At 36.3% G+C, this 238,970-nt stretch overlaps 7 protein-coding genes across 10 annotated transcripts; 4 read left to right on the top strand and 3 right to left on the bottom strand.

Moving 5' to 3' along the window:
- Positions 1 to 20,475: 20,475 nt before the first annotated feature.
- LOC121422399 (scavenger receptor cysteine-rich domain superfamily protein-like) lies at positions 20,476 to 23,940 on the bottom strand. Its single transcript, XM_041617414.1, has 3 exons — positions 23,832 to 23,940; positions 23,014 to 23,127; positions 20,476 to 20,932 (listed from the first exon to the last, which is right to left on the bottom strand). Exons 1-3 carry the CDS (start codon positions 23,896 to 23,898, stop codon positions 20,631 to 20,633), a joined length of 483 nt encoding a protein of 160 aa, XP_041473348.1. The 5' UTR covers positions 23,899 to 23,940; the 3' UTR covers positions 20,476 to 20,630.
- A 4,428-nt stretch (positions 23,941 to 28,368) lies between these two features.
- LOC121406538 (fibropellin-1-like) lies at positions 28,369 to 42,629 on the bottom strand. Of its 2 annotated transcripts, XM_041597548.1 has the most exons (11): positions 42,149 to 42,629; positions 41,911 to 41,956; positions 36,470 to 36,655; positions 35,347 to 35,451; positions 33,850 to 33,963; positions 33,070 to 33,183; positions 32,048 to 32,158; positions 31,497 to 31,610; positions 30,039 to 30,152; positions 29,364 to 29,477; positions 28,369 to 28,552 (listed from the first exon to the last, which is right to left on the bottom strand). In XM_041597548.1, exons 1-11 carry the CDS (start codon positions 42,152 to 42,154, stop codon positions 28,398 to 28,400), a joined length of 1,179 nt encoding a protein of 392 aa, XP_041453482.1. In that variant the 5' UTR covers positions 42,155 to 42,629; the 3' UTR covers positions 28,369 to 28,397. The 2 variants fall into 2 exon arrangements, with proteins under 2 accessions (XP_041453482.1, XP_041453483.1); XM_041597549.1 differs by lacking the exon at positions 35,347 to 35,451.
- A 12,990-nt stretch (positions 42,630 to 55,619) lies between these two features.
- Positions 55,620 to 89,312, top strand: LOC121422391 (armadillo repeat-containing protein 8-like). The gene is made up of 20 exons (XM_041617402.1): positions 55,620 to 55,760; positions 62,484 to 62,557; positions 63,683 to 63,754; positions 71,816 to 71,958; positions 72,532 to 72,632; positions 73,680 to 73,772; positions 74,216 to 74,296; positions 75,001 to 75,076; positions 77,717 to 77,807; positions 78,484 to 78,544; positions 79,684 to 79,872; positions 80,361 to 80,453; positions 80,711 to 80,793; positions 81,440 to 81,521; positions 81,872 to 81,961; positions 82,460 to 82,702; positions 83,301 to 83,396; positions 84,202 to 84,297; positions 85,400 to 85,566; positions 86,260 to 89,312. Exons 1-20 carry the CDS (start codon positions 55,758 to 55,760, stop codon positions 86,291 to 86,293), a joined length of 1,968 nt encoding a protein of 655 aa, XP_041473336.1. The 5' UTR covers positions 55,620 to 55,757; the 3' UTR covers positions 86,294 to 89,312.
- A 2,960-nt stretch (positions 89,313 to 92,272) lies between these two features.
- LOC121422381 (ADAM 17-like protease) lies at positions 92,273 to 160,789 on the top strand. The gene is made up of 23 exons (XM_041617391.1): positions 92,273 to 92,379; positions 107,379 to 107,508; positions 111,368 to 111,501; positions 111,926 to 112,014; positions 112,587 to 112,666; positions 115,081 to 115,178; positions 115,686 to 115,825; positions 116,247 to 116,333; positions 117,379 to 117,471; positions 118,359 to 118,494; positions 120,179 to 120,289; positions 121,671 to 121,801; positions 122,427 to 122,496; positions 123,035 to 123,170; positions 125,562 to 125,732; positions 126,497 to 126,570; positions 127,461 to 127,591; positions 132,999 to 133,077; positions 134,277 to 134,365; positions 146,361 to 146,414; positions 149,015 to 149,058; positions 158,386 to 158,433; positions 158,874 to 160,789. The coding sequence occupies exons 1-23, from the start codon at positions 92,304 to 92,306 to the stop codon at positions 158,938 to 158,940; spliced, it is 2,268 nt and encodes a 755-aa protein (XP_041473325.1). The 5' UTR covers positions 92,273 to 92,303; the 3' UTR covers positions 158,941 to 160,789.
- Positions 160,790 to 165,807: 5,018 nt separating this feature from the next.
- LOC121422369 (serine/threonine-protein phosphatase 6 regulatory ankyrin repeat subunit B-like) lies at positions 165,808 to 184,314 on the top strand. Of its 2 annotated transcripts, none has more exons than XM_041617379.1 (9): positions 165,808 to 165,943; positions 176,113 to 176,270; positions 176,927 to 177,128; positions 177,658 to 177,822; positions 178,352 to 178,533; positions 179,423 to 179,495; positions 180,462 to 180,626; positions 182,164 to 182,311; positions 182,950 to 184,313. In XM_041617379.1, exons 2-9 carry the CDS (start codon positions 176,121 to 176,123, stop codon positions 183,062 to 183,064), a joined length of 1,200 nt encoding a protein of 399 aa, XP_041473313.1. In that variant the 5' UTR covers positions 165,808 to 165,943; positions 176,113 to 176,120; the 3' UTR covers positions 183,065 to 184,313. The 2 variants fall into 2 exon arrangements, with proteins under 2 accessions (XP_041473313.1, XP_041473304.1); XM_041617370.1 differs by lacking the exon at positions 165,808 to 165,943 and adding an exon at positions 172,758 to 174,800 and having other exon boundaries at positions 182,950 to 184,314.
- A 9,707-nt stretch (positions 184,315 to 194,021) lies between these two features.
- On the top strand, positions 194,022 to 216,009 carry LOC121422357 (MFS-type transporter SLC18B1-like). Of its 2 annotated transcripts, none has more exons than XM_041617348.1 (13): positions 194,022 to 194,523; positions 203,718 to 204,167; positions 205,155 to 205,250; positions 205,834 to 205,907; positions 206,398 to 206,545; positions 208,257 to 208,325; positions 209,755 to 209,848; positions 210,604 to 210,839; positions 211,187 to 211,278; positions 213,324 to 213,419; positions 213,738 to 213,812; positions 214,667 to 214,813; positions 215,594 to 216,009. In XM_041617348.1, the coding sequence occupies exons 2-13, from the start codon at positions 203,739 to 203,741 to the stop codon at positions 215,712 to 215,714; spliced, it is 1,677 nt and encodes a 558-aa protein (XP_041473282.1). In that variant the 5' UTR covers positions 194,022 to 194,523; positions 203,718 to 203,738; the 3' UTR covers positions 215,715 to 216,009. The 2 variants fall into 2 exon arrangements, with proteins under 2 accessions (XP_041473282.1, XP_041473292.1); XM_041617358.1 differs by having other exon boundaries at positions 194,022 to 194,527.
- Positions 216,010 to 219,341: 3,332 nt separating this feature from the next.
- LOC121422348 (short transient receptor potential channel 3-like) lies at positions 219,342 to 236,012 on the bottom strand. The gene is made up of 13 exons (XM_041617337.1): positions 235,616 to 236,012; positions 233,769 to 234,109; positions 232,369 to 232,546; positions 231,695 to 231,915; positions 229,583 to 229,822; positions 228,814 to 228,978; positions 226,019 to 226,277; positions 225,045 to 225,284; positions 224,332 to 224,587; positions 222,709 to 222,919; positions 221,904 to 222,101; positions 220,991 to 221,111; positions 219,342 to 220,352 (listed from the first exon to the last, which is right to left on the bottom strand). The coding sequence occupies exons 2-13, from the start codon at positions 234,093 to 234,095 to the stop codon at positions 220,027 to 220,029; spliced, it is 2,742 nt and encodes a 913-aa protein (XP_041473271.1). The 5' UTR covers positions 234,096 to 234,109; positions 235,616 to 236,012; the 3' UTR covers positions 219,342 to 220,026.
- Between the last annotated feature and the right edge of the window lie 2,958 nt (positions 236,013 to 238,970).

Raw genomic sequence — 238,970 nt, 5'->3', positions numbered from 1 at the left:
AGATAGCGGGTGGGGGGGATGGGGGGATGCATCCCCCCCCAGAATTTTAGGTGGGGGGATGGTGTGTACAATCATCCCCCCCAGGTTTCTGTGGGGGAAGAAGCAAAACTATACAGTCATAAAGCAATGAATGCTAGTTAAAATCAATCAATAATAATAGCAGTAATAATCATAACGTACAGCAATGACAAACATGATCAAAATTTGACTTTTATTCAGTCAATCATCTTATATGCATTTACAACTTGCAAGTTTTAAGTAATAACAACTGTCTTGCGTCGTCATATACATTTAAGGATCGTTACTCAGAGTTTCACCAAGTACATTTCCTTATAATAATTATGTATTTGCAAAGGAGATACTACCTATACACATACACTGACCCTTTTCCCTGCTGGCCATGTCCTCGACCCCTACTTTGCAAAGGAAAGGTGAAAATTTTCAGTCTCTAAGGAGCGAATTAGTAAATGAATGATTTTGGAATGAAAGTGCAAATTTTGGATGGCCTCAGTGATATCCGAGGTTTTTTTCACTCAATATTCACTCTTTCATATATTCACTCCTTAAAGAGTGAACTAATTTTTTTCAGAGTACTTTGCGCTTTTCAAAGAAGGTAGAATCATCCAATATATAGACATGCCTTAATTCACGAAGGCAGATTGAATCAATCCATGGATAAGATTAATTTATGGTCTAAGATCACAGAACAAGCCTAACTCGACCCTCAGCGTCTTCATTGTCAGACCTTTGACAAAAAACATAATCATCTCGCGCATTTACGCGATAAAAATTATCTATACAGTTTACTTCCGACAACCCGGTGAGGTTTATTTCATTGCCATAATTAATTCAATCAAGCCTTTGTAATCATGGTAATTTTAAACAGAGTGTGCTTATCATTTTAGTGTCCGCATATCTGCACGTGGAAAAGAAATATAATGTTGAGCTTTTTTATTTTACCCCTATTACTATAATTGTAATTGATATTTTTTTAGTTATTTGGCTGTTTATTTGTTTATTCCTTTAGTTGTTGATTCATTCGTTTGATCATTAACAATATCGCTACTTTTAAAAGAGTATACTACTATACTAGTAAAATAAGGAATACTAGTTATTCTAGATCATGTTTAGCAGGACTGTCATGACCAAGATGATAACTAGACATCCGACAAATGACATTTCTCTTATGATCATCTTTACTCATTGTCATTAATCAAACAAAAAATTACTGCCATGAAAAATGTGCAAGGAAGTTTGTTTATTACTGGATGCCCTATATATATATATATATATATATATATATATATAATATATATATATAGGGCATCCAGTAATAAACAAACTTCCTTGCACATTTTATATATATATATGTATATATAAATATATATATGTATATATAAATATTATATATATATATATATATATATATATATATATATATATAATATATATATATGACTTGCACATATATATATGACCCAGCTAGGGATCATCCCCCCCCCCCAGGTCTAAGGACCTGTCTACGCCACTGTTTCTCACTTTTCCTCGCCAATTTTATTTTTAAGTTGTCTGAGGTGTACAAGAATTAATATTTGATGATGTTGTGATGTCAATATACTTTCACTTTTACCATACGGGGGGCGGATTTTGCGAAAAATGCCCCAAAATTGTAAAATATCACCCCAAAAATATAATTTTCCCCCTTTTGGCATTGGAATTAGGACAAAAAGATTACAAAATAAAGTTTATATGTCTTGTTGTACAGTCCAATAACAGAGGAATACATCACATGTAATTTATATGATTATTCTTGGTAAATTAATGTAAAAGCCACCCCCATTTCAGGATTTTATGCAGTGAAAACCTAACTACAACACTAGAGGGCGCCATAACTTATCATGATGATATTAGTGTGGTACGGTATATCATGACACAGCTCCTGCAGGATTTTTGTGCCAAAATTGTTTTTTTTTTATTAGTCACTTGGGTCCAATCGATCAGGAAATGATAGGGTTCTAATTTTCCCCACCCTCACCCACTGCATGAGGGGGTCACCTCTATCAAGACCCACTAAAATCAAGATTATTAGTAATTTTGCGCCCGGTTAAAAAATGAATGGTATTTTATCATCCCTAGACAGTTAGAATGCCTATCTGAAGGTTTCAAGTTAGACGAGCATCCTACCAACCATATCCCCTACTCCCCCCCCCCCCTCCCCCACTGACTGTCATACAACTTTCACCATTCGGCCACTCGTTCTAGAGTACAATTTACGATTAAAGGACTTCAATTCGAATTGTCAATTATATACTTCTCGGCTAATTTCCAATTACTGATAGACAGAAAGAAACACATAAAATATATTTTTAGCCCCCCCACACACACACGCACACATGGCATGCAAATAATCATTATTGAAATAACATGTGGTGTTTAGAGAACTTCCGAACTTACATTGTTTTTCAACAGTTTTTAGTACTAATTGATCTGAGGAATAATGTACTAAAAATCTACCAAAATCTGCATCAGGGAAAGTGGTTATTTTCAAGATAGTATCCAAGATGGCCACCATTCACTTAAAATTAATGAATACGACTCACTCATTATCCACCCTAGAATCCTAATTAGTTTCAAACTCCATGGTCTAGGAGTTAAAATAATTTGTTGACACAGGATAGAGTGAATTATGACCCCAGGATACCTAGCTGGAAAATATAAGATGGCATCAAAAAAGGCTACCGTGTGCTAAAAATCCGCAATTTGGTTTTGATTCAATGATTTTAAGGGTGAAGTAGTAAAATTGGAAAAAGTTACAAGGACAGTGAGTGGTCTGGTGGGTCCAAAAATCCATGATGGCTTCAAAAAAATTATTCTGAAATGGCTGCTAAACTTAAAGCAGACATAGCTGATTTCATATCGTCCATGGAAATGTGATTTCGATGTTTAATTTTAAACCACTGGTTTGGGTCAAGTAATATATAAGGACAAGTTACAAGGACAGTCAGTGGTCTGGTATGTCCAAAAATCAAAGATGAATTCCAAAAAATGATCTTAAAATGGCTGCTGATACTTAAAGCGGACATAGTTCATTTCATATCGGCCTGGGAGATATCAGGTGGGTGTTTCATAAAGCTGTTCGTAAGATTACATGTAGAACGACTTTAAGAACGACTGGTGATCCTTTCTTTTGGTAAATGGTATACATCATAGGCGATGGTTTACCGCGTAAGAAAGGATAACCAGTCGTTCTTAAAGTCACTCTTAACTTACGAACAGCTTTATGAAACGGCCCCCAGTTTGGTGTCTAAACCAATGGTTTCAAGGGTCAAATAAGACATTTGGATAAGTATAAAAGGGCTGTCAGTGGTCTGGTATGTCAAGAAATGCGATATGGCCTCCAAAATGCAGGGTCTAAATTGACTGTGGTTCTTAAAAGTAGACATAGTTCATTAGAAATGCACATTTTGGATTTGATTTTGGTGTCTACACTAGAGTTTAAAGAATAAAGTATTGTTTCAAGTTGAAAGAACAGTCGGATGTCAAGTTTATCAAAAATCCAAGATTGCTTAAATGACTGCTATAACATGTACTTAAAAGTGGATATAGAACATTAAACATACACCTGGGGATATTATTTTGGTGTCTACACTAGTATTTCAAGAGTTGAAATTAAAAATATTTATTAAGGACTGGCTACAATGACTATGCAGTTATCAATTTTGCCTTAAAATCCAAGTTGGCTTTAAAAATGGGTTCCAAAATGACTATTGTTACTTAAAAGTGGAGAAATTATTCAAACAATACAAAACCTGTGAAAAAATATTAAATGTATACACTTAAATGTATTGGATAAGTTATCATATTGATTCATGAGTTTGTAATAGCACCCATTTTTAAGTAACATCATTCACTTTAGACTCAGATTTCTTCACGCCATCTTGGATTTAACGGCATATACCAATGAATGTCCTTGTTATGATAATATTAATAATATAGGTATATTTACCTAGGGAAGCCACTTCAGTACTAAAAACTGTTCTCCCAGCGGGCCTTGCCATTATTATTACCTCTGCCTTAGATGGGCTGCCTAGCGCTCTAGCATTCAAGGAATTTCTTCCCGCATTCAGGGAATTTCTTCCTACCGGGTACCTATTTACCTCACCTGGGTTGAGTGCAGCACAATGTTGATGAATTTCTTGCAGAATGAAACTATGCCATGGCTGGGATTCGAACCCATGACCCTTTCAAAGTCAAAAGACCAATCCACTAGGCCATAACACTCGAACGGTTGTAACTAATTTTCAGACATTAAAAATCATAGTTTAGACATCAAACCATATTCTTGATGGATATTACATGTCCACTTGTAAATAACAGTGGCTATTTTATATTCTATTGTTTAACATACTCGACCAACGACTCTCCCTGTAACTTATTCTAACATGTCTAATGTATTATTAGACTCACTTTTCCATGGTAGTCACACACATTCATATTCCCGGATATTGAACAAACTGTATTGGTTTTTCAAGCAGCAACAGCAATTTCAAACCCCATTTTTGGAAGCCATCTTGGATATTTTAACATACCGGACCACCGACTGTCCCGGTATGTTGAGTCCAAGATGGCCTCCAAAAGTTGAATAAATAAGAAAAGGAAACGGTATTCTTGTCCCAATTTTGATCGTTGAAACCATGGTGTAGACACCAATTCCATCTATCTCAGGTATATAAAATGTGCTATGTCCATTTAAAGTATCAACAGCCATTTTAAACTCCATTTTTGGAAGCCATCTTGGATTTCTGGGTCCTTGCAACTTTTCCCGATATACTTCTTCAGCCTTAAAAATCTTTGAATAGAAACCAAATAAAGGACATTTAACAAAAAAAAAGAATCCAGGATTTTTTTATTTTAGCCTAAGGCAGCTATTCCCCCCCCCCCCGGGGGGGGGGGGGGTAGAATCAAACAAATTAGATGCCCATACTATGAATCGGCATTGGAAATAATTGCTCTTGAAATGTGTCAGCTTTCAAATTTATTGATAAAATTACAGTGCCTAGAATTTGATTTTTTTAGGGAAGTGCTTATCATAAGTTATGGCGCCCTCTAGTGTTGTAGTAAGGTTTTCACTGCATAAAATCCTGAAATGGGGATGATTTTTACATCAATTGACCAAAAATAATGATATATATTACAGGTGATATATTCCTCTGTTTTTGGATTGTATAAAGAGACATATTCATTTCATTTTGTAATCCTTTTGTCCTAATTTTAGTGCCAAAAAGGGGAAAAATAGTATTTTGGGGGCAATATTTTACAATTTTGGGGCATTTTTCGTAAAGTCCGCCCCCATATGGTAAAATTTAAAAAACATTGACATCACAACATCATCAAATATTCATTCTCATACACCTCAGACAACTTAAAAATATAATTGGTGAAGAAAAGTGAGAAATAAGGTTGAAAACAATGGATTATCCTATTGGGCTTTGTACAGGCCAATATGGCGCCAAAAATGACCCCCCACAAAGGGAAGGAGGGGTCTGAAAATTTGAACCCCATCGTTTTTGGCCTAAGGGGACCCTATTGAAGCCAAAACAACCAAAAAATCAATTTTGGCACGCTAGTCCTACGGGAGCTGTATCAGTGACATACCGTACCACACTAATATTACAAACCATTAAGAAATAGTGAATAATTTGATTTTAGACATATTTATTATGTATGTGTAAAAATTTAAGAGAAAAGAATGTATATCAAATCATTGAGAACAAATTTAATTGATTTAGAATTCATTGATGACAGTTTTACTTCATTTTTGTTAAGAATTGTCAAATGTATGTGTTGATCACAATATACGTTCAAATCAAACTTGGTAATTATGGGTGATTTGATTTGATATCGCTTTTTAATTTATGCTCATGAATATTATATTGTACTATGTTCAATTTTGTTTTATGAGAGAAGAGAATAAAAGATTACAAAAGAAATAGGTCCATGGTTTCATCATCACAACGGGCGGGTGTCTTCCCAGTTCAAAGTTCGTCTTTATGCATGGAAATTTGTTTCGTGACAAACCCTGGGAACAAACCCCGGGAACAAACCGACCCCTTCGCCGCCCCGGCCCCCCTGGATTCGAATATGAAATCACATGATAAATTCCAAGTGAACATCTTTGACCAAATCCTGGCAGTCAAATGTATTGCTGTACACATGCCTGACCAAATTATTTCCAAACACCCCCCCTAAACGAGTTTTTCTCTGTGTGCAAAGTTTTTCGCTGGCTATATTCACATATTTTGGCCTAGAACAAGCTGTCGCCAGTATATGACCCCTCAAGTTTTGTCTCGGGCCTGAGACCCCGAGCACTTTTCAGAAACGAGGAGGGAAAAACCCCCAGGAAAAGGCTTTGGAAAAAAAACATACCTTAAATACGTTTGAACCCGCGATTGACCATTGACCAGTCTTTCAAAACCATTAAAAAAAAATCGGTGTCTTTTTATACCCTTAACGAGTGCGCGCGCGGCCCGCGTCCAAAACTAAAAAAAAAAACAACTTTAAACGGATGTGTTCAGCAATATATCTGACTGTCCCCCCCCCCCCCCCCCCCCCGTTCAGTAACGTTAGGGTTACTCCCACACGATCAGGCGCGCCGGAAGCACGTTTCCGTTTTACACCCTGGCGAAGGCATTTTCCGGAAAAGTAGCCAAAAAGCGACTAGTGAAGAGTCTACGTCTTCGTTTGTTTACATTATCAGCTGGGCGCGCGATCCAAAGTCTTCGAAGTTATCCGCAGAACATACCGTACTTGTAAATGCAACTGAGCTTATACTTTCCAGGTTCAATACGAATGTTGCCTTGATCATTTGCCTTGCCGATTTGCTGATGTCTGTCTTTCTCTCTATCTGTCTATATATCTATCTCTCAAATTCTATCTGTACCTATCTATGTAACTGCAGTATCTATCTATCTAATAATCTTCTCTGTCTCTCTCATTCTTTATCTAACATCTATCTATCTCAAATTCTATATCTCTCTCTATCTATCCATCCATCTGTCTGTCTTTCTCTATTTCTCTCTCTATGTAACTACAGTATCTATCTGTTAATTTGTCGCTCTTCTCTCTCATTCTTGATCTATCTGACATCTATCTATCTCTCAAATTCTCTATCTCTCTATCCATCTATCTACCCATCTGTCTGTCTTTCTCTATTTTAACTAGAGTATCTATCTATCTGTTAATTTGTTAATAATCTTCTCTGTCTCTCTCATTCTTTAATTATCTTTTTAATATCTCTCTCTCTCTCTCTATCTATCTATATATCCATCTGTCTGTCTTTCTCTTATTCTCTCTATCTATTTATCTATCTATTTTCTAACTTATCTATCAGTTAATTTGTTAATATTCTTTGTCTCTCCCTCTTTATCTATCTCTCATCTATCTCATCTCTATCTATCCATCTGTCTGTCTTTCTCTATTTCTCTCTATATATCTATCTATCTATGTATCTATCTGTTAATTTGTCTATCTTCTCTGTCTCTCTCATTCTTTATATTTCTATCTATCATCTATCTATCTATCTCTCAAATTCTCTATCTCTCTCCTTCTCTAGCATCTGTCTGTCTTTTTTCTCTCTTTCTCTTTGTCCGTCCATATTTCTATCTACAACATCTCTCTCTCTCTCTCTCTCTCTCTATCTATCTATCTATCTATCTATCCTTCTCTCCCCCTCTTTCTCTCTCTCCCCCTCTCCCTCTATATATCGACCTCTCTGTCTCTCCCCCTCTCTCTGTTTATCTATCTATAGTCCATCTCCCCCTCTTTCTCTCCCTTTCTATCTATCCACCTCTCTCTCTCTCCCTCTCTATTTATATCTATCTATCCATCGTCTGTCTATCTTGTCTCTATCTATTTATCAGTCTTATCTATCTTTCGGCAGCTATAAGTGTATCAATCCATCAAACTTCAATTTGTCTTTCCATTATAAGTATCTGTTTATTTTGATTTTGTCTGCCATTCTATTCATTTAGTTAATAATTTATTTTTAGAAAAAAAAAACTATCATAAACAACGCGACTGCAAAAGCATGTTCGGATTTCACTCCTGACTGCCGCTCTCTGAGGAACTCTGTGCTCTGATCAGTAACTGTGCAAATTGCATGTGGTGTGGTGGACTCGCCTGTGTCGCACGCTGCATGCAACCAGCGATGTGTGTAGACTCTTCACTAGTCGCTTCTTGGCTACTTTTCCGGAAAATGCCTTCGCCAGGGTGTAAAACGGAAACGCGCGCGCCGGAACACATTCTGTTTTAGGGGGGGGGGGGGCAAAATCCCGAGCACAATATTTTTGACAGCATGAGATACCGAAGCGATCAAGCGGGAGAGGGTGTGTGACCCCCGCCCCCCCCCCGCACACGGCCAAGGCCTTTGTGTAAAAATGGAGTATAAAAGTTGCGTTTCTAAGAGCTTTCAAAAATAATTTTTTTGAGAATTAAGAATTCACTACGAAAGACTATACTCATAATTTATGAGAACCTATGAAATCTACGCGCAAAGACGATCACTTCGGAATGTGGTTTTCATGTCGTATTACACTTATATTGATTCACAGTGGCGTAACTACGGGGGGAGGGCATGGGGGCACGTGCCCCCCCCCCCCATCGGCTGACCCAAAAAAAAAGAAAGGGAAAGAAAGAGGGAGAAAGGAAGAGAAACGAAATGGGAAAGAAGACATTATTGTTCATTATAATTTTGTATCATATCATAATCATATTATATTAAAATACATAAGAAACATTTTCTTTAATAACTTTATGAAACACAATTTGCTCAGGGCCTATGTCTTCATTGTTCCTGGTGCTCGCATTGTCTCTTTACCGAGAAATATAATCCTGTTATACTAAAACCTCCCGTTTTCAAGTCAACATACACCAAACTGCCAAATATATTTCCTCGCACTTATTATTGTTTTATGTACAATAGTATGATTCTTTTTCGTGACTACTTATAATAAAGTGATTGCCCCATTTTTGGGTCTTAATATAAAACATTTCCTGTATGGGTGAAATTTGTCTGCTCTCCATAAATTCCTAGAATCAGTCCTTAAAATGTCCCTTTTTCTAATCTGAATATCAAAAATTTTCAACACGCGCTCCGCGCTCGCATGCATCATTTGGTTATAAACTATGTATGGTCTTCGTGAATTCCTACAAACAAGCCTTAAAATGCCCCTCTTCAGGTCTGAATTTCCTAAATTTTAGCTCGCGCTTCGCGCTCGCAAGATTTGATGAGTAAGATGGTATGTTGATCATGATTACAAGTGCATTATGATCATGTATAAATGTAATTCTAACAAAATCAGCAAGCGCTTATTGGCACTCGCATTAGATGACTATGGTGAGATGTGTATACTCTTAATGGATTCCTAAAATCTACCTGTTTGGGGGTCAATATTTACAAAAATTTCAGCTCGCGCTTCGCGCTCGCATTATTTAGACAGGTACGTATCATGATTACAAAAGATTGATTATAATGTCCCTTTGTAGGTCTGAATATAAAAAAAATTAAGCTTCCGCTTCGCGCTCACATTATTTGACCAGTTAGAGACATATCCGTTCAATAGCGCTGTCTTAAAGATGTCTCTATTTGGTCAGTATACCTGGTAACTGAGCGAGCTTCGCGCATTCACTTAGTGACTCAAAAATTTTGCTGGTGCCCCCCCTCCCATGCCGTGACCCACGGTGCGACATTGTTGACTCAAATACCAGAAATTACATTTTTCATGCAATATCCTTTCAGAAACATTTATTTATGTACATTTACATACACGGACGACGTGAGAGAGCAAAATCATTATAAGTTTCAAGTAATTCCTGTCAGAGCAAGGAGTGTATTAAGCAAAAGAAGCGTAACAACAGAAACAAAAGAAATTCTAATTAATGTCTGTTCAAATTCAAAATGTCATACTGTTCTGACGTGGCAGACGTCGATAAGCACTTAAATCCCTACTCTACGCAAATCATTTCTGACATCAGCATTTGAGATAGTCCCTGATTATCCATGGATGGGCAATACGTTTTATATTTTGTAACTTGAAAAATAAATATGACAAGCTTAATTGTCTAACAATTTAAAACTTTTCTAAAAAATCATTAAGTTTAAAACATTACTCGATTTATATGTTTCATTTTGCATGTTTTGTATGACTGGTAAGCACTCTTGGATGACTCCTTCAAAATCTTCCATTTTCTTTACATATTTTCTTGGGGGAAATGTGACCAAAACTAGGAAATAATGAATATCAAATTGGGAACGAATTTTTTTCAGTGGGGGTGCTGAAATCTCTCCTCAAATGGGGGGATTACAATTATTATTGAGTTTTCCAGTGTTCTTTTATATATACACACAAAAAACACACGTGGGTCACGGCATTGGGGGGCACCATCAAAAATTTTGAGTGGCCTAGTATGCGCGCGAAGCGCGCTCAGTTGCCAGGTATACTGAACTAAAAGAGATATTTTAAGGACAGTGCCATTAAACGGATATGTATCTCACTCATCATGCCAGCGCGATGCGCGAGCTGAACATTTTTGACATTCAGACCTAGAAAGGGGCATTATAAGCACATTTTTGTTATCATGTTACATACCTGTCTCACTAAACAAACAATACGAGCGCGATCGAGCACAAGCTGAATTTTTTGTATATATTGACCCCAAACATGGACATTTTAATGACTTTAGTTCAGGAATCAATTAAGAGTATACATATCTCACCATCAGACCATATTCATCTAATGCGAGTGTCAAGCGCTTATTGATTTTGTTAGAATATATATCTAAACACAGGAAGCACTTGTATTCATTGTAATCATGATTAATATACACATTTCACAAATCAAATATTGCGAGCGCGAAGCGCGAGCTGAAATTTAGGAAATTCAGACCTGAAGAGGAGCATTCTAAGGCTTGTTTGTAGGAATTCACTAAGGCCATACGTATTTCACCAACCAAATGATGCGAGCGCGAAGCGCGAGCTGAAATTTTTGTTATATCCAGATCAGAAAAAGGGACATTTAAGTACCGATTTTAGGAATTCATGAAAGAGCAGACATATCTCACCAATTCTTTAATGCGAACGTAAACACGGACAGCAAATGTTTTATATTAAGACCTTCAAATGGGGCAATCACTTTAAGTAGTCATGAAAAAGAAGCATATGTCACTACATAAAACAATAATAGCTCAAAGTGCGAGGAAACCTATTTGGTGTATATTGACTTGATTTGACAAGGTCACGTCTCTCAAATATACTTGAAAACTATAGTATTCCTAAAAAAGTATTTGATCTATTATCGTTAAACAGACAATGCGAGCACCGTGACCAAGAACAATGAAGACATAGGCCCTGAGCAAATTATGTTTCATAAAGTTATTACAAAAAAGTTTATTTATGTAATATACATGTAGAGTAATATAACATTATTATAATATAATATGAAATGAATAATTTCTTCTTTCTTTTCCTTTCTCCCTCTTTTCTCCTTTTCCCCGTTTTTTGCCAGCCGATTAGGGGGGCACGTGCCCCCCATTCCCCCCGTAGTTACGCCACTGTCTGACAGACTACCTGCATTTCTTAGATACTACATTTACTTCCAAGAGTTTCTTTATTTTTGTTAATTTTGGCCATTTTGGCTGCAACCAAAAGGACAAAAATCTCAAAAATAAAGAAACTCTGAGAAATAAATTGTTTATTTGATAACATAATATTCCTGCAAAAGCATGCAAATCTCTTATTGTGTTTATTTCCAAGAATTGTTTAAATTCCGCGGAAACTTTGATTCTATTTCTGTGGTTGCTTTTATTTCTGTGGTTATCTTTATTTCTAAAGTTTTCTTATTTTTCAAAATTGTTTAATTTGCGAGATTATCTATTTCTGAACGATGACATGCATTTGTACAATATATTGCTATTTTCAATTACAATACTTTTTTTTTCTAAATGAGTCTTATATTTTAAAAAAGAATTGTATATGATTGACAAGATTTATTTCTGAGTTGTCTTATATTTCTCAATTACATCCATTTCTGGTTGAATACCTTTATTTCTGACTAATATTTGCTATTTTTCCGAAGTAATGTATTCCTTTCTGAATGTCATATTTCTGAGGAAGTTAATTTTATTTCTTAGAAATGGCATTTATTTCTGAGAGACTCTTCACTAGCGTACCTACGGGGGGGCAGAGGGGGCAGTCTGCCCCCCTGACGAATCACAACCCATACAAAAGACATATTCTTGCCCCCCTGACGAGCTTTAAGACCTTTTTTTTTTGCTTGTCAAATTTTTCTACCGGTTTTGCCCCCCCCCCGGTGGAAAATCCCAGGCACGCCACTGAGACTTTGCATTTATTTTTGAAAGACTACATGTATTTCTGATATACTACATTCATTTCTGAGAGTTTCTTTATTTCTGAGATAGTTAATTTTTATCCTTTTGGCTGCCCATATGATAATGCGAGCGTGAAGCGCGAGCAGGAAATTGTTGATATTCTGAACTAAAACTGGATAAATTAAGGCCGCTTTAAATAGAACAATTTTTTGTTGGGTGGCTTTGTCCTTTAAAGAGAAAAAACTCTTCCGCCGTTGTTCCCACCTACAGGCCTAACATTGATTTCTAAACTAAATAAGTTAGCCCTGGGTTCTCGTATATTAATAATATTCGAGTCCCTCTAATTATCATATCTGTAAATGTCATGCTTGTACCATCTTTTAATTTGTGGCAGATGTGTCTCGCGGTTCGGGTTTCGCCTTTTAGAGGTCAATTTGCAATACATTTTGTATGCGTTGTTACCGTGTTAGCTATGCTAACAAAACAAATCTTTCTGAACCCGAATCTGAAATTCTTGTCATAAAATGATATCAGGCATAGGCATTTGACATTATTATGCATATTCAATTTCTATATTATTTACTTATTTTATATTTTCTTCTTCGTAAGATTAAGAACAGGTTTTTTCTTCAAGTGAAGACGTCACATCTACTGATAAACTTGATACTTAAAGGACAAGTCCACCCCAACAAAAACTTGATTTGAATAAAAAGAGAAAAATTCAACAAGCATAACACTGAAAATTTCATCAAAATCGGATGTAAAATAAGAAAGTTATGGCATTTTAAAGTTTCGCTTATTTTCAACAAAATAGTTATATGAACGAGCCAGTTACATCCAAATGAGAGAGTTGATGACATCACTCACTCACTATTTCTTTTGTAATTTATTATATGAAATATGAAATATTTTCATTTTCTCGTCATTGTCATGTGGAATGAAGTTTCATTCCTCCCTGAACACATGAAATTCCATTATTTTAACATTTTGTGCTTCAGGCAAGGAGGTCCTAATCGTCAAATTCTTAAAATTGAAATATTGTATAATTCAAACAATAAAAAACAAAACAAATAGTGAGTGAGAGACATCATCGACTCTCTCATTTGGGTGTAACTGGCTCGTTCATATAACTATTTTGTTGAAAATAAGCGAAACTTTGAAATGTCATAACTTTCTTATTTTACATCCGATTTTGATGAAATTTTCAGCATTGTGCTTGTCTGATTTTTCTCTATTGATTCAAATCAACATTTTTCTGGGGTGGACTTGAACTTTAATGACGTAAGAAATGCCCCCTGCTCCCACCCATATTCTGAAACACTTAAATTGCAAGATGTGTAGCACCAACGCCCCCCCCCCAAAAAAAAATACATGAAAATGAAAGAGTTTTGTCAATCCGTACATTCGTAGCAGTATTCTGAAGGTTTGTTAATCAGATAAAGACCGATTACACCGGAGCCGTATAAGCTGCAAATCCATCCGAATACACGTATTCAGTACGTGGCTTCGGGAGTATTCAGTTCTCCCTCTGCGAATACGAAAAAATTCAGGAAGGATTTGGGAATATTCGAATCCACCGAAGCCATCCTTATTAGGCCGAATTCAGTTAGAATCGGAGAATTTGGTTTTGGGATAATCATGGCTTAAGAAAATATGGTCCATTTGCAGGGTTCCCACAGTCATAGGCGGCGGAAGCGGGGGGGACGGGGGGACGTGTCCCCCCTAAATTTTACTTGGGGGACGGTCCCCCCCCTAAATTTTGTTTTGATAACTTTTTTTTTTTTGCTTGTCAACTTTTTTCCTGCGTCCCCCCCCCCCTAAATTCACGTGGACCCCCCTGAAACGTGTGTTGTCCCCCCCCCCCCTAAAATTTAGGTTGATGACCTTTTTTTTTTCTTTTTTTTGCTTGTCAAAAATTTTTTGGTTAACAACTCATAAAATTTAGGTTCAAAACCTTTTTTGGGGGCGCTTGTCAAATTTTTTACCAATGTCCATCCCAAAATTTCAGGTCGATACCCCCTAAATTTTCTGGCTTCCGCCGCCAATGCCCACAGTAAGGGATAATCCTGGAAAAAAATTGTGGTTATGGAAAGTCAGGGAGTTGGGAAAGTTTGTGAAAAATGATGGAAAAGTCATGGAAATGCATTCACCTCTTGGTCATGGCAGCTTTCCAGTTTGTCGTGTCTCACAACCCTCATACTCTGTGATCATACTCTGCTATTGTAATTGGTGTTCATGATTTCCATTGTTCCCAGTTTTGTGACATCCCAAATTTTACATAACTCCCGGGACGTCACGGGACGTCCGGACGGGAAGTCGTAGAAAACAGCAATATAGTCATGGAATTCTGTTTTCAAATATATGTAGGAACCCTGATATGGACTCCATCTTGATTCCGAATGTTCGATAGTCCGAAAATCAGGAACTATCGTCGTGCCAGAAACCTTACTTCATTTTTGGACTATTGCACATTAGGAATAATGAACAGTATTTCGTTTCCAAATTTAACCAATCGTTGGAAAAAAAAATAACATAGTTCTTTATTGGGATTAACGAAACCTCCAAACGACTGAAACTCTTGAACTTTCGGTGTATTCGAACCGTGAACCGTCAAAGTATTGTAGACCCCGCATTGATATCAATGTTATTCAAATTGTATAAATGATAATGAACGTCAGATTGCCTTTAATACATTTCTTTTTCTAGAAATCAATTTTATAATGCGTGACCTATAGTATGCCATAAATATAAAAAAAAATAAAATGCGACTTCTGAATTGATTAAAGAAACAGAGAAATCTGTTTTACGCTGCCTTTATTCTCTCATTTATGCTGATGTATTGTTTATTGGGCTTGCTATAATTTGTAGAAAATAAATAGAATTACATTTTCATTTGTTTCGAAAAATAAGCGTATGCAAATTGTAGAGTGCTGAGATTGGGATACATGTTTATATTTTTTGTCTCTCTCTCTCGTACCAGCATTTTTATGATCATATTTTGCTAAAGCATGAATAACATCAAATGCAACATTAATGGCCAACGGTTTAGCCAAAATGAAAACAGGATTAGCTTATTCATGCATAGAATTTGAATACATTAGTAAACAGCTAATTTATGTATCAAAGTTGGATAGGTTGTTAAACGGGTTTATTTTACCAAACGGCCTGATGATTATGCACATATCTTGAAAAAGTTTTTAAACATGATATTTATCTATTAATGCATGAATTTGCATATATTAGTAAACAGGCAGATTATTTATGCATGAAATTTGAATATGTTATCAAACAGGCTTGTCTACCCACCCCCAATATATGAACATGGTAATCAATGGAAAATAATCATACAAAGAAAAAAAATTGAAGTAAGCATAATCCTTTCAATTTTTTTATTAAAATTTCTTAATATTATAACTAAAAGAGAAGATTTTGAGTTCAAGAGAAACAGATATTATGATATGAAACAATAGTAACCATCTCCGCCTGCATCACCTGGCATTATGTAAATAAAGCTTGAACGACTGTTGAACCTATGCTCTGCTTGGTGCGATTAGGGGAAGGGGGTGAGAAGGAAGAAAGGGTTTCATAATCCCATCCAATCTGGTCAGAAATATTGGATACAAATTGGTGTGAGAGAGCCATTCTTTATCGACGTCTCATACTAGTGTAGCGATTTTGTTTGATTTTCTCTCTTTCTCAATCTCGATATATCTTCCACTTGATCTTTCGTTCATCTACATCGATTTGTTTATCAACCTTTTCCCTTCATCCCTATCTTTACTTTTTTTTTCATTCTCCCCGACGTGCCATTTCCCTCTCCAGCTCTTCCCTTTCTACCACCCACACACACACACAATCCCTCTGTCACACACCCTCACTCCTACGCATTAGCACAAACCCTCTCTCTCTCTCTTGCTCGCACACACACACATACATACACCCACTCACACACACACACACCCTCTCACTCACCCATTTCCCTTTCTTCATCTCTCCCAAACGCACTCTCGCGCGTACACACACGTGCACTAGTAACATCACCGTCCCCTTGATGCAATGCAAACTATGGATGGTCTGGGTTTTTTCATGGCGTGAACAAAATTTTATTACGATTAATTCTTAAACAATATCTGAATCACACCCTAAAATTAATTATGTTAACAGTGCCGACATCTCAATTATTGAAATTTGATTTTTGTCTTTTCATGATAATATCCCTGTAGCACACTCTCTCTCTTTCTCTCTCTCACACTCAAACACCCTTACGACCCCCCCCCCCACACACACACACTATTGAAATTTGATTTTTGTCTTATCATGATAGTATGCCTGTAATAATTTCACAATTCCGCCTCTAACCAACAGGAAATGACCACACAGTTAGAATAACCTGATTTGGTGTACATGTCATAAATTCACTTTATTGAAAATATAATATTATTGCATAACATTTTGATATAATGGAGGTCTAAGAATTGTTCATATTTTGATAAATAATTTTCAAACCTCTTTAAACAAGTCAGTAACAAGATTACACATCCGCCAAATATATCTAAAAGTAATAAGCAGATAAGCCTCCATGATCTGTCTTCATTTTTTAATGCTAAAGCCCCCCTAAAAGAAATCCGCCAACATGCCCAAGGCGAGTCTAAACATCCTACCAATGTATAACCATTGCAGAAAAGTTTACTTTTATTATAAATATAAATTGAAGAATATCACAATCACTTTACAACAACAAAAATCACCAAATATTTACACTGCCTCGCATTTTTATCAAATAAGTGAAGTATGAAAAAGGAAAATACAAATAGCCTCTCACATTACAGGGTCATGTAAAGCTAAGATAAATAATCAGTCATAGTGAAAGTCGGTATATCAATAATCTGATTCACTCTTTTAAATTTTATTTATTTCTGCGACTTTTTCATGAAGAAATAAAAATATACAATCAACAGAGTAGGCCTGTGTCAAATATTTGATTCTATCAAGGAAATGGTTTTAAAATGGCGTCTCTAATTGCATAATTGCAAGGATGGCAATCAAAAAAAGTTATCGCGATTAAAAAAGGATGCATGGGTTCAGTGGCATACCTTAGATTTTTCAAGGGGGGGGGGGGGGGGCAAATTCGTCCACCAAAAAATTCGACAAGCAAAAAAAAAGGTCTTAACCCAGCATGTAAATTAGGACATTTCGCACCAGAAAAAAATTGACAAGGAAAAAAAGAGGTCTTCAAGTTTAAAGGAGGAGGCACTTGTGGCTCGTCAGGGATCACTTGTAACTCGTCGGGGAAGGGGGGGGGGGCAAGGATACGTTCCTTGCATGAATCATGACTCGTCAGGGGGCGCCAATCTGCCCCTCCCCCTTAGGTACGCTAGTGCATGAGTTGCCATTATAAGCAAAGCTTAACTGCGTGATGACCTAACATAAGAAATGATAAAACCTATTGTTGTCAATAACTGATGCAGAAAAAATAAGAAATTTTATTTTCAGCCAACATGGTGTGGGGTCTGAAAATAATATAGTCTATATGGGGGAAATAAATGTTAAACAGAAGATGGGAATGTCACAAGCCCAATCACACATTAAACAGAACAAACAGAGATGAAGAATTATAATTCAGGAATACAACTAAATGGAGTGATAGAACTGAACTCGATGAAGTTTGGTGGTGCACTGTTTTACTAGAGGCTGCTTTGACACATCAGAACCCAAATCATATCTACAATTATTTACTTACATAAATTATATTCAAATTAAGGAAAGTTTATACCAATTAAAAAATGGAGGGGCAAACTAAAAGTGTAGGAGTCAAATTCATAAAAATAACCAATGAGAGAGAGAGAGAGAGAGGATGAAGATGAATAAGATGCTGGGATGATTACATGATAGGAAAGTTGAACACGGGGAGCAGATGTGGGAATGTAATGAATGAACACATCTGAATTAGAAAAGAATGACAAGAGATGCAGGTTGAAAGTCGATTGGAAACGGATGACAACAGAAGCATCAAGAACGTAAACAAAGCTGAACAGTCCAACATAAACATCCTTCTTTCAAAGTATTGTCCTCAATATAAAAAAAAATTAAATTCAAGACAAATGAATTGGATTACCTGTGCTATACCATATTTTTAAGTTAGTGACATTATAATACATAACTATTTAAAAAGAAACAACTAAACTCATTTAGGTAATAAATCAAATCAGACATTTGTATCATTTTTATTGTTTGTGTGTAATTATTTTACAAGACAAAGTATAAAATTAATTTTATACTAAAGTTACTGAAAAATCAACAGAAAACGTCAGTTTTGGGGACAAATAAAAGGTTTTTTCTTCTTTATTTTTTGTGAGGTCTACCCCATAGGTTCTCGCCATACGGCTAGGGGCCTTTAAATAGGTTAGGGGAACGGTTTTGAAAATTGTGTGGGTGACTCCCATGCAATAAAAAGAATAGGTTGGTCACTTTTTTTTACTTATTTACATCATATTTTATCAAGAAAAGTAGGCCTCCGGCGATGAGAGGATCTTACAATACCAAGCAAAATGATTGTTCACGAAATTGAATTTCTCCTTATTAGGCAGACACAGGAACAAAAATCTCCCCTTTTGATGTTCACAGAGGAGGAATTTAAGTTCATGCTGTCAAAACTAAAGATTTTGCTTCATTTTATAGCAATATAAAGTGTGTCCCAGAAAAAAATAAAGCCGAGATTTGTCGACGATTAATCATAATTTCCTCACAAATAGGCATATTAACAATTTCCCTTTCATCTAGTATTTAAGAAACATCCTCATTCATGCATATAGTGGGTAAAAAATGAAACTATTTGAGGAAAGGATACCAACAAGTAACTTGTCGGAGGGCCGTGTTTAAATTTCAAAAAAAGAAATTTACCCGTATATCTAAATCACAGCAAATGGTTAGGGTATATTCTGTGAATTCAGTCTCTTTATTTATTATATTTTGTTAATTTCATTAAAAAATTAAGGAAAAGAGATTTTTAACAGATTCCGTACCATGCATCACCCGGTTAGCACAACTGTTTCTTAAGGCATTGCTGATCGTCAACAAATTTTCAAATCAGCCAAGTTCGACAGCTAGCCTGAAAAACGTCTTCATATCATAAAATCATTGAAATTCGAGCATTAATTTCAATTAACAGAACTTATTATTTCTTTACCATTTTCTATCATTGAAGTGTCAAATTATAGAGCACTTATTGAACTTATGATAATGAGCTAAAAACGATGCAAGAAATACGATTTCTTCACCCAATGTGCCATGAATCTATGAAATGTTAGGAAAAAATTGGGAATGTGATTCACAATAAACCTCTATCTTGAAACATGCACACATATTTCCCGCATGGAACCAGTATGTTAACCACGATCCTGTCTTACAAAGATTTGCGATTGATCTAATCAACCTCAACTATGGAAAGCCAGCAATGTCAACATCTAAAGTGCATGTTTGTTAATTTTTTTTTAGATATGATGAATATTAAAATTTAGCATTTTCTTAAAAATTCAGTGTGTTTCTCAAGCTTGCAAAGGATATCGTGTAAATTTCCTGTCAGAAAAAATAATGGCATTGATAGATGTACATGTAGTTCGATCAGTTTGATCAACGTAACTCTTTGTAAGACGGGGCCCTGAACTGCACATTGATGTCCCAATATAAGAGCTTCATATCTCCTCTACAAAATTATATTTTTTTGCAATATCAATGTCCCAAACTGCTCATTCTTTCGACCCAGGAGTAGGACCTGTCATACGATTAGACCGACCGAGATAAAGAGATCAGACAGGTCAGACATTGACAGTCACGTGTTTTAGTTCACTAGGTGGCCAACGAAGAGCAGATTTTAGCATCCACTTGGCAGGCACTTTCTACAACGTTGAGAATCTATTGAAAATGTCTATCATGGACAGCTACATTAAAAGTCGATCCACGTCGAGAGATGGTGGACAGGGAAATCACATCGTCTTAAGATTCGGACCGGACAAAAACATGTCGTTTGTCAAGAGTCCTGGACATCACTGCTGTTTAGAGTCACTGATTTTCGACAAAGTTTGTTTTGAAGGGCTTTTGACAGAAAATTTTCTGCGTTATAGAAAGCGTCTGCAAAGTGATTGCTTAAAATATGCCCTCTTGCTCTTGAAGGTCCATGTTAAGAGTTTGTATGGTTGGATCAAAGCTTTTATTATGCAAGAATGTGTGAAACATTCCAACACCTGAATCTAAACACATACTACGGATACATCCTCACCGTGGCCACAATTATGCGTGAGAGACTTTGGGCAATCAAAAATGTTGGTTTCGAATCCACCGCAAACCACGTCATCGAGGACGATGCTTCCAGTACCTTGGCCAAAGTAAGCACAGCAGAAAGCGCTACCACTATTGTATCCCAACATCCGGCATACTACGCCAGCACTGACATCTGCAAAGCCATCATCACATACCGTCCCCCAGCTTCCGGAGTATAATATTTCCACTCGTCCCTCGTTAGCACTGGAACTACCTGCGAGCCTCACGCCCACTGATTTAAGAGAGAGAGAGATCACACCTCGACAGATTATTATCATACACTGTTTATCTGAAAATTTATTTTTCTATTTCATGAAAATCAATACAGGCTTTACAGACATAAGCTACTGTTCAATTAAGTCAATTCAATACAATAACAATAGTCAGTTCTTATGAATAACGTCTCTATGCGCTTGCAAAGGACTTGGATATTATTACCCCGGCTGTAGCTCAAGCAGCTTTCCAGCGCTCGGCATTTTGTCAAGGAATAAATTCCTGCCAGGTACCCATTCACCTCACCTGGGTTGAGTGAAGCACAATGTGGATTAATTTCTTGCTGAAGTAAACTACTTCCTGGCTGGGATTTGAACCCATGACCCTATCTTTCAAAGTCCGGAGACTAATCCACACAACGCTCCACTTTGTTGACATTGTTTGAAATGTTCCTTTGTTAGATCAATAAATCCACAATTTCAGCTCAAGTTATTGTGATAAAGTTATACTGTTCATGAATTCAATGATGCTTGAGATGTCAATTTTTTCTGATGAGTAAAGATCACAAATTTTAAGCTCGCTCTTTGTGCTCGCATTATTGGTCCAGTAATACAGGCCACGTCCTACATGAATTCAGAACTTTTGCAGATCAGTGTATCGAAAAAAAAATCTTGTATTATTGGTTAAGTGGTATACGCCTCCATGTTCATGAACTGAAACTGTGCTTGAATTGTCACTATTTCAGATTAGTTGATCGTGATTCCCGGAGGGGGGGGGGGCATGCGCGACCCCAAATAACGAAAAAAGGATGTCTTTTTCAAGATAGGGCACGTTACGTATGTAACGCGATAAGGGTGTCAAAACACAAAAATAATGAAAAAGGGGTATCTACTTCGACGTGCTTAGGGTCAAGTTTGTGGGGATGATAAAACAAAATTCAAATCTATAAACTAAAGGATGTCCTTTTTGCCCCAACACTACGTGTTTAGAGGCCGATTTGCGCGAGGTGTGGAAGGTGGGGTCGTATCTATATGATATGTAAAGGTTAAACCCGACGACCGACGGACCCGTGACCAGGGCCCGTGACATAACAATAAAATATGGCTGTATTTGTTTAGGGGTTCATTTCAGAGAATACCTGCCAAGAGTATCGTTTTGCTTCCAATACTTGTTAAGGGTAGGGTTTTACTCGCCATTACTTGTTAAGGGGTGCATTTTCAGTATGTGGAAAATACGTGTTTAGGGTGGTGGTCGCGCATGGTATCCACTCGTAAATGGAAGTCCCCCCCCCCCCGTCATGATTATCACAGATACTTTTCAGTTACTTTCTTTGTTTTTATTACCTATTTTGCAAGTTTTTGTTCTGTTCTGCTTGTTTCAATGTACATAGGCCTGATGGAGGCCTCATGACTCACGGCCAATATATCTCGCCGAATAAATACAATCAGAAAGATACGTCTTACATCTATATGCCTTCATTATACGTACATATACAGAGCGTCCCACAAAAAAAAGGAAACCCGTTTTCAGAGATAGATTACACAATAGTATTACTAAAATGTTTTTACTATAAATTTGATACTCATGGCAAGAGTGGAATCTCATCTCTCATGAAACCAACAGCTTTGCAAATTGTTCACGCATGGCAGATAACAAACAATAAATATTTAGGCACATCAGAAACGGTTTGCGCAGAATCCGAATCCACTCTCATTTCAGGGTTCAGTGAGAGACTATAAAAGAAATGCTAATGAACCAAACGTCGAATATGCACGGTCGTCGTATCACGAACCAATCATGTCATTTTTTTCTGCGCCAACTATTTTTCGTCTTGCTAATAATGCGTGAAGTGTTTGTCTCATATTAGGTATCAAAATAAAGAGTAATACATTAGTTATATGATTATGTGAATGAAATATCACTATTCATTTGCCTTTAAATGATACAGACATGGGAATCTTGGTCAGTTTCTTTTTTGGGGGACGCACTGTATGTATAATACACCCCCCACACACACACATACATATATATATATATATATATATATATATATATATATATATATATATACAATCTGAAAGCTTATCGAAATTTACTTACCATCCTGACAGCTCGTTCCATAGTAAGGTAATGGGCATGCACATGAATACAAATTGACACCATCCGAACAGGTACCACCATGCTGACACGGGTTGCTGCTACATTCATTAATATCTGTCAGTAAAGATTCGGAAGATATCAAAATAATTTTCTTGAAATCTTAAAATCCATATTTTATTGTTCGAAATAGACACCAGAAATAAAATACTCCGAAAATTTGTTTTGCCCATTTGATCGTCGGCCCGGCAGCCGCTGTACCAGATCGACGAGGCTCTATCCCTTTAATTGTTTAACGCCAAACAGGGTAGCAGCAACTCCCATCTTTTAACGTCTTTTGGTCTGACGCGGCCTTGGTTTGAACCATCATGACCATCGACCTCCCGGATGTGAGACGGACGCTCTACCAACTGAGCCGACACACCGGTCTTATTAAAAATAACGTTATTTTTCACGTTATTGAGCGATATATGAGAAATCGCACCTTGTCTAAAAATCACGGTATAAAAGTTACTTATCAATATTATTCTTATATGGACGATATGCTTAATTGTAGAGATTCTTCTTATGCACGTTATATGGACTATATGCCTTACATCTATTAATCATTACATGAGTGTTTTATTATATCTTCTCGATTTTCCCTCGTTGATCACTAAACTTTTGTCGCATTCCCCATTCGTTCCATTGTCCTAAATGTGTGATTGCAGGAATGGTTGGGATAGTTACTAGGCTTATACATTAGCTGGTAGCTTTTGATATTTCCATGGTTATGAAGAATATTCTTTCATATATAGGTTAATAGATAAAGTTATTCTTACTAGTCTCACAGTGTATTCCCTCGAAGCCAGACGCGCAAGAACATGAGTAACTATTGACAGCATCCATACAGGCACCACCGTTTAGGCACGGTACACTGCTACACTCATCAGTATCTGAGTGTGAAAAGAGTTCAGTAATGTGTTAGCGCTTCTGCTAACCAAGAGTAAAATAAAAATATCGAGTAGCAATATCAGGGTTTTTCTACTTCACAAAAGAGTTGCCAAACAAGGTTAGGTAAATATTTTGTATTAATAATACTGTACAGTATCACAATACACGTATGAGTAGTTTATTTCATTTATGGAAAGTAGGAAAAACCTTTGTACAAAAAGCTATACGTTTTAATTTCCCGTTAATCTCGAACTCTGTACCTAATTTTTTTTTCGCTCATGCAAATCTCTCTTCCTCTTTAAAAGAAGATTAAAACAATACTTTACTTCAAAATATGTCGAATTTAGCAGCTTTGTTACAATTTTATATGGACATCTTTCACCCCTTACACAATGTATGTCACCTATGTTTTTTAATATGTATATATACATTTGTTTTTATTATAATATGCAAAGTAGGCTCCACATAAGCATTTGAAAGTTATAAAGAGGCTTTATCTCACAAGGCCATTACTGGCTTTATTTTAAGTCTTCCTATTTGATTTCTTCTATGAGTGACCATACAGGCCAAATAATATCATTGTATCTATCTTATGTTATTTTTATATGATTTATTCGCTTTATTATCAATCTGTATACTTGATGTGTATATTTGATGCAAATATGTACTTCCTGTTTTTAGAGATTAAATACATACGAACTGAACTTAACTGAATTGAACTGAAAGTTATAGGATAGGACGTGAACATATACATGATAAAATGTCCAAATAAAATGGAAAGAAATTCAGAAAGTCAAATTTATATTGGCAAGAGGAATAAAAAACTTTTGTACCAAAGCCTGACAAAAATTGTAAGGTAGAATATTTACTCAATTGTAAACATGAATGGCCCACGGAAAAAAAATCGCGATTCAAATTAGAAAAGTCAAAGTATCATTCGGTATGGTAAGGTTTCCGATTTTTGTTACACTTCAGGCAAGATCATTTGTTGTTTTGTTCAGTTCCAACTTTAATCAATGTGTTCGATACACACATACTACTGAAAGTAGACAGACTATCGGAAAAATTTGGGTGTCGTCTTTCTATGTCTCACAATCACGCACCCCCTATACACCCATGCACACACGTGCGCTACGCACGTACACACACCCACAAGCACAGCTATAAACATGATAAATGTATAAGTACATGAAATTGGATCTTTCTGAGTTTTTTCTTTTCTAAAAATAATCCTCACCAGTTTCACAATGTGATCCTCCATATCCGTTGACACATAAACAAGAATAGCCATTAACTTCATCATTGCAAGTCCCTCCGTTTAGACAAGGACCACTCAAACATTCATTGGTATCTGGAAATAAAAGTAGGGCATTATACTTTTCAGGTCCTTGCGCATTGTATTGGGAATTACGGACACAACTCCGAGCGAAGATGATGGAGGTAGTAGGATTCCTACATTATTTTGGGGCATTACCTTTTAAATTATTCAATTCCAAAAGAAACCACGTTTCTATACATGTGTTTCCTCTACGATTTAAGGAGTACTCCAGACTGATTATAGTATGATTTGAACAGATATAGAAAACCCAGACAAACAAAACACTAAAAATTTGATCGAAATCGGAAAGGAATAACAAAGTTATGGCATTTTAAAGATTTGCAATTTTCCGGTAAAACAGTTATATGCATGTGTTCATGAAAATTCATTGAGCGAACGGATAATGTCGTAACCCCTCTTTCTCTTTTGTATTTTAACATATGATTTTGTTTTCAAGGACCCCCCCAAATGAAATTGACAACTGATCTAGTGCAATGTATATTTATTGCTGCAACGTATTAGGGAGACATATCATTTATACGTGTATAAAAAAGTGAAACAATTATGATTTCATGTAAAAAAAGGGGGGATGTTGGGATGTAATATCATCATCATCAGCACCCCTTACATGCCTAATGAATATGCATGATGACGTGCATGCAACTGTTTTCACAATACATTGCTAAACTTTAAAATTCAAGAACAAAGTTCTTTGTTATTTGATTTTGATGAAATGTTCAGCAGTTTGCTTTGAGGATTTTACTCCACTTAATTAGATACATGCATAAATATTTTCAGCCCGGAGTACCCCTTTAAGGAATGTAATTCTTGCTTTACTCAAATGATAATCATGGCCAGTCGGTTACAAGGTTCCTTGCAAGTACTGCATCCCAAGGTCGTCCAAGGACTTTTCAAATGGATCACAGTAGGGTTGTAGAGACCTAAAAGTAAGCACGAACGGGTTTATTGCAGGTTTGGATACCACAAAATAAGTCGTAACAATCACAGAAATTTCAGTGCTCAGAGTCAATTCCAGATGTGATGATCGTGCGTGCAAGAACACGCACGATCATGCGCACGGTGTACGATTTGAGGAAGAGGGAAATGTTGGAATTTGACGACAGTACAGAAATAATGATGATGATGATGATGATAACAATAGTAATGGTTATTACAGTCATTATCATTATTTTTATCATTATTCTAATTATGATAGAAATAGCAATAATCATGATCATAATGTTATAAATTTATATGTATATATATATACAGTGCGTCCCAGAATAAACGAAACCGAGATTTAGCGATCATTTATCATAACTTAATCATAAATAGAATAGATAAATGACCTACCAATTTAAAGCTTAGAATCTCCTCTTTCATCTGATATTACTTAGCTTATTTCTTATTCACGCATGAGTGAGCAAAAACAATTTGAAGAAAGGATACCAAAATCTCATTTGGCTAGGGGTATCTGGGTTTCAAAAAGAAAACCACATTTCTGAAAAGTTCAATATCTGCTCTTTAATTTGGTACCTCAATTACAGAAAATGGTGAAGAAATAAAAAAGTTCTGGTCATTTGAAATAAGCCTTGTATTTCCATAATTTCATGAGATAAACGTGTTTTCACCGGTTTCCCACAGAAGCTTTCGCATGGTGAACAAAAGATTTAATGCATGGCTGATCGTCAACAAAACGGAGTGTTGAGTGAGTTTGAAAGCCAGCCTGGAGAACCTCTTCATTTTATGAAATTATTGAAATTCAAGCCTTATTTCAAATGACCAGAACTTTGTTATTTCTTAACCATTTTCTGTAATTTAGGTATCAAATTAAAGAGGAGATATTGAACTTTTCAAAAATGTGGTTTCCTTTTTGAAACCCAGATACCCCCTGCCAAATGAGTTTTTGATATCCTTTCTTCAAATTGTATTTGCTCACTCATGCGTGAATGAGAAATAATCTAAGTAATATCAGATGAAAGAGGAGATTCTAAGCTTTAAATTGGTAGGTCATTTGTCTATTTAATTTATGATTAAGTAATGATAAATGATCGCTAAATCTCGGTTTCGTTTTTTCTGGGACGCACTGTATATATACAAAATATATTTTTGAGGCGAAAAGAAAAAGCGAGAGATGGGGAGTACGTCATAGTGCCATGGACTAAAATGTTCGAAAAGAGAAGACTTTATGTCAGATATATTAATGGCAAAGTAAATTTATAAAAAGTGAAGGTGCTGCGGCTGAGAAAACCCGTTCACCATAGGCTACAAGTGTTTGGGGGTCTCTGTCTTAAATGGCATGTTCATCACAGGATCGAGCTGGTGTACAAGGCATAAGGATGTTTTATAAATATTTAATAATAATTATAATATGCAACATTTATATAGCGCTTAATACAAATGTTTCTAAGCGCTGCATTTTATTACCCCGGCTTTAGCACGGCTACCCTGATCGGGCGCATCGAGCACTCAAGGAATTTCTTCCTACCGGGTACCCATTTACTACACCTGGGTCGAGAGTGGCAAATGTAGATAAGCGCCTTGCCAAAGGACGCTAGTGCTGCGGTGGGATTTGAACCCGGACCTTGTGGTTCACAGTCCGGAGACTTATCCACTCAGCCACAACACCTCTCTCTAAATATTTGGCATATACACTTTCGGTTTTTTTTTAAATACCTTCGTTGAACATTCTTAAACCTTACTGGTCCAAGAATCACAGGTGAGGCATTCAGGGCTTTGCCCAAACTCTGCGGCTTACTTGGGACTTAGATTTAGCGAAGGTTTTGCGTGTTATGCCGAAACTTTTGCGCAATGTTTTCGAACATATTTCGGGAAACGATCTGGAATATCTTTTAAACACTGTAAACTTTGCGCCGACCAAAATCACAACTCTCGAATACGATTGTCGTCGTCGATGCTTGCACTTATACGCATCAAATGCAACTGTTTTATTTTGCCAGTTTTAGGACATTCCTTCCCAAGTTTCAGTCTGAAGAACAAACTCAAAGTGCGATTGATCTAAATTTGTGTCAATAATAAGTGACTTGAATTTTATAATGAATTTCAGAGCAATCAAAATTTGAGTTGGATATATCAATCCCACTATCTTTGTAATAGTGGGCCCATCAGCTAGCGATTAAAGGGGATATAGCATTATGGATAATGACTTGCACTTACTGGTCTCACAGTGCAATCCCTCGTATCCGGACGTACATGAACAAGTATAACTATCAATGCCATCCACACAGCCACCACCATTTTGACAAGGTGTACTAATGCACTCATCAGCATCTGATTGTGAGAAATTGTAAGAATGTGTATAATGTTACTATAGTGATCTTTCTGCGGCCATTAAGATTTGTTGCACACAAAAATACCATCAACATTTCTTCATCTCGTGCCATTAAACATGTTAAACGGAAAAATGATTGATGTAGAGTACTTTCATGGGAACATGGGGAAGAGGATGAGTATTCTCGAATACTGTTTACTTTAGACATGTTAGAAGCAAATTTATTACAAACAGTAGATAATCTTATTCATTGAATCCAAAATAATGAGGAAAGTAGGATGCCCTGTGGTGACGGAGGGAGTAAAATAATTTTTTTTGTTTTTTTTCAGCAACAGGACTTATGATCGAAGATAATAAAATGATTACAAAGAAATCATTTCCCTCAGACATATTATAAAATCACTGAAATTCAAATTCACAAAAATCCATAGGCTGATATAGGGAGGGGTGAAATTGTGAAAATCCCAATGCCGGAAATTTCTCAAAAATTAACCAATGCATGTTCTCCATATTCAAGAGCTTCAAAGGGAGTAATGAATGTAATTGACGTGGGTTAGTATGTTAACACACCCCCACTCCCCCCCCAAAAAAAAAAAGTGATGACAAAGTCATTAAAGTCTAACAAGCAAAATGTAATTGCTTGAAAAATTCTCAGTTGTCACTTGCGAAAGGAAGGTAAAAAAAAATTGGTGTATGCCCTTCTGTTCATTGGAGCCAGGGTACTAATTTGTACAACTTTGGGTTTGAAAAAATAATGAGATCATTAGTGCTGGGAATATGTATCTACAGAGGATTGATTTCAAGATTTACCTGTTTGGCACTGGTCTCCTCCGTATCCCGGTTGGCAGGTGCATGTAAAATGATTGATATTATCAGTACACGATCCTCCATTCTGACACGGATTGCTTGCGCATTCATTGAAATCTACATGTAGGAAAATGTATCGGATTTCATCATTGAAAATAAGATTGAATACTTAAAGAACAGCTCTTAAGGGCATATTCTATTTGTTTATAATTAAAACAATTCATTTTTTAATTAAGTAGGTTCAAGTTTGGAGGCCTACAGGGTAAAAAACCTCTGGGAAAGACGATTAAGTTATCCATTTGACTGAGTTGATTTTGGAAGAAAATTATGTTTACATTGGTGGATATGGTGTTCCCTTCGGATGTTTATTTGCGAAAATTGTGATTTGAAATAAACTCCATGTTCTGAAAAAAATTCAGAGGGATAATACCCCCCCCCCCTACTGAATGCTGCGACCATGAAGGATGGGGGTGAAATCAAGGAACTGTATCCCTTGAAACTCTCTGTGGGGTAAAATAGATCTAGCCATTCCAAGAACTTGAAAATATATGCTAATCAGGGGTTTTCAAGCAATTTATAAGGATGAAAAGGTATCAAAATTTCCTGATGAGGACACCCCCTGATCGACGTCCATGATTTCACCATAAAAAATCCCCTGCATACATTAAACAAACTTACCAGTCTCGCAGTGCAATCCCTCGTAGCCAGATGCACATGAACAAGAATAACTATTGGCAGCATCTACACATGCGCCACCGTTCTGACATTCCACGTTGATACAATCATCAATATCTAACAGGTCGAGAAAAAAATCGACGATATGATATGTTAAAATTGGGCATGAAGTGGTGAGGGGAAATTTGGATTAGGTGGGTAGCAGAATCGTTCAGGTGATAGGTGTCAATGAAATATCGACAGCAGTTCTATTTTCTATTCATGGTATTCTCAAGAGAGAAAGTAAAAGGAAAGCTAACAAAAATAAGAAACTGATTACCACCATGACCTGTGAGAGAATTATAAAAAAGTCGTGTGCCAGTACTTGGAAACCCCCTTAATTAGATTGATTAAAGCTACGCATGGCTCCAGTCTCTTATGCATCAAAAGGCACAACTTACTGTGGAGGCAGTGCGTCTGTCATCGATTCAAAATAATTTATGATTATCATTTTTTTATTATCAACTATTCCAGACAAACTACCTAGCCGGACTGGTTGTACCTTCTGAGCCTTCTCTTATTCCTCTTCATGCATGTCGGAGTAGACGACTAACCGTTCTAAAATTCCAACTTTATTAAGAGCCTTTTTCTTTTAAAGTTGAGGGGTTAAGGGGTGCTTTACAAAGACCAAAATGTGCATTAAATCTCACTCAGGCTAAATTGCTCTTAATTGCATTGTATTGATAATGATCTGACATTCACTAAAAGATCAGAAGACGCACACTGATAAATGTTCATTTGAGAAAGCGTGTGCTAATTGGCGGTAAAGCATATAACTTAAAGTCATACCTAAATGCTTGTGAAACAACCCCTATATTTGACATTACTATTGAAGTGAATGAAAAGTGTTGCGAAACTTTATGACAAGTATATTAGACAGTCTCTACATGCACATACTTTACATAAATCAAACACAGAAAAGGGAAGTGGAACTCTTTTTGTTTCATTCAAATTACATAATAGTGGACCAACTAAATTATGACTTCATCTTTTTTTCACCATTTCCATTACAAAAATTTGGTAGCACATAATGAAAAAAAAAATCCGCACTCCAACATTGACACGAATCGGTTTATGTTGATCCAAGATATGGCCAAAAAGCCTAATAAGCAACATTGGAAGAATTATAAACTGGGCAACTTCGTAAATTATTTGGACTAGTGCTATTGAATAAGGCTGTCGGACGGTCACATCCCAAACGACCGTGAAATATTTCCCCCACGAATTTGGTGGTCGATTATTTCATCATATTCCACCGAAACATACTATCCAAAATTAGCATCCTTAAAAGTATCCCGAAATGCAAAATAATACATCAATTAAGATATATACAAATATGTCATTGCTTCATTACTCCATTGATGTATGACGTAGTATACGTAGCAAGTCAGAGCACGGATCCATATTCAATCACAGACTTACCTGAGTCACAAGTTTCACCTGAGTAGCCATCTTCGCAATTACAGGAGAACTCATTTACCATATCAACACACGCTCCTCCATTAAGACAAGGTGAACTCGCGCATTCATTTACATCTAGAAAAAAAAAACACATGCGTGATAAATAATATTAAGTTACTATGTATTTGTTCGTAATTTCATGGTAGTAATATTTAGATACGCCAAAATGAAATATAATTTGTTTTGCGATTTCAGATATTGATTCTTCATCTTTGGGAAAAAAAACATGAACATTCTATTTAACGACATGCGTGAAATGTGTAAAATCAAGACCTTCCAAATAAGTTTGGTGTTCTTTGGTGGATTATAGCAACCCTTCATTAATAGTTTTCCCTGATTCCTATATTTCTTTTTTTATTCAAATGACGTGATGATAAAAATGTGATAATAGTGAAAACGATGACTGTGGATTTTGGCTTTAAAGTATGAATCGATTAAGAACCATATGTTATAGAACCATTTTAAGCAAGTACAAAGGGGAAGAAACATAAAAACTTTAACATAGAACTCACCTGTTTCACAGTTGTTTCCAATATAACCGGGAATACATGAACATGAGTATTGATTGACGTCATCATTACATGTGCCATGTTGGCAAGGCGAGCTACTACATTCATCAAAATCTAAATAAGTGATAATAAGAAGGCAATGACGGGGGTTAATTGGTTTACTTTAAAGGAATTACAAAACTCGATAGTTCATTATCAGTGTTAATATTGTTAGTAGTAGTAGTAGTAGTAATATTGTTGATGTTGTTATTCATGGCCGTATGCAGCGGGTGAGGGGGGGAGAGTTCCCCCTCCTCCCCCGAAATTTTAAACACTTTGAATTATTCACTAAAAATTTTCAAAAGAATCACCAAACGTGTATGCACGAAATTCTTAAATTTCCCTTCGCAAAATTGCAATCCAATGACAGGCTCGGTCACTTCGCTCCCTCACTTTTGATTTTTTTTTACAAGAGTTTACGCGTCCTGTCCCTGGCAAAATAAAAACACCTGCTTATGGTCAAGTTGTTAGTCTTGTTATTGATAATATTATTCATATTATCAATACCATTATTTATAACAATACTAATAGAAGTAGTAGAAATAGTAGATTCATCATCATAACTAATATCAGGATTATTATTGTATTGATTGTTGTACTTTTTGTTTTAGGTATCATTTATTTTATCATGAATACATGAACTGGCCAGGATGAAAACAAAATAAGAATAATTTCCCAGTAATTGAAGAGAAATAAGAATTTCGATAATTCGAAGTAGCCCCTTGTCCTTCTTAGTAGGTTCGTAGGACACCCCCCAGGATCAACTGTTGACAAAATAGAGATATCGGTAACAATGTCTGGAGAAACGAAGATTCATTAAACAAACATCTTTTGTGCAGAAAAAAAATACTGAATTGTGACACAATTTTTTTCCAAATCACAATATTTCTCCATCAGATGATAGTCCTTAAGGGACGATCTAGGACTATGGTTTCAAAGAGAAATATATAAGTTTACAGATTAGCCAATTCGACAGGATTCCTTACCGATCTCGCAATTGATCCCAGCATAACCACCGATGCACGAGCATGTATACTGATTTATTTCGTCATTACATGCTCCACCATTCATACACGGGGTACTTGCACATTCCAGTGTTTCTACAAATCAAATACCATAAATATATACATTAAACCAACTAATAGTTTACACAATACTCTTTTCTTTAAAAGCAAGGCTCCTGGAGTTACTTTAAAGGGCCCAAGTATCACCTATGTTATTTATGCTGCTATTTAGAATTGATGATTATGGTCCGAACATTTTTTTTAAAGTTTGATATATTGTTGGCAAACACTTCAGTCAATATTTCCTCAATCTCATAACTAATTATTGAGAAATGAGAATAGTTTTTTTTTTGCTTTATATAACTTTATTCTACAATAAAAATAAATAGGTTTTTTTTTCTTATTCCACTAAAATTACAATCATTGATCTAATTATTGATCAGCTTCATGTAAGCCTACACCACATTACTGTTTTTTGTGGGTTTGGGTGCAGTGTGTACATCGTTAAAAATAATGCAAAACAATAACAATAATATATTTGTCTTTTTTACATTTGATAACGAATTTTCGCCAAAAATGCTTATAAAAACAGTTCTATCTCTCTAAATAATCGGAAGAGGGGGTTGGCAGGGTAAGTAAGTAATTCAAGAAGTGAGGAGAAGAAAGTGTGGAATATTCTTTTTATGTTTGTTTAGGAAACAACAAAATACAAGCCGCAAATTGACAGCTGCTATAGACTCCAATTTATTTAGCAAAACATACCAGTTTCACAATGTGTCCCCTCATATCCTGGCACGCATTCGCACAGGTATGCATTTATTCCATCCAGACATTCCGCCCCGTTCTCACAGGGACTACTGGAACATTCTTCGATATCTGCAGTAAAAATATTCAGTGGAAAAAATGCAATTTTCTGAATATTTTGCACAAAATCTCAATAAATTCTTCTAAGAAGTCAGTAATTTTAACATATATTAAGATACACAGAAGGGTTGAGTAAAAATTACTGTATAGAATTATCATTTAACATGCATGAATTATACCTCAAAATCATGGTGATATGATAAATTTCACATACAAATTTTAATTTTCATCCGTAATTATGAGAAAAGATTCAAGATTTTCTGATTCAAGACTTTAATCTAATACCTATATCAGCGACGTAGGTAAAACAAAGTTAATCCAAATATGGATAAATGTATGGATGGATGGATGTGGTGATTTTTTACCTGATTGCTAAGAAAGCATGGATGCTTGTAAGCAAGCAACCAGAGGACCGACGGCTTAAAGTCCCCTCCGAAGGACCTGGTACTGAGGATTAATGCCTTACCAAAGGGCAATAGCGCACCGAGTGGGAATCGAACCCGGGTCACCAGAATACGAATCCCCCGCTCTACCGACTGAGCTATCGCCCCTCATTGTAGATTTGTTTAGTCATTTTGTTATCATTATCTAATGAATATCTAAATTAATAATTGAATCAACAGACAATATTGTGAGGGTAGGGTCCTGGGAGCTTTCATAAAAATACCATCTCATTCAGAAAATAATGGAGTGAATGTTACATATTTCATAACGATAGACATCTAATATTCTTTTGTTAATCCACTTTTGCTTGCCCTTCGCTCACCACTTAGCTAGATTGCGAGCAAAATATGAATCAATTTCAATTCTAGAGTGACAAATATTCGAAGCTTTCCTATGGATGGCTAAGCATATTACGTGTTAGCTTAGTATGTTCTGTAGGAGAAAATGTACTACATATTTCTTTTTCCTAGTTGAAATTACGCTATAATTCATCACAGGATTAATTTTTCTTCAATTTATTCTCAATTGTACAACTTCGATTTTTATGTTTCTAAAAAAATGCATGAACAGTTCTTAAATGCAACGCTGCAGATCAAGTAAGTTAAGCATATTACGTGCTAGCTTAGCATGTTCTGTAGGAGAAAAGTACTATATATTTCCTTTCCTAGTTGAAATTACGCTATAATTCTTCACAGGATAGATTTCTCTTCGATTTATTCTCAAGTGTACAACTTCGGGTTTTGTGTGTTCCTTAAAAAGCATGAACAGTTCTTAAATGCAACGCCCAAGATCAAGCAACCGGACTAGTCCAAACTGTTGATTGAGTTGTGCTTGAACTTCCTGAAGCAAAAGCTCGAAAACCGTTTTAAGGCATTTAGCGACAATCACTGCATCATTCAAATTAAAAAGCTATCCAGCCCGTAGAAACTTTCGTATGAATATTGGTATTACCTTCCTGGCAGAGTAGACCCTGAAATCCTTCAGGACAGGTGCATGTAAAGCCCTCCATTGTTTCCCTACAAGTCGCACCATTCCAACAGGGTCCTGCTAGACAGGCTGCATGTAAGATATCAAACGGCATTGGGTCTAACATTCTCTGATTATAGGGAAAATATCCCCTAAATGGTATTTTGAAATCTAAAAACGTTTGCTACCTACAAGTTTCTGTCACTGACAGTTATTTGATATAAATATATATATCTATATATTTAAGATTTGATAGAGGAAAACTTTGCCATACCAAAACGATTTACCCATTCTCTCGATTGACAAAAAGATTATATAATGTCATCTAAGCAATAATTAGATGAACCTATTAAACTTTATGATATTGTAAGAACCTAAGAAAAAGAAACTTACCCCAGGCATGAATTATAATAAATTAGATTGGTTTTTCACACTTCAGAGAAATTTCAAATAAAAAATGTTAAACTTGTCTCTGACTATCTACATAAACTGAATATTCGAGTCAACCCGAATTGCATCTTGATTTGAATAAACTCAAATATCTAACAAGCATAGTTAAGGTGAAAAATTCATCAATATCGGATTACATATCAAAGCTTTGCTTATTTTCCATAAAAAAAGTATTATGGACAACACAGATAACTTAGAAATAAGAGGATCAATAATACATCATGCAATCATTGTCCATGTGATTCATCGTTTGAAATGTACATATTTTCATTTTGCCCAGATTTTGCAATGAGAAAATGGCAATTCCACTATTTAGAAATATTTCATTTTCTAAGGTCTGTCATTACAAATGAAAGTCATCGGTTCCGTCAATTATGTTGTGCGTAATGTATGTATTATGCATATATAAATGTTTTGTGAAAATATGTATAAATCTGCACTACCATAATTAAATAAATTATTTTTATAACCGACTTTGTTGATTTTTACTTAAATGCGTGTTGACTCTTCATTATCTATTCAAAATAAATATTTGTTTGGGTGGACTTGGCCTTTAACTATTTACGAATCTAATTCAACGGGGCGGATTCTACGTAATCAATTTCTTTATCAATGATCCGCCAAATCAAGCATGTCAAGGGAATGTTATATTTCTAACCTGGTTTTGTGCAGTAGTACCTCTCCGCATTATCAGCAATATTACCATACAGACTTTCTATTTCATGGCCGACAGGAACATATTTTGGTTGCAGTTGAACGTGTTGTTTTGTTGATGGGTCGTATTGGTCTGGACACCAGATCTTGGAGACACCGGGACATGCGTCGTGAATCTGATAGCTGGAGGCTACAATTACAGGAATAGAAAAAAAAATACAACTTTCATCATAAAAATAAATTTGTGGTAAAATATTAAGAAATATTTCTTCTCGTTTTTCGTCTTTTTTGCATTAACTCTTGCTTGCTAAATATTTGATATTCATCTTTGCTCCTCTTGCTATGTGCATGCCCCGACCCCCACCCCCTCCACGCAATTAACGATTTGGTGCACATAATTTCGTGAACATTAAACAAAAATCGCAATACGAAAATATGATTTGGAATTATCGGGGGCTGGGATCTCCCGATGTGTACCGTCAATAGTGATAAAAAATCAAATTCATTCATCAGATTTAGCATATTCATCATTTCTTTAGAAAAAAAATAATTCAATTATGACAGCCCTCTTTTATGAATTTGAATACATGCATATGATCATTTTGATATTGATCACCAATTATGAATATGTTCAATTATTATAATAGCGTTCTTTATTTGAAATGATAATCACGACGTTTTTCTATAATGGTAGGCTATCTTGTGCAAAGGGGAACGTGCCCTGGAAGCAATGGGCACAAAGAGAGAAGGGAGTCGCAAAAATAGAAAAGGAAAAAATGAAAATGAAGAAAAAAGGTAAAGGCTTAGACATGTTAGACAAGAAATTCCACTGATTAATACCCCGTCCTATGCTATCACCATGGTAATCCAGTTTCCAACCCATTTAGAAAGTGAGGTATGAATATTCCTGCCAGGTTTTTATTAGTTATATACTTATTCTCTTCAAAAATTCCAACAAAAATTCTTTAAAATATTCTTTTTTCAAAATCTAGCTGTGGGTTTGCATTTTGATACATTACTCTTCTTCAGTTCTTACAAACAATTCTGAAATACATTTTTCTGGTTTAATTGTCAATGCTCTCATCAAGCGCTGATTTAATAAGGGAGATACAAATTCTTTTCATTACTGTTTACTAATAATCATTAACAATGTCCCTTTTCAGGTGAGGATATTTCTAAAAGTCAGCCCACGCCGATGAGTTACGTATCCCTATCATGAATTCCTTCAAATAGTTTAACTATAATCTCTATAACTTCCTAAGAAAGAGGATTTAAAATGTTCCTTTTCAGGTCGGAATATCAATAATTTTCAGCTCAGTTTTCGCGCTCGCATTGTTTTGCTAGATACGAATCGTGTTTATGACCCCCCCCCTTCCATCTTAACGTCTTGATATTGACAAATATTCGCAATTGCACTGATATTATGTTTCATTTTGACTGGTCGTGTGTATATACATAATTATGTACATATATATATATGCACAGTTAAGTTGTTCAAGTGAAATATACAAGATAATACAAGCACATCTTATATATTGAAAGAAAGTTTTACAAAATATGTGTATGTATATTTGTGTATGTGTAACCGATTCATAATCTTATTCCGGGCAGAAATTACTAATAGGTATGATACAGTTTATCAAAATTATAATCTTCACCCATGGCCCATTTACGTATGGGCTTCTTTCCAGTCCATATTCATATATTAGGATGCGGAAATAAATTACCACACTCGATCCATCATGTTTATATTATTAACATGTTTGCAATAGGCTCCCTCCTGAAATGGGAGCATACATTTTCTATGGTATTCCTCAATGATATCGTTGCAAATATTTTTAATGATAACAACATAATGTACTGGCTTTTTTTTATTCAAACCGAATTCTGTCGCCTAAAGTGGACATTGCTGGGTTGAAAACATATGACTATATATGCATCCAATATACATATATATTATATGTATATATATATAACATGCAACATGGTCTAAGTTCATTGACTTTAAATGACCTGAGTTTCAGTAATACTTGATGACCCTTATATGTCCGAGTTTTATGAACTAGGTCCATATACATTTTTTAAGTTATGATGACATTCAAAAACATCACCTTAATTAAGATTTAAATGTTGAAGACGCCACCGCCGTCGCAGCAGCCGTCGCCACTGCCGTAATAGCGGCGGCTGTATTCTCGCCCTGCTATGCAAGCGATACAAAAACATTTGCCTAAACGACCAAAACCTTTTCTTAGATATGATTAATTACACTAAAACACAATGCAACAGCATTGACATTACATCAATATATATTATGTACAGTCATTTCCTATTTCCAACCTGTCTCCATCAATGCACTTAAATTGATCAAAGCTATCAACCGATAAACGATCATAATTATATTACCATAATTACAGCGTTGGGGTATTAGAAAGGGGGATGGATCCCCCTTCAAAAATGTATGTTCAATAGTATGCATTTTTTTTTCTATGCACATATAATTCTATGTAATTATGTAATTATCTAATCATATATATATATGTATATATAAAAGATTAAAAAAGAATAAAAAAGAATAAAAAGAATAAAAAAGAATAAAAAGGAATTAAAAAAAAAAATAAAAAAAATAAAAAAGAATAAAAAAGAAAAAAAAAAGAATAAAAAAGAAAAAAAAAGAATAAAAAAGAATAAAAAAGAAGGTCCTGCGTCGGTTGTGGTAGTATAAAGCAAAATACAATGTGAATAAAAACAACCGTAGATAGAAAAGTTGATATACATCCAATACAACTACAGAAACGGATACTTTCTACACGTTTTCAATTTGCTAAAGTATTACCAAATAATCAAATTATATCATTTTTTACAGATTGACTGAAAGCCAATGAATATGCATAACATCTTGTCTTAAATAATTCATTCACCCACATCTATGAATCCACAGTCATGCATCCTTTTTATGCATGTAGGTATGGAAACTCAAGAGTGCCACCCAGATGCTCAGATAACCATCTTGTCATGTCTACATCTTGTGGGAGAGATGATCAGATGACAAGATCTCGGATCCAAGATCTTATCAAATCATCTCTTCTACAGGATGTAGACATGACGAGATCCAAGATCTTGTCATCGGATCATCTCTCCCACGAGATGACATGACGAGATCCGAGATCTTGTCATCTGATCATCTCTCCAAGAGAGTGTAGACAGGAAGAGAACCGAGATCTTGTCATCTGATCATCTTTCCCACAGGATGTAGACATGACGAGATGGTTATTTGAACATCTTGGTGGCACTTTTAAGCTTCCATAATGTAGGATCGCTGATTCGAATTTCCCTCATCTTACACTTTGGTGCGATTTTGTTTAACAGTGATGACAAAAACAGTCGAGCACGAGCAAGAGTACGTCTTTGTGGTGGCATCTTGTAGAAAATACAGAGCAGCAAACAATAATTTTATAAGCATTTACAAACATCTGTCATGGTATTTACTATAACTTAAATGTATTTTTTAATTGTGCACATATGTTTTTTTTTATTCATACAAAAAAGTTCGTAGATTTAGCATCTAATGAAGAAAGTAAAATATGCCCTACCAATGCCCTCGGGCTTAATTCTCTTCTTGAGATTTTTAAAACATAGTTTGTGCCCAGTGGCATACCGTGGGTCACGGCATTTGGGGAGCACCAGCAAAAATTTTGATTCACTTAGTGAGCGAGCGAAGCGCACTCAGTTGCTAGGTATACTGACCTAATAGAGACATTAAGTACAGTGCATTAAACGGACATGTGTTTCACTGATCAAATAATGCGAGCGCAAGCTGAAAATTTTTTTATATCCAGACCCAAAATGCAAAAAAAGCAAATAAAGAAAATTATAAGCAAATTTTTGTAATCATGATACGTACCTGTCTCACTAAACAAACAATGCGAGCGCGAAGCGCGGGCTGAATTTCTAGTATATTCTGACTCTATACAGGAATATTTTAAGGACTATTTTTTTACGGAATCCATTGAGAGTATACATATCCCACCATAGTCATCTAATGCGAGTGTCAAGCGCCTGTTGATTTTGTTAAAATTACATCTAAACACACGAAGCACTTTTTTGTAGTCGTAATCATGATTGTCATACGCATCTCACTAATCATATATTGCGAGCGCGAAGCGCGAGATGAATATATAGGAAATTCAGACCTGAAGAGGGGTATTATAAGGCTTGTTAGTAGGATTCACTAAGACCATACGTATTTCACTAACCAAATGATGCGAGCGCAAAGCGCGAGCTGAATTTTTTTTTATTCAGATTAAACTTAGAAAAGGGGACCTTTTATAAGACCTGATTTTAGAAATTCATGAAGAGCAGCTAGGCATATATTACCAATCCACTAATGCGAACGTAAACACGGAAGGAAATGTTTTATGTTAAGACCTTAAAATGGGGGAAATCACTTTAACTCATCATGAAAAAGAAGCATATGTCACTACATAAAACAATAATAACTCAAAGTGCGAGGATATTTGGTGTATATTGACTTGAAAACGGGAGGTTTTAGTACAGCAGAATATATATATCTCGTTAAACAGACAATGCGAGCACCAGGAACAATGAAAAAATAGGCCCTGAGCCAGTCATGTTTCATAAAGTTATGAAAAATGTTTTTATGCAATATAACATAATTATTATCATAATTATAATGAACAATAATTTCTTCTTTTCCGGACATTTGTCTTCCTTCCTCCCTCTTTTTTCTCATTTTCCCCGTTTTTTTAATCAGCCGATAAGGGGGGGGGGCACGTGTCCCCATGTCCTTCCCCTCCACCCCCGTAGTTACGACACTGTTTGTGCCAGTGGCGAAACGAGCCAATTTTGAGGGGTGTTGGCTAATTATGGAAAAAATTCTGTTGAAGTTGCTAGCGGAGCAAGCGATCGAAAATTATGGCCCTATTAAAAATCAATATCTTAGTTTGTGATATATTTCGACATAATATTCATTAAATCATTTCATCATGTTTCATTCCTTTTATCCCCCATCCTGCTTTTCTCTTCTTCTTTTTTTCTTGATCGTTGATACACTATACTTCAGTGTATGGTGCCATGGAAACCAACCAGTGAAAGGGTAATGACTTTTCCTGTCTCATTCTAACCTCTCTTCTCCCCCTTAGTTTAAGGGATGTAATTTTGTAAGAATTTACAAATGTCGGACAGTGGCTTAGCGGTAGAGCACTAGCCTCATTTACAGGAGATCGTGGGTTCAATCCACACACCGAGACATACCAAAGACCTTTTTAATGTGATTGCTACCTTCTTTTCTGGAATTCGATGCATTAGAATGGAGAAGGGTAATAAAGCAAATTTGACAGGGCCCTTTGGGAGAACAAGTCGAAATATCTGAAGTGACAACTCAAGGTAAATTATTATTATATGAGGAAAGTGATGTTTGACACTTACCTTTCATTGCATTCACAATACACATTAGTAGGAACCCAGTTTGAGCCTTTAAAGAAACGAACAAATATACAAAATTTATCAGAGGGATATATGAAATAATTATACACAATTTTCAGTGTTTATTGTGTATCCAAAATAATATTGTATAAAGGCCAAACTATATTGTACGAACAATTTAATCACCAAGTTCAGTTTATAATCTTATTCGTATGATACTACACTAAATATTTGTACTTACCAACATTTTGGCGATCACGGAGCAGATCTAGAGAATCGATATCCGTCACTCATACGAACTCATCATCGAATAACAAGCTTCTACCGTAACGCACTCATTATCATAATTATGAAGTCTTCAAGCGCATCGACCAAATACTACTAGCTGATAACAAACCGGGACAATAATTGCATAATTTACACCTCGTTTGATATTAGCCTACCATAATAATAAACTGGAACGTGCATTTCCCGGCTTGGTAAAACAAGAATTAATATTAAGACATTGATTTCAATGTTCTAAAATGAAACTTTTCCCAATATTTGGTTGAAAGTTTTGTGTGGAGGTGAGGTGGTGTAGAAGGTCAGTCACTTTACTCTTAAACCAAGGGTCGAGGATTCGAATCCCACCCGGCGCTAATGTCCTTTGGCAAGGCAAGTTTGCCACTCTAGCCGGTAGCATGTGGACGTCAATACGATTACATTAGCATGTGTGCACCGATAAATTAACGGTTGCCTGGCCAGGATACTCCCCAGGGAGTGGAGGTGGTTCGCTTTATTTGTGGAGCAGTGATGGATCCTGTGACAGGGATAATAACAACTAAAATGTAAAGCGCTTGGAAACACAACGCTATATAAATGTAACTTATTATTCATTATTATCGTTATTAAAGTAAACATACACAGTGGCAGCAGAATATTTCGCTAAGGTTAAAGGAGGGGCTAGACCAATTAAAGGTGGCGGGGTATTATAGAAGCAAGTGTCCCAAACATCTTATCCCATGCTCTTTTCAGTGTTTTCTCCTTTCTTCTTCCTTCTTTTTTCTCCTCTATTTTGTAACATATAACTACTTGAAAAATCATTGGGGACGGTGATTGCTCCCCCCATCCCTCCATTGTGTGCCGAATATTTAAAATATTGGTGAAGACTGACAGTCACTAAGTTAAGCATATCCTTAACAATGTTGTCATGTTGATCAGAGTATTCCCAGCAGGGACTACAGGGGTTGGGAGGTGGGGGAGACGGCCAACTATCGCTATTCAGGTAATGCCCCCCTCCTACACACACACACACACACACAAAAGAAAGAAGAGACAACGGACGAAAACAGCAGATGAGTATTAAAAAAATGGTCTGGAGTATTCCCCTATCACAATAAACATGTCACATCCAACTCGTCTTGACCCCCCCCCCATCAATAAATGCTCGCATCGCCTCTGCTTTCCACAGTCAAGAATCACCAGGTCACTGTTTCCTTTTCTCTCCGACGTACAGGTGCCAAGCCAATTTTAGCCATATCAATATTCTTTTTAAACCAAGAATTTAATATGATTTGAGAACAATAATTTCATGAATCATTCACAAAATAAATGGGTATACGCTGGCTAGATTAAGGGGACCATTTCTCATCTGACAGCGAATGTATGAATAGTTGAATATGTGAGATTCTTATCCATTAAATAATTTACATATTCTATAATAAAAGATGATTCCTTTTAGCAAAATTAGCTTGCAAAAAGAAAATTGTACGTTCGCGCGTGAGTATAAATTTACTGGTTGCTACGTGACCACCCAAACATGGTGATTGAAACTGAAGTGACATGAATAAAATGGAGTGATGGATACACTGTAAAAAAAAATAGTTGGAATTACTCAATAAAATTGTGGCAAAAAAATGCCTTAATTTTTTTCAAGTATTTATGAGTTTGGCAGTTTTAAGTAAAATTTACTTATTTTCTTTGCATCCATTTTACTCGCGAAATTAAGTTACGATGACTTAACTGAATTTAGTAAAACAATTACTAAAATATTTGAAAAAATCAAATGGGGGAGTGGACTTTCGTGATTCGAAAGTCCATTCCCCCATCGTCCCACTTCCAGTGGCATTATTGTCATCTTAAGACATCTTTTATCCAAATATTAGACTTTATACCTCGATGTTCGTTAATCTGAAAAGGAAAAAGGGCTCGTTAACCTGAATATTTGTGGCGTTTTTCCGAAAGTAGGGTTCGTTATTCCGAAGAATCGTTAATCCGAAAACGAAATACGGTTCGTTAATCCAAAAAATGAAATAATCTATGGAGATGCTGCAGGGGAAACCGAAAGGACAAGTGTGGTGGACATGGTGGAGGGAGTGGTTGTAGAACCACCGTTGCTGTTCAATTGCTACGAGGATGGGAAGGCTTGGGTGGCAGAACGTTTTTCCTTTGGGGGGCAAGGAAAAAAAAAATTATAAGTCAAAATGGGCATTTACATGTAAGTGATATTTTCACCATGAGATTATCATCTGCATGAAGTCTATGTGTGTTTTGAAGTAATTCAAATTTAGCAAAGCCTTTTAAAAGTGATTTCTGATTATTGCAAAATATATGGTAAGGGTTTTTTTACGCGGTTCGGAAAAATGTTCAATCCTAAAGTTCTAAAACTCGCTTTTGGTCAATAAGGGGGCTAATTAGGCCTTACTGTTAAAAGGGCATCCTCGCAAGATGTTGCGAGCTCTAATTGTAAGCTCAAACTTTTGGATAAAGGTTTTAATAATAAATGAAAATTAAACACTCCAAGCAGCTCTTGTAATCATAAAAAAGATGTGTATCTAACTAAAGAATTAACGCGAATTTTAATATATTGACCAGAAACGGAACCTGGTAAAGACATTTTGTGACTCATGAATATGATATTAACCAATCGAATAATGCACGAGGACGAGCTGAAAATTTATGATATTCCAACCTGAAAACTGGACAATCTAAGCATTTTATAACCGGAAGCAGGGTGATCATGATTACTTTACTACATAATAACTGAGGCGAGCGCGAAGCGCGAAAAAGTAATTTCCTAAGGTTGTACTTCAAAAAGGGTACTTAATTTCGGAAAAGGGCACACTTCATTTTGAAAAAAAGGTATTTACCATTTTGAAAAAGGGGCCTTTTTCCTACTGGTTTTCTTTTTTATCATAACCTGCAGAAGCTGGTGACACCTCTTTCCCTAAAAAATCTCATTATCTGGAGGTAATTCACATGTGACCAACACACAGTCCCCAACATTCTTAATCCATTTGCTCTGGCAGCAATTGCTCAGAAAAAATAAAAATAAAGATGCTTGATCTACGCGCCACATGCTTTGGCCACCATATACACATATATCATCCTTACAACACCGTCTTTGTTATTGAAATGAATTAATTTCATTTTCGGACTAACGAACCTCCGGAGTAAAGAACATTATTTCGTTTTCGGATGAACCAACCTTCGGAATTACGAAAATTCGGAATATTCGAAACTTCGGAATAAAGAACCTTCGGAATTACGAATGTAACCCGTTTTGATGAACAATAGACCAATGAGTATACCTAATACATTTGACACATGTTGATTAGGGTTTTTCACGGTCTCAAGAAATATTCATTCAATTTTATGACTGAAAAATATTTTGGCCCATTTTTTTCTCGGTAATGGTGCCAGGGGCGGCGAGCCAGGTAGGCCGGGGCACAGTGCTCCCACTTTTTGAAGCACTAAAAAGTATCTTTTTTGGGGCAAGAACGTGTTCTGTGCCCCTTTCACCTGAGGACCCGTTTTTTGTGTTTACCAAGTGCCATTTTCCGTATAAATGCCAACTTTTACCCCCAAAAAATTCCCCTCTCGATTGTGTTCTGTGCCCTCTCTCCTGAGAACGACTCGTTTTATGTGTGAGCAAGGCCCCCTTGCCTTCTTGTAAGCGCCCTTCTTCGTATAAGGGCCAATTTTTTACCAAATAATGCACCCTCTCGAACGTGTTCTGTGCCCCTTTCACCTGAGGAGGACCCATTTTATGTGTTAACGCGTGCCCCTTTGTCTCATAGGTGCCTTTTCTTCATATCAGATAACTTGCCCTTAAAAGTAAACCCACTCTATGAGTGCCCGATTGAGCGTTTTGCTTCTTTCTGCATGTACATCCTTAATTCAATTCTGTGTCGTACATGGAAGGGCGGGGGATCTCCCCCCCCCCCCTTCATTTTTTTACGACCAAGAAAAGGATAAGACAAAAGGAGCGAGACAACGGTGAAATATGATATTATTTTCTAAATATTAAGTCAAAATCTATCACAAAATTTGATTTTTGTGATAAAAATATATGGGTGGAATTGTATCAACACTATCAAAAGTATTGTTCGGTAATGGGATAATGAATATTTGCTTTATAAGCAGTGGCGTAATGAGCCCCCCAAATTGAGGGGGCTAGATATGGCGTATCGCGTAAAATTGATAAAACAATGCACGCGAGATAGGCAAAAAAGGTCGGCATTTTTTTTATTACAAAAATAAAATTTCGTAATAGACATGCTTTTCAGAAAATAATTATTATATTTCGCCCTTCTCTCTTTCTTTTTTTTTCTTGGTCGTGATTTTCTTCTCTTTTTTTTTTTTTGGGGGGGGGAGCCTCACCCCCATTTACGCCAGTGTTTATAAGCTAACGTTAAGCTGAACAATAGAATTGCCTTATCAGGTACGATAAATAAACTGGAATAGTGTCAGCTAGAAGTATTTGTTGTAACAATAAACCATCTAGCGTGATGAAATCACTCAACTGCTAAATTAAATTCAGTGGTGCATTCATATTCGCTATTCTATTGTCATGTTACAGGCTGTTATTATGGAGCATGACATGATTAATTTGCCGTTTCATCCTTGTATTGGCTAATATTACCTTAAGTAATAATACTCTCGTTTACTTCACCTCGGGATTGATACCTGTTACACCAGTCTCGAAAGTTTGACCAGGCAAATTTCTAATGAATAATTCAAGTCAGTAATTTATTTCTCATTGAACGATATAAGCATTGGATAGATAATCGACTTTTAGCTTAAAGGTTAGGACCACCACCACGCGAAGTTTGTGTTATTATCATTTTTGTTATTAGTATAGCCTCATTATCATTATTATAATCATCATCATTATTATTATTATTATTATTATTATTATCATTATTATAGTATTATTATTATTATTATTATTATTGTCATTGTCATCATCACCATCATTGTCATCATTATTATCATTACTATTATAATCATTATCATTTTTATTATCATTATCGTTATTTTCATTATTTCTTTCTCCTCCCCCCCCACCCTTTATCAAATCCAACCTGACGTTATGTTTGTTTTGGTGTTCGACACAGCCCTTCTTTTGTGTCCATCGAATGAAAGAGAAGACTTAAATTGACTACTGTATATCGTGAATACTTAATACCAGTGACTCAGGATGAATACCACTTGTGCTTGAAAACTGGGCTATACCTATTTATTTCAGTACAACATGTAAAATGTAACACGATAGTTCATCACACTTTACACTGGCGTAGCCATAATTTTCTAACAGGAGGGGGGGGGGGTGGGATCCGAGACAAGGAAGCGAATCAACCAATCGAGAGAAGGATGTATTAGTAGTGGCGTACTGATATTCGACGCCGAATTAAAGTTCGATAAAGGGGGCGCCTAGTCGATATTCGACGGGGGGGTGCGCCGATTGATGTTCTACCTAGGGTCGCCGAATTGATGTTCGACCTAGGGGCACCGAATCGATGTTCGACCTAGGGACGCCGAATTGAGGTTCTATATAGGAAGCGCAGAATTGATGTCCGACCTGGGGGCGCCGAATTGTGGTCCGACACAGGGGCGCCGAATTGATTTTCAACCGGGGGGGGGGCGCCGAATTGATGTTTTACCTAGGGGCGCCCAATACTTGATCTGATGTTCGAAATAGGGGGGGGGGGCGCTAAATTCATATTTGACCTTTGGAGCACCAATTCGATGTTTGTCCTGCGGCGCCAAATTCATGTTCAACCGAGGAAGGGGGCGCCATCTTCTTATTCGACCTTTGGGGCTCCAATTTGATGTTTGACGGGGGCGCCAAAGTCATGTTTCACATTGGGGGAGCGCCAAATTCATGTTTGCTCGCATCAAATGCTTACAGTTAGCATGGTTAGATGCACATCCTGTTCATGATTATCAAAAGTGCCTAGAAAGTCCAAATCCTAGGTCAGAGTATAAAAAAAATCGACTCGGTCTTCGCGCTCGCATCATTATTGTTTAGTAAGGTGACGATCCTGTTCAAGGTTAGATAAAGTGCTTAGATTCCAGCTTAGGTTAGAAAGAAAAAAGAATCAGCTCGCACTTTGGGCTCGCATTTAACAGTTAAATGTTTTGTTAGATACTCATCCTATTCATGATTACCAAAAATGCCTACTCGAAAATCTCCAAATTTTAAATCAGAATATATTTTTTAAAAATCAGATAGCGCTTTGCGCTAGCATCAATTGTTTAGATAGATACTCATCCTGTGTATGGTTACAACATGTGCTTAGAATGACAAGTTTTGGGTCGGAATATAAAAAAAAATCAAGTCGCGCTTTGTGCTTGCATCGATTGATTAGATGCCCGTCCTTTTCATGATTAAAGCAAATGCTTAGGATGTCAAAATTTTAAGGCAGAATCTCAAACATTTTCAGCTCGCGCTTCGCACTCGCATCAAGTGCTAAGTGAGAAGACCATCCTGTTTATATTTACCAAAAGTGCTTAGAATGTATACATTTTAGGTCACAATATCGTTTTTTCAGCTCGCCCTTCGCGCTCGCACAATTATTTAAATATACATGTGTACCCACCCTGTTAATGGTCACAAAAATGCTTAGAATGTCCAGGTTTGGGTCGGAAATTTAAAAAAAATGTCAGCTCGCGCATCGCGCTCGCATAAATTGAGATAGATAGGTGACGATCCTGTTCATGGTTAGATAAAGTGCTTAGAATGTCCAACTCTGGGTCGGAATATCACAAGTTTTAGGCTTACGCTTCGCGCTCGCATAAAACGGTTTGTTTATGCCCATCATGTTACTTAGAATGTCAAAATTTTAGGTAAGGATATAATGTTTTTCAGGTCGCGCTTCGCGCTCGCATCAATTATTTAGATAGATACTCATCCTGTTCATGGTTACAAGAAGTTCTTATAATGTCCAGTTGTGGATCGGAAATTCACAAATTGTCAGCTCGGATGTTTAGATGCATAAGATGACGATCCTGCTCATGTTTTGATAAAGTGCTTAGAATGTCCATCTTTGGGTTCGAAATATAAAAAATTATAAGCTCATGCTTCGTGCTTGCATAAAACCATTTGTTAGATACCCATCTTGTTTATGATTACCATTAGTGCTTAGAATGTCCAAATTTTAAGTCAGAATATAGATTTTCCAGCTCGTGTTTCGCGCATCAATATTGTTTAGATATATACGTACCAGGGGTGGATCCAGCCTTCTCCAAGGGGGGGGGGGCGGAATTCTTTTCAGCCACATTTTTCCTGATCGGCCACTCGAAGTTGATTTTTAATTGTTTCTTTGAAGGGGTAGTCCCAATAGTCACTTCTCAGTTTTATGTTTATAAATCAATATAAATATACAGTATATAAATATCATAAGCCTTATTCAAACAGTGCGAGCGCGAGCTTTTTTTTTCAAGTATTTTATCCTAAAATTTGAATATTCTGGGCAATGTTTGTGATCCTAAACCACATGTATCCAATTAAATAATGACTGCGAGCGCGAAGCGCGAGCAGAAATTTGTAATATACGTTTTGATCCGACCCCAAAAAGGATCTGTTAACCACTTTGCAGTTAGCAATGGAGACCTTACAATCTCCAACAATCAAACAATGCGAGCACAAAGCACGAGCTGAAAAGATTGACATTTTTACCTGAAGAATGGAAATCCTAAGCACTTTTTGTAATCGTGATAAGGATAGCTGTATAACAAACCAATTGATGCGAGCGCGAAGCGAGAGCGGAAAAATTCGTGATTTATACCTTAAAATGGGACACTGTTCATGCTTTGTAAATCATGAAAATGATGAGTTATTGGAAATCTTTCTACATTAATAATGCGCGCGCAAAGCGCGCGCAGAAATTTTTTGATATTCAAAAGTAAGTGGTGTTCACTCAATCGGAAATCTTTTTCGACAGTTATATCGTCATTAGCTTAAAATAATGGATCTGTAAAAAATGTGGAAAAATCTTCAGAATATTACAAATGTATGATACCCACTGTATAATGTACTTTAAACTCAGGGAGGGTTGGTGAGACTAGTTTTTGAGGTGGGGCTTATGATGTCATCCCACATAGATAGATGTCGGTTACACTCATGCATGAGAGCGTAAGAACCGAACAAGAACTATGCTACCTTTGACTGAAATTTGAATAATTCCAATAGTATGGTACAGTATAAATTAGCGTTGCGTGATGAAAGGGACTCTAACATTGCCCCCCCCCCCTCAAAAAAAAAAGAATCAGTTAAGTTCATGCAACTTAGCAAGAAAATTGACTAATTCGATTGTAAAAACTGGCATTTTGATACCATGAACATAAGATGTCCATGAAAATATATCATAAAGTACAATTTTAGGAGCGGAAGTCATTGGTATTTACCACTCTATAATTATATAAGAAAACTGAGAAAAGGCTTCTTCATTGTCTTTGGATGGATCTGCCTTTTTAATATTATCCACTAGCTTATAGTGCATTATTTTGAATGAAAAGACTACCAAACTTGGAGCTCAGAGCCTTCCGGCATTGCGACAATGATTGACCCCTCCCTCCATTATCTGATCAGAGAAAAAAAAGTCACTGCTCATTTATGCGATTTCCCAACAGTATACGTACAAGGTCTGGTGTTCATCCTTTATGGTAAAAAGCAAAGCAAAGTTAAAAATTATAACAAAAATCCACCAACCCTGTTGTAAAGTCAAACTTCGCCAGTGGCAGTAAGTTCCAGACGTTGTATATGTCATGAGGCATTCCTTGGTTTTACAACCGATTGTCTATAGCCCATGAAAAAAGATTTTCATCCACAATTAGCTTCATGTGATATTTATACGATAACATGCCTGTTTTGCAAAATATATATAAAGTTAGTGATCGTGTATACTTGCTGACATTTTACGAAAACCAAATTATAAAATAAATCACCAATTTTTAAATTGGGCGTGCAAAAATTCTTCATTATCATAATTATAGTCGACCTAAGTGGGAGACATAATTTCCGTTATCTCTCTCCAACGAATAATTATGCCCACCACACTCGCTTCCACGCAAGATGAAGATGAATTAAAATCATCAGATTAATGAAAGGGTATTATAATATATCTAGGTAGATCGCAAAGATTATTTGTCTATACAGCTGCTGAAAATTAGTTAATGAATCGATGCAGAGATAATATCCTCGAAAGTGAGGCCTTGCGAAGCGTCTGACCACGACCTCTGAACGAGGTGGCACAGTATTAATTTTCAATCATGAAATCGAAAAAATTGATGCACAATATGAGTAAAATTTAATAAATTTTCCTGAAAGGGAGTAAGCTTCCAAACGGCGTAGAAAGATGCGCATCTTGATCATGATTTGAAAAAATGCTCGGAATGTTCAATTTTCAGATCTGACTCTGAATACTTAAAATATCCCCCCCCCAAAAAAAAAGTCACGCACGCATTAATTATTTCTGTTTATGAGATACCTTATTTTGTTTGAAAGAATAAAATTTTGATGTGACTCAAAACCTCTCACCTTTTTTTATTAAAATGAAATAGATTTCGAAATGATATTTAGAAAACAATATATAATTTAACCCTCTTCCTTTTTTCTTTTTCGAGCTTTCGTGGGTCATTCTGTGGAAGCCTGTTGTTTAGTAACGCTACTGTCTATTTTTGTATGGTGACTTGCCAAATAAAATCAATCAATCACTCACTCAATCAATCAGTCAGTCAGTCAGTCAGTCAGTCAGTCAGTCAGTCAGTCAATCAATCAATCAATCTTCAATCAATCTGTTTTGTTTTCTTGGTCGTGATTTTGGGGGATCCATGTCCCCCCCCCCCTCTCCTCTGTACTCTCATGACCGACCACAATCACTATCAAATTCAAATTCAATTTTATTTCCAATAGAACATTAAGTATAATATAAATCATTTTCATATACTTTTAACAAACATTTAGAATCGCCTACTATCAACTTCCAAGAACGTGTAAATAGCACAATGATGCATATAGACTGCAAAAAAGATTCCAGAAAAGGAATGTTTTGAAGATTTTTTAAAAATTAGTATCAGAGATGATGCATTTCCAAGTTCTCAATAAAACATGCAAAGCTCATTCAAATTTGGAATAGCGCCTACTTTGTATTACTAGATTACTTTTATTTCAAGTCTCCTAAAATTGAGGGGAAAGTCGTTAAGATAAGGAGAATACTGCCGCCCTGAGTATTTTAATGGTATTGCTTTTATCAATGTCATCAGTAGCTAATTTGTACTTGAATTGTACTACAATTCACGCGGCTCAGTGGTAGAACGCCCGCGTTTATGAACGGGAGGTCGTGGGTTCAATTCCCGGCAGAATCATACCAAAAACTTAAAATGGGACTTTCTGCCTTCTTGCTAGGCGCTCAACATTTATATTGGAGAAGGGTAATAATTACATATTATGCTATACTTATCGGGCCCACTGGTAGAGCAGTTCCCAACTGAAGTGGCTACCCTGGTTGCTGAATAAAACGTATCATCATTGTCATTGTTATTATTATTATTATTTTCATCATCATCATCATCATCACTATTATCATTATCATTATAATTATTGGTATTTCACTTAAAACGTGTAGAAGGCTTATTATTTGTACTATCCCTAAATTTCCCCAAGGTGTGAGGATATGACACCCCCCCCCCCCCTCCATTCACGCCAGTGTATACCGGTAAATTGGTTAGTTTATGAATCCAACCACTGGCGGGTCCAGAGGGGGGCGCAACCAAGTAGAGAAGAGAATTAAGAGAAGAGTAGAGAAGAGAATAGAAGAGAAGAGAAGAGAAAGTATAGAGAAAAAGAAATGAAGAGTAGAGCAGAGTAGAGAAGAGAAGAGAAGATAAGAAAAGAGTAGAGTAGAGTTGCGTCAGAGTAGAGTAGAGAAAAGTAGAGTAGAGTAGAGTAGTGTAGAGTAGTAGAGTAGAGTAGAGTAGTAGAACAGAGTAGAGTAGTAGAGTAGAGATAAGAGTAGAGTAGAGTAGTGTAGTGTAGAGAAGAGTAGAGTAGAGTAGAGTAGGGAAGAGAAGAGTAGAGAGAAGAGAAGAGTAGAGTAGAGTAGAGTAGAGTAAAATTAGAGTAGGGAAGAGTAGAGTAGAGAAGAGTATAGAGTAGAGTAGAGTAGAGTAGAGTAGAGCAGATAAGAGAAGAGAAGAGTAGAGTAGAGAAGAGTAGAGTAGAGTAGTAGAGTAGAGAAGTAGAGTAGAGTATAGAGTAGAGTAGAGTAGTAGAGTAGAGAAGTAGAGTAGAGTATAGAGTAGAGTAGTAGAGTAGAGTAGAGTAGTAGAGTAGAGTAGAGATAAGAGTAGAGTAGAGATAAGAGTAGAGTAGAGTAGAGTATAGAGTAGAGTAGAGTATAGAGTAGAGTAGTAGAGTAGAGTAGAGTAGCAGAGTAGAGTAGAGTAGAGTAGAGTAGTAGAGTAGAGTAGTAGAGTAGAGTATAGAGTAGAGTAGTAGAGTAGAGTAGAGTAGAGTAGTAGAGTATAGAGTAGAGTAGTAGAGTAGAGTATAGAGTAGAGTAGAGTAGAGTAGAGTATAGAGTAGAGTAGAGTAGTAGTAGAGTAGAGTAGAGTAGAGTAGAGTAGAGTAGAGTAGTAGAGTAGAGTATAGAGTAGAGTAGTAGAGTAGAGTAGAGTAGTAGAGTAGAGTAGAGTAGAGATAAGAGTAGAGTAGAGTAGTAGAATAGAGTAGAGTAGTAGAGTAGAGTAGAGATAAGAGTAGAGTAGTAGAGTAGAGTAGAGAAGAGTAGAGTAGAGTAGTAGAGTAGAACAGTAGAGTAGAGTATAGAGTAGAGTAGAGTAGAGTAGAGTAGTAGAGTAGAGTAGAGATAAGAGTAGAGTAGAGTAGAGAGTAGAGTAGAGTAGAGTTAGTAGAGTAGAGTATAGAGTAGAGTAGTAGAGTAGAGTAGAGTAGTAGAGTAGAGTAGAGATAAGAGTAGAGTAGAGTAGAGTAGTAGAATAGAGTAGAGTAGTAGAATAGAGTAGAGATAAGAGTAGAGTAGAGTAGAGAGAAATTAGAGCAGGGAAGAGAAGAGTAGAGTAGAGTAGTAGAGTAGAGTAGTAGAGTAGAGTAGAGAAGAGTAGAGTAGAGTAGAGTAGTAGAGTAGAGTAGTAGAGTAGAGTATAGAGTAGAGTAGTAGAGTAGAGTAGAGTAGTAGAGTAGAGTAGAGATAAGAGTAGAGTAGAGTAGAGTAGAGTAGTAGAGTAGAGTATAGAGTAGAGTATAGAGTAGAGTAGTAGAGTAGTAGAGTAGAGTAGTAGAGTAGAGAAGAGTAGAGTAGAGTAGAGTATAGAGTAGAGTAGTAGAGTAGAGTAGAGTAGTAGAGTAGAGAAGAGATAAGAGTAGAGTAGAGTAGAGAGAAATTAGAGCAGGGAAGAGAAGAGTAGAGTAGAGTAGAGTAGAGTAGTAAAGTAGTAGAGTAGAGTAGAGTAGAGTAGCTAGAGTAGAGAAGAGAAGAGTAGAGCAGAGAAGAGTAGAGAAGAGAAGAGTAGAGAAGAGTAGAGTAGCAGTGACGTAGCTACGGGGGGCCTGGGGGCACGTCCCCCCCACAGGCGGCGGAAGCGGGGGGGGGGGGGACAGGTCCCCCCAAAAAAAATTTGAGGTGGGGGGACGTTCCCCCCCCCTAATTTTTTAGTTGATAACCTTTTTTTTTTTTTTTTTTTTTTGCTTGTCAGTTTTGTTTCCTGCGTCCCCCCTAAATTCTGGTGGACCCCCTTTAGGATGTGTTTGTCGCGCCCCCTCTAAAATTTAGGTTGATCACCTTTTTTTTTTCTTTGCTTGTCAATTTTTTTTTACATGTGTCCATCTTTGGAAGACCCCCTAATTTTTTTGGCTTCCGCCGCCAATGCCCCCCCCGAGATTTGGTGTGCCCCCCAGGTCCCCCCTTGAAAAAAATTGGCAAAGCAAAAAATAAAAGGGAGAGAAGAAAAGAAAAAGGAAAAGAAGAAGAAAGTCACTGAGAAGAAAAAAAAGAGGAAAATAAGAGGAGGAAGACGAGTGAATGAAATAATGTGAGTGAAAGACTTGAAAAAAAACCAAATCTTTCATAGAGTATAAAATTTTGGCTTGCGCTTCGCGCCAGAATTGCCTGTTCGATGAGATTCATATCTTGCTCAATAGGCTGATATGGAGCAAGTTTTTAAGTCAATATACAAAACACATTTTAGCTTGCATTGGACATCGAGCTTTTATTTTTTAATTTTCATTTACAAATTTAAGTGCTCTGTAAAATGTCCGTTTTATGGTCTACATACGTGGTCTGATTTGCCCAGATCATATAGTCTTCGTGTATTCCATAATGTTCCATTAAACAAATGTATTTAAAATGCCCAGATTCTTTTCTGATTTTTCTCTATTGAATCAAATCAACATTTTTCTGAGGTGACCTTCAAAACGGATACGGTATACCGCCGTAACATTATGTTTTCAGTCTGCTAGCTTCACGATCTTGCGGCAACCACATCAACTTTCCGACATTCTGAATTATCATTTATCTTTTATTTTACAGTTAAGCTGGGCTTTTGAATTAAAAACAAATATTACAGCTATGGTGAGTAAGATACCAATAAAAAATCATATGATTAAAGTGTAGGCCTAGGTAGATTGATGCGAATAAATATATAATGAATACTATTGGGGCCTGACTCTGCTCTGCCTCTGGCTCTGCCTGGTGCTGTCAGGCCCGAGAGCCGGCCGAGCGGCCCCGGTGGAGCTTGCTGTTGAACTCTGGCCAGGATTAAGAAAGGGGCGCTAATTCAGTTTCGCACCGGCCGACTTTGAGCTTTTTTCTTCCCCGGTAATGTTAATTATTAGCTTATGTCATAGCAAGACTCTTTATTTCCATCACCACTTTGGCAGAATATCAGTCAGTGTCACAAATTAAATAGACCCTAAACAGTAGAGGCGCTGGTCAGAAAATTGGGATCGTCTCAGTTTACAGGGACTGTCTCAGTTTATAAGGATTTCTTCACACAAGAAATCTAGGAAAGTTCATTCACCTGTCAAGTGTGCTAGTCAATGTAAACATATCACGTTTCATAACAAGATTATTGGAAGACGGTAAGTCATGAAAAATAGACGAAGGGGGGGGGGGAATTGAGGTCACTGAATCTATTTTTAGCACTCTCAATTTCCGTAATTGCTGTCTTTTTCCCCCGTAGGGGGAAGTGAAAAAAAAACGTCCCCATAAACAAGGACAGTCTCAATTTATCAAGACATGATTTGTCTTGGTTTATGAGGATATCCTTGTTTCCTGGGACAATCCCAATTTTTGGACCAGCGCCTCTACTGCTAGACAAATTTGCAATGAAATTTGAGTTGATTCTCAGACAGGACAGAACTGAACTGAAGCCAAACTAAGGTAGCTAGCGACCAAAATCATGTGAACAAATGGTATGGTGAGTTCCCCCATTTCTGCACTGTCTCCCAAATCTGCGCACCCTTAAATCAGCGCAATTCTAGTAAAAGAAGGTATGCAACGAGCACAACTTAAGTTTTTGCACATGCAAGCATAGATCTAGACAGGTATTAAAATTAAAAAAAATCTGACTCAAAATGGTGGAAAAATAAAGAATTCAGGGCATTTCATGTGACGGCCTCAAAATGCAGCATTTGTCATCAAAATCCCCGAATCGTGTGCAAAGTGAATGAGTGCGCAGACATGGGGTACCATTTTTTTTTTTCAATTTGAAAATGACTGCCCAAGGTTTTTTCAAGAAAATCTTATATTTTCTTTCATTGTTTAATGAGAAATTTGGTACACTTACTCTTAATAATATAAGGAACACTATTAGCCAAAAGATCTTGTGAAATAAGAAGAAATTCATGTTAAATCTTAAATCAAATTGTTAGGTGCGCAGACTTGGGGCCCACCATCATACATAATCATTGACTTCAGAAGAAATGTTCATTGTTACTGAACACATGTGCCACTTGAAATACATGGAAAGCCCATTGACCAGGTCGAGGAATACAAGTACCTTGGTACCACAATCACAAATACTCTTGACTGGACTGTAAACACAATCTCAATTCAAAAGAAGGCAAATCAAAGACTCTTTTTCACTCACCAACTCAAAAATTTCCATTTGGATAGGTCGATTTTGTCTAGTCTTGAGGACTCCGTGAGCATAATTTTTATGATTTTGATATTGTCATTTACTCACAGGGCATCCTATCTATCTGAGTGTAGAGAAGATGATAGATCCTAATCCAGAAGGGAATTCCCTTCATATTTAACATTGGAACTAGTGGTCCATATATAGACCAAAATTTTATTAAATTGCATACTGCTAATTCGTGTAAAGGTATCATAGTTCCCCCCCCAAAAAAAGAAGAAAAATCAGAGTTTTCTTACCAGACCTATGTCATGTATCCATATTGTAAACACTGCGATACAATAGCCTGACCCTTGAACCCGCTCGATGTGACGTATACGTACGTACCACTACGTAGCGGCATTAGGAAGTGCCGTTTTGAAGAAAAATTCATAGATGAAAAAAAATAATAATAAAATGTAAAAATTATTTACAATCAATTTTTACATTTTATTATTTGATAAAAAACATTTTTAATCTATGAATTTTTCTTCAAAACGGCACTTACGTCATATCGAAGCAGGTTCAAGGGTCAGGCTATTGTATCGCAGTGTTAACAATATGGATACATGACATTGGTCTGGTAAGAAAACTCTAATTTTTCTTATTTTTAGGGGAGAAACTATGATACCTTTACACGAATTAGGAGTATAAGGGTATGCAATTTAATAAAATCTTGGTCTATATATGGACCACTAGTTCTAATGTTAAATATAAAGGTAATTCCCTTCTGGACTTATTTTCTCTACACTAAGATAGGATGCCCTGTCAAGACTCTGTGAGTAAATGACAATATAAAATCATAAAAAATATGCTCACGGAGTCTTCAAGACTAGATATGGTCCATGTTTTACAAGTCTGTTATCCTGTCAGTTGTAATGTTTAATGTAATTTGCTTCTCAAGCAACTTTACTAAATCGAGCAAAGATACGCTTGAACGTCCACGGAAAATTGCCCAGAAAATGATTGGTCTTGAACTACCCCCAATCGAAGCTCTGTACGAGAGGTTACTGGCTAAAGTTCAGGCTACTCTAAAAGATCCATCTCATCCTCTACACTGCTATTACTATTATAACTTCAATAGGTCTGGTGTTCGCCTCTGTGTCTCCCGTACGAACAGAGTCCGTTTTAGGCAGTCATTTGTCCCCAATTCTCAACATGTGTTTAATAGTACAACTCAGATAGAATGGGGAATTGCACTCAGCTTACTATGAAAAGGTACTTAACCCCGCCCCCTTTTAATACTCCTTCACCTTTAATTTACCTTCCTCGCAATAATTGTTCCAGTTGAGTATACTAGTTGAGTTGAGTTTCAGGTCACATGACCAAGGTCAAAGGTCATTTAGGGTCAATGAACTCAGACCATGTTCTGGGACTCAATATCGAAATCTTAACCAAGGGTACGTTTTTGAAATGTCATAACCTACATGTAGAAAGTGTATGAACCTAGTTCATAAAACTTGTACATAAGGGTAATAGTATATCACTGAAGATTCTGCCTGAGTTTCAGGTCACATGATTAAGGTCACTTAGGGTCAATGAACTTTGGCCATGTTGGGGTTATTTGAGGAATTGTCATCATGAAATTTTATGGATCTACTTCATGAAACTTAGACATGCATACATCATGTATCCCTGAATATCATATGTGCGAGTTTCAGGTCACATGACCAAGGGTAAAGGTCATTTAGAGTTAACAAACTGGTAATGTCGGGGGTAATTTTGGAATTGTCATTATACATGTAACTTTAAAAGTTTATGAATCTAGTTCATGAAACTAGGACAAAAGAGAAGCAATGTACATGTATCCCTGAATGCCCTGTGCGTGTTTCAGGAACATGGCCAAGATCAAAGGTCATTTAATAAAATGTCAATGAACTCTGGCCATGTTGGGAGTATGTGTTGAATTGGCATAATAACTTAGAAAGTTAATGGATCTAGCTTATGAAACATCGATATAAGGGTAAGTATAAATAGGTCACATGATCATGGTCGAAGGTCATTTTGTGTCTATGGACATCATACTTTATTATCATATTCATTAGCTGTTTTCAAAGGCAGCACTGCTGCTTCATTGTATATTGTAATGCAGGCGAGACTGCCAGAGGTATTCAACTTGTTTATTTCTTTCTTTTTCTCAGTCTTCGGTCTTTATTTCTTTTATTCTTCATTTCTTTAGGAGGAACTCTCCCCTCCTGAAATTTACAGGGGTACGTGTATCCCCTCCCCCCCCCCCCTCCCTGCCGCCTTTGAAAACAATAATTCTAATGTTAAAAAAAGGAACAAGATAATGAGTGTCAGGTGAGAAAAAGACTACCGTCGCTGGATCATGTAGCTTCTTAATATATATTATGCTTCACCAGAAACAGGTAGAAGCTTATTTTATCCAGCTCTGTGGTCGCCACTGCTCAGTGGTAGTCGCGCTACCAGTAGCTTTCTTTTATTCAGCACAAGAGGGCATGTTGTGGTACCTACTTAGGAGACTAATCTCAGGTGGTGGAGACACTCACTTTCAATGTTTAGCCCCATACTTTCCCAGTCTAATTTACAAATTATTTCCTCCAGTGCAGTGTTGAACAGTTTGGGTGAAGTGGTATTGTTACTTTTGAACCATAGTAAAAGTGAGTTTTTAGTTTTTAGCTCAAAGTTTCAACTTTACTAATTCAACATTGATTCCATTTCTATCTCAGGCAATGACATAATTTTGCAATCTTCAATTTATTTTTTATTCTCACATTTCCATGTCCAACCAGATTACAAGCATTTGCAGATCAGTTCGTTATCAATTTCATATTATTGGCTTGATAAGAAAATATCTCACTTGTTCATCAAGAGAAACTGGTACATTCACTCATTTCATTTTCTTCTTTACAACTTACCAGATTCTCAACAGTTTGGGAAATTGCAGAGGTTGCAAAATGCAGCTGCGCATATTGCAATGGTATCTAGCAAGCGCAGCCACATCACCCCTATATTGAAAACTCTTCACTGGTTGCCCCTGAAGGAATGCATAGTCATTAAAATCCTTCTTTTGAGTTTTCATACAGTCAATGGTACTGTACTTCCTGCAGTTACAATAAGTCTTTGGTGCATAATTACCAACCCTCAAGAACCTTACGATCCTCAACATCTAATCTCTTACAAATGCCTGTTGCTAAGAAATCATGCGGGGAACAGGCCTTTGCTCATACAGGGCCTAACCTGTTGGATTCTCTTCCACAGATTTTGAATACCCAGACTTCAGTGACCACCTTCAAGGGCAACCTGAAAACATACCTGTTTAAGAGTACTTTTGATAGACATTGACTTATTGTTCAGACATTAAAAGCTTTTGTTGTTCTGCTATGAAGCGCCTTGAGCATCTAATCAAGATGAAAAATGTGCTTTACAAATCTCATGTATTATTTATTATGAACTATCCCATTTGTTTTGCAACATTATTTCAACTTCTATGATTGATTACCGGTACGTAAGATTATAATTTTCAAATTTCAAGGCACTTTTGAATGTCATAGTATACCCGTGATGCCACTACATCATAATGAAAGAGGTTATGACAGGCAGAGGTGTCGTAAATATTTAGTCAGGTTTGGCAGAAAGGGCTTCATGAACCAGGTAGCGGATGAGTAGCTTTACTATTTCCGATTTAGTCAAGAAGTTAGACTTATGATGGTGTTGAGAAAAAAGCCCCTGGGTGCTAATGCAGTTTAGCACTCACCTTCAATGTTTAGCCCCATACTTTCCCAGTCTAATTTACAAATTATTTCCTCCAGTGCAGTGTTGAACAGTTTGGGTGAAGTGGTATCGTTACTTTTGAACCATAGTAAAAGTGAGTTTTTAGTTTTTAGCTCAAAGTTTCAACTTTACGAATTCAACATTGATTCCATTTCTATCTCAGGCAATGACATAATTTTGCAATCTTCAATTTATTTTTTATTCTCACATTTCCATGTCCAAGTACTTTTGATAGACATTGACTTATTGTTCAGACATTAAAAGCTTTTGTTGTTCTGCTATGAAGCACCTTGAGCATCTAATCAAGATGAAAAGTGTGCTTTACAAATCTCATGTATTATTTATTATGAACTATCCCATTTGTTTTGCAACATTATTTCAACTTCTATGATTGATTACCGGTACGTAAGATTATAATTTTCAAATTTCAAGGCACTTTTGAATGTCATAGTATACCCGTGATGCCACTACTGCTTAATGCAGTATAGCACTGGCCGCTTATCAGCATACCTCACCACCAGTAATTGATCGCAAATGCAAGACCATCCAATTAATTTCAAGGTCATTACACCCACCGCTTTTCACGTTTTCTGAAAATGTAATTTCAATTTTCGAGAACAAAATATCAAATTTCAGGTTGAAATCATTACCTGCATGTTCTCGTTCAACACACAAAATCTGCCTTATATGCCATGAGCTGAAATTAATAAGCAAATTTCTCTCTCTTTTTAATGCATGGTAGCCGGGATGGGAGCTGGGAAAGTTTCCTTTCACTTTGGCTCATGCTCATTACAAGTAATGATTTTTTTTCTTTACTTGTTTTTTTTTGTGCCCCCTACCCTCGGGTAGGCAAAAAATCAGATGTATCATTGTTTTTAAACGTTGAATATTATGTTAATGTCATGAATTAAATTGAAAAAAATACAGTATACAGAAATTATTTACTTAATTTCAAATTCCAGAAGCTTGTTTTTTGCCAAATAAGTTGTGCGCCACGATCAATTTTCGGCAACTTAAATTGCATTATTGCTTTTGAGACAAAAATATTTTGGCATTTATAGTAGTTTGAAATTTTTACCAAAAAATGAACCACAGATGACTATTCAGCATTCAACAGATTTTTTTTTAAGTAATTGTGTTATTGGTTGATACTTCTCTATTCTGGAGCCCAGTCCCAGTGCTGACCTCATGTCCTGCTCATCCCAATGAAGAAATTCCATGGCTTTATTCATAGTTATAATAAACTTCTGAATGTCTTTTTCTTACAATGATTTATGACTCATCAGTACAAAAAAATATTTAATTGTAAATCAAATGATTTCAAAGAAATTGTGACAAAATTTTGCAAGCATTTCATATAAAAAAATGTTAATGAAATTTTAGATTTAATGAACTGGTCATTGAATGCATTTGTTATAAATATTCTCACAATTTTTTTTCAGGATCATGGATTCAGTCAGGTGTATGTGGACAATCTGATGGTCACAGATCAACAGCAGCTACTATCGAACCTAAAGTAAGTCTTTATGTTCCATTTCTTGCAGATTAGGAGCATCATTAGGGAGAGATGTTGTTTGATTTCAGTGTATGCTTAAAATTTCATTTTGATTTTCAAAAGAACTCTATTTGTATTGATTGATATTTGATATTACACTTTTAGAAATCCCTTTTCCTAAAAAAGAGTTAAAAGCATCTACAATCTCAAGGATCTTGTACCAGGTATATGAGCAATACTTGTCTCTGCTATGCTTTATTGTGAATCCCCCCCCTCCCACCTTTGGCATTTACATGTGTAATTGTTTAAAAGTGAAGGTTTAAGGTTCAGGGAAATGATTTTCTTACAATAACGTACCCAGGTTCCAATTGAACAAGAAAGGCCAACTGAAATTTGTCACATTTTTTAAATAAACAAAAGGGACAAAAAAGACAAAAGCCTGTATTCTGAACTCAGGTTTTAAATTAAACCCTGTTTTAAAGTTGTTGTCTAAGTACATGTATGGTAAGCCAATATAGGCACAAATCCTTTATTAACTATACACATCCAATTTATTAACTCATTTGACTCTGTAATTGTTCAGAATTGTCTGTGAATGATAGCTGAGGAATTTTTCTTCATTATGAAAGCAAAAGGAAACAAAATATTAAATATAAGAAATATACAATCTAAACAATATTTTGAATTTTTGGTTCCCCATAACATTAGCACAGAGTTAGACCATGGTCTAAGTTAAACCCAACTTCAGACTACAGGCCTTTGTCTATTCAATGTTAATACTGAAATTAATTTATTCAACTACTTATTTTTCTGGTTGCAAGCAATCCTTTACACCGTATGATTTGGACAGATGTTTAGGGTTCAGTTTTGCACCTTTATTCTACATGCATAATAGCGCAATGTGATATTTCCTGATCTGGGCTCAGTAAAACAAAGATTAGCGATCAATCGTTAAATGAACTGACAAATCAATATCAATGTTACACGCGCATTAGGTTTTAAAGTGCTGACCAGAGACCAATCAGTGCGGTCCTTTCGTATTTGCGATTTATCGCAAACCTTTGTGTTACGGAGCCCTGCTTTCTTTCATTTTAGCTTTTGATGGCATTTGCTAATGTTTCATTATTTCATCTGTTTCTTTTGCAGACTAATGAAGAATGTGATAATTGGAAGTAACAAACAAAAGACCAACTTGATGCTATGTGGCGCTGTTGACAGGTACGGTAGTATAATGGCAATCAGTTGTCCCAATTTATTAAAGTTGTCCAGTACCACTTTCATAGTGAAGGCGAAGTGGAGTTACTCCGGAGTAACTCCGGGTTTAGTTGATCCGCTTGTACTGCGGACCGACTTTAAACCCCCTTTCATATTGGCAAGCACCGCAGCGGTGTATCCGAAGTCGTTGCCATGGTTTCCAAGCGAGTTTGCGCCATACGTGTGGCAAGATCACAGCAATAAGCGCATACCGCATTTCCCGGTGCGGAGTAACTCCGTTTGTAACCCTCTTCTCGAAGTGGGTTGAGTACTCAGCTTTTAATCCGGATCGAACTAATCTCAGAATTTTCATACTGCCCTCCAAAGTGGAGTAACTCCTCCTGGACTCCGGACTAACTCCACTTCGGCTCTCACTATAAAAGGGGTACAGTTGAACCAGAATATGTTTGATTCCCAATGATGCAAAAGTGAATGGGAAAGGAGAATTAGATGAGGAACTGGGAGAAGGGGAAGGAGGAGGAGAAGAGGGAAGGGAAGAGGAAAAATATTGAGGAGCGGAAATTGCTTTGTGGGAGCTAAACTTTAAAAAAAAAGAGATAATTTAAAAATTCAGCTGTTCAACTTCAAACTTGACTCTGTTTTTTTTTCCTATATGGCAGGGCGCGACAAACCCGCTTGCCCGCTTGCCCGGGGCAAGTGAAAATGACGTGCGGGCAAGCACCTCTCAAAGTCAATTGCCCGATCGGGCAAGTGGTTGTTGTGTCTTTTTTTTTCTGTACCGTACCTCGTTTTTCCATAAATCATCAAAAATCCACACTCAAAATCATGAATAAGCCTTAATAGCTTAAAAAAAGCGAGTAGCGCAGTTTCAAATTCCGAAATTGCGTTATTTTTTCTGTACCACGTAAAAAACCAGGTATGAAAAAAATCAACGCAATGGCCGGGAAACAGTTGAATGTAGTATAGCGGTCCATTATGACTACCACCATGTGCAATTTCTAATGCACATTTTCCCCCTTCCGATATTAGTCTACAAATGTAGACCCACATCTGCTGTGTGTGTACCTCAGCTGATTCAACGAGTCTGCATAGCAGACTAGGTCTACTGAGGCTGCAGAAGTGGGTCTACAACTTCTTTGTGCCACATCCACGAAACGTGGATGTGAGGCGGAGCTTGCTGAAACCCTCCGTTGCCAGTAGATGCCATGATTGACAGCAGATTTGTGGAAGTAGGGGCAAGAGAGGGATTAGGATCCAGCTGCATTTATGACCATTTCTTATCTTGTGGAATGTATACACATAGGGCCATTCTCTTTCACATTCTGGGCTTGCTACATGTATATAGGTCCATGTCTATAGGCCTACATACATGGGTAGATAAATATGTGTTTATATACTTTGAAATATCAAGGAGTTAGAGGTGATATCTCCTTGGAAATATCTTCTATAACAGTCAATGCAGAGAGGAACGTGTATACAGAATATGAATATGTAGAAGATCACCCCCGTCATGTAATTGGGCCTAATAAGTAACATAAAAATAAACATTGCCCTTTCTTTCTTCTTTTTCGTTCTCCTTTTTGCCCTTTGATTCTTCTTGATTTTTTTCTTTTCCTCTTTCTTTATTCTCTTCTGTTTTCTTTCTTTTTTTTTCTCTTCTTCTTTTCCTGTGACCCCCTTTCTTTCTTTTTCTTTCTTTCTTTCATTCATTAATTCATTCATTCATTCACTCTTTCCTTCCTTTCTCTTTCCATTTTTTCTTTTTCTCTCTCTCTCTTTTACTCTTTCATTCTTTCCTTTCCTTCTTTCTTATGTTTATTTTTGTTTTTCTTTCACTTGCTCTCTCATTCTTCTTCCCTTCCTTAAATATCCTGTTTTTAAAATGATGTATCTTTATCATTTCTACATTATAGTGGAACCGATTGATTAACAACCGTTTTCTAAGATAAGAAACTATGTAAGCAATGACTTGTTCTCCTCTTAATTTCTTCCCCTTCCTTTCTTTCTTTCTTTCTTTCTTTCTTCTGTTTTCTTTTATTTCTTTCCCTGTCCCCTTGTCTTTTTCTCTTCTTTTCCTTATAAATTAAGTCTTGTTTGCCCTGCCATTAACATTTGGCTTCACATTTTCTTTATACATGTAATTCTATTCTTTCGACTTAAATGTTTTCTGTCTTCATTAAGCCTATTGTGAATGTGTTGATGTTCTGTTTTATGGCTAATATCAAATAAAGATAAATTGTATACATATTTCTTGAGATGAGATATAGACATCGCCATTGCACATGAAATACAGAGGCCGTGGAAGCAAGCTAGGGGGGGGGGGACCCAGATCCAAAGCCGTGTACATAATCGTAAAAATGACCATATATATGATTGTGATTTTTTTTCGTCATAAGCCCCACTTTGAAAACCATTCTACGGCCCCTGAAATATACACTGTTCATCACATCAGAATCATAGAAACTTGTCGATATTCTATTCTGAAAAAACAGACAATTTAGATATTTGGAATTCATAAAAGTGTTATTATCTTATTCCGTATCTAATATAAGAGCGTGAAACTTGTTGATATTGCGGCCTGAAAACTTGACATTTTAAAGCACATTGTATTATGAATAGAATGCACGGATAATATTTTTAACAATTCATGCAAACGCAAATCGCAAGCCGACTCTAAGTTTTTACATGTTTTATGAAATCCCATAAAAAGGGGATTTTAAGTAGTGTGTAATAGAATTAATATACAGGTATACTGGACCTACCAATCAAAAATGCTAGCGCAGAGCGCTAGCTCATATGCCTACTTTTTCACAATCAGACACCTCAGAAGGGATATTTTGAAACTTGAATGTAATACACAAAGACAATATGTACAGTACTTGACAAATTACATAATGCGAACGCACAGCGAAAGCTGAAAATGTTGATATTCACTCCATAAAACGGACATTTTACAAAGCACTTATGAAAAAAAATCATTTGTAAAACAAAATAATGAAAGCTCGATGTCCGAACTGAAATAAGATATGTATCTCATCGAACAGGCAATGTCAGCGCGAAGCGGGAGCGAAAATTTTACATAATTTTGTTATTTTCCCGGAGTTCCCCTGACCTTATCTTATTCTCTTGTCTTTCTTCTCTTTTTTTTTTCTTCTTCCTCTCTTCTCCCTTCTTTTTCTTTTTTATTTCCTTCTTTTAGTTCTGCCAATATAGGGGGGGGGGGGCGGACACTTCGGGCCCACCCTGGATCCGCCTATGAAATGATATAAATAGCATACACTACAGCCAATAAACTGGTAAGCACATATATGTAACAGACAACAAAGATCTGACCTTTCCACAATTCAAATCCAACAAATTAATATTTGGAAACAAAATAATTATCCTTCAAACCAATGGGGCACATACATGTAAGCAGTTTGCACTAGTAAATAAAGCATCAAGGCATATACATGTACCTCTCGGGCATAACTATATGCAACTTTCACATCTTTGGCATCGACATTGCATGTGTTGACAAAGCTAATTGTTTTCATATTCAGTTCATTCAGCATTGGCTGATTTAAATCACTATGATGATTATTATTTTCAAATCATTGATTTAAAGGTCATATCCACCCCAGAAAAAAAAGTTTAATTGAATAAAATAGAGAAAAATCAAACAAGAATAACGCTGGAAACTACATCAAAATTGGCTGTAAAATAGAATAGTAATATCATCTTAAAGTTTCACTTATTTTTCACAAACCGGTGGGTGTTAAGCTGTTCGTATATAAGAGCGACTTTAAGAATGATTGGTGATCCTTTTCTTGTGGTAAATTGTATATATATCGGCGATGATTTATCGCGTAAGAAAGGATCATTAGTCATTCTTAAAGGTCAAGTCCACCTCAGAAAAATGTTGATTTGAATCAATAGAGAAAAATCAGACATGCACAATGCTGAAGATTTCATCAAAATCGGATTTAAAAATAGAAAGTTATGACATTTCAAAGTTTCGCTTATTTTTAACAAAATAGTTATATGAACGAGCCAGTGTTACATCCAAATGAGAGAGTCGATGATGTCACTCACTCACTATTTCTTTTGTTTTTTATTGTTTGAATTATACAATATTTCAATTTTTACGAATTTGATGATTAGGACCTCCTTGCCTGAAGCACAAAATGTTAGAATAATGGAATTCCATGTGTTCAGGGAGGAATGAAACTTCATTTCACATGACAATAACTATTTTGTTAAAAATAAGCGAAACTTTGAAATGTCATAACCTTCTTATTTTACATTTGATTTTGATGACATTTTCAGCACTATATGCTAGTTTGATTTTTCAGTATTTATTCAGCATTTTCCCATTTTCCTGGGTGGTCTTGAACTTTAAGAAACTGTCCTTATGATATTAATAAGCAAGAACTCACAATATTTATGTATAAGTACAAGCAGAGGTTGCTACCCATGTAGTTTTCAGATCTTTTTTCAATACAGTAATCAAAGTTCATAACCATAATGCCCTTTCTTCCAATAAATTTCATTTATCAGGTCTAGTCACGAAGCTGGGTTATGTAGGTCCCAAACAATGGAATGAGATTCCCCAAATAATAACTAATTCACAATTTTTATCTCCCTTTAGAAAACAGTATACAAATTTTCTAGGAAATGATTATTAATTCTCACAGTTGATATCAATCATATACTTGTACTGTATAGACTACCCATGTAGTTTTCAGATCTTTTTTCAATACAGTAATCAAAGTTCATAACCATAATGCCCGTTCTTCCAATAAATTTCATTTATCAGGTCTAGTCACGAAGCTGGGTTATGTAGGTCCCAAACAATGGAATGAGGTTCCCCAAATAATAACTAATTCACAATTTTTATCTCCCTTTAGAAAACAGTATACAAATTTTCTAGGAAATGATTATTAATTCTCACAGTTGATATCAATGCATTCTTGTACTGTATAGACCCCTCAACTCCTGTTCTTTGTAATGTGTTGTTGTTTTTTTCTCCTTTTTCCTGCACTATAATGATATGAGATTTTGTTTTGTATTGATGTTGTGTTTTTACTATGATTTGGTTATCCAGCCTCACAGGTTTCTTAATATTACCTTCATGGGAAGCCACGCAATTTATTTTTTATTATATAATCGCATTATTTGATGTTTCCTTGTATTTTCATCCTATTTGTGAAATAAAGATTGAATTGAATGAGTTTGATATGATGAAAAGTGTTTGATAATACCATAATACCATAGAGCTATCCACTACCATGTACAGATCTACACAATAATAATATGAATGTATTGGTTTGGGCCATGGAGCCATACATGCAGCTGCTCAGTGGAATGTCATGTGAACACTGTCTGATGGCCTGAGCCAGGGTATTATATAATAACCCTGCTCATGGCTCTGTGGTTAAAGTAGGGGATTATCTATATTCCTCAGGGGTCCTAAAATTTGGTTGATAGACAGATGAAGTTATCCAATGAAAGCTCTCTGAAATTTTGGGTGGGTGGGACTTATTTTGACCGTGGGATTTCCAAAGAAGAAGCAGACTCTGAAATGGCTCGCCTCGCTCGCCCTTTCATGCTAGTTTGCTTCGCAAACCAGTAGCAGATCCCACCTCACGAGCCATTCAGAGTCTGCATAGCAGACTATTCCGATATCACAATTCTGTGATAAATAATTAGAATTACACAGGAAATAAATCACAGAGTCTAGTAACCTCGCATTGGTGAGTTGTCATGTCATTCGGCTTTGCTTTTCAAAACGGCCTATTAACATCCAAAATAACTTGCCGTATTTGTTAATTATCACTTAAAATTCATTTGTTTCCCTTTTTGAGGGGATGAGGTAAATATCAGACAATAAATCATCAAACAAAGCTCCATCTATTTTACAAGGCCGGCGGGAGGCTCACACACGTGCGCATACTAGCTAGCCAGTCTGAGCTCTGTCTCTCTGCCAGAGCTCTGGGGGACAATTCGCTCAGTAAAGGCCTCAATGATGGTGATTTTCTGTTTCAGACAGAGTTTACATTTCGGGTATATTATTCAAAACTTCCAATAAAGTTTGATGATTTCTTCATTGTCATGTATATTTAAGTTATTAATGAATACATTCTCACCAAATTTAGACTCGCCCATAGAGAAATGCAATTTTCGTAAACTAGAAGTCTGCGTTTTCAAAGATTTTCAGGAAAAGTTAGGGTATGTGGGCCTTTATTACATGGCCGAGTACAGGTTATTGTACTGGAATAGGCGAAGTAGAAATTAGATATTGAATTCATTTATATCAAAGTTCAACTCACAGTCACACCCACACAAACAGTGAAAAAAATTACTTAAAAATCATACAATATTAAACTATGTTACTAATAATTCATTAATAAGTGAACAGGTATTCCTCAAAATAGAAAAAAAAAGGAGCATGTGAAAACATGTAGATAAAATTATTGACCGAGTGGAACATCATAAAATGATGAAGAAAAGACTTGATGGTTTCCAACTAATTTTTTTTTTTTAATCAAGGAAATATGGAAAATAAATGACCATTTCATGGATTTAAAGATGCAAAATGTGAAATTTTAGCCACTCCACTTTTGATGATAAAATAATTTTTTCCGAGTCAATAAAGAGCTGAGCATTTTTCACTGGTTTTCTTTATAGTTTCCAACTACGGTATTAAAATGAAAGCAATTCTAAGGAAATATGTTACACAGGTAGGCATTTCATGGATTTAAAAATGCAAAACATGAAATTTTAGCAACTTTTGTTGAAGGGTTTTTTAAAACCTTAAATACCCATAAAATATCGATTTTTTTTCTCCAAAATAAACGTAAAGATTCGGGCCTACGTTGCTGAAAATATCCTTTTCAATGTGTGTTCTTTTATACTGGACATGATTCTCAATTGTTATTTTGTATACCTTAATAAAAATATGAGTAGTGCCATCATAATGAAAAAATTATTTAAAAATTGGGCAAGCAGTTTTTTCTATTGGGCGAGCAAATTTTTTCATCACTTGCCCAACAGGGCAAGTGACAAAAAAAATTTGTAGAGGCCTGTATATTTAGATTTGGCAGGTCCAACGTTGCAGAAGTAGTGAATACATGTACATGTGCATAGAGGATCAATGGTATCAAAATCTGGAAATGCTTTTTCCCTACATGATGACACAGTGACTGCAACACAATTAATGCTATTAGATTATATTTGGGGGGAAAATGCTTTGTATACTTTGCATTTCAGCTTTCTCATGATATTGAAATGCAAATTTTGACCTTTCACACTCTATGAATGAAATCAATCTATGGCAGTGGGGTTAACCATATATTTCTTAACTTGTGCACCTTCTTCAATGCCTCTTATGACTCCCACAAACATAAAGATTTTTAATTGTAAAAGAGCCTGTCTGAGAGTGATTGCATATTATCTATATGTTAGGAAAAGAATTTGAAACCTAAAACTTTTTTCAGCTTGCAAAACAGGATTTTCCTGTAGTGTAATCAATATATTTTTTTCCAAGTATGGTATCATGCCTTCTTTACCCATAGACAACTTGTACTAGATAAGCTATTCATTCATCTGTTTAAAACATGCGATAGTTTTACATGAATTACAGAGATTACATGCTTATCTGATTAAAGAACAAAATAATTATTCCAGCTTTTAAGTAGCAGAATGACTTTGTATGAATTTTCACTCCTTATTCACTTTTACCTCCTAGCAAATACCATTTTCTATCCAGGGTAATAGTCTATAAAGTTAAAGGTAACATTAGCCAGCACGGACTTGGCCTCGGCTGAATCTACATGTATAGGAGAGAAATTTGTAATAGTTTATTTATTTCCATTCAACAATAATAATAATAATGATAATAACTTGGTTACTCGTGTCACATTTTGATATAATGCCCCTATGCTCTTCCAAATGACTTGGAAATATTATTTTCTCCAGTGGCTTTGTGTTTTCTGGCTGCAATTCTATCCCTGCTCTTGTCTATAAAGCTACAAACACTTCATGAAAATTGCAATGTCTGTTTCTCCTTCTGTCTTTCTTCAGAATCCATTACATAATGACGAGTGAAGGTGTGTCCCCAGAGATCCTGGTAGAGAGTGCTGTATTACTGGGTAGCTTTGCTAAGGGAACAGTGGACAATAAGAGAGAGCTCATGGACAGGCGTATCCTAGCTGTCATGCTTCAAGGTGAAACACTTATCAAAATTTTATTTATTTTTGTTATTAATGTTGTCAGTATTATTATTATTATTACTAGCCGTAGTAGTAGTATTATCAAAAACATTGATTTCTTTATTTATTTCATTAGAAATCCTGAATATCTTTTTGGATGTTGTATCACAAAGCATAATTGAAAGATATTTGTTTATGCATTAAGGATGGTATACATGTATAATTGCTTTATAAAATCACACATACACTGTAGGACCATCGTATTCAGAACTGGCTCCTGTTCAGAGCTGACTATGCTTTAGTTGAGCTTGCTCTATTTGTATTTTTTAAACATTTTGTAATCCAGAAGGTCTTGATTTTATATTGATTGTATACAGTTCAGTGACAGATCTAGAAGGGTTAGATTCAATACCTTTTGCAGGTCATATAGTTTGTGCTCAATAATGAGCAGCCTCCTCAAAAGCTTTGTGCCCAATCCAGCTAGATCTGCCACTAATATGATGGCAGATCTTTGAGAAGAAAACATTTTTTTGTGTTACTACTGAATTTTTGCACACCTTTTTAATTTTATCGTATACATTTCCTTAGGTCTAGGTAGCGATAACATTGAGTTTGTGGAAGCTTGTTTACGGTTTCTTAGGACCATTCTGACCAGCTCGATAGCCCCAGTTGATGATCTAGTATTTGAGGTATGTTCAGCGCAATGGTTCTATGAATCTCATGTACAAACAAAATGTCAAAATCTGACTACTTATATACCAGAATTAAAAAAAAAAACTCTGTCAAGGAGAGTATTAGCAGAGGGCAGGGACACCAGGGAAGGGGGAGGTGGCAGGTTAGATGACTCCTTCTATATTTCAAGTGATCAAAAACATTCTAAAATTCAGAGAGAAAATAAAAATCAGAAGATAGAGGGAGAAAGAAGTGTGCATTCAATCTAAGCAGTCAATTGAGATTGTGATATCAATCTCATTTTTAAATGCAGGAGTTATGATATTAAACTGCTTGAACTCCTGTCAGAGGGAGAATTATGCTGACAGTAAAGTTATTCAACCTGTGCTGTGAAATGGAATTCAACCTTGGTCATGATATGTTGTGACAAGAGAAAAATAAGGAAAGCAGATCAGTGAAAGATTGAAAAAAATCAGACAAGCAATAAGAAAGTTATGGCTGTTTTACAATTGAGATCTCTAGGACTCAGATTGGCAACTGGATAAATGATTTCGATAAGTGGGAGAGACGTCTTTCCCATAGGCCATATACTTTATCAGGGATTTGCCATTTTCTCTCGATTTCCCCCAGGGGCAGTAATCGATGTATAGCCAAGTTCAAATTTTTTGTTTTTTTGTTCTCATGAAAGAAAAAATAATAATTTGATTTATGTTTTTTTTACATTTTATGTATTGGAGTAAATGCAAGATTAGTCTTTACCTTACACCGCTATGTCATTACCAATGTGGCCAATTTAAAATCTCAATGAATATCAATTTGTACAACTTTTGGAAATTCATAAATTTCTTATTATTTGTCTGATATTCAAACTTTCACCCCTACACTTGTCTGATTTTCTGTTTCCTGTGAAAAAAATTAGAACTTTTTATTTGATTTGGATTACCCTTTAATGCAGCATCTACATGTACAGTGTGAATCTCTTACATGATTGTCCTTTTTGACATATGATACGGCAATATTTTGTGTGATTTGAAATTAAATATACAATTTATTTTCTTTACTAGGATGCTTCAGTAATACCACGCCTGATACATCTCCTACCAAAGACATTATGTTCTCAGGAATGTGTGGCTCATATTCTATCACAATGCTGTAAGGTAAAGAGTTTTATGATCTCATACTTTTACCAGCATTTTTTTAGCTGATTGATAAGAAAATATTAATTGAACAAAGTATCATTGTAAAATGAATTGGGAAAGGTGAAATGGTTGAGACATTGAAAACATTTTGTCCATGAAGTATAATACAAATAACTGGAATATGGATGGTGACATGAAATTTTCAATTTTTTTCCAGATTTTTTAACAAGATATTACACATATTTCCAGAAATCTATATCCAATTTGGAAATTTTTATTCAACTTGAGTATAAATGTGATGAATATCGATTATTTGACCGATAACTCTTCCAATAATCACATTTCCTGAGTTGGGTTTTCGGCTCAATAAACTTTAAAAATGTAGAAGAAATTCAATAGATCACCTGAACACTTACATACATCATTGTTTCCTTTATGCCATTTTGATCCCCCCCATATAGACCACTAAACAGCAAGATACATTGTACCAGCAGGGAGCAGTTGATGCTCTTGCTCCCTTGCTTTGCTCAGAAATCAACAAGGTAATTTGAGACAGACCTTAATTTCACAATCATAGTTCATTATTTATTTATTCATTTATTCATTTATCCATCCACCCATCCATCATCCATCTATCCATCCATCCATTCACTCTCACTCACTCATCCCACACCATCCAGCCACCACCCTCCACCCACCCATCCACCCACCCATCCATCCATCCATCCACCCACATACCATTCCATCCATCCACCCACCCATCCATCCACCCACCCACCCACCCACTTACCCACCCACCCATCCACTCACCCACCCACCCACCCATCCATCCACCCCCCTATTCATCCATCCATCCACCCACCCACCTATCCATCCACACACCCACCCATCCACCCACCCATCCATTTATCTATCCACCAACCCACCCATCCATCCACCCACCCACTTACCCACCCATCCATTCATCCATCCACCCACCCATCCATCCACCCACCCACTCATCCACCCACCCATCCACCCACCCACCCACCCATCCATCCATTCATTCAGAATGCAAGAAATCCTTTGGAGGTTGAATTAGTTAATGATGATTGACCATAATTTTTTAGTATTGTTTGATATCGTTCATTTTTTCAGTACCGGTAACTTGGAGAGAATGTTCAAATAGTGTATTGTCTGTATCATATGCCTTTTTGTTTTTCAAGGAAAGAGATTCATCTGATATCTTGTGATTTTTGTTTTTTAGATTAGACTCCCTGCACTCCAGTGTCTAGCTGCTCTCAGCTATCAGAATCGGTTTGTCTCCTTTGAAATATCATCTGGCAAGTATACAGAAAACATTATCTTTCCTTAAGTGAACGACTAGCAGGTATTGCTGTTATATGTGTGAATGTATGCGAGTTAAAACAGAATATAAAAATATATTTCCTTATGTCAATTACTAAGATCTAGCAGAATGTTTAATCCATTCATGAAAGGAATGCCTAAATAATGTAATATATTGTTGGGGAGGTGCATTGATTGAAAGTGTGGATAAGTCTTCTTGGGTGGTATTGTTAGCACCTTTTTTTCATTAGCCCATCTGGCCTGAAAGGGAGATGAGCTTATGCTATGACATGTTGTATGTTGAGTAGAAGAAATAACCAGTTGTCTCACGATGTAGCAAACGTAGTAGGAAAGCGACGTTTCGTCTGCAAGCTGCTAGACTTCGTCAGGCAATGAGCAAAGACGCTGCTGCGCACGGGTTATATAGCGTCGGGAGCTATTGTCTGGCTCCACTCGGGCGTGAGCCGCGCTGTGATTGGCCGGAGCCGCTGGCCAATCAGGGTCCGCGCTGGTGCTTGGTGCCCGCTCGGGCGTGCACCGCGCGCTGTGATTGGCCGATGCAGCCGGCCAATCAGCGTCCGCGCTGGTGTCAGGCACCCGCTGGTGCGGGCGCCGCGCGCTGTGAACTGTGGATGCAGTATGCCGTCGGATGGTAGGTAACCATTCATCAGGGATCTCAATGCCGCTGTCCCTGTTGATATTGCTCGGATGCAAACGGATCTGGATCGCTTCTTAATGCGCCGCGTATACCAATGCTTATCATTAGCGATGCAGCTGACCTCATCCCAGTTAGGTAGATGATCGGAGTCCCAAGCATGTTCTGCAACAGCAGAGCTATCGGTGCGCCTAAGCCGAACATCACGGCGATGTTCCTTCATGCGTTCCCCCACAGGTCTACCAGTCTCACCGATGTAGACTTTGTCGCAGGTCGAGCAAGGGATCTTATAAACAACCCCATCGCGTCTGTCGGGGATCGGGCGGTCTTTCGGACGGACCAGCTGGCTGCGGATGCTATCGGACTTAAATATAACTCGGATGCCATGCCTCTCCAAGCGCCGGCGGAGAAGATGCGCGATACCATCAACAAACGGGATTACTAATTGCGCAAGCTGTTCGGACGGGGCGCTCTTCTTCTTAGCGACGCGGTTAACGAAAGAGCGCGGGTAACCGTTAGAAATAAGAGCCGAGGTGATGTGTTGCTTCTCTGTAGCTGTGCAATGGGGCTTAGTAACGATGCGTGAAGCTCTGTCGTAAAGACATTTCACTACCCCGCGCTTAACGGACTTCGGGTGATGCGAAGTCCGTTAAGCGCGGGGTAGTGAAATGTCTTTACGACAGAGCTTCACGCATCGTTACTAAGCCCCATTGCACAGCTACAGAGAAGCAACACATCACCTCGGCTCTTATTTCTAACGGTTACCCGCGCTCTTTCGTTAACCGCGTCGCTAAGAAGAAGAGCGCCCCGTCCGAACAGCTTGCGCAATTTAAATCCGCTATAGTAATCCCGTTTGTTGATGGTATCGCGCATCTTCTCCGCCGGCGCTTGGAGAGGCATGGCATCCGAGTTATATTTAAGTCCGATAGCATCCGCAGCCAGCTGGTCCGTCCGAAAGACCGCCCGATCCCCGACAGACGCGATGGGGTTGTTTATAAGATCCCTTGCTCGACCTGCGACAAAGTCTACATCGGTGAGACTGGTAGACCTGTGGGGGAACGCATGAAGGAACATCGCCGTGATGTTCGGCTTAGGCGCACCGATAGCTCTGCTGTTGCAGAACATGCTTGGGACTCCGATCATCTACCTAACTGGGATGAGGTCAGCTGCATCGCTAATGATAAGCATTGGTATACGCGGCGCATTAAGGAAGCGATCCAGATCCGTTTGCATCCGAGCAATATCAACAGGGACAGCGGCATTGAGATCCCTGATGAATGGTTACCTACCATCCGACGGCATACTGCATCCACAGTTCACAGCGCGCGGCGCCCGCACCAGCGGGTGCCTGACACCAGCGCGGACGCTGATTGGCCGGCTGCATCGGCCAATCACAGCGCGCGGTGCACGCCCGAGCGGGCACCAAGCACCAGCGCGGACCCTGATTGGCCAGCGGCTCCGGCCAATCACAGCGCGGCTCACGCCCGAGTGGAGCCAGACAATAGCTCCCGACGCTATATAACCCGTGCGCAGCAGCGTCTTTGCTCATTGCCTGACGAAGTCTAGCAGCTTGCAGACGAAACGTCGCTTTCCTACTACGTTTGCTACATCGTGAGACAACTGGTTATTTCTTCTACTCAATCCTTCACCACGATGAACCTCTTCCACATCATGTTGTATGTTGTTTGTTGACTGTTGTCCATCACTAGCCTGAACACATTAGCAGGTCCATCACCAGCCAGAACACATTAGCAGTTCACATCAGGTATTCCAAGCAGTGCACATTAAATGCATGATGCTCTTACCAAGCAACAACCAGTGCAATCAATCCTTGTCCCAAACAACAAGATCCAAGTGAATGGATGCTCATGGCCAGCCATCTTCAGTCTCTTGGCACACTAAAAAAAGACATACATATAGTCTGAAGACAGTATGAAAATGGTTGTTGAATGAATGATATCATGCTTTATTCTCTCTCCAGCCAAGTACAACAGAGAAGATATGTCAACATTACTGAGCCGACTTTTAGCCAGGGACCTTCCTGTCAATATACAGCTTACAGCAGCCAAATGGTAACAAAAAAATCTTTGTGTTAAATTACCCTAGTTGTCTTTAACACATAAAACAGACAATGCATCAGAATTCAGGAAGAATATAATTACATAAATTTCTTTAAAATACTCCTCTTTGATGGGGTTAATTAAATCTAAATCGGATACCTGTTAATGGTATCGTGCTATGTTTCTGCAAAGTGACAGTTGCATCTACATACATATGAAACCCATATTAATCATGAATAAACAGGTTTTTGGTATTATTTTTTCATTGTCTGTATGTTTTGTCCATGACTTCGAAGAAAAGGTTACATAAAATCTTGAACCCCATGATTAACAATGTGAAATTACATGAATGTCAGATGTTAAAACTAGTTTGAAAATGAAGATGTCCTCATCACTAACCAGATATCAGTCTTCTAAGATTTGATACACTGAAGGTTTCAGCCCCAAATATAAATAAAGAATGCCATCTGATTAGCAGAAATATATTTTACTCATTCTGACATACTCCAGGGTCACTGGATGCTATACTTAGTTTTGTAACAACAGCAAATGTTGAAAAGTGGTCAAATAAAGTAAGGTCTATATTGAGATTACCAATCGTGAGTGGATTTCTAAAATTCATTTTGAATGATTACTATTTATTTTTTTCATTTATTTTTTTCATGTTGCTCTTTTTCTCTTGGTGTAGTTTATGTTATTTATGTAGAGCTGGTGCAATAAGTTCAAGGTGCCCTCTAATTGTGCAAAGGGTAAGTAATTCTCATCATCACCTTCATTTTTCTCCCACCTCCTCTCTCTCTCTTCTTCTTTTGCCCCCCTTCCCCCTCCTTTGACTGGCCATTGATCTTACCATTGAATGTTGTCTTTCTAATCAACCTGGAATAGGTATAATATAATTTGTGTCTGTGTTCTGTTTACTAGCTCTTCATAAGAAATGAATGTATAAATACATTTAATCACAGCTTAACACTTGTGCACATCATTTGAAAGATGTAAGTGTATTGATATTTGGTCGTTAGAATCCATTGGATGGACAGCCCAACTGTAAGCTTCGAAATACCTTCATTATGTCCATTTTCATCAGTATGACTGCATGCAGCCACTGTGTTGTTTCATAAACTTGCCCCGTTGAAAAAATATTGAAGATCAAGCCAAAATGGGTATTACACTAGGGGTGCGTTTCCTAAAGATGTTCGTAAGTTAAGAGGGACTTATTAACGACTGGTTAACCCTTCTTACGCGCTAAATCATCGCCAGCGAACATTTTGGTATATGCCATTACCGCAAGAAAGCATCACCAGTCGTTCTTTAAGTTGCTCTTTAACTTACGAACAGCTTTATTAAACACCCACCGGATGAAATGTAGACCAACTTGGCTTTAGCCCATGTGGTATTAGACTCTCTGAAAAGTAGACCTGGGGGGTGTTTCACAAAGATTTAAGTATGACTTAGGTCGCACTTAAATGCCGACGCGTATCTGAAATGCAACGCGCAATCTTATTGATCAACACGCAGTAGTGCGCGTCCTATTTTCATGATCTGACCAATGCTGTCAAGCCTTTTATACCTTGCGCAACTAGGCACTTAAGTGCGACTCTAAGTCATACTTCAATCTTTGTGAAACACCCCCTGACTTCTTTTAAACCAAGAGAATATAAACTAACAAAGTGAGATTAGACAACATGGGGTGACACTTAATGGGTATTATACAAAGCAGGTTGTAGGTGACCGTTTAATATGGGCTGTCCTGTTTTATCAACATCCTTGTTTGGAAGCAAAACACAGATAAGACAATGAGTTATGAATCAAAAGGGATTGGACATGGTTGAATGAAACCAATTGGTTGATCATTTGGAATCTCCATTGTTTTTTGTTTTTTTCATCACAGGTTCTCCCTAGCCTTGCCAGAATGTGTAAGAAGGATAGATCAGTGGAGGAAAGAGTAGAGGCAGCAGAGACATTGGCCTTTCTTATTGAAGAAGATGTATCCCTACAGGTATCTGCTAGCATTACAGACCATCTCATCCCCACCATTGCTCTCTTTCTCAAGTATTCACCTAGCCACTCGTCAAACAAGGTATGTACTTGCTGATCATATCTCATTGCTAGAAATTACTCATAACTAAATTGAAAGGGAATTAATATAGTTACTTTATTGATTCATGGAAAAATAAATACATTTTTTAACATTATGTCTATTTTCCATTTCCAACATTTACAGTTTGTTTTGTACATTTTGATATACAGATATAAGTAATAAAAGATGTAGCGAATTTGTACTTGTAAAATGTAATCATATTAACATGAGTTGCATTTGCCTTGTTGAGAGATGCACAAGGGATTTTTTTACACTATTTCATTATGAGATAGTGCAGAAGGAAAGGGAGATTGTTTTTAAATGGTGTAATCATCTATGTGACACATAATCTGCATGAAAATTTTTGAAAGCGTAGTGTTGCTTGAGATTAGGAGGAGGGAAGAAAGCCCCTAGCATCAGGGTAGAGCCTGTCAGGAATAATGGTTACTCAAGTTGCTCTTTTTTTTGTAATCTGAATAACTGTGCAGGAACATGGTATTCACACTCAGGCTGAATTGAGGCAAGCCGCTTTCAAAGTATTTGCATCATTAGGGGCAAATGTAGAGGAGATCAGAAAAAAGGTGAGTATGATACTTTTACCAGTGTGTATGTTTGTGTATCAGGATTTAACGAAACAGTCTTTTATCGACACTGCGAAAATGATCTCCATGTGTCTGAAAATACATTTATGTAATGTACATGTTTATCCATGTCAATGAACAAATTATTTGAATGGATTGATGAATAGAAAAATAAGTAAGTGAATGGATGAATGAATGGTGGAAGAAATGAATGATCAGTTTGTCTAATTGTCTTTGAAAATATACCCTTTTTTCAGATCATTGAAACAGATAACTTAATGGATACCATGGAGAAGTCCATCGAAGAAGAAAATCTGAAGGTTCAGCTAGCTTCAGCAAGGTAATAAAATAATTTGTTTTGTGTAGTTTTGCCACAGTTTGATTAGTCAACATGTCCAGACCCTAATTGAAACTTATGGGTCAACATATGGGTCTGGATAAAAATCTGGCAAAAGCTATGAATTGCTAAGTCAATTCCTGGGTTGGAGAAGCTAGTATGATACCAAATCTTAATTCCTCTATTGAAGGCTGAAAATCCAGACCATTATAGTGAGTTTTGAAAATTGGTAATGCCTGACATCCTCATGGCTTACAAAATGTTTCAAACATTGCTATAATAAACTCTATGATTTAGTGATGATAATGATATCTATAAATTACACAGGTGCATGCCTGAACCCCACTCCAGTGGTGATAACTTAAAAAAAATGAGTGTCCCCCCTACTGGATGTTAACTCTGATCCTTGACTGAATAAACTAGGCATTTTGGTGCGCTCCCCTAATCCAAGCTACCTGGGGAGATTCAAATTAATGATGAGTTTTGAGGTTCGAGCTGTTATCTTGTCTTTCGGATGGTGACATTTAAGGTCTTTGCAGATGCCATTGTCAATAAACATGTCTGATTGATACGTGTCTTGATAATACACCAACCATATTTGCATACTGGTAATCTCATTAACTTTTTTTTCCTTTTCGTTATTTCCTAGATGTTTACACAGTCTCTCAAGATCTGTTCAGCAATTGAGAACAAGTTTCCAAGATCACATTGTATGGAAGCCCCTTGTTGATGTAAGTTTGAATGTTATTGTAAATGATTGATATCTAATGAGATGCACTGCTTGAAAAATCTCCTTTACCTCTGCATTGTGAAACTCACTTATTTGACTTACAGTTCTATCCTGTACAAGTAAAGCTGCAACCAAATAATCGAGTAAAGCTGCAACCAAATAATCAAGTAATGAGTGATAAATTGATTAAAAGATAAAAATCATTAAGTATCACAACTGTAACGTAATCCAAGAAAATGACCAGCAGATGTATACGTATGTGAAAATGATTATAACTACATTTTTATTGCTTTGTACTTTTCTCTGCTGTGTATCACTAACTCTAGTCTCTCTCCGTATTTTCTATTTCAGCTATTGCAACATGAGAGTGCCGATGAGCTGATGATTGTGGCATCTTCAACACTGTGTAATTTACTGCTGGAATTCTCACCCAGTAAAGATGTGAGTTAACTTTTTTTTGGGGGGGGGGGCATTTCCTAAAGATTTGATAACATGAAGAAAAAAAAGCAATTCGAGTTACCTGACTGAAATATGTTTGAAGAATTTGTGCAAGGGATGACATAATGCATTTCCCATATTCAGACTGATGTACATGTAGTGAATGTTTAATTAAATAAATAGTTATATTCACTGAAAAATTTGTTCTGAACCAATCAGATGAAAGGATTTCAGTAGCTTCTAACAGTTATCGGTGAAAATCACTATTCTCCCATGATGTAGCATATTCAGGTGAGATGATGCAACATGTTCTTCAGAGAAGATCTTCATTTCAATCACAATAATTGTCCCTATTCTTGTACATTTCCCCTCTGGCATATTGGTCTTTCTATACAATCCTTCAGTTGCATGTACATGACTCTTTATTGGTGTATTGTCAGCAACAGTAGAATTGCACCTATGCAAATGGTTATTATTTTGTTCATATTTATTTCATTCCAGAAAATTGTTCAAGCGGGTGCAATCGACATACTTTGTAAGCTGACGACCAACTCCAACGCCTCACTGCGTCTGAACGGTATCTGGGGCCTGATGAACATGGCATTCCAAGCAGACGAGAATATCAAGACTAATATCCTTGAAAAGATGGGTACCGACCAGCTCTTTCGATTGCTCATTGACACCAATGTTGACATCCTGATGAAGACCCTGGGTCTACTGAGAAACCTTTTGTCGACCAGACTTGTGAGTTTGTATGAAACATTTCTCAAAGGGTTTGTTTATACATATACATGGTATGACAAAACCTTGCAACATTTGCTTTTTATTTTTGTGCAAATCAGTGAATGTGAGAGACCCCCCACCACCCCCTCCCCCCAAAAAAAAAATCAAAGTAAAATGTTGTCTGACAGGAGGCATGTTTTTAAACCGTCTAATGTGAAATCTGTGGACCAATAAATTTGTTTGGGAGTTAATGGTTATATTATGTCATGTTAGCATATCTGCAGTTTTGGAGAAAAAGACCCCTCATATACTTGCAGGTTGTCACACCTTGTTTGAATGGTAGGAACTTTAATACAGGAACGTGTCATGTCAGAACTCCAGAGATGCCAGTCTTCAGGCTTTTGCCTGATTTCAGGCTCTGACAACTTATCGTTTCAGGCTTTTTCAGGATTTATGTTGTACAGTACATATGGGCTTTTAACATGTGCTATTATTCAAATTCTTATTCAATGGGTTTCAGATTTGATAATCCTTTCCTGCACACAATATGTGCACATTCTATACTCCTAGGGATATAATTGATATTGATTTTAACTTTCAACCCCTTTCTCTCTCTCAGCACATAGATAACATCATGTTGACCCACAGCTCACAGATCATGACAGCTGTTATCATGATCCTAGAAGGCAACCATCCACCCCAGGTCAAGGAACAGGTAGGTTCACATTCCCCTACATTCACACCATCCTCCCAGTGGAAATAGCTGTCATTCAAGATTGTCTGACCGACTGCTTACACTTGTATCCACCTGCCCCCCCCCCTCCAATGTAAGTGGAGACAAAAACGTTTTCATCATAGCGTGGTATTGTGACGAATGGCTGCTCAGAGAACAGTCTGAATCTATGCAAACAATCATTTTCATATGAAGGATGGCAGACATACTGTTTCTTTTATTAGGCTTTTCTTATTCAGACAGAATACTGTAGTGTCTATCCTTGGAACAAGTCAAAAGAATGCTGTACAAAAATTCCAAACAATACATTAATGTTAAAAATAAATTATGAAATGGAATAAAAGAGAAGTTTCATCATTCTCCCATTTACCATCTCCCATGCTTTGGTCCCGAAACGTAAGCTCTCAATCATTTTCAAAAGGAGCTAATTTAACAGAATTATGAATGCTTAAGTCCTTTCCATATTCATGCAAGTCATGAATGGCACATCCAATTACATCAACTGCATTCTATTACCGGTACTTGTAATTGCAAGCTTGACTCCCCTCTCATTCGATATTCTGCCCCCCTATCATCTTGACCATGGAAGGGGGGATGGGAATAAAGATGCACTGCTCATACTTAGAAAGTTATTTTTCGATTAATCTACTAAGTACTTTGCTTGAGATAACTTGAGTTAGGATCTGTAGAGAATATTTATAACATTCAAATCAACATGTTCAACAGGTTATTCCATTCCAAAAATATCTTCATTGCTATCATCATCTTATTTTCTTGTATTCTTTAGACATTGTGCATACTTGCAAACATAGCAGACGGGACTTCGGCAAAGGAAGTGATTATGTCGAATGAAGATATCCTCAAGAAACTTACTTGTTACATGGTGAGTAGGAGTATTATGTCTATAGAGGAATCGTATATTATTTTTATATCTCTTATTAGTGTTTTAACCTGTGAACTCCTCAATCCTTGAATTCCCATAGGCTTTGTACTGGGATCAGCTGCTTCCTGCTAGGCATTGTGAACAGAAAATGAATAACAATGATAAAAAATATAATTTTGATAACTCCTTTCAAAATATTGATAAAAATCGATTTTAGGTGGATTTTCACAACAGAGGATGAAGTCCATGAATGGGTGTGGGGAAAATTAGTTGAAAGTCATTTATATAACAAAAATTGAAATCCCATCTTGGGAGCATAGAGATAAACAGTTGTCACAGATAATATATACCCGTAAATATCATCATCATTTACATAAAAGATAGCTGAATAGATGACTGGGTAATTTCATGTAAATATAATGACCCAATTTTATATAAAACAGTCAAAATAATGCATTAAACTTGTAAATCTTGTTATTGTGTAATAGCACCCAGATGTTGGAAATATGCATTAATGATAATAATAGCCAATTTTTAAATAGCGCTTTTCCCAGAGTGGCCCAAAGCGCTTTACAGCATATTATTACTCCGGTCATTGGATTCATTTCAATCTCGACGAAAAGTGCTTAATTTCCACTCCCTGGGGAGCATTCCTTGCATTTCATCGCAGCCACATAATGGCACTGGCAAATTCAAACATACAATATCTTTCGCATCCTACGGGGTACCCATTTAGCACCAGGGTCGAGAGTGGCAAAGTGTGGATTAATGTTTTACCAAAGGACGCCAGACCAAGGTGGGATTCAAACACACGACCCTCTGTTTACAATGCGAGAGTCAGAACCACTACACCACGGCTCTTCCATGCATTTCATTCTTGTGTCTGTATATTCGAAACCTAAAAAAATAGTAAAGAGTAAGGAGATTGTCTATTCTTCAGAAAAATAGTAATAGAATTTGAGTAAAATATTAGCACAAACTACACAAATTTTACATTTAAAACCACACAAATTTTACATTTAAAACCTTGACCTATATTCCATGCAAGAATTAAAAACATCTGGCTTATATTAAGTGTTTGTGATCTGTGGTATGTATACAGAGACATGACAATGTGAGGCTTCAGATCGCATCAGTGTACTGTATCAACAATCTTGTGTGGAACCAAGAGGATGGAGCGACTGAGAGGCAATCTAAACTCAAGGAATATGGGATACAGAAACAGTTACAGTCCCTACTCAATGCCAGTGATACTGTCCTCTTTGACAAGTAAGTTGAACAGCGGATCTAAATTGGGGCATAGTCAAGTCGGAAATTTTCTCTGATTTCCATGGTGTTACTTATCAGCATTCAAATGGATGTCGGGAACTGAAAATATACTGTATATATTTTTTAAATTTCAATAAAAATCAAGGATTTTCAACAACTAAAATCTATATTGTAGATACTAACAAACATTGAATTCAGAATCAGTCAGTGGTGACATAAAACTAAGGAAATAGCATTATCATATCATATTTTCTTAATTTCTTGCCCAAATTAATTGACGTCTATGAATTGTCCCTAAATGGAGACGCAATATCATTTAGGTTCGCTACATAAAACTTACAATTTTTTATTAGTAAGCATCTGGTAGAGGGTATTATGTATGTATAGATTTGATTGTTGAAATAGGCAAGTCTTACATGACCTCCTCACTGTCTTTGAATTCTGACAGAGCCTTGTTTGACATTGACAAGGGTTTAGTTTTGATAGAAATACCACACATTTGAAAATAGCAAGGTTATGAGAATGTACATTCAAATGAGATGTAACTATTGGTAAGAGTTTTATTCTTAACATTGTTATGCTCTAGTCTCATGAATGGATGTCAACTCTCCATGCTTCAATGAGGATTGTAAAATATTGGCTGAACAATGATTGGACCCGTTTTCACAAAAAACACTTTCTTATCATTGACAGGGTCAAGATGGCATTGCAGCAGTTTTCATCATAATGGATTCCTGTGATTGGAAGGAGAATCTAACTTTTTCATGCGCCATTGGCTGAAAGGACTCATAACGGCAATGTGGCAATGATGATAGTAATCTTTTCTTGGATATTTGAAAAACACATTATCCACCAAAGACAATGTTCCAGATGCTTCAGTGTTACCCCAGCTTAGCTTGGCACTTGATATCAATGCTCACAGCATTCAAGAAATTGCTTCCCGATGGTGCCCATTCAGATCTGGATGGAGAGTCTAAAATGTTGATAAGCATCTTGCCAAAAGACACACTAAAAAGATCTTCTGTGGGCTTTGGACCTGGGACCTCATGGTTCACAGTGTGAGGAATTACCCCCAGATGGGGACTGTCTACAAAAGAGGAAAATTGCACCATGGGGTCCTCTCATAGACTACTGTGCTATATACTAGTCTTGATACATAGACCCTTTTGTAAAGTGCTTAGAAATATATATTGTGAAGTTTTGTCTGTATCATGCTGGACATTTGATATTTATCTTATAATGGGAGTTATGAAAAGCAATCTCCAATAAATTTTCTTCTAGCAGCATACAGCGGTATTAATGTTGTAAAGAGTAAAGTTCACAAAATGCCATCATTGGTTGGATATTCTATTAGGTGTATATTCTAAGACTACAAGTCATAATAAAGTGTCTCTTTCTGTGTAAGGAACTGTTGAGCAGTTCAGGACTGAAGCTGCTATTCAATATGAATATGGCATATTACCTCAAACATCTACATAGACGTATTAGTACAATGGCAAAATATTTATATGGTTTGTGAGGTATGACCTGCTAATGTTATTGCTTTCCACTGTACTACACTTGAACTTAGAAATCTTGTTTAGATGCAACCATTTCTTTCAAAGTAAGGCATTTTGTATATGAATATGTGCACTGCCACACATTGGCCTTATGAACTGATATCATAATAACATCCCAGATGAAGACTTGATGTGTGCTTGTTAATGTTACACAATCACTTTTCATATACATGGCACAACAGAACGTTCTGTAAAATGGATTTTGAATGGACTAAAAAAAAGTATTTGGACAATTTCTCCGTCTGTACTTCAAACCATGAACTGCTCAAGCTGTAATTATTTGAGAGCAGTAGAGCTTTTCATATCAACAGAGACAAAAGATATAGGGAAGTCACAGGTACATATTTATGGAATTGCCCATTTAAATGTGTAAAACACCTCTAAAATGCATTGAGTAAAATGTTTTTATTTGAGTAAGACTCTTCAGTTGTAAAGGGCTTGATATATATATTTTAATTGATCTTGATGTCAGGTAACTTCTGATTAAAACAAAATCTGTGATCGACTGAAAGGATTTTTAGAGAAACTGGTAATCAATAGTAAGTCATTGTCGCTTCCAAAGATTATTCATATGTCTAGTAATTGATTGATCCGTTTCTGACATGAGGAAGTATACATGTAGATTGTATATAGAATCTATTGATTAAGTATTTGCATTTAATTGCAATTGGTTTCCTTGAGCAACCAATTTGAAGTAATGAGGACTGAATTTGAGAAATATATGGATTCTGTGTGTACCAGTATTATTTATTTTTAATAAGACATTGCCTTTTCTAGAACTCTGCTTATAAGGAAATCTAATTTCTGCTTTAGATTATTGCTATACGTGACTGAATCGTACTGTGCCGCTGATCTGTATGGAAATAAATCTCTTTTCTATGTAATTATGTGAGTATGGAGATAAAGCTTGATATGTAATTAGCCGATATGAATGTGAATTTCTATCTAAAAACCTTTCGGTCAGTTATTCTGAGTTTTAAGATTTTTATGAGCTTTGTAAAAGCAAATACTCTACAAAGACTGCAAGCCCGCTGAAACTTGAGGTCATCCGGAAGTAAACATGGTCTCAACGAAACTCTTTGAACTTGTTTTGTGTTCTACAACTTGAAAGTTTTGAAGTACAGGTACAAGTATACATAAAAATAACTTAGATTGACTAAATGTTTATTTTTGAAGCGCAAATAACAGTTAGTTTTGCGAAGTTTTTTTTTCATGGTGATTGATTCTTGGTTTTGAGGTGGATTGCCACATATATGACACCATATATGTGTCACCTTAAGTTGTTCCTGTCCAACTGCACTCTTTAAAATTGAGGGCAAGTTCAACAGAAAAGTTTGAATTGTCAGAGCTTAACTGCATTCAAGTTAGAAGGTTTTGGACAAAGATTTTGCCCATAATATTATTTTAAAGACAAATTAATGTAGCAGCCATATTCACTGATATTATGAGAAAGTCTGAAAAACCAAGTTTAATTGTCACTTTCATCATGCCCGAGAATGAGATTTGGTGCAATGTCATAAAGTGGACTTTGTAAAATCATGAAATCTAAGCTGAAAACTGATCACTCTGAAGATCACCAAACAGAGATTAGCCCATATAAGACAGTTTATTACCGTTGCCTGGAAAAAAAAAACACTTGACATTTGGTCAGAATGCCATGCTCATTTTGCTAATTTCTCAGCAATTGCACAGTTTCTTGCTGAATCCTTTGATTTTTTTTATTTATACATACAGACAGTTGGGTGGTCATTTTAAAGGATTCTTTGAAAAATAACTTTGTCATTGTTACCACAACTGGTATTTGTCTTTTAAGAGAGTACGTCTGATTTACATGTATTCATACACAAATGCAACTCAATGATGGTTTTCATATAATGTGTATGGGCTAATGGGATTCCTCGATTTTTCCCTGTAAAAGATCAATGGAATTGTTTGATTAATGCTTATTAAATTCTCATCATTTTGTGATGGAAACCAATGTCCAAACATTTTAAGAACTCTTTGCCTGTTTAATATTGTTATTTCTGTGTGTATGCTGTAGATATATATTTTGTTGACATTTATGGAGAATTGAGATGCCGCCACCACCACTTAGAATCAAGACACTGTTATAGTCCCATACCAAATTTGAAGATGAGTGATATCTCTGATTTAAAGAAAATGAATGAGAAAAAAATAAACTTACAACACTGGCAAAAAAAAAAATCAGTTGCATTGTCCCCATCCCCTTCATCATCATCATAATTGTCATAATCATTATTCTCATTTTAAATTGTAATGAAAAATTATCACTTTTTGTATTGGAAAGTATGTTTATTTATTTATTTTTCTTCAAGCAAAAAAAAAAAATAGGTGAGAGTTTGAACAATGCCAGATTAAATTGACACTATGACACAAAACATTCATAAATACAGGGATTTTAATTTGGCCTCCGACAAAGGGCATGTCATTTTAATGACATTCCATTTGTCATTTCCCTTGAGGCTCCAAAAAGCAAAATCACCAAAATATTCAAAGTTGCTGCCCAAATGGGAAAGGGATTTGAGAGAAAAAAAACTCACGAAAATGGAGAGTTGTCTTTATTTTTATATCCTCCCCACTTCTCTCTAGAATCATGGACATTAGTAGGCCCATGACACATGTAGAATCTGCTCACCGGTTCGACCCAATAAAAAATGAAGTAAAAGCAAGCTAGCTTTACTCTGAAAATGTGGGTGTTTAGCAAAAAGTGTGACATGGTATTGCCAGGGGAGTGCAATAACGCATCGCCTTATTGGGTGAGATCATGCTTGCAGGGATACAGAACATTCTAATTCTGGATTAAGATGGAGGATAAACAGCATAAATGTACATTCTTGAATACGGTAGATCATTTTGAATACCATATATACCCTTATGCAATGTTGTGTGTCTGTAAAATCGATTTTGAATAGCCATTTGTAAAACTTATCAAGCAAATTAAGTCTCATCAATTTTTAGTACAAATGGTAGGCAATGGAGTACAGAAGCAGTGACTTCAGTTGCCATGGTGTCAAGGCTGCCTTAATCTAAACAAATGGACCTGCCGAATGAAAGCGTGTGTTTCATCTCATAGGAGAAAAATGGCTGCTATCAGAATTAGATCGCTTGCAACCTATTTTTCAGACGAGCCGGCTCCCATAGCATGTGTACTGACGATTGTCAGCTGCGACTCTGTTTAGACCCAGCCCGCCATGAAAAGTACAATTACTCTTTGGTATATCATAGAGAAGAAAATTGAAGAAGATTACAATTACAACTATTGAATTTGTGTAATCCAAAGATAAAAAAAGGCTTCATAATTTTAGAATGTCCGGACAACAAACACCCCACCTTACACCTAATTGGAACCTAACAAGTTAAACGTGAGTTTTAATTCACATCTGTTTGAGGAACACCCCTAGGTCCGATTTCTTGCACACATTCGATATATGTGTCATACAGTACCCGGCTATCATATAAATCAGCAAAAATATTCCACTCGTCAAATTGGCCATAGCCAGCTCGATCAGTCAGTCGTATACCGGTAGCGCGTTTCCGTTTTACACCCTGGCGAAGGCATTTTCCGGAAAAGTAGCCAAAAAGCGACTACTGAAGAGTCTACACACGTCGCTGGTTGCATGCAGCGTGCGACACAGGCGAGTCCACCACCGCATGCAATTTGCACAGTTACTGATCAGAGCACAGAGTTCCTCGGCACATCATGTACAGAGAGAGCGGCAGTCAGGAGTGAAATCCGAACATGCTTTTGCAGTCGCGTTGTTTATGATAGTTTTTTTTCTAAAAATAAATTATCAACTAAATGAATAGAATGACAGACAAAATCAAAATAAACAGATAGTTATAATGGAAAGACAAATTGAAGTTTGATGGATTGAAAAAAAAAAAAATAACCGTGTGTGTAAATATCTTGCGATAATCAAGTAAGAGCAAGTATGATGTTACGCATTAAAAGTAGAATCCATCTTTTTAATCGATTGATAATAATATCAATTTTGATGAAATGAAAAACATATTTTCTTCAGTTTTTCCTTTATAATGCAGTATTTGTATATTAAATGTCAAACTTTCAAAAAAAAAAAAAAAAAGTTTGATGGATTGATACACTTAGAAGCTGCCGAAAGATAGATATATAGAAGACTGATAAATAGATAGAGACAAGATAGACAGATAGATAGATAGAAATAGAGAGAGAGGTGGATAGATAGATAGAAAGAGAGAGAAAGAGGGAGAGATGGATGGATAGATAGATAAATAGAGAGAGGGGGAGAGACAGATCGAGAGGTCGATATATAGAGGGTGAGGGGGAGAGAGAGAAGGATAGATAGATAGATAGAGAGAGAGAGATGTTGTAGATAGAAATATGGACGGACAAAGAGAAAGAGAGAAAAAAGACAGACAGATGCCATAGAGAAGGAGAGAGATAGAGAATCTGAGAGACAGATAGATAGATGTTAGATAGATAGAAAGATAAAGAATGAGAGAGACAGAGAAGATTATTAACAAATTAACAAATAGATAGATACTCTAGTTAAAAAATAGATAAATAGATAGAGAGAAATAGAGACAGACAGATGGATAGATAGATGGATAGAGAGATAGATAGAGAATTTGAGAGATAGATAGATGTCAGATAGATCAAGAATGAGAGAGAAGAGCGATAAATTAACAGATAGATACTGTAGTTACATAGGTAGGTAGAGAGAGAGAAATAGAGAAAGACAGACAGATGGATGGATAGAGAGACACAGAGAATTTGAGATAGATAGATGTTAGATAAAGAATGAGAGAGACAGAGAAGATTATTAGAAAGATAGATACTGCAGTTACATAGATAGATAGAGATAGAATTTGAGAGATAGATATATAGACAGATAGAGAGAAAGACAGACATCAGCAAATCGGCAACTGAGGCAAATGATCACGGCAAACATTCGTATTGAACCTGGAAAGTATAAGCTCAGCTGCATCTGCGGATAACTTCGGTGCGGACATTGGATCGCGCGCCCAGCTGATAATGTAAACAAATGTAGACGTAGACTCTTCACTAGTCGCTTTTTGGCTACTTTTCCGGAAAATGCCTTCGCCAGGGTGTAAAACGGAAACGCGCATACCGGTACTGTCATTGTGCACTAGTTTCAGACAATTGCCGAGATCGAGATGGAGAAACCCTCGAAGAAGAACATGTTACTCCATCTATTTGTATTTTTATCTTCAATCACATTGCCTTGTTTTGGTAAGTGAAGTTTTGTGAGTGATGTTAAGGAATGAATGAATGATGCATATCTAAATTTGTGTACATTTGACCTCTAAGTTTGACGTTTGACGATTACAATGTAGCCTTGTTTTGAGAATAGTGTACACTGCTCGTAGAAATTCTACGAGCAGTGTACTAGAATATCGCCGGCGCAGCCCGGGCGTAACATGCTCACCCCGGCCCCACTGCCCTCGCTGGCAGTGACCTGAACTTAAAATCAATTCGCGCGTTACCAAAGTTTTCGCACGGTCGAATATCTAAGTCCCCGGTGACTCGGATCCACGGACAATTTTTCACAACGTAAAACATGTCCTACCTGTTTCTACCAACCTCCATCGTAGTTGTGTGTGACTTGTCTCTTTTCAGTCTCCACCAATGACCAAAGATTGTAGAGCGCCGCGTACGCTAGACCAAAAAAAGCTTCGGTCTCTGTTATGTTGGTTGTTCAGCTGAACTCCGTTGGCTTCACCAAATACAGAGACCGAAGTTCTAGCGCGATCTGTACAGGGACTCAATGGCCATATGTTTATGTACTTAAGATCGGACAAGACGGGGAAGTGAATTTGCGTGACAGCCGAGGTAAGTCACTGTTTTTGTTCCTTTTAACTTGATTTTTCTCCTTTTTTTGGCAATTAATGCCAAGAGGGAATATTAATTTGCATTTTGGTCACAATAATTGTCAATTTTTTCATTCATTAAAGACAAAAATTGAAGAGCCCCGACGGGGGGATTTTGCATTGCAAGTCCCCTAATGGTGCGTGCACGATAGCGAGCCGTCTGTGTAGGAGGAGAAATAAAAAAAAATGTTAAAAAACTCCTCGAAACAGACGGCTGCCAGCTGTCTACGCGTACGCGCGCTCTACATTCTACAATCTTTGTCTATCTTCACTTTATTGGCGTTATAAATCAGATCGAATTGCATCTATATACTTCTTTTCAATCTCTATTGCTTTAGTTAGTAAATTAGTACTTTTCGTCTAAATAAATCATGATTATATTCATCTTTTTATGTTTCCCACACTATGAAATTTGCTTTATTTCGTTTACATTTTTACTAAATAAATCGGCCCCAAGTATATCCCTCGAACAGTCTCAATTGCTTTATTTCGTAAATTCCTAATTTACTAAATAAATCAGGATTGAATCATCTTTTCAATCTCCATTGCTTTATTTCGTAAATTAGTACTTTTCATATACATAAATCAAGATTATATTCATCTTATGTTTCCCACACTATGAAATTTGCTTTATTTCGTTTACATTTTTACTAAATAAATCGGCCCCGAGTATATCCCTCGAACAGTCTCAATTGCTTTATTTTGTTGATTCCTAATTTACTAAATAAATCAGGATTGAATCATCTTTTCAATCTCCATTGCTTTATTTCGTAAATTAGTACTTTTCATATACATAATTCAAGATTATATTCATCTTATGTTTCCCACACTATGAAATTTGCTTTATTTCGTTTACATTTTTACTAAATAAATCGGCCCCGAGTATATCCCTCTTCTACAGACATTGCTTTAATTCGTTTATCCCTAATTTACTAAATAAATTGAAATGCATATCTCTCTCTTAACTGTCTCCATTGCTTTATTTCATAAGGTACGTAAAAAGAATGTCGGTCTATAATTACTCCTCGTGATTCAAGTCCCCCTTCATCCGAAATTAAACCACTGTGTCACTTGTTTCCTATTTTCGATGATGAATTATTAAGATCAATAGAATTGAATCAAAACAGTATATACTACTCCTCGTGATCCAAGTCCCCTCTTCTAAAAATACAAAACGGCAATTAACCCGTTGATATTCATATACCCCTCATTTCCCTCCTCTTCAAAACCACTCTGCCACTTTTAGACAGTTTCCTAGAGATGATTAATAAATATTTTCGATAATAAGAATCATTAAAATCAATGAAAATCACATTAAAGACACTAACTGTCTAAAGAATTGAATTAAAACAGTATATACTACTCCTCGTGATCCAAGTCCCCTCTCCTAAAAATACAAAACGGCAATTAACCCGTTGATATTCATCTACCCCTCATTTCCCTCCTCTTCAAAACCACTCTGCCACTTTTAGACAGTTTCCTAGAGATGATTAATAAATATTTTTGATAATATGAATCATTAAAATCAATGAAAAATCACATTAAAGACACTATTTAATTGTCTAAAGAACTTTGAATTAAAACAGTATATACTACTCCTCGTGATCCAAGTCCCCTCTCCTTAAAAATACAAAACGGCAATTAACCCGTTGATATTCATCTACCCCTCATTTCCCTCTTCAAAACCACTCTGCCACTTTTAGACAGTGTCCTAGAGATGATTAATAAATATTTTCGATAATAAGAATCATTAAAATCAATGAAAATCACATTAAAGACACTATCTAACTGTCTAAAGAATTGAATTAAAACAGTATATACTACTCCTCGTGATCCAAGTCCCCTCTCCTAAAAATACAAAACGGCAATTAACCCGTTGATATTCATCTACCCCTCATATCCCTCCTCTTCAAAACCACTCTGCCACTTTTAGACAGTTTCCTAGAGATGATTAATAAATATTTTCGATAATAAGAATCATTAAAATCAATGAAAATCACATTAAAGACACTATTTAACTGTCTAAAGACTTTGAATTAAAACAGTATATACTGCTCGTGATCCAAGTCCCCTCTCCTAAAAATACAAAACGGCAATTAACCCGTTGATATTCATCTACCCCTCATTTCCCTCTTCAAAACCACTCTGCCACTTTTAGACAGTTTCCTAGAGATGATTAATGAATATTTTTCGATAATAAGAATCATTAAAATCAATGAAAATCACATTAAAAACACTATTTAACTGTCTAAATACTCCTCGTGATCCAAGTCCCCTTCCCGTGTTAAGTTCGTCCAATTTCCCATAGGAGGGGACTTGGATAACGAGGAGTACTATTACTCGTGATCCAAGTCCCCTCTCCTAAAAATACAAAACGGCAATTAACCCGTTGATATTCATCTACCCCTCATTTCCCTCCTCTTCAAAACCACTCTGCCACTTTTAGACAGTTTAATAGACATGATTAATGAATACTGTATTTTCGATAATACGAATCATTAAAATCAATAAAAATCACATTAAAAACACTATTTAACTGTCTAAATACTCCTCGTGATCCGAGTCCCCTTCCCGTGTTGAGTTCGTCTAATTTGCCATAGGAGGGGACTTGGATAACGACTAATACTACTCCTTGTTATCCAAGTCCCCTCCTATGGGAGATTGGACGAACTTGACACGGGAAGGGGACTCGGATCACGAGGAGTATTTAGACAGTTAAATAGTGTTTTTAGTGTGATTAATTTTGTCTTATTGTTTTGATCATTGTTTCATCAACTAGGAAGAATATACCGCCACAGGAGAGAAAAGACTATTCTTGTCGTTTGAAAAAGTGTCCGAGTCGGTTGTTTTTGTGTCAATGGGAAAACGTGTGGTGGAAGGAAGTCCCTGCTCAGTGGGAAGCTTCGCACCGTTTCGCATCGCGAACAATGAATTTCTTTTGAAAATCTTCCAACCGTGGATTCTATTGAAAGATTGCTGATATTTGAGGTGTGTCTCAAGTTTGTCCCCAGTGACTTGGATGACGATAAGGCCGAATATCTCAATATCTAATTAATGTCTTGAAAAATTGATATCACCAGCTGAAAAGCGACCCCTAAATTACATGGTATCGGTACTGTAATTTTCTTGAAGCCAGTGAGTGACTGAGCTGAGCAAGGCCAAGGGCCAAGCCTAAGGCCAAGCCAGGTCTCAATTTGTGAGTATTGCCTATTGGCGACTGCAGAGGCGATGGTCGGACAGCGCTCTGCGGCAACTTTTCACCAAAATTGCAGCTCATTGTAGCAGATCAATGCGATGCGTAACAGAAAATATGTGAAGCCATAATTGGAGCGGATTTCTTTCTTCTTTTTTCTCGATTGAAGAAAATGCTATGCTTCGCCTTTGGAGCGGCTTTCTTTCTTCTGTTTCTCAATAAGACAAAATTGCTATGCCTTGGAACATAAATTTGAGTGTAAAAATGGGGGTCCCCTCTGTGGCACATACCCACTATGCATTATATACTTAGTGCCCCCCCCCCCTGCCCCGGGGCATATCTGCACATCTTCTTCTCACCCCAAATTTAACTTGTGGTTAAACATGAAGTAGGAATGAAGTTTTGTACTGTAAAATTTGAGTAGTTAGAGTAATATCGGACACTTAAGCATAATTGGACCAAACAAAAATGCAATCATTAAATCAAATTATATAAATTATGTTTATTTCTGTAGTACAAATGTCGAATATTAATGTCATAAAAAAATAGAATTAAGAAAATTATGGTAAACAGAAATTATTTACTTTATACTACCAGAAGTTTGGTTTTTTTGCTGAAAATCGGACACGGTTTCCAAATATCAGACGCATAGATTTCTGCGCAAATGCCAATTTGAATTATTGCTTTCAATAATTTTGATAAAGAAATCAGTAAAAAATAGTATTTTACTTTAAAAATGGACCTCTTTTTCTCCGAACGTCGGACGTCTTCACTCAGCTGAGCACGACTTCTTTCTGAGAACGAGCGTGCACTTCAACAGCACGCATTTCCAATTCAATCGGCTGATATGTCCCATGTTTGGGATAGTGCCATATTTGGAAGGGTGTCCTATTTCAGATCTCAGGAGGAGGCGAAATCTGCCCCCCTCCCCCGGCTGTTAGATCGGACCAAATAACCCAGCTCTTTAAGGTTAAGGCAGCCTTGATTAAAGGACAAGTCCATCCCAACAAAAAGTTGATTTGAATAAAAAGAGAAAAATCCATCAAGCATGTTCACTGAAAATTTCATCAAAATCAGATGTAGAATAATTTTACAAAACAGTTATCATCCTGGGGGCTGTTTCATAAAGCTGTTCATAAGTTAAGAGTGACTTAAAGAACGACTGGTGATCCTTTCTTATGCCTTAGTAAACCAGCGCCAATGAATATACATGTACCATTTAAACAAGAAACGATCACCAGTTGTTCTTAACTTACGAACAGCTTTTTTGGTCGGTATAGGGGCAGTGATTTTCCGTTTCAAAAAATGGCCTTTTCCGTTTCAGAAAATCTCAAATTCCGTTTCAGCATGTCAGAAAACGGAAATTCCGTTTCCCCATAGACTTTGTACACACGGAAAAGTGACAAAAAAAAAATTTCCGTTTACACATTGAATAGCAAAATCACAGCGCGTACACTCGCACTGGTCAAAATTTTTATCTGCTACTGTACCAACAACACAATAGAATCCGTTCTAATCGGATCTATGCAGGTGCATTTAATAATTTTTCAAACACATTTGGCATGTATACATCCTCACCTTTCACATTATTAGCATTATTTTACGGTGAAATTAAATTTCATCGATAATTTGGGGTTTTTTGGACATCGTTATCATCATTCAACGACTTTCGCCAATCCGCCATCTTGGATTTTAAGACCACGATATCGTGCTGTTACATCTTCAAACGTAGAGGGCAGCAACACATGACCGTGCAGTTGAGCGATATGTGTGCATGTGAAGCTCAACCCGGCCAGCCGGGTACGGGCGCGGGGTACTATCGAGTGTGCTGATGTCGAGAGCACTCACGATGTGTGAATTGTCATGATTGTAGTGAAGTGAGATCGTGTTTTCTTGGGTTTTGAGGCCATTTGTTGTTATTTTGGAGTAATTTCTGTTGCTATTCTGTGTATTTTGAGGGAAAATACGTTTTCCATGATTTTCCGTTGGAAATGCCACTTTCCGTTTCAAAAGGCCTTTTCCGTGAATTCCGTCCGTTTTCCGCGATCACGGAAAATCACTTTCCCTATCGGTATGCAAATTAGGAGACCGATGACGTCATCCACTCACCATTTCTTTTGTATCTTATATGAAATATCATAATTTTCTCCTCATTATAAAGTGAAACAATTAATTCCTTCATGGACATGTGGAATTATGGTTCACTCAAGTTGGTCCTTATTGTCAAATCTGTAAAAAGATGAAATATTGTATACCGTAAGTAACGGAATATAACCGCACCCCCAACTTTGGACACAAAAAAATCCTTCTCACATTTACATGCATATTTGAGGTACAAAGAAACAAAAACTAAGTGAAAGATTTCAAAGCATCCAAAGAGATTAACAGTATCACAACCTCACAATCACTTTCAGAAATTTGATGTCTTAGCATGAATTTTGGATACGGGATAACAGGAAGGTTCAAGAAACAAAGAAATTTACATTTTTCCAGTTGTTTTTTACGGCTTCGTGCTGTCTCTCTCGTGCGTGGTTTACATGGTATCTTATGAAAAGAAAACGGGAAAGAAAAAATAAGCTGGTGCGAAACTGGACTTTGGAGGGGAGGGGTTATAATGAATAGTGCCAGCTTAAGACGCACTATAACCACAGTACAACGCAAACTCGATCAGCTCACCCAACAGTCAACTCTCGCTCAGCGGACAAAATATTACCGAGTATGCTTGGCGTCTCTTTTAAATTAGCCAGGGAACTTCACTACTTTGAATCAAGAATAAAGTCAAAATTAGTGTCATGAAGGTGGGTGCGTTTGTTATGGACAATATTTAATTAAGAGCATAATAATCGCTTCCCATTAACCGCGGCTCATACCCCTCTAAACGACATTGCCTGGGCGGCTACGCTAAGACATTGTACATGTACGGGAGGGGTTACGGCGGGCTGGCTCAGACCCGTCACCGTGTATAAACCGCACCCCCGACTTTTGCTTCTATCCCGCTGAGAAAAAGGTGCGGTTAATACGCCGTTACTTGCGGTAATTCAACAAACAGTAGAAAACAAAAGAAATAGTGAGTGAGGGACAGCATCGACCGTCACATTTGCATGTCACTGAGTTGGGCATATCACTGTTGGGAAAAATTTATAAGCAAAACTTTAAAATGTCATTTTATAACTTTCTTATTTTGCATACGATTTTTATGAAATTTTCAGCGTTATGTTCGTTTGATTTTTCTCTAATAATTCAAAATTTCGAATCAACATTTTTCTGGGGTGGACTTGACCTTTTAAGATATCTATAGAACTCTTCTCATTCTTTCTTGTCTTGACTCACAGAAAAAAAATGAGACCTGGGGGGCGTTTCATGAAAGGACTTGTCGGACATTTTATCCGACAAGTACCAGTTTATCCGACAGTTACCATAGGAACAGTGCCTCTCAGCCAATCAGAATCATGGAAAGATGTCAGATCTGACAACTTGTCGGATGAAAATATTGATGAAACGCTCCCCAGGCGACATGCCAGTCAAGAATAGAAAGTTAAACAAGTTAGGATTTCAGAAATTGGAACACAATGGTGCCAGTCCCTCGCAATCGTCTGTGCACCATTCATTTTACACATGATTTAGATATTTTGATGAGAAAGGCTCAGGGTTGGCGCATTTTAAATGATGTGTTTTGAAACATGTTTTAAAGGGTGTTTCAAAACTTATCATGTGCCAGTTTCAGGTCATATGACCAAGTTCAAAGGTTGCTTAAGGTCAACGAACGGTTAACAAACTGGTTATATCAGGAATATTTGAGGAATTGTCATCATAACTTTAAAAGATTTTTGATCTTGGTTGGACTTGGACATAAGGGCAATCAAGTATCTTTGAACATCCTGTGCGATTTTCAGGTCACATGACCAAGATCAACTTTACAGTAGGTCATTTAGGGTTTACAATCACTGGTAATGTTGGAGGTATTTGTGGTATTGTCATCATAACTTTAAAAGTTTATGGATCTAGTTTATGATACTTGGACATTAGAGCAGGAATGTATCCCTGAATACCCTGTTCACATACAGGTATCATTTGATTTTTGATTTGATTTTATTGTTTACTTCTGCAATTACATCATTCGTATAGAATACATTTTCCATAACATAACAAACATAGTATATTGATAATTTTTTTGGCATGAATCATAACTAAATGTACTAAAATTATCATTACAAACAAAATTGATCTCATACCAAATTAGTTAACATTTACAATTTGCAGGAGAAGGATTGTCATCATAAGCAGATTGCTTGAAAAAATGACAACCCCAGGTTAAAACTCATTGATTAATATAATACATTAATACAGCAGAATCGATACACAGTACATTTTATGAAAAACAGCAGTAATCTAATTTGAGCATTGAAGATGGAGATGATAAGGATGAAGATGACAGTGAAATGGTGAAGATGAAGGTGATGGAGAGGATGATGATGGTGATGATGCTTTAATGACACAACGACACAGAAATTTTACTTCAAATATTCTGATATCAACATGGATTTAACGTTTGCTTTAAATGAGTAAAGGGACGTGGATCTTTTTATAGATTCTGGTAGAGAGTTCCACAAATCAGGACCATGGTGTCTTATGGATCTCTGCGCAATAAGCAATTTGGGGTTGATTAAATGGAAATTAGAAGAGTTCCGCGTAGGGTATGAATGGATAGATGTGTTCATAGTATAAAAATTGTGAAATGAAGGTGGGAGCATGTTATTTACGTACACTGTATTTGAACATAAGCAGTAAGCTTTGAAATGAATTTATGTCAAAAATAGTTAGAGTCTTTAGTTTATGGAATAATGGATTTGTGTGTGATAAATATTGCGAATTAGTACAAATTCGAATTGCTTTTTTCTGTAATATATATTGTATTAATTTTAGTTTTTGCACACGTTGCCCAAACTATATTGCAGTACGATATATACGGCAATATCAATGAATTGTAGAGTAAAACGAGTGTAGTATGAGGAATTATGTTTTTCATTTTGTAAAGTACACCTACGTTTCTGGAGATGTTAGTAGTTATACAACGTATATGTTCATTCCAATTTAAATTTTCATCTATTGTGACACCTAAAAACTTTGTTTCTTTTTTCCTTTTGAGTGGAATATTATCTATGCTTATGTCGTATGGAAACTCAGTAATATGTGAACTTGTATGCTTAAAATACATAAAGTTTGTTTTGTCTATATTAAGTGATAGCCTATTACATTTAAACCATAAAGATAGTTTAGGTAATTCACGATTAAATGTATCTACTAAAGTTTCTAAGCTAGTGTGTGAACAAAAAATGTTTGTGTCATCGGCAAATAATACAAATGATAATAAAGGCGTTACAGTAGTCAAATCATTAATATATATAAGGAAAAGTAGGGGGCCAAGGATCGATCCTTGTGGAACTCGGCATTTTATTGTCTGAAAATTAGAAGAAATATTATTGTGAGTGACATATTGTTTTCTATCAGTCAAATAACTCTCAAACCATGATAGTGTGATTCCCCGAATTCCATAATTTTCAAGTTTTTTAAGTAAAATCTGGTGGTCAAGAGTGTCGAATGCTTTGCTTAGGTCCATGAATACTCCTATTATGTGTTCTTTATTTGTCATTGCATTTGTAATTTTATCGTATATTTGTATTAAAGCCTGATCAGTTGAATGCCCTTTCCTGAATCCATATTGGTTTGAATTTAGAAACTGAAAAGTATCTAGGAACTTATAAAGTCTTTTGTAAATAATCTTCTCTAATATTTTGGATATGCTGGGGAGAATAGAAATAGGCCTATAATTTGTTATTTCATGTGGATTGTCTTTTTTAAAAACAGGATTTACCTTTGCAATTTTAAGGGGATCTGGACATTTACCGGTGCTGATCGACAGATTAAAAATATGACACAATGGAGTGACAATATAATGTATGATCTGCTTAAGGAGGAAAGTACTAATTCTATCATATCCCTTTGATTTGCTGGATTTGAGATTTTTTGTTATTTCAATTATTTCCTGAACATTTGTGGGGTTAAAGAATAGGGAAGAATTGATGGGTGTGGGAAGAAATTTTGCAAAACTTTGGTTTGGTCTGGCAAGGTTGTTTGCCAAAGAGGGTCCTATGTTAACGAAAAAGGAATTAAAGGTATCAGCTACATCATCTGAATTTATTGCAGCAGCATGAACTGTGAAATTGTCTTTAGGTAATACTTTGGGTTTCTTGCCAATCAAATCATTGATGATCTCCCATGTGGCTTTCATGTTTGATTTAACTTTGTTAAGTTTCTCGGAATAAAACAATTTGCGAGAAGCCCGAATTATATTGGTTAGTCTATTTCTATAAGTTTTATATTTATTTTTGTTTTGAATAGAAGGGTTCTTTAAAAATGTCTTGTATAGTTTATTTCTGGTATGTATGGATCGTAGAATAGCTTTAGTAATCCATGGCATTTTTGCTTTTCTTTTTTTGATAGGTGATAGAGGAAAATTTTTATCGTAATATTTCTGCAATTTTTGGTTAAAATTTGTGTAAGCAATATCTGAATTTGACTCATTAAATACATCTAACCATTCCTCAATCGCAAGATCACTTTTAAACGATTCAATATTTATTGGGGATTCTTTACTATACATTGTAGATTTAGGTGAATTTTCTTTTGAAATATCATTATCACATAATAAGAAAACCGGTAAATGATCAGCTATATCAGATATTATTAGTCCGCTGGAAGTATCTCTGTTTAGTATGTTTGAAAATATGTTGTCGATAAGTGTTGATGAATGGCTATCAATTCTGGTCGGTTGATCTATGTGGGGATAATAACCAAATGAATGCATAGTATGTAGGAATAAATCGTTGTCATTATTTTGGGATAACAGGTCAATGTTAAAATCACCCATTAGATATATTTGTTTATCTTCTTTTGTTATGGTATGAAGGCATATTTCAAGCTCTTCGCAAAATAAATTTGCATTGCCATGAGGGGGTCTGTAAACTAATCCAATAATTATATTTTTGCCTTTCGGCTTCATGATTTCTAAGAATAGAGTTTCACTTTGTTTTAATGATATTTCTTTTCTTATTTTAAACTGCAAATGTTCATTGATGTAAAATGCTACACCACCTCCTCTTTGATCTTCACGATCTCGCCTTATAAGATTATAGTTTTGCAAGTTGAATATGTTAGGTGAATTATTATGAAGCCATGTTTCCGTGACACCGATAATGGAGAATTTGAAATTATTTAGAGTAAAGAGTAATGATTCCAATGATTCAAAGTTTTTGTTCAAACTTCTGGCATTAACGTGAAGCAAACTGAATTTGTGTTGTGTGTCTCTAAATTTAGAAGTAAAATCTTCAGTTGAGTAATATTTATTACATGATGCATTGTTTGTTTTGAAAATAGAAAAAATGTCTATGTCATTACTCGTGAAGAAAAAACGATATTACCAAGATTTTAAGATCGAAGATATGATAACTGATTTGTATGTAAATTTTCTGTGCCGGAACAGTATGATGATGATGATGATGGTGGTGGTGATGATGATGATGATGATGATGATGGTGGTGGTGATGATGATGATGATGATGATGATGGTGGTGGTGGTAATGATGATGATGACAATGATAGCAAATCATACGGGAGGTCAATGAAGTCCTAACCTGCGAGCATCTGGCCACCTTAACGTTAACAGAAAGTAGAACCAGAATTGTTGTAATCACAAAAGTGAATAAAGAAATGAAACCTGTCTAAATAATTCTATAAAAATCTATCGATAAACCTTAGTCAAAGAACCAAACATAAATTAAAAAGAATAGTAAAAATCGGAATACATGCAGTGTAAAATTGCGGGTAACAGATCGATTAAATTCAGTACAGGTATTAAAGAGTATTTCTTGTTGGATTACAATTAACGAAATTAAGCAAACATGTGGTGCGAGGCAAGGCTAGTACAATGCCTTTGAGAAAAATGGATACAGAGACAGTTATATACTAAAGTGATTTAAAATAAATACCACTGAGCATGTACATGCAAGAATATTGACAGCAAAAAGTATTTAAAGGTTCTTTCGTATATTGAAAATAAATTAGACAAATTGTTTTTTTCCTACAACATACAATAATTAGCTATATACAGTACCTAACAAGTATAGCTACATAGATCATTCAACGATTACGTACACAAAAATATCATAATGAGTAAGGTCACTGACACTTTAACATTGATTTTTTTTTTTTTTTTCCTTAAATTTAGTATCCATTATTATAAACAAAGCAAAGTACATGTAACTACCTGTAATCGGTTGCACAAGTTCGACTGACTTTACCTGTGTTGTAATGTTAAATTTTGTTATGTATTAATTTAAAAGATTGCAATATCACAAAAGGCAAAAAATAAATCAGGCATCAAGCCGTCCAGAATGCAAAGAGTGTACATAATGGTGAACTTGGCAGCAATCGATTGCTGGAAATCAAATAGTAAGCCATTAATCATGAAAGTTATTTTCTCAAGAGTGAATTCCAGCAATCGATTGTAAGTATTTCTTCAGCCATTACATATTTTGAATCATTATGTACTTTAATGAATGAAAAAATGTTGTCCATTCAATACAAAATGGTTGAGAAATTCACCATAAGTCGAAACCCATACATGGCAACATTACAAAAATAACTTGGTACTTTTTTATCACTATATTGATGTAAATTTCGTTGGTAAATTTATAAGTGCTAGTAATCGATTGGAAGTATTAAACTTACTTCGGCAAACAGGAACATGGCCAAGATCAAAGCTCATAAAAGAACTCTAGCCGTGTTGGGGTACATGTACATGTATGTGTTGAATTGGCATCATAACTTACATGTACATGTAGAAAGTTTATGGATCTAGCTCATGAAACATCAATACATGTAAGGGTAATCAAGTATGAATGATTGTTTTGCACATGTAATAGGTCACATGATCATGGTCAAAGGTCATTTTGGGTTAATGGATGTGATATTTTATCATATTAGGTACGAGTACATGTAGTTGAGGACTCGAGATGGCACTATTGGTTCATATCTGCTTTGATGCATCAGAAAATAAATAATTTCAATAAATCTTTACAACATCCATCCAAAGGGAATGCATAGAAAGATGAGGAAAAGGGTCAAAAACACATTTTCAAAGCCTTTATTTGCATAAAACAACAAATTGTGCTGAAAATGAAACAATCTGTGATTTTTAATTTTCAACTTTTTCCACATACATGTACATGTACTAGTATAAAACACATGTTCGGTAATACAATTATGTACCATTTTCAAGTGATCATGCAAAGAAGGTGCGATCGGAAGCAGATATCATAAAAAAGAAAACTGATCTCAGCAAAATATTTATGTCTGTATATTTTGTAGGTATTTGTGTATTCTTGGTGGAAGTTTGACGAATTTTAAGAAAATATTGCATTTGATATGATTGAGTTTATGAAAAGTATTTGGTAATGCGATCCACTGACATAGACAATTTGGTATACCGGTACATGTAGATTTTATATCAGATGGAAAACCACACAGATACATGTATCATTTTGATCATTTTTGATATAAAATTGCAAAGTTTATTGTGTGAAAAAATATTTCATATCCTTCACTTCATACAAGTGTTTTCTAGCATACTGTACAAATTTATACAATGTAGTAATAAATTTAGAGTGACAGCCACATTTTTGGTGAATTCATCAATACTAGAGACAGGCTTTAATGAATTATAATGATCATTCATGCATGACTGATCACAATTTCCAATTCTAAAGGTAAAAAGACAACTTTTAGGCAATAGTTTTCTCTTTCATGATATACAGTATGCGATTTTTTGTAATAGATTTTATGAAAGCCAGGTCATGAGTTTTTACTTCCAGTATGTAATAGGTCATCAACTCATTGTGTTTTTAGTGAACAAATAATTTGTGTGTATACAGATAGTCCCAGAAATTAATTTGAAGTTTGATTTATTCCCTGTCTTTACTATTAGTTGTTGACCATACTGTACAACAATTTTGATCAATATTTATTTTCTTTAATTTGCATGTACATGTAGATTTACGATGTTTGTAGCAGATTTCATGAATACTAGTTAAGTATAGTATCACTAATCTTTTGGCGTGAGTCTTTGGTCACATGGTCAAGGTCAAAGGTCATTTATGGTGAATGAGTCTAGTATTCTATTTTCATATGAATGACCTTGTGAATTATTATTCATCTTATTTAGTTGTTTTCAAATGCTGCTATATTGAATCGCATAATGCAGGTGAGACTGCCAGAGATGTTCCACTAGTTTCTTCTTGTGATAACTACATGTAAAGAACTAATGCTAATGCATGCTTTTGTCCCGGTATGTAGTGCGTGACACTGGCACCAGTCCGACGGTCCCAGACCAGTAAAAATTGGGCCAGTTGTTAAATTTTCAGAAATAGCCAGATTTACTGGTCCGATATGACCAGTATACAAGTGATATTTTCTCGTCTTTTGTATTGTAAATTATGAAAATGGCTCTGGCATCTTTAACAATTGCTCTCCAAAATTGAGAAATGGCTCTCATGAATTACATGTACATGTATGTTGGGTGGGGGGGGGGCAATAAAACCAATTAAAGTCAGCAATATAAACTCAAGTCTCTATTTTTTTCTTTACTTTGAGGGAACAGTAAATTTTATGTTCAGACCAGTAAAAAATGAAAAATTGAACATCTACTAGTCCGACATGAGCAGGTTGGACCTGTAGAAAAAAAATGGTTAGTGTGGAGCCCTGCAGTACACCAAATTGATGCCTGTTATCATGTTTAAGTGTGCTGACCAAAATTCATGAGTCCACTGTTTTGAATGAATGTGTGCAATGTTCAAAACAATGGACTCATGAATGAAATAGCATACTTGACCATGGCAGCAGTCGTCAATTTGACGCACTGTGACAAAAGCGTTCATCAGCATTGGACATTTTTCTAATGTACGCACTCAAGTAAGTGTAATTTCCGATGGTTTAAAGAAATTTACCACCTATTTGTGAATTTGGACCAAAAGATTCAGTCTGAGGTCCAAATCAACACCTTGAGGTTGCTGATTTAATATTCTACAATTTTTTCCTCCTCCTTTATTAAACAGGAAGCTTACACCATGTGTTACACCACTATGAAGGAATTCACAGTTCCAGTGTTAGGCATCACTATGCAAAAAGGAGCACAGATGAGTTGGACATTGGAGTCAGGAGGATGTCATTACAAATGCTTGGCAGGTAATTCAAGGATCTTGCTGACTCATAATTAAAAAGTTTAGTAGGGTCATTCAGCAAAGAACAGAAAATTGTTGTGTTTAGATGTGCTTCAGCTCTGCAGAGCCTTTCACCAACATTTTCACCTGATAAATTGTCAGATTTGACCACTTTGATTTTGATGGCTGAGAAGCACTGTTACTACATGTATGCTACAGTAACTGTCTGATGAAACAGGAGTTGTCGGATAAAACGATCGACGAGTCCTTTTATGAAACATTCCCCTGGAGATGCAATGAAACCTAAATTCTATAAAGACCATTCCATGAATTGGAGTGAGTGTTTGGATGTTTGTGTGTGTGTGCAATAACAGATGTGTCATCTGTGACTATTATCGTCAGTGACCGATCTTAATTTGATAAAATGTTCATCTGCTCTCGAGATGGACATGTATCATAAAATCTTTGTCGTGAAACAATCAGCAGAGAAAGTGAAAGCTGTCTTTGAGAGATGAATCAAATTTCCCTTTTGACATTTGAGGAGTTTTCAAATTTCCAATTTAGGGAAAAAAAGAGTAATTGAAGTAAAAACAGAGCTCTATCCTGCCCTCGTGAAGTTCAATCTGGGACTGCAAGTCAAGACACAAGAATGTGTGAGATCAAAATAAATTAAACTTTACCCATATTATTCTAGAATGCACTTGTAGTGGCTGGTTTGTATGCATGCATACATTGATATTTTTTGTACAAAGCAAGCGGTAGTACATGTACATGTATATCAATTGTTGATCCGCAGCTCTGACTCATGCACTTCACTTCAGAGGCTGAAACTTGTCGTCGTCGCCCATAGCAAGATACATGTAGACTTGTATACAGTGTATGTAGTCTAGGTCTACAGGCTTGTTTCACTTGCCATTTGTATTATTTGACATGTGGACTGACGGAGGATGCAGATCTTGTACATACACGTGTTTAGTATGGATTGTTAAAGAAGTGAAATTAATTTTGGATCTAATACTTGTACATCAATTGGGAAAACAAGTTAGCTTGTTTTTGTTATGTCTGAGATGTTAGACTACTAGGCTAAGGGACGAGGAGACGGAAAATTGGCAAATTTAGGGGCATCCTGCTGGCTTAGTTCTATGATGTCTTTAGCCAATGGGCTGCTTGATAGTGAACTCTGGTTTTGTAATATCTCGAGAAAGATTCTTGATGAGGAAACAGTGTGCTGAAATAGATTGTTATGATGAGTTTATACATCAGTTTTGTACATGTACATGTTGTAGTAATATGAATTCAGTACTTGTAAATATAATTCATAGACCCTGGGGCAATAGTGGAATGCCAAAATTTATACATTTTATAGTTAATACATGACATGTACATGCAAAATTGAGCAGTGAGCATGCAGTGTAAATTTACCTAAAAACATAACATGATCTGATTTCATGACAAGTGATTTGTTTTGGGGGATTAGCTTCATGCTAGGTCATGTTACATATCAGACCGATAATATTTCATGGCTTTTGGATATTCAATATAAAAAGCTTAAATGTACATGCTGTACATGTTTCCATCTTTCACTCTGGATTTGTAATATGAACACGATACACATACTGGATCCTGAAAAAATCTACAATATTGCTGGATCTTCTCTTCATCATTTCGTTTTTATATAAAGCCCCAGTCACATATAGAGCCCGGACCACCCCGGACCATCCCGGATCTGATCCGGGGTGGTCCGGGGAGAGATCCGTGTTGGCGCCTTGGGCATCCTTGGAGGTCCGGGGTGGTCCGTGTTGGTCCTTGAACGTCCGGGAGGCCAACACGGCAGTTTTTGACTGTCAAAAACATCCGGCGTCATCCGTGGACTGCCGGGTTGGCAAAGCCATCCGGGATGGTCCGTGTAAGTCCGTGTGGCTGCCGTGTAGGTCCGTGTAGCTGCCGTGTAGGTCCGTGTACCTGCCGTGTAGGTCCGTGTGGCTGCCTGGAGTATCCTTGGCAGTCCGTGTTCTTTTTTCCCATCAAAATCATTACAATGCTATTTACTTTATGAACTTTTCAGTAGTTGTTAAATAGTTGACACAAACATGCTTAATTTATTTATGATTAAATGGATGATTAAATAATTCAGGATATTTTCTTACGCTTTGGAGATTGGCCCCAACCTAATATTTGTAAACTTAGTGCATGCATGAATAATTTCTTCTATTTTTTCTAATATTTACCCCAACTTTGTCTGTTATTATTATTTCACATTTCATTTTTTTTAATATGTTATATGTATAGGTTATGTACCTGTTACATCGAAATTGTACATTAAGTTTTATACTATTGCCCTTCATCGATAGTTATGTGTCAGGACCTGGGCCTATCTTAATTTTGATTATGTTTTCTATTGACTTTGTAAATTTCTTTCCTTTATTGTGATTTCAATAAAGTGATATCAAATAAAATATCAAATCAGTGGCTTACCTAGGATTTTCCACGGGGGGGGGGGGGGCAAAATCGTTCGCCAAAAAAATTGACAAGCCAAAAAAGAAAATAAAAAAAACGGTTTTCAATCACAAATAAAGGATTTCGTACCCGAAAAAAAATTGACAAGCAAAAAAAGTTTTCAATCACAAATATGGGTGGTGGCTCGTCAGGGGGGGGGGCAAACTGCCCCCTCCCTCTGCCCCCGTAGGTATGCTAGTGAATCGAATCGAAATTAAATTTGTCGTTCAAGATTTGAAGTACTTAACACTACTGTTAAAACCGTAAACTGTGTTGTATAAAAAACAGCGTTTTTACTGGTTAAGGAAGTTTTGAGTTTTGATAAAATGATGTTTTTTTTTTAAAAAACATCATAATATAATGTTGCGACAAGGATGACAAAAATGAATAAATAAATAAATATCAGCTCATTATTATGAGCAGATTTAATTTGCCGTGCTGGTCAATAAAGCTGCCGTGTTGATCCTTGAGCTGACGTGTTGGTCCGTGTAGCTGACGTGTTGATCCGTGTAGCTGACGTGTTGGTCCGTGTTGCTGACGTGTAGGTCCGTGTTGCTGACGTGTTGGTCCGTGTTGGTCCTTGTCGCTGACGTGTTGGTCCGTGTTGCTGACGTGTTGGTCCGTGTTGCTGACGTGTAGGTCTGTGTTGCTGACGTGTTGGTCCGTGTTGAGGACGTGCTCTGCCGGCATGGTCCGTGTGAAGCTGCCGTGTTGATGCCGTGTTTACAGTCATCCGGGGCAAAACTATCCCGGACCTCCCCGGATCATGCCGGCATTGCCGTGTTGATCCGTGAGGATCCGTGTTTATATGTGACTGGGGCTTTAGTTTATATTTTTTGTAACGTTTACACTATTTAGATCCTGATTCATGGCAAAAAATACCCCTCCCTGTATTTCATTTTACTATGTGCTTGTATTTTAAGCTTTTGATAATTGGGACACAATGTTTATATTTATTTTTTCATTTATTTACTTTTTATTTGTTTATTTTAATTTATTTTATTCATTTATTTATGTATTCATTCTTTCTTTCATTCTTTCATCTATTTATTTGAGATATTTATTTTTTTATACATTCATCCATTCATTCATTTATTTATGTATTCATCCATTCATTCATTCTTCCTTCCATTCATTCAGCCATTCATTCGTTCATTCATTCAAAATAGTTTAATATGATTTGATTTGATTTATTCATTAAACTTTGTGGGATTTTAAGGAATGTTATAAATCTTAGAATTAATAAGGTTTGCTCAAAACCTTTCCTTTATTTTTTTCCATTTCTATAATAAGTTCAATTGGTTGACATGTAATGCTAATTCTTTTATTATTGTTATTATTTAACTATTGATTGTACTTTTTATTGTATTTCTCACCCCAACAATCAGAGATTTCAACATGGAGCTGACCAAGCGACAGGGTCTTTTTACCTCTGACTTTTCAGTGTATGCAGTAGGGCAAGATGGTTTGGAGAGGCCTCATTCTCTAGATTTAGACTCATATTATATGGGTTATCTGGAAGGTGAAAATATTGTTTCTCAGTATTCAGCTTTGAAAAAAAAAAGAATTTCAAACTATTTTCTAGCAAATGACTTTTAGAATATATATGCACATATATTTATGGTTGTGTTCAAAAGAATTTAAATGGATATTTATACATTTTACTTTTCCAAATTGTGTATATTAGGAACTAGGAAGTGCAACTGTATGAGATATTTAGAGTTGCATTCCATAATGAATTTAGGATTGATTCCTAGTTCATTACTAATTCTTAATCTCCATGCTCTTCACATTTTTAAAACTTTTAGTTGTCCTCTGAATGTATTACTTAATATTATTTTTCAAACATATGTCTAAGATTTTGTTTCCTCTGTTAGTATGTCCAGAGTCTGCGAAATTATTCATGTAATTCTTGTCAATCATATAATTTGTTGTCTTTGTCATAGATGATCCTGATAGTGTGGTAAAAATGCACTTAGAAGGAGATGACATCACAGCTAGAATTTACACAAGAGAGGAGCAATATACAATTGAGGTAACGATGGATGGATGGATGGATAGATGGATGGATGGATGGATGGATGGACGGATGAGTGGATGGATAGATGGATAGGTGCAGTGGCGGACCGTGACCCCGAGGAGACAAAGCATGGGGGGGCACGGCATTGTTCACAAACAATGCATTCCCCCCCCCCCCCCTCCCAATGCTTTGTCTCCTCCGGGTCATGGTCAGCTACTGGATAGGTGGGTGGGTGGATGGGTTGGTAGATGGAACAAAGAAAGAGTAAAAAGGAGAAAGAAATATAGAAAGAAACAGAGAAGGAAGAAAGGGAGGGAGGGTGAGAGAGAAACAGATAAAGGAGGGATGGGAAGGCAAGGGATTGGCCAGAAACAAATGAATGAATAAATGTTTTAATGTGGAAAGAAATAAAGAGGAAAGTAAGGAGGAATGAAAGTGAGGGAGAAAATTAAGTAAATAAGAAGAAAGGAAAGAAAGAAAGATGAAGAGAGAGGGAAGGAAGAATGAAAGTACTTAAGGAAAGAAATACAGTAAGAAAAAAAGAAGAAAGCTCATACTTGATCTGCTTGTTTCTATCTCATTCACAGCCATCTTGGAGACACATAAAAGAACCACACAACTTCAGCATGATAGCATACCGCAGCTCAGATGTCAAGCAAAATACAACGTAAGTTGCTACTCCATCTTAATTCACAGGCCATTTTAGTTTAAAAGTGCGTGCGTATTCCTAACCACCCTCGGTAAATAATTGCCTCCTGAATTAACTTAAAAAAGGAATGGTGATATAAAGTATTTTCATATTCTCTTCAGTTTTTTTGTCTCACCTGCATAGCAGAGTGAGACTATAGTCGCCGCTTTTCCGACGGCGGCGTCAACATCAAATCTTAACCTCTAAGGTTAAGTTTTTGAAATGACATCATAACTTAGAAAGTATGTGGACCTAGTTCATAAAACTTGGCCATAAGGTTAATCAAGTATTACTTAACATCCTATTAGAGTTTCATGTGACATGACCAAGGTCAAAGGTCATTTAGGGTCAATGAACTTAGACCATGTTGGAGGAATCAACATCCAAATCTTAACCTGAGATTAAGTTTTTGAAATGTCATCATAACGTAGAAAATATATGGACCTAGTTCATGAAACTTGGACATAAGGTTAATCAAGTATCACTAAACATCCTGCATGAGTTTTATGTCACATGACCAAGGTCAAAGGTCATTTAGGGTCAATGAACTTTGGCCAAATTGGGGGTATCTGTTGAATTCCCATCATAACTTTGAAAGTTTATGGATCTGATTCATGAATCTTAGACATAATAGTAATCAAGCATCACTGAACATTTTGTGCAAGTTTCAAGTCTCATGATTATAAGGTCAAAGGTCATTTAGGGTCAATGAACTTTGGCCGAATGGGGGTATCTGTGAAATTACCATCATAACTTTGAATGTTTATGGATCTGATTCGTGAAACTTGGACATAAGAGTAATCAAGTATCACTGAACATCCTGTGCACATTTCAGGTCACATGACCAAGGTCAATGAACTTTGGCCGAATTGGGTGTATCTGTTGAATTACCATCATAACTTTGAAAGTTTATGGATCTGATTCATGAAACTTGGACATAAGAGTAATCAAGTATCACTGATCATCCTGTTCGAGTTTCAGGTCACATGATCAAGGTCAAAGGTCATGTAAGGTCAATGAACTTTGGCCATGTTGGGGTTTTTTGTTGAATAACCATCATATCTCTGTAAGTTTATTGGTCTAGTTCTAAAAATTGGACATAAGAGTAACCATGTATCACTGAACATCTTGTGCGAGTTAGAGTAGTTTTCAAAGTCAGCACTGCTGCTATATTGAACCGCGTGATGCAGGTGAGACGGCCAGAGGCATTCCACTTGTTTCCTATTTATACAGCAATGATTTATCTTGTCGTATACAGTGCATCCCAGAAAAAACAAAACCGAGATTTATCAATGATTTATCATAACTTAATCACAAATACAATAGACAAGTGACCTACCATTGTAAAGCTTATAATCTCCTCTTTCATCTGAAATTACTTAGTTTATTCCTCATTCTCGGATGAGTGAACAAAAACAATTTGAAAAGGGGATACCAAAAATTAAAAGTCACTTGGCGTGCTGTATCTGGGTTTCAAAAAGAAAACCACATTTTTAAAAAGTTAAATATCTGTTCTTCTTTAAGGCTTGAATTTAAATAATTTCATAAAATGAAGAGGTTTTACAGGCTAGCGTTCAGGCTCACTCAACACTCTGTTTTGTTGACGATCAACCATGCATGAATCCTTTTGTTTACCGTGTGATAGCTTCTGTGGGAAATCGGTGAAAACGTTTATTCAATTAAATTATGGAAATACAAGCATAGTTTCGAGGGAACAGAACTTTTTTATTTCGTGACCATTTTCTGTGATTAAGGTATCTAATAAAATAGCAGATATTTAACTTTTTAGGCATGTGATTTTCTTTTCGAAATTCAGATACCCCCCGCCAAATGAGTTTTTGGTATCCCCTTCTCAAATTGTTTTTGTTCACTCATGCGTGAATGAGGAATAATCTAAGTAATTTTAGATGAAAGAGGAGATTCAAAGCTTTAAAATGTTAGGTCACTTTTCTATGGTATTTGTGAAATAAGTTATGATCAATCGTCCATAAATCTCAGTTTCGTTTTTTGTGGGATGCATTGTATATGTATCTTGGGGGATGGAATCTATTGATACACTTATATTTTTTCTATTACTCACTAGATTTATCAAGCAATTTTTTTTGTCATCATCCCAAGCTGTTGATCTTGTAAAGTGTATAGGGTGACCATCCCATAAGATGTAATGATGTGTTAGCCTTTCATGTTTTTTTTTTTTTTTTTTTGGTGCTCTCCTAAACAAAGGGGTAAAATAAAGTATAAATGCACTCTGTGAAACAACATTACAAATTTGCCTTTTGTTTGTTGAGAATGAAGATGAAATCCATTCAAATTAACTTTCAATATTATCATTTTTGTTGTGTTTTCGATTCGGATTGTTCCAATAACATTTTTTTATCCCTTTCTCTCACCAGGTCTTCATTTTGTCCACATGGACATCACTTGCCAGAAGGCCTCAAGTACGAAAAGACCGAAGAACAGCTCAATGGACACAACTCAGCGCATAAATATAGTAAGGACCAAACTTAGACCAAACATAATTTAGTAGGAGTTCTGTAGATTTATCTATCATTTTGATTTTACTAGTATCGTGGAGGTGAGACAACTGTTTTTAACATTGGTTCTGTGATTTCTATCAGTATGTTGAGACTTCCTTTTTGAGAAGTTCTACAATCACAGTGTCTGTTCATTTGGTATAAAATTAGGTATGCACTATCCTCCAAAACATACAATTTATTTGGATAAAGATAACTTGCACTGTGCAAAAGATACAGTCTGCTGTATTTTCATGAAAATATGAAAGTTTTCTGTAAACCCTTCCTGTACATGTATAGCTTTGTTATTTTCCCCCAGATTTATCTCATTAAAGTGATCTATGTGATAGTTGTTTACTGAATTAGAATCTAAATCATGCAAGCAGTGTCTCTTGTCTTGTAATGCAAATTTACGTACACCCCGACCATCTCTTCTTACATGTAAGATATCCATCTTAATCTCTTTCTCAATTTTTTTTTGTCAGAGTCATCATCGTCGTCATCACACTCTCGTCAGAAGAGAGCGCCCCCTCGTTATCATGTCTGTCCATTGCTTCTGACGGCCGATTACAGATTCTATCAATCCATGGGACAGAGTAACATGCAAATATCAATGAATTACTTGGTGAGTGGATTTAATACTTATTAACCAAGGCAGAGACCAAGCCTGGTATGTTTGCAATTTGGGGTCAATGGAAAATGCATGTTAAAGCATTCAGTCTCCATCCAAAGTACCAAAGCAATTGTATATTCCTCTCAGTTTTGTGTTTTTCATTTCAAAGAAAATGAGAAGTTATTGTGTGAAAGCAAGCCTCAGTGTGATGACTGGGGTAATGTGATGATCAGAGCATACATTTTTGTGCACGGTAATGTCCTCTTGTGCAGCTGCATTTTAAATAGTCAACGTTCTGATACCAGTCTCCCAACCTGAATACAATGAATTCAGAATTTCTTGGTACATTATCTTCTTGTACCAAGAATTATTTACCAAATAAATGTATTCTATGAGATTGCATTATCTTTCCCTCCACTTCTCTGTGTAACAGGTAAGCCTTGTTGATAGAGTTGACGTCCTCTACAAGGCAACTGAATGGGAACCAGGGTATTCCGGCTTTCAGTTCCAAATAAAAAAGGTAAATGCACATTGGGTAAATATTTTTGTTATGAAATTATTGTATCGTCCTATTTAATTCACTTATCCTGTCATTATCTTGTCTTATCATGAGCATGATTGATTATAATTTAACAAGCTTTTTTTTAGACCAGTTTTTACCTCTCTTAATCTTAAAATATTTAGGCCCACTTCATAAAGAGATAAAAACTATTTTAATTCTACCATTATCGCAACTACCATGATTACAGGGCTCAGCAGCTTATCAAAATCAAGGCTTCTATGGAATATGAAACGGATACTAATGACAAATTTACAATAGTCTTTATGAAATACCCTTGGGTCGATAAATGGTGAAGCAATATAACTTTGAGGTTATTATTTGGTTATTTATTTTAGTAAAAGTATTAATGTGCCATCTCTTATTAATACACGGTAGATATAAATTCAGTCATTGTAGATGAACACATTTTTAAATTCACTTTATTCTTGTTTTGCCACCAAATTTGGATGGGATTTAGTTGTTTTTTATTTGTTTTGTTTTCAATATTTTAGTCTCTGTGACTGGGAATGTTCAGATTCAAATTTTGAAGATAATTTTTTTGCATGATTTCTATGGCTTATGATTTGAAATATATTAGTTTTAAAGCAAATTAGTGAGACAAATTATTTCCAAGTTGTTAGAGTATAAATTCCAGAAAAGTGACACGTTATAGCAGTTTGTACTATCAATTAACGGTGACCCTTAACCTCTTTCCGATTTTTACAAACTTGGTACCAAAAGATATGTGAGACTTAAAAGAAAAGACTTCCCTAATGGCATGTCATTAAGCAGGGGGTTGTATGGCAATGGCAAATTTCTTGCGGGAGGGGGGAATAGACCCATCCCCTAATAAGGGTTGATGGGTGATTTCAAGACATTTTTAGAAGGGATCATGGTAACATTATGTTGGGCTACACTTAAATAATCATACCCCATAATACATTCAATTCACCCCTTATGACCTCTATCTATATCTCTCCCTTTCCCTCCATCTCCCCTCATATTGTGCTTGACTTACATGAAGATTGTCATCCATCAACATCCTTCGCCGTCCTCGTCAGATAACTACAATGTTGAACGAGACGGCAAGCCATGGGGAGTACAGGAACTCTTGGAGGTGAGTTTGTGTCGATAATAACACTATCAATACATTTCCAACCCTCTCCCCATGTCATGGGTGGAAAGATTTATTTCCTTTTTGTCTAATGCCATTTCATCCAAGTGCCAACCACTATCCACATGGTCTAATTGCCAATTCATCCACTCACCATTTTGTCTAATAGCCATTTAGTCCATATACCGTTTGGTCTAATTGGACTAAGTGTTAATTGTGCAAAATGAAGGAAAATAAAATGGATATTTTAATAGACCAACTGGTTATGAGACGTAATGGTCGTAGACGAAATGGTGATTAGACAAAGTGATGATTGGACCAAGTGGTTTTGGGGCCAAATGGTTGTTAGACTAGTTGTTGATGGACGAAATGGCATTAGACTAAATGACAGTAGACCTTGTGGGGAGTGGATGAGTAATTTGGCAATTTACCGGTGGCAAATCCTGGACCGATAGTACATGTAAAGAGTGATGAGCATATTCCTGGGTGCTTTGGCATGTGCTTATAATTCAAGGTACGGGGGGGAGTTAAAAACTGATGCAGAGGTTCAAGATTTGAGCCCTGGTTACGTCTTTTAGATGGTGACATGACATGTCAGTCGCAGAAATAAGTAATCATATCTGATTGATAACACGTCTTTAAAATTCCAATACAGATATTATTAGGCTCAGAATGGCATCAAACCCGTACTCTTCTCCATTCACAATCCTTTGTGGTTATATGAAAAATTCACTTCGCAATGATACCATTGAACAATGATATGGTATTATAAGTCTCATAATTCATTGATGTAGGATCAAATAAAGAAAGAATTGTCTACTTGCATGCCTTGCTGTAGTCTGTTAGTGCTTGATGAATGGATTATATTAATTGAGATATCTCTCTTGCAGGTTTACAGTAAGGAAGATCACAGCGCCTTCTGCTTGGCTCATCTATTCACCTATCAAGATTTCTCCAACGGTGTGCTTGGTCTTGCCTACATAGGCACACCAAGAAGCAATGCTGTAGGTGGTATATGTACTTCAGGTGAGTTAGACTTGCCTTGATTGAGTGGATTCTAGCTGGAAAGGACTCGGCCTGAGTCATTTCATTTTATCAGAAAAACCGTAGTTAATTCCAGTTGAAATTGAGTACAATGAACTTTCGCTGTTGAGCATGCATCTCAAATAGATGAGGGTATGTGTTGATTTCCAATGTTAGACAAATTTCAATTCTCTTATGGTCACAGTGCAACACAGGCTTGAATAAGCCAGTTCGTAGTTCCACTCTGCCGCATGATCAGAAGATTCTGCACGTGGTCAGAGGAAGGTCATTGGTACTGAACTGACATGGTGGTTTAAAGTTTAATGAGATATGCACCAACTTTGAAGTCTTGATTATTCATATATTCTTTTGAATTGTGTTTTTCAATTCCACGAAAAACAACAATGCGTTTACGAACGACTGGTATTTCACAGTTTGCCAAGTACATGTACATTGTACAACATGCTATAATATGCATTCAAAATAGAATGCGACAGATACATGTACCTTCATAAAGTGTTCATTGGTGTGCTATTCTAGTCACCTGGTCTATTCAATTTCTTCATCCTGCTCTATGAAGCATGTTTACGTGATATCTTGCTTTGAAATCTGCCTATCATAATGAATAAATGAAAGGTCACTTACCAAATTACCAAGGCCACTTTTTCAGAGGGTATGTTTCTAATTACAGCACAATGGGGGGGGGGGGGGTGTGGAACAACCGCAGCAAATTTTTAGGACATCAATGTCAGTCAACAGGGTGTCCACAGCCATGTTATTTGTTTACTTTGGATTAGTTGAAGCCCCGGAAACAGCACTGCGACATACTTTTCATATACATGTAAAGTCTCTGCTTTTGAAAATGATAGAAATTTGTGAATAATGCCGAGATAATATAACCAAATCTCTGTCTTATTTGTTGTTTCATAAAAGTTAGATATTATGACAAAATTTCTTATGAATGAATAGGGTTGCAACACTTCATAACTTACATGTACCACGAGAACAAATTAAAGTTATAAGAAAGGATAATTGTGAGAGATGTAAAGAGGAAGTTATTAGAGGTGGGGTCCTGGGGTGGTATTCTGAAAGTTGTCTTAACTTTTCTTGAAACTTTTTTTGTAAGTCAGCAAGATAACAGCTCGCTATTCTCTTAAATTGTCTTCTCTCTGTAAGGACGTCCCCTATTAAATCTCTCTGACATGCCCAATATTTCATCATCGACCAATCATTAAGCTTGTTATATGCTTAGGTCAACCAATAGAAGCATCTCTTCCGAAAAATAATAAAGCGCATCGTTGATATGAGGCGTAATTTCCTTGCGCCCCCGACGCTTATGCTTGTGCGCTTCTGTGCTTTTAACTTTACACATAATTGTAGCTCTGACATCATACATGCTCAGCGAAAGTTACAAGAAACCTTACAAGAAAAGATACAAGAATTTTTGTAATACGGATTTATTTTAACTCTAAAGAAACAAGAATATTTCTCTTGAGACAATTTTCAGTATACGGCCCCTGGGTTTAAAAAACACAGGGGCACTAATATGAAGGAAAGGGGACAATTCCTTTGTACTAATGGCACTTTTTACAAAGAATGGGTACATGTAATTATGTCCACATAAATTTGTTACTATTTAAGGAAGGGAAGACCCTAATCGTACATCCTGACATTTTCTTGTCTGTAGTGTATTATGCCGGCAATGGCAAGCGACAATACCTGAACACTGGTCTGACAACAACCGTCAATTGGGGACGGCGTGTGTTGACAGAAGAGGCAGATTTAGTTACTGCACATGGTGAGTTATACTGTTATGTCATCAACATAACTATGCACTTCTATGATTGAATAATCATATTTAGAGGATAGAATAACTCATTGAATGAGTCACTGTTAATTGGGAGTCATTGACTTTGATTTTAGTACATGTACACTTTCTATCTAGACTCTGGCCTGTGTTATTTGGAGCACCCCCTTTTTCAAGAAAATGTTGAAAATGATTAATTATTGGATTCATTCTGTCTTACAATCAAAATACATTTATTGGCAATAGAAATTACTGAGATTAGTATTCAACATGTGTGCAACAGTATATAGCATAAGGTTTAAAAAAAAATGAAAACTCGTCCACTCACCACAGGGGCGGAAATCTCTCCCAAAAGGTAGGGGGGACAAGGGGCTGGAAAATTTGACAAGCAAAAAGAAGAAAAAAAGTTATCACTCCAAATTTAAGGTTATTTCGACAAAAATAAATTTGATAAGCAAAAAAAAAATAAAACTAGTTTTTGTGGAAATAGAAGAGATGTCCTTGTGAGCGCTCTACCAGCTGCATTTCTTCTCCAATCATCTTCAAATGTGGCATGAAGGTCCATTATAGTAAAGCAAAGCCGCCTATTGATTTTGGTGTGGGCGGATACATCGTTGCCATGGAAATAAGAGGTTTTGTGGAAATAGCAGAGATTTCCTTGTGAGCGCTCTATTAGCTGCTTACCTTCTCAAAGCCGCCTAATGATTTTGGAGTGGGTGGAGACTTGGTTGCCATTTTAACCATATTTTCGTGGAAAATTTGGTAAAACCTGTAACTTCTGTCATAACAGTTGGCACACAGAAGGAATAATAGAAGGTGAAGCGAAGATGCCAATCATTTTTGGTGGGGGTTCTTAGGGTTAGGTTTATAAAATATATCCAGATTACTCTATAATTGTATTCCCCAACAGGTGATACTGGACAATATTTTAGGTTCTGGAGAGTCATGCTGCTCCGTCATATTATTGTCATCAAATTTGGTACCCACAGGCAAAATGTGGGCAGGGTCATTGTTGCCATGACAATTGTATTTACATTTCAAATATCTTTGTGAGCTCTATATATCGCAATGACGGATGATGCCATTGGTTCGGGGGATACATGTGCTCGGCCGCGTGACCCGCCGAGCATCTCTAGTTAGACTCAATGGCATTAGACTAAATGAAATTAGACCATCTGTAGTTCATCCATAGGTACAGAGGTATATTATCTTTTAGTTAACATACATTTTCCCTGATGGATCTTCTTCAGTCAAGTTCGGGTCACAGTTATTACATGACCGCTGTTTTCTCCAGAAAATGTAGTAGGTGTTTACTTAAATATGCAGTTGAAAGCGTCTTTATATTATTGGTTGTTTGGTTGCTATCCGACAGAGTTGGGTCACAATTTTGGCAGTGAGCATGATCCGGGTGATGAGGGCGATGAATGCGCCCCTGGTAATTCTCAGGGTGGCAACTTCCTCATGTACCCTGCATCCGTCACTGGTTCTTACGAAAACAACAGGGTGAGTTCTTTAAAGTTTCTTTATAGAATTAAGTGTAATGGCAATTATGATGGTGATATTGATGGAGATGATAATGATGATGTTGATGACGATGATGATGATGATGATGATGATGGTGGTGGTGGTGGTGGTGGTAGTGGTGGGGATTATAATGACGATACATATGATTATGAAGACGACGGTGTTAATGATGAGGAGGAGGATGATAATGAAAATGAAAAGGATTTGATACTGGTGTTTGGGATGGTGATTGAAATTATAATAATAATGTCATCAACAATGAAGTACAATATTATGCAGTCCACACACTCACCAGAGAATGAACTCATTGCCCCGTTCTCCTCAAGGCCATGGATATTTATGATTGCACATATATACATGTAAGATCATTCTTTGCCAGAGGTCCTAAGTATTCTGTTGGGAATCAACATTAGATCTTCAGATCCACAAGAGTCCAGTGATTTACTGTAGAAAATGGATCGTAATAAAAGTTAAAGAGAATGTTAATCCCATTCCGATTTTACATTCAACTTGAAATAAAGAAACAATGCAGTTTTGCAATCAGGAATAGTTGACTAATTCTTAAAGACAAAAACTTTGTTTTTTTTTCTCCAAATGATATCAGAAATTCTCCATTTGTAGTAAGAGGCTTATTTCACCAGTGCTGAGGGAGAAATCTGCAAGATGTTTTGTAGGTATGTATCCTATGTCATGTAACTCTTGCAGAACCAAAGGGTCTCACTTGTTTAAAGATTGTCCCAACCATGATCACTGATTATTTTTCAAATGTCTACACCCCTACACCTCTTAGTAGCACAAATATGTCGAAAGACAGAAGTTGGAGGAAATGTATTCCCCTTCCAGATGATGCTCTGCATAGCTTCTGTGTCTGATTTCAAGCATTGCAAGTAGACTAATTCCAAATATATGTATGTACTGTGCTTTCCTATTAACCATCATCTTCTCTGACAATTTTTTTAGTATGCTGTGCATATATCTAAAAGTATCCCATGATAGCATAAATTGGCTGATAAATATTTCAAATACTCAATTTACTTTTTTAAACTTGACACATTTCTATGAACACCTCATGCCTTTTTTGGGTGGTACAAAGTTGGGCCCTGCTGGTATGCAGTAGATGAATCTCTCTGAGAAAACCCTTCTTCAGATCATAAAATTCATCAATACATGTAGTTGGCATTGTTTTTATTATCTCTTGTCTCCTTCCTGTAGAGCCATCTCAGACATCACTGTGCGGGAATTACCGTTTAGAACAAGGAGAACAGTGTGATGTAGGCATAGTAGATAGCAACAACCCTGATCCATGCTGTACAGCTAATTGCAGGCTAAAACCAGGAAAAATTTGCAGGTATGCCATACATGTAGTTATCTAAAATTGTGTATCACATTCGTGTGCGTGCCTTTGTTGATATAAATGTTTCATAGTATAAAAAAATGAGGCGCAATAGCTCAGTAGAGCGGGGGTTTCGGATTCCGGTGACCTGGGTTTGATTCCCACTTAGTGCACTAGTGCCCTTTGGTAAGGCATTTATCCTCGTTACCAGGTCCCTCAGAGAGGATACAAGTAACTAAATTAACTCTGATCTAGAATCAATGAATATTGGTAAAAGAACAAAAGACATGAATTGGATAAATAAAGATTTTGTAATATAATTTTAATCACGTTGTTTTAGGGTGTACATGTATATGTATCATATGGTATGTGTCATCTGTCATATCATTCATATACTTTATGCAAAACAATTACAATCAATCATTAGTTACACTCAATCCTGCAATCAGTTGTTCTATTTTGTGTTATAGGACCCTTGTTACAACATTTCTTTAAAAACTTTTTCCTCGGTATTAGAGTAAATGTAGCTTAATTATTTTCAAAGACGGTCTCCAACCTTAAAATGATTCTCTTTTGATAATATGTATGAAAGCGATTATAAGTTACATCTTTGCACCAGAGAACGTGGTCCTGGATTATGTCTTCGTTCCTCATAATCTCATATAGTATCGTAATAAAACTCTTACAGGGCACCGCCTGAAAAGAAATTGGACCGTTTTTATGGTGACATGACTAGAAATTACTCAAAGGATGGACGAAGACCCTAATTAAAGTTGAATTAAGTAAAATTACCCAGAATTGCCGATTATAACATAATTTTTCACTTTAAAAAATCTAGCTCCGCCATGCTTCCTCTTTTACCTTCAAATTTATCATTTCCGATCACCCTATCAAGGGATGGTATTCTGAGGTCATTTTAACTTTGAAATATTTCATTTTAACTCTTGAAATTAAATTGGTATTCTGAGATGACATTTAATCGCGAAGATAAAATTTGAAATTCAATCTTCAATAAATTTTATCTTGCGTATCTACATGTAAGCATGATACACGATAGAGCAGTGCATGCGTAGACATATCCATCCATATCTAACCATTGCAACGTGGGTGATGTGCTTGCACCCATTTTACTTTGAAGAAAAATTTAAAAAATCTTAAAATAGGGAGAGGGCTATTTTATCTCCACATTTATTTCGGCAATATTTCTAGGTGAATTAGCTCCAAATATTCAAATGAAAATGAGATTTAAAAAATGATGTAGTCATTGAGAGCAAAACCTCTAAAAAATTTCTGTACAATTTTTTTTTCTTGACTCATATATGTCATTAATAAAAAATCTATATTGTAGTGAGATTCAAGTCACAAGACCAAGGTCAAAGGTCATTTATGGTAAATGAACTTTGACCAAGTTGGGGTTATTTGTTGAATTACCATCATAACTTTGAAAGTTTATGGATCTGATTCATATAACTTGGACATAAAAGTAATCAAGTTGTTGTTGTTAACTTTCCATTGTGTTCATGGCTCATCTCCCCAGTACCTTATTTCACTGATCAAAAGTTATACCCCTTCAAGATCCTTACGTTCCTCCCTTTCCAATTCTCTTGTTACCCCCAAAGTTTCCAAAACTTGGGGTGAAAGATCATTTGTTTACTCATCATCGAAACTATGGAACAGCCTCCCTCATAACATCAAACAGTGCTTGACTTCTGAAACTTTCAAAAATTACCTCAATACATTTCTGTTCAATTCTTCTTAATTTCTTTTATAATTTCCTAAAAAGCGCCTTGAGCACTCTACAGAGTGGATTTGGCGCGATATAAGTCTTAATTATTATTATTATTATTATCTCTGAAAATCCTGTGTGAGATTCAGGTCACATGACCAAGGTCAAAGGTCATTTAAGTTCAATGAACTTTGGCCAAGTTGGCAGTATTTGTTGAATTATCATCATAACTTTTAAAGTATATGGATCTGATTCATAAAACTTGGACATAAGAGTAATCAAGTATCACTGAACATCCTGTGCGAGTTTCAGGTCACATGACCAAGGTCAAAGGTTGTTTAAGGCCAATGAATTTTGGCCATATTGGGGGTAAATGTATTTGTTGAATTACCATCATAACTCTGTAAATGGATTGGTCTAGTTCATAAAACATGGACATAAGAGTAATCAAGTATCACTGAACATCTCATGCGAGTTTCAGGTCACATAACCAAAGTCAAAGAAAAATTAATACTAAAATATACTTTTCATACATGTACTTGCAGCTCTGCATTTGCTACCGTATAGTTGTCTAGGGGTGGATCCCCTGGCCCTTTAAGCAATTACATTGCTGTTCAAGGTGTTCTGCAACGTTTCTGAAGTGTCCTGATACAAAATTCTCAATTTTATCATTCATGTAGTGACAAGAACTCTGTATGCTGTGAGAACTGCTATTATGCCCCTGTGACAAAAGTGTGCAGTGATGCCACGGAACAGAATGCGTACTGCAAAGGCAAGTCTTACTGCACATCAAGGGATATTCGATGTCCACTACCAAACGATCTTAGAGATGGAACCAGATGCATTGATAAGTAAGTCATTGGCATGTAACTGAATTGTGCATATAGCTGTTTTGTGTAAAATAGGGAAATTTTAGAATGTCATAACTTTCTCATTTTACATCCGATCATGAAGAAATTTTGAGTGTTACGTTTGTTTGATTTATTTTTAAAATTTCAAATGTGACTACAGCTATTAAGTTTATGTTCTGGGCCCACTTAAGAAGGTCCCTTCCATAAAGGCTGTCACCAATAACAAGCTCTCATTCTTTGACAGTTACAAGTGCAGTATTGTATCTCTATCCATCAAAATAATCAAAATCAAGTAAAATGTTTTTTATTGTGGAAATCAGTTACTGCTTTCGTAAATCTCTGTGTAATCAGGGGGCGTATCATAAAGCTGTTTGTAAGTTAAGAGCGACTTTAAGAATGACAGGTGATCCTTTCTTACATGCTAAATAGCCATTTAATGGTACATATCATTTACCACAAGAAAGGATCACCAGTTCTTAAAAAGTCGTTATGAAGTAAGAATCAGCTGTATGAAACACCCTCCTGGCGGGTGATTCATAAAGCTGTTTGTAAGTTAAGAGCGACTTTAAGGGACGGCTGGTGATCCTATCTTGTTGTAAATGGTATTCACCATTAAATGTTAATTGGTGATTATTTAGCGCGTAAGAAAGGATCACCAGTCGTTCTTAAAGTCGCTCTTAACTTACAAACAGCTTTATGAAACACCCTTGTGGCCCAGATGATTGTTTCTATTCCGTTATAATCCTTCTCTTTTCCCCTTCCAGTGGTACATGTATTGGAGGTGAATGCAGGGCATTCTGTGAGGTCAATGGTTTCAGGTCCTGTATCTGCTCTTCATGTGAGTATTCATTAGTGTCACCCACAATTGGTGATATGAAAGATGATTTATTCCATGGGAGTATTTCCTCTTTGTTTTTTATAATGGATCAAAAACTGAAATATCCTTTGGTAATTCCATAAATTGGTACGTACATGTACATGTATGTGTTGTAGTATTGTTCCCTCATGTCCACATTGCCACTGTTACACGTATCAATCTTTTGTGAATTATGCCAAGACTTGAATATTATCCAACTTTCTTCTTCTTTTTTCTACTGCCTCAGAGGTATTTCAGTTCTATTCTTTTTTTTTTGGCTGTTGTTTTTCAAATAAGCATGTTATTGATGCATACTTTATCCTCAGAAAGCCGTTTCAACTGATCGTATTCTCAGGGCAATGTTATAATTTGACAACTGGCTGTCAATAGTAGTGTCACAGTCATACCAACAAAAACGACCCCAGATTGATTCAAACTACTTCTACTAATTATAACAATATACAACAGTCATATAGCATCTTACATGTATATTAATATTTCTATTAAAGCGTTGCATACTATTATCTGGGCTTTATCATGGCTGAAGTAATTGAACGCTTGAGCATTCAAAGAATTCCTTCCTACTGGGTTCCCATTTACTACACCTGTGTGGAGAGTGGCATATGTAGATAAATGCCTTGTCAAAGGATGCTAGTGCTGCGGTGGGATTTGAACCCCGGACCTCGAGGTTCAAAGTCCAGAGACTGAGCCACAACACATCCACACCACTATTATGTTATTGGCAGTGACATACAATCAGTGGGGCTGAATTCAGTTTCGTTGGTGTGACTGCCACATAAGCTTCAATCAAGATCGACTCTGGTTTATTGCCCAAGATGCTTACAGCTCTTTTGTTGTTTTCCTGTGTGCAGTGGAGCTCTCTTGTTACTTCTGCTGTGTGTTTGAGCCAAACGGGGCATGCTTGCCCTTCAAGGACCGCTACACTGATCTGCCTGTACCTGTCCCAGATGGCAAACCATGCGAAGCGGGCAGCTGCATTCAGGTAGAGTAGTATTTATTCAATCAACCTCTCGCTATGGCATTCATTTCAGTATCAGGATAATTAGCTATGGCATTCAATTCAGTGTAAAGGTGAAGTCAATATTTCACTTGCCAAGGGATTCATTTGCCTGAATTCACAAAGCTGGATTTGAAAAGTGGACTCTTGAAAAAAATAGTTCCAATTTTTTTTACTTAGATGAAACAATGTAAGCACCCACTCATACTAATGTTGGTCATGGGAGGAGCAATAAATCATTTATTGGCAAGTAAAAGAGCAATATGACACGATCAATTGCGAAAAACGATACTATCAGATTTTTTTTTAATGATATTGATCGGCCATATTGCCCTTTTACTTGCGAACAACGAAATACTCTCTTTCAGTAATATTTGTCACAGCCCTATGCTTCATGCATATAAAGACAAACTGTAGGTAGCATTTCATAATTGATGCCTACAAATTGCACCATGACTGAGAGATTGGTCTACCACAGTATAGTCAACACAAGCATTAACCACAGTTTTTCTCTTTCAACTTGATGAAAAGCTCCATGTAAAGGCCAAGTCCACCCCAGAAAATCGTTGATTTGAGTCGATATAGAAAAATTGAACAAAAATAACACTGAAACTTTGAAACTTTCATCAAAATCAGATGTAAAATTATGACATTTTGAAGTTTCGATTATTTTTCACAAAATAGTTATATGCACATCTCAGTGATATGCAAAGGAGAGAGTGGATGATGTCCCTCACTCACTATTTTTTTATTGTTTGAATTATACAATATTTCAATATTTATAGATTTGACAACAAAGACCACCTTGACTTCACCATAAACTGTTAAAATAATGGTAATTCTACATGATCAGGGAGGACTAAATTTCACATGACATAGAGGAGAAAATTATAATTTTCATATTTCATATACAGTAATAAAATACAAAAGAAATAGTGAGTGGGTGATGTCATCAGTTCCTCATTCGCTTATGACCAGGATGTGCATATATAATGTTTTGTGAAATCAAGTGAAACTTTATTAAGTCATAACTTTCTTATTTTACATCCGATTTTGATGAAATTTTCAGTGTTATGTTTGTTGGATTTTTCTCCTTTATATAAATCAACTTTTTGTTGGTGTGGACTTGAAACACTACAATTTTCCAGAAATCTTACTGGTAGTTTTCCTGATTCTTTTCTTCCCTGTTGTCTTTTTTCCCATTCAAATCCATGGCTCATGCTGTTTAGTATGTCTTTGGAAAAACATGGGCAAGCAACAAGCCTCTCATGAAAACGAATGTTGGTTCATGAAATTCATAACTTGCTATGCATACTGTATTATGGCGCTGCAATCCACCACAAACCCACAAATGATCAGCAGAATTTTTAAAAGTTAAAAATGTGATCTTAAAAAAAGAGAATCCCAGCTTAAAATGATGTATGACTTGGTAATATTAGATGATTCTAAAACACTTTTGAAAAGAGTGCTGAATACCAGAATAGAATTTTTCTTTTGATTAATTAGGGATTAAGCCCAATCTATTAATTGAAACACTCTTGCCCTCCTATTGTGCAAATGTGACAAAAAGCGAATTAATCAATAATTTTTTCATAGGAGTCTCAAATTACCCCCAGAGTTTGTGCACTGATTGGGCACATCCTGTTGAATGTTATGTTAATAAAGAATTACTGCTGCAAGAACAGTTCCAACCAAGTTCTCAATTTATCGAAGTTAAATTTGAGGGGATTATTTGCATTTCAGGAAGGAACTGAATTTGTGTATTTACGGCAAGGGGGGTTACAGTGATTCACAGTTCCAATCAAGGCCTGTGATTTTGTTGTTATTGTTGTATGTTTAAAAGGGAATCTAACCCAAGTGGAAAGCTTTTAAAAATATTTTTTCTAATCAAACTAGAGAAGCAGATTGATGAAATTTGAACAAAAAATCAGACAAATGAAAGTCGTACAAAGTTTTAATCTCTACATACATGTACAGTATATCTATTGAGATTTCAAATTGTCAACATCAATGATATCATTGTGTAGGATTGGGGGCAATTCCTGTATTCGCTCCAGGTACACAAATGATAAATACCTTTTCAAACTTTCACCCACAGTGATAATTGATTTTAATGAGGAAATGTAGTAAAAGAAACCCCCAAATTTGTGATCAGTATGTACATGGCAAACCCGGGGGATTCATAAATGCCGCCGTTCACTTGATAATAATAATAATGATAATAATAATAATGCAGTTCTTGTATAGTGAATTTCAGACCTGAAAGGACTCTCAATGCACTCTACAAATTATACAACATAAGGAATTGTTATTTTTCAATCATAACTTTTTTTTACTCATCGTCCAATTTCTTTCAAACTTTCAGTTTTGAATATTCTAATTTGTCTTTTTCTTTGGACCTTCATCCAAGACCCCTAGGGAGGTGTCTTAACTTAAAGACCCAGAACGGACCCAAAAATTAAAATGACAAATCATATACAAATCAAAAATTTATAGACTACTAAATACAGCAATGTAAGCTTTATGCATTTCACCACTTAACAGCTGAGTATTTTGCTGAAGAACAGCTCCAATTATTGGGCTTAGAAAACAGGCTTTATTGTGCTTTTCACCGGCCTTGAAACCGTGACAACATTGTGTGAGAAGCGTTGTGATTCCATAGATTTGTACACAGAAAAAAATGGGTTATTTTTTTCCTTTCCAGATTATGCATTTCATTTTCTTCACTTCTATCACAGAGTGATATCACATGTATTTTTTCCTGCACTCTTGAATTTATGAAATCTACAGTTTTGGACTAGGTTTTGCCATATTTTATTGAAAATGAAAAAAATGAATTCATCAGAAAAATTACCCAGTGTTTTTGTACACAAACCTAAGGAATCACGACCCTCCATACACAACATGACATCATCATTTCCATGTGACGTGGGGGTGCTCAATCGAAACGAGTTCGGGAGGAGAAATTTCTTTGATTTCTATTTAATTTTTAACTAATGGAAGGAGATATATGTAATATTTTTGGTATATTTGTATTTTATGAATCATTACATTCTGTTGATGTATGGTTGTCTTTACCCGGGTCAGGGTCTTTAATCCTATCTAGGCCGGGGTATTTTGCAAGTTCATATGGCGGGGGGGAGGCCTCCCAGGCCCCCCCCCTTGAGATCTCGGCGGTTGACCGTGCAATCGCGCCGAAAATTGGCATGCAGGTTGTCTAGGACATAATCTACAAAACTGTATAGTAATTTATTTCATGCAAATTGCTGTGATTAAGCTAATTTATGAGTAATTAGTGTGCAAAATCATACTTTTCCTGCTAACTCCCTAAATAAAGCTCCAAATGTTCTAATTTTTGGTTCGGGAAACTCTTTGTGGTGTTCTTAGCAAGGGAACATGAAAAAAATTGCGATATCAGACCAATTCCTTATGCATTATATTGTTTTTTGCAATTTCTTTATGTATTTCCTTGTTTTTTGGACCTTTTGTTTTTCATTGTTTTTTCAATTGAATTTATTGGGGACTCTTCTGAGATCATAAACAGCATAAAATGAATACATTTGGACCAGATGATTTTTGGATGAAAACACAATTTGCATTGACTTTGTACACGAAATCATGTTTTTGAGCAATTAATGGTCTGACAAGCACTTGCATAATGTTGCGTAATTTCGGAACCGCGTACCTGGGTGACGCAAAATGGGTCTCAGAAGTTGCGCAAGAGTTGAAAGTAAAAAGTCAGCAAGCGGCGTGGTAAAAAAATCTTCGCTGCGAAAATATTGCGCGAATCGTTGAGGGCCCCCCCCCCCCCCGGTCTGGATAGGGTTAAAAATCCAACAGGCATAACACTGAAAATTTCATCCCTGAACATATGGAATTACCATTGTTTAACATTTTATGGTTCAGTCAAGTTGGTCCTTATTGTCAAATCTGTAAAAATTGAAATATTGTATATTTCAAACAATAAAGAACAAAAGGAATACATGTGAGTGAAGGACATCATCGATTCTCCAATTTGCATTGTGATTAAATTGTGCAAACAATGTTTTTGTGAAAAATAAGCAAAAAAAATAAGATGTCATAACTTTCTCATTTTACATCCGATTGTCTTGAAATTTTCAGCATTAAGCCTGTTTGATTTTTCTCTATTGATACGAATCGACTTTTTTCTGAGGTTGACTTGACTTTTAAGTTGTAAGGATAAAATATTGAGCCAAAATTTTGAATTCACTCGGTGAAAATCAGTGTAAAATACTCAATATCAGCCAAGAGGCCTTTCAAAACATTCACATGTATTTAAGTGTTATTTGTAGCAGTAGTTCATGGAGGTGGGAAAATTCTTGCTCCTTTTCAATTGCATGGTATATTACCAGCAGCGTTCTCGCCAGTGTATAATACGCATGGTTCAAACACCATGCATGCGGAAATGGGGACCAAGTGGAACCATGCGTAAAATTTCAGCGACATGCGTGGAAAAATTAAATGGAAATATTCAGAAAAAAATGATACACTCCATGAACTCATCTTAGTGATATCAACTTCATTTATCGGGTTGCGCCGAAGTCCCACTAACTTAAGACCACTTACAGGCCTACTACGGCTAGGAAAGTGGCAAGGTGCCCAGCTAGCTCGCGGCTGCTATTGCGGGCATATGACGGCATGGTACGGTCGTTCCGTTGCCTATTCCCCCGTTTGCCCCGCACATCACACGGGCTATGCTCCATGGTGAAACGTCTGTTCACAGACTCACACAAAACTTACATGTCGATCTACATGGCATTACATTGTTTGATGTTGTAACACACAGTCGTAAATCACTAGGAAGTGTCCGTGATATATTTTGCATTTGTGTATGTGCACGAAAGCCACACGCATGCGCTCAGCTAGCTCAGCGAATTAAGTTGGATGACGCGTCTCGACTCTATTGACCAACTCCATTACATATCACATGACCCTCAATCATGAACGCTGTTTTGTTCCGAAGTTGAATGCATTTCGTGATTTCCCTTTTCTCAAAAATATTTACAATTCATAAACTGGAAAGCTGCACTTCTCTTTCTTTGGACTGAACGGCAAGTATCTGTGCATTTATGTGCATTTGTGTGGGCTTAAAAATACGCCACAATGGGGCTTCCTTAGCGTCTCTATTTGATGAAAAGGCCGTCGCTTCCGCGCTCCGCGAGGGAGGGGTGAACCCCCCTCCCGCACCCACCCCCCAGGAGTGGGAGCACAAGTCCCCGACATGGGTGAATTTTTTTCTGGCGAGAACGCTGATTACCAGTGGTATTTAGATTGAGAATGAAAGAGGCATTTCTTGATATATTAAACTCCTAAAAAAACAAGGTTTGCTTATAACCAAATGCCATAAGTGTAACTTTTTTTTTTGTCGCAGGGCCTTTGTGAGAGTCAGACGCAGGATCTTATTGCAAGATTCTTTGATGTCTTTGAAGGTTTCACTATCAGCACAATAGGTAAGGCGTTATTTTGATCATAAACTCATATGTAACAAATTCATAAGATTGTGTTGTGATGCATAGGATGTTTCCTCTGGCCCCTGTCTTACAGGCCCAAATTCACAAAGGTGTTTTTGAAAACCCATGGTCGAATCCATGGTTTGTGCAGATTTCCTTTTTAAATTACGCTTAATTTACCGCCCAATACGCGCTGAACTAATTTATACAGGAAATCTGCATAAACCATGGATTCAACCATGGGATTTTAAAACCTATGTGAATTTGTGCCATACAGATTTGCGATTGACCAGGGGAGCGTTTCATGAAAGGACTTGTCGAGCGTTTTATCTGACAAGTCCTGTTTCATCAGACAGTTACTATAGTAACAGTGCTTCTCAACCAATCAGAATCCAGGAAAGTTGTCAGATCTGACAACTTTTCGGACGAAAATATTGATGAAACGCCCCCCCCTGATAACCACAACTATGTAAAGCCAGCAACGTCAACATCTAAAATGCATGTTGGTCCAAAATGTGCTCTAGATAAGGTGTATGGTCATACATTCATCATTCAATATGTTTTCTCTTTGTTTACAAGGGACACTGCAAATTTCTCAGAGGAAAAATTTTGATAATTATGATATTATGAAAAATTATGATAATGGTGGATTTCGATATACATGTAGTTGAGATTGATCAAATGAATCGGAACACTTTGAGAGACAAGCCCCAAGTTACTAATTGTGATCAGGTATTTGACAAACTAGCCAGCTGATGGAACAAGGTGCCGATCAGTCTTCACCCATCTTGACCTCGCCTTGCTGTATACATTACTTACTGGTTTTAAGAACTGGAACAAACTGCACCTGGCATGATTAAAATCTTTTTATATGGGCAATTCCATAAAATATTTATGTCCGAGCCCCTATATGTGGGACCTTCAATTTTCTCTGTCTCTGATTTCTTGTTCTTTTGACAGTCTCTAATGCTCTCAAGTGATCTTGACATGGTCAGTTTATGAATTTAAGTTAAACTTGAGAAAAATGGTGGTTGGACGTATAAAAGGTTGGTTCTTTTATGGAATTGCCCATATGTTGCATTTTAACAAAAAAAAACAATGTTCATAATTGTGACTGGATGAAAAAACTGAATTCTGTTTTGTAAAGACATGTTGGATGCCATGATTAATACTGTGCATATTATCTTTACACCCCATAGGTCGTATCATCAAAGACAATGTTGTAGGAGCCACTCTGATTATTTCCCTTCTTATATGGATTCCTTGCAGCTGTTTAGTACACTATGTGGTGAGTTCCTTTTTATTCAAACATTCAATATCACTTCAATGATTTATGGATATAATCAATTGGAGGGGTCTGTGTTGTAGTCCCTGACCAAAGTATGATATCATTATACTAAGTGATAATGATGGTAATCTCCACTTTTCTGTTGCTTTTCACTCTTTTAGGAATATCAAAATTTTCAAATCCCATTTTTTTGCGGTATTTTCCTTTATTAATTTGATTTTTGTCTTGCCCACCAGAGGTGAAGGTGAGACTTAAGGATCCAAATGTCGTCCGTCGTCCTTCCGTCACAAACCATACTTGCCAACTGTCCCGTTTTTATCGGAATTGTCCCGTTTTTTAAATTTTTTACAGCAGAAAAATCGGAATGTTCCGATTTTTGAGCCTAGACAAAAAAAAAATCAATAAAGAAAACAAGAGAAAAAAGTGTTTGCGCGTGTTCAATATTACGAAATGTACAGTATTGTCTATGACTTCCGGGTTTGAGCTATCGATACACGTAATGTTACAGTCCCACCAACGAAACTGACCGATGGTACATGTACGGTCATGTGTACGGTATGTCAAGTTTCGATCGCTCTCCCAAGTCGATTTTCCGCTGTGTGACCGGTGTACACATGCGACTGACTAGACTGCGAAAACGTGGTTTGTTTGCATGCGATGCGGAGTGCCCATGTACTTGTGCACAACGCATGTATGCACAGCACCGATCTCTATATGTGGGACATGTATTAACGCTTGCTGAGCTGTGCACGGGGTATGTGACGATCGTGGATTTAACGGGATTATTTCGCAAAACTAGAGAGGATTTGATCAAAATGAGTGGAAAACGGTTGCAGAAATTTAAAGGGGAGTACAAACAACGATTTCATGTCATAAAGCCAAGCACGAAAGGCGTTGAATTTGCAATTTGCATGTGTTGCCGGCAGGACATAAAATTAAAATCTCAAGTGGAGGAGCTAATGATAAAGTAGGCACGCCGGGAAGAAAAAACACATCGACAATGAAAAGGCGGATCTCGATGCGACTCGCATGTCCAAAATATCTTCCTTTATGCCCAAAGAGGATACCTCTGTCATTGGAGCCGAGGTAAGATTTACTGATTTTTTGGTGGAACATAACATTGCCATTGATGTTTCTGACCATAGAGCTAGTATTAGCTCCATGTTCTGACCATGCTGGTGATTTGTTCAGACCAATGTTTCCCGACTCAAAAATTGCTAAGGGTTACAGTGCTGCTCGGACAAAAACAAGTAACATCCTATGTACCCTAGCAGACAGCTATGCGAAAGCTTTGGTCAGTAAAGTCAAGCATCAGCCTTACAGTATCACTACAGATGGCAGTACCGATCAAGGAGCCGTGAAACTGTACCCAATACTCCTGAAAACTTATGACGATAATATTGGTCAGGTACATGTACATGTAGCATGTGAACTTTTGTCACTGCAACAGTGCTCTGACTGACAGATCAACAGGGGAGAATATTTTCAAGATCATGGATACTGAACTACAGAACTGGGGCATGTGTGTAGAGTGTCTATTAATATATATATTATGTGATTCTGGTATCATTTTAAGCATCTAATGGCCCTCCATAGTGCTATTTTTCTTTCAGCCTCAAGGGGGCAACGCCCCCTTGAGGCCCCAATTGGGGCGCTGCCCCTGAAACAAGTCGGGAGCCTAAGCTAAGCGGCCCCCTGAACCCCCGGCCGGCCGGGGGTCCAGGGGGCCGCCCGGTCAAATTTGTCCCTCTTTTTAGATTTCAAATGTTGGCAAGTATGACAAACCTGTAATGACACATAACTCCACAACCGTAAGTCGCTTTTCAACCAAAATTGGATGGTAGATGGACTTGGGGGACCTGCATGTTATGCTGCAGTCTGAGGTCACATGGTAAGGTCAAAGGTCATTTTCAGGTCAACGTTACAGTTTACATGCAAGACTCTCTTATGACACCTAACTCCACAACTGTAAGTCGCTTTTCAACCAAACTTGGATGGTAGATGGACTTGGGGGACCCGCATGTTATGCTGCAGTCGGAGGTCATATGGTAAGGTCAAAGGTCATTTTCAGGTCAACGTTAAAGTTTACATGCAAGACTCTCTTATGACACCTAACTCCGCAACTGTATGTCGCTTTTCAACCAAACTTGGATGGTAGATGGACTTGGGGGACCTGCATGTTATGCTGCAGTCGGAGGTCACATGGTAAGGTCAAAGGTCATTTTCAGGTCAACGTTAAAGTTTACATGCAAGACTCTCTTATGACACCTAACTCCGCAACCGTATGTCACTTTTCAACCAAACTTGGATGGTAGATGGACTTGGGGGACCTGCATGTTATGCTGCAGTCGGAGGTCACATGGTAAGGTCAAAGGTCATTTTCAGGTCAATGTTAAAGTTTACATGCAAGACTCTCTTATGACACCTAACTCCACAACCGTAAGTCGCTTTTTACCCAAACTTGGATGGTAGATTGACTTTGGGGACCTGCATGTTATGCTGCAGTCTGAGGTCACAGGTCATTTTCAGGTTGACACGTTAAAGTTTACATGCAAGACTCTCTTATGACACCTAACTCCACAACCGTAAGTCGCTTTTCAACCAAACTTGGATGGTAGATGGACTTGGGGGACCTGCATGTTATGCTGCAGTCGGAGTTCATATGGTAAGGTCAAAGGTCATTTTCAGGTCAACGTTAAAGTTTACATGCAAGACTCTCTTATGACACCTAACTCCGCAACTGTATGTCGCTTTTCAACCAAACTTGGATGGTAGATGGACTTGGGGGACCTGCATGTTATGCTGCAGTCTGAGGTCACATGGTAAGGTCAAAGCTCATTTTCAGGTCAACGTTAAAGTTTACATGCAAGACTCTCTTATGACACCTAACTCCGCAACCGTATGACGCTTTTCAACCAAACTTGGATGGTAGATGGACTTGGGGGACCTGCATGTTATGCTGCAGTCGGAGGTCACATGGTAAGGTCAAAGGTCATTTTCAGGTCAACGTTACAGTTTACATGCAAGACTCTCTTATGACACCTAACTCCACAACCGTAAGTCGCTTTTCAACCAAACTTGGATGGTAGATGGACTTGGGGGACCTGCATGTTATGCTGCAGTCTGAGGTCACAGGTCATTTTCAGGTTGACACGTTAAAGTTTACGTGCAAGACTCTCTTATGACACCTAACTCCACAACCGTAAGTCCCTTTTCAACCAAACTTGGATGGTAGATGGACTTGGGGGACCTGCATGTTATGCTGCAGTCGGAGGTCACATGGTAAGGTCAAAGGTCATTTCAGGTCAACGTTAAAGTTTACATGCAAGACTCTCTTATGACACCTAACTGCAACCGTAAGTCACTTTTCAACAAAACTTGGATGGTAGATGTACTTAGGTGACCTGCATGTTATGCTGCTGTCGGAGGTCACATGGTAAGGTCAAAGGTCATTTTCAGGTCAACATTAAAGTTTACGTGCAAGGCTCTTATGACAAGTGTTATTCCATCCCAGTCATTTCACAATGAACTTTCGATATAATTCTCTTGCGTGCCCTCGCAAATCATGATATTTCTGGTTATTTTCATAAGTTGGCGAGACACAAAAGTGCTTTTGCCTTGTTTTTAAATAAAGAATTGATACGGACTGCTTGTTTTATCGTCCATCTTTTTTTATCACATTTGCGCATGTCAGGAATAATGTTAGTCATCTCTTATTCATATTTTTAATAGTCGCATTTCAAATATTGTTATTAATAAAGATCCCATTAGGGTATGCGCTTTAAGCCAGGGTGGACGGTTAGTCCTGTTGAAAATGAAGACATCATGTGCATAACCCAGCAGGTTGAGGGTTTTCGCTGGGTGTAGATTGCGATTATTAACCTTATTTTGCATTGAAACAAACAATGTACAAAAAGTTCAAGTCTTACACGAAAGTGTAGATGATAAAGTTTTATTATTCACAACAAAATCATCAACATTATGAACATATATTTCTCTACTTGGGCACCAAACCATGTATATCTCCAAAAGTTGATTGCTCAAATAATTACAAACAAAAATAATGCCTACCTAGACATTAAACAACACCTAGGACCTGTTGCATAAGACTTTTGTCATAAAAAATACTATCTCAAACAAAAGTCTTCCATTGAAAATTACACATTTAAAAACCCCAGCAAAAATTTTGCCAGAGATTTTCATGTACATGCATCAGGTCACTGTAGTCTTCCCCCTGTTAGATAGTCTAGATCCCATGATCTTTACAGGATATCACGTCATGAATTTTCTTCAGATGTAATTTGTATTTTCGTTATACTGTGCTTTTCCCATTAGACCAAAAGAGCTTACAATCAATTAATTGATTGGAATGATATAATCTTTAAACTACAAACTACTGAAATGATGGGTTTTTCATGCTTTTCTGAAAATTGCTCATGATGGAGACTGAGTGGAGTGCAAGAGCCAAATCATTCAGTATTTTGAAGCAGACATAGCTTAACGCTCACTTATGTATGAGTAATGAAGAAGTGAGACAAAGAGCAGCTAACAGGAGTGCTCAAGCTGTCATATAAAGGCAGGATCAAGCAGTTACACTGTACTTACAAACTCTGGAGCCTGGTTTTTTTTTCAGTGCTTTATTGACAAAAAGATTAGACTAATTTGAATATTCAAAGGAAGTCAGTAGTATCAAATTTAAGAGTGGTTGGGAAGGATCTATGATCTTGGGAAACCTGTGATATTAATTGTGCTGCCACATTTTTTATTCGTTGAATAAATAATAAATTAATTCAGAGATATGCTAATATCTGCAGCGACTACGTCTTTCTTCTACTTTTATGGCTGATAGGTTAATAGTAAATTTGTTTTCCCAGCTTCACTCTCATGTGTAAAGACCATTCACAATATCTTTATTAACATCAGTGATAAAGGAAGAAAAGCATTATGTACAAATCTACCATAATTATCAACAAACTGATATTAGCTACATTTTAATCTGTTTTTAGCTCATCCAGCCCGAGATGAGCTTATGCCGTGGCGTCCGTCGTCTGTCGTCCGTCTACAATTTCAAAATGCTACTACTTCGCCATTTCAAGTCCGATTTCAATTCTGTTTGCTTTATATGATAGCACTAGGTGGGGCATTCAAAACTTCTACACAGAATTTTGAAATTCGTTAAATGTGCTAATTTATGCGCATTTGTCAAAATTCACAAAAAATGCCTCTTCTTCATTATTTGTTGACCGATTTTGAATTTTTTGCTTCCATCTGGTAGAGCTTCATGAGGTTCACCAAACTTCTACACAGAATTTTGAAATTTTAACCAGAACAATTTTTATGGTAATTTATGCATATTTTTAAAAATTCACATCAAATGCTTCTTCTTTATTTGTTGACCGATTTTGATTTTTTTTCTTCCAATTGTCGAGCTTCATGAGGTTCACCAATCTTCTTCACAGAATTTTGAAATTTTGACTAGAACAATTTTTATGCTAATTTATGCATATTTTTAAAAATTCACATAAAATGCTTCTTCATTTGTTGACCGATTTTGATTTTTTTTCTTCCATCTGTAGAGGTTCACCAATGTTCTTCTCAGAATTTTGTAATTTTGACTAGAACAATTTTTATGCTAATTTATGTGAAATTGATTTATTCATATTATTAAATATTCACAGAAAATGCTTTTTCTTCTTTAGTTGTTGACCGATTTTTACTTTTTTCTTCTTCCATCTTGTAGAACTTTATGAGGTTCACCAAACTTTTACACAGAATTTTGAAATGTTCAGTAGAAAATTACTTATGCTAATTTATGCGAAATTTATTCAGAAATCACAGAAAATGCCTCTTCTTTATTTGTTGACAGATTTTGATATTTTTTCTTCCATCTGGTAAAACTACATGAGGCCCACCAAACTTCTACACAGAATTTTGAAATTTTGTCTGGAAAATTATTTATTCTAATTTATGCAAAATTTATTCATAAATCACAAAAAATGTTTTTTCTTCTTCATTTGATCAATTTAAATTTAGTTTGCTTTATATGTGGTGATACAAAATTTCAACATAGAATCTTGAAACTCATTAAATAATATGCTAATTTATTCATATATTTTAAAAACTCACAAATTACTTATTTATTTGTTGATTGATTTTGGTTTATTTTTGTTCCATCTGAGAGCTACATTAGGTTCACCAAGGTTCTACCAGGTTCTACACAGACTTAAGAAACTTTGACTAGATAATTATTAATACTGAATTCATATGAAATTTATTCATAGATCACAAAATATGCTTCTATGTCATTTCTTCATCAATTTCAATTCTATATCCTCAATTTATGTCACCAATATAATTCACTACAGTGTCAACTGGGCTGAAATTAAAATTGTGTTAAATATTGTTGCGAGATGCCGGATGAGCTCCACATCATTGATGTGCTAGTTTGTTTCCTTATGAAAACCAGTTATCCCAGTACAATTTGTACTTCATTTATAGTCAAAAGGATAAGCTATACAAATATCAAATAGCACTCTGTGTGTTAATACAGTAAATGAATAACAACATCGATACAAACAATACATAACACGACTTTCTGGTAACTTTGGAAGTAGGCATACTTGAATTTGAAGTATTATTAGTACCACATTGAAGTGTATCTTTCCATTCTGTGGCTATTATTGTAGTACTAGTATTATAACTGTCTTCCACATTCTCTTTCATTTCCTCTACAAGTAAATCTATAGTGAATTTTGTTTGCCCACCTTCATTCTTACTCCAACAGGTGTAAAGACCAATCATATCCTCAGTAACACAACTGATTAGAAGTGCATTATGTGGAAGGATAGAAATTGTTTCTGGTAGGGTGTCTCTTACAGTGGTTAGTTGTTCCCCTTGAAATGTGACTGACCAGTAAATGTCATTTGATGTTATTATTGGGCAAGGTAACTCAACCATTTTGTCACCAAGGAATGAAAGAAGAGTTTGGTAGGGCCGAGAGCACAGCGGTGGTCGGCAGGTGAAGCTGTTCTTGGCAGCAAGATCAATCACTGAATAGTTGGCATAAGCTAAAGGTTTGTCACATTTTATGGGTGTGAGTGTGTGTTTCAGAGCCATAATAGATTTGATGAGGTCACAATTACATGTCCAAGGATTGTTTTCTAATTCAATTTGGATTCTTTTTAAAGGGAACGTCAGTAAGCCAAGATCAAGCTTTGTAAGTTGGTTGCCTTGAAGGCGAAGATCAGTCAAGTATGTCTGATGCTGTAATGACCCAAATTCAAAGAACAGTATGTGGTTGTAACTTAAATCTAGAAACCAGAATTGATGATGCTTGTCAAATGAATCGTTTAAGATCCATTTCAGTTTATTTTGAGACAGATAAAGACTGTATGCTTTGTTACTTCTTGGCAGACAGTATTTTGGAATGGTAGTAATGGCATTGTTGGACAAATCAAGAACGTTTACAGTGTTTATTAACATATTTTGACACTGGTCCCCAAGGTTGATAGAAGAGAGATTTAAAGACCATAGATCTGAGAATTCCAAAATGGTTCCAACAGGATTACTTGTGTTTCTCACAAAGTGCGCACGAAAAGCCAAATTTTCATGAAGTTTTAAGTAGCGTAAATTTGGAATATCTTGAAATATACTCAAGGATGTGTTTGAAAATGGTACAGAAGGAAAATATATGCCCTCTATATCCTGACTTGCTGAAAACAGGTGATTTGAAATGTGTGTTAAAGGATTTTCACCTAAATATATACATTTTAAATCCAGAATGTTTGAGAAAAGACCAGAACGAAGGTGTGTTATACGATTTCTTTCCAGCTTCAATGCAACAACTTTTCTTAAACCAAAGAATGCTGTAGGATATATATCAGCTATGTCATTATCATTCAATTCAAGAAATATTAGTGAGGATGCTGATATGAAAGTGAAGTTGGGTATGGAGACAATATGATTCTTATTCAGGTATAGTCCCACCAAATTGGGAGAAATTTTGATGTTTTTGAAATCAGTCAAGTTGTTGTTGCATGCAAATATATTGGTTCCTGATAGCTCACTTGAATTTGAAGCTCCAAAAGCATTATTATTAACGTTTATATGAAGAGCTGAAGTAGAAACAACATCGGTGATTCTGTTGCCCTCTGCATTGATTTTAACGAGTGTTCTGTCTCCAAAGAGGTGATTCAAGTTTAAATGATATAAAAGGTTGTGACTGATATCAAGGCTTTGAAGGGATTGCAAGTTGGGTGTATTAATCTCCATGAATAAATTAAATGACAAGTCCAAAGTTCTGAGATGGGTTAGAGTCAAGAAGTCTGGGGAGTTGATGGCTCTGAGTCTGTTATGGCTTATATTCAGCTCCTCAAGTGAATAAATAAAATGAAGGAATCTAAGATTGGAAATTTTATTTTTGGCCAGGTTTAATATAGCTAGTCTTGGTGAAGAGTCAAATGTTGAGTTTTCTATAGTGTGAATTATGTTTTCTGATAATTGGAGATTTGTAAGTTCAGGGCAAGTTGGAAGGTTTGATAATACTGATATTCTGTTGTTATCGAGCGTGAGCTCACGAAGTTGAGGAAGGCAAATGAGGGTTTTGTCATCCAAAGATGTGATGGAGTTTGAAGACAGTTGCAGCCACTTTAGGTTTGGCAAATTTCCAAACTTGTTCATGTTCTTAATTTGATTAGAATTCAAATTGATGTATTGTAATTGGTGATGACTATCAATGCCAAAGTTAACATCTTTTATTTTATTGAATGAAGCACATAGATAATACAGGTTAGGATAGGACGAGATTGAAATATTTTGCAGGTCATTCCTATCAACATTAAGAATTCTTAACTTTGTATAATTCCCTCCTTCAAATAATTCAAATCTTGTCAGGCTGTTTTTTCGAAGGAGAAGACTTTGTGGTGTACTGAAGAAAGATTGTGATAATTGAATAATTTCATTGCCCTTTAAATTGATTGTATCTATGTTTGGAATGTTAGTAAAGGCAGGTCTTTGCACAACTCTTATATTGTTTTCTTCTAAAAATATATGCCTGATGTACATCATATTACAGAAGGAAGAGATATCTACAATGTTGTTGTGCCCGAGTTTGATTGTTTCTAGCAAAGGGACACTTGAGAATACATTGTCACGGATGCGTCTTATGTAGTTGAATTCAAGCATAAGTATCTTCAGGCTTTTCATTGTTTGCAGTCTATCCAAATATTCAATATTGTTGTAGTTAATGTTCAGATGTGATATGGCATTTGGATATGCCAACATCATTGTGTGGAGGTCATTGATAGCATTTCCCTTCAAATTCAAAATTGATAATTTGAATGGAATTTTTGGTGGATTTGTGAGTTTATTGTATGCCAGTTCAAGTTCTGTAAGGTGTGTTTTATTCTGAAGTGTTTGATGATGCCAATCTGTCAGAGAGTTCCGCATGACAGATATTTGTAGAATGATGGGTAACGAACCAAGGTATGGAATGCTCTGAAGGAAGTTAGAGTGAAGTTCTATGAGCATAAGTTCTCCTGTATCATCAAAGACTTGCTTCTCAATGTAGCGTAGGTGGTTATGGGACAGAAGAAGTTCCCTCAATCTGTTTTGGCATGGGAAGGACTCTCTGTTTAGCGTGGTGATGAAGTTCCTGCGCAAGTTGAGTACACCAACATGACACGGGAGATCCTTTGGAACATCTTCTAGATAATGATCTGTACATGTCATTTTAAAATTCACACCCTGCTGCTCACAGTGACACATATCTTGACATTGTGAATTAGAGCCCCTTCCATGAACAGTTGCTAGTAGTAGGAATATGAAGATATACATTGTTGTTCTGAGAGAAGGAATATCCAGGTTGAAAAAACTTTCAGTATTAGATTGCAATGATAGGGACCATCTTCTTTCTCATGTGGAAATGATCGAGTCAAGCACACAATTATCAACAAAGGGTAATCCAACTTTCTTGAAGTACATGTACACTGTATTGTATTACTTGTATCTATCCATGAAGAGCACTGCTTATGGGCAAGACTTGCCTAGATCATATGCATTGTCAAGAGAGTACCAGTTAGAGAATACTGAGACTAATGATAGTGAATGTGACTTATAAAGTGCCAGATCCACTCTGTAGAGAGCTCGAGTTGTATATCAGGTGAACAGAAAAGTTGTCAGAATACTTTTGAAAGACTCGACAGATACAGTTTTCATGTGCATACAAGAAGAATATTAAAAGCAAATGATATTGATTAGAGCAAGCAAGAATTAGACAACAAACAGAGCTCTATTGGAGGTCATCCACTAGACATGATCACCCAGCCAAAAAAATAGTGATAATGATCATTATAAAAATGAGGAAAGCAATGCTTCTCTGTTTAAGGTTGTAATTAGCTCTGGGAAAGAGTAATCCAGAATTTATGCCTCTAGCATTTCAAAGTGTTAATTTTCTAATTGCAGGAGATGAATGCTTTTTAGTATATTGATTGAATGTTCTTCCGCAAAAATGCATTGTAAATAATAATGATGGCTTTAACATAACGCTTTATGAATCTACAATTGCTCAAAGCGCTTCTCAATTACATCACTGAGGGAAGCCTGCTTTAATGTTCATATCTACGAGAAATACTCGTCAGGATATGACAAAAGTGACATTGGCGGGTGATTAATTTGCTTGGAGGAAATTCTGATTACCCGGTACCATCAGAGCATGATCGGTTCATCACGGATGGATATTTGATAGATTTTTTTTCAAATTTTGAAGGCTTGTAACAAATTAAGAATAAGATGAACAAGGTTTGTTTGTGTTTTATAGTTAAAGGTACTAGGACAAAGTACATGTATACTGCATGATTAAAAAAGTTGGTTGCCATGGTTACCTACAAATATTAAATTCTAAACCAATATCTAACTTCTGAGAGAATCACAAATATTTGTCATCATGGATGGACATCACGGACGGACACAGTTAACCCACATCAGGAGGACCTTGTAAGAAGTTTTTTTTTTTTTTTTTGAGGAGGGGGGTGGGGAACAAATGCGAACATCTTGATGAATTGTTCATTTCTGAATATGATTGAACAGTGTTGGTTGCACAATCAAATTGCTGCAAGTTGAACTAACTTGATTGAAATGGTAGCATGCTAGACTTTTATCTCAACTTAAGATTGCTTAATACCCCTTTTCCACTAAGGCCAGGACAGCGTCAAGACAAGGCGCAGAATGTAATAATTGCAATCCGCGATATATATATATAAGACTATTGAGCAAGTTATGTATCTCATAGATTAGGGAATGCGAGCACAAAGCGTGAGCTAAATTTTAACATAGTGACATGAAAATTCCCCCCCCCCCCTTTTCTAATTCACTTGTCTTTCTCCTCTTATTTTTCCTCTTCATTTTCTCTTCTCTTTTCCCTCTTTCCATTTTGTTCTTTTTTTGCTCGTGAAAACAAGCATTTCTGCGCAAACAGATTTCAGCGAGCTTTACAAAAATGGACAGTGCTCTCTCAAGTTAACATTCTGTCAAAACTTTTACTTTCATTTGATAGATGATACCCAAATCCAAGATTATATTTTTTAATTCCTAGAGCTTTTTTAAAGTGTAAACTTTTTTTTGATATGCGCTGTATAATATCATTTCCATTGGATTCATGAGATGCAATATTTTGCCACATCAAAGGCTTCCTCTATATTTATGAAAAAGAATGAACTGCGAGTACAAGAACTATCATTATCGAGATCTATTGATCTAAATTATTAAGGTAGGATATAAAACAAATATACCAGGCCTTTTTTTGTTGTAAGTACAGTATAGAGGGAATTGTTCAACCCTGGCAAAATCATGCAAGTCCAACCTCGGATGAATAATTCCCGCTATACTTACTCCAAGCCTGATTTATTTGTATGTTTTTTTCGTGGGAGTTTTATTTTAGTGGATTTCGCAAATTTATCATTTCATTTTGTGAGATCCATGTCATCTTCTTTTGTTGCAGGACAAGAAAAGGGCTAACGAGATCAAGCAGATTGACACATGGTTACACCCAGCGGTAAGTCCTCATAATTTATTCGTCTCCCTTGATCAAGCATATACATTCAGCGCAAAATAAAAATAAAAATTGATGGACCAAGAGTCAATAAATTTGACAAGACAGCTTTGATTTGTTACACACAAAGAAAATGTCTCATTCTACTTTTATCACTGGGGAAAATTTTTTATCCCCAGTATTTCATTATCGTTTATTTTACTTCCCTCTTTTGTTTCAAAATTTGTGTCCTGGATTTTCTGTGTTCTAATGATTTCATCGCATTGATTTAATTTAATTAATTTAATTTAATTTACTGTTTATGTCCGTCTGTTACCAGTCGTGATGATCATTTTACTTCTTCAGTTATTGCCCAATGCTGACAAGAATGGGCACACACATAAGTCAAGGAGATAAAGTTATATTTTCCCAGGATTCAAAAGGGTGCTGTTGGACTGTTTTTGATATGTGCTGTAGTGTCTGCCATCTTCATTCCGAAGATTATCAACTTAATTTGCATGCAGCTGTCAATCATCAGCCAGTCGCGTAGCACATGCGCATTACATATACGTTGCACTGCTTTTGGCTACATCGGAGCTGGCAGGAACATCTGCTGACACCACTTCTCTCAGCAGAAGGAGATAGAGCCAATTTGCCAGGATCTTCAAATTGAGAATTCTTGAGAAGCATTGTATAATGTTGGTTTTTAATGGGCAACTGGTGCTATTTGCAGTGCTTATGTCGGGGAGAAATCTTATAGAATCAAGTACTAGTACTTCATCAGTTTCTTCTCAATGTTCATTGGTCCTGGCACCCCTAAAACAGGACACTTATAGGGTGACACGACATGCTTCCGCGAGATTTGCTCCGGTCTTAACATCTCAGAGGGCATAAGGTTAGAGTTAATATTGTAATATAGTTTTTTTAATTCAGAATTATGCCCAGATTGGGATTAGGGTTCATTGTATCCCCCGAACAGAGTTCGGAGGATACTATGGTTTTGGCCTCGTCGCTCCGCGTCCGCCGCCGAGATTTCCCTGTGAGCGCTCTATCAGCTGCATTTCTTCTCTGATCGTCTTCAAATTTGGCATGAAGGTTGAGTATGGTATAGCGAAGAAGCCTATTGATTTTGGTGTGGGCGGAGGTCACATGGTAAGGTCAAAGGTCATTTTCAGGTCAACATTAAAGTTTACATGCAAAACTCTCTTATGACACCTAACTCTGTAACTGTAAGTCACTTTCTACTAAACTTGGATGATAGATGGACTTGGGGGACCTGCATGTTATGCTGCAGTCAGAGGTCACATAAGGTCAAAGGTCATTTTCAGGTCAACATTAAAGTTTACATGCGAGACTCTCTTATGACACCTAACTCCACAACTGTAAGTCTTTTTTCAACCAAACTTGGATGATAGATGGACTTGGGGGACCTGCATGTTATGCTGCAGTCAGAGGTCACATGGTAAGGTCAAAGGTCATTTTCAGGTCAACATTAAAGCTTACATGCAAGACTCTCTTATGACACCTAACTCTGCAACCGTGACTCACTTTTCAACCAAACTTGGATGATAGATGGACTTTGGGGACCTGCATGTTATGCTGCAGTCAGAGGTCACATGGTAAGGTCAAAGGTCATTTTCAGGTCAAATTTAAAGTTAACATGTAAGACTCTCTTTCTCCACAACCATAAGTCACTTTTCAACCACACTTGGATGGTAGATGGACTTGGGGGACCTGCATACTAGGGTCATTGTCGCCATGATAATTGTATTTTTTGTCAAATTTCTGTGTGAGCTCTATATATCGCAATGACGGATGACGCATTGGGTTCGGGAGATACATGTGCTCGGCTGCACGACCCGCCGAGCATCTCTACATTATTTTGGAGTTTATATTTTATGTTTGGCTTCACGTGCCAATGTTATATCGGAGGAATTGTCGCCGGAGCAAATGTCGTGGAACCCACTTATAGATCAGATGTAAATAACCAGTGTGTTGGCTCAGTTGGTAGAGCATCCACTTCACAACTGGAAGGTCTTGCAAAGCAAACACCTGTCCTCGTATATATAAATATTAAGATATAAGACTTAGCGCATCCACATTGGTCTATGCATTATGATTTACCAGACTTCTTTTCGTTATAGCGTTTGGCATTTCTTTCCATGATAGCAGTATACTATAGCAATGAATGAGGGGAAATTGCTATGTACAATACATTTTCCTCACCTACATGTAAGGCTGAAATGAGAGATGTGGATATTGATCACAAATTTAGTGACTTTTATCAAGACCATTTCCCTCATTGCAACAAGTCTGCTGTGCAAACCCTTCACTCGGGTTAAGGGTCTGATTGTGCAGCCTACTCATGCCTTGTGTATTGAAACAGCAAGTCTTGTACATGTATGCGCTAGTCTTTGCATGGAGACACACTTGCTGATCAAAGTTTCAATCAGGGTCTGTGCCTGCAGACTACATTGTAACCACCATAATCATTCCAAGAATCATTAACATCTTCATCATTATCATCATCATCATCATTGCCATCATTATAATCCTCAACACCCACCACCACCGTCAGTGTTCACATCACTGTACTATTAATAACTCATTTTTTTCTTCCACAGAACCAAGAACGGATATTACCAGAGGACAAGCCTCGTGTTAGAAGGTACAAACCCCCTTCAGAATTTATGGAGAAAGAGACTGTGCTTTGACCTGTTCCACCGTGCATCTTGCTTTTGTTTTTATTTATTATTAACTCTGCTCGTATTTATTTTAAGGGATGGGGCAATGGCAATTATGGTTTGAAGTGCCAATGTTGTGGAGCTCTATTTTACATTTATGGCCAAATTGTAGAATATTTTCATTTGGTTGAGTTTCGGGACAACAGTATTAACCCAATGAAGCACTCTCATTTGTTCTTAAAACTATTTTGTCCATGTGTTTTTAATAAGTGTACATATATACTAATTCATTAAATAAATCATCAACATTATTTCACAGCTATAATCAATTTTGTTTTATGTTATCAATTCTAATTGAATCACAATAATAAAGTGAATGTTCGGTAATCGGCAAGCTGTCTATTCCCTTTGACTACATCATTTGTGAATTGATGCCAAGAACATTATCCATTCCCTCTCCCCCTCCTTTCTTTGGCATTCTTTGGCATAATTAAGCCAAATCAATTGGAAAAACATTGAAAGAGAAAAAAAGTCTTCCTTCAAGCCAAAATTATTTGTCCACTCTGCAATGCAAGATTACTTGACAATTTTTCAAATTATGACCTTCAGATACAAAATGATCCATCTCATAAAATTCTTTTGAGTAATTACTTCATATCTAGGGAAGATTTATTGGCACTTGTTTTTGTGTTTGTAACATGCCTTTTATATACAGGCACAGATTGGGGGGAAGGGGGGTGTTATATTATTCCTTAATAATGAGGCATTTGCATGGCTGTATTGCTATGAAAATAATAAAATCTTCGACTGGTATTTTTTTGTAAAAAGAGTAGGAAATTAACAACAATTCTAGATGTTTGGGAGTTTGAGGCCCTGTTTCACATAGATTTGTAGTCAATTGTAAATTTCAAACATCAATTATGATTGGTTGACACTGGGACGTTGAACAAACTGTATAAATGCAATCCTAAATATTATTGGCTATTCTGTAGAGGTTTTATGGCTCAGTGGATAGTCTCTGGACTTTGAACTGCAAGGTCCTGGGTTCGAATCCCACCATGGCAATCGTGTCCTTTGGCAATGCATTTATATTCATTTATTTATCACTCTCCACACAGGTTAAGTAAATGGGTTTCCAGTAGAAAGGATGATCAAGCACCCGATCAGGGTAGCTGTGCTAAATAGTATACAGTGCTTAGAAACAGTGTATCAAGCGCTATATAGATTTTGCATATTATTGTTTTTGTAAGATTGTGATTACTGTCTTCTTTCTTGTGACAGAGCCTAGGCCATTCAAAAATATCTTGACAGCTTTGATCGCTAGTTAAAACTATGCACGTTTGTTATGTTTGCATTTTACTCTTGCATGTTGAAGGACTACTACCTAGATAGTTTTATTGTCAACATTTTATCATTTTCATAATGCAAAGGACTGTGAACTTTTTTTTTAAAGTGGTACGAGCTTAAGATGTTTGTTCATGTAGAAACCTATAGTTACAATAGACTAATAAAATACCACCAAAATTACAGCAGGAATATGAAAGCAGAACATAATAGATTGCTTTGTGCTCTATCGTGTTACCTGCAATTACAAAGTTTGCTTCCAGGGGGGCGTTTCATCAATATTTTTGTGTGACAAGTTGTCAGATCTGACAACTTTCCTGGATTCTGATTGGTTGAGAAGCACTGTTACTATAGTAACTGTCGAATAAAACAGGACTTGTCGGATAAAACGTCTGACAAGTCCTTTCATGAAACGCTCCCCTGGTCTCGCAACAAATTATTCCAAGATTTTTGTTTCATCTGTTGCTTTCATCACTAGCATGACAAGGATGTTTTCAGAAGGATCAGCATGATTTTGATAGTTTGCATTTGCAGGTACAAGAAAACTTGTACTGTATATCTTGCAGTTTATACTGTGTGTCCCAGTAAGACACAACCAAATATCATTATATTACATTCATAAAATTTGATAAATGTTGCATATTTCTTGCCCTCTTTTTAATACTGGTTAAACCAAATCATGTGATGAATGAGGATATTCCGAAGTTAGGGTACCAAGAAAGTCATTTGATTGGTGATATTTACATGTAGATTTTAGAAATCAAATAACATTATAGAGGGTTTCCTTTCTTACCCTTCTTTATGAATATGTCCATCAGGTGAAACTAGCAAGGATTAGCAAAGCTCTATCCTCTGCTTGCATATATCCATGATATCATTAAGCAACTTTGTTTTTACCGTCTGCATGCTGTAACGTCAACTGCAGTTCGTAAAGACTCTATGCCTTCCTGTTTGTCAACAGAGTGGTGTGGCGACTGAAAATGAAAATCCAAACTCTTGTTTGCTTACATGATGTAACAGGCAGTTATCTGTTTGTTTGTTTTTTAAATTACAGAAATGCATGAACCAATGAAAGCAAACATGCTTTGTTATTCCTACATCATTTACTCCTCTACTTACATTTAGATTTGTCGTAAAGGGTAGATGATGAACTTTACGAAAATGTTATTTTGTATTTGTAATTTAGATACCAACGCCAAGTGGACTTTGGCTACATGTACCTACTTTCCTAATGTTCACACTCATTCGTGAATTCAGTTGCATCAGTTAGAATAAGAGGACTGATGTGTTTAATTTATGAACATGCAACAATTAACAATTATCATTCAGGGGCCGATGAACCCCCATTTTTTCCCCCAAAACAATGTCCCATAATACAAAGGTTAGCAATTAATCGTACGCTTGATTTTCACGATTTATTGCACATTGTAGTTAATGCAATTAATCTTTTTAAAAAAAGTTTAGCGATGATAGCTAAGCTTATTATGGGCCACTGAGTGTGATCTATGCATGGTTAGCACCCCCCCCCCCTTCAAAATTGCCCCACGGCCCCTGCAATTATGATAAAGTTACATGCATGATGAAACTTAGTAATGCCTTGCTTGGTTTTTCTGGGACACTCCACAGATACAATACATGACAACAAATATAAGGAGTAGCAAATCTTTAACATCTATCAGACAATACCTTAAACTTAAATACAGTAACTTTTTATCAAATGGAGCCATGTTTTAATTTAAAAAACTGCTGCATGTAATTTAATATTTTCATTTGACATTGGTACAACCTGATGTTATTGTTTTAAAAATACATACAAATCTTACAAAGGATGTAAAATATAAAAATGGAGATAATGCATACCTCCTTGACCTTTGTTTGTGGCATGTGAGATTTGATCATTGAATCAATCAAGTACTAAAGGAGGTTAAAACTAAATAATTATCTCTTCATAAGTCATTCCTTGCCATGTATAAACATAAAGTTTTTGCAGTGATCATGATTTTGCCAGATTAATCCATTTATTGCAAAAGTGCCAGTTTTGTATTTTTGATAGAGCTCTCTAAAAGTATTTACAGGGCAATCAACCTGGTATTTATATTATTTTTTGTGAAGGAGAAACATAGGAATAACGGAATGGGGAATGTTTGAAAGAAATCATACCAAGAAAGAAATGGCTTTGTCAAACATTAGATCACTTTATCTCAAGAGAGCATATTTTTAGATCTTTCGTAGAAGAAAGACATTATCTGGAGTGAACTTATGATACTCCAGCTATTCTGTGTCTTGGAGGAAACGGAGGGATTTTCCTTTGCTAACAATGAAAGTCACAATACATGACGCAGCCAATACGAAATCCCAATTTAAAACATTCTGTTTTAAAAATCATATATTTCTTAAAGTTAGTCAGATTTTGTTCAAACTTTTGCCTTTCTAATTCTCTATTTGTCCTTTTTACTTTATTCATCTTAAACCATTTTCTAACTTTGTAAAGTTTTTCATTGCTCTATTTTGCTTGAGATTCAATTATTCATTTAACACGGTAGCATATTGTTGTTTTTCACATCCAGAGAATTTTTATATTAGCCCCAACATACATGTATTCATGTTATTTTTGCATACATAAATATTTTGCATTACCACACTGTTAAAAATAATTTAAACAACGCTGTTTATATGTGAATCGCATAGTACTTGTTCAAGTAGTTTAAACAAGTGTTTAAAACTTAAACAACCATGCTAAATTGATTGATGATTAAATTAATATTTGAATTTAAAGTTTGTTGTTTAAGATTTAAGACTGGTTAAAAATGTTTAAGTAACTACTCTGCAACTCGCACAGTAAACAGCGTTGTTTAAATCATTTTTAACAGTGCAGATTGAACAAAAATGTTATCATTGATATGCAGTTCTCGTAATAAACTTACTTCATTATTATTATTTATATAGGAACATTCCAATTTGCAAGGGATAAAATGTAAGCAATGTGAACTTGTAGAAGCATAACGTTTGATACGAATGAATACTAACAAATTTAGATTTTTATTGTAATATGAATTAACAAAAATTTGAATAATGATAATACATGTAGATCAACAGGAGGGTGATGATGAAACATAGGTACTTGTTCTTTCTACTTATATTGAAAGGAAACTAAATAAGGCTTCATGTAATTTTTTTTTAATAATATATTTTTTATCAATTGTGAATTATGTACAGAAATACTACCACCCAGCTTCCTTATTCCTCTTATTTACATTATAATCACAATTTTGAATTGATCTATTTTGAGATATGAATTGTTTTAATTAGATTGTGTATATTCACCATGTTTCCTCTCACAGTTTTACCAACAGTAAATTATTGTGTAAATGATAGATGTTGTACATGTATTTATTACGATGTATAAATGAACTTGTGTTTAGTTTAGAAGTTTTTTATGCACATCCTGGGACCAATTACAGCATTGATTTAAGATCATGCTAATTGAGCTATGCTGGATGAATTAAATATTCAGTATCCCGTGTAAAAAGTTCTGAAAAGAATTATTTATTGTATTTTGCAAGGTTTCTACAGATAATCATGTGATTATGGTGCAAAACAAAGAAATTATACTAAAACTAAAAATGAGAACAAATATTTTGTCTTTATGTCTTGCTCATTTTTATTTCTAATGTTGGTGCTATATATATGTCATATTGATGACAAAATCAGGAAAAAGTGAGATAAATCTACAATTCTTAAGTTTAGCTGAAACCATTCTAAGAAAAAGTGAGTTTTGGGTATTGTTATTATAATTTTGAGATGTAGCATGCAAGCAGCTCCCCATGTCATACTGTATGGCATGAATTGTGTTGAATGACTTTTTTAAAAAGAAAAACGATAACTGTTTATGTGCTCCATATGTTTTCATATACAAGTCTTTATTTAAAAAAAGTATATTCAATTATCAATACATGTACCATGAATGATCAAATAAAGGCAATTTATGGAAATTATATTGCATATGTTATGGAGGGGGCTTGGGGTTTTATATTCATGTAGTTTTAGGCAGATTTTTCTTTTAAGTGCTAATATCAAGTAAACTATCTTCAAAATATGTAACTATAATACTTTGTCCTACTGCTTTCCAAAACGTAATTTTTACTAATATCTATAAGAATGAAATCAAATACCATTTGGTGGCATAGTATAGCCTTCATTTACCATGAAATATTTTTGATATTATGCAGCATTTGGATCCAAACACTTCTTTTTTGTCCTACTTGTACTATACGCTACGTACACTCTCCCTTCCATGAAAGCTGACCGCATTCATGTACATGTAGGCTTATCAAATCAATGGATATAAAACGATCCTGGAAAACGATGTTGCATTTTTATTTATTTATTCATTTTATTTATTTCAGTTCTATTTACGCAGGGTAGCCCTTTCAGTTATAAAACTGATTTACAAAGAGACCCTACATTCCGCATGTTGAACACATATGGGACAAAAGAGACAAAGTTTATTTCCAAGTATTCTCCAAATTTTCGACGCAAACATCACATTTTCGTGAGCTTCAAAAAGAAAGGAAAGAAGAGTAAAAGGAGGAAAAGAAAAAGCGAAAGGAGAAAAGGGAAGAAAGGAAAAGCTTCGTTGTTTTTCCCCTTTTTTTTGTTGGTCAAAAGAATAAAAAACCTAAACGAAATGTTGATCTTCTCTCTTTATACAAATTTTGCTTCTGCGCTCGCGTGCACTTACCGCCCCCTCCAAAATTAATTCCTGGCTACGCGGTTACTATAATGGCTATATGGGAGTGGTACATCTTTCCTTTTACCCTTTAGGATGCACAGAGTTGTTTTCCAGTGACAGATCTTCAACCGGTAAGATAACGCAGACCTAAAGTTCCCTTGATGTGTCATTGTTGATAAATGCATGTTTGTATGATATTGCATGAGTGTGCATTATGAAAAAAAAAACATGACAGGGTGTTTGAATCCATCAGAAAAAACGCTCTCACATTTTGTATATTGATATTATGATTATCATTTTATTCGACATAATCAAACAACATTGAACAAAGAATCGAACAATATTGGCTTGTTTAAATCATCATTCAGAACTTTAATAATATTCCAAGCAATCAATGCTGAACTCAATTGGCAAGATTGACATAAGCTCCTAAACTTGTATTCGACATCATTTTGCCCCTCCCACTTTCCTATAGTCCACAATCCCATTGCCTCTCCTCACTTCGTTTCTGTCTTCTCTGTCCCATCACTTCAAGAGACACAGTTAATTGTATGATTGATGGTTATATTTATATCAGTAGTATATGATTATAATGTGCAATGCTGTGTGGTTACTGTACCCAGTGTTTGCCAGCAACCTTGGCTTATACGTGATTGTTTTTCTTTTCTTTGATTCTTTCTCTTTCTTTCTTTTTCTTTCTTTCTTTCTTTTTCTTTCTTTCTTTTTTTTCTTTCCTTCCTCTTTCTTTCTTTCTTTCTTTCTTTCTTTCTTCCTTCCTTCCCTCCTTCCTTTCAACTATTTGTTTTTATTATATCTATATATTTTCCCAGTGTCGCAGTTTCATGAAAAATTTACTTTGATGATTTCGATTAACATTTTTGCCTGATGTTAAGGCGGTAAAAATGATGGTTTTTACAATATTACTTAAGACTGTACAGGTCAGCTCCAATTTAGTTTAATAGCAAATTGAATGTTAATCTGACAGTGATATAGTGTGTATAAAATAAAGTAATCAAAATTTACAGTACATGAATTATATACCACAGTCAGACATTGCATTATGCACTTGCATAATAATTATGTCGACTTTGGATGAAGTCGAGTAATCGCCCTATCTTTGAGACCAGGGCAGGGGAGTGTTTCATCAACACTTTTCGTCTGACAAGTTGTCACATCTGACAACTTTCATTGATTTTTGTTGGCTTAAAAGCACAGTTACAATACCAATATGTTAACTGTCAGATAAAACAGTGTAAAATGGGACTTGTCTGATAAAACGCCTGGTAGCCTAAATCCTGCATGAAATGCTTCCCTGTGTCTCGTTGCAGAAAGAATTGCGTCCAAACTTAACTCATATTATAATCAAGCCCCGGAATCAAGCGTAAGTCTCTAATACACAAATTTCATTGGTTGAAAATCGAATTGTGTTTGATTTAAAGGTCAAGTCCACCACAGAAAAAGTTGTTTTAAATCAACAGAGGAAAAAAAACAGACAAGCATAATGCTGAAAATTTCATCAAAATCGGATGCCGGTAAAATAAGAAAGTTATGACATTTTGAAATTTCGCTTATTTTTCATAAAATAGTTATATGCACAATTTACCCACATGCATATGAGAGAATCGATGATGTCCTTCACTCACTATTTCTTTTGTTTTTTATTGTTTGAATTATACAATATTTCAATTTTTACAGATTTGACAATAACGACCAACTTGACTGAACAATATAATGTTAAGCGATGGTAACTCCACATGTTCAGTGAGAAATAAAACTTTATTTCACAGGACAATGAGGAGAAAATTAGAATATTTCATATTTCAAATAATTAAATACAAAAGAAAAAGTGAGTGAGTGATGCCATCAGTACCCTCATTTGCATACTGACCAGGATGTGCATATTACTATTATGTGAAATTAGGTGAAACCTAAAAATATCATAACTTTCTTATTTTACATCCGATTTTGATGAAATATTCAGTGTTATCCTCGTTGGATTTTTCTCTTTTTAATCAAATCAACTTTTTGTTGGGTTGGACTTGTCCTTTAAGGAATTCCGTTTGATAGCGACTCTTTCTGCAATTGGGTTCTCTGATCATACACGTGTTAATGCCACCGCACATACGACTGGTCCACCATCCGATTTCGGGGGGGGGTCGCATTTTCCTATTTTTTCTGAAAAATAATGATGTGAATAGAGAGTATATTTTACATTTGAGGTTCAAATTAACTGGAAGAATATACTAATACAACAGTTTTAGATAATTGCAGCCTTTAATTCAGAGTAATAAGGCCATATAGTTTCAAATCGTACGATTGCTATGACGTCATTACGACTAGATATTCGCTTTTGTTCTAATTGGGATGATAGGATAGTAACAGATTCAAACATAGGCATTCGTACGATGTATAAATATTGTACTGAAAGATATTCCATGTATCACTATTAGAATCAGATTCTAGTAAGTTCATTCCAAAATCTTGTCGCAGACCAATCGTAACTTGTGCGATGGCCTTTGTATAGAATAAAAAGTGATTTTTTAAGTCGTACCGATTTATGTGACCCCAAGACTAGATTTAGGCAAAGTTTCATTCTGCATTACAATTCTAATGAGCGCTCCAAATTTGAAATACCTTCATTTTTATACCTCTGTATTATATATGAAAAAAAATATTCATTCCGAATATATGTCACGGTTTCACTTTAGGTAAAATACCATTTTATGTCTGGAATGAACAAAGTAGAGCACTTTTTAAACAACACCAGTTTTTTTTTTCAATCTTCAGGATGTAATTTTAGCACCGATTGTGTCACTCTTTACACATTTGTTTTGCAATATTGTCACCTTTTATAAGTAAGGCTCGATCCATTTCGCTCTGATTTGCACCATTAATTTTAGTTCGAGAAGTAGTATTTTTGTTTGGACCTATCTAGGTCCTCCTACTGCGAAACGAAAACTTGTAGGCCTAACTACTTTTCGAGTTAATACGGACGTATAACCTCTTGCAAGCTTATTTCATGTGTGTTCAATTTTACATCAGCTTGTGTTTATCCCTTCTTTTGTTTTGTTTTGTTCGTTTTTGTTTTTTCATAATTTGAATTTATAAAGTTTACTTTATCACGTGGTCATCAGTCCACTAGTGGTGCTGAGGTTGGAAACTCCTATCCCCTGGCGGAATAAACCATGACATCGTTAATACGAAACATTTTTCACTTTATTCTTGTCTCATATAGAAGCCTGCAGGTGATGTTAGAGAGCTATGAAGGCAGAGATACGGAACAGTAAGTAGATTGGAATTTTATCAAAAGATTTCAACATTAAATTTATTTATATTGGGACTCTGTGTTCATCCTAAAAGCCTACACTAAAATCTGCCGAAGGAAAGAAGGTATATAAAGGAAGGAAGAAAGAAAGAAACAGAAGAGAAAAGTAATGACTTAGATGCCAAGTTTATTAAAACGATCAGATTTGTTAGTGAAATGAGTAGCGAAAACATTGAAGATGAGTTCGGCGGAAACGGATACGAATTCCAAAGAACACGAAATTAAGAAAATGTTACGAACAGAAACTATGCAACCGCCATTCAGCTCTCTATCCGTTACGCTGTGGTTTATCTTTTATTGTTGGAAATATATAGCTTTATTCATTTTTATTGATAACTAGAAGTGACCTTGTATATGTTTAAATTTTCCCCTTTTTTCTTTGTCTCATCGGCCAACAGCCTTCTGCAATGGTGGGATAAATCTACGGAGGGGGAAACTCGCCCTGAAGCTGAGGAATCATTGTGATTATGCCTCAATTCGACAAGTTTCGTTCCCTGGAATAAAAATAATAAAAGAGAACGTCATATTGACTACTAATAATTGTTATCGTAGTCCTGTCTGCATGGTCAGAGACGGAGATCAGGGGTGTACCCCTCTCGGATTGGCAGAGAACAAAATAATATATGACATGTTCAAAGTTCATGCTCATCACCAGAACAACTTTTTGAATTGGAATAAAAGTCGATTTAAGTCTTGGATTTGCCAGTAATGATTATAAAATGCGCAAATATTCCTACTTTTTTTCCTGTATACTAGGGCTTTTTTTACATCATAGATTCGCCAAAAAGTACTTGCGAATTGCGTGGGAATATGCCTTCCTCCGTCTTTGAAAAGTGAATTCAAAAACACAGATTAAATAGAATATCAATAAAGTTGTGTTTGTTTGTTTATTTGTTTTGACCCGATAGTATACGCTCAGCTTTTTGAGTATTTACTTTTTAATTTTCTGTCAGAAGAAAAAAATGTATACGAGATATATTAATTTCTTAATCATGCGATGTTTCGACATAATGTCCAATAGATTTCATTAGAATAAAAAATTAAGGTAAATTTGTATCTTATTATATTGGTCACGGATACACGAATCAGAATACAAACTTCCTTTTTTAAATAAAATGATATTATTTTATTAGCTATGAAATTGATTGAACACAGCTGGTTAGAGTGGACCTGGCCTTTAAATCAATCATTATTTCATTAAAATCACGATAAAATTGGAAAACATTTTGTTAAATGTTACATTAATTTTGTACGTGCCTAATTTTTTTAAGCTTTGCTTTTCCATTTTCAATCAATAAATAGCGTTCGCTTATCAAGTTTGTTCAATAGAATGTTTTTTTTTAATCTTCCAATGCTTGTTAGAAATGGCAAGGATAACTTATTTCCTAATTAGTTAAAATGTATTGATTGATTTTTGTATTTGTATATTAGAGCAACATATTAATAGAAACAAATCGGTCTTCTGTATTATAGGCATATCGTCATCATCATCATCATCATCATAATCTTTATCACCGTTGTCGTCGTCATCATTATCGTCATCGTTGCCGTCATTATTATCATGATCATTGTAATGATATTAGTTTCATTTCATTTTGTAATATCAATTAAAGAACGTTTCGTTGGTATTCAAAAAGTTTGAAAGGAATAGGTGAATTTAATTATGTCGGTGATAGCTGACTAAAATATCAATGTGGACTCGGTGGACCCTTAAGGACTCATGTCTTATGGAACAATCTCCTAATAACTCATTGACAAATTTGGCATTGTCTATTCTCTGAAGAGGGTAAAATCGATATAAATAAATTCATGTTGTTCTTATAACAATAGTAAGCAAAATACAAACAAACCAATTCCCTTAACAAACTGTGTTACTGCAAAGAAAAACGAGTTTTCTTCTTATGTATGACATAACAATACGTACAGGCCCCGAATAATAGAATTATTTGTTTTCAGGCAGTATTTTACCATATCAAATTAATTATAATCTTCCAGTAGCATTAATTTTAACGATTTGCTAAATGTCTTACGACTGGGGATGTTTCTAATATTACTTGGCAGGAGATTCCATAAAGTAGGACCAGAAAATGAAATTGATTGTTTTCCCAAGTTGGTATTATTTTTCTCAAGATTAACATTTCGCTTTTCTCTATTTCTTGTATTGTAAGGATGATCTATAAATGAAAAATAATCAATAAAACTATGTGGCAACCGATTATTAATTAAATGGTGCATAAATACTCCTATCAAATATTGGTAGTGTTTGAAAATATCGAGAATATTTAGATCATAAAATAAAGGAGCAGAGTGGTAAGTATGATGGTTGAACGTCATTATTCTAGCTATTCGTTTTTGTAGTAATAATATAGGGTTCAGGGTTGTTTTGCACGTCCCACCCCATACTTCCAGACAATACGTTATATGTGGTAAAATAAATGAGTTGTATAACATAACTAAGATTCTCTTTGTTACATAATTCCTCAATCTATAAAGTATTCCAATTTTTTTGCTTAGCACATTGCAGACAATGTCAACCTGTTTCTTCCATGTAAGGTTTTTGTCGATATATATATACCAAGAAATAATGTTGATTCAACACACTCTAATAAAGCTCCTTTCAGTGACAATTGTCCTGATATCAAAATATTTTCCCGTCTATTTTTAAACAACATATATTTAGTTTTCGTAACATTGATTGTCAATTTGTTGGCATTAATTGCACCGTAATATTGTTTAAATTGAGACTAATTTCTGATAAATCAATGTGTTGTTCATCACAATTGAAAGTGTGAAATAAATTTGAGTCATCCGCAAAAAGTCGGAAATTGAAATAGTTTGATGAGTTTACCAAATCGTTTATATACAACAAGAATAAAGTTGGACCCAAAACTGATCCTTGTGGAATACCGCATGAAATCAATCTGTATTCGGAATTTACACCATCATAATTAACAAATTGCTTTCTGTTTCGTAAATAATCATTAAACCATTCTACTGCCTTACCACGAATGCCATAGTGTTCTAGTTTCTTAATGAGAATAGAATAATTAATCGTATCAAAAGCTTTAGCAAAATCGATGAATATTCCTACTGTCACCTTTCCTTAATCAGTATATCTTGTAATTTGATTAATAAGATTTATCAGTGAAAGTTTCGTACTGTATCCATTTCTAAAACCATATTGGTGTTTATACAATATTTCATTATTTTCTATGAATTTCATCAATCGTGCATTCACTAGTTTTTCAAATATTTTGCTAATCGCGGGTAAAATTGATATTGGTCTATAATTTCCAGGTAATACTTTATCTCCCTTTTTGAAAACTGGTATAACTCTTGCAAGTTTTAATTTATCTGCAAAATGCCTGTGGTAAATGATAGATTGAATATATGCGAAAGAGGTTTGCAAATACAATTCACAGCGTATATCAACAGTCGAACTGATATATCATCATAGCCACTTGCTTTAGATTGATCAAGAGTATATAACATTTATTTAACTTCTGAACTTGTTATTGGTAAGAATAAAAATGTTTAATGTATGGACCCATGAACTCTCGGTAATTAACATTTGGCTCCTCAATTTTCTCAGCTAGATTTTTCCCAATAGTAGAGACATAATTGTTGAGTGAATTTGCTATATCAACAGATGAAGTAATTTTCGGAAGGTTCATTTTCTTGGTTAACAACTAATTTGTTTATTTTTGAATTCAGATTCGAGCCACTATTTTTATTTAAAAGTTCATTGATATGACTCCAAGTTTTCTTTGAATTTTCTTTGTCTGCTTCAAACTTATGTTCACAATGCATTATTTTGCTTTGCTTTCCTTAAGACGGTTGTTAACTGATTTCTACATCTTTTACATTTATTCAAACAATCTTTATTATAATTTGATTTTATAACTTTAGAAAAAAAGTTAGTGTTTTGTTGATATTGAACGCTTAATACATTGTGTTATACAGGGTTTCTTTTTCTTTTTCTGTTTAACACATTTTGTCTTAATAGGAGCATGTTTATTACAAATAAATAAGAACTGTCTTTGGAAAATATTATAAGCTTCATTAGGATCCATACATTCTAAAACGCTTTTCCAAAAATCAGTAGTGACATAAAGATCATTACAAAATGAATCTATTGAAAAATTGTGAAAGTTTCTCCGTGTTACACTATTTTTTCTTTGTTTAACACACTTGAAGTTCTTAAAAATGGAGTAAACTGGCAGATGGTCAGAAATATCTACGTCAATACACCCTGCTTGAATAGGATAGGCATATATATTAGTATAAAAATGGTCAATGAGAGATATGCTAGAACTTGTAATTCTTGTTGGACTTGTTCTACTGACGTAATCCATAACATTCTGTCATGTGAATAAAATCACGACAACTTTCAGTAGGAGATAAGAGATTTATATTGAAATCTCCTACAATAATGCAATGGTTTCTGTCTAGATTGAAGTTGTGCAATTGCTCGTTGAGATCAAGACTAAATTATTCAAAGTTACTGTCTGGTTTTCTATAAATTACCCCAAATATGATACTCACATCCTGAATGAGACACTGTTAATTTGTATTTAATATTTCTGTTTTAATTTAAAATGAATAAAAACCGAAGGTAGATGTCACATTAAACAAGCCTACATCATCACGTCTCAGGCTGAGTTTGCTATCAAAAAAAAAAAAACATTGATTCATAAGTGAACGTTTGAGAAAACAGTCAAGGCAAGCACGTACGTTTAGGGTTTAAAACTGGTTCACACGCATGGGTCTTATTTAATGTTGACGATTTTGAAAAGTAGAAATATGGGGGGGGGGGTCAGCTTGTACTCGAAAATGAGTAAAAATTGTATTTGGGTGCATGCAGATGAAATTGAAAAAGGGAGTGGATATAGGCAACATGCTGATTTTTTTTCCTGGTTCTAGATTACAAATCACATAACAATTTTTTTTTTAATGAGTATGCAAGGGTGGATTTGCAAACTGATCGAGTAGGCCTACTTAATTTGGAATACGAAAATAAGATTTTTTAGAGCCAAATATTAAGGTCCGTGCACTTCATACAAAAATTGCGGACAATGTTTGTATGGGATTCTATCACCATTTTATTACGGGAATCACAGCTAGTGGCGTATAGAGCCAGAAAATTTGAGGGGCCGGGGCATGATATGACGTATCATTTCGATCAAAAATTTCGACAGGTAATCATTTCAAATCCATTTTGTTTCTTTCCCCTCTCTTTTTTTCTTGGTCTCGATTTTTTTTTTTTTTTTTTTTTTTTTTTTATTGGGGGGGGGGGGGGTGGGGGAGGGGGCAAGCGCCCTTAAACTCCTCCCCATCTGTACGCCACTGGAGTATCACAGTTTAATGAAAAATGGCAATAGTGGAGGATGAGCATAGTAAAGTCACGATATTTGGCAGGAACACTATATTCAAGAGCCCGCCCCAACATCGTTCATAATTGGCCATTTCTTTTTGAAAGTTGGGGGATAGGGAAATAAGGCACTATCTTAAACATGGCCGTATGCAAAATTTTTTTGCTGGGGGACATCATGCGTAAACTTTTTGTAAAAAGGCTCGAAAGCGAGGGAGAGAAGCGACCGATCTTATATCATTGAGCCGCTTTTGTTAAGTGACATTGATGGATTGTGTGCTTACTTTTGGTGAATTTTGTGAAAATCTGCAGTAAAATTATGTAAAGTTTCAAAATTTCGGAGGAGGGGCAACTCCCCCGCTGCGTATGGCCATGACCTTAAAACAAAGAAAAAAAATACTTATCCCCCCCCTCGCATGACTTAAGGCACGTAGGATTATTCTCAATTTTTTTTTCATTTATTGCAGAATGAAGCAGAACGGCGCTAAATAAAGAAACAGGGCGCTCCTCGGGCATATAAAAGAGTGGATTTTTTTCAGGACAACTTATCTGATATGAAGAACAGGCACCTATACGAAGCCAAATGGGCATTTGATCTTCAAAACATAAAATGGGTCCTTTTCAGGTGAAGGGGCACTTTTCTTAGGTAAAATGGATTAAGGGCACCTAAAATACGTCAAAAGGGCACTTACTAACCAGTGGCGTAACAGCCGATTGGAGCAGGGGGGGGGGCAGTTTGTCCCCTGGCTGCATGATTTCCGTGACCGGGAAAATTTTTAAAAGGGGCAAAAGGGAGAAAGAGAGTAAGGGAAAGGAAAAGAAAGAAATAAGAAAGAAATAAAGAAAGGAAGGAAGGAAGGAAGGAAGAATTAAAGAAAGAAAGAAAAATCAAAGAAAGGAAGAAAAAGAGGAAAAGGAAAAACGGAAAGTGAAAAGAAAGTGACGGAAAGAATGAACATAAATAGAGAAAATTGAAGGAAAGCGGGAAAAGGAACGAAAGAACATTTGAGATCGTACAAAATATCATGAAATACTTATACATATATTAGCAGGGTTAATAAGAGAGGGATATAAAATAAAAAAAAATATTTGACTCAATGGCACACTACCAGGCAAAAATGGCGGAAAAATGGGAGAAAGAGGCAAACTGAAGAAACGGGAAATGAAGGTAAAGCAAAAGCTAAATTGAAAAATCATACGAAGAAAAGGGGCAGAAAAAAAAAATTAATAATACGGTCGGGCTGCCGAGGATTGCACAATATAAAAAGAACAGGAAGAAATGGGAATGGCGTCTATTATAAGTTTGCTAAATTTCATGCAATAGTGATGATAAATAGGCCTAGCCTCCTCTGTCATAACCTAAGTAAAGCTTTACGCTTGCTAAATTTACCATAAAAGCCTCTTTGGCTAAATTTCCAAAAATATATACTTTCATTTTTTTTTAATAAAAGGCCAAATTTCTCTAGCTCGCTTCACTCACTGGCAACCTTTTACAAATTTGACCACCGTTTATTAGCTCGCTTGGAAAATTAAGCAATTTGCCTTGTGCGCCATGCTGTGCATGCCCCCCCCCCTCCCGGCCAGCTGGTGCCACCGACCCCTGTTATGCCCCTGTTGCTAAGACCATGGACCTATGCTAAGACATAAAACGGATCCTTCTCAGGGCACAGAACATATAGGGGGAATTTTAATTTAGATATGGCACTAAAACGGCCGGGCCCTTCTCAGTTGAAAAGGGGCCCAGCTGTGCACGTCCCCACCTCCCCCCCCCCCCCCCCCCGATCGCCGCGCTCCTGACAATGTGTTCTCGTTCAGTGATCGAAATTCGGTGAAATTGGTTCAGTGAAGTTCAGTGAAATTCAAGAATTCCATATACAACCTAGCTAGGCTAGCCCCTCCAATGAACAAAGCTAGAGGAGAATTAAATGCAAAAATACTAAAATCATCACAAAAAAAATTCACTGGATCAAAGACTATCTCAGTTTTGCGTGGAAACGGTAAACAATGAGACGAAAATATTAGTTTCTTCGAAATGCAACCTTAAAAAAAATTTGGATTTGATACAGAATTAGCTGATAAGGGGGCATGCCGATAAGGGTACGTATTACAAATTCGAACAGTTTGATAGATGGTTATTTAAACAAAGTCAAAATATTCCTATTTTGCTCAGAATCGATTAGGCCTAGTATGTCAAAACTGCACAAACTTCAGTCCCAGTCTATTGAAATTCGTGTGAGTGGATTGATCGAACAGACTGAGCTGAGACGAGCCCACTCAGCTCAGTGACTCACACTAGCACGAGGTTAGTATACTACGTCTACGAACGGGTTAGTGTACTGAGCTGACGAATTGACCGTGTGGCAGTGTACTACTATCATGTTGCCGGACACCTTTATTTCAGTGCTTTGAAAATGACAACTAGCATGACTAGAGGATAAGACTTAAGAGGAAATACAATCAAGGAAATTCGCACCTGCTATTCCAAATAAATATGAGAATCATAAAATAATTTTATATTTATTAATTTACCAACCGTTTTCTTTGCATCAAACCAATCAAGCCAAGGGTTCATTACATGCTGCCGTGCACAGAAAAATCAAGCCATCAAAGTCGTGTGTTGTAGACACCAGAAATGGGATCACAGCACGCGCGACCCACTATGAGTATGACATTAGTCTACGGTGACTAGTTAGAAATCCAATGCCAAACGCGGTTCATGGACACGGTGCAAGGTTATTATACTAATACCGGCCATATTAGCTAATATGCCCAGGCACCATTAATACCACTCATCTAAGTAAAAATCTGGGACGGGCGCAAAACGCACACATATGAACACACATAGTGCTTCGCGAAGCACTGTGTGTGTTCAAAACGCACGCATAGTGCTTTGCGAAGCACTGTGTGTTTACATATGTGTGCGTTTTGCGCCCGTCGCAGAGTTTTTTTGTTCGTAAAGCTTTGCGCGGTATATAAGATTCTTTATTTCACATCTTTGATGGAGTGAGGTAGTATAGCGCGGTGCATTAGCACTCTACCGTGCCAAATGTGATTTCCAGGAATGTTGCAGTAAATTGTGATCGAACCCTCAACAGCCTCCTTTTTTTTAGGGTGAACAGGGATGTGAAGTGTTTATGTTCTATTTGTGATAGCACAGTAAACGTCGTCATTTGTTTTTATTTGCCACTCTACTAGCACCTTGTTTTGCTTTTCCTACTTTTCTCTTTTCGCTTTATCCCCCCTCAGACATTTCAAACCCCCTGTCTGCTGCTTATATACCCCCAAAAGAAAACCCCTTTTCTCGCCCTCCGGGCCAACACAAATTATTAGAATCTTTCCTTGTTCATCACGCTATACTAGCTCCTTAATGTGCCCAAAAAGATTTTTTAAATTTTGCTTTTCCAACTTTTTCTGTTTTCGCTTTATCCCCCTCAGACATTTCAATCCCCCTGTCCGCTGCTTATATACTCCCAAAGAATACCACTTTTCTCGTCCTCCGGGCCAACCCGAATAATGAGGATCTTGGCTCGTTCATCACTTATACTAGCACCTTAATGTGTCCAAAAAGATTTTTTTAATTTTGCTTTTCCAAATTTTCTCTTCACTTTATGCCCCCTCAGACATTTCAAACCCCCTGTCCGCTGCTTACATGTATATACCCCCAAAAGAATACCCCTTTTCTCGCCCTCTGGGTTAACACGAATTATTAAAATCTTGGCTTGTTCATCACTCTATACTAGCACCTTAAAGGTAAATGCTAGTTTTGGTAACGATATAAAAATTAGTTCGTACAGAATCCAATGAACTGACCACCAAAGTGTCTGTTTTGTATAAATGAAACGCATGTGCTAAAGGATTCTGGAAGAAATTGTCTAATTGCTGAGAAATCAGCAAATAATCACAGAATTTGGGTAGAGCGTCGGGCCTGACGCTCTGAGCAATAATTATACATTGTCCCACATGCGCTTATCTGTGTTGGGGATCTTCGGTGTGAATATTTTTCAGCATAGATTTCAAGATTCAAAAAGTTCAGTTAACTGTGCCAGATCTAGATCCTCGATATAATGACAATTAAGCCTTGTTTTACAGACTTTCTCATGAAATCAGTGTTTACTGCAGCTACTGGAATTTCTCTTTAATGTGCCCAACAACTTTTCTATATTGCTTTATTCTGTATTTTCATGAAGTTTGTCACTCTATACTAATAACTTAATAATTATGCCCAGCTAAAAATCAAATTTGCGTTCAAACATTTCTCTCTTGCTTTATACCATATTTAAAGAAATTTGGGCCTGTATACTAGTAACTTTATATGCCCACCAACTTTTCTATATTGCTTTATTCAGTATATTTATGAAGTTTGTCACTATATACTAGCACCTTAATATACCCACAGAAAATTAAATTGTGTTCAAAATTTTCTATATTGCTTTATTCCATATTTTGATAAGTTTATCACTTTATACCAGCACCTAAATGCTAACATTTCTCTATTGCTTTATTCTGTATATTTGTTATGCATTCACTCTATATACTGCATGAAATTAATACGGACTAAAGCAATAGAGAATTAAGAATCTTGGCTCGATCATCAAAAACTTTTCTTTTATTACTTTATTCCGTATTTTGGTAAAGTTTTTCACTCTTTATTGATCACATTGAATGAGTTGATTTACTGATAAATTGTTGATTAAATGATAGGAAAAAGTTCATGCCCCAATTCAGAATTAATCATTAAATCAACATTCTTCTCTGGACTTTGCGTACATGTCAATAGCCATCAGTCTCTCAACAGGAGGGGAGGGCGGGAAAGAGGGAAGAGGTGGGGGTTGAATGACTCTAATCTCGTGTTGTAGAGGTTTGCGAAAGGTGCCTATTAACTCATATGACACTCAAATTGTTCATAATTTTCTAGGAATGATAACTTCAAATATTTTGAAGTGTTTTTGTTCATTATGAAAGCAAATGGAAAGAACAAGGTAAATACAACTGTACAAGAAATATACATATTTATATAAACAGAATTTTGGGCTCCCTATTATTTTAGCACAAAATTAGAATACGGCCTATGTCTTTAAAATCTCACTTATGAATAAAAAAAATCCATTCTGTTTATGATCCTTGGGACTGTTTCTTGTTATTCATTAGAACACTACAAAAACAATAAAATACATGTGTGAGAATAAGTACCCTCCTGATGGAGCCACAAAAGATCAAGCCAGAAAAGGGTCCAGCTACAGCAGCCAAGGACCATTTCATATTTCCAGGGAGCAATAAAACTTTGGTTCAAAATGCCTGGCATGGGCTTTATGCACATGAAGGAACTAAATAAATCACACATTAAGTATTTCTCTGTCTCTCTATCTCAGTGTAAAACATGGTTTACTTTATTATTATATTATTATTTATTAGTAGTATTATCATTATTATTATTACTATTATTGTTGTTGTTGTTGTTATTATTATTATCATTATCATTGTCACATGGAGACTCAAATAATAAAGATTCAACACATGCCATTTACCATAATGGACAATCATCAGGGTTTATTTAGCACAATTAGCATTAAGTGAATATATTTTCTCACCATCCATACATTATATACCTCACTCCAACAATGATGGGATTAGGCCCTGAATTAGCCTATCTATCCTTCACAATTTGGTATATAACTCTAGTACCTGTAAGAGTGTTTAGATATCACTTGAGTACATAATATTTCTCATACCATCCTGCACTGTTAGTCAACTTTCAATTCGAATATCATAAGCTCTCTACACCAGTTACTAATCATAGTAAGTTGTGACGGACACCAGAACTGTGTCGAGTACGTTTGAACTCCTACAACCAACTTCTACAATCAGCTTCTACAATCAACCTACAACTTGTTTAGTGCACGAACTCAATACATAGGCCTACTGGGCTACTCGCCATTCAACAATGAAAACATCGACAAAAACACATGTCTTATCTGAAAATCAGTTTTGGTTTTCTTCATAAGATTGACATCCTTTCTCTGTATAACAGTTTCATTTCAAGCATTATCTCGCTTTGATACAGCTCACCAGTTCAACGATTGATGACATTCGGCCTGCAAATCGAAGGTTAGGAACTGCTGTGCGGGTGACTTTACTTCGATATAGTTCAAACCGCCAACTCAGTCATCCAGATGGTGTATTTTGTCCTAAGTCCCAAGATCACGTGCCATCTACATTTTGAGAATGCACATAACATATTCTCTAGTATGCATTCATTTATTTTATACACGTGCAGAATAAAATGACATACATAACTTCATATTCAGTTAACAATTACTGACATGCCTTGTCTTTAACATTATATGAAGCATTATTTGCTTATTTTAGTACATTTCAAATTCGAATTGTTACAAATCAAATACAATATTCTACCATGGTCTAGCACAAGTTCAGCCATGTCTTTAAAGCATTTGAAAATAACTTAATTATAGTAGCTGAATTACAAAAGTTTCATTCGCTTACCGATGGCTTGAGTTTCACAGGCTTGAAAAAAGTGTTAAGTTACACTGATGTAACAGGCTAACTCTTCTGCCTTTGGATTATAAAAATAGGTAGCTCTTGCATAATCTTAGCAAGTTCAGGAAGAAATATAAAACAAATTATCTTCAACTGTGTTTTTCAGAGTAGCCAAATTCGACTCTCCTTTCCTCATGGCGTTCAAGTTGAGGTGTGTCCACTCTCTGTACACTAGCAAGCCACATACAATGTACAAAACCCAATTAAGTGCATTGCTATGTCTCCTATTCAAAAGACAAATACTAAACAAGACAGGTATGTCTTGCACAGCTGAATAACTCCTCACCATCAATGGCACACTCAATAGATTCTCTCTCTCTCACTGACTTTGATTCAAAGATATTGCATTTTCAACGTGACAATCATCATCCTTATTATCATTATTAGGGTTGTTATTGTTATTATTATCATTATTCCATTGTCCACAACTTGATGTTCTGTTGGTATATTAAACAGCAAACGGACTTCTTTCAGAAATCTAGGGTTATTGTTCTATATTCTATCAAATGGGTTCTCTTCTCATTGTTCACTTCTCTTTCTAATTCAAGACCTTCCGTAGGATATGAGCTGTTCCAAGTAAGCTTGCCTTCTGTATCGTTTCAAAGGACGCCTCGACTCCTAATTATTATTGTTATTATTATTATTATTAATTTTGATTATTGTTGTTATTATTATTAATTTTGATTATTGTTATTATTATTATTATAATTATTATAGTTATTAGGTGGTCTGTCTTTGACAGATCACCTCTTAATTTCGTCAGAATTTTCTTTTTATTCTTTTTAATGGCAAGGTTTTTGTCGCCAAGTTATCTCGAGTTTGACAAAATCAATTTCATTGAAGTTTATACCATACATAGGGTCTCTAATGGAAACGTCAAAATTTGCTTTTCGATGTCATCAGGTCATGATGACGTCATCTAGGCGCCATTTTGTAAAATCACATTATCAATCATATCTCCATTATCAATTATCAAAAATCCATAATATTTACATCACATCAATTTCAGGTCAAGGGTCATCAGGTCATGTCATCAAAGGTCACCTGGAGGTCATGCGCGCGCGTCAAAATTTCAAAATGCTCAAAATCACTTTTTAACCAAACTAGAGTACGTTTCAGGTCATTCTAAGCATTTCAAAAATTTGCGCACGCGCACATATGCGCGCGCATTTCCGCGCGTAATGCCATAATGCAGTGCAAAATCACCGTTTTTTTCACACCATTGCATTGGTAATATAATTGTGAGCAATTTGATACCCAATTTAGCTCTCTATGACCAATAATAACGAAATTAACACCCGTTAAAGTTTGCAGCTCGTGTGCGCGCGAGCTCTCACTATAGGCCATATATGTGCAAAAACATGCCTATTGAAAATTCACTGTAGCTCTTTAAATAGTCCGTTGACCCCCAATTTTTTTCATATATCGATAGAGTATTAGTTGTATATTTGATTTCATGTCACCATTGTCCCTAAATTATATCGTGACGTCATCAAAATGGCGCCTAAACTAAAAATTTTTTTTTTTAAATGACGTCATCAAATTTATGCAAATTTGGTTGTAACTTCTCAAATATAGATCGTTTTTCGCCCAGATTTTGATATGATGTAGTTTAGAATGTACTCTTTCTCCTCAATTAACATGAATTTTCGTTTTGAGAAACGCATCATTGCGTAAAACAGCGATGAAAAGAGGTATGTCATTTTTCCTCATTTTGCGTGTAATCTCTATGGGACATGACTTTTTGTCAAAACTAGATTCGACATTCCTCTATTTCGTGAGCTATATCTCCATTTCTTCCAGTTGGTTTTCCCTGAGCTTTTAGTATGTTGTAGCTGAGATTCTGAGCTTTTGGGAAGGTGCTCTTTATTTTTTGATCAGATGCCGGGATCATGCCCGTTTTTCGCTTGCAAAATTGGAATTGTAATTCTCAAAATTGCTTACGTGTAATCTCTATGGGGAATAACGTGGCTCAATGGATAACGCATTTGACTTGCTTTCTCGAGGGCGCAGGTTTGAGTCCTGGGGTTAAAAAAGATTTTTTTTCAATTTTTTTTTTCTTTTTCCAGCTCTTACATGAACCTTTATGATATTTAAAAGGTACAAAAGTTAGAATTTATCAAGATAAAACAGATTATAATTACTTTTTTCCAGTCACATGTATATATTGTCCTACATCAAAGAGACCCTTTTCACAGTGCTTTATCATCTCCCCTCTTTCACAAGTATCCCATCCATAATGAGCATTCCGTTGTCATCATGAAGATCATATTGATATGCATGAACATGGTAATAGTGATCATGATGGCGAGTATAAAGACAGACCACCTAATTCGTCCGCATGACGAATTAAATTCTAGTTATTTGTACTTTTATGTACTCCAAATTTTCTCATTATTCAAATCTCCAAATTCTGATATTTCTTATATGAAATACAAATGGGGACATGGGGAACACAGTGGTATGGTTATTTCAACAAATGTGTAGTAATTAGCTTAATTGGATGAACCTGCACCTATGAATGTAGAAATATGAAAAAAAAATTAAGTGCATTCAGTTTGTGAGACCAATGTCCATAGATAACTGTCATATATGCGACACACCCTCTTGGAATTCATCAAAGCTATACAAAAAAGTCACTACTATTATGGCACAAAACTTTACAGAAGTACATGAATACAACAAATCTTTCCTATTAAAGTGAGAATTGAATAAAATATTTATACACTCTGAGTTTTATTATGTGTTACAATATAAATGATTGCAAGAATTGCTTACAGTACTAGTACTCACAAAATCAATGCAGAATAAACGATAAAGCGTAAGCTCAAGAAAATGGATAAATGAACCAAAAAACTCATTTGTACTTCTGTATATCAAACTGCACTGGTTGGGGAGATCATTGATTTGTCTGTTTTCCTACTGAGTGATCAAGGGCCATAACAATCCTTGCTGACTTTTTGGACTCATTTTTAGGGGTTCCTCTATGTGTTCACCCAACCTTACCAGTGATCCTGTATTCACATCCTTTTGTTGCTATTTCAGGTTGCTAGGCATCAAAGCCCAGCTATCTACCAGTAGGTCCTCTGGTAACAAAGGCCATCTTTTTAAAGATATGCATATTTAAGTAGAGAAAAAAGGTTTCATCCATTGACTTCAAAAGTGACAGAGTTGATAAGAAGTTGTGTTCACCTGCTGTAGACCTGCTGCTTGTAAGAGCTTAACTGACGTTCTGTGGCTTTTTGTCACCATAGGCTTTTCATGATTAACTTATAAACAGAAGAGCAAATATTGATTTATGGGATGATGAACAATTGATGCCTTGTGGTTTTATTGGACTTGTGGTTGATTCCAATGTACAAATGAGCAACATTCTTGGATTGACTTGACAGAAAGAATAAATGTATTGTTAGAACATGTCGCCCGAGGATTGGACTTGTGAAGATTTAAATGTGCTCTTTTACAGCCTGAGGAAGAGAATGGAGGTGGTGATGAAAACATTATTTGCTGATGACTGGAATAAGATGTAGCTTTAATCTCACATAATTTCAACACTTGCGATGCCAGTTCTCTTTGTTGATGAATTGCCCAGTGTATTGGAGTGAAAAGATTCTTATTTCTTGGTTCAGTGATTCATCATCACCTGATAGCAATATATCACATACATGTATGGAGAATAATTGGATCGACTTGTACACTCAGTTAACATTGCCTTTCAAAGGTACCGATTAAGTATCCAGACATTCTAGAAATTATCAGTGATTGTAAAATATGTTTGTTCTCTGAAATATTCAGAAACTTAATGACACTGTCATTTACTTTTATGGTGGGAGCAGAGCAGAGTCCTCTCTTTTATTATTGACAATCATGAAGTAAATCTGATATGGTGAAATGTATAATAGTTCATCTGGACTCCTAGCAACCTTCATGCTTCGCTTATCCTGTGCTGATTTTTGGCATGATTATATTGTATTGATGAACAGTAGTGTCATTTGGGGATGAAAATCACATTGTGTAAAACTTCTGTGGTTCTGTCTTGTAGCTCGATCATTCTAGTGAACAGCACAAAGTATTGCAGTTTGTTTCAGAGGAGTAGCCAGTCTCGTTTCAGTTATCACAGTAATGGATAATAAGAGGATGTCGAAGGTCCAGTCGTTCCTTGAGCGGGAAAAGACAATGACCTACCGTGAGAAGATGACCCTCTTGGAAAGGTCACAGGTGCCGCCGTCGGAGGTCATAGATCATCGCCCTTTTGGCTTAAATAGGGACTTGGTGAATGTGAAAAGCAATGTGTCATTCAGTAATGATATTCAAGTTCACGATACAGCCAGGACAAGAACAATGACACAGGGGTCAAGGTTCACAACATCTACTCTTGAAGCTCATGCTTCTATCGCAGGTCAGTGATGTGAAGGATAAAGGTTAAAGGTGGGATGCAGACAGAGACTACAAAGAGGGGAGAGGGAGGGGGGAGAGAGAAAGAGGGAACAAGGTTTAAAAGATATAAAGAGCAATAATAGCAGGGCCCGCAGGGAGAACAGTTTTCGGAACTGAAGCGGCTTCCCTGGGTAAATATACCTATATTATAAGCAAGTGGGAAGTTACAGGTAGGTAGACCTATAGTGCTTCATTGTGAAATTTGGGGCTCTGTTTCAAAAATTTTTTAAAAAATTTATAATAACGGTGTAAAAGCACTGAAGCCCTTCAATTTGATTGGCTGATAGCAAGCTAAATAGATTTTGTTATTAAAGCAAGACACTGGAGACAGTCTAAACTGACTCAGAAGAGGAAGAAGCTGTTTATCATTACTTCTCACCTGATTACCAATTCTATTCTAGACGTTTTGTCTTCAGGCTCTCTGATGTTACACTTAAAGACAAGAGATTGATACTTGAAATACTTGGAAGTTCACTTCAGACTTACTTGCTTAATACTAAAAGGAGAGAAATAATGGAAATTTATATTGTTTCAGTTCCATGATCATCAAAGTAGTTTTAATGAACGTATTGGAAAAGTAGAGATACATGTATGTTAATGTACTGGTATACAGGGTTCCCAGTCCATCAGGGAAGCCAGGAAAAAAAATATTTTTCTTTTTTCCAGTCAGGGAAAAATAAGGGATTTTTTTTCCAAAAATTACCTCAAAGGAGGGGAAAGATGAGGAAAAATCAGAGAATTTTCATCAGCCCAAAAGTCAAAAGCATGGTAGTCAGTCAGACCCTATGTTATATTTTGTTGCATATCAAAACAACATCCCTTGAATGACAGGTTATGGTGGTACTAATTATTTATTGCTTTATCCTGAAAATACATGTAAATTACTGCAACAACATAGAAAATATGCGAAACTGGGATGGGTTTAAATAATTATCAGGGAATTGTTAAACTTCATCCGGGTTAAAATCAGGGAATTATATTTTCTTGAAAAGCTGGGAACCCTGGGTTTAGAAAATGTTATGGCATACATCTACTTATTTACCACTCATTCTCTATTCATCATCAGCTCATTTTATAATACAATGACTACACAGTGCTTCTCACCTTGGCCATTCAAATCAAACCAAGAATCTAATTGCAATTGTCGGCAAATTACAACCTGTCGGTAACAAAAACTTCCATAAATGACAAGAGGGCTGTAGACTCCTGTCAGTGGGTCCATGTGCAGGGAGATATTTTTTATTTTTCAGGATTTTTTTTGTTTTTGTTTTCAGATACCACCATGGATTTGCTAGATGCAGCTGCTAAAGGAGACACTGAGATGGTCCGGAAGGCAGTATCCAAGAACCCTTATGGCGCAAAGGGCAACGATCAGGCAATGCAGAAAGCTGTGCAGTACGGCCAGACAGAAGCTCTACAAGAGCTCCTCAATGTTAGTTGAAACTCTCACAGGCTAATTTGATGACACTTTGGTCCAAACTCGCAAGGACTTGTAATAGTAAACAAATGCTAAGTTTTTTATAACAAGTTTTCTATCAGCCAATCAATCTATTGATTGCAGTAGCTTTTAACTGTAATAGCAAATTTGTTAGTATAACAAGTTTAATGAAGCAGGGCTTGAATCCATGATTTGAAACCATGACAGATTTCATGTACCGTACATTGATCACATTTAATTCAGTGCATCTATGATTAGGAAAGCGTCCAATGAACCATGCACAATTTTATCACTGCATGCCTTTCACGATAAAGATTACTTCATTTATGACCCAACTGTTTGATTAATTGTAGTGGATGCAGTAGGCCTCAATTATGCATACTGTAGAGTGATATAAGCATTTATTCATTATTGGATGATTACTTAACATTCATGCAGAACTAAGTGCAATCAGTGATTTCAAACCTGCAGGGTCAAAACCTTTGTGAATTCTGGCCAGAAATGACTTTTAAAATCACATTTTTCATACTACAGCTTTTTATATGACTGCCCCTCCACTCATTTCCTTGCATATATCAAGTATAATCCCATAATTTGACCCGATTCATAGCACCATCCCCATGGCATTTTCCCCTACTCCTTTTTAATAGGCTGGAGCAGACCCAGATATCAAAGTTCATGGGGGTCGTACCATGCTCCATGAGGCCTGCGTTGGTGGGCACAATGAAGTTCTGAAGCTCCTTCTGATTCATGTGACTGATATGGATGCAACAAATAGCCTGGGCCAGACGGCTTGCCATACAGCTGCTTACCATGGAGAGCTGGGTTGTATGAAGCTCTTAGAAGAAGCAGGTAAACTATGTTTATTTATGATAAGTTTGAGAAAATAAATGTTATGATGATGTCCTATATTATTAGTTAAAAAGTAAGTAATCAAAAGGCAAATTATTGTGAGAAGAGAGATGATGATATTCTTTTTGTCCATGATAAGTTTGAAATGATAATTGATGGTAAAAATTTGACCATAAGTTTGAAATTGTTATTGTGATGATAATATTTGTCCATCATTATGCAGAGATGATTAAGTAATTTCTGTGTTTATCCATGTTAAGTTTGTGACTATGGTTATTCATGTTAAGTTTGAGAAGATAATTTTATTTGTCAGAAGTTCGAAAAAGTGGAAAATAACTGAATAATAATAATTGTTTTGAGGACGATTTAATAAATGAAACAATATGATTTGGGATGAGATTAACCCATCAGTGTTAAGAAGTGGGAAAATACTTGTGCCCAATTCATCCTTCTACATTTCGTTCAGAACTCCGTTTATTACGCCGTGTAAATCACCTTTTCTGTTAATTTGTTAAACTTCTGTAATTAGGCGCTGACTGTAGTTTGCGAGATAACAAAGGGCGTTCTCCCTGCCATTTAGCAGCTCAGCACAACCATCCTTCCATCCTCAACTTCCTGCTCTCTAAAGGAATGGATATAGAAGGGGCCGATGACAATGGACGCAAGCCTCAACACGTTGCAGCCATGCATGGAGGTATTAATTTAATAATTACTCGAGCAGTGGAATTTGATACAAAATCTTGCTTTCAAGTGATCTCTAGTGAAATTCTAATGTTGTTTGACATTTGTTTCATGAAAAGATATTGACACTCTTTTTCTTTTGCCAAAGTCATTCAATTTTATGCCAAGTGAAACTATAGAATACCAGTTCTATAATAATAGAATAGAAGTGTCATATATACAAGTAATATGGAGTTGTTCAGTCATTTGCATGTAAGACTTTAATAGTGAAAGTATTAAAAAAAAACCCAGTCTTGCTCTTTACGAGATTAAGGAAAGGAAAGGAATGAAAGAAAATGCAAGACTATTGAACTCAAGCAAGATCACAGATGAGATATCCTATGTGTGTACTGTGTGGTGCATTTACATGCTTCTCATTTATCCATATGAAGTACACAATAGAAACCAAGGTTTTTATAATTTGACCTGTCCAACTCGGTGATGACAAAGATATTGATCAATGCTGATGATGTCACGATTTTCTATGTTTGTGTATTTTGTAGCACTGGAATGTCTGGTGTTGTTTCTTCAGAGTGACTGTGATACGACCGTAGAGGATGGGTCAGGTTTCACAGCTGGTCACCATGCTGCTGCCAAAGATCATCTGGATTGCCTGAGGTTTCTTGTAAAGCATGGTAGCGACAAAGAGGCCAGAGAAAATCATGGAAGGACATTAGCTCATCTGGTAAATTACCCTTTGTCTCTTACCCATTTCCTGTCATACATCGGCCTTTCATTAAATCATTGACATTTGCTTCGAGCTATAGTTTGAAGGATGCCACCTACTCATTTCCCGTCATATACCGGCCATTCATTTGATTGCTGATTTTTTGCTTCAAGCAAGGTCAAAGTATATCACACACCCATTTCCTGTCATTTAGCAGCGCTTCATTAAATCGTTGACGTCAGCTTTGAGTCAGATCTAACACTCCGGAAACATACTTTATTACTTCTACTTTTTATTGTGGATTTTAGTTTTGCTATTTTTTCAATCCAACACTGACTCTTAAAAAATACAATATCACAATTTTATGATGTATGTCCTTGTTTTTCAACTTTTTTTTATTTTCAATGGAAATTGTCTGGGACCTTAATTTGATTTAAGAAGATCAAATTAATTGAGTTTAATCAGTCAAAGGATAATGATACATTTATGAATATGGCTAAAAACACTATTTGCATTAGATTTGTACACAACTTAATGTTTTTGAGCAATATTGGGTCTGCATGCACTTATGAAATGTTGCATGATTTTGGAACCGCATGCCGGGGGTCACTATTTTGGTCTAAAAAGTTGCATGAGATTTGAAAGTAGAAAGTCAGTTTTAAACAAATTTGTGCGGCGGATTTATTGTGAGAAATGTTGAATCAGTATCAAAGCACATTCCTTTTGCAATACATATGGATATATTGTGCAAAGAAGTGCTATTTAGTTGTTACTCATGTAATGTAGAAAAAACCCAACCAAATCATTTCTGCATAGACAAATTTCAGTGCAAATAAATCCAGGTAAATACAAATTCAGTGAATTTGGATGAAAATGTACTTTCATCTTACTTATTTTCCTTGTACAGGCAGCAGCGAATGGATCAATGACTTGCCTTCATTGGCTCCTAGAGAAAGGCAGTGCCGTCAATGTTCAAGATAGTAAGTAATTCCCTACAAGCAGAGTAATTATAATTTGATTACTGTATGCAATAAGATTGTACTCAAAATATAAGCTGGTTCATGACGAAAACCTTCGTTTGAGAACATTATACCCCAGTTTTTCCATGGACCTACTCCATGGTTTTTCTCAATCAATTACTGCCCCAAGTAAGTATCAAAACACCTGTTTCTTGACCTTGGTCCGAAGATAACATAATAGCCCGAGCGCGGTCCCTGGCAAAGCATGCCACCATTTTTTATTCAATTACTTTCCTTATTTCGAGGTGGATTTTCTTCGTTCGAAATTGAAAATGGACTAACATTGAATTTCTAAATACAATATGCCTTTGAAAACGTGATTAAATATCGAAAACAATGATTTCATTCCGAATGTCCTACTACAGGCAGAGAAGTCTTACGTAATAGCACAGCTGTTGTTTACCATTTTGTCCCTGGCCCAACGCTCATAATCTGGCCTATGATGAGACAGCGGGGATTACCTGGCCAAGCAGGGTTGATCAGGGAGTTGTTTCATAAAGCTGTTCGTAAGTTAAGAGCGACTGGCGATCCTGTCTTGCGGTAAATGGTACACACCATTGGTGATGATCACCAATCATTTTTAAAGTCGCTCTTAACTTACCAACAGTTTTATGAAACGGCCCCATGATCTCAAACACGATTTGGGGTCTAATACTGCAGTTTGCAGTCTGAACTCCGGTCTTTCCCCAAATGGGGGTTTGACGTAATGTTGGCTGCATTCAGTCATGTTTGATTAACCTTTTGAGCCAATTGCATGCAATAGGTAAATAGTCCTATCCTGCTGCCTGTGTGTCATGTTTATTTTGCTCATATCTTTCACCCAGTTAGAGTATTTAATAGTGTATGAATATTAGGTCATACTGTGTTATATCCTATGCAGGAATTATTATTTTGACCGTCACCATTGCATTCAATAATTACCTGTAGAACTGGGCAACACCCCCGCCCACCTGGCAGCAGCAGGTGGACACCACCTATGCTTCAATTGTTGTCTTCAGCATGGTGGTAATCTGGACATACTAAACCAGAAGCAGGAAACCCCAATGGATTCTGCCAGAAGGTTTGGACATCCAGTCAAGATGGAACAAGCAGGTAAGGTGATGTCCCCCCCCCCTCCCCATCCCCGCCCCAACACCATCACACTCCTAGTTTAACAAATTATTACTACTGGTGAAGGCAATGCGACTGGGGAGCATTCCTTGCATTCATTGCAGCCACATTATGGTGCTGGCAAAATCAAACATACAATATCTTTCGCATCCTACTGGGTACCCATTTAGCACCTGGGTCAAGAGTGGCAAAGTGTGGATTAACGCCTTGCCAAAGGACGCTAGACCGCGGTGGGATTCGAACACACGACCCTCTGTTTACAAGGCGAGAGTCAGAACCACTACACCACGGCTCTTCCACAACAACCATTTCTGAGATGGTTTGGATTTACATGTAGATACCTCTTTCAAGCAATGCTAAGGTGTACATGTAAGCTTCATTCATATCACAGAGAAAGTGATAGTTTATCCTATGTACTGAAACCAAATGGTGATTATTTGCTTTATATTTCACTTCTGAAACAACGCAAATGTAGAAACAAGTGGGATCGTGAAACTTATACACATCATACTCTTCTGCCCTGATTGCATTTTAATTTTCCATATTCATATTCATCATGGAATTATGCATCATAAATTGTATAGCTATCTCACACCATCATGTTGATTTGATAATAGCACAGATCAACCAAAAATTGCACTATTCATTTTGTCTTTGTTAAAGGTCAAGTCCACCTCAGAACAATGTTGATTTGAATCAATAGAGAAAAATCAGAAAATTTCATCAAAATCGGATGTAAAATAAGAAAGTTATGACATTTCAAAGTTTTGCTTATTTTTAACAAAATAGTTATATGAACGAGCCAGTAACATGCAAATTAGAGAGTCGGTGATGTCACTCACTCACTATTTCTTTTGTTTTTTTATTGTTTGAATTATACAATATTTCAATTTTTACGAATTTGATGATTAGGACCTCATTGCCTGAAGCACAAAATGTTGAAATAATGGAATTCCACGTGTTCAGGGAGGAAAGAAACTTCATGTCACATGACAATGACTAGAAAATCAAAATATTTCTCATATTTCATATAATAAAATAAAAAAGAAATAGTGAGTGAGTGATGTCATCAGTTCCCTCATTTGCATACCGACCGATATGTGCATAAAACTGTTTTGTGAAATGAAGCGAAACTTTAAAATGTCATAACTTTCTTATTTTATATCCAATTTTGATGAAATTTTCAGTGTTATGCTTGATGAATTTTTCTCTTTTTATTTAAACCAAGTTTTTGTTGGGGTGGACTTGTCCTTTAAACAACTGTAGAACAATGCAATGAAAAGATCAATTTTTTTTGTATGTCCCCATTGTTACTTCACTCATTAAACTTTTCGAACTATGATAATTGAAAGAATTACAACTGTTCGTGGGAAATAGAAAACAGAGACGAAAAAAGTTCCAGGAAGGTCCCACTTATATGGGGTTTGATGTATGGTACAAATTTTGTGGAGTAGCCCTGGATGTGATATTAGGGAGTTAAGTAATACCTAAATTTCATTATATTTGATCCCTTTTCTAGTAAATAATGAGATAAGGTGCACCCACTGTAATGATAATTATGAGTTATCATGCTGGGAAGAAGCTCACCAACCAAATGTTGTTCAGAAAGCGATCAATTCTTCCAAGACTACAATCTTCTCTTCTCCTGTTCCAAACAACAACAAGAAGTAAGTATGGCCTTTGATATAGAATGTTCATCGTCAGGGTTATGTAATAAAAAGCTCAGTAATTAATCGTGTCTCTGATGTCTACACTTGTTTACATTGATGACTGTGCATGACCAGTCGTAAAAATACGCCCAACAATCAGTTATACCTTGGTCACATTTGCTCTACGGCGGCCGTACGGCGAGTCGAAAACAGCCTTTTTATTGATTATAATTCAAACAACATATATATATGTTTTCGACTCGCCATATGGCCGCCATAGAGCAAATGTGACCAAGGTATTACTAAGCTTTATATGACGTGGTGCGACTATCCTTTGCACTTTATACCTCTACCAACTGAGCCAACCTATTGGTTATGTACAGTGGTGCTCAAAATTTAGTGCCCCCCACCAGAAAATGAACATATCTAAAGTGTTCAAGTTCTGCCATGTTTAAGATATTTAATCTTTAGGTCAGGTGATTAAATATTACATTCAATAAAGTTTGTTTCTCTGAGCTCATTGAACATTGTATTGGAATGTCTACATTCAACGCTTGCCATAAAGGAGTGCATTTTGTGGTGGGGTACACTAACTTTTGAGCACAAGTGCATGTCTTCTAACATATGTTATCCATCTGTGTTTCATTGATTTCCAGGAAAGAGACCAAGAAAATTACTCCAAGAAAGGAGCCCTCTGCCCCTGGAAGAGGAAAGCTACCTCATAGAGATCTGGCTGTCAGGTACTTTGGAAGAGAGGAAGGAACAACATAGCTATTGACTTCTTTAGAGCATTTCATGAAGGTTTTTGCCAGTGATTTTCAGAGACTAATTTGCTCTTAGCCAATCAGATGCAAGGATTTTATAGTCGTGAAAGTCACCACCATTTCATGAAATGCTCCCCTTGCCCAAAAGTGTTGTCTATTGGAACCTGGTGATCCCTGTACAAACTCTATGGGAAAAAAGAATAATTCAGTAGGTTATAGCTTAATTTAATCGGGGGATACTTTCCCAACCTACTCCTAAATTTGTTAATATTGGGTAAGCTTCAATATTGCAGTGAATAATGATTTTCCAGGGGTCTAGAACATGGGGGGGGTAAACCCGATGAAATTGCCCTGAGCCCCTATGTTAATCAGAATAACATTTTGTTATGGAGCATACCATTCGTATGAAATATACTACACAGCGAAAGATCAAATTTACATTAATGTATTAAGGGAACCTTGACAAATTTTCAGAAATGATACTTTTTATATTTGAAAATGCATTCCACCTTCACCCACCATCACTGCCAGTATTACGTGATCGAATATTGATCCATTTAAAGATTTTTTTGTATATATGCAAATGAAACATTCCATTGGCATTGTCAGTATTATTCAGCATCAAAGTAGTCGGGGTTATAATTTTCTCTGTAGTGGAAGATATGCATTGTATGGGTTAGGGCTTGTTCGTGTGTTGTTCATTGACTATGAAACTTTTACACACAGCACTACAAATCTTAAAAAAATCACCCATACTGCAATTGAAACAAGTCATATCTTGACAGGAAGTGATGCACCACAACACAAGTGCCTCAAACATATACTAAATATGAAGCAAAGCCTACCAAATGAATAAAAGTCAACAAATTAATACGTTGTTGAGAACAAAACCATGCAAGTGATATGAGCATTACTACTGCGATTAGGAGCTTGCGAGAATGTATTGGGGTCATGTTTCACAAAACTTGTCGTAAATAACAGGATATAGGTTAGCAAGGTATAAGAGCTAGTGTTCAGCTTCAGACCTGATTTTATTTGTTTTAACCCCCACCCGTCATACGTGGTTGCCAGAAGCATAATGTTTTATTATTGTCCGTCCATCCCATATTTGTCTTTATGATCATCATACTGTAGACTTGACAAGGGAGTGATTTAATGTGATCAAACAGGGGCCATGGAACGGTTTTCAAGGGGGGGGGCTGACCATGCAAAAGATCACAATCATATGGTCATTTTTACATTTTTGTCAAAGGTTTTGGAAAAAAAGTGGAGGGCTGAAGCCCCCCATGTCATACGTGGTTGCCAGAAGCATTATGTTTTATTATTGTCCGTTCACCCCCCCCCCCCCCCCCGTTTGCGTGGCCCCTGTGCTATTGAGAACCATGAAATATCAGGCCCCTTGGGTTTGGTATTGAACAACATTTTATAATCAGTATAAATACACATTGTAAATGCTATCAGAATATTTAACTGTTTCCAAAGCCCCATTAAAAGTTAATATAAACTATAGAACAAAATAACAAATTGTTAATTGTGGCCTTACAAATGTTGATTGCTCGTGAATATGAGCAATTCATTCCTATTTGGGGATGATAATCTTCTTTTTTTCTTGAATATAACTTATGCAAATTAGTACCTTACATATTTATATGTATTCAGATTAATATCTATTCATCCATCCTCAGAGGTGAAGAGACCAAAGCTGTCCCGTTATTACTGAAAGTATTTGAACTTTGCTTTTGACATTATGTTATGTATGGTTTGTACAGTGTACATAGACAAAGAAAATTAAAATAAATATATGTGTGTATATAAAGAGATGATTGAAATAAAAATGTTTTGCAGAAAGAGAATGTGGCTAATTTCCAAATGTTTGCAAGTTAGTAATGATTATGAAATTACATACATATACACAAATGGAAGTTTATTGTGTGACTATGCAGTGCATGTGAAATAACAAAATGTTGGATTTTGGAAGGATCAGTAAAAATGATTTGATTCGTATGCTCTGCTCCTTTATCAATTGACAAAAGATTATGAATATTTATTCATGCTCTAATGACCACAGACATTTTTGTGTTGTGAGAATCGCAAATGGCTTTTTGCCGAAATGAATGCAGCCATTCTGAATGAAGAACTCCAACGGAATGAATTGATCTTCCCATTCTTATATGTTCCATGATATTAGACTTCTGATGATTTGATTCATCCCTCTGAATTTGTTGCAAACCATATTTGTCACCCTGGACAAAAAGTGTTTGTTCGCTCAAGCGTGAACAAAAAATTGTCTATTGGTGTGATCTTGTGATAAATGATATTTTAAAGTATAGTTATGGCAGCGGCGTTATTGTCCTTAACATCAAATCTTAACCAAACCAAAGGTTAAGTTTTTGAAATGTCATCATAACTTAGAAAGTATATAGGCCTAGTTCATGAAACTTGAACATAATGGTTATCAAGTACTAGTATTACTGAACATCCTGCACAAGTTTCAGGTCGCATTACCAAGGTCAAGTGTCATTTAGGGTCTATGAACTTTGGCCATGTTAGGAGTATTTGTTGATTTCCATCATAACTTTGAATGTTTATGTACCTGGTTCATGAAACTTGTACATAAGAGTAAACAAGTATTTCTGAACATCCTTTGTGAATTTCAGGTCAACTGACCAAGGTCAAAGGTCATTTCATGCCAACAATTCTAGATTATCTTGCGGAAATCTTAACCAAGGTCAAGGGTTTTTTTCAACCGTCATAACTCTGAAAGTTTATAGATCTAGTTCATGAATCGTGGACATATGGGTAATCAAGTAGCACTGATCGGCTTGAACAAGTCTTTGGTCACACGATCAAAGTCAAATGTCATTTAGGGTCAATGGACATAGTATTTCATCATCATATGAATGGTATTATTTTATGATTCAACAATCGCTCCACTTGTTTTCACAAATGTAACAGTAAAAAATTATGCACTGTATATAGATGGAAAAGTGTGGCGGGCAGGGGGAAGAGAGATGGGAGGAGGGGAAGAGAGATGGGAGGAGGGGAAGAGAGAAAGAGAATGGGCAGAATGATTGGAGGGATGGTGGAGAGAACGATGAAGAAGGAAAGAGGGAGAGGGGTGGGGAATAAGAGGATATTTGAGAGAAGATCGGTGTGTAGGCAGGACTTGAAAAGAAATTAGAGAAGAGAGAGGAATAACAAGAGGAGAGGGCTTGATTGGGGAGGAGCATTGGGATGTAGAAGGGATTGGGGGAGATAAGGTCAGGGGCCGCGGAACGGTTTTCAAAGTGGGGGGGCTGAGCCAAAAGTGGGGGGCTGACCATGCTAAAAATCACAATCATATGGTCACTTTTACGTTTTTGTACACGATTTTGGAAAAAAGTGGGGGGGGGGGCTGAAGCCCCCCCGGTTCCGCGGCCCTTGAAGGTTAATAGATTGGAAACTTCTTGAATAAATATTAAAAGGGGGACAGGATCGACCGACTCTGATTTTTTTTTTCAAGTCGTGAAAGGGGTGGGGTGGGGGAAGAAAAGGGACAGAAAACATTATTCTTATTAAACAGAGAGGTTGGAGTATCATCCCTGTTTATATAATTTCATGACACCTAATCAACAATCAAAGCAAATGAACAATATTACAAGTAATGTTATAAGGAGAGTTACGAATATGCCGTGAAAAGGAAAAAAAAAGATTAAATAGCAACAATCCAAACTACGGTATTCAATTCGTAGAAATATTTTTTAAACTTCCAGTCCTTCCTCTCCCATCCCCGGCCATCTCCCATCAAAATACCCTGGCGATGCCCTTCAATAAGTTACATAAAAATACAGACCTACATGAAAACAGGAAATTAATGATGGTGCTTGAAATCTAATCAAGATATGAAAACACCGGATTCGCAACATAAAGAAAATATTTGATAGAACCATTTTCTTAATGATTTTGATAATAGAAAACTTATATTTGCAACCGGAGGTGAAAGAGAACGATAGATTCAGGTGAAAATCGACCTGCGCATGCTCAGTCTTCTCCGATATAGACTTTTAATTCAATCTTTCGCACCAGGCCTCCTCCGTGTTATCAAAGTTTCCTTTTTTTCTTATAGATTTTATCATGACTGATCTTATATTTTATGTTATTGAAAATAGAAAATATTCGAGTCATTGTTTAAACTTTTTTTTTTTTGGGGGGGGGAGATAAAATAATTTGGGGAATGGCTGAACGAAAGTACGAAACTGGTTTGCGAAATTCGTTGAGAGCGTCATAGATTAAGCCTCGAGTCTTTGTGTGGGAGTCGTCCCCGCCTTCCTCTCTTTGTTTACTATGCCGCTAATCATAGTCACGCATGCAAGAGAGAAGGCGTATATAATTCCTTATTGCGGCTCTCATTATAACTGACCATTATTAATCGTGAAAGTGCCCCCGCAATGCGTGACAGCTTGATTTTAAGTGCCTGATTTCGTATTTTGTTAAAAGTCGCAAGGTAGCTGCAGTATAGCAATCATTCACCCAATTTACCTTTAGTCATGGGGTGTATGATTATGAAGACAGAATACTCGCTTATTCAAAGAGATGTGTCAATTTAGAATTCAGAGAAGTCGATTCTAATAGGGATAAGTGATTTGCTGATACTTCTTAGAATTGTTTCGTATTGTATATCGCTTGACTTTCATTATTTACAAGATATTTGAGAGGCAGCAGCATCAGTTTTGTCGAAATATAGTGCTCTATCCAAATAATTTTTGTGGGATATGAATATGGTTTTTAAAGAATGATATACAATATAATGAGACAGTGGTTTTAACGGTTAGAACCCTACCTATTCAAAATCGTGTAAAATATATGCGTTTTTTCCCAAGTAGAAGCTATATCTTTACCAATGAGAAATATTGCCAAAACTTCAAACAGCACAGCAACAGCGATGTGTCCATTTTATTTTATTAAAAAAAGGATACATTGATCCCTCGTATTACCTATATACCAATATATTGCTTTTCATAATTTCGTCACAAGTAAATAACATGCGTGTTTCTTGGGTTATTTTAAGCCCCCCCCCCAACTGAGCAAAACATGACATTAACTTTAGATAATCTTATCCTCCCCTATCAAATTACTATTACACCGATCTTGGTAGCCCCATAAATATACCCGTATGTCATGTTTATTGAATTCAAGATAATTATATTTTTGTGTATATAGGAAATAAAATCAATTATGGTTCAAAACATATTTTTTTTGCAGGACAGTTTCAGAATAGTGTCCCATTAGTAATTTTTTTGAATTCATAAATTGACCTAATATATGTTTTATTTCTTTTCTTCCTTTTGAGTGCACAGTAAAAACGCTGTTAAAGATTTTATAAAACGCTGTTCACTATATGAACCTTACAGTGTTTGTTTAACCGTCCAAACAATCGTTTAATTTATTGAAGATTAGATATTGAAAATTAAACTTTGTTGCTTAAGATCTGAACACTTATTTAAACTCTTTAAACAATTACTGTAAGGTTCATATAGTAAACAGCGTTGTGTAATTTTTGAAACTGTGTTTGGGTATGATTCTTGGTGAATTCAGTGTCCTTTTCATAAACCTATCCTCCAATTAGCCGCCTAAGAGTAATGCGTATAATTCAATAAAAATTGCGTTCATAAACTCCGAAAATAAGCCACATTATTTTTACGAGCGCCCGTCCTGAAAAAGGCGGATAATCGCCATGACAACTGGACACGCCCCCTCCGATGCGGTTGTGTTGGAAAAGGGTGACCTTGTGACCGCACCATGGCAATTATCCGCATTATTTGGAAATGCGTTCATAAACTCAAAATCTTGTCCCGATGCTGCTATTATACGGATAATAGCAGCATCAGAGTAATGCGGATAACTCTTGTCCTCCTCCAATTTTACGACCAAATTATGCTGCTATTAGCCGCCTAATTCATTTTAATGGGGTTTATGAAAGGGTAAATAGTCAAATTCAACCAATGTGTTGTGTACAACCTACCAGAATTTTGGTCGATACGGACCGTTTCTATCGGTCAGGGGAGCGTTTCATGAAAGGATTTTACCCGACAAGTCCTGTTTTATCCGACAATTACCATAGTAACAGTACCTCTCAGCCAATCAGAATCAAGGAAAGTTGTCAGATCTGACAACTTGTCGGATGAAAATGTTGATGAAACACTCCCCAGATCTGACATATTAACCAACATAATGGTTACTTTAACCAATCCTTTTAAGAGTGTATTGTAGGCAGGATGCTCGGTTTAAATGCTCCGTTGAGTTTGTGCAAACACGCCCTCACATTGGGTGATTAGAGTGATGGGAAAGCACGAGATGGTAATTAGATGAAGCCATTACATTGCCGGTATAGATGAATGGGTAACGACACCGTGGAAGGAAAAGGAGCTTCATTGAAACAAAAGCACTTGCCCGGGCACTTGCCTGGCTATTGACGAGCGCAGATAACCGATAACGAAGGATTTCCAACAAAAAAAAAGCGCGGCAAAAAGACTTCTCAGAAGTCACTACGTGGTTTAACATCGTGGTAGCTTTGCAGCATGAGGAGAAAGAGAATGGAAATAATGCATGAGAGGGAAGAAAAAACAAGATGTTTTATGGCTTATTTGCAAACTTAATGTAACTTACGATATCCTGAACAATGTCCCCTTCAAATACCCTGCTCAAGGACGGATTGCAAAAGAAAATGTTTTGAACATGTTGATACACTGTAAAAACTGCGGTGTTAGAACTGACATCAACTGGTGTTAATAGAGGACCACACCCTGAGGTGCTAAAATTACACCCTCGAGATTAAACATAACACCAAAGTGTGCAAATGTAACAACAAAAAGTGTAGGTAATAACACCTATAGGTGTATAACTGACACCACCAATTTAACACCGGTGTAAAATAACTTGTGTGGTCCTCTATGTACACCGGTTAACACCACAGTTTTTGCTGTGTACCGTCTTATTTAATTCACCCCCTTGTGATATACAAAAATGCACGTCCCTAAATGCACTAAGCCAGCACCGGCACATCCCCATATATCATAGCACAAAACTGATATTTACTGTACCCTAAAGGACAAAGTCATGCTTATCAAACAATCATATTTCATCAAGAATACTTATAATTTTAGCGATACACATATCATATATTCATAGGTAAAGATAATAATTTGTAATTGCCATTATATTTTTTCTGTTTTATATTTATTTCTGCGTTCACAATAATACATCAAAAGTATTTACATTGTTTGCAATATACAAAATAACCCATAATGTATATGTAATCACAGTGGTGTACCGTGGGTCACGGCATGGGGGGGCACCAGCAAAAATTTTGAGTCACTTAGAAAGCGCGCGAAGCGCGCTCAGTTGTTAGGTATACTGACCTTATAGAGATATTTTATGGACATGCAGTGCCATTACACGGATATGTATCTCACTGATTGAATAATGCGAGCGCGAAGCGCGAGCTGAAAATTTTTGATATTCAGAGCTAAAAAGGGACATTATAAGCAATTTTGTTTTAATCATCATACGTAACTGTCTCGCTAAACAAACAATGCGAGCGCGAAGCGCGAGCTAAAAATTTTGTATAATTATATTGACCCTTAACAGGGAAATTGTAAGGACTATATTTCAGAATCCATTAGGAGTATAAATATCTCACCATATTCACCTAATGCTAGTGCCATCCTTTGCTGATTTTGTCAGAATTACATCTAAACACAGTCATGAAGCACCTTTGGTAGTCATTGTAATCACGATTATCAAACGCATCTTACTAATCAAATACTGCAAGCGCGAAGCGCTAGCTGAAAATCTAGGAAGTTCAGACATGAAGAGAGGTATTCTAAGGCGTGTTTGTAGGAATTCCCTAAGACCGTGCATATTTCACTAACCAAATGATGCGAGCACGAAGCGCGAGCTAAATTTTTTGTATATATTGACCCCAAACATGGATATTTTAAGGACTATGTTTTTTAGGAATTCATTAAGGGTATACATAATTATCTCACCATAGTCATCTAATGCAAGTGCCAAGCGCTTGCTGATTTTGTTAGAATTACATCTAAACACATGAAGTACTTTTTGAAGTAATTGTAATCATGATTATCATATGCATCTCACTAATCAAATACTGCGAGCGCGAAGCGCGATCTGAAAATTATGTAGGAAATTCAGACCTGAAGAGGGGCATTCTAAGGCTTGTTTGTAGAAATTCACTAAGACCCTACGTATTTCACTAACCAAGTGATGCTAGCGCGAAGCGCGAGCTGAACATTTTTGATATTCAGATCAGAAAAATTGACGTTTTAAGGACTGATTTAAGTTAATGAAGAGCAGAAATCTCACCAATCTACTTATGCGAACGTTAGCACGGACAGGAAATGTTTTATATCAAGACCTTAAAATAGGGCAATCACTTTAAGTAGTCATGAAAACGAAGAATATGTCACTACATAAAACAATAATAACTCGAATTGCGAGGAAATATATTTGTTGTATATTGATTTGAAAACGGGAGGTTTTAGTACAACGGGATTATAGTTAAACAGTCTATGCGAACACCGGGAACAACATGAACAATGAAGACACAATGAAGCAAATAATGTTTTATAAAGCTATGAAAAAAAATACTTCTTATTTAACACAACATATAACAACATAATATAACATTATATGATGAACAATAATTTCTTCTTTCCCCACTACGTTTCTCTTCCCTTTTCCCTCTTTCTCCTTTTCCCCGTTTTTTTTTTTTGGCCAGCCGATGGGGGGGACGTGCCCCCCCCCGTAGTTACGCCACTGTGTAATCATGATACATTATTTTAAGAAATGGTGTGAGCATATATACTTTTGGAAAAAAAAGTCAAAAGAAAGTAGGAGACCGCCATCGTGAGCGGTTAAGCTTGAAATCCTAATATGCAATATTCATCAAAATAATTGTGACAAGCAATTAATTGTCGATAGATCACATCCTAATCTGTATTCAATGTCAAATTTCACAGTAATTGATATCTAAAAAGAAGAACAAAGTGACAATATTCTGCTGACAATATTTGTACTATATAAAATTATTTAAGAACTGTAAACCTTACCACGTTGTCACTGATATCATTACTGAATTTAAAGCACGTACCTGACGTATCAAATCAGAATGAATGACTTTCTCAATCAGAGATTTAATATTTTCTAGTTTTCAGCTTAAAGGCTGGTGACACGATTGCTGGCACTTAAACCATTGTCACTCTGCAAAACGTGTTAATTTTAAGACTTTGCTGTTAGGGGGACTATGTGGAAATAAAATGATATTACAAATGATTTGGGCGGTATTCTTATAGCATTGATGAAGATAAACGTAGATTAACTTCGGCGACAGCACTTGTTTTAGAGTCTTTGAAGGTTTGATGAAAATTAGTATAGAATTTTGTTTTCATTATTTCGACATTTACAAAGCAAGACAAAATTATTTCATCATTTTTTTTAACTTTCATTAATGTCGATTGCACCAAAGTGAAGAAAAAGAAAATAAAAGCACCCTATTTTGCATTCGTTCCTTTGTTTTATATGTTTCGGTAATTTATTTTTGATTTTTACTTATTCATGGGTGTCGATCCTGAGGTAAATTGCCAATTCGTCCACTCACCACATGGTCTACCTTCATTTGGTCTAATGCCATTCCGTCCATCAACATTTCGTCTAACAACCATTTGGTCCAATGACCATTTTGACCAATCATCACTTCGTCTAATCACCAATTCGTCTAATACCCATTTTCTGTTCCTTCATTTTGAACAATTTACACTTAAGTTTTAATTAGACCAAATGGTATATAAAAGGCTATTGGACCAATGGTTATTAGACGAAATGGCATTAGACTAAATGAAAGTAGACAATGTGGTGATTAGACAAACTAATGGCAGACCAAATTACAGAAGACGAGTTGGCAATTGGACGAATTGGAAATAAGCCGATCCTGAGGGGGGGGGGAGTGATGTATCCCCCAATATTTCATGTGGGGGTATGGCCTGGTTTTAACCATCCCCAAAAAATTTAGGTTGAACATCGTGATATCTTAATAGGATGAATCATTATGACAAGTATGATCACAATAATGATGATGATAACGATAATAATAACAATAGATAATGATAATGGTTATCATGATGATGGTAGTAGGCTTTATAGTGTTATGGTTTTCGTATCTACCCGTAATGACCTTTGACATTGTTTTTCTCAGTCAATATTTTCTTGCAGTATGACATATTGTTATTGAGTGAAATCATTCCTTCCGGTTAATATTACAAACAGATTGATGAAAAAGTAAAAAAAATCCAGGATCAAATAGAGTACCGAAATGTGACATCATCAATATTCTTTAGTCTTTACCTTTTTTTTTATATACCATAGTTAGGTTGAGCATGATGATAAACCCCAACAATACAAATTTTGTCGGAATCGGTCCATGGGGCCCCAATATGCGACCTCAAGAATACATAATTAGCCCTATTGATATAAATGTATCATTGGCCTGGTTCTATATATAATGAACGGATCCAGATGGATCGGGGGGGGGGGGGCGGAGGGGCCGCCACCCGGGATCCACCTATGACTTATTAAACTGCATTAGAAGCCTTTTAGAATTTACGTGAAATTGTATTAAACAACTATTGTAGATACCAATAAACACTAATAGATAAAAATATTAACTATTTTATGCTATATTTCATCTAAGATATTAGGTTATCTTAGATTAGATTAATCTTGATATTTCACTTTTTTCTCTTTATCTTTCCTATTGTTTGTTTTTCTTTTGCTTTGTAAATTCCTAAATTTCTGACAATTCGATGTCCTTCATGTTTTATGCATGGATAATTATCTATAACAATTCTGTACGCCATGAAATAATGACGATATCCAACGCTTTCAGAAGCAGAGCATAATTACATTGGCTCCCCGAAGAATCGAAACACGCCTCGTCCGAATCCGTGTAGAATGCCTCACTGATTTGCAAGCAATCACCTCTCATTACGAGGGGTAGTGAATTCATTACGTCGTGTTGTGGTCTTTACAATTTCTCGACCTATTTTCCATGTACTGCAGTTATACGTATTTACCTTTTCGGTGTAAACACGGGGAATTAATGCATTACTCAAAGTGATAAAATACCGTAAAGTTGTCCTATGGCTATGATGGCGGGGTGACTATAATGTAGTTCAAGTTGCGTATGGACTGTTCTGCCAGCCCTCGTAGAAGGAGAACTGTCCCTGTTGTAAAATGAGTCCGGGAGGAGTGACACAGTAAATTATTTCGTTCGTTCTTGATTTAATTTGAAAGGTAGCCACGCCTTCTGATCCAAATCTACCAGGATGCGGATTTCGGAAGAAAATGGGAGGATCTATCACATGCAATGATGCTGTTCAACATTGCGGGACTATCATTTTGAAGAGAAAAGTAGGTGAGATTTTCTTCTTTTGCTAAATTGTCCATTTTCACCAATGTTTAATTTTTTTAGCCAAAGAGTGCAAAGGATGAGTGCTTTCACGTTGTGTGGTCAGTTTCATGCCGAGTGTGTATGGCGACGTATCATTTTTCAATACAAATTGGAACTTTATTTTGGGTTAAAACTGCAATGGTCATTTACAATGGCTTCCTCGTGTTTGGTCACAATGTGTGTGTCAGGGGCGTCAAAGCGAGTATGATCTATCAGATAAGCGCTGTAACTTTTGTCGGCCATAACTTTTAATGGGTTCTGTACTTTGTAAGATGCGGTGCTATGTCAGTACATTTTTATGCATACTTGGAGCCCTAGCTATAAATTACCTTAAAAAACGGCATCCATACCAAATTGGGCCACATAGACCTAGTAGAGGGGCAGCTTGGTTTGGCAACGAAATAACTGAGATATCATTTTGTCCAAGACCCATGATTTGTCAATGCTCCACTTTTCTTCGTCCTTCCCACATTTCATAACTTTTTAAGTATGTATATATATATACTATATATATAAACTATATTGGCTTTGAAAGCATTACCATTTATCTTCAGCATATTTTGTTATATATATATATATATATATATATATATATATATATATATATATATATATATATAAGAGTGGGTGTGTGTATTATCGATTATCGTCCTTTAAAATAACAGGGAGGAGACCGCCCTGTCCTCTATATCCTGCACCATTGCACAAATATGTCAGTGTATGGACCTGTCATGACCAATGCAAAGTATATAAAACAAACAAAATCCTTTTAAATTCAAATGTTTTGAAGAGCAAGCAGGGAGGTAGGGCCTTGTTTGACAATAGTGTTGTCAATAAAAAGTGGGCTTATACCATTATCATGCAAGGAGGCATACGTAAAAGGCGATTTAGAATTCATGGATGATTTGTCGTAAAACCATGATAGTGAAAAGAAGAAACATCATTCCATTGTCTGGATTATCTGGCTAATATCTGAATGAGAAGTATTCATACGATAATTCTCTGCTTTCAAGGCTGCTAATAGGCCTAAGAACCGGTGTATTGTGTATGACGGCGTTTGTCCTTGTGGGATGGGTGTGAGAGAGATTGTAGCATAGAGCTATATTATGATTATAGAGGGAGATAGAATTAGGGAGAGGGAAGGAGATAGAAGAGAGAGGGAGAGAGTCGATGTTGAAAATGATGATGGGGCGACAGCGGCGTAACAGGGGTCGGTGACCGGCGGGGGGGGGGGGGGCAAGATCCAACAATTTCCCGGTCATGGTATGAACAGGCGTAATGGTGTAATGAAACGACTATTTTGAGAAGGCCAGATATCACGTATCGGGCAGAATTTATCTTTAAAAAGTTGTGAGCGAGCAAAAATTTTGACGTTTTTACTATAAAAATCCAAATTTGTGATATATTTTGACATGATATCGCAAAAATGGAATTTCATTCCTCTCTCTTTAGATTTTTTTTGGTCTGTACGCCACTGTGAACAGGATTCTTTGGGGCAGTAGCGTAGAGAGTGAAAAAAGTGGGGCGCAATATAGCACATGTGCTAAAAAGCTGCTTTATATAAATCTCGAGCGAGCGAAGCGAGCGAAAAAATTACCTTTTCATGTGAATCTAACTTTTAGTTTTTTTTTTACATATTCAGTAATTTAAATCATATCCTACACTTTTCCTATGCTTTTCTTTTCTCCTTTTTTTGTTTTTCTTGTTTGTAAAACTTTTTTGGGCCATGGCTCAAGCCTTCCATACGCAGTGCTGTGTGGTAAGGGTCCGGGGCGGAGCCCCCGGAACTTCTTGATATCAAAGCCATTTAAACCTCGCAGATTGCTGCTATTCTAATCAAATCGCGGGCATATACAGAATATAGCTTTTACACAACACATCTATTCAACCCAGTTGCGTAATTAACCAAATATTTTGAGGGGGCAAAACATACCAATGTGGGAAAAAATTTGTAAAAAGTCGCCAGCGTGCAAAGCGAGCTGGAAAAAAATGCCTATTGAAATTGAATTGCAATTATGTGATAGATTGTCCTATTATATTCAGCAAATAAAACATTTCATTGTTTCCACTCATTTCATTTTTATACGTTCTCTCCTATAATTTCTTCCATTTTGGAACCAAGACCCCCCCCCCCTCCTGTATGCCAGTGTTTGAAAGTGATTGAACGGGAAATGCGTCATAGAGCCATTTGAAGGTTATAAATGAAGAGTCCCTACCTATATGCGTTGGGTGTGGGGCAAATCCCCGGGTTGCTTATTTGCCTAAAATTTTGCAAACTTATAGTACAATGTTGTATGCAGTCAATCTTTCTTCCCGCTCTTTAAAGGACAAGTCCACCCCAACAAAAACTTGATTTGAATAAAAAGAGAAAAATTCAACAAGCATAACACTGAAAATTTCATCAAAATCGGATGTAAAATAAGAAAGTTATGACATTTCAAAGTTTCGCTTCATTTCACAAAAACAGTTATATGAACGAGCCAGCTACATCCAAATGAGAGAGTCGATGATGTCATTCACTCACTATTTCTTTTGTTTTTTATTGTTTGAAATATGAAATATTTTGATTTTCTCGTCATTGTCATGTGAAATGAAGTTTCATTCCTCCCTGAACACGTGGAATTCCATTATTTTAACATTTTGTGCTTCAGGCAAGGAGGTCCCAATCGTCAAATTCGTAAAAATTGAAATATTGTATAATTCAAACAATAAAAAACAAAAGATATAGTGAGTGAGTGACATCATCAACTCTCTCATTTGAATGTAACTGGCTCGTTCATATAACTATTTTGTTAAAAATAAGCGAAACTTTGAAATGTCATAACTTTTCTATTTTACATCCGATTTTGATGAAATCTTCAGCATTGTGCTTGTCTGATTATTCTCTATTGATTCAAATCAACATTTTTCTGAGGTGGACTTGACCTTTAATTTCAATCATCGGCAGCCCGGTTGTGTTATTAATTTTTTTCTTGTCCCTTTTCTTTGTTTTCCAATATAGCTTTTGACTAATACCATTCTACCTTCATTTCCCGCTATTGTTTTCCAATTTGCCATCTCTTAATTTATTTCTCACCGTGCTTTAGTTTGCAAGACATATTTATAGGCCTATCTCGGAATGATTTGTTCTTTCACAAATATTCTTCTTTAGTACAATTACCCGCTTTCCTAATTCCTTTTCCATTTAAAAAAAAATGTTTTTTCTTCGTTTTCTTTTCGCTTTTCCCTTTCTCTTTCCTTTTCCTCCTTTCCTTTTCCCCTTTTTTCTCCTTTCCCTTTCTTTTTCCTTCCCTTTTCCCCTTTCCGTTCTTTCTTCTTCCTTTTTTTTTATTTTTCCCGTTTTTCTTTTATTTTCCCGGTGAAATCCGCCAGGGGGGGCAGTTTGCCCCCCCTGCCCCCGCCTGTTACGCCAATGGGGGGGGGGCGACATCAAGGTGACAGCGTCAATTTTCTTTATTGAATAATACAGAAAATAGTTACAGTAATCCATATACATGTACGTCTATAGGCCTATGCCCTTCGTTCCCCTTTTTGGAAAGAGGGAGGGTTCCCGTTGTCTTTTTTTTTTACTTTTTGAAAATCAGAGGGTTAGTTGCCCCTGCTCCACCCCTGTGGTTTCGCCCTGGATGTTATATGCTGGACTTTGCCCTGTTCGTGTATTATAATACGGATATACCAATATTGACACATATTTGCAGTTTAACCATAAACCATGAATCATATTTATAGGTCTATATCATGCAAATACCTGATTTTCCTTTTGAAGTTGAAAAGACTCTGTGTGTATTCGATGACATTGACCCTTTGAAGGTGACTAAACTCAATGGAATTCCATTGAGTAAAAGAGAATAACAATGAATGAGGAACAGGGCAGCACTCCCACGTTCACCTTTAATAAAGTCATCTTGAGTCATGAAAGAGTTCTAAATCCTCACTTAAAATAAGGGCAACACTGGAGCATTTTGATGGAAGGGGGGCGAAGACAATCAAACTGACGTAATGTTTTGGTTTTTTTTTATTTTCATAGCTATAGGTCTTACCCATCCTCTATTTTTCTGCTTGCCTTCCTTCTTTCTTTCCCAATTCTCCCTTTTCACTGTTTGAAAAATCGTCCCCGCCCTCCATGTGGCGCAGCCCCATTGAATTTATCATCCGCATGGGCATTGCAAGAAACTTGCGATCAATTACAAGTATATTTTCGTTACCGAAATCAAGCAGATGCCGTGCAATTAATTGCAAAGTTGCGATTGATTGCTAATCTGCTCCATGAAACAAGGAGTGTAATCTGATTTGCTAAAGTTAAAAGTGATCAATCAACTGTAAAATTGCTACAGAATATTTGCGATTGATCGCAACTATTTTCGTGCAACACCCCCGTAGCCTTTCAATTTATACCCTTTTGAACAAAAACATACCAAGTTTATATATTTTGTTCATACTTAATAATTTATATCACATCTGCTCTCTGAAACGAAAAAACCCTGCTTTTCCACACACTTTCTTCTTTAAAAAAATGGCGATGGTAATACCATGGTCACATTTACTCTACGACGGCCGTACGGCTAGTCGAAAACAGCCGTTTTATTCATTTTCATACAAACCACCTCTATAATGTAGCTCGTATACATAAAATGTGAAAATGACTGTTTTCGACTCGCCGTAGAGCAAATGTGACCAGGGTATTAATCACTTTTTTTTATTTTTTATCGGTTCGGGAGCTGTATTCAATGGTAATTTTTAACTGCGAGGCAACACTCTTACACCGACAAAGCAACACACCTGACTCATTGCACTACCTATTGATTGAAAATTGTTTTGTTCTTCTTTTGGAAGCACCCCCTGCTTTATTCCCGCCATTTTTATATTTTTAGTATATTCTTCCAACGAGGGGGGGGCTAATTTTGAGTGCAAGTATCACTAAGATCACTAATCTGTATTATATTTATAAAAAAAGTGGCTAATGTTGATCTTAAAAGTGATATAAAACACCTTTTGAAATTGATGTCTTTGTTTATCCGGTCGAAAAGCACCCTAAACAATATCTCCCATATTTTCACTAAAAAATGCACCCCTCAACTTAGTATTGGCGTGTGTGACCCTATAACAAGTATTGGAAGCAAAATTCTCTGAATTGAACCCCTAGGCAAGTACAGCGATATTATTTTAATTGTTAAATGTCACGGTCTTCGGTCGTCGGTTTTACCTTTACCTACATCATTAGGTTTGCATGGACTCTAAACAGGTAGTGTTGACTGTTGGGGCAAAAATTACATCCTTTATAAAACATTTTAGCTTTCCGAGCGAAAATAGATACCAGTTTTTCATTACTTTAATGTTTTTGACACCCTTATATATTACGTTACGACTTTCGTACGTAACGTGCCCTATCTTGAAAAGGACATCCTTTTTACGTGTATTTTTTTTGGGGGGGTAGCACATGGTATTTTTTTTTAACAAGTGCACACCTAGTTACCAATAATGCATATAGCATTTCCATTTATTTGAAAGCAGGATAAAAGAGCATTGTAGATTAAATGCCTCGCTCACGGGTATAGGTGCCGCGGCCTGGGATCGAACTCCGCACTTTCCATGTATAGCCAGGCGCCTTAGACCACTCGGCCACGGCACCTTCACAAAATAAGCATACGATGAAGGGCATGGCGGGGGGGGGGGGGTATGGGGGAGGGGTAGAAGGTAGGGGGACACATGCCTTGGGTTGGAAGGGGGTTTGTATTGTTTTGTTTTGCTTCCGTGTGTTTCTTTTCTTTTCTCATTTATTTGTCTTGCTTCTTGGCTATTTTCAAACTCCTTTATATAAACAACAAAGGGTCGGGGGGGGGGGGTGGTAGGTAGGTTGGGGGCCCGAGGCTGATGTTGTTGAAGGATATGAAATATTTGAGGAATGAGACAAAGGTGTGGAAAGGGGGGTTATGGAAAATCTTTGTTAATGGCTTCAGTTCGACTAGGTTGTATTAATGATTGGTTTTGTGTATTTAAAATCTGTTATGTTATGAATATTTTGACACTAGAAAAAATTGAGTTTGATTAGGTTTTATTGTAACATTAAAGGAAAAAAAGATAACAATGTAAACTGTTAACTATATGAGTTTACAGTGTATTCCTGAATTAATTTGTAAAGATATATTGTATTTGATGTATGTATTTTTTTTGTATATGACATGTATGAATTGAAGTTATTGACAATAAAAACTTCTTAAGAAAAGAAGTAAATCGTTAAGGGAAACCTTGAATTGCATTTGTTCACCACCAGGTACCAGGTTTGAAGACATACATTTTTCCTCATTTATAATGTACCTTTGCTTGTACTTATCTAAGTTCTCTTTACCATGTTTACTATTATGCTTTACTCTCTTCTAAGCCCCTTGAGCATTTAATCAATATGGAAAAGAAATGTATTAATATTATCATCATTATTGTTACTACTATTATTATTATCAGCATTATTATTGTTATTGTTATTATCATTATTATTATCAAATCAGTACGAGTGCCAATGCAGTGCATTAAAAAAATACAATATCATTTCGAGTATCAGCAAATGGTACAATCAATACAAACTGTATTCGGAAGACATTGAGTCATATCACTCAACCGCGCTAACGTCAAAGTTTTATAATGGTTTAAACAAGATGAGGACTTCTTATTACAAATTCCAAGTTGTATGTCCATTATACGAAGATATTATTCCCAACGCGCGCAGCTTCACAGACTCTGATACCCCCTTTCCCCTCTCTAATTTACCGAATAATTGATGATGATTATCATCCACGTAGCTTTTACCCACTTTCGAATGAATCACTTTAATTTGTAGAATGGACAAGCTATTTCACGGTGTCGGCTTTTTATATACATGTATACATATATTATATTAGCAACACTGGTGTTGTGTGCGTTAGTGGTGGGTGTGGGAGGGGGCGTGTAATTTGAGAAGCACCCCTTTCTTGCACGATTTATTCTTAAATAACTGAATGCATTGCATTTTTTTAACATCATAATTTTTATAGAATCTGCTTGAAACTGAAAAACTAACACATTTTATTTTTTTTTCTTTTTACACAAATATATATTACAAAATTAATAATTCATGTTAATATTTTCATTTTTTCACACGAAATTTCAAGAATCGGCGCTCCATATCTCGGATCTCGAATTTTTGCCTCATTGCGCTGCTGATGAGTAAGGTATATACAAATAATTAAGAGTACGGATGAATTTATTATCATGATTATTATTAGGAGTAGAGGTATAGTAGTAGTAGTACTACTCGTAGTAGCAGCAGCAGCAACATATAGTGGTAGAGGTAGGAGTAATATTAGTCGTAGTAGTCATGGTATTATTATTATTATTAGTATTAGTAGTAGTAGTAGTAGTAGTAGTAGTAGAAGTACTAGTTGTAGTAGTAGTAGTAGTAATAGTAGCAGCAGCAGCAGCTGTAATGTAAGTATTAATAGCAGTAGAAGTAGTAGTGGTCATTGACATCGTCAATGTCATCGTCTTCATCGGCGTCGTAGTTGTAGAAGTAGCAGTAGTAGAAGTAGTAATAGTAGTAGTAGTAGTAGTAGTAGTAGTAGTAGTAGTAGTAGTAGTAGTAGTAGTAGTAGTAGAAGTAGTAGAAGTAGTAGTAGTAGTAGTAGTAGTAGTAGTAGAAGTAGTAGTAGTAGTAGTAGTAGTAGTAGTAGTAGTAGTAGTAGTAGTAGTAGTAGTAGAATAGTAGTAGTAGAATAGTAGTAGCAGAAGTAGTTGCTGCAGCTGCATTAGCAGTTGTAAAACTTTAATTTTGAAAATTAATTTTGAATATGATTTATCTATCTATCTATCTATCTATTTATCAAGAGGATCAGGTTTTGTAATCTTCAGGCGGACTTCTAACTAGCAACATGAAATGTTTGCAGAGCGGGTTGTACAATTTTTGCTTTATTTTGAACATATCCAGGACTATAAGAAAAATCTAGTATTTCTTTAAAAGAAAAGTATAGTTAGGGGCCGCCAATCCAAACCGTCATTGTAACTCCAACGTATACGTTGAGCTGATTGATGTGAGGTTTACCCGCATCATGACTGAAAAATAATAGTATCTAGATATCAATATCTGCGTATCATATATCGGGTCATCTGAACCGTAAATAGAGTGGGCTATTTCGACGCCTAAGACGACGGGGGGGGGGGGGGTGGGCCGAGTTATTCAGCCCCCCCCCCATTATCTCGGCCGTCGATCACGCGATCGCGACGAAAATTTGCACGCGCGTTATCCATGGCATAATCTACAAAACTTTTATAGGATCAATTTCTGTGAAAAATCTCATTGCAAATTGATTATGCTAATTTATGCGTAAAATCAAAAGTTTTCTCTAATTAACTAAAACATGCCCATAAAATGCTATATTTTGGTACACAGACTCTTTATTGGGATCTGATAATGTTATTTTTTTTCAACATCGCATTTATTTTCTTATGTATTTCTTTCTAAATGTCTTATGTATTTCTTTGTTTTTCGACTTTTTTCATAGAAATTGTCGAGAACTTTATTTTGATTATAAACAAGATGAAATTAATTGATTTTAATTAGTAAAATGAAAAATAATGATACAATTATGAATTTTGGCTAAAAACACGATATACATTGGATTTGTATACACGGAGGTCACAATTTTGACTCAAACTTGCGCGAGTCTTGAAAGTAAAAAGTCAGCGAGCGACGCGGTCAAAACAAAATGCGCGGCGGATTTATCGCGAAAATGGCGAGGGGGCTGATTTAGCCCCCCTCCGTCTGTTTATTCAAAAGACGATTTTGTCTGTATAACGAAATATTATCACTTTCTCTTTTATATAGATAATAGCGTTTATGTTCAATTCCTTTATCTCTCACTCTCTAATATTGTAAAAGAGATTATTCACAACTGAAAGGCTGCACTGGGATGACTGTCGTAGGAATATAAATTTTCAGAAGTAATCAATGAGAACAAAAAAATGGGAACAAAAATATGATTGAAAGAAAGCTTTTATATGAGATTGTGATGGGTCGTGCAACTATGTAATACCCTCGTTATTTCATTTATAAAATATGAGTCATTTTTGGGACGAGATTTTGGTTTCTTTTACCAACCATGCTTAAAACTGTATTATTTCGTTGCAGGTGTATTGATATGCAGACAACATGCCGAGAAAGAGAAGTAAACGAGTTTCTTTCATGACATCCGAGAGTCATTTTGGATATGAAAAGGTGTCGTCATCTGCAACGGACCTATCAGAGGCGGGTTTGAATACTTCCAGCCAATCAGAAGCTGATTTACTTCATAATATGGAAAACAAGGGACAGGGCCTTGAAATAGACAAGCGCGGGTTGGAAACGCTGGAAAATGACAGAATTCTAAAGGATTTTTTACTGCGGAAAGGTGAAATTAGAGGGCGACTTGATGAAGAGGATACAAACTCTGATGATGTCGACAACGAGCATCGTGATGACGACAGTTGTGGAAAATATAAAATAACAAAGTCGGATATGATCACTTTCCTCTGTCTTGTCGTGTCAACATTTATAAGCTGGCTGGCTTTTTCGATAATGGCACCATTCTTCCCAAACGAAGTGAGTCTGGTTGATGCATTGGTTATTCTAAGCGCTCCGAATCAGAGTTAAACTAATACAATTAAAAGGCTGATGTAATACAGTAATCTAGGGATTTGGGGTAAAGTCACTGTGGTGTGTACAAAGCAAGTGAAACGTGTGATACACAATTAGCTAATTGACCTGTTGATAGTTTGCATAATGTCACTTTATTCATTTTGTTAATACACACCGACTCTATAATCATTCAGAATTAGTAAGCTAATTGACCTAATTGTATGTTTAATTGTTTTGATGTAGTGTGATTTTGAGGGTCTGTAAGTTAAATGTCTGCATAATGTATTCATCGCTTATGAAAACTCATCTTGTATTGAGACAGTGAGTGTTGGAGTGTTGTTTTAATTAAAGCCGAATTTTCCCAATGATGCTGTCTCTTTCAGAATTCATATGTATATCTTAGCCATGTATTTTTTATATACTCGTCGTCCTTTCATTTTGCTAACATTAACAATATGTATTTTCTTTAAGTTTCTTAATGGAATATAGGTGTCGTTTAAACCACAATGTTTGAAGTGCAGGGACCCTGTAATTCAATCATTTTTTTTTTGTTTATGCTTAGTTCCTACCCGTATAATTATTACCAATGTAACATTAAATTCTGTCAATTTCTTTCTGTCAATTTCAATAAAATAAAGAAACTTAAGTCAGTGGGAGTCTTTGTTTACACGACGCTAGACATGTTTAAGAACATAGCAAATGTATTGTCAAATGCCTTCTCTGATAAAAAGTATCCAAGAGGTCTTTGTCGATATTATTATTAGTGAACCAAAACATCAGTTTCGTCCCGGACCCCGGACCAACGACGTATATTTGCAATTTTTCGTCAGCCCCGAAACTCCGGACGAAAATGCTGTTTCGGTTCACCCATTTTAGACAAAGACCTCCCAGCTGTTCTTTGTCATTTGACGGGATGTGCTCTTGACATTTTGACGTCTCTCTCTGCTGTAGGCTCATCGTAGAGGATTGAAGGATATAGAAGTTGCGATCATCTTTAGTCTACAAGCTCTCATGTCTACTATCTCATCTCCATTAGTTGGCAAATTTGTAAGTTCGAACGGGAACAGGGGGATCAAGTAAAAAGTTAAGGATATGACTTGGAGGAGAAGAGAGGGATTGAGCCAGAGGGATGGGAAGGAAAGTGGACAAGAAGAGACGGGTAGTCAGCTGTGATGGAGGAGTAAAGAGGGGGGGGGGAGGACCTGTAACTCTGTGTTCGGTTACGTATAGATGGAGGAAGCTTGGGGCCATCCCCAAAAAATTAAAGTTCTACGACCAAAAAACGAGAAAATTGTATTTTTTTTACATATTTTGTCAAACTTCATCACAAAATTACATTTTAATTTGTGTTAAGATAAAAATCTTTGCGCTCTCGCTTCGCTCGATCGCGACTTAGGAAATCTTATCACACATGTAAAATATTGCACCCCTCAATTTTTTTTTTGGGGGGGGCTCGGTACTCCACTGCAAGCAGCTGAAATTATTAGGGGAAGATCAGCCCAACCAACTCGACTGTATCACAAATATGTTAAGTTAAATTATTAATTATAATAGTATACTTTTCGCATTTCCCTAATTAATGAATCGTTATATTTTTTCTAATCTTTACCACTATCGATCTCCTGAATAGTTACCAATGATTGGTGCAAAAGTGACCCTTGTGTCGGGTCTATTCCTCGAAGCTGCAGGAAATGTATTATTTGGGTAAGTTTTGACCATCTTATTAAAATCAATCACTGTCAAATGTCATATCAGCTTTGACCCTACCAAAAGATCTGATATGCTTTTGTGGGATTGTGTTTAGGAAATTCCAACATCTTTGTGCACCGTCACGATCGTGGCAAAGATAGAATATCCCAATGATAATCGGAAATGCCTTTGATGTCGTCTTTAATCATCAAAGTCAAAGAAAGACATTTTAGTAATGTCACCAGACAAGTATAACCATGGAGCTACTAAAGCGATTTATTACAACTGCTCCATCATGCGATTATATTTTTTCCCATCTACAGACTTTGTTCATGTGGAACAAAGATACCTATTTAGGATTAATTGGTTTTATCCATGTTTAATCGTGATTCTTAGGATGGCGTCATTGATATTTTCCCCCGGAAAAGAATGCATCATTTCGGCGCCTGGTTCCTACGTCAGGAAAACGACAATCTGTAATCGACTGAATTTTTTTTTCTTCAAGGTATTGCGTCAAACTTCATTCTACGACAGCTTTCATCGCATTTGCTTACATCACTCGTATTATGGTAGGCCTCGGTGTGGGGACATCGGTAACGGCTACTATGACCATCAACGCAAATACATTCCCCAATCATATCGCCCGAACAGTAGTAAGTAGAATAGCCCCTATTCCGAAAGTTTAGTAAATTAATAATTGGTTATGAAATCAACAAACCTGTTGGGCATTTCATAAAGCTGTTCGTAAGTTAAGAGCAACTTTAAGAACGACTGGAGATCCCTTCTTGCGGTGAGATGTATATTGAATTGGCGAAGGTTTAGCGCGTAAGAAAAGATCACCAGTCGTTCTTAAAGTCGCTCTTAACTTACGAACACCTTTATGAAACGGCACCCTGTGCTGATAACAAACTAGCAATATAGCCAGTTAACCGGGATGTATTAAATTCTGACAATTTTTTTTTCACTTATATGGAATCATTGTGGAGCGTTGTGGCCCAGTGGATTAGTCTTCGGACTTGGAAACAGAGGGTCGTGGGTTCGAATCCCAGCCATGGCGTTATTTCCTTCAGCAAGAAATGTATCCACATTATGCTGCACTCGACCCAGGTGAGGTAAATGGGTACCCGGTAGGAAGAAATTCCTCGAATGCTCGAGCGCCCGATCAAGGTAGCCGTGCTAAAGCCGGGGTAATAATAGCAGGGCCCGCTGGGAAAACAGTTTTCGGAACTGAAGTGGTTACCCTGGGTAAATATGCCGCTATTATTATATGGAATCATTAGAGAGTTTCGCGCGCACAACGACGTACGTGATTCAAGAACAGAGAACATGCCCTTCATGACAAAGAGCGACCAAGAAGTCTTTGTCGAAAATTGGTGAATCAAAACGGTACACTGCAAAAAACTCCGGTGTTGATTTAACACCAGCCCAGAATCTATATAATTATGTCCACACCAGAAAAGTATTGAAACAACACCAGTTTGGAATCAAACCAATACTGTTTTAATACTACACTCTTAAAAAGGATTGGTCAAAATGACCAATCTTTTGGTTAATATGTGTCCGACCGATAAAATTTGTCAATATCAACCAAAATTTTGGTCGATTTGAACCAATAATTTGGTTGCTTTTGACCAATTTTATTGGTCGGACACATATTAACCAACAGATTGGTCATTTTGACCAATCCTTTTTTAGAGTGTGATTGGTGTTGTACACTCTAAAAAATGAAGTGCTAATTCAGCTCTTAAAGAGCGTGTATAGTGACTGCACTTCGGATTGCTGATTTTTCTCGTTCAAATTTGAACTAGACAAATCAGCACTCCGAAGTGCAGTCATATACACGGTCTTTAAGAGCTGAATTAGCACTTCATTTTTTAGAGTTGTATAAACACATATCTGGTGTAAGACCAAAACGAAACTGGTGTTGTTTAACACTTCTCTGGTGTATAGACAGATATAGATTCCGGACTGGTGTTAAATCAACACCGGAGTTTTTTGCAGTGTATTTTATATAGATTTACTGCGTTCTTGAATCCTCGGTACGTCACGGAGAGAAATCTCCTGATATCAAGATCACGACTTAACACTTCTTTCACTTAATTGATGCTCGGTAAGAATCGGTTTAAATAACGATGGACGATCAATATTATTGATAAAGAAGCAAAAACGAGTATTATCAAATCATAGTGCATTTGTGCAGCAGAGTGTCCTTATATCATGATTAAAACTGGTCTAAATGTTTTCTCCATATGAATTGTTTCTTCACATACATAAATGATAATTATGAAGCGAATTAAACTCAATGCTTTTGTACACACCCCCTTTGAAAACAAGTTAATTTTGAATCTTTGCTTTTTTTATCAGGGTTTGCTCGAAACTACAGCAGGTCTCGGTCTCTTACTAGGACCTCTCTTTGGTGGACTCCTTTATCAGGTAACATTCTCCATTTTTATCACATAGAAAATGTGCCATAGAAGCACATTATTATAATTATCGTTGTTTGTTATATCTATCAGTCATTATACATTATCATTGAAACAATGGTAAAAACACTTCAAACATTAGCCTGTAAAAGCATGACTAAATTTATTGCAATTAATCCCCATATCTATATAAGATTACATTAGAAATCTATTAATTTTTTATCTCTATATATTTTCGTCAGTGTGTACATTCATTCATTACGGTCCCTTTACTTAAGTCTTTTGAGATTATTTTCAAATCTTTGAAATTTAGATCAGAATATTCCTGATCTTTTAATCTACAAAATGTGTAATGCTGCAAAACGGCAACATCTCAAATAATGATTCGAGTTAAAGCCAGCTATCCCCTTTTCATTCGCCTGATGATCATCCTCCATATGAACTTTCCCAAACATGATCTGCCTCGGGCGGCTCATGCTTCATGCGCAAATCATAATACTTATGTATTAATCATGAAAGGTCATTTGTGCATAATCTTCCTATGAATAAAATGAAGAAATTCAAAAGCGATAATAAGCATCTTGGTTTTTCATGTGTGGGTTAATAAATTGATTGCGTATCTTGCTCTGTGTGTGACGTCGCATAATTTACGTGATGCCAGCGGCGGTAATCCATTTTATGAGTGGAAATTATATTATGAGAAAGAATATTTGAATTATCATGATGGTCATTTTGATTATGCAAAGATGATCAGCGATTCCCGTGTCAATCCTTTTGCAGTTGTCTTACTTGACTTGGGAAGAGTTACAAATAAATATCTTTACTCTTTTCTAGGTTTTTTGCATTTAAAAAACCCTATTAAACAAGTGGAACTACCTATAAGCAACAGTATTTTCGTTTCGGCATTACAAAAAAAAAAAGAAACAGAAGAAAAGCGAATTTTAACAAAGGAATCAGGTCATAGATGAAAGGTTGATTGCACATCCAGAAGATAACACAATACATTCAAAAGCTTTGGAACATTCCAAAACTCATAAAATGTTGAAAATTTGTAGAAATTTTATTCCCCGAAGGAAATGTAAACGATATGGAAACATTTTGCACTGAACGATTTCCTTAATGCAACTCCCAATTAAACAGAAAGTGTCATTCAACTGGACCGGACCGAGGACATTTTTTTTTGTTCTGTCTACAGTTTTCAAAATCATCCACTTTCATTATTGTTTCATATTTTAATAATAACAATAATAACGGCATATTTACCAGGGTTAGCCACTTCAGTTCCGAAAACTGTTCTCCCAGCGCGCCCTGCTATTATTATCTTATGATGATATTATTCTTCTAATTTTATGTACTTTAATGATCAAATCCTTGGCTATATATAATCTTATTACTTTTTCATTAATTCATCTATAAATCTGGCAATTTTCATTTTATAGATTGGAAAATCAAGTTACCTGTTGCCTTTTGTGGTAATCGGTGGTTTGGATTTGGGTTCCATGCTCTTTTCACTTTACTTCCTTCCATCACAAAGTAAGTCCCTTTTTGGCACAATTTGAAAGAAGTATAATAGCTTTACAAATAAATTATGAACCTTATCATGTTGTCACCTTGACGTCAGATATTTCGTTGTGATTAAAACAAAACAAACATTACAAAGAGAGAGATGGGGGAATCGAATGAACTTTTGACGGAAACCTTGAATAGCAATTATGAATGTAAAAAAAACACCATTATGTTACTATTGTTATTATTTGTTTGGCATCACCTGAGCCTGGGAGGCGAAAAGCGAACTGAATCACTGTGACCCGCAGGTCTCTCATCACGATATAACTGATTGGGGGGGGTGTAGGTGGACCACTACAGCGGGGTTTTTCCCTACTCTTATACGAAAAGTGCATTGGGTTCTTGACGTCAAATGCTTGCTGTTTCCTCTTTATCTGTAAATGGTCATTTTAATGTTTCATGATGACCGCACGCACTACATATCCTCTTTTCAGAGACATAGAAGGGGCGTGTTTGAAATAATGTTTGTAATTGAATGCAATAAAAATAACATGAAAGTGACAATATGTTATGGGTAGGGGCAAGGAACTGCTTGCTGTATTTTGATAGATATTCTCTCTTTTCTGCTTTGAAGAAAAAATAAAATGAAAACACCTTGGCGTTCTGAGTGCATCCCCTTGTAATGATTTTTAAAAAAATTCTTATTCTGTAGTTTACTGTAATATATTTCGATGTCTTCTTCTTTTTTTACTGTCAAATCATCACATCTATGTTTATTTCAGAATGTAAAGCTGAAGAGTCCGGTTCGGTATCCGAACTGCTCCGGATCCCATGGGTGTGGCCGATAGCGATGGCAGCTTTCTTGGGCAGTGCAACACTCGGTTTCCTAGAACCGACTTTCTCGGTCCATGCAACCAACTTTACCGACAACGCTTTCTACATCGGTTTGCTATTCATGCTTGTCAGTGGTTCTTACGCCGGAAGTTCTCCATTGTGGGGTTGGATTGGGGACACTTTTGTAAGTTACTCCAGCATTTCCACCACATGAAACATGTCTAACAAGTAAAGAGTTTCATGGGCACTTGAAACAAAATATATGACCCAATGTAACAATGATTTCATAAAGGAACTTAAAAAAAATCTAGATCAATATTTCTATAATTTTGTGCCCTCGGACCATGTCTTGTAATCTGCCCCTCTCATCTTCCTTCTCTGTCTTTCTCTCCTTTCCGTTATTCACTACCCACCCCCTCTCTCTCTCTTTCTATCTTCTTTTCATTTCTCTTTTCTCTCTTCCCCATCCTCTCTTATTCATTTATCTCTCCAAGTTTTGTATTTGTCTCTTTATTCCTTTGTCTAATGCAGGCCATGACACGAGTCTGTTTAATAGTAGGTCTTCTCTTGGACAGCTTCGCATTTCTTCTTATTGGGCCCTCACCTCTATTGCATCTTCCAAGGTAAGTGTGATCACCGATTCAGACGCATACATTCGTAATTCCGAAGCTTCGTTATTCCGAAGGTTCGTTAGTCCGAAGGTTTGTATTTCCGAAGGTTCGTAATTCCGAAAACGAAATGAGGTTCGTAATTCCGAAGGTTCGTTAGTCCAAAAACAAAGTGAGGTTCGTAATTCCGTAGGTTCGTTAATCCGAAAACGAAATGAGGTTCGTGATTCCGAAGGTTCGTTAGTCCGAAAACGTAATTATTAACGAACCTTATTTCGTTTTCGGACTAACGAATCTTCGGAACAACGAACCTTATTTTGTTTTCGGATTAACGAACCGTCGGAACAACGAACCGTATTTCGTTTTCGGACTAACGAACCTTCGGAACATCGAACCTTATTTCTTTTTCGGATTATCGAACCTTCGGAATAACGAATCTTCGGAATAACGCCACTAATGGTCGGATTAACGAACCCTTTTACGTTCCGGATTAACGAACATCGAGGTATAGGCAATTTACGTGTTTCGGAATAAAGAACCTTCGGAATTGCGAAGTGTAACCGATTCAGTTATTGTGTTTGCTTCGAAAGAGGGTTATGAACGATTTCACAATGATGATTACGGTGCAGCAAGACGAACTTGAAAAAAATACAAATATACACAATTAATTGCAATTTTCATGAATATTATTAATTGATTTCTGCAATACCCAAAGAATGGAAATATATTCGTCAACACCTTGTTGAGACCTTATCCATGAATTTCTGTTGAAAAAAAAAGTAAAGTTCCCGACTTCGCCAATATAATGAGCATCCATTTTTAAATGAACCGGTTAATAATTGGATTTTTTTAATATGATTCCCTTAAATGCTGTCTTTCAACAAATCTCCGCTATACTTTCAATATAAACTTTTCTATTGGATAATTGGGGTAAACAGATATTTTTACGATATGGGCCTGTCTGAATCTAATTTATGTATATTCTGTTCTTTCTCTCTCTTCATATATAAGTATTTCACTTCTGTTTTAGACTACCCTGTAACTCAACAATTCATTTAGAACTTCCAAGCCTCTTTTTCAAACAATGACGTGTTCATTTTTGGTTTGGTTGCCCTCAATACTCTAACTGTAAACGGTTATATTCTTCACGCTAAATATTTCAATTTTTCGACACGTTGTAAAATTGTTTTCGTGTTTAATTTTGAATCATTTTTAAACACTTATTCATAAAAAAAATGTGACATTGAATTTGTTGATTTTTTTGTATAAAGCTTAAGAAGCGCATTATTTTGTAACTGTATCTTTATGTTGAAATTGGAAAAGGTAACATAAACGCACTTAAACAAAATGTCAGTGATCAGTTAAGCGTTTCATGAAAGGACTTACCGGACGTTTTATCCGACAAGTCATGTTTCGCCCGTCAGTTACCATGGCAACAGTGCTTTTAACTAAATCAAGTAAAGTTGTCAGATTGAAAGCAGACCGACACCAGGAGAGCCGCGTTTCATCAACACTTTTGTTTGATAAGTTGTCAGATCTGACATCTTTCCTTGATTCTCATTGGCTGAGAGGCAGTGTTACTATGGTATTTGTCGGATAAAACGTCCGACAAGTCCATCATGAAACACTCCCAGGGTGCAAAGGGGTGGGGACATTTTCATAAAAGGATCCTTCGTCTGATTTACAATAGTGAAAATCCCTATATAGGTGCTTCTTGATAGCTAAGAAAATGAAGGAAAGTTTTCATACCTGACAATAAATTTATCATACGACAAATGTTGATGAAACGCTCCAGGGGGCCGTTTCATAAAGCTGTTCGTAAGTTAAGAGCGACATTAAGAACAACCGGTGATCCTTTCTTGTGCCCTTAACCATCGCCAATGAATATACCATTTCCCACAAGAAAGGATCACCAGTCGTTCTTAAAGTTGCTCTTAAATTACGAACAGCTTTATGAAACACCCACCAGATCAATTACAGATCGACTTCAGACTAATTTTAACATAACATACAACGCTGTAAAATCTTGATTGCTTTAATATCTTCTTGATTTTTTTCAGTCGTTTGTGGATCATTTGCATCGGTTTGATGTTGTTTGGCATCGGTGATGGCGCTGTTATAGTTTCTTCAATTGGTGACATGTTTAGTTTAGCTGTGTAAGTATAATGCTATTCTTAAAAAAAATATCGTAATACTAGAAATTATATCATTTATTTTCTTTGCTTAACTTCAAATTTCAGAAATGAGGCTATAGGCCAAGATTAGGCTAATACTGATGATGTTTGGCAAATAAAAAATGTTTTTGAATAAAACTGAAAATAAGAGAAAAGTGTATTAATTTTTTTCATTTTGATAATTTTTTTAATGTCAAGTCGGAATGATTTAACACATGGGTGTCTGAATCGTGATCTTGCTACGAACACATGGGTTTGATATTTTCATTTATGTATAATTATGTCCTATCAAATTTCCAGACAATATGATTTACCAGAGGATATCCGAACCTACAGCGTAGTATCGGGAGTATTCAACTGTGCCTATTCGCTAGGGTACGTTTATAAGTAACCCATTTATACACCTTTTCATGTGTTTCCCTGTGGAGTGTTCTTGCGTGTGGCTGTAACGCTCACATGTCATTGCTAACCAAACTACACATGGCCTTTTGTAAAGGTGGAAGAATGACAAATGGAGAAACTTTGCCTCACTAAGGACGCATGAAGGTGAGATCTGAACCCTGGACCTTGCATATCAGCAACACGTCTTACTCTCTAATATGAAGCATACATGTCATATTTTCTCTGGCGCTCTTGCATTCCACCGACATTAATGCTTGTTGAATACCACTTTCTGATCCTCTTTTATCCGCTTTCTTTCGTTTTTTTTATTCAATAATGTTTTATTAACCACCAGCTGACGTTGTGTGGTGGGTAAAATATTTTTACTGTGATTCTTACGCCTGGGTGTATTTCTCTCTGTATGATCGAATTCAGATATTGTATCTTCGCCTTTGACATGATAAAGGTCATTCTTATTAAGATAAGATGTTACAAGGGAGAAAAAAGAAGAAGTTGTAAATATTGGATCAGAAAAGGAGATTATAAGAAGAGTAAGCAGAAGAAAATGTGATATCGAGTTGGGAGGTGGAAAGAGGAAAAATATGGTTATATGAGATGATGAAGAAGAAGCAAATGTAATAAGAAGAATTGTGCGACTTGTATTTTTTGCGCAGAGCGCATATGCCTTTTCTTAAAGAAATATTTTTCATTGTATTTTTATTTCGCTTTCATTCCCATTGCTTTTACGAAAATCGGTATCTTCACTCTCAAACGTCGTCATCATCGTCATCATTTCACCATCTTCATCATCTCTGTCGTCGTCTTCGGAATCATCGCCGCGATAACAGGACAGTCTTCGGGCCCTGGGTAGCAGGAGGCTTACTGTATCAAGAGTATGGTTTTAATAACACGTCACAGATAATGTCTCTTGTGCTTCTAGCCATGGCCTTCGTCGTCTGTGTATCATCGGTAGCTGAACACCATTGGAAAAAAAGGTGAGATCTTTTTTTCTTATTTCAAACCGAAACAAATATATACATATATAAATAAACTTTTATTGAGGAAGTAATAACTTAAGGGGCAAGTCCAGGCTAAAAAATTGTGTTTCAGTGGATATTCCCAAATATATATCAATTCGGATGTAGAACACGAAAATTAAGGAATTGTAAAAAAATCGTCTATTTCACACAAAGGTTATATATCCTAGTCAGTTTGCAATATGACGGAGCCGGTGGTATAACCCACTTACTATTTGGATTTGTCCCAAGAATATGAAAATATCTCCCGTTTGTTTCACAAAATCCTGCATTTTATCAATATGTAACATACAAAGATAATTTTATTTAAGTATTAGAAAATGTTATCCATCGGATGGTCGAGGTTAAAATCAACTCTCGTAATGGACAAACCACATAGTGGAAAGTAGGTATAGGCTAATAAATTCACGCACTTTCCACCAAGGTCTTTTGAGATTAGAATTTTATGTTGTCCCTTTACTTAATGTCCCTTTGCTTTACAAGACGGGGTAATTTACTGAGAACGCTAAGTATTAAACAATAGAATTCGTTTAAGCGTGTGCACAGTCAAGGTAATGTACAATGTGCCAATTTTCCCACCAATAAACTCTTTTTCGTCGTGTAAAGTGAAGTCACAAGCAAGAGCTAAACTGATACTTATATTAATATTGTTACCTTACGCCATCAATCAGCGTCTTAAATGGATATTGAATTCACTTAATATGTTTCATTTCATGCCAATTATTGTTCTTAACTCAGACAAAAGAGATTGGGGAAGAACGTGAAGGATTCGTATAACATTCAGACGGACAATGCCATTCCCGAGACAGTGCCCCTCTTCCAACAACCAAAGGGTAAAAAGACTCCCCCAGAAAGCTGACGATAGGGGATCCAAACAGAAGGAACACCGCCCCCACCGACCATCACATAAATCTTCTTGAGTTTGTGTTCAAAACAGGGAAGCAATCTAACTTTGAGAGCATTGATTATCACTAATATAAATGCAGTTATCTTTATGCCGCTTCCTTTGCTTTGCATGGCAATACTTTAACTCGAGTGTAATCCAGTGTATTCTGATATAGTACAGCTATTATTTTTTGTTTATATGAGACGGTTAACCATAATCTTATAGCAGAGGCGTAATATGAAAAAATATTGAGGGTGCTAGATATGGCGCATCGCAAAAAAATATTTATTTTTTAATGCAAACGAGCAAAATTTCTGTTACAAAAATTAAATTTTGTGATAGATTTTGTCGTAATTTTCTGAATATAATATCATATTTCAACCTTCTCTCTTTCCTGTTTTTTTTTGGTGAAGATTTGTATGCCACTGTCTTATAAGATTATTTGTATTCTGTTCGGCGAGAATTAGAAGACCAAAAATTTCCCATTATTGATGATCGATATTGGTTTGGGGTTGACTCAAAAAGAAGAGGGGGAAGGAGGAGAGGGTTCCATGTCATACAATCATGTAGATTAGAGTGACTAAACTTATTTATTCTTATAGGTGGCTTCTAGACTTGAAAAGCATCTGGGAGGGAGCTTTGCTCCGACCTTTCCAAAGATACAATGTATAATATTACATGTAAATTAGCTAACAAGCTTGCAGAGTGGTGCAAAATGTCTGCCTGATTATTATGCATCGAATATGCACACGTCTGATCTAACATGTCTAATGCCATTGCAGTATAGTATTCAGTTCAATTGCTAAAATTATGGGCATGATCTTTATTGTATTTATTGTATTCAGTCAGTTTAAAACATTTCAAACCAAAGTGTAATATCAAATGTAATTAGTTGGTTTTATTGCAATTTTACTTATCTTGAATTTTTGTTTAGCGCATGATGTAATTCATTGATTGTGAGCGAAAAGGAAAGTAAAACTAAGTGGAATAAGATATGTAAGAATTTGGTGAAGATTTATTCATTGTTTTCTCATGAGCGTGACAAAGGAAAGTTTGTAAGAGTCGATTATGTTCGATTATAATCAAATAATCACAGTCGAGTAACCAATCAGTCAATCAATCGATCGCGATCAATTCATCCATCCATCGATCAATCAATCAATTCTAATCAAGAACAATCAATCACTACTAATTACAATCAGTCGATCCATCAGTCAGTCAATCGATCATAATCAAGCGTAATGAATCAATCAATTAGTCAATCAGTGAATCTATCACAATCAATTACTAGTTATCGATTAATAAATCACATGATTTATATTTGGTAAATCTCTTTTTAATGTTGTGAATGTTTGATACCAATTGGAGCACTCAAGAAAAAAGAGAAAATGTAAACTGTTGAATATTTGAGTTCTCATTGTATCTATATATTACTTTGTAAAGAGATGGTATTTTACTTGATGTATGTGTTTTATTTTGTATATGAATTGAAGATGTTGACAAATAAACACTTCTTAATACAAAAAAGATTATAATCAATATCAATCAGGCACACTAAGTTAAAATCAATCACAATCAAAATCGATGAGTTACTCAATTACAATCAATCAACCACAATGAATGAATGAATCAATCAATCAATCAATCAATCGATCAATCAATAAATCAATCATTCATTCAGCCAACCAACCAACCAAATCAATTCAATTTCAATCCATCAAGCAATCACAATTAATCCTCCCTTTGAATAACTATCTGTTGTATACATCGCCTCAACCAATACATTCATAATCATTCACTTTTTTGGCAAGCTGTACCGTATCTATCATTTATAGGACGGGTTAACAACGGAATCTTTAGAGTGTTGTCTACCTATAATGTTAATGTAATGGCGATATATTTTATCATTCCATATTGACTCAATAACGTTGTTATTATCGACATGGCAAGGCTGACTTTTAAAAGGTCTTTCAAGATAGTGAGATACCTTATCTTACAAAGTTGACTTCTAACATATTTACATGTCGACATTGTTGATATTAAACAAGAAATGAAACGCATTTGAATTTTGTGAACGTTTTTCATATAAATAGGTAAGGATTAAGAAAATATATATAATGAGTCCGACAACTTATTTATGCGGGTAAATTTCATAATAGGCTAGGTGGGTACCAAGTTTGAATGGATTCCATATATAAATGGCCAAGTAAGTCTATAGTCGTTTTAAGCTTTCAGTGAATATTAAACAGGCTTTATTTGAAAAGGCATTTTAATCCTCATAACAGCCATTTCACAGGGGCCCGGGAACATTTTTTTTTTTTACTGAGGTTGCTGATGTAAATTTGACAAAAAAAAGAAAAGGATTTCACTACAAAATATAGGTCACTTTGGTTAAATTTTTCAATTTTTTAACACCTACCAGAATTCCATGGGTGCTGCCTATGAAGAATAATACACGCAGTACCCAGAGAAAAATCTTGGGGGTGCGGAGCACTCCAGTACCCCGCTTTCCAGGGCCATGGTACTTTGAATAAATTCATGTTTGTTTTAACGACTTCATAAAGTTCATTCTGTAGAATTAAGATACATATACGCAATCCTTAAATCATCAATAAATTTTATAACATTCCTAGAGGAATGTTTATACAAACCTTTTTTTATCTTTTATTCACAGAAGCTGTAGGATTGGACAAAATCTCTCTATAAAAAAATATAAAATGCAATAAGCGATACTTGAATAAACTTTCAAATAACAAAATAATTTTATTTCAATAATGTCATTACCATTTTAAACAATGCAATAAAAGATGTAGACCTATCTTCCTTGTCATTTGTTTGAACACAGACTATATGATATTGATATATTACATTGTTCGAGCAGTTTCTTGCAAATATAGCGAGTAGAAATTTCCATAAATTATATATTGATTAGAAATGAAATAATGAATAATGTTCTTACATTTAATGTAAAAGTACATACTAAATATAAACGAAAATATAAATGGTATTCATTTCATGAATATATGGTGATAAGATATATTATATTCAAAGCAATCAGAGCGCATGATTTAATTCTGCGAATTCTTAACACCAGTAACATGATGAATGAGTTCAAGTGTTGTGGTGACCCACATTTGGTGTTTAATTTTTACACCAGCTTCAACCAAGACCTATTGGGTATGACGTCACTCGATAACCCAATGTTGTCGCTCCATAGCATAAGGCCTGGTCACACCGCCCGAGCATGCCGAGCGTTGTTGGAGCGGTCGTGGAGCGGAGAGAAAAAAAATCATCACCGCTCGCTACCGTTCACCATTTTTTTTTTTCGATTTTGTTTTCAATTTTCCCCCCAATTTTGTGAGCGAAATTCGACCCTCTCTCCCTACCGCTCCACGACCGCTCTAACAACGCTCGGGCGGTGTGACCAGGCCTTTACAGGCATTATGAAGCTCCATAAAGTTGGAGCGGTCGTGGAGCGGTAGGGAGAGGGGGTCGAATTTCGCTCACAAAATTGGGGGAAAAATAAAAAACAAAAATCGAAAACAAAATAAAAACAATCGAAATCGAAAATGGTGAACGGTAGCGAGCGGTGATGATTTTTTCTCTCCGCTCCACGACCGCTCCAACAACGCTCGGGCGGTGTGACCAGGCCTTACATATCTACGAAATTGATTCCAAACCGACTGATAATGATTATGCCATTGGAAATGACTTTTACAGCTTTGGTCAGCCTGCGGTTCTTCTTGCCGGTCTAGCTGTAACACAACACTCGATTTCAAACTATGCTGGTATTTAAAATTAATTCACTCAGTGACGTGCTGTCGCGCTATAGGTAAGGCAACCCTTTTCAAGCTTTTCTCAGAAACACTAACACCTTATATTGAAACCACGTGATATCGATGAGTCCTGGTGGTGAGTATATGGACACCTTTCACCAATTTCTCTTTCATTCCCTTAATGTAGAAAATAGATGAGTTACTGTTAGCGTCGTAAAAAAATAACCGTAATAGATAAGCTTTATGCACCGTCGATTAATTACGTTGATATTTCTTCTTCAATAGGCAGTATACCACATCCCGAAACCAGGCTTGAGATCAAACTGAACATTATTTTGCAGTATACATGTCGGTGTAAATTGAACGACTTCGACCCTATCCTGCATGGCAAAATGCTACAGTCCATGCGCCAACGTCATTGAGATGGTTGAAGGCATGAGCCAATTGAAGGATTCAAATCATTTCTGGTTTTAAAGCATCTCTGCAATCACGCAAGTCAAATGTATCTTTCATTGAGCACTCGGTTCCAATTTCCCTTTCTCGAGTATCTGGGAGAATTGGCATTTCACTGCTATTATCATTTCTGACAAGACATCCATCTTCTGAGTGATCTCATCGGCAACTTTCTCAAAATCATCATCAATCTTTCCAGCATCTTCTCCGTTTTCCGGTATCTTCGCCATAGAGGGTCCACCCTTCTCCCGGGCCGGTTTGACGTTGTTCATTTTAGAGTTTGCATACAATTTGGAATCGACCTTCGATGAGATATTACCCAGCTCCTCTAGTACATCGAACCGGAAGCTAGATATATCATTCTTGATTTCTTCGAGCTCTCCTGAAATCATTAAAAAAATTGAATGATTTGAAGAAATACAAATAATCGGCACTTTTCTTTAGGCACTTTCTTTTACCTTACCATACCTTAGCCTCTTGGATATATGTATATATATATATATATATGTATGTATATATATTATATAACACATTTTTGGTAAAGCTGTGATGAGAAAAGTGAGTGATGATGAAAGGAACATTACACACCAATCATTAAAACTTTGAGACGATATAACATTCGAATGTACTAGCTCATCCCCAATCGTATACCTTTATGTCAATGAAAAGAAAATATACCTAAACAAGGACAAAATAGGTTTATTGAAAAGGGCGAAGTTAATTGTCTCACTTGTTAGATTCATATGGGCATGAGCAGCATCCCCCCATCCCCAACAATAAAAAAGAGAGGAAACTACAAAGCGTGACGGAAATCTTTTATACCGGAAAAAACTCCAAAACACAGGGTACGATTTTGAGATGTATTGTGCGAAAAATGATATTTTGTCCATGTCGTCATTCCAGAACCATGTGACCTTGATATCGAATGGCCCTGAATTTTAAGGCCTCTGCTGTCCAAAGCCGATATGAGCACCCCACCCCATACTAAACGTGAAATCAAATGGAAAAAAATATATATACCTTCGTCGATTTCGTCAGTATCATGTGCTCGTTGTAACTTGAATAGGTATCTCTTGACTACTTTCTTCATGAGATCCTCGTGGCTCGTTACGTTCCGTCTCACAGCTTTTCGCAAGTTACTCTATGTAAAGACAAGATACTGCATGTGGTTATTGGGTAAAGCTTGAAAGGGACTTTATGGTACATGATTCATTTATTTTGTATATCGTCTACACGACTCTTTTGTAAAGCAGGCCTTAATGCACTGAAAGGACTACCCTGTTCTTACATAAAATTGAATAAATAAACAAATAAGAAAATGAATGAATAAATATAATTAAATTGATGAATAAATAAATGAATTAATTAATACAGGGTCGGATCGAGGGATTTAACCCCCCCCCCATCCCCATGGGCTCCCTAAAATAATGAAAAAAAAGTGTATGGGATCAAACTCCAACACCTTCCCTGTTTTATGACAGTCGCGCAAGAAGAAAAGTAAGAGGCTGATCTACGTGGGGGGGAGGGTAGGACACATTATGATGCAGCTCATCGTTATTGGGTCAAACCACCTTGTCACCCCCCCCCCTCCTTTTGGCAAAAGAAAGTCTAGATCCGCCATTGTGATTAATATTACCCAACACCATGAGGCGTAATGAGCCAAGACGTCTGAGGAGACACGCAGCATGGGCTTTTTTTGTAGGAATTTTTTTAGCATCTTTCAAATGAAATCCATTTTGCAATATATAAGTTTGAAATGAAGAAAAGTAACCTGACATTCATAATCAAGTGGCCGTTAAAATTGGTTCCATATTATTTTAAAAATGAAATCATAAGTTAAAAAGGGAATCAAGGGTCTTATATATTTCATGAACTTCTTAGAAGAAAAAGACGTCAAAAGAATTAAAATTAAACAATTAAATCAGTAGTTTACCTGAGAGATTGGTCGGTGAGATGCAATTCGTTTGCTTGAGTTCGTTTTGATCAGTTTATGGCTTGCCCACATGAAATTCTTGATGATGGTCTTTGGTGAAGGTATAAGATTGAATGGAACGGGTAACGTGGCCCCTCGCTCAAAATAGGACAGCCAAAGTTTAGAACGAGAAAACTTCCATTCCACATCTTCATCGTTCTGTAACGTGCGTTATGAGGCAAAATGAAACGACATGAAATTAGTTAACAATGAAACTGTATAGTATGAGACACCACCAGTAAAACACCATTGAAGAAAATTATAACGCGCTACATGAAGGTGACAACAACTTGGTACGATGGGGACAATTTTTTTAATGTCGTAAGGCATAATAAATTATAGTACAAAAAGAGAGACAGGTGAACAGATAGAGAGAGAGAGGGGTGGGGGGGGGGCAAAGACGCACACAAACAAAATATTGAGAAGGGAAATAGCCCGGGGGGACAGCTATCATTCAAGTTTTCAGAAATAACCACACACAAAAAAAAATGAATTTTATCATTTCACAGTTTTGTTAGTTATGTATTGATACTAAGTTTAGGGACTTGCCTTTTATACGAGCTTTGATTTTCAGTTCCAAAAATACATAACTCTAATCCAATTTCTTTTTCATTATTATTGTTATTATTACTATCATCATTATCGTTATAATTATCATTATCATGATCATTAACATTATCATTATTATTATTATCATTACTATAATTGTTTATTTTGATCATTTTATTTTCTCCGGGGGCGATCGGGGTGAGAATACTGTACTGACATTGATCTCGTCGAAGGAAGTGGACATCATAGCGATGAGCATGTTGAGCATGACGATGACCATGATACCCATGTAGGAGCTATACAGTAGAACCCCAAACACCTCGGTAGATGCATGTCCGCAGTCGGGGTAGTCGTCCGGGCAGGAAGTATTAGACGTGTCACCGAGACCAAACAGAGCCCACACCAGTGTCGTCAAGGCGTTCGACATTCTGAACAAAGCATTGACAAGATAACGATGAAATGTGAGCTCACTCGTAGTGCACTAAATAAGTTTGCACTGAAACGAACTTGACGGGGGGGGGGGGGGCGTTTTCGGAAAATTTGTCGGACATTGTATCTGGCAAGTCTCGTTTTAGCCGACAGTTATATTATAGGAACAGGACGTGCTTCTCATCTAATTGAAATCAAGGAAGTTGTCAGATCCGACAACACATGCCATCAGACGAAAAATATCAATGAAGTGCTTCTCTGCTGTTTAAAACGATAACTAAACTCAGACCTGCAGGTACCTACTGGATGACAAAATTTAGTAGTCAACAGGTTTACCAAATGTTCCTAATTGTATTATAAAGGTTACAAAATGGGTAAATTGCCAATTTGTCTACTGCCAACTCGTCCACTCACCAAATGGTCTACTTTAATTTAGTCTAATGCCATTCCGTCCATCAACATCTCATCTAACAACAATTTGGTCCCATCATCACTTCGTCTAATCAACATTTCGTCTATAACCATTACGTCTCATAACCAGTTGGTCTAATATACATTTATTTTCATTCATTTTGCTCAATTAACACGAAGTCCAATTAGACCGAATGGTTTATTGACTAAATGGCTATTGGACCAACTAGCTATTAGACGAAAGGGTAAGTGGACGAATTGGCAATTAGACCATGTGGATAGTGGGCGCACTGATGGTAGACCAAATGATAGTAGACGGGTTGGCAATTGGACAAATTTGAAATAAACCACAGAATTTTAATACAATACTATACTAGAAGATACAAAAGAAAAAGGAAATGCCTACTTTCAAAACACTTTCATTTTCATGCTTGCAAAAGCAAGATGTATAAAAACTATTTATGCTAATCAGCACCCAAAATGCCAAAGAAATCCCTGACATGATTTGTTTTGTCTTTATATTGTTTTATGTAGGATCATGATCAAGAGGCGGCGGCCGCGGCGCCAGGGTAATTTTATAAGAGAAAGCAAGGGACCTTGACGGTGGTTTTGATTTCCTCATGTCTTAATGAACAGAAGGTATAATACAGATCCACGACTCAAAATAATAGTGCTAATACTATTTTCCTCTCCTCTCTTATACCTTTTCCACTCTCTTCTCTTGTCTCCATTTCTTCTATTTGCACACGCATAGAGACTATTTATATTGTAATATATGCGCATGCAGTGGCGTACAGAAAAAAAATCACAACCAAGGAAAAAAGGAAAGGAAATTAAATAAGTGTGAATTAGAACAACTGTTGTATACATGGACCAAACATCACAAAGACCATTATGATATCGATATTGAAGCCCATGTGATATTAGACTATCCAAGAAGTACTGCTTGTATACCAAGTGAATATAAATCACCCAAAAGATCGATAGTCATTATACTTACGATCCAAACGAGCTGTTGTCTGGGTAGTACCAATACAGATTACACATGGCACAGAAGAAGGCCAGGAAGACCACAAAGAAGACTGCGGCGAATCGAGAGATATCCCCCATCATCCTTCCCAAAGAGATCTGGAGAGGTCCAAGGAATTCGCTGGCTGGGAGGATGAACGAGAGTCGGGAGAAGCTCAGGACATTGGCCATAGCGAACAGCCCTTCCCCGATTAGGTTGAGGTCGTTGTTTTCCCATGCCGTCCGATCTGAACATGAACACATACCAAGTATAATTGCTTACAGATGCTGTGTTTGTCGTCATCGTCATGGCCTGATTGGCACATTAGTATGTGCCTAGTTTAATGGATGGAGAGAATACACGATTGTTAAATTTGGCATATACTTGCTAGTTTTATCGGGGTGGTATGGGGGCTGGTCCAAAAAAAATCACCTCAGCATGGAGACCTATAGTCCAAAAGCTGATACAACATTCAAATGGAGGAAAATATTGATGATATTGTATAATTGCATCCAAACGACGGAATGATAAAAATTACATTTAGTATGAACACTAGGTTTTTTGTTATAAAGTTCAGGAATCCCCATCAGAGTGGCCCATTCCCACTTCCCTGTGTATGCGGATTCTGCCTTGTCATTCCCCAACTTAATCTTTTTTTATCAGAAGGTTCACAGCTTCATGAGTTTGAATAACAATCAACTCACCACCAGTGAGGAAATAAAAGTGCCCCTCTGCCGTAGGACTGCCGTTAGCCAGAGCCTCGCAACTGCCATCAGTTAAAAAGAATCGCTGGGCTTCCATGGTAAAAACCATCGACATGAATACGATTACGAGTGAACTCAGGAGCAGGTTCAACATGGCTAAATCAATCCAGTTCCAGATCGAACTGACGTAGGTATGGAGGCCTTCCCGCCATATCTGCTTCACCTCCTGCCAAATCAACCCTGCAAACGAAGATAAATGATTTAAAACATTTTTAATATATCATATCATTAACTCATTCTTTAGCAGAACGCCTGGTTAGTACGCAGAAGGCCATTTCTTTTGTAAAATGACAACTCATAGCGTTATAGCCACTTAACCTATTTCTTCCAGCGAGCCCTACATAACATCGAGATCCTGGTTAGAAGGTATAGATAGTTCATTTTTCTTTGGTGTGACTCGACTTGGATATGACCTCCAGATCACGAGGTGGACACTCCAACTACTGAGTCATCGGGCCTGGTCGCATATGATAATTGATAAGATATCAGCAAATAAAAATCATGCTAACCAAATATAGATCAACTGGTAATCAAGGTATTGATTGATTTATGACCAAAATTGATAAAAGTGATTAAAAAATGCATGAATATGAAAAGACGTGTATAGAAAATTAATTAGATAAAAATAAAATGACCAATAGATTGAAACCAATGAACGGTATTATTTCACTTATTTTATGATTCACCTATGTTTATTTGGATCAGATTCGTACAGTATGAAAAAAAAATCGTTTGCGGACTGATGGTTCTGACAGACTTGGGAGCCTGTTTCCTAAATGTCTTGTCATTACGGTAACTACCATGGTAACAGAGCTCTACAGCCAATCAATATGAAGGTTTACATGATAATGACCTTCATGGCAAGTTACCATTACCGTCGGTCTTTATGAAATGAGAACTTGGATACCACCTACCCAGAACCATGATGAAAAGGAAAAATTCGATGGCGCTGCCGCTGTCCCGTATCTTTGCCTTGATGTCGTGTTGGACACCAATATCATCGATGTAAGGTGCGCAGGAATTCGATGCCAGGAGTACGTCCTCAATGTTTTCCAAATCAAGACGGGATGTACCTTCCGTTACCGACTCCATGAACATAAGCAGAAGGAACACCATGTACATCACCGACTGGTTAATGAACTTGATAATTGGGCTCCGCATGAAATTACCAAACTGTATTCAAATTCAAATTAAATTCGGTTTTATTCAACAATACTCATCAAAAAGTCCGAAGACTAACAATGTGACGTGAGTTTACAATAAAAAAAACACATTACAGAGAAAATAAATCAATACATAACATGCAGTGACCATTAAAGAAAAGAATATATATCATGTTTAGAAATGCATGCAATAACAGTATAACAAGAAATTGAATGAGAAGATGAATGTAATGAGACAAATTTAATATATATATATTAAAAAAGGGGGCAAGATGGTGAGGAGCAAGAAAGGGGAGCAAGCATGGCAAGAGTAAGCTTGTGAATAGGTGAGAATAGAGAGGGGTGTAGCAACCCCCCCCCAAAAAAAAAATGGAATGAAGGAGAAGGGGAAATAAGGTGGCATGATGATAATGATGATATTCACTGAATATAGATAAAGTGTGTGTGGGGGGGGGGGGGGGGGGGGGTTAACAGCAGAAGGAAAACACAAGGCCCTGTCCACGGAGGATTATTCTACTGTTACTGAGCATTATCAAAGCACCCCCAGTAACAATATTGATAATCCTCCGTGGCCATACTGTAAAAACTGCGGTGTTAAAACTGACACAAATTGGTGTTAATAGAGGACCACACCATGAGGTGTTAAAATTGCACCCTAGAGAATAAACGTAACACCAAAGAGTGTAAATGTAACAACAAAAGGTGTTGTAATAACACCTATAGGTGTAAAACTAACACCACCAATTTAACACCGGTGTAAAATAACTGGTTTGGTCCTCTATGTACACCGGTTAGCACCACAGTTTTTGCTGTGCAGGTTCATGGAAAACCCTGCTTACGAATCTAAATGACAGAAATAGAGTAAATGGACGCATGATGTTAATGATGTTATCGCGTGTTTCTCATTTCGCGAATCCACACGGTGTGTTGGTGGGTTCAGAGTACTAGTATAGGCCCTACCGATTCATTTCTTGAAATATATATATCAAAAGTCATTACATCACTGGTTTATTCCACTCCATTTGGTCTTATGCCAATTCGTCCAATTACCAATTCACCTATTATCATTGGTCTACCATCAGTTCGTCCACTTTCCATTTCGTCTAATACCCAGTTGGTCCAATAGCCATTAAGTCCATATACCATTTTGTCTAATTGGACTTTGTTAATTGGACGAAATGAATGAAAAACAAGGATATTAGGCCAACTGGTTATGAGACGAAGTGGTCATACACGAACTGGTGACCAGGCGAAGGAGGCGCGATAGCTAAGTCGGTAGAGCGGGGGATTCGTATTCCGGTGACCCGGGTTCGATTCCCACTTGGTGCGCTAGTGCCCTTTGGTAAGGCATTAATCCTCAGTACTAGGTCCTTCAGAGAGGACCTTAAGCCGTCGGTCCTCTGGTTTCTTGCTTACAAGCATTCATGCTTTCTTAGCAGTCAGGTAACAAATCACCACCAATCAATTAATCAATATTGGACCAAATGGTTATCGGACCAAATGACTGTTAGACGAAATGTTGATGGACGGAATGGCATAAGACTAAATAAAGGTAGATCGTTTGATGAGTAGACGAGATGGCAAAGACGAATCGGATGTTTACCATATCAGTAACTTGTTATATTATGCCTCATGTTGTATTTTTAAAAAGTTTATCAAACAGTACACTGCATGCTCTCTATCTACTGCTGATATGAACATGTTATTAAAGTAATAATATACGCGAAAACGTATATAAACATATCAATACATAACGGTGATTTAACTAACTTTAGTCATTATAGTATTCCTGTTGTACATTTCTAAGAAATGTCTTTAGACATGACACTGTGCTATCTACTGTTGATATGAACACACCTCAATGCGTAAACATGTTCACTAACCAAATATGGATGTTCGCTTTAAAGAAGTCTATTCACATTATTTACTATAGTGGATTTACATGTATTTCTACCAAGAATAATTCCTAATATATATTTTTAATCAATCATCTTCAATGAGTGTCGTCTGGACAGTGTATCAGTTTAGTTGCAATGATCTTTAACATTAATTTGTTAACAAATTTTCGGCATTACTCCCATTTGTTTAAGATTGCTATGCTCGATCTGTAATGAACATCACATGTCAGAAAAAAACAATATCCAAATTTTTCTGACTTATTATTTTCATTACACATCGAGTATAGCGATCTCAAACAAAATAGGAGTAATGCCGAAATTTGTTAACAAATTAAAATTTCCTCCTAATAAAGCCTCTTCATTCACCATCTATAACATTATGTGAGGCGCCTATAATATCGTGAAAGGTAGGCCTATACATTACTAACAGTATACGGAGAACCATCCATCGCACAAGGGAGGAGGGTACACTCAAAGAATATTTCAAAGATTTGCAGTCGTTTGATTAAAAAAATCAAACGGCGATCCTGGTTGGATGATGGTGGGCATGATGACCATAATGCGCATGTAACGGAAAGTTTGATTGGACGATATTGCGTTACGGATCCTGGATTGATATCATAATAGAGGAGAGAAAAGATACATCACCTTTCCTTTGGGGTAGATGAGATAGATGATGACGGCGATTGGTAGGAGGGGTAAGAAGAGGGGCAAGATAAATACTCTCATCCAGGATTGCATCAGTCTGATCTGAGGAAAACCTTGGTACCACAACGTGGCAAGATGATGCTGGCAGTGGGGATGCGCTACAAACTGTGATAGGATTAAGGGGAAAGAGAGATATAGAAAGAGGGAGGGCGTGATAATGGAAGGGATAGGGAAAGAGGAAAGAAGAGGTGAGAAAGATAGGGAAGGAAAAATGGAGAGAGGATGGGGATTTTGTAATCAGAGAAAACAGAATCAGTGAAATTATGCAAACGTCAATGATTTATGCATCATAATAAATTAACATATGTCGGTTTCTTATAAAGCTTTACAAGATAGAGAAGTAAAAAAATAAAGGCCTGTTATCCTATATCTTAATTCGAACAAAAACATTCATTTCCCATCAACATAAAATACAAATTTATGAATTCGCACAACAAAAACACTGATACTGAAGTTGGGTGCAAAGTTGAACAAGGAATTTAAAATAAGGATGCAGAAAATCAGAAACGGAGAATTTCAATTCTGGTATAATTATTCTTTGTAGCTTTACTCTTTAATGATATGTGCTGACTTCTAGCATGTCTAGTAACACGATTCCAAAACCAACCCCTAACTAGCCAACATACGGAATCATTATTATAGGAATAACTGGAATGTGTTTTTTTTTCGCGGATGCATGTTTCATTTGTGACAAGTTCTGTTCACATACCTGTTTCTGATGATATTCGATGGCCATTTCCAACCGTGGGAGGGCGTTCTCGTCTTCCTTTTCATTTTCGACTTTGCCTCCAAGTGCACGTGGAGGATGACCAATTTGCGGATCCCTAACCTCGGTTTCTGAAATGGCCGTCTGTTTCAAGATGGTTTTAACTTCTTCTGTATTCTGACACATATCGAGTAAATTCGAGGCAAACGTCTTGCATTTCTTGATCAGCTCCTTGTACTCATTCTGAGTGAATTGAGAGCAGAAACAAAAGAGTGGAAATATTATACAAATGATGCTCGTAAGCCCGTGCATGCAGGGCCAAGTAATGAACGATGTGCGAGAAGAGCCAATGGATATACTGCACCGAGGTCCGCAGGACCGAGTGCAATATATCCATTTGGCGAGTCGAACACAGAGTTCATTATTTAGGATGGATCACCCTGAATAGAGTGTCTTTTAAGTGTTTATAATATAAATCTTAATATTTTGTTGTGATCTTTATACGGTATATAAAACCAAACCAATCTAATTACTCGAGTTTTTTTTCAAACATATCATTATGGGAGAGAGGGGTACTTTCTCTTCAAAATACAATTGGTACCTATTCATATTCTGTAACAATTATGCATTATGCAATCATAACGATGACAATCTATGACTCAGATCATTTTTTTATGCTGGTACTATACCAATAAATCCTGTCGTGTAATAATGATATCGAGGAGATACATTTAATTATTGGTCTATTGGTATTTTCATCAGTGTCGTGAAAGAACTTGAACTCTACAATGCCAATACATTGTATCAATTCATATCCTTTATCATAATTTTAAGAAGCATCTATGCTAATGAACATTTATATTTCATTTTGTATGATGCTGTGCTATACTTGTGGAGTGATATGCACCCGAGCAATAGTTATTTATGATGATTTCACCCCCCCCGGCCCGACAAGACTGTTCTTTTCGTTTGTCCATTCCATGTAAACATCATTTATGTTTGTATCATTTGTTTTATGACTTCTGTCATAATTTGCATAACAATATTAATAATAGAATAAACAATACTTGTGCGGGCAAAAGCGAATGGCTGGCCGACTTCCTTTAACTGTTATTGTCTCTACTTTCGGTCCACCATATCTTTTTTTTTTTCATTTCAAGCACGTTGAATATGTTTTTGAATTGCTCATATAAGAAGCGTTTTCAAAAGAAAGAATGAGAAGTTAAAATAAACGTGCAAATTTGATTAAAAATCATTAATCCTATTTTGGATTTTGGTCAAGTGATTTCAATAAATCACTTGACAAAGCCCTATGGGCGAAAATTCGTGAAATACTTTTCATCACGGAGTCTTTATTTCTTTTTGAATTATATATATATATATATATATATATATATATATATATATATATATATATATATATATATATATATATATATATATATATATATATATATATATATATATATATGTATATATATACATAAATATATATATATATATATATATATATATATATATATATACATATACCTCTCTCTCTTTCTCTCCCTCCCTCTCTGATGGATTTGAGAGGCAAGATCCCCAAAATGTCTTGGCGTATACTTTTCAATATATTTTTTTATAGGTTTTCTTCTGGTAGACTTATAGGCCTAGCTATAACGCATGCCCTCTCAATTTGGGTTTTTGTCCAGAGAAATAACACTAGCTCTATTACGAATCGTATTCTTTGACACTTCGGGATTTACAAATTAATCTTAAGAATCCATTAAAATCCAGAATTCAATTGGTCCCTAGCCACAATCGATCTTGATTCATTTTGTATTTAGTTGTCATCATTGTGAGAATGTACGTTACAGGCTGATTACTTTACTAAATGTCATTTACATTTTGTTAAACTGGGGTTAAACTATTATAAGGCGACGAAAATTGATATATGCACCTCTGTCTTTGCCAAGAAAGAAACTTCTATTTTGTATTCATATATAAATATTTTCGATGTGATTTGATTTATATCTCCTAATATATTGTACTTATTTTATGACTTTTTACAATGCAATTTGCATGGAAATAAAAACATTGAACCGACTTATGAATATTGTTTGAAACTCGTACCTTGAACTCCTTTTCCGTTTTACAAAGGTTGTTGAGTTCTTTGCTCAAGAGAAAAGCTGTAAGGATGGGATCTTCACTTGTCAATGAGATGTATGCTTCACTACATAGTGCACGGTATGCATTGATGATTGACAAGGAGTGCATGAGAGGATCAAACTCCTTCCGGTTCAAACAGGTTGTACATCCGCAGAGAGGATGGTGGGGCTTGACAACATCGTCACCTGAAAAAAATATGTATAAACCATAATTTGCCTAAAATACTTGGAAAATATTTGATTTGGAAAAGTTCGAAATAAAATCAATCAAGTACGGGCAATCATTTTCTCAAAACATGTAAAAGTTTGTTTAACCACACCTTACGAGAAATGATATCTTGATCCTCACAGAGTATAAACATGCAAAGTAAAGTGGTGTTGACAAGAGGCGGCAACCCCGGAAAAGTGATAACAAAAGTAACAATGATAATATAGTAATCACAGTTAGCTTACAAGATATTTTTTTTATTATACTTTAGAAATGTTCCATAATTTCAGAGAATGTCTTTACACTGTCAGCCCCCCCCCCTTCGATGAAATTTCTTTTGCTTTTAAATTGTATCGTGTATTCCACTTATTTTTGTATAACTACCCAACAATAATCGTCATTACAACCTTTAAACATTTAAAGTTGTTTACCTCGTTCAAGAAGGAGGCGAAGGATATCAACCTCATTGTACATGGAGGCCATCATGACAGGTGTGACATCACGTGCAAACTTAGAATGGTAGTTACGATCGTAGAAGGTCTCGTGACGACCTAATGTTTGCATCGCGCGATTTTTCTTCTCATCGAAACAAGGATGATCCAACAACACCTGCAAAGAATAGAACAATTGACACTTAAATTTCATCTAAAGCTTGGTAAAGGATCACTAATGTCGATCGCATGACACGTATGATGTGATCATCGTCACCCATAAGTGACCTAGCCACAAATACGTGACTCTATTTTGATTGATATCTGACTTATTACTTATTGAAATATTGACTCTCTAAAACTACCCTTTATTAGATTTTATGAGCAAGAGACATTGGCGAGAATATATATTTTACTTAATAGTAATGTTAAAATTTACCTTTTCTTAGATTTTAGGATCGAGCGACGGGAGCGAATAAGAATTTGTTTCCTTGTAGCAGTAGAAAAAATTTCGTCATTCACATACGGTAAAGACCGGGATAATCAAAAAGATTTTCAACATATCTTCTTTCCAATATTTACCTTGCACATTTTCCCCTCTAATTTCACTATCATAAACTGTAAATAATGTTTCGTGTCGATTAATATCAGATTCGAATAATGGACGAAAACAATGTGGAGTACCTAAAGGGTCAGTATATCTGATTCAAAATCTGACGGTGGTATTTACACGATTATTAGTGTCGGAACAGTACCTTAACCTTTTGTATATTTTTTCTTTATTTTTTAATGACGTCATCCAATCCCCATTGTTTCTATTCTTTGATATCTACTTAAATGCAAAAAAAATATATCCAGAATATGATTTAAAAGTAAGAAAGACAAACGACTTACTATGGACAACCATAAACTCTCCTAAATGCTGCATGCATAACGATTGTGAATAGTGTGTTAAGCCTTTTCCAAGCTATTTTGTTCAGTTCCTCCAAATTTACTAAAGGATCATTACTTTGGCCTCTTTTGGCAATTCTTCTCCAATGACATACAATGTTTATTATCTATTTTCTTCAATATCAGCTGACGTAGGCCTACTTAAAAAAAAACTATTTGAAATTGCCATATATTAATAATAATAATATAATAACAATAACGTTTTATTTACCCAGGGTAGCCACTTCAGTTAGGAAACTGCTCTACCAGCGGGCCCTGCATAACATAACATGTTATTATCACCCTTCTCCAATCTAAATGCTGAGCGCCTAGCAAGAAGGCAGAAGGTCTCATTTTTATAAATCTTTGGTATGACTCGGCCGAGGATCGAACCCACGACCTCCCGTTCATGAGGCGGACGCTCTACTGCTGAGCCACCATGCCCGGTGGCTCAAGGTTGTTGAATTTACCTGAGTAATGTTAAGATATCCCTTAGAGATGGCAAGCATCAGACTTTCGTGTATGTCGTTGACACCCAGGAAACAGCCGTGGACCTCGACGATGAACACCACGATATCATAGTGCTCGTTCTCCGTTGCGATCTCGAGGGCGGTGCGGTCTTTGGTATCTTTGAGATGGAGCAATGCCTTGATAGCTCCATTTTCGTCACCGCCCACACCCAGTGTCGACTTTACGTAAGCCAGGTTACCGTGACTGACAGCGTTGAGGAACTCGGCCTCCTCAGCACCAATCAGCCGAGATAGACCTCGGGAGAGTAAACGCTTCTTCTGCGGCATTGTCCTTAGATTTCCTGTGAACAATAACCAAACATACAAGAACCCATAATACTCACATCATAAATCAGTGGTCTTACTCCCTTGTAGCTGGATTTTGTTTCCAAAATGAGGGCAGACTAGAACCACAAGTCCGATAATATATTTAATATATTGATCACAAGCAGTGATGAAATCATTCAAAACCTAACTCATAATATTTCAGAGCACGGGAAATGAAGGGAACATCCGCAATTGAAAGTCTGTGCGTCAGATAAACTGTCACCACCATTCCCGTATTAAGAAGCTAAGATCCCAACTACTACTACCACCACCACCACCACCACCACCACCACCGCCACCACCACCACTACTACTACTACTACTACTACTACTACTACTACTACTACTACTACTACTACTACTACTACTACTACTACTACTACTACTACTACTACTACTACTACTACTACTACTACTACTACTACTACTACTACTACTACTTCTACTACTACTACTTCTACTTCTACTACTACTACTACTACTACTACTACTACTACTACTACTACTACTACTACCACTTCTACTACTACTACTACTACTACTTCTACTACTACTACTACTACTACTACTACTACTACTACTACTTCTACTACTACTACTACTACTACTACTACTTCTACTACTACTACTGCTACTACTACTACTACTACTTCTACTACTACTACTACTACTACTACTACTACTACTACTACTACTACTACTACTACTACTACTGCCTCTACTACTACTACTTCTACTACTACTTGTAGAAGTATAGTAGTAGTGGTATTGTACTAGGCTACTACTTACACCACCACCACCACCACCACTACTACTACTACTACTACTACTACTACTACTACTACTACTACTACTGCCACTACTACTTCTTCTACTACTACTACTACTACTACTCCTCCTCCTCCTCCTCCTCCTCCTTCTACTACTACTACTACTACTACTACTACTACTACTACTACTACTACTACTACTACTGCTGCTGCTGCTGCTGCTACTACTACTACCACTACTACTCCTACCACCACCACCACTACTACTAATATACTACTACCACCGCTACTATATATACTGCTGCTTCTAATACTATTTCTATATATACCACTATTCCTCTACCCCCTGCTTCTCCTACGTTTCTTCAACTAATACATTAATTATTGCTGTATTTTTTTTAGAAATAAAACTATATAGATTGTCAAAATCTGAAGAAATCTACATTGAATTTTTATTTCATATGTCAAATCAATGTAATTCTTTATTTTTTATCTAGAATATCGATGTCAGTTAATTCGATTGGTTGGCCTTAAAGTGATTCAGTGCTTGAGATGATTTTCCATGCATTTTTTTTGTAGTACACATAATGTAAAATGTTATTTTAGTATAGTTATAGGCAATGAAATATGATTATGTTTTTGTTATTACTGTGCAATTAAAATAAACAAAAACCGGGACACAAAACATTATTGATTCAAAGTATAACTCACCTCACAACATTCAATCCAACTTTAAAGTTATTTCATTGCAATAATTCCTATAACTTCCTCAGTAGAAAGCGGGGTTGTCACGACGTATTTTTCTTTTCAAAATTTTGATAATATCCAGTAAAGATGCTCGCACAATAATGACAACTGCCACATAACATGAAACTCAAACTATCATTTGGAAGAAGTCGATCTACCAGCTTTTATTCGGGAACACACCAAGTGAGATAAATCGTATGAAAGTTCACATTTCACTGCATCCTTAATTCTGATGAAATTTGGACATTCGATAAATATATCAAGATATCGATCATATTAATGACAGCTACACATACTCATTGCAAAATGTATAATGTTCGTAGGCCTACGTGCTGGGGACAAATACATTGTATATAACCTTCACTCGTTTATTAACGAACAACTCTGCAAATCATACATTAGCTTCTCGAGTTAACGTTGTTAATAAACTACCCGTATAACGAGATTGGATTACTTGTTGAGAGGACGAGGAGGTAAAATATAATGAGAAATAGCTTTGATTACACCCACAATAATTAAATGGCTAATTTGCATAATAAAGAATTGTTTAAGAGTCAAATCATGCCAGCAGGGATGACAAAGTATACTAAGGAACAGCGAAAATTATAAGCTATTATGTTAACTTATTAGAAGTCATAAGGGGTATATTATCCCAAAAGAATACGCTTAGTATCTCTCTTATAAGAGGCGTCGACCCCCCCCCCCCCCTCCACTCATGAACATATTGGCATCGGCCCAAGTCATGAGGGCTGGATTGTGCAAATTTGAAAAAAAAATTGAAATCCAAATATGTTTTTTTTTATTATTGGCAAGCACTATAAAAACCATTAGAATTAGCATAAAAAACATTATAAAAATCATTGTGAAAAATCATTTCTTTTGGGGCAAAAGCCTGAATTATAATTTGGCACGCGGAGAGGCCCGAACATTGCCTCCTCCCCGTCCGAAACATGGATTACCACATAATCTCTCGCGCGATATAAACACATATTCATAGATTTCTTTAAGGTCCCCTACCCCAACATCATGATCAACATGACCAGAAAAAAAATACGATTGATGTAATGATTGTAGACCTAAATAAATTAGCAATTTCTGTTTTTCCTTTTTTATGGCGAGAGTTCATTTGCAGATTAACCAAGACTTGGTCATCATCATAATAAACATTTAATATCTATCATTTTTTTTTGTAATTTCAATAACACAATCGTCAGTAGAATAGTGGATATAAATTTGAGTCTGATGCTAAACACTTATAAGTAGGAAGTAGGTGTTTTATTGAATTAAAGGAAATGCTTCCAATGTGGTCGAACTCCAAAGTCTTTTGTAAGATTCTAGTTATTCTTTTATACATAATAATGACATCGATTCTTTCAAAGCGGACGAATTCCAGTGTTTGTTTGGGTTTTTTCACTTAGATAGGAGTTGGATTACAAATGGAAATAGGTTTTCACGGTATAACGTTTTTACGATGACGTAGTACACCCCTAAAATAATGTGGGATACTGATAGCCCGTGAAGAGTTTGGTTTAAAGATATGATTGGTAGGTTTTTATTAATAATTCCAGTCATACCGGATATATCATAAAATAGCATATAACGTTTCAAGGTGTTGTTTCATAAAGATGTTCGTAAAATTAGACACAACTTACGATCAATATCAGTCACATTTGCTTTTAATACGGTGGCCTTACGGCGAGTCAAGAACAGCCTTTTGAAAATGTAAATGTTCTATAATGGCGTCCCTTTTCCTTTGGAATAAGTTTTCTTATTAGGCCTATATGATTCTGTAAAAACGCATTTTAGATTCATGAATTTCATATATAATCATCTCGATGAGGCGAGTCCGTTGCTATTCGAAAACACTTCGCAGGGTAAATCGTGTTCAATAAAATTATTATGTGCAACTGATATGGACTGTTCCATATCAGTTGCACATAAATCGTGTTCAATAAATTATGTGCAACTGATATGGACTGTTCCATGCAAAGGTTCCATGCGTGTCGCACGCAAGACTTCAATGACAATGCGTCAAATTGTCAGAAGAGACGGTCATTCTTTAGGGTTGAGTAGGCTTATGTAAAATATTCAAACTTCTTTCATTACTTTTAGTACACTAGTTTGTTTCTATTGAATGTATTGTCTGTAATGTTTTGTCATAAGTTCTTATGCTTGAATTTAAAGTAATCTAATGAAACTCCCTTTTGAGGGCGATCTGGTCATTAGCTTATACATTCGTTCAGATTATTCAGGCGATTTGGGCTAGAAACAAGAAAACAATTTTCATCTGTATATGTAGGGGCCTAGTTATGAAGGAAAACAACTTGTCAGAATAATCCTTTGTACCTTAAATTTCACGAGGCATGTGAGTGGGGGTTGATAAATCGATCATTTTTTACTCTTGTTTTAAGATAATGTCCCTTTTTATCGAAAGAAAAGGTGCCCTTTTTTACCTGTGGCAGTGCCCCCTCCCACTTTCAACTTCGCTCCGCCACCCCTGGCTAATGGGCAGGTGATCAAGGATTGAAATATTTTACCGAAAGAAAGGCAATATAGCGGCATGACCATGCAGGCTTAAACAACAACATTGGCTTAAACACGTACACTAAGAAATAAAGGTTCAAAAGTGAACCCCCGAAAGGTTGATGCAAAATCAGCACCTATGGGTTCAAAAATTGAACCCCTGGTTGGGGTTTATTTTGCACCCTGCGAGTTCAAAAATGCACCCCTAAATTTTAAAAAGAAACCCCTACGCAGGGTGCAGTTTTGAACCCGCAGGGGTTCAATTTTTGAACCCATATTAGGGTGATGATTTTACATCAATCTTCGGGGTCCAATTTTGAACCTTTATTTCTTAGTGTGAAGAAGGAAAGATGTCTAACCCCACTCACAATACAGTGCGACGTGCTAAGTTAAACAGCGGATAGGATGTTCACAACTGGAAATCCAACAGAATGATGTTCCTTTCCTAATTAGTATAAGATGAAAATTCAAAAGTGATTCTGTTTCTGTTTGTGGTAACTCCCGTAGGAACTCGGCAGAACGGCATTTTGCTGGTAAACGCCAAGCTGGTACCAATTACCTAGGAAACATTTTACGTCTAGGTTAAGCAGTCGTAGTGGCTGACCTTGTAGACGACAGATATTACTCTTGAGCCTTTTTATCAAAGTGGAGACAATGGCAGAGTGGGGATTCGAACTCACAACCTTGCAATTATGAGTCCAATGCTCTAACCACTGGACCACACGACCCGTGTGTTAGTTTGGTGATAACCAACCAGATAAGTGATTTATGATTTAAAAAAAAAGTTCAAAATAGA

The sequence above is a fragment of the Lytechinus variegatus genome, chromosome 1, assembly GCF_018143015.1.
Source record: "Lytechinus variegatus isolate NC3 chromosome 1, Lvar_3.0, whole genome shotgun sequence".
NCBI lineage: Eukaryota > Metazoa > Echinodermata > Echinoidea > Temnopleuroida > Toxopneustidae > Lytechinus > Lytechinus variegatus.
Note: the sequence above shows the minus strand (reverse complement) of the source record. Positions and strands in the feature narration are given on the sequence as shown.

Bases quoted from the DNA above. Each gene is read 5' to 3' on its own strand.
- LOC121422399 (XM_041617414.1), bottom strand. From the start codon at position 23,898: ATGGATGCTGTCAATAGTTACTCATGTTCTTGCGCGTCTGGCTTCGAG. The intron at 23,128-23,831 runs GTAAGAATAACT...CTTTACTGACAG, and splicing joins GGGAATACACTGTGAGACTA to ATATTAATGAATGTAGCAGC. The intron at 20,933-23,013 runs GTAAGTAAATTT...CTCTTAAATCAG, and splicing joins TGGAACGAGCTGTCAGGATG to TGGGCGTGAGGCTCGCAGGT.
- LOC121406538 (XM_041597548.1), bottom strand. The intron at 33,184-33,849 runs GTATGTTTTGCT...TTTGATTTGTAG, and splicing joins GGGGACACATTGTGAAACTG to AAACACTGGAATGTGCAAGT. The intron at 30,153-31,496 runs GTAAGTCTGTGA...TCGACCTGTTAG, and splicing joins AGGTGAAACTTGTGACTCAG to ATATTGATGATTGTATCAAC.
- LOC121422391 (XM_041617402.1), top strand. The intron at 73,773-74,215 runs GTAAAGAGTTTT...CCCCCCATATAG, and splicing joins TTCTATCACAATGCTGTAAG to ACCACTAAACAGCAAGATAC. The intron at 81,962-82,459 runs GTGAGTTAACTT...ATTTCATTCCAG, and splicing joins AATTCTCACCCAGTAAAGAT to AAAATTGTTCAAGCGGGTGC.
- LOC121422381 (XM_041617391.1), top strand. From the start codon at position 92,304: ATGGAGAAACCCTCGAAGAAGAACATGTTACTCCATCTATTTGTATTT. The intron at 92,380-107,378 runs GTAAGTGAAGTT...TTTATTAAACAG, and splicing joins AATCACATTGCCTTGTTTTG to GAAGCTTACACCATGTGTTA. The intron at 133,078-134,276 runs GTAAGGCGTTAT...TACACCCCATAG, and splicing joins TTTCACTATCAGCACAATAG to GTCGTATCATCAAAGACAAT.
- LOC121422369 (XM_041617370.1), top strand. From the start codon at position 174,524: ATGGATAATAAGAGGATGTCGAAGGTCCAGTCGTTCCTTGAGCGGGAA. The intron at 174,801-176,112 runs GTCAGTGATGTG...TTTTGTTTTCAG, and splicing joins AGCTCATGCTTCTATCGCAG to ATACCACCATGGATTTGCTA. The intron at 177,823-178,351 runs GTATTAATTTAA...TGTATTTTGTAG, and splicing joins CGTTGCAGCCATGCATGGAG to CACTGGAATGTCTGGTGTTG.
- LOC121422357 (XM_041617348.1), top strand. From the start codon at position 203,739: ATGCCGAGAAAGAGAAGTAAACGAGTTTCTTTCATGACATCCGAGAGT. The intron at 205,908-206,397 runs GTAAGTTTTGAC...TTTTTCTTCAAG, and splicing joins GCAGGAAATGTATTATTTGG to GTATTGCGTCAAACTTCATT. The intron at 213,813-214,666 runs GTACGTTTATAA...CCGCGATAACAG, and splicing joins AACTGTGCCTATTCGCTAGG to GACAGTCTTCGGGCCCTGGG.
- LOC121422348 (XM_041617337.1), bottom strand. From the start codon at position 234,095: ATGCCGCAGAAGAAGCGTTTACTCTCCCGAGGTCTATCTCGGCTGATT. The intron at 226,278-228,813 runs GTGATGTATCTT...ATTTGAATACAG, and splicing joins TCATCTACCCCAAAGGAAAG to TTTGGTAATTTCATGCGGAG. The intron at 220,353-220,990 runs GTATATATATTT...TAATGATTTCAG, and splicing joins TACTGACGAAATCGACGAAG to GAGAGCTCGAAGAAATCAAG.